This window comes from Thunnus maccoyii, chromosome 1 (genome assembly GCF_910596095.1).
Source record: "Thunnus maccoyii chromosome 1, fThuMac1.1, whole genome shotgun sequence".
Classification (NCBI taxonomy): domain Eukaryota; kingdom Metazoa; phylum Chordata; class Actinopteri; order Scombriformes; family Scombridae; genus Thunnus; species Thunnus maccoyii.
The window spans coordinates 29,607,109-29,876,525 of NC_056533.1; the positions used below are offsets into that span (position 1 = coordinate 29,607,109).

The 269,417-nt window shown below is 39.0% G+C and overlaps 16 protein-coding genes across 27 annotated transcripts; 9 read left to right on the forward strand and 7 right to left on the reverse strand.

Moving 5' to 3' along the window:
* The first annotated feature begins 4,132 nt into the window (after window positions 1-4,132).
* Window positions 4,133-9,386, forward strand: dtwd1 (DTW domain containing 1). The gene is made up of 5 exons (XM_042411764.1): window positions 4,133-4,404; window positions 6,350-6,665; window positions 6,854-6,991; window positions 8,178-8,466; window positions 8,617-9,386. Exons 2-5 carry the CDS (start codon window positions 6,408-6,410, stop codon window positions 8,844-8,846), a joined length of 915 nt encoding a protein of 304 aa, XP_042267698.1. The 5' UTR covers window positions 4,133-4,404; window positions 6,350-6,407; the 3' UTR covers window positions 8,847-9,386.
* On the reverse strand, window positions 9,258-23,544 carry LOC121897336 (NAD(P) transhydrogenase, mitochondrial-like). Of its 2 annotated transcripts, none has more exons than XM_042411754.1 (22): window positions 23,250-23,544; window positions 22,381-22,540; window positions 21,357-21,586; window positions 21,017-21,216; window positions 20,814-20,901; window positions 20,491-20,579; window positions 20,196-20,383; window positions 19,499-19,632; window positions 19,214-19,405; window positions 18,513-18,666; window positions 17,640-17,801; window positions 17,424-17,534; window positions 17,187-17,332; window positions 16,406-16,601; window positions 15,262-15,495; window positions 14,596-14,756; window positions 13,926-14,105; window positions 13,650-13,809; window positions 11,607-11,688; window positions 10,571-10,689; window positions 9,737-9,852; window positions 9,258-9,632 (listed from the first exon to the last, which is right to left on the reverse strand). In XM_042411754.1, exons 2-22 carry the CDS (start codon window positions 22,508-22,510, stop codon window positions 9,486-9,488), a joined length of 3,219 nt encoding a protein of 1,072 aa, XP_042267688.1. In that variant the 5' UTR covers window positions 22,511-22,540; window positions 23,250-23,544; the 3' UTR covers window positions 9,258-9,485. The 2 variants fall into 2 exon arrangements, with proteins under 2 accessions (XP_042267688.1, XP_042267679.1); XM_042411745.1 differs by having other exon boundaries at window positions 22,381-22,544.
* Window positions 23,545-26,960: 3,416 nt separating this feature from the next.
* spata5l1 (spermatogenesis associated 5-like 1) lies at window positions 26,961-31,964 on the forward strand. The gene is made up of 11 exons (XM_042409437.1): window positions 26,961-27,124; window positions 27,456-28,080; window positions 28,181-28,366; window positions 29,129-29,413; window positions 29,501-29,686; window positions 30,260-30,418; window positions 30,556-30,765; window positions 30,855-31,082; window positions 31,212-31,346; window positions 31,521-31,646; window positions 31,746-31,964. Exons 2-11 carry the CDS (start codon window positions 27,484-27,486, stop codon window positions 31,881-31,883), a joined length of 2,250 nt encoding a protein of 749 aa, XP_042265371.1. The 5' UTR covers window positions 26,961-27,124; window positions 27,456-27,483; the 3' UTR covers window positions 31,884-31,964.
* Window positions 31,965-32,186: 222 nt separating this feature from the next.
* On the forward strand, window positions 32,187-33,894 carry c1h15orf48 (chromosome 1 C15orf48 homolog). Its single transcript, XM_042414748.1, has 5 exons — window positions 32,187-32,297; window positions 32,422-32,483; window positions 32,615-32,703; window positions 32,893-32,953; window positions 33,239-33,894. The coding sequence occupies exons 2-5, from the start codon at window positions 32,442-32,444 to the stop codon at window positions 33,305-33,307; spliced, it is 261 nt and encodes an 86-aa protein (XP_042270682.1). The 5' UTR covers window positions 32,187-32,297; window positions 32,422-32,441; the 3' UTR covers window positions 33,308-33,894.
* A 4,033-nt stretch (window positions 33,895-37,927) lies between these two features.
* On the reverse strand, window positions 37,928-49,340 carry slc30a4 (solute carrier family 30 member 4). The gene is made up of 8 exons (XM_042409882.1): window positions 49,215-49,340; window positions 48,383-48,902; window positions 44,613-44,759; window positions 43,029-43,182; window positions 42,326-42,542; window positions 40,478-40,583; window positions 40,198-40,332; window positions 37,928-39,215 (listed from the first exon to the last, which is right to left on the reverse strand). Exons 2-8 carry the CDS (start codon window positions 48,780-48,782, stop codon window positions 39,061-39,063), a joined length of 1,314 nt encoding a protein of 437 aa, XP_042265816.1. The 5' UTR covers window positions 48,783-48,902; window positions 49,215-49,340; the 3' UTR covers window positions 37,928-39,060.
* Window positions 49,341-49,410: 70 nt separating this feature from the next.
* On the forward strand, window positions 49,411-55,954 carry bloc1s6 (biogenesis of lysosomal organelles complex-1, subunit 6, pallidin). Of its 3 annotated transcripts, XM_042409895.1 has the most exons (8): window positions 49,411-49,530; window positions 49,734-49,822; window positions 52,360-52,519; window positions 53,391-53,478; window positions 53,581-53,667; window positions 53,815-53,875; window positions 55,517-55,659; window positions 55,861-55,954. In XM_042409895.1, the coding sequence occupies exons 2-7, from the start codon at window positions 49,759-49,761 to the stop codon at window positions 55,612-55,614; spliced, it is 558 nt and encodes a 185-aa protein (XP_042265829.1). In that variant the 5' UTR covers window positions 49,411-49,530; window positions 49,734-49,758; the 3' UTR covers window positions 55,615-55,659; window positions 55,861-55,954. The 3 variants fall into 3 exon arrangements, with proteins under 3 accessions (XP_042265829.1, XP_042265847.1, XP_042265838.1); XM_042409913.1 differs by lacking the exon at window positions 55,861-55,954 and having other exon boundaries at window positions 49,415-49,530; window positions 53,815-53,970; window positions 55,517-55,602; XM_042409904.1 differs by lacking the exons at window positions 55,517-55,659; window positions 55,861-55,954 and having other exon boundaries at window positions 49,416-49,530; window positions 53,815-55,319.
* Window positions 55,955-65,084: 9,130 nt separating this feature from the next.
* mibp2 (muscle-specific beta 1 integrin binding protein 2) lies at window positions 65,085-67,726 on the reverse strand. 2 transcript variants are annotated; one of them, XM_042408988.1, is made up of 8 exons: window positions 67,435-67,726; window positions 66,748-66,838; window positions 66,475-66,520; window positions 66,042-66,228; window positions 65,845-65,916; window positions 65,643-65,749; window positions 65,436-65,526; window positions 65,085-65,343 (listed from the first exon to the last, which is right to left on the reverse strand). In XM_042408988.1, the coding sequence occupies exons 1-7, from the start codon at window positions 67,458-67,460 to the stop codon at window positions 65,441-65,443; spliced, it is 615 nt and encodes a 204-aa protein (XP_042264922.1). In that variant the 5' UTR covers window positions 67,461-67,726; the 3' UTR covers window positions 65,085-65,343; window positions 65,436-65,440. The 2 variants fall into 2 exon arrangements, with proteins under 2 accessions (XP_042264922.1, XP_042264931.1); XM_042408997.1 differs by lacking the exons at window positions 66,475-66,520; window positions 67,435-67,726 and having other exon boundaries at window positions 66,748-66,836.
* A 9,534-nt stretch (window positions 67,727-77,260) lies between these two features.
* LOC121897859 lies at window positions 77,261-80,166 on the forward strand. Its single transcript, XM_042412628.1, has 4 exons — window positions 77,261-77,383; window positions 78,410-78,587; window positions 78,695-78,942; window positions 79,778-80,166. Exons 1-4 carry the CDS (start codon window positions 77,360-77,362, stop codon window positions 80,090-80,092), a joined length of 765 nt encoding a protein of 254 aa, XP_042268562.1. The 5' UTR covers window positions 77,261-77,359; the 3' UTR covers window positions 80,093-80,166.
* Window positions 80,167-81,470: 1,304 nt separating this feature from the next.
* Window positions 81,471-86,297, reverse strand: LOC121898446 (hyaluronan and proteoglycan link protein 3-like). The gene is made up of 6 exons (XM_042413519.1): window positions 85,868-86,297; window positions 85,022-85,211; window positions 84,652-84,874; window positions 84,408-84,553; window positions 83,021-83,323; window positions 81,471-82,194 (listed from the first exon to the last, which is right to left on the reverse strand). Exons 2-6 carry the CDS (start codon window positions 85,152-85,154, stop codon window positions 81,908-81,910), a joined length of 1,092 nt encoding a protein of 363 aa, XP_042269453.1. The 5' UTR covers window positions 85,155-85,211; window positions 85,868-86,297; the 3' UTR covers window positions 81,471-81,907.
* Window positions 86,298-87,753: 1,456 nt separating this feature from the next.
* LOC121895604 (EGF-like repeat and discoidin I-like domain-containing protein 3) lies at window positions 87,754-102,104 on the reverse strand. Of its 2 annotated transcripts, none has more exons than XM_042408942.1 (10): window positions 101,659-102,104; window positions 97,585-97,710; window positions 97,352-97,483; window positions 92,120-92,233; window positions 91,498-91,679; window positions 91,239-91,394; window positions 90,947-91,091; window positions 90,004-90,188; window positions 89,722-89,877; window positions 87,754-88,790 (listed from the first exon to the last, which is right to left on the reverse strand). In XM_042408942.1, exons 1-10 carry the CDS (start codon window positions 101,732-101,734, stop codon window positions 88,647-88,649), a joined length of 1,416 nt encoding a protein of 471 aa, XP_042264876.1. In that variant the 5' UTR covers window positions 101,735-102,104; the 3' UTR covers window positions 87,754-88,646. The 2 variants fall into 2 exon arrangements, with proteins under 2 accessions (XP_042264876.1, XP_042264867.1); XM_042408933.1 differs by having other exon boundaries at window positions 90,004-90,206.
* Window positions 102,105-103,958: 1,854 nt separating this feature from the next.
* Window positions 103,959-123,138, forward strand: LOC121895615 (monoacylglycerol lipase ABHD2). Of its 3 annotated transcripts, none has more exons than XM_042408950.1 (12): window positions 103,959-104,235; window positions 106,298-106,373; window positions 106,888-106,929; window positions 107,212-107,427; window positions 110,941-111,116; window positions 111,932-112,099; window positions 112,693-112,876; window positions 114,223-114,315; window positions 115,065-115,166; window positions 115,470-115,539; window positions 115,656-115,740; window positions 119,037-123,138. In XM_042408950.1, exons 4-12 carry the CDS (start codon window positions 107,219-107,221, stop codon window positions 119,243-119,245), a joined length of 1,296 nt encoding a protein of 431 aa, XP_042264884.1. In that variant the 5' UTR covers window positions 103,959-104,235; window positions 106,298-106,373; window positions 106,888-106,929; window positions 107,212-107,218; the 3' UTR covers window positions 119,246-123,138. The 3 variants fall into 3 exon arrangements, with proteins under 3 accessions (XP_042264884.1, XP_042264885.1, XP_042264892.1); XM_042408951.1 differs by lacking the exon at window positions 103,959-104,235 and adding an exon at window positions 104,264-104,492; XM_042408958.1 differs by lacking the exon at window positions 103,959-104,235 and adding an exon at window positions 104,517-104,966.
* A 1,110-nt stretch (window positions 123,139-124,248) lies between these two features.
* On the reverse strand, window positions 124,249-129,473 carry LOC121899260 (retinaldehyde-binding protein 1-like). 2 transcript variants are annotated; one of them, XM_042414979.1, is made up of 9 exons: window positions 129,423-129,473; window positions 129,281-129,303; window positions 128,339-128,379; window positions 127,716-127,844; window positions 127,376-127,580; window positions 125,742-125,920; window positions 125,441-125,599; window positions 125,222-125,332; window positions 124,249-125,081 (listed from the first exon to the last, which is right to left on the reverse strand). In XM_042414979.1, the coding sequence occupies exons 3-9, from the start codon at window positions 128,345-128,347 to the stop codon at window positions 124,935-124,937; spliced, it is 939 nt and encodes a 312-aa protein (XP_042270913.1). In that variant the 5' UTR covers window positions 128,348-128,379; window positions 129,281-129,303; window positions 129,423-129,473; the 3' UTR covers window positions 124,249-124,934. The 2 variants fall into 2 exon arrangements, with proteins under 2 accessions (XP_042270913.1, XP_042270904.1); XM_042414970.1 differs by having other exon boundaries at window positions 129,281-129,439.
* Window positions 129,474-134,896: 5,423 nt separating this feature from the next.
* On the reverse strand, window positions 134,897-141,096 carry slc39a1 (solute carrier family 39 member 1). The gene is made up of 4 exons (XM_042421820.1): window positions 140,804-141,096; window positions 139,399-139,529; window positions 138,660-138,974; window positions 134,897-137,026 (listed from the first exon to the last, which is right to left on the reverse strand). Exons 1-4 carry the CDS (start codon window positions 140,916-140,918, stop codon window positions 136,673-136,675), a joined length of 915 nt encoding a protein of 304 aa, XP_042277754.1. The 5' UTR covers window positions 140,919-141,096; the 3' UTR covers window positions 134,897-136,672.
* A 505-nt stretch (window positions 141,097-141,601) lies between these two features.
* tmem208 (transmembrane protein 208) lies at window positions 141,602-150,687 on the forward strand. Of its 4 annotated transcripts, XM_042411290.1 has the most exons (8): window positions 142,250-142,377; window positions 142,513-142,514; window positions 143,006-143,104; window positions 146,780-146,875; window positions 147,204-147,263; window positions 147,374-147,510; window positions 149,750-149,834; window positions 149,949-150,687. In XM_042411290.1, exons 3-8 carry the CDS (start codon window positions 143,099-143,101, stop codon window positions 150,084-150,086), a joined length of 522 nt encoding a protein of 173 aa, XP_042267224.1. In that variant the 5' UTR covers window positions 142,250-142,377; window positions 142,513-142,514; window positions 143,006-143,098; the 3' UTR covers window positions 150,087-150,687. The 4 variants fall into 4 exon arrangements, with proteins under 4 accessions (XP_042267365.1, XP_042267224.1, XP_042267146.1 ...); XM_042411431.1 differs by lacking the exons at window positions 142,250-142,377; window positions 142,513-142,514 and adding an exon at window positions 141,602-141,620; XM_042411212.1 differs by lacking the exon at window positions 142,513-142,514 and having other exon boundaries at window positions 142,250-142,381.
* Window positions 150,688-168,089: 17,402 nt separating this feature from the next.
* Window positions 168,090-191,053, forward strand: LOC121894409 (mothers against decapentaplegic homolog 6-like). Its single transcript, XM_042407021.1, has 5 exons — window positions 168,090-168,383; window positions 169,413-170,769; window positions 172,181-172,234; window positions 172,739-172,816; window positions 190,056-191,053. The coding sequence occupies exons 2-5, from the start codon at window positions 170,028-170,030 to the stop codon at window positions 190,694-190,696; spliced, it is 1,515 nt and encodes a 504-aa protein (XP_042262955.1). The 5' UTR covers window positions 168,090-168,383; window positions 169,413-170,027; the 3' UTR covers window positions 190,697-191,053.
* Window positions 191,054-219,085: 28,032 nt separating this feature from the next.
* On the forward strand, window positions 219,086-249,235 carry LOC121898953 (mothers against decapentaplegic homolog 3). Its single transcript, XM_042414496.1, has 8 exons — window positions 219,086-219,770; window positions 240,319-240,512; window positions 240,854-240,988; window positions 241,768-241,893; window positions 242,713-242,925; window positions 243,129-243,266; window positions 244,340-244,484; window positions 246,432-249,235. Exons 1-8 carry the CDS (start codon window positions 219,568-219,570, stop codon window positions 246,553-246,555), a joined length of 1,278 nt encoding a protein of 425 aa, XP_042270430.1. The 5' UTR covers window positions 219,086-219,567; the 3' UTR covers window positions 246,556-249,235.
* The last annotated feature ends 20,182 nt before the right edge of the window (window positions 249,236-269,417 follow it).

The following is a 269,417-nucleotide window of genomic DNA, read 5'->3' on the forward strand; positions in this document are numbered from 1 at the left end:
AGAGAAGAGGCTTGTGGCAACATTTTAAGGTATGATATGTGCTTGAGGAGTCAAAACTGGGAGTGAGACATGTGTAGAGTTTTTTTTCTGGTCTAAAAATATCTCTGCTCTGCACTGTGCCTCATCACGACACACTCGTGAGGTCTGAAAACTGCTGTAGAAGATCTCACTTTGGACTTAAATATTTCAAAGGGTATCTTAACTCAGAATACAACTTTGAAAATTCAAAGTTTTGCGAACGTTTTAAAGTTTGGGGTCTGTAGGATAAGGGATGTCCGAGAAGTTGAGTTTCCGAGTAATAAAGGCTCTAACTTAGTTGGGTCATTCCTCCCATATACTACCATTATAAATTTTGATGTTTAATTAATATAAAATTGCTGGAATATGCTAGAAAAAAAGGAAAGTAATGGCACACATCTGCTGAATGAGCTGCACAGTTTGACATTTGAATGGTTTTTGTAGCTCAAAATATGCGGCAGTTAAAAAGGTCCAAAAAAACGTACGGAATGTGGAATAATAAGAAGAAGTAGGTGGAATAATAAAGAGCAAGAAGAATAAAGAGCGAAAAGGACTTAAGTGTAATTGCTCTCAGTGTGTTGCCTGCCCCAGCCGTGGAAAGGCAGGCATTTCCAATTGATGGCAAAGCGACCCTCAGACAGGCAAACTTCCATGAATCTGGTATTGCGGCTGCCAAAATATCATTAAGTACCGGCATTAAGATTGGACATATTACAGGCCAAACACTATTATAAAACTCAATGGGAAACCCAGGTGATTTTCCATTAGGGAAAATTGAAGCCCAAACTTCTTCTGGGGTGAATGCTGCACTGAACTTAGACTGATCCTCTGAGTCAGAACAAAGAAATATAATCTAAATAAGAAGAGATATCAGATTCCGTCGCAGCACAATGAGAAGCATAAAGAGAGTTATAAAATTCTTTAAAAGTATCATTGATAATTTATGGATCATGAGTCCTACCTTGAGATATCCTCGTTGTGTTTATTGTACAGTCATTGCATTGTTTCTTTATCTGATAGGCTAGTAAATGGTTTGGTTTATTTCCAAATTTGTAATAGTTCTGTTTAGATAAAAGTACCAGCTGTATATGTTGAGTGTGAGCCATATTAAGGTTCGTTCTAGTGCAGGTCAACAATTTAACTTTTGTTTATGTTGTTGCTCTAGTTGTGTCACTTTTTCTAGACTTTTCCTCTCACTATCCAAGTTTTGTTTCTCTGTTTTTTTTTTGTTGTTGTTGTTGTTGTTGTTTTGTAGGGAGGTGTAAGAAATAAGATAGCCACGTAAAGTAGCTTTAGCTGCATCCCATATAGTAGCGGGTGAAACAGAGGAATGTTTATTCTCACGCCAAAATTGTGAAACATTTTATTGAACATACAGTGTGAACAAAATGTATCACTATTCAGAAACACCCAGAGTGGTGTTCTGGGGCAATTGGACTCTAACTTCACATCTAAATACACAGAAGCATGCTCAGACAATACAAAAGGATCAATAGGGCATGACTGGATAGTTTGTATGAAGGTTTTGGGTATAAAAAAGTAATCAAGTTTAGAGTAAGAGTTACAGGGGTGGGAGTAAAATGTATAGTGCCTGGCTTTCGGATGCAACTCTCTCCATGTATCTAATCAACCAGTGTCTTTACATAAAATATTATGAATATCGAATATGGGAAGTTTGAGTTTGACATATTTGCAGAGGAGAGTCTGTGCACGATCAGGCTCCTTATACAGTTGAAGAAGAAAACTTAACAGTCCTTATAGGACCTATTGAACATTAAGATCATATGTGTTATAAAATGACGTGACTGTATTTGGGCCATATATGTTGAGAACAGTAATACGTTTACCAAGAATTGAACCTGTCACCAAAATGAATCTGCCCTCTGGGTCCTTCACTTCCTGTTCAGATATGAAAGGGATATTCTTCTTATAAGAAATAGCTGTGCCTCTTTTATTATTATTATAGGAAGAAAAATGAGTTTCAAAGTTTCAAATATTCCATGTCTGATAACCACGTTTCTTGATGCATTGCTATAGCAGCCTTTTGCTTTTTTTATGAGTTCATTTTTTTCCCCCTTTGATTAAAGCCAATTCCCTGAACATTCCAGGTGATAAGCCTGAGATCACCCATCATGTAAGGTCCTGAGTAAAGTTGCGGATATAAAAACTGTAATCAATTCAAGCTGTTTGTGAGTAACGAAAGACCATAAGAGGACCCCCATGTTCAAAAAAATCAAATCAAAAATCGTGCAATTTTAATGGAACACAGGCTAATGGCGGCATTGACCTGGGGGTCGTGAAAATCACGTGATTTTCATGGCACGCAGGCTGTTGTTGTTGATTAAAGACAAAAAATAGAAAAGAGCATGAAATTAAGACAGAAAAGTTTAAAAGCATGAGTAAATTAAAGAAAAAATACATCAAAAAAGGTTTACAAAATAACAAAGAACAAACATATGAAAAAAGAGAACAAAAGAAAGGAAAAAATTAACTAAAAATAATAAAAGAAAGAAAAAAAATTAAAACAAAGCAAAAAGGAGAAACAGAGGGAAATGAAAAAGTAAAAACAAAGCAAGAAAAGAAAAAAATAAAAAGCAAAAAACAAAGCAAAAAGAGAAAAAATACAGTAAAAAAAACACAACAGTAAAAACAAAGCAAAAGAGAAAAACAGAAAAAGAAAAGAAAAAACTAAAAAGTAAAAACAAAGCACAAAGAGAAACAAACAGGAAACAAACAAAACCAAACAGGTGAAAATATTAAAGAAAGGAAAGATAAAAATGGAGTAAAATTGCTACAACTACAAGGTAATGACCTGACCTTTCACATTAACCTGGCATCCCTTCACGGGGCCCAGTGGAGCATACTGGTGAGACTGGTGAGACTCTGCTCTTAGGCTCTGCGTACAGAGGAAACTGCTGCTGGTGGGTGATGGTGGTGTTAAAGGTTATGGGTCACACATGCATAAGCACTACAGGATTGGCTGGATGGCATTTCAATAAGGAGAGATCATCTAAAAGTGAATAACATTGTTTATTGTGATAAACAACAGAGATTTTGGTGATTAGACTCTGTCAGTGTGAGGCATCTTCATAAGCGTAGGTCCTTATGAAGATAGGAGATAGGACGGGATTAATGACCCTTATTTGCTTCCATACATCTCTACCTAAATCTAACAATTTGCACTGTTTGTGGTTGTTTATTTGCAGCTGCGGCAATCATACAATTAAAGGTTAGTACATATTAATTTGTAAAATTGTACACATTTCAGCAGTTCATTTGCAGATTTTAAATTCATACACTTCATGGATTTACAATACAGTTGAAACTCATAACTCATAAAAAGCATTGAAAATGGGTGGGGATATTCATAAATTTGGATTTGTGTGTATAATATTTTGCCATTATGAGAATTCATTAAATCAGCAGATTTTCTCCTTTTTCTTTCACACCCAGTCCATACATTACACCCACATGTGATTTGAGCTCAACAGATATATTCTTTTCAGCAAGCAGAGAAAATATGCTCTGTGGTTTCAGTATCTGTGTTGCAAAATGAATGAAATTGAATCTTAGTCTAAGGAATTCACTGGAAGGATATATATATCATGTATTAGTTTAAAATTAATTTCTTTAGCTTTGGGTAATATGGGATAATACAAGAATTCGGTTTTTAATCTTAGTACTTTGGTACTTTTGTCCCTAAAATCAAGTACTCTGTTAAACTGATTTGGATATAAGTCATTAGTCAATGTCTGTCTAATTAGACCGTTGTTACATTTTTTATCAAGGTATTTGCATTCTCCGATATACAGATTTGGTCATGTTAATACTGAATTGATATGTAAAACCCGTTAAAACCACTCCTGTATGAGTGTTATTCCTAGGATGGCGAAGTCATGACCCGCCCTACTCTGTCTCTGATTGGCTTATCCTGACATTCTTTCCCGAATTCTAACCAATCTCACTCCTCATGCCTAAACCCAACCAACGAAGACAACTAGTCTTAGCCAATCAGAAGCAGAGTAGGGCGGGTTGTGGCTTCGCCTACCTAGGAAAAAAAAAATCGGCCTCCTTCAGCCAACAACGGGCAGAGTGCCGTTTCCGTCATACGGAACGGTACTTCCGGCGTAGAAGAAGACATTCATGCTGTTTTGCATCATTTAGCACAACTTACATACCGCTAGTCACGTTTTATATATCCTGGTTGTGTATTGTGAGAAGCTAGTTGACCACACTTCATGGTGGATAACGTGTTGCTTGCAACTCAACAGAACTGCACCGACGTTTGTTTAACTTTTGATATTAGCTAATCAAAGCTAATCAACCACTATGATCTGTGTGTGCCTGCTATTAAGTTAGCTGACTCTACGGGATGTAAAGCATGTGGTAAGCTGGAGTCTAGATTTACTGGGTAACATTAAACAGTAGCCACATAAATTGGGACAAATACAGGCGAAAGAGAAATAACCACATATATAATGTTAACTGCGAGTTGTACCCTTGAAATGCTTCAAATGCGAATTACTGTGTTTTATGTAGTTGGTTGTGTTTCTCACAATCAATCAATAACTTTTTCACTCAGACCTGCTACCTTTTAGCTAAAGCCAATAGTATTTCTATTGTCTTTGTAAATGGATTTAAAAAAGTACGAATACAGCAGTGTAAAATACTCCATGCATGAAAAATCCTACTTAAGTGAAAGTAACATAAGTATTAGCAGGAAAATGTATTTAAAGTATTGCAGCAAAAGTAGTGGTTCAGTCCCTCTGACTGATATATTATTATATATGACATCATTAGATTAATAATACTGAAGCATCAGTGTTAGAGCAGCATGTTACTGTTGTAGCTGCTGGATTTGGAGCTAGTTTGAACTACTGTATATACTGTTAGCTAGTTTAGTCCAGTGGTTCCCAACCTAGGGGTCGGGCCCTCCAAAGGGTCACCAGATAAATCTGAAGGGTCGTGAAATGATTAATGGGAGAGGAAAGAAGAAAAAACAAAGTTCTGATACACAAATCTGTTTTCAGTTTTTGGACTTTTCTCTAATCTTTGATTTTTGGTGAATTATTGGATCATTTGAACATTTATTGAAATGAAACCATGTGAGAAGTTTAGAGGGAAAAATCACTATTTGGTGGAGCTGTTATCAACTCATAGACATCTGAAATGTGACCCTGACTACACACTGCTTTTTGTAAGATGTCAAAAGCCAAAAAGGTTGGAAACCACTGGTTTCATCTTTAACAATGTGTTGTATTTTAAAAGCTTGTTATATCATCCACTGTGCCAAATCTTCATCTGAAAAGTAACTAAAGCTGTCAAATAAGTATTATTAGTGAAGTGGAAGAATAAAGTAGCATCACATGTAAAGTACAAGTACCTCAAAATTGTACTTAAGTACAGTACTTGAGTAAATGCACTTTCCAGTTACTTTCCACCACTGGTTAATACTATAGTGCGACAAGTCTCTATCTGTTCTCTCAGCACTGCTGTCTGTAGAACTTGTTGATACTGACCTAATCAATCAATTCAGTTAAATAAAATGTTTCAATAACTCTTCTTCACAATGTGGCAATGTTTTGGGTGTGAATGCTGATGCTTTCATATCCAAACTAGGAATGATATCAAAAAAGATCATTATTAAGTGATTGTGGATATTGTTGCCAAGAGACCTTTTATTTATAATCTCACCCTAATGAATACTCAAAAAAAAGGTCAGATAATTGTTTTTATTTTAATGATATTCATGATAAAGTTTATTTAAATTGCACAATTAAAACCAGCAAATATACACAAATAAAACTATAATAAAACACAAGTAAACAATAGAAACCGCAAACAAAATGAGTAAAAAGGACAAATTCAAAGCAATGATCAAAACAGCGACCATATTTAAAAAATCTGCACCTAAAAAAAAAATGCTTATAAAAATATAAATACATATGCATACCTACACATACACATCATTTCAGAGTCGCCTTAACACTAAACATTTTTGATATGAGACTATATTTTGTGCGTAGTTTTACTTATTTTACCCTTACTGCTATGGAGCCTCATTACCAGGAAAAATCATATTATAAAACAGCTAAAATCCTAGACATTATCTTGTCTCATCATAATATGGATATTATATAAATACAGTCAGTATCTCACAACTCAAGCCATCTGTCTGGAAAAAAAGACCCCCGAATGACCTTTTTAATAACAACCCCTTCCTTGTTTAATGGCTTTTCCACATTATTATGTCCCTCACATTCAAAGTTATATAAATGTTGGATTATTTCTGTCTGCTAATATCATCATTTGTTTTGTCATTCTCGCTCAGCCCTGAATGTTGGGTCCGCATACTCCAGCATTGATCTTTCAACATTTAAAGAACAAGCATGAGCGGCCTGGATCAAGAACAGCGTCTCCATCCTAGTTGCCGTGACAAAACAACAGTCTCCGGTGATTCATCAGACGTTCATGAGCTTGCCAAGCAGCCTCTCCAAGGTCTAAAATTGGCATCACATGCAGTGCTGGAGAAAGCACAGCAGAGGGGCAGGTTGAAGTGCGCTAAATGTGGAGGATCAAGGATGTTCTTCTGCTACACATGCTGTTCATTAGTGGGTGTCAGCCTGCAAGAAATCCCCTTAATCAAGGTCAGTGAGAGGTCATTTGATTTTTCTTTTAGGCCTTCAGTTTCAGAGCTGCTGTAATAACAGTATCTTTATGTGGTGGAAAATGTTCAGTCATGTCTTTTTATGTAAGATTTATAAAATTTTGCACATGGTGTGGTTGAAATTTAACCGTCTTCTTGACTTGACTGTATATTGTGTGTTGTGCTCAGCTTCCTATCAAGATAGACATCATCAAACACCCCAATGAGACGGACGGCAAGAGCACCGCGATTCATGCCAAGATCCTTGCACCCAGTGATGTCACCATATACACTTACCCTTGCATACCTGAGTTTGAAAAGGACAAGGTTAGTTGCTCCTCAGAACAAAAAAGGAAGAGTTAATCTAACTTCATCTAAGTTCATATTTCTGCTTTTTTTTGTCTTATTTTACTGAACATCGTTGGCTTGATCCTTGATGTTTTCAGCTCCAAGTTTAAATGATGTTCACCTGGGGCTTTAACCATTGTCATTCCACTTAATTGAGATGTTATTCATTAATATTGTAAAGCAAGAAACTGCCTTTGAGTCATGTTTTGATAGTTACTATCCACTAAAGTCACGTTATTATTTAAGTAAATGTATGGTATCTGTGCTTAATGTACTATACTAAAGATTTTGGAGATTTAGTCAACTGCTGTTAGAATATATAATTATACTGTAAGTTGACTTTTCTTGTAGTTACATAGCCTTAAAGCTGCAGTGCAGAACTTCTGTCTCCCCCCTCTGGCAGTGAGAGTAAATAGTAGTAACATGGATGTAACTCCAGTTCTATGAGTACATGCATGAGCCGGTCCCCATCGTTACTGTTGCAGTTGTAAAACTGTGGATAAATTGTTTTGAGCGTCACAACCCTCGCGAAATGACTTGTTTCATTCTCAGGATTTGATCCATTCGGGCTGATAACAATTAGAAAGTCTAGAATTAAGTCTAAAATTAAATTATTTTATCCCTCAAGTCAGCAGAGGAGCTAGCCCGGAAGTTAGTCAGCTCTGCCGGCAAAAGTCTCTGGCGCACATGCTCTACGGGTGTCCTTCAGCTCTGGCAAACCAATCATTGCTGGTTGATGGAAAACATATCACTACTGGTGCGCCTGCATGGGGATGTCATCACAGACACCAGATTAAAGACTCTGGTATAGTGCGAAATACAGATTTACTGTGTGTTGATAGGCTTAATCAGCATTGTGTGAACTCGTTTGGCATGGGCTTGAATGTAACAGATGTTCATTTATCTGTAAAAGTCCTGCATTCTAGCTTTAAGTGCTCGAGTTGTGTGTGTTCATTGTAGTTAGTACATTTTCACACTCAAATTTTCTCCTTTTTGCTTTCTAATCTATTTAATTTAACTGAATTTTCTCATCTTTTGAGTTTTACTTTGCTCCTATCTCACTGTATTTCTCTGCCATTGCTTCCTAAATGGAAACACATTTTTTTCTACTCTAGGTTTGAGTGATGGTGGCCCATTCTAAATCTTGTCTTTCTGCTCTCTCTAGGTAGTGTTGGTGTTCCCTGGTCCACAGGCAGTCACAGTGCAAGACATGATCCAGTGTTTGCATGACAGGACTGACAGCAGGTCACATGACTCCTCTGACGAACCCTTCCTAAAGAGGCTGAAAAGTGAGGAAGCTCAAGATGCCACACACGCTGCAGAGGACTCGGCCTCAGGGACCCCAGATGAGGCAACAGGCTCAGAGTCAAGGGTGTATCCCCTCCAGAGGGTGGTCTTCATCGACAGCACATGGAACCAAACCACCAAGATCAGCACAGACGAGAGACTGCAAGGTAATCATGGAAGATTGCATTTGCGCAGCCTTTCAAAGGGCTCTGACAGTTGGTGATTATTAGGGGCAACTTTATTTCACCCACAAAGCTGTTTAACATTACATCACTGTGTTCTTGCCTGTATTCTGACTGACATGTGCTCTCCCTCAGATTTGCTCCAGGTAGAGCTGAAGATGAGGAAAACGTGTTTCTGGCGTCGTCAGAAGGGCAAACCAGACACTTACCTAGCTACTATTGAAGCCATTTACTATTTCCTCAAGGACTTCCATGAGAAATGCCTTGCTCAGGAGTACACAGGAGAATACGATAACCTTCTCTTCTTCTACTCCTACCTGCACACAGTTGTCAACAAAGCCAAGATCTCAGCTGGAAAGTGTTGAAAAATGCTGTGAGGAAAGACTGAAATAAGCATCAATTATGAACTGTAGTTGAAGAGTAGATTCACCTGCGAGTTCTTGTATGTCAAGTTTCATCTTATGATTGATATTTTATCTTGTAAGGGATACTGTGACATCTACAGTACCAGTCAACTGTACTTTAAAAAAAATACAAAGGATTTACAATTGCTAAACATTGGAATATATGTGATACATGTTTTTGAAATTATGGAGGGTCGAACCTGGCATGGTTTAACCAGGAAAAAAAAACCCACTTCAATTCCTTGTGATGCTGAAATTTAAAAATATATCTTTTGGTGCATTTTGTTTTTGTTACTGCCACTTCAATTAATTTCAGTTACAGACAGTATGACCAAAATATGAAATCTGATACACAAATAAAACAAGTTCAGATACATTTAAATATTTTTATTTACAAATCAATACATATGAGTTTGAATTTTACATGTCTCATTTTCAGAAAAAATCTCTTTGAATCTTGGGCATCTTGAATAAAGAATATCATTTGTTGCAGACCTAATATATCTGTTCTCCAAAAATGTGTCCAAAGCTGGAAATAGAGCATCTGTTAATGTGTCACTGGACTCAAGAAGTATACGTGGCAAAGCTAGTGAGGGGTGACTAATAGAAGGTCTCTCTGATCTTGCCTTGGAGGCTGTCGCATGTCTTCTTGGCGTCTCCCAGCAACATAGATGTGTTGGGCTTGTAGAAAATGGGATTATCTACTGCAGCGTAGCCCACACCCAAGGTACGCTTCATCACAATCACCTAGAGTAAAGTTAAACAAGTGTACATAATCACTTTTTGTACCACACAACTAAAATGCAGATGTATCATTACATATCAAAGATTATTTAAAGCCAAGGACCAACCTGTTTGGACTTCCACACCTCCAGGACAGGCATGCCAGCAATAATGGAGTTGGGATCCTCTTGTGCTGCTGAATTCACAGTGTCGTTGGCACCGATGACCAATGTCAAGTCTGTCTCTGTTGGCCAAAGACATTTACACGTTAATACACAAGTTAGACAAACACAGTGCAGTCGTCCTTACTAATGTAAGGTTTAGAAGTTAATTCATATGAATTAATTTATTAAAAATATATCTGCAAAGTTAACTATTTACATATGTTTACACAGTTATTATTTACATATTTATATCAGCATCTTTAAAAGTTATAATCTCCAGAATCTACGTCTGGTTTTCCTCACATTTAAGTCCTTCTAGCCTCTGATTGGTTAGTTCAGTCACATGTGAGTTAGAAAGAAGGAAGTGTTGTGAGGCTGATGAAGTGGGGAGAACAGTAAAGTGCTGCTTAAGAAAGTTATCCGTTTATATCCTGCTGTTTCTTCTCATTAAGAGTGATCCGACCACATATCGAACTCTCGCATTACACTAATATTTTTGGGCTCCCCAGCACCACACTTATCTCCCTCTCGCATAAACAGAACCATGTGTCTCGGACTGCATTTCTGGTTGCTAAGAAAACAAGACTGTTGCCCTGATAACATGGCATGTCAAAATATCGAGACACGACTTGAGGCTGCTCTGAGACTAGATGAAAAGGGGGATGTGATTATTACACATAATTAATGTAGTATTAGCTGACAGTTCCCTGCCAAAGTGACAGCCATGTAGTCGTACGTATTCTAACAGCTCTGTCACTGGAAAATTTGTGGGGAAAGAAAAAAAAAAAAAAAGTTTACCTGGGAAGTCGTCGTTGATCTCATCCATCTCCAAAACCACATCATAAGGTACGCCGGCCTCAGCCAAGAGGACATTCAACTGGCCTGGCATACGTCCGGCCACTGGGTGGATACCAAACCTGACGGAGATGAAAGAAAAACGTTACTTCCCATTAACATTAATTTGTTCCAGTAAACTCAATATGAAAACAAAGGGAGCATTCACTAATTTTTTTCTGACATTTTTTCTAAGTCACTGTTGCTAATGATTTTAAAAGGGAAAGTATCAGGCACATTTCCAGGTCTATATTTTTATTCTGGGGCTCTACTGGTAAATCTTTGCATGATTTATAGTTAAAAAAAGACTCATTATTTATCTTATACTGGCTCTTTATGCAGCCCCTCAGTTCAGCCTCTGTCTGTAACAGGCTGTTTTAGCTCCCGTCGCTTTAAGGACCCCCTCTCATGGAGCCCACTCTGTTCTGATTGGTTAGCTTCTCAAAGCTGCCTCTCTCTATGTAAACAAACAATAGTAGCAGGAATTCACCTCTTTTTCTTATTCTTTACTAAAAATGTCAACGTCTCAAATACAGTGTTCTGCTCTCAGAAGTACTGGAGAAGAGTTGTGCGACATGTTTTAAATTTTGATGAACTTCTCAAATACATGCATACATGTTCGAACCGAAATCTGAATTCCATGTGTACAACCCATGGAAAAATCACAAAAAGCATTTTATGTGCCCTTTAACAAGAAAAAAAAAAGTAAGTAAATGTAAATAAATCTCTACCCCTGATTAGTAATGCAATCCCCCATACCACAATTTAAAATGCACTGACTGACAAGTTTAGATTTGATTTTAATCTAATTACAGTGGATAATGATGATTTTAATCACATCAGGTGTTGAAAATTGTTTTTGCTCAAAACATCTCATTGAAAAGGTTTGAAATGTTTTTTAAAAAAGCAGTCGATCCTTGGAACAAACCCATTGAGGGCATCAGAGCAGCAGTAATCTAGACATTTAGAGCAAGAGTGAAGAGCAAAACTGGAGATTCACCTGACAGTCTTGCCTTGTTCCTTCAGCATCTTCACCATGTCTGCAATTGGATACTGGGCTTTTGCGGCACACAAACCCCAGCCTAAACACAGAATATACAGAGAATAAACATACAAAAGCCAAACAAGTTATGTGCTAATCTTATGCAATAATCATCTTTTGTAATCCCTTGGGTTTCTTAAGTCTATTATCCAATAGCATGTCCTATTCTGGATTTGTGTTCTGGTTATTGCCCTATTGGCATAAATAAGCCATTTGAGACATTGACAACATGACACATTATTGTTCATTCTTAAATAAAAAAGGACAGCTACACAGCTGGAGTTCAACAACATTAAAACCAGTCATTCCTCAAGCCTTCATTCCTTCTTTTGTCCTCCTCTGCCTTTCCTCATCCACCACAAGTCTCCTCTCTGTATTAAATCATAGCGTTTCAATGGTCTGAGCGACATTTTTCTAAGGAAAACTTTTGTGTGGTGTGCATTTGAGTCCCCTGCGTGCAAAGAACTCCTTTCCCTGTGTCTGCATAACCCTCTTTTAACCCTGGTGGTTGGGTACCTTGTAGAGTTCAGCATTACCCCTAATCGAGTTTTTTGAAGCCAGTCACCCGTAACCCGTATCTTCTAATTCCCCAGACAACTGGAGCCTTCTGTTTCCTCACTGCCGTGCTTTGTTGTTGACAGCGCATGGAGAAGTTTTGAGTCTGGAATCAATAGCTCCTATGACTTTTCACTGTTTCTCTAATTAAACCAGCATGTTGGACCACACAGCTGTCCTTGCGTTGGTTTTGAGCCATTGGAAAACAACAGCAATCCCAGTATCCAAGTCATTCTGCGTAGTTCCTCTCGCTCGGGCCACTCATCAGTTGTCAGGCAAGTTTGGCGTTTATTATTTATGAATCAAGATGTGGTCATCATCTCACTCAAAAATCAAATTCATCACCATCTACACTTCCCTAACAAACATGTACTGACAAACGGGCTTTATTTATGTGTGTCACAAGAGACCAGGTGGCTGTGGGATCACTTGTGGGCAAACTGCTCCCCCTTTTGGTCATCATGCTTCAATATTCTGAATTTAATTACTACTATATCAATCACTCCAAGATCCTGACCATTTCCAAAGGCTTTGCTTGAGCTTCTAACTTTTCCAGGGCTGCTGTGCAAACATTTTTGATCTTGACTTTGGCAGAGCAGTCCAGCTCAGCCTTTGTGTCGAATGAAGTTAATCAGATGAGAGAGATAGTTGATATTATTGATCCAGGCAGTCTGAGGAGCTGCAGCTGGAGTGGACTGGATCCATGCAGCGCAGAGAATCTGATATTACAGTTGTGCTTCACCTCAGTCTCTGATGTCAACTCAAAGCTCTTTCTACACCTGTCTCTTCCAATGGCTCAGGTCTTTCTCAGAAGCGTCTGCTTTTTCTACTGTATCCCCTTAATGTGCAGCGTTTAAAATAAAACACCAAAATCTGGTTTAGTTTTCAGCTCAAAAACAAAACAGGCAGACTTGACGCACCGACAGGTGACTTTATGAGACAGTAACAATTGAATGTCTTGGTTTTACTCAAAATTTTTAACTTTGCCTGTTTTCAAACCTTAAGATATCTGTTGTTGTTGATTGGCTTCAAAGAAAATGTTTTTCTGATGCATCAACTGGCTTTAGTTTAAACCTTAAACATTCCCAAGTGATAACCGTTTATTGCCTTATTGCTGTACAGACTGTGAAGCCCCGTGAGGCAAATTTGTGATATATGATATTAGGCTATACAAATAAATTTGACAAAAAATACAATATTAAAATTGTATTAATGAGCAGATATTACATGAAATCTCTGTCACTTGTTTATGTTTCAAATAATACAGCTGTGCTCAGCAACATGCATCTTTGAAAATTTATCTTTACCGAGAATTGTTTTTACTTGCCAAAAATGACTAATCTATTGTATACAGCTGTAGGCAGGTGAGCCGGTATGTTAATTTCAGCTACTAATAAGAGTAACAGCTGAAGAGGAGGTATCTTGTGTTACATGTAGAGTATGTACCTGGTGTGATGATGATGCTGTTGGCTTCTTTAATTATGTCAATGGTCTGGTCCACATTGACCTCAGTGTGAGTGCCAACAATCTCCATGGGCTTACCGCCCGCTGTGGAGGTGGTGCCATACCCACCCAGGATCACATTGGGCAGGGAGCGGTTCATTGCCTTAGAAGAGAGGAGGAACAATAACTCAGGTTCATAATTGGGATTTACTGGCAGGTAGGATGGTGGCAGTGGTGTCTATGCACATGGGACTGTGATGTGTGCATGTTTCTACTCACCACACACATGATGTAAGAGAGGATGGCACCAGAGGAGCCAATCAGAGCTCCAACGATGGTCATGAGATTGTTGTCTAGCAGGAAACCTTCAGCACAGAGCGCCCATCCAGAGTAGCTGTTCAACACGGTGATGACCACGGGCATGTCAGCACCTCCGATGGCTGCTGTCAGGGTTACACCCTATGAGGAAGATGGAGAAATTGTACAAAAATAAAACGTGGGGGTCAGCAAAAACATTTGAGCTGCTTAAACTAATTAAAAACAACTTTTTGTTGATGCATGTTTGCAAAATGTAATGCAACAATATGATAATTATGGTGTGAATTTCTACCTAATCTGAAACAACAAAGGAATTTGACATTGTTTACAATCTCCTATAAGGATGTTTTTAATGTATTTTACCATTATACTGTACCACAACTTACAATATCTCAGCATGTAGAGTTGAAAACAATGAATATATGCCAGCTGTTACTCTCAGTGGGAATATTATTTAATCATTTCATTCAAAAGAGGTTAATGTTCTGACACATTAAACTTTTTCCAAATGAATTGATTCCTTTTTTCTGAAACCAAATGTTGCACATCATTTGTTTTAATATGCATTTTGCTCCATGTGTTCTCAGCAAAGTGAAGCACCACCCTTCAATCACTTTCAGTGAATACTCACCATAACAGTGGAAAGCCCAGACACCCCCAGTAGACACCCCATGCCTGTGCCATAGCTGGAACTGAGCATGAAGGGCACCATGCCTGCCACTGACGCTGCCATCAGACCACCATTTAACATGTGGCGTCCTGGCAACATCAGGGGGGCGGAGTCCAGGATGCCTGGGAAAAACACAGAAACATTTTCAACAAACATTCTCAGGGAAGCCTGAAATTGAAGCCGCTCTTCTGCATGACTTAAGGGAAATGATATAATAAAACACTAATAAATAAAACACTTTTCCCCTCAGTGATGTTGCATGTCTTTGAACCCTCAGACTTCTGTCAAAGCCTCTAATCAGCTGTCCATTCACAAATCACAGCCACTGCCCTGCCCATGACAAATTACCGGAAAGCTTCTCATGTGTTCCTCTTGATCAGTTGCACTACAACGTTAATTAGTAACTGCTGACACATGCACACAAACTCGCAGTCCAGGCCTGGATTTACCAGACAATCTTTGGCTTGCAGAGCTCAGTGTGTTTATATGGATATTTGTGTGTCAAATGAAGAACGGTGATCAGACTTGTAAAGGGGATAATCTGCTTTATAATTTGTCTCTTTCACAAAATATACATGTACTTTTATACTGTGAATGCTCAAAATATTGTTAAGTATAATTGAATACCTTGAAGCTTGCCGTAGGCCACCAGCGATCCACTGAAAGTGACGCCTCCGATGTAAGTGCCCAGATACGCCACGGTCTTGAGTACACCTGCGGCTGGGTGAGTGTCCAGGTGAGGGTACTCGATCATGAACTCTGCGACGCAGGTGAGAACCGCTGCCAGCCCCACAAGGCTGTGGAAGGCCGCCACAAGCTGAGGCAAGTCTGAGATTTCAATACGCTTGGCAATGGTCAGACCTGCAGTCGAGATATGAGCATCAGCCCAAAAGAAAGAAAAGAGAGTTCAGTAAATCTCAGTGAGTTACTATGTCTGGCTAAATCAAGCACCAGACACCAAACTTCTCATGCACATTGGCTAAGTTTGAATACAAAAAACATTTATAAGTACAAATATTAAAGAAAAAGTATGAGCAAATCTTTAAAAGGCAGATGCCTGTTTTCAGTTACTTCACTCTTAACAAATGGGGCCTGATCTTCAAAGTAGGTCAAAAGAGTCTTAAGTATTTAAGTGTGTTTTCTCAAAAACATGGGATTACTAATTAAACATCATGCTTTGATGCTTGTGTGTGTGTGTGTTCATGTTGACTCTAAGATCATTTATCATCCTGCTTTCTTAAATTACTATTAACATGTACAACATTCAGACATGATGACGAAATCCACTCATCTCAGTATCTGGACAGAATGATTGATTTTCTGTTATGAGTTAGAAAACGTTCACAACTCTTCAAAGACTGGAGGAGTCGCATGCCAAGTTAACATGTAACTCATTCATGATGGTCTTGTAGTTTTCCAAATAAACTGTTAGACTTCAAAAAAGAGCCATACCCAAAATTTATTAATTTTGTTTCTTTTTAAATGGAGACCGAAACACAGAGCTGACTCATTGGTGGGTCTCTTTGCCACACTGCACCGGAGGACAAGATCTGTTCTTAAACAAAAGTGCTGAAATGAATGATAATCAATGCCACAATAGACATTTTGCAGCACAATTCATCTATCAATTATTTGAAAAACTCAAATTTTGTTCTTTTCTGTAACAAAAACAAATTAATCAGCAGCGTGTAACAAAAGAGAGGAACATCTGCCATGAGGGCATCATGTGTATCTCAAATTGTAGCTTCTCTAAAAGTGGGAAGCTACCTACCCAGAGTTCCTCCAGTGGCCATGGCCAGTGACATCTGTGACAGCAGTTCTGGTGAAGGTTTGAGGGCGCCAAGGGTGGCGGCGATGCCCCCTGCCACTCCCATCATGCCCAGGGCATTACCCAAGCGACTGGTGCCCTGCGCTGAAAGGCCTGCCAGAGCGCCGACACAGCACAAGCCTGAGCCCAAGTACATCATCTGAGGTGAACAAACACAAGTCAGCTTTACTTTAGTAGCCCTAGATCACAGATACAGTCTCAGTCGAGTCAAGGCATCCTTAGGGGTTAGGCTAAAGAGGATATGAGGAATAAACACTTGGATTTGGATTCAAGGAATGAGGATAAGGATTTGCTTTAAAGATAGTTGACTTCTCCCCATCCCCCCTTTCGTTTTCTTTTGTATCTTTTTGGGGCTACTACGTAATTACTCTTTTTTTAGCTTTGTATTGCATCAGGGGGATTTCTGATTTTGCATGAGATTGGCATCTGTTTTTAATCGCAGAGCAATGACATGTTAATTGTAATTATTTGTGGTGTTGTGGATTTTGTTGTCTCGGTTGACAAGATTGGGGAGTTGGGGGAGTGTTATCCTCAATAAATTTTTGTTTTGTCTTGTATGTATCATGTTTATAGGTTCACTATGGAAATAAAATATAGTACACAATAAAATCATAGAATTTGAACCACACATACTCTGTGTGCTTCAAATAATAAATTAATGCCACTCTACTCTATGTTTAATAAGAACAATGTGAGTAGGAAGAGAAGACATATATCCTGTCACCTGCTCAATGTTGTATCCAGCTGCCATCGAAGCTCCGTATCCCCCAACGAATGCAGCCCCGGGCAACATGTACAGGTAGTTGTACTCAGGAGGGTCGGTGGGACGCTTGAACATGTCCAACATCCTCTGGGTGATCAGGAAACCACCTGCACAAAAAAAGTGAGTTTTGTTTGATTGGGGGAGAAATAAATCTTGTTTTCCATTATTATTGTTGCGTTAAAGTGTTTAACGTCAGACCAGCAATGTTGATGGAGGAAACGAAGGCAGCAGCCAGAGCGAGACTCTCGGGCAGGCTGGAGGGTGTGAGACCTCCACCCATCAGAACCAGACCTCCTACTGCTGTCAGACCTGAAATAATCACAAACAGGACAGCCAAAAAATTACCTCCAATCACCTACACCGGGTTTCTAAATCTGTCCGTTACATATTCAGTGGCGAGGCTTGAATTCTGACCGGAGATGGCGTTGGTGACAGACATTAAAGGTGAGTGCAGAGCGGGGGTCACGCCCCACACAGTGTGGTATCCCACGATTCCTGCCAGGCCGAAGGTCGTCACCATTTGAGTGAAGGCTGCGTTGGGAGAGATGATGCCCAGAGCCAGACAGGTGGACAGACCTACAAGAGAGTTGTTCTTGTTGTTATGTTTGTATGGCTATGTACAGTTCTTTCCACACTGCTTTTGTTTAAAAAAAAAAAAAAAAAAAAAAAAAAGAAGTGCAATTTCAGTTGTTTTTTTCCCAGTCTGTTTTTTTTTTAACTATGAAATCTAAACTATGAAATGATTGATCAGAAAAAACAAATGTTTCTACATGTTTATAACAGATTATGCAAGTGTGAATCATTTTCTCTAAAACTTTGAAGAACTACACTCATGTGTCTACTGAACAACATATTCCAACTGTGCTTGATTATGATAGAGTGCCTACATTCAAAAGTCCCATTAAGACCAAGTGATCTCAGTGCTCTAAGCAAGGAAGATTAATTATTTTCAATTTTTTTTTTTTTTAAATAAACAAGAACTTTCCAAATGAGACCCCAAACCTAAATTTAACACCAGAATAACTGACGATTGATGAAATTCTGAACAATCTTTTGCAGGTTGAGCAATTTAGGCAAAACAAAACTATAAAATTTCATCAGGTCCACAATATTTTTTTGGCTTAACTATAAACTTTTACATGTTTGTTTTTACTTTCATTTTAAAAGAGGTGTAATTGTTGTAATCCTATTTAAATTCCTCGTAAAATAACTCCACAGCATAAGAAGTTGTATAAAATGTCCAGGTGTCTTCATATTGCTGCATTGATGTGTGCATCTGTTTCAGACCTGCAGTGTAGATGCCAGCAGAGTTCATGGTGCGGTTGAAGGGAGAGACCGCAGCCACTTTCTCAGCCTCCAACTCAGCGACTGTTTTTTGTTTTGGCGGTGCTTGTGGGGGGGTTGTTTTAGGGAGGGGGGCCGGGAACATGTTCTTGCCTTCCTGGATGCATCAGAAATACACAAGAGGAGCAGTGTGAGAACACAGAGGAAAGGATTCCAACAAAACGTCCACAGAGTTTTTGCGTGAGAAAGAGACATCAAGACTTTGGAGTCCTGCATTGTGGGAGATCTCGGCTTGATGGTGGGAGCACTCAGAATGCAGAGTCATGGACTGCATAGGAGATTATACTGAACAAACAGCAATCACGAACCAGTTAACAGTGGTTTTGAAAGATAAATTCTCTTTTAAGGGGCTTGAATAATGCTTAGTTTAACAAGGGGTAAACTGATATGTCCTGTTGAGGTTGCATGCTTTCCCTGCCATAAACAATGTGTCAAAGCCAAAATTCCTGGGAAAGTATATTTTGAAACGTTCATAACATTCTTGCAGGGTTCCAATGTGAGCTATTCCCAGCTGGGATTGGGTTTTTAGTACTCATTTGGCGCAGTATCCTAGCATGACAGGATCTGATAGCTCATGCCGAGAGGGAGGGACGGACGCCAGTGGAGATGGAGGCTGCCAGCAGACAGTTACAAGTAAAACCCACCTTCATAACAAGAGTCCCACGGATGACATGGTCAATTGTTCCATAGTCGAATTCCTCTTTAGGCTCATAGTGGAAGTATTCCTTGTCTGGGCTGATGGCCTTCAGCAGCTTCAGTATGTTGTTTGAATACAGAGTGCTGGCCTGGGTGGCCATGCGGCTGGGCAGGTCCGTGTAGCCAATGTGTGTTACGTTCTAATTATTAAATTAAAAAAAAAAAAAAAAAGTATATCATCAGTACATTTTACATTTCTTTTGTTTGCTACTAGAATCTGGCAGACAGCTCACCTTGTGAATGTGCAGCTCTCCAGGCCTGGTGGTCTCAATGTTGCCCCCCGCCTCTGCAGCCAGATCCACCACCACAGAGCCGTCCTTCATCGTCTCCACAAACTCCCTCTTGATCAGAATGGGAGCCCGCTTTCCTGCACGGGGACAAGAAACAGAAATGAATCCAAATTAAAGCCCCATTAATCAAATTCTGGCCACTAGAGGGCAGAGAAACATCAAAACAAACTGACATATACACAGCCATGATCATATCACTCACTCATTAAGTTGTTGTGACTAACCAGTTAGCAATTAATTATCTACTTACAGAATTACCAGACATATACCCACATGAGTATTTGATTTAGAGATGTATTTCTGACCAAGTTATACATTTAAGTCCACTAAATTATAATATATGTTCCACAGGCAATCAGTAACTTTATCTGACTGCCATTTAGTGCTTGGCTGGAAGCATACAGTGGGCTTGTCAAGGCTTTTTTGCTCTGATACGGGTTGATGGGAACGACTGAGACTCAGCAACAGAGTAAATTTTAGGGCCATTAAACCAAAACAACAAGCTAAAAGAGGCTACAAAAGCCCCCTCAGAAGTGTAATTAACCGTTTTACTCACTATGAACCACTTTTAGATTTCACTGCTAATTTGATTGTTTTCATGTTAATTTAAAAAACAAAAAGACAAAACAGGCTTAATGACCTGGAATCAGGGCAGTGCTGATGAGAATGTCGACCTCTTTACACTGTTTGGCGAACAGGGCCATCTCAGCATCAATGAACTCCTTAGACATCTCTTTGGCATATCCTCCGACTCCCTCGCCAGACTCTTTGAGGTCCACTTCTAAAGGCTCTGCCCCAAATGACTTGAACTGCTCCAAAGCTGCCTGTCTGACAATCAGGAAACAGTTTGGTCATTCTCATAATCATCATAACCTTACTTACTCTCTTCATTCCTATAGACTAGTCTGGTTTAACGTCCCCCCTTCATCTTATACCTGGTGTCAAATCCTCTGACTATGGCTCCCATTGACTTGGCTGCCCCTGCTGCTGCTAAACCAGCCACTCCGCCTCCAATAACCAAGACCTGTGTGCAAAAGAAATAGTAAAAGGGCATTATTTTGCCACAAAGAATGACGCAGTTCACTATTAAACATTTTATTTGAGGTATAATGAAGAGGAATAGGAAAATTTGTGGAAAGAAAGCATTAAATTCAACTACCACACAAGTGCAATATTTTGTGCTTTCAATAGCCAGCTGCATTGTAAGCTAAAAACACACAAGCATTCATGTTGAACTACAAAATATGTTGACAGTTACCTTAGCTGGAGGTACTTTTCCTGCAGCTGTGATCTGACCAGTGAAGAACCTGCCAAAGTGGTTGGCGGCCAGAACCACAGCCTTATATCTACAAAGCAAACATTCAAGTCATATTTACTGCAACTAGACATTCTGGAGCAGCTACAACCACAATTGAATCTGCGTGCAAGCATGTATTTTATTTATATTGTGTACTTCCTCACCCAGCAATGTTAGCCATGGAGCTGAGTGCATCGTAGCCCTGTGCGATGGTGACTCTGGGCACCTGGTCCATGGCCAGCACAGTGCTGTGTCTCTCTGAGAGCTTCTTCATCAGCTCTGTGTTCTGAGCTGGATAGATGAAGCTCACCAGAGTGGACTTAGGCTTCAGGAGGTCTGCCTCGGTCAAACTGGGGGCTCGAACCTAAAGCAGAACAAAAATATCACAATTCAGGAGCGCAAGCGAGATTTTGTTCTTCCTAGATATCCATTAATATGCTAACATGGAGCCAACCTGCGGGCTAATTGTTAAAAAGGAAAAACAAATGACAGAGGTCAACAAACCTTGAGGACCAGGTCTGAGCCAAGGGCTCCCTTGACGTCAGTGATGGTGGCTCCAGCATCTCTGTACTGCTGGTCAGAAAACTTTGAATCCTCTCCAGCTCCGCTCTCTACCTGCACCCTGAAGCCCTGTTTGACCAGCGCCTGTACGCCAGCGGGTGACAACGCCACACGACGCTCATTCTGTAACGTTTCCTTAGGAACTCCAACCACCACATCCTTGTAGAGCACACCTGGAAACACAAGCCGATAGTTGAGGCTGAAGTATATGGATTTAATGCATAGACAGTTTAAAAAAAGTTATTAGAGATTTGTGAGTTGTATAAAACTTAAACAAAAAACAACATCAATTTATTATTAAAAAAACTAGATTCACTTTTTTTTCTTTGTCTCTTGACGCAACAACACAGGAAAGCCTGAGTGTATAGCTGAGATTGTGCAGCCGGGAACAGTGTCAGGTTACACATTTCTCTCCATACACGGCATGGTGACCTCGCCGCCATGGAGACATTATGAGCAGGTGATTGGCTCTCAGCCAGCACACACTAAGAGGCCTGCACTCCCACACGCTCGAAACTTCAAACTTAAAAAAGCACTCAGTAACCGGCAAAACTTTCACAAACACTCGCCGACAAGCGCCCGGCGAACAACACTGACTCCATCAACTAATGTTTGAACAGAATCTGCCAGGCCGCTGTTAAACTTTTACATGTCACCTTTATCTGACCTCTCATATGTTCCCACATTTTAGCAGCTCCTACGGCACAGTGAGCATATTCACGGCCTGGTTCACAACAGCGTTCCCTATTTTGAGGACATCTCTAGCAATATGCTGCGAACAGTTCGTGATCTCTGGAGTTTTTCACTCGTCTGGCTACAAGGAGTGTGTCCTTGAGTGAACTCTCATTCCTCAACTCAGACACAGAGGAAATCCAAACCAAAGAAAGTCATGCAGCCCCGGGCTGTCCTCTGCAAAAATACTGTAAGGTTAAGCAGAGAGGTTTTATTAGAGCTGTACATTTCCTACCTTTGGAGGCCTGTTGGTCCCATAACACAGGGAAAGTCCTGAATTGCCTCCTTCCAGGTAATTTCTGACGGACCCCTTGCTGGAAAAAAGTGGCAGAAGAACTGGAGATGCAGCGCAGGAGGGTCGACATGGCCACTGAGCGTCCGCCCTGAGACTCTCTCTGGCTTTTGAATATTAACACAAACAAGCAGAGACAGGTGACAAGTTAATACTTCTTCTGCATCTGCTGTCAGAAAACAAAGCACATTATAATCCCCCCCCAAAAGTATGTCCTGAGCCCCCTGAGACACACACTCAAGCTATCTGTGCTGCGAGGCCTACAGACAGCAGAGTGACATTTCAGCTCTACAGGACACGACACACTCTCACAGGGCCCAGGGTTGATTACACACTTCGGGCTTGTTCGCGAGATCTGGAATTATGACGGCACAGGGGGAAACTGTGCCAAGTCTGGCCTGGTTGTTGTGGGCAGGAGCAGAGAGAACCGGGCAGAGAAATTAGCACTCACATAAAATGTTGTAGGGCTAGAGGGGACAGATTAGGACTCAGACAATGACACAGACACCTTCAAACACAAGCAAACTGTACTGAAAATGAGGTGTGTGCAGATACTAGACTCTCAACGAACACACATTTTCGTTACCAAAATAGAAAATAAGAGTGTGGAAACTTGCAGTACTCTGCTTGGTGTGTTGATTTTAAGAATATCTGAGTTAGACCAGTTGTTACTGCTGATGTATTTTCAATTTTTCATTCATTCATCAATTCATTCAGTCACTCACAGAGTCACCCTGTCAGTCTGTGTCCTTCATGTCTCATTAACTCATTCATAAATTAAAGGATTTGTTGATTATCATGGTCAAACTTGCCTTTCAAGGTTTCCAGAAAGAGCAGGTTTATGCTTCAACTTTCCCTCAGCAGCAGGGTCACCTGTGAAACGTCCTGCCCTCAATCAGACAGACAGACGACCTTCCGCAGTTTCGATAGCGCTGCTGCACTATTTATGTATAAATAGCAAACCACGTGACTATACTCATGACCACCCTGGTAGCAGATAAACAACCCCCAGAGGCTGCTTAAAACTCTGACAGACTACTTGTGAATTAAAGGTTTAATGTATCCATCAAAACTTGTAGTTCAATTAGTGACAATTCCGTGGAAAGTCTCGCGATAGTCATTCTCGCTTAGAACGAAAATTATGTTAATTAAGTTCACACAAGTTCACACAAGCAGACATTTTGACTTGGCAAAGCAGGAAAAACACAGACGATGGCTCCATAACATTAATTGTTCCAGTAAGTCTTGTCAGTGAATGAGCATGAACCCTGGAACAGACTCACCTAAACGGAATGAAGCCATTGTTAAAGTTATTAACTGCACCTGTGCTTTTCCTGCTTTGACAAGTCAAAATGTCTGCTGTGAAACGGGTCTATTCTCATAATGACAAAACTATACACGAAACCAAATTTATGAGGACCCCCACTCATTTTCAACGCTTTTTATAATGGGTCTCGACTGTATTGTAAATCAATGAAGTGTATGAATTTAAAATCTGCAAAAGAGCTGCTGAAATGTGTACAATTTTATTAACAGACCCTAAATGTAACCTTTAATTTAAATTGAAGAACGATTTATGTTAATTTATCTTTGAACTTTATTTAATGTATTATTTATGTTGTATTTTTTACAATTTATATTATTTTTTAATAGTTTTATTGTATGTTTTTTGTTTGTTTGTTTGTTTGTTTTCTCTTATTCAGACACATGGCCAGGTTTTTTAATACCATGGTTGACTTGACTTGCCTTGTTATTTGTAAATATACTGTTCAATAAAACAAAAACGTTCACACACAATTCGGGAATATTTCAATAGTCGTATTGTTTGTATTTGTCTTGTATTTGACTCATGGATTCATGATTTGACTTGCTGCGTTTTCATTTCTGTACACAAGATGGCGCCAAAGTGACAGAGAAACCTGTAAAAACCTACAAATTGTTGGACGACCAATGTTGAACCCTGAGTTTTTTTTTTTGTTTTTTTTTTAACAACTTTAATGTAAATGGATGAATACTTTTCATTCCAAGTCAGCAGTGGTTAGAGGAAGTACTCAGATCCTTTACTTAAGTAAAAATAGAAATAATGTAATGTGTAATAATGTAAAATTACTCCATTAAAAGTAAAAATTCTGCATTTAAGATCCTACTTACTACTACCACTACTACTACTATCACTACTACTACTACTGAGCCACTGTGTGAAACAGTTTTGTCAAAATGGAGGTAGTGGGGTAAAACGTGCCAGTGACATTGGGGCAAGTTGAGTCAATGGCTCAATTTACCCCCAAAAATTATTTTCTGATATTCTAGAGACTAGAGACCCCCTTCATGTTAATGTTTGATCACTGTTAAAAGTATTACAACGTTGATGAATAAATACTTAATTGTTGACTGATGTTAAGTTTAAGCCACACACAAACATGCTGTACATACAGATAGGTGGCAAATTAAAGGACAAGCCAACATAAAGTGTCTTAGTAAGGCGTTGGTCCAGCAGAACAGCATCAGTACGCCTTGGCATTGATTCTACAAGTCTCTGAACTCTTCTAGAGGGATGAACGCCATTCATCCAAAAGATATTCCCTCATTTGGTGTTTTGATGATGGTGGTGGAGAACACTGTCTAACACATCGGTTCAAAATCTCCCATAGGTGTTCAAAAAGGTTGAGATCTGGTGACTGTGAAGGCCATAGCATATGATTCACATCATTTTCATACTCATCAAACCATTCAGTGACCTCTTGTGCCCTGTGAATGGGGGCATTGTCATTGAAATGGAAACATATACACTTATGTTATTGTTTTAAGATTATGTTACACTGCCTTATAGTCAAAAGCTCATTGTAAGACTTTATGATCTCTGCTTCCCGTGTGAAAATGTTCCTAACAGGTACTATCAAAGGTGAGGTGTGGGACTCTGTCACTGTAACTTTAGAGGGAATGTCCAGGGAGGAAAGGCAGATAAGGATATGGCCGTCAACTCTTAATTCTCAGCAGAGACCAAAAGAAACTCCTTAGAGATACGGTGAATTAATTATAAATAACTGTTAGGGTGATGAATATGGGATGATTGTGATGCATGTTGCTGTATATGCAAGTACCAAAACTGAACTTCATTCAATATCTCTTGGGTAACACTATTTACCCATAGAGCGCTCAATTTACCCCATCCCCATGCTCATTTTACCCCTACCTTGGGGCAAGTTGTGCCATAGGACTAACTTTTTTTGATGGGTCATTGTTCTAAAACCATAACAATTAGATAACTTGTTTTAATGGATTTTCCATGGATACACAACAACCTGAGATATATATAGTTACTATTATTTGAAACAAATACACTTTCATTCATCAAATGTAAAAAGTGGCTCATGTTACACCATTCTCACCTATAGGAAATAAGAAAAAAACAAACTTCTGCCACACAATGTTCGATTAATTTTTCAGATTTTTCTTTAAGCTTTGCCTTTTCGTGAAATATTTAATAATTTGTAAACGATTATAAATTCACAATTATCTATTTGGTTGAACTACTAACAACTCAAACTTCTGTAACATGACATGGAGACACAACTACACACAGGGGTTACAAGCCAAAAAGTTTAGGAACCACTGGTTTAATCTTAAATTTTTTATTTGTATTTTATAAACTTGTTATATATTATTGAGTGTATTTCTTTAATCTGAAAAGTAACTACCTGTGTCAAATCATTTCATTACATTCTTTATTTGGTCTGCTCATGGTACAGGTCCAAAAAAGAAATACAAAGCGATTCACGATCAAAACACAACTCAATTTACATGGCCGAAAAGGAGCAGGGAGAAGAAAATCTTATTTTGCCTGCCTCTTACTCAAAATATAAATAAACAATAGAAATAGATGGTCTGCCAGTTAATTATTTCACAAGTAACATGAGAAAAAAAGAATCAAAGTCATACACAACAGTTCATCATCAATTAAGGAAACCCATTACCTGACCACTTCATTCTTTATTTATACATTTTCAATCAATAATAGAGTAGACGTATCAAGTAGCATAAAATGAAAATACTCAAGTAAAGTACAAGAACCTAACATTTGTATTAAGTACAGTACATGAGTAAATGTAATTAGTTACCTTCCACCACTGCAAGTCAGTAACCAAAGTATTGCGTGGGTTTTTTGCGTGTTAGTTTGTTGTAATAGCTAAATAACAGACCACGTAAACAATGACATTCCGATTTTGTTTTACTAGTTCATTAAAAATTAATGAATAAACAAATAACTAGATAAATGACTGAATAACTTGTCCTCATAAACCCAAAAATTGAGAACAGATGACATTTTCTCCACGAAATCTTAGATGATTTTGTTTTTCTAGAAACTTTCCGTTATGTAAAAAGTAATGTACCAAGAATAATAATAGTACTTAAGAGCACTTCACGTCCTTGCCGTTCACTTTTATAAATTACACCAAGAATTTGTTATTGTCTTGTAACTTCATCATAACAAAATATGAGAAAAGGAAATCAGGGTCATCTATTCTGTCTCACGCAGGGAAATGTTTTGGTCGGCCATCTTGTTTTAACGCCACATGGATTTTGTAAACATCAGTTACTGTCGGTGCAGCAAATGTTCATCTTGGTTCCTGTAACATTACCTCGGATGATGTATAAGTCTTTTACGGTTAAACTGTGGTGCATTCAGGTAAGTACAGTTTAATGACCTATTTTGGTTAACAGATGCGTTTCAGAACTGATTAAGTACGATTGGTCTTGGACGAGCATGGTCCACCCAGACTGTAATTTCTGCTTATGCTACTGTAATAATGATGACATTTTAACCTTTGTTCGTAATTTACTGCCACTTTCTGGTATGTAAGAGAGTCACTGTTTATGTTAAGAAGTTTGTCACCGCTGAAAATGAAGTTGTAGCTTGTAGCATTTTGCCCAAATTAGCATAATCTTTCTTCTGTCTGTGTCTGTATTCATTGATAAAAACTGATGTTCACATGCTTTCCGTTATGTTTTACTGTCAGTGACCCTGAGGGTTGAAGCTGTGGATGGATGACGATGACTCTCAGGCTGTTGTCAGTGGATCCATCAGACCGGGGCTCTCAGAGATGCAGGTTGGGTCCAGGCTTGATGTCAGCGCTGGATCTGAGCCTGGGCTCCCCGCTTCTGGTGTCTGTTCCCGGGGGAAGCTGCCTGTGTACCGCCTGGCCCAGACCTGACCTGACAGAGGGCTTCCTGCAGATGGATCTGAAGTGCTCCTCTCCCAGTTTGATCTCTCACCCACCCAAACACCTCAACCTGGACCCCGACCAGCTCACACCTGTACCCTGCCCCAAACTGAAAGGCATAAAGATAACTGTGGTGGTCCAGAGTGTTGAATTTAAGAAAAACACACCTGCTCGCCTTGTTCATGAACTTGTGAAAGACATGCTGAAAGGTGTATATGTGCAGAGCAAGCATGTGATAAACCTTGAGGATTATGACACAGAGATTAGATATGTTGTTGTTGAAAGCATCAATCCAGATACGAGCAGTGCTGGACTTATCACCTCAAAAACAGGTGTGGAGATAGCCGGCATCCAGACGGTTCGGCACTACAAGAACCAGCTGCAGGACCAGCACACAGTGCTATTGGGGGGCCTGGAGGAGGTCATTATATAATCACTGTAATGACTTAATTTGTAATCATGTGTAATCATGTACAACATGTTCCATGTGACATACATTTGCTTTTTAAACTGTATTTTAGGTGAGTGCCTCCCTGAGAGAGATGCTGCAGCTGCCTCTGCTGTATCCAGGCACCCTGAGCTCTCTGGGTGTGTCGTGTCCCAGAGGCGTGCTCCTGGTGGGGCCCCCAGGTGTTGGGAAGACCCTTCTGGTCCGCAGAGTGGTGGGGGATGTGGGAGCCAGCCTGGTGGTGGTCAGAGGGCCAGAGGTACAAAATTATATAAGTGACAGCTCTTCATACTGTATGTGTTTCATTATTCAGGGAAGAGTTGAGCGATATGTTTCGAAATTTTCTGTCACAGTGTGTGCAGTTTATATTTAGTTTATATTGCAACCTAGGTGTATGTTGTGATATAGTAAATTGTCTGGAAACTCAATTTGGAAACCATTTGTAGATTTAAAAACTGATAGGAATGTTTGGTTTTTTGACTTATCAAGTAAATTCTGTAACCTTCATGATGTTAATGCAACAATCCAGTAGCAAACCAGCCTTCTTCACTGATTTGTAACATTGCCTAATAAAAACCACAGATATTAAAGAGGACGCTACCTCAGGAAAAGCAAATATTTCTATCAGTTTCCTAAACTAAACTACAAGAGGATTTAACTATTTCTAGCCGCCAGAAACTCAATCCTCATGCCAGTATTGTGTTTTTGGAAGAAATCTTGCTCCACATTTTCTAGTGTTCAACAATAAAGAATGGTGCTAAAAGTGAGACTTTTCATTCTCAAGCCAAAAAGAGCAAACAACAAAGCAAAACATGATATAACATCATGATTTATTTGCCCTTTATGTGACTTGTGTCTCTGTCCATTATAGGCTACAGAAGATTATGCTTGAAACCTATTGATGTTGTAAATCTTGAGATTTAAGTCCAGTTTCATTCAAATTATAAAAGGCATTTCTGCACCCTGCATTTTTTAAAATAACAAAAGTGTCAGAATAGTACATTTTGATTGACTGTTTCAGGTGGTTGGGTCACGACCGGGTGAGAGTGAGGAGAAGTTGCGGGCTGTGTTTGAGCGGGCTCGAACTGTGGCAGAAGAGGGTCCATGTGTGCTGTTCTTAGATGAGTTGGACTCTCTGTGTCCAAAGAGAACTGGCTCATCAGCACCGGAGAACCGCCTTGTTGCTCAGCTTCTCACATTAATGGACGGGATGAACCAATCGGATCGCTTCCTCATTGTCGGAGCCACAAACCGGCCTGACAGCTTAGATCCGGCACTGCGGAGGCCTGGAAGATTTGACAGAGAGGTACAGATGAGGAAATAGATAACCCAGCACATAACAATAAACTTAAAATAAATCTTTGAGGCTTTAAATTGTGTGTCTTTTCTTCAGGTTATCATCGGAGCTCCCACCTTGCAGCAGAGAAGAGCCATCTTGTCTGTTTTATGTGAGAGGATGCCAGTGTGTCCCAGTGTGGACATGGTAGAGCTTGCAAAGAGAACTACAGGCTATGTAGGAGCAGACCTCAGTGCCCTGTGCAGGGAGGCCGCCATGCACTCTATACGGGAAAACTCAAAGGTAAATACAGCAGCGTATTATATCAAAACAATGATGTTTGACTCCTTCCAGGGAAACATCTGCTCAGACCTACTTGTGCATGTGGTATCTTGTTTTTGGAGGTGGATTACAGTTCACATGCTGCGTCTCAAATGTGTCTTAAGAGAGAACTTGTCATCAGATTTCTCTGCTTTACTGATATTTGATGTTATATGTGGGGAAACTACAAGTGTTTAATCCCTGATTATACAGCTACAGAAGAGGATTACAGTGGTTATTTGGCAACCCACAGTATGTATGCTTATTATGGACCTGATTGTGAACCTGATCTACCTAAAATGTGCTTTGCACAGTCGGATTTCAGTGTGTTATCAGTGCATTTTGTGTGCAATCATATCTGTAGTTAGAATTGAATTTTAATTGCATACTGTTTATTGTTGTTAATATATTGTACAAACTGAGTGGATTATCCTGGTGAAATTGCATTAAATTGAGATGCCAAGTGTATAAAGAGCTTCAATCTTTTGATTAAACAGTGTTGATGATAAATTTATGAATGTTTTTTCTCGTGTTGCCTTGATCGGTTGTATGCAGGGTTCAGGAGAGCAGGCGGTGGGTATGAAGCACTTCCATGACGCCCTGAAGACAGTGCGTCCCTCCTGCCTGCGGAGCAGTCTGGGCAGGACGGACCTCTCTCCAGTGTCTTGGGAGCAGATAGGAGGCCTTGATGAGATCAAACTCAAACTAAGACAGGTAAAATACAAACAGTTGTCGCCTCAGCCTGTGTAATGATGAAGCGCTTAATCTGAATATCTGTCTCCGCAATTTATGAATGATATTTTCTCTCCATTCTGTTTGTTATCTGTGCTTTTCTGGGTCTGAACATCCAGAGTATTGAGTGGCCGATGATGTACCCCGAGGCTTTTGTTCGTCTGGGTCTATGTCAACCCCGCGGTGTGCTGCTCTACGGACCCCCGGGATGTGCTAAAACGACGCTGGTCAGAGCAGCAGCCACCTCTTCCCACTCTGCCTTCCTGTCTGTCAGTGGTGCTGACCTCTACTCTCCATATGTGGGAGACTCAGAGAAGGCTTTAGCACAGGTATTTTCTTTTCCCAGCCCGTAATAACACATGTGAAAGGTTGCTGTGATTGTGTCTTCCTGTCTGACTGCCTGTTTGCCCGCACACAGCTCTTTCGCCAGGCACGAGCCTGTTCTCCCTGTATTCTGTTCCTCGATGAGATCGACTCTCTGATCGGCTCACGGTCGAACAGTCAGACACCCAACAGCGTACAGACACGCCTTCTGTCTGTGCTTCTGAATGAGATGGATGGGGTTGGCGTGAAGACACTGGAGAGCAGAGGGACGGAGAAAATCCTCCAGGTTGAGGGTGCAGAGCACAATCACACACCGGAACAGGTTAAATAATATGCAAATATGACTCTAATATGACTGTCACTCCTCTTTCCATCACATATTACAACATTTGATCAGTGTGAGGTGTTTAGTGAACATTTTATGCTATAAACTGTTTCTGCTCTTTGACAGTTGGACTTCCATGAAGTGTGCAACAAAGATGTGATGGTTGTAGCTGCCACAAACCGACCTGACTGCTTAGACAGTGCCCTCCTGCGGCCTGGCAGACTGGACCACATCATCTATGTCCCACCACCTGATCAGCAGGTAAACCATTTGTCTGGTGTGAATAAAAACATGAAAAAATTCTGGCATAAAAACAGAGCTGTAAGAAATTTTTTAGAAGTCATTTAAAAGATAATCAAGTTAATCATCCGGTGCCCAGAAGCACAGAAAAAGGAGACTGAAATCATTGTATATGTGTGATTCTTGTGTGTTTAGGCTCGTCTTGCCATCCTGAAGTTGCGCACAGAGTCGATGCCAGTGGGCTGTGACGTGTGTCTGGAAGAGCTGGCTGCCAGAACTGATCTTTACTCTGGAGCTGACCTGGAAAATCTGTGTAAAGAGGTAATGTGAGGCACACCCGATGGCCTTCTTTCTTACACCTTGCTGTTGAATACGTTATAATCCTGCCCCTAAATGTTGACAAATGTTTTTGTTTTCCAGGCTGCTCTTTTGGCGCTTCAAGAGGAGAACATGGAAGCTTCTACCATCAAACATGCATACTTCCTGCAGTCCCTCAACAAAATGAGCCCCTCTCTCACTGCCCAGCAGATCCACACGTACCAAAAACCTCCCAGATGACACGCCTCATATGATAATGTCCTCTAGATAAATTGTATTATCACACAAAAATTGATTTTGAATAAAATGACTATAACTTGATTTTTGGTGTCTGGTATTTTTCTCTTGGTTTTCTTCCACTAACAGATACGTCAATGCTTTAAAGTTTGATATTTGTACTTCGAAGTATCCACCGGTCACTGTCACTTTCAGTTCTTACATGTAGCCACAAGAGGGTGCTGCCCATTCAGAAAATGTATTGATCATCAGCATATCGGCTCTGTTGACGAATTGACCTCCACTGGTGAATTTCAGTACAGGAAGCTCTGTCTGTGTACGTGCCTTTCACCTCGTACTACCCCTCATCCAGCCTACATCAGCCAGAGTCAGTGGATGCTGCATTAAGAGCCATTAAGTACTCCTCGGCAACAACAGGTGAGACATGCAACACGTAGATGCTTCTATGACCTTGTCTTTTGTTTTTTTTACTTTAATTCAGTGAACAGATTCACTGCCTCAGAATATTTATTAAGTGGAAGTATGATTAATTTCTTTTTAGGTGTCTGAGAAGTTTGAAAAATGGTGGGTGGATTTTTTCAAATGCTGAGAAAGAAAAAGGAGGTGAGTTGACATTTCATATTGATTTTGTATTGTGTAGATTAAAATTGTAGCCACTGTTTTATTTTTTTTTTAAATATTATGATACACATTTTTTTTTTTTTTAAACTATTTTTTTTACATGTATGTTCCAGCTGATCCCGTTGATAGGGTTCATGGCTTTTGCTGCAACAGGAGCCACATCTGCTGCTACCTACTTTCTGTTTACCAAACCAGATGTTATGTGAGTGTTTTTATAATTTTTATTTCTCATTTTGAAAAAAATAATATTCTACTCTTGTTATTTTATCAGTTAAAGTACTCTAAGTTACACTTGTTGGTTCAGTTTTCATACTAATATCTGACTTTTATCAGTCTCATGCATGTCAGAAGTACATAAAAATGATGAATCATTTTCATTTACTGTTTTTAGTTTGAATAAGACTCGAAACCCGGAACCATGGGAGAGAGTGGATCCATCAAAACCCCAAAAGGTAATCAATAACATTCCTCACATTTTATAATGTTTGTATGTTTGTTAATAAGTCTGTTGATGTATTTTGGCACTGAAATACCAGCAGAATCTTGCAGAGTGCATCTGAATCCTGCTGAGTCACTGAGGTAGAAACATTATCAAATGAATGCCAGACTTCTACCGTGACATCAGAGGAATGCTGCTTCACACCACTGTGCAGCTACTTGTGTTACTTTAAGCTGTTGTACCTCTTACAAACAGGTGAGATAAAGCCTATTCTTTTATTTCTGGCATTACCTTTCAGCTTATCACCATCAATCAGCAGTGGAAACCAGTGGAGGAGCTGGAGCTGGTGAAGAGCCTCACCAAGTGAAAGGCCGGCATCTGCTGGAAAGAAAGTGAAAGATCGTTGTCGGAGTGTGACTCACTGTCTGCTCAGCCCCCCATCAGTCTAACAGAATCCTTTCCGCACAAACTAGGACGCTTTGACACTCAGTGTGCGGAAATGCTTCTGCTCCACTGGTGGGGTTTCACTCTGCTCTGTGGTGTCTCAGCCCAAGGACATCCATCCACAACAGATACTCATACTGCCATGATGTCCAACTCTGGGTTTCTGTGATTACCTCTAGAGAATTATGTTTAATTATATTGAATAAGTCGTGGTGACAAAATGGCTGGTAGTCACAGTAACCCTATTACTGTATGTGATTGTACGATAATGTCTAAATGTGAAAGACGCAAAATGTAAATCAAGTAATATAATATATAGTTTTGTTAGTAAATTATGATTGTGATGTGATGTCATCTTTCTTCATCACACTGTTGCTTGTGTGCTCCATGTATAAGAATGTACTTGAAAGAAAATACTGATATCCTTTGTCTGGTCTGTGTTTAGGAGATAATAGTAAAATCTCCTTCACAAAATGTATGTACATCAATAAATGCAATGCAACAAGCTGACTTCGGCTTTGTGGTGCTGCATCCTCTTTTTTAACACAAAACATGACTAAAGGATCAGTTATATTGTATATTTTTCATATTGTCAACAAGTCAACAATCCCATGAAAAAAACAGTAATGAATTGATCCTACTTACAAATATTTCCTGTGTAGTCAGAGGCTAATATAGCTACACTGTTGTCTGAAAACAGTGAAAAACACATCAAGCTGCTGGGTGACTTGTTCACTTATTAAAATGAACATGGACACTGATTTTTGAGTCACTATAGCATCAGACATGAGTAAATCCACAGTTAAAAATAGTCCCCAGCAAATCCATTACTTCTCCGGTTGGGTAATGTTTGCTGTTTTGGGAAATGACTGTGTCTTTTTAAGAATGAAACTATATTTGTGACGCATTTAAAACGAAAGTTAGATATTTTGGGTTGGTTTCAGTCAGATGAGAGGATTGATCATCTGAATAGTAAAGCTACAGCCAGCAGCTGCTCAGCTTATCTTAACATAAAGACTGGAAACAATTTGGCCCTTTTCAAAGTAGGGCTAGGTGATATGGACAAAATCAAATATCATGATATTTTTGACCAAATACCTTAATATCGATATTGCAACACTATTGTAGGGATTGGTGCTTTCACAATATATTTACTCACAATGACATATTTGATAAATAATCATTAGTAATGTCAATATAATGACTAAATGGGTAAAGACAAATAATATTACAGCTGGAACAGTCTGGTAAGTTCAGAAAATTACATCACTTCACTGTAACGCAGCCGTTAAAACCAGGAAAAGACACTCATGCCATATCACGATATTACGATATCCAAAATCTAAGATTATATCTAGTCTCATATAATGGAGAAGTAATGTACACTAAGGGCTGTAGTGAGGTGCTGATCACTCAAAGCAGACTTGAGAGTAGGAAAAAAGTGTCATACACTCTGGCTTCATATGCATTTCTCTTTTATTCAGATGACTCGGGACTTACGCAAGATCAACAGTCATAGTAGGACACAGACACTGGTATGTTATATAGAACACACCCTAGCAACACAGCTGATGGTGATTAGATTAGAAAAAAGTAACTGCATCTAGCCAAGAAATAGTCCTGCCCTAGTCGTTAATACACTTTGTTTTTTGTACAGATCAAGCAATCAAGCTATAACTTAATTAAGTTAATTTGTGAGCTTTCCAGCTGCTGGTTGGCAGATTTTGTAACATTTGGAGGCCAGGCTGCTGGCTCTAAGCTTTATAGCTATATATCTTCTTATTGAACTCCCAGCAATAAAGCAAATAATGATATTTCCAAAAATCTCAAACTATTTCTTTAAAGTCTTTAAAGATGGTACAAATGGACTTGTGGCTGAGAGACAGAACAGGTAAATCTGAGCATTTTGAGAGGCGGACTAATACATAATAAAATACATTATTTTTGGTTGTTTCATGGGATTCATTGACAATAAGAAAAAATATAGTGTGTAAAATAATGCCGGCCTCATCCTTTCAAATCTTTGTTATGGTATCTAGTCAATACATTATTAAATAAATCTGTTTTGCAGCAAACATTTGGACATGTCAGATGTAAAGGTGTAAATATTGACATCCCCAATAGCTCCTGTTCATTTAGGTGTCCTGGCAAACCAAGACCAGCATGCAAATCTCAATTCACTGGAAAAGGCAAAGCTACATGGAATAGAGCCATTTTTTATGTTATCAGATCCACCCTTGCTTTTCCTGCTATGACATTTCAAAATGTCCGATAATAAAAAGTTCTTTTGGTTTCAATGTAGCAGTTTAAATCTTAACATGAAATAATTTGTCTTTTTGTTCCTCATTCTGTGACACTAGTGTCTTTAATTCAGATGAATGGTAATAATAAAAAAAAAACACCGTGTCGGCTTCTTTCTACATTTGATTCAAAAGACACAGTCAACGTTTGAAGGTTATTTGCAGACAAGCAATGTAAAGCTGTAAAGTAATTACTACCATCCGAGTACTCATCAGCTCAGTTTATGGCTGCATGGGCATTCAACACTCCCATTGTGTTTGAGACAATCTGCTTAACGTCCATCTCATATCTGAAGAGTGCAAAAATACCAGGAAACCCTCCCTCCACCAGTGTGTGACCATGGCACTGTTTGGCAAACAGCCTACTGTACTGCTGGCTGCACTGTGAATCTGAAGGGATTTTTTTTTAAATAAATGACTAAACACTAAACAAAGGGTATCACAGAGAGAGATAGAGAGAGAGAGAGAGAGGGTGAGGCCTGGGTATTATTTCCTGTTTGAGTTGCTTTTGTGAACAGCTTTTTTCCCCCTTCTCTAGTTACACTTACACACTTGTTACACATGCATACCTCAGCATGGGTGGTTCACATTTTCAACATTTCCTTTCATTTTTTTATATGTTATACTCTAATCTTCAGTGATATGTGACCTAGTCCTGTCATAGCTTTAGAGGACATAAACAGGAGGTACTGTGGAAGAGCACTGACTTGTATTATGGTTAGAAGGCATTTTCACTGTTCTTGTATCATGTAGTCAAATTTAGGGCAGAGACCTTAATCTGACCTGTATGTGAAACTGAAAGGCTATTTATGCAAACAATGACAGAAGAGGAAGGATATACATAGTGTCTGATGTTGGAATCTGTGTACGTGACAGGAACTGGGTAAAAGACATCATGACATCACAGACCATGTGACCAGCGATGATCTGTAAGGCAGGTAGTGCTCTCAGTGCATGAGAAGAGAGAAGATGGAATTCCCCATGTGTTCATCAGTGGGTCACTGTACTGTTTTAACTATGACAACACTCTAAACTCTTTTGATCTGTGACTTGCAGGCCATCAATTTTGAAAAAATATACATATAGTTACTTCAATTTAGTCACTGGTTCAGACACTAGTGATTGAGAAGGCACAGTCCAGCATTTTATGGTACTCTAATGTACGGCAGGGCGGTCAGGTGGATGCTGTGTTGGCTCTGGTCTTATACAAACAGAGAAGTTGCCTGCCTTTGGTTCATTGGCTTCCTGTTAATGGTGCTGTTGCCTGGAAACAGACACTCCCAGCTTACTCCTGTGGTCAATAATAAACCTTGTAATTTTTGAATATTAACCTTTTTATGGAGAAAAGAATCAGTATCTGAAGTTTTAATGTTTAAACATGTGGTGGATACTACACATAGAGTATACTACATTGAATAATTATGCTCATTTTGCCCATTTAACACTAGATAACTACTCACAACAAAACTCATCAGCTTTAACATATTAAAGGACCATTTCTCATGTACTTGTCATACTTTTAAATGTGTGTGCTGCACAAACAATCACTCTTTTGTCTCCATAAGGAAGTCTTTTTTCACCACCCAACTCCTACACCCAGTAATGCAGTCACCAGTCAAACTGCAGCAAAAAAAACAAACTAGTTTTCAGTTTTCAAACCAGTTTATCTTTGGACATAAATGAGATTGCTCAGCCCATATGTGCACCGTCATTCAAAGGGTTGAATGTGGTGAACAGAGAAGTGTAATGCAAACTATATTAAGCATGTTATCTGATCAAAGTGTTCCTGTCACCGGCATCTATTATAGAAGTGCGCCACCCAGTGTTGAGAAGTGACAATAACATATATACCATCATATTCATTCAAGTACATCTGACAAATCATCTCTAATTTGGTGTTTTATTTTTTTCCCCATTTGCTTTTTAATTCACATTAATGTTAACAAGCACTCTGGCTGTTTAAAGTGATCATTTAATTAGAATTGGAAGAACCCTCAAACTGGTATATGGTCTATGGTTTTTATCCTTTAAGAGAATCTGCCTGTGACAGCTAAAGAAAATGAACATGATTTGATAAGAGATTTGATGTTTTCTGAGGGGACACAAAGTGTTTTTTGTAACACAAATGTAGGTGAACATGGGTCAAACCAAACATCTGCAATAGTGACTAATTAAGTTGACAATAATTGTGTAAATCAGTTGTGCAGAGTGACTGTCAAAAAAAAAGAGATACAGGGAGAAACTAAAGAAGAAGACTGTTTTATTAACAAAAACAAAAGCAGTGATCCAGTTCCTGATTTAACTTGCTGATTAATATCAGAGACATGGAAAAGTTTACATCAAACCCTCCGCAGCCTCAACACTTAACAGAGAAAACACTATAGACAGCATTATTGGCAAATTTCAACTCACACTTTCTCCCTCCAAAATAATACAACTCTGAAATACTGAGGACCTCCTTGTGGTATTATACTGTCATTCAATGATATGGGAGAAAAAAAAAAGCTGAGTATGGAGTGTACAGCTGAAACCACACTAAAGTTGGTCCAACCACTGTAGCATTTACTCTTATTTAAAGTCAGTTATAATTTGATTGTCAGTTGCCTCGTTGCCACATTTAATTAGAGACATGCTAGAATAAAATGTCAGTGTCAAAAATGTTATTTTGAGTGTTGGTCAGTACAGCCAATCAAGACTAGTTTAAGAGTATCTATGGTTGTTAGCCTTTAAGAGAATCTGCCTGTGAAAGCTAAAGAAAATTAACATGATTTGATTAGAGATTGGACTAATGTTTTCTAAGGGGACATAATGATAAAGTGTTTTTTGCCTCAGAGATGCCAGTAGTGTGGAGTACAGTTTTTTTTAATCATTTGACATGAGGTACTTTTTAATTTGCTGACATTCTTTGTAAAATAAGAAAACAAAATCTTAGTATACAGTTCAAACAACTAGTAACAAAAAATTTACATCTGATGACAAAACATCAGTTGTGACTTGTAATAAATCAAATAGCAAAATACAAAAAAAGTTACCTGTTGGAATAGGCTTTAATGGTGAATTAAGAGCAAGTTGTTTTTTTTTTCCATTCTTCTCAGCTGAACATTTAGCGTTCTACCTCCACTCTGAAAGCTTTGCAAGCATAAGAGCATACAGTCCCTGGAGGCTGCAGTGACCCTTTAATTAGACATGTGCATCTGCTGTTGTTCCTCTGACTGTCCTTTGGCACCGGTCTTTTTCCACTTACATAATGTATACCCTGGTTCCTGCTATGGCACTGAGCTGTGACAGCAGTGCAACACCCAGGCTCTCTGTATATTCTCTGCCTCGTGGCTCCATGAAATGCACTGTGAAGGTCAATGTAAGCGTGAGTCTCTCTTTAGGCGCTGGGCTGCTGGCAGTTTGCACAACTGCGTACTGGCCTCTGCCTGTGTGTCTGGACCTGTACCGTGCACCTTGTGAGACCGTAGGTGTGAAGCAGCAGGTGGCGGGCCTTTGCCTGGACGTCCTCCCAGTTGTTAGCACTAGAGGGCGCTGTAAACATAGAGATGCATTGGAATCAGAATCAAGTTGAGGTGAAATAAAGGGACATTAGACCTAAATAAAATTGAATTTTAACTTTTGGGAAAATGTTTGTTGCCTACAAGGAAATGTAAAAAACAGTTAATATGTGGTTTAATGAAAAATATAAGATTCTTCCTCTAGAGAGGTTGTCTGCAGTCATAAGTGGGAGTGAAAGAAAATTTAGTCATGTACCACAGAGGATTGGAAACACCTTGCTTGCAGGACTGAATAACTGCCTATCAAATGTTCCTTTTTATGTATGAGATTCTTTAGTTGTTTAAGAAAAGAAGGTCAACTGTTTAACTGAAAATGTAAGGATTTACTATAGAGAAAACAGATTTTTCTTTTCCTTTTTTTCTCTTTTTGTTGCATACTGTTGTATTTTTGGGGGGCTATTTGTCCTGATCGCTCTCTTTTTGTGTTTAAAAATGTTAATTTCAATCATTCTGAATGATTGTACATGATTTATTTGCTAAGTGTGTGAACAGTAAGGAATTAACTCTAAATATGGGCATCTACTAGGACATCCTAGTGTCTCCTCATTTCCTGTCATCTCTCTGCTGTCTAATGTTCACATATTTGGAAAAATGGCCCTAACAAATACGTGCAGTACTGTGCAAAAGTTTTAGGCACTTGAGATGTTTAGATTCTTATCAGGGAGGCTTCTGATCGGTCCCAAATTCATTCTAACGCTTGACAATGACCACAAACATACAGTCAGACTCTTAAAGAACTATCTTCAGCAACAAGAAGAACAAGGAGCCCTGCAACAGATGGTATGGTTCACACAGAGCCCTGATCTCAACATCAACAAGTGAGTCTGGGATTACATGAAGAGACAGAAGCAACTGAGACGCCTAAATCCACAGGAGACCTGTGGCATGTTCTCCAAGAAGCTTGGAACAATCCACCTGCCAAGTATATCAATGTATGATGTTACAAAGCTACTCACTGAGCTGGAGATGCACTAGTGCTGCAGTCTTATCAGCGGTCAGCGCCCATACATTCAGCTCATCGACCGATTGGACATCCTCCAGCTTCAGGAGATCTTCTCTGATTCTCTGGGTGTTCAGGTGTCTGGGAACTCCTGACACGGCAGGAAATGAAACAACACCATTAAAGCACTTACTGCAAATTTAATACTGAACATCATCTGACAGAACTCTTAGACCGAGACAGGTATGTAGTGGTATCATCATGGTATCCAAAAAGAGGACAGATTTGACACTTACCCTCCAGCACGATGACTACTGTGTCTCGTATGATGCGGAATGTGGTAAAGAGAACCAGAACGGAGAAGATGTAGGTACAGATGGGGTCTGCCAACTTATAGTCCGGCTGGGAAGACAAGAGGGCTACATCAGATCAACTGAAATCAAACATTTTTAGATTTCTTGAAGCATAAGTAGTTATTATAGTAATGTACCGATCTGCCCGGCACTTCTTGCATGCTCAGAAACACATCACATACAGCCTGATTGACTGCATGGTACAAAGCCAATATTTCAGTACTTTGTTTACAACTATATTCACTGGTTTATTCACTGCACTGGTTGGGGAAACTCTGCTTATGTTTTAGATTTAGACTGTTTTCAGATGGGAGCATTTCAGAGTCAAACATGGATGACAGAGTAAATAAGTAAGTCAACACTTGCATTGTTATCTTGTTTACCTTGTTACTAAGCATGCATATAAGACTTTATTGGTTCGTACTGTACCATGGGATGATGCAGTCACTCTCTACATTGCCAGGTACATTTTCAATACGTAAATCATAGAATTGTTGGCAGTAAATGTCATCTTTAGGTACAAATTCTTTTTTCATGCAGTGCTACTAATAATCCCCCTCTACATATTCAGAAAAGATCATCTAGAAATTCTACTGTAAATAAATATTAAATTATATCAAAGAAATCAAACAATGGTTCTAGAAAATTTAATTGAAAGTAAACTGTATTTATTGCAAACAACTGTTTAAAAGACAACTCAACATTAAAGGATAAAGCTGGCGATTTTCTATATTTTTCTTGTCAATAAATGTCACGTGCAGATCCAAACTAACAATGAATTGGTTTATTTACAAGTATTGAGTTTGTATCCAAAGCCTGATATATTTTATTCCTCTGTGCCGTAGACCTCCATTATTTGCCCTAAAATCTATTAAAAACACATTAATGAGCCACACGGTTACACTGGGTGACGTGTTCCTTCACCACGAAGATCACAGGCATGTTAGTTTGTTTAGAAATGGCTCCAAAGACTAATAAGAACAATCACGTTTTCACTCTACAGAGAAGAGTTCGGAGTAAGGCAGACACCACTGTGCATGCGCCTGAATGTGGTTCTCAAGACTATGCCAGTCTCCAGAGACTGACGATGTGATTCTTGTTATTAGGCTGTATTCAGACCAAATCAGGCGGTGTGGCGTTCAGCTGCAGGGTCGAGCAGAGGTGTATGGGGTTATGGGCGTGTTTATTTGTGCTCTAGAACTTGAGCTGTGAAACGATCAGAAAATAACATTTCACTTCACTTCATTCACTCTCTAGCTCGCTTGACCACTGCTGTTCTCTCTCTGTCTCTTGTCTTTTTTATAATGAGTCAGGAAACCCACAGCAAGTCTAACTTTACTTTTAACGTTATCAGACGAAGAGATATGTCCTCCCTTCGTCCTAGTAACGTTTTTCTACTCCCTCATGGCAGTATTTACAGCTCTGATCGGTCTGGCCAAAACGGCTGCAGCTGAAACAGCCGCAGCTAAAATGCACTACCCCCATTCAAATGAATGGGAGGACTGACATTTTCACCACACCACCTGATTTGGTTTGAATACAGTCTTACTCTCTGGAGCTCTATGGCACAGAGGAATACGATATAACAGGCTTTGGACACACACACATAATACATATAAGTGGGATGTGTTCATTGTTGGTTTGGCTCTGCACATGAGATTTACTGACAATAAGAAAAATATAGAAAATCGACAGTCAAATGGCATATTATGTTGTCTGTGTTTAAGGCTAGTTTTATCAAGCTGTAAATAACTAATATTAAAGCTGAAGCCCGAGCATGAGAAAAAGTACCTTGAAGCGGACAATGTAGGCAGCTATGAGCACCCCGACGCTCTGAAGAAGGTCTCCCAAAGCGTGGATGAAGGCAGCTCTGACAGCCAGGCTGCCATGTTGCTTCTGCTGCTGACCTGACCCAGAAGACTGGGAACCTGAGGCAGCTGCAGGGCCGTGAGAGTGACCATGGCCGTGAGAGTGGAGGTGACCACCTTGGTTTAATAAGAACCCCATTCTAAACAAAAGAAAAAGGAATTCATTTTAAAGATTAGCTTTACATACAGGATATTTTGTCCAACTACCATTATAGTTTAGAGACTGCAGTTAGTGCGTTTTCATTTATTCATCTGCCTGCTGTGGTCAAACATTTCACACTGAGCATCAGCAGTTGTGTCATTTAGACTGTACTTTGGACTGAATTGTTAGGACCATGCAAATACCCACAAGAGGGAAATCAGGCATATGTGTAGTAAAATGACCGGTGATATCAGTCATCTAATCATACTCACGTGTCAAGACACAACCATCATAAAGAGAAATAAAAACACTGATATGAAAGGTCATAAAAATACGACTGAAGGTCTTGCGCAAATTTACAATCAATAAGTTACAAATAATACGACGAAAACAGTAACACAGGACAAGCTCACACCGTGTATATAAATACTAACGCCTCACAGTTCTCTCTCGAAGGACATTTACATATTTCAGTTCCACTCACATAAGGTTGACAGCCACACCAACAGCTGCAGTGATGAGCATGACATCTCCATCTATGTTGAAGTCTTGGTGTACCGTCCTCTGAACCGCCTCAAAGAGCAGTATCGCTGTCAGAATGTAGATAAGCATCACACTGAGGACTGCCGATACCACCTCTAAGGAAGGAAGGAAGGAAATCACAAGCAGTTATATATATATATATGTACACACTTAATACAGAAGCCCTGAGATAGACATGTTCTCAACATGCAGGTCTAAGACATGCAAGGATGAACAATACCGGTTCAGCTAACTGGTATGGTTATCAGTGTAAGTAGTGATATCAAAATTATGCCCATTATATTGGTGTTAAACTGTATATTGGGCAGATTGATTAACATAATTTAACCATTTAAATAATCTGATATGTTAAAATATGACTTTTCATGTTTAAAGTTCATATCCTTGTTTCTGTACATAATTTTTTTTTCTCGATGATTTAACAATCAGATTTCTGCCCATGTGATATTCACTAAATCTTGTTTAATAACTTGTATGGAGGACAAATGACATCACATTTAATGTTTTAACAGACAGACAAAGTAAAGCATGTTTCCATTCTCAGTTCCTGTATTATAGAGCTATTTAATAACATGCTGCAGCCTCCCTTTGTGAGGCCCCAAGACTCCATTTACCATTCTGCTCTTAGGTTCATTGCTGGTTATAATTATAACACTCACCACTGCATTTTAATGATAAAGGTGGTTGGCTACTGTTTGTTATTTATTTACATAGCCTTTGTTGTATAATTGCCATCTTATATCTCATCTTTGCTGCTCTGGTACTGTGGCCACAAACATTGCTTTAACTGTTAGTGCGGCGACTGTGACAGTTAAAGCAATGATAGAAATGTCATATAAAATTCAAAACACTCACATCTTTTAAACTTCAAGATAATTTCCAATAATCATCCTCTATGTGGCTGTGACTGCTGTATTTGACCTGCACATTGTTTATTGTTTGTTATTTGGACCCTGTCAAGTTCCTACTATTTTATTTCATTTCATTTTATGTCATTTTACTGCACCTTTAACAGGTGTTGCTGTTAAAGAGCATGTATGCTCAGCCAATCTTCCTTGTGTAAATAAAGGTTAATTAAATTGAACTTGTTTAGCACCACTAACTAAATGTTACTTGCTTTCGACAATTGAGCTGAAAGTCATTTGGACTCAGACATTTGGCAGCAGTGTGGTGTTCAGTAATAAATCTGGACAGGTACTAATGAAGCAGCATGTTTTAAACATCCATATCCGCACCAAACAGCACAGTTAAACAATGACAGGAAAACTCGAGTGGTGGAAACAAGACACACTGCCGTGTATTATAACTATTTATACTGATAAAAGCATAAATTACTGGGGATAGAAAATGTAATTGAATGGAAACTGAATCATACAGTTAAAAATGTGAGTCGGATCCGGCTTGAACACTGCTGATCACACTTGTTTTTTCTTTGAACATGATCCACCTGCATAAAATCTAAACATATCTCTTTACCTCACACAAGAGAGAAGGAGCGTGAAGGCTTCTGAAATCAGACACTCACCGAGGCGATGCAGTCCGAAGGTGAATCTCTTAGTGGGCGGCTTTGTAGAGAGCCAGAGGGCCAACAGAGAAAACAAAATGCCCACCACGTCTGCTAGCATGTGCACAGCGTCGGTCATAATGGCTAAGCTGTTTGACACATAACCACCTGAAAGAAAACATATAATGAGATCCTCCAATAATAAACATTTATTGAATGTATCTCTGCTAAGTTAACATGGATGAGGTAGGTTTTGAAAGGTATAGCTCCCTGCATATAAATCAACAATAAATACACAATTACATTCTTGGGTCTGATGTGACAGACAGATGCTGTTTGGAGGGAAAGGTACATTCAAAGTGATGTCTGAATTTTATGGATTGTTCACTTGCTAGCAAAAAAAAAAAAAGTTATTCTGAAAACAGCAACGTAAAGAAATTCATGTGTGCAGGGGCTGGTTTCAAAAAGACTTTGACTATGGCTTAGATATAACAGATAGTCAGACTTCACACAGATGTCTAAATTCATCCGTTGCACAAAGCAGTTTAATTCTTGACTATCTTAAGTAGGACTATGGTACAATGAATTCTGGGTAAATTAAGACCTTTTTCAAAACAAAAAAAATGGCCGACCGGGTGACCGCCATGACCGCATCCAACCGCTATGTTTACCCCAGCAGAAAATATGTGTCTTTTGGAGGAATTCAACAGTTACAAGGACATTTTACTTGGAAAATTTAGTGAAGAGTGTAACAATAATAATAAAAAAAAATCTGATAGTCAGACAGTGACAGTGTTAAACCCACAGTTCAGAGGAGCATCAAAGACGCTCAAAAAACCCCATAAAAACATAGTAAAAGACGCAAAGAAAGAGTCAGTTGGTGTCACTGATTGTTACCATGGTAACATGGGTCTTAGGCCTGAGTTAGCCTGCGGATAAGGTGTCTAATTCTTTTGGCTTAAAATTAGTCAGTCTTTATTTTTGTGAAACAGTCTAACTTGCATTAGACTAATCTATGAGCAAAATTAAGACTGACCTAACACTACAGACTAGTCCACTATACCTTTGTGAAACCGGCCCCAGGAGAATGGAATCTAAAAGAAATAAATTGGTGAACTCTGGCACACAGCACACACTTTATTAAAGAAGCTGTTTCAGTCACAACTTTTTCATTAGGAACAGTGACTCAGAAAAAGAAAACAGAGGCCCTCTGTCTCCGTTCGCTGATCCTCATCAGGGTCTTGATATAACAAACAGAGTCATCTTTATGTTTGTGCACTTAAACGTGCAGTACTTGCCAAACAAGTTCACACGATGCTGATCAAGCCTATCACTGCCCGATAAATATAAACTCCAAATATGGAGTTTTGAAGATCTCATGTCGGGGGGCGACATTCCTGCGATGGCTGTTAATCGTGCGGCTCTTCTAGACTTTCCAAACGTTATCAGACCGAATGGATCAAACTCTGACAGTGAAACGAGTAATTTCGCAGGAGTTGTGTGACGCTCAAAACAATTAATCCACTGTTCTACAGTGTCAACAGTAGGTTACGGCCAGTAGTGCACTGGCCATCGGGCATACTGGGACAAATCCTGGTAGGCAGTCAAAAAATAAGTTTTTGGGCTGGTGGACTGTCAAAACATTTTTACCGGCCCTACATGTGTGTCTGTCGGTCGAGGTGCACATGAGGGCGTACTGCATACCTGTGTCAGGCAATCACAGCCGAGCGCCCCCCTTAACTTTCACTACCAGAAGGGGGAGACAAGAGTCCTGCACTCCAGCTTTAATACTACGAGCCATGGTTTTCTTTGTTGTTGAAGATTCCACTATGATCATTTTAAAGGCAATGGTGTATGGTTCTGTTGTATTAGACTGCATTATAGCATCCTGGGTGTAAAGGGCCAATTCACCCAATTTACAAAAAAAAAGAAGATATTTTCTAGCCATACAAATAGTTTTGATTTATTTGTCCAGGGTTTGAAGCGTCTGCCTCCACCACAATACAAAGGAGGTCAATGGATTTTCATTTGTGTTGGTCACAGCCTTGCGAATGTATGTTTAAAATTTTTCAGCAGCGTGTCTTTCTAGGGTCAATGTCCCTTTTACTCTGTATAGTTTACAGAACTCGCTGTGAACAGTTTTCTTTGGAAATACTGACAAAATCATCACTATAACTGTTCATGAGATCATTGGATTATACAAATTAATTAGAACAATGTTGCTGAAAAGAGGTCTTTAATTGAATCTTTAGTGGTTTGTGGACTAAAATTCCACTCATCTCATTTGTATTGAGTGGAGGCAGAAATGTCAGATATTATAGCTCAGGACTTAAGCAAATAAAAACAAACTATCTACATGGGCTGATACCACAAGAAGCATACGAGAAAATATGTTTTATTGTAATTTCTCAACTTATCTGACTGTTCTAGTTAGAGCCACAACTATTTTGATACTCAATAAAAGGACGAGTTCACAATTTTTTCAAGTCTGTCTTAAAACAATAGTCAGGTGCCCAAATGATCATTGAAATAGGTTTTTTTTTTCATAATCATTCCTCCTGTTCATACTGACTATTAGAAGATCCCTTCATAATGCACTTACAATGAAAGTGATACTGGCCAAAATCCACAGTCCTCTTTCTGTGCAAAAATGTATTTTAAAGTTTATCTGAAGCTTCAGTCAAATTAGTCAAGTGGATTTCTTCAATGTTACAGTCTTTTTAGTGCCATGGTTCCTCTTTTTGTTACCATAGTTCCACAACAGCTCAACAGGGAAACACAAAAAGGGAATTTTATGCTAAAGATTAAATTTCGCAAATTTCCACTTGTTATGACTAACTCAGACTGATGACGCATCATAGAAGCTTCAGATAAAGTGCACAAACAGGATTTTGGCTCCCATCACTTACAATGAACACACATTTGAAGGGGATCTTTTAATAGTCAGTATGAACAGGAGAAATGATTACAGCAAAGGGAAACTTTCAGTGTTGTTTTTTTGTAATGTTGGACTGTTGTTTTAAGACAGACTTGAAATTGTGAACCTATCCTTTAATCGTTTTGAGTCAATAATGTTCGATCAAGTTGAAGCCCTAGTTCTAGGTGGGTGACATGAGCAATGAGCATCTCTCCTTGCTTAGCCATCATCATACAGTGTCTACATAATAGGGATGTGCAGAGATCTCAGTATTTGTATTTGTATCTCTATTTGTATTCGAATAAAAGTGGAAAAAGGCTTAAAAATCCTGTTTTTGTTTTATGACACTTTTAATTTTAGAAAATGAAAGTGTTACAATAAGTGTTCATGAATAAACTACCTTAAGAAGGAGGTCCCCCACATTGGGTCTTGACCTGGAGTCTCTCAGATCATAGACGACTGTGCTGATTACTGAGCTAAAACTTTACTCATCGCTTCATTGCAGACAGACCTCTACCTTATTTATACACCCGTAGCACAGAGACAGCACATCGTGTAACGTGTAGGGAGGAACTTAAAGGCAATTATTGCTTTGCACTTTTCATCATTGCCTATTTTTTTACAACCTCACTTTGTAGAAAGGAGAAGGGGAACAACAGGTTATGGAGAGTCCCTTGGGAAAACTTTACTTGTGTCAGTAGCTGAGCTTTATCTCTGGGGAATACCCCCAACAAATAATTTTGTTTTGTTGTTTTTGTTTGGGGGGGGGGGTTAAGTTATAATTGTTTTGTCCTCCATCTCTCTGAGACATGCTGGTTATGAGATTTCCTTCACATTAATTAACTAGTGTGAGGCTCACCCTGCACATGCTTACCTATTATCTCTCCTATCATGAAAAGAATATACAGCATAGCCGCAATGACGAGCCTCTTCATCACCCTCTTCTGCTTGATCCTCTCCCTCTTCTTGGTGCAGTTGTCACAGGGGTCCATGTTTAACCCCGGGCTGCCGAGGCTGGACGCTGAGTCGAGCAGCGAGTCATCATCATCCGCCGACACCACCAGCGTGTTCACGGCCACCCCGTTGGACGGAGCCCCGGCAGAGTAATCGGACATCTCTCCGGAGACCACCACCTTCAGCTTGTTGAATTTGGGCGCTTCATCGTCCACCAGCTCGTCGGAAAAATCAAACTGCGCCGTGTCGCTTAGGTCCCAGTCGCTGCGCTCCCTCCTGAAGGCGGACCGCACCTTGCTGAAGAGATTCCCACCTGACATCTTTAATAATTACAGGGGAGGCAGGGGCAGGTATATCCAGGTGAGCTCTAACTAACTGTGGGTCACTGTCCTCTGAGGTAATCATTCACATTTTGCAGCGTTTATACTCCATCTCAGCACCTGGAGGAGAGCAGCAAAGGAAAGTGTTACCAAAAAAAAACACAGAAAGAGCATCTTTGCATGACAGCTTCAGCAAATTTATTATCGTCATTGTCAAGTTTGTTACTTATTAAAGATACGTCCTTGAGGTAGTAACATTCCCACTCGAGCTGATAAACTTTGAGTCCTCTTTAAAAAAAAAAAAAAAAAGCAGCCTTGGCTAAACAGTAACAAGCTAGCAAGGTTAGCTATCTTATGTCAGTTGGCGACAAAATTGCCGCCGCGTGTCTTTGTCTTGTGGTAAATTTATTTAAAAACACGAGCAGGACTCACCTACAGTTTGACATCCCGGCTGTGTAAACGTGGCTCGTTTTTAAATTAAAAAAAGCTGTCATTGTGGTTAATACTGGTGTAAACACTAGAGTCGGGTCAACAACAACCTCCGCACTCGGAAGTACCGAGCAAGTTTGGTTTCGTCTGCAGTCACATGATGACGCACAAGTCACATGACGTTTTTTTTTTTCCTCAAGCGCAGCAACAAACCCAAAAATCTTGCCGTTGTTGTCTCTTCTGCCTTTTTTCTTGAGGGGGGGTCAACAAAACTCATCCCCTCACACCTGCAGTGACTCTTAAATAAGCAGTTAAACAGGTAAGCTGTCGTTAAATGAAGTGAAATGTTGACTGTCATGTTGTGCACATTATTGAAGCAGCTGAGCAAGCTAGCTAAAGACCTCCTCAGTACTGTGATAAGCTATGACCCCGAGGCAGATACAGTGTTTTACTGATAATTTACATCTGATAAATATGTCAGACAAATATGTTGATGATTGCTTGTTTCATTTTTTTCCTCAGGTGTGGGTCAATAGTTTAGTTGCACATGGAGGTAGAGGAAATGGAGGATGAAGGACCTTCGTCTCACAGTGAACTTCCACATAGTGATGGTGTGTATTTTGATAACAGTGTCATACCCTGCTTCCTACTGTCTATATCTGTCAGGTTTAATATAAACAGGCTGGCTTAACTGGTTTCATACTGTGATCATCATGTACTTGTGAGTTGCCACCACTAACTTGGTGAACAAGGTTGAGACTAAGTCAAGTCAGTGTCTTACAGTTTTTCTTACATGTTGTCTTAATAAACGCTGCAAGATTTAACAAAAGAGGTTCATAAACAAATTGCATGCAGGAAAAAAAGCTGATTTAGTAATCATTTAAAATAATAATAATAATAATAATGTGTAACATTTGTGTTGCACTTTTCATTTGCAGTGAATTTAAAAGTGCTGCATGGTTAAAACATAACATAAAGAAAATAAGAGTTAAGATTAAAAAGCCCTCTTGAATTGAAAGGCTTTTAGGCCTTTTTAAGAGACAGAGCAGAAGGCTCAACACCCCCATGGTTCAGATCTTGGTACTGGGACGCCGGAGGAGCAAGCTGCTTGTGGAGTGATCAATTCCTGTTGGTAGGGAGCTGCATGTCCGTTGATGAATTCGTATGTAAGTAGCAGGACTTTGAAAACAGAATTGGTGTCATGTGTTTGTGTTTTCGCACTCTCATCAGGATCCTGGCAGCGCTGTTCTGAATGTACTGGATGCTCCTGCCAGGGATCCCTGTGAAGAGTGGGTTAGGGTTAGTTTCTCTCCATCTGTCAGGGTTAGAGAGGGGCAGAGTTTAGGGATGTTGTTGAGATGGAAGAAAGAGGTTCTTATATGGTCATCAGAAGTCAGGGTCAAATCTAATACCCAGATTCATGATTTATCAAGGAAAAGTAGCAAATATAAGATTCGCTTTTCTCTGTTTGATATCACTCTAAATTGATTATTGTTTTGGTTTTGGTTTTGGACTGTTGGACAAAGAAAACAAGACATTTGACAAGTTTTACCTTCCTACCTGGACTCCTGATGGGTGTTAAATTATTAGGTGACTAAATTCGACAGATTAATCAATAATCAACAGATTAATCGATAATGAAAATAATAGTTGCAGTTCTTCTTCATTTTGTCACTGAGGTGCTCTAGATAACTTAAAGGACAGGTTCACAATTTTTCAAGTCTGTCTTATAGTCAGGTGCCCAAATGAACATTTAAACAGGATTTTCCTCCTGTTCATACGGACCATTAGAAGATCCCTTCATAATGCACTTACAATGAAAGTAATGGGGGCCAAAATTCACAAGCCTCCTTCTGTGCAAAAGCGTTTTTAAAAGTTTATCTGGAGCTAGTATGAAACTTCAGCTGTCCAAATTAGTCAAGTCAAGTAGATATCTTTCAACATAAGTCTTTTTAGTGCCAAAGTCCCTCTTTTTGTTACTATACTTCCACATCAGCTCAACAGGGAAACACAAAGAGGGAATTTGATGCTAAAAAGACTGTAAATGTGGCAGATATCCACTTGATATGACTAACTCAGACCGCTGACATCTCATATAAGCTTCAGATAAACTTTTAAATGCAAATGGATTTTTGCCCCCATCACTTACATTGAAAGCACATTTGACTGGGATCTTTTAATAGCCAGGATGAACAGGAGGAATGATTACAGCAAGGAAAGCCTCTTTCAGTGTTCATATGGACACTTGACTGTTTTTTTAAGGCACACTTGAAAAATTGTGAACCTGTCCTTTAAAACTATGCAATCTTACATTTCACGTGTCAGAATTAAAGAGGTGAAAGGTGGCCTATCAGTTTCGAGGATGCCAGTGACGCATTAGATGTGTCTGACAAAATAATCTCAACTCGACATCAGCTTTCTGGTTATATCAGAGCTTTCAACTGCATCTCAAGGTCTTCAACAGTAAATGTAGCTGGATCGGGTGTCATCAGGTGACCTAAGTGTGGAACATTAGTCATATGATAACATCTAGTCGTATATGGAGGGGAGGTAGTAACCCAAGACTCTGTTTAAAGATGGTATTTAGTGCATGTGAAAGGCCTCCTTTACTTTGACACACTGAGTTGGTCTGATGTTTGTGTTTGTGAGTTTATTTATTTGCACAGGTTAAAATCAAACAAATACACACAAACAGCAAGAAAAAAAAATCAATGTGCAGGGAGAGGGAAAAAAGCCTAGATGGGTTTATTGATTACCTCTACCTAAATTAGAAAACCAAAATTAAAGCATTTTAAAAAGATACTCTAAAGGACTGTAAGGAAGAAAAAATGTGAACCCAATGAGAATAATAGTTCCATAAACTGGGACCCCTGTATCTGCTTGACTACTGGTTGTCATGTTTTGGAGGATGATGATTGTCTGGTTGAGTAAGAGTGAATCTGAGAGTTCAGAAAAAGATGTTTAGACAGCTGATGTTGTCTGCTTCCAATGTTCATCAGTGATGATCAGAAATTAAATTTATATGAACTCATACTCAAGTTTAGTTACGTACCTTATGATGCTCTAAATTACTCTCAGACCAACAGAGTGGATGATAGCGGTGATGCAGTAAAAAAAAAAAATACATACACTTATTCTTAATTCACAGATCTCCAGTTGGCACAGCAGGAATCGGCGTGTCTGGAGAGCTCAGCCCCTGTAGAGAATGTGTTTGTGGATAAGAAAGCAGTGGATAAACTCACAGAGGGATTACTGTCCCACTACCTGCCAGATCTACAGAACTCTAAACGAGCCCTCCAAGAGCTCACGTGAGTATTTTAATACTAACCTTTGCACCCAATGGTCACTAGTCACATGGCATGAGATTGATTGGCTGCCAGATATTTTCTTTTCCTTATTGTGTTTACATGCACTTAAGTAACCAAGCTACAGTCAGCTTTATTCCAGAAAGCTCATATCTTAAATATTATGTAAACAAGAAACCTGGTTTCCGTAATCAGGGAAGGTAATTGGAGAAATCTGATTTTCCCAGGTAGATTTCCCTTGGAGATCAATGCAGAAAGGGTCAAAAAGTCAAGTGGCATCTTCTATCACTATACAGTTAAAATCAGGAAGCCACACTTTCAAAATGAGGTTGGTGGAAGGAGAGAAATCCGGTTACTGCTCTGCTGCATACCTCCCTGACAAACTTCTATTAATTGACATGTGAAAAATAATTAAATAAAACATCCTTAAAAACAAGCTTTCTCCGCCTGCACAGACAGATTTATGATTCACAACATTCTCCAGCATGTAGACATTCATAGACACCAGCATGCAGTAAACAAACAGGTGGCACAGTTGTCGTGCGTCAAGCAGAACCGGATGGGTGGGTTGACCAGTTTGTTTCATGCTGGTACCACTGAGAGACTGCAGGGTACTTGTTGGCTTTGAAAAGATTCACTATCAACATGTTGGCACTCACCTGCATGTATTTAGCAACACGTGAAGTTCTTTAGATAGTTAAAAACATCCTGCCATTGTCTGAATACTGATCATATACTTTTTCTAGCTGTTTACTCTGCCAGAAGTCTTGATGTTGAATATTAAGTAAAAATGTCCTGAAACATAACTTATATCCTGTTGAAAAACTGCACTCGATGATATTTATTTCTTGCTTTTTACTTTTGTTTCGACCAGACAAAATCAGGTGATATTACTAGACACACTGGACCAAGAAGTCACCAAGTTCAGAGAATGTAATGCCTTATTGGACCTAAATTCACTGGTATGTGTGGACCACATTATAATCTCATTTGTGCGTTGTTCTTGTTTGTTATCCCTGCACAAGCCAGCAGGTATAATTCCTAATCCAGTTTGTTGACTTTAGTTTACAGAGGCGAAGATTTACCACAATAAACTGGTGAACATAAGGAAAGAAATGATTATGCTGCATGAGAAGACAACTAAACTAAAGGTATCTCTCATCTCAGTCAAATTTTGTGTGTTTTTTTCCAACGTATATATATTTATATGATATGCTCAATGATAAGGAGCAGACACCGGTGGGTGCAGATATAACAATGGAAACACTAATTAAATGTTGACTGTTGTTTCCTGTCAGAAAAGAGCTTTGAAGCTGCAGCAACAGAAGCAGAAGGAAGAACTGGAGAAGGAGCAACAACGTGAGAAGGAGCTCGAGAGAGAAAGGCAGCTTATTGCCAAACCTGCTAAAAGAACATAAGGTCCTCAAGTATGACCGCTGTATTAAAGCTTACAGGTAGTTTTGCATGTTTCAGCCTATTTACAACAAATCGAGTATCATTTTCATAAATACTGACCATTTCCCAAGGCATAAGCATTTTAAGATTTTTTTTTTAAAATGATTATTAGTTTTGGGGCATGTTTGCCTTTGACAGAGACCAGTTGAGAATGAGACTGGAAATTTTAAGGGCTGAGTGAGGAGGGATAACACGCAAGGTTTCTAAATGGATTCAAACTGAGGATGTTACAGTCACATAGTATGCGTCCTAGACCACCACACAGTCCTGGCATCTGAGCATTTTTGGATGATTTATTTGCCTTCCACACAACTGTTATCTCTGTTAATTTTGTTATTATGTTAAAATCAACTTGAAATTTGCTTGGGACAGGTAATTTACAGTATACAACTTAATTTACAGTTAAGTTGTTCTGAAAAGTCTGCCCTAAATTTCTGCCCAATAACACATCAGACAGATTCCTGATCAGGTTTTAAATCTCTACAAGTTTAAAATCTGACCTCCTGTTGTGTGCATGAAACTTGCATTCAAGTTCACTACCTGTCAGCTATAGATATTTTTAATTTTAAGGATTATAAGAGGACAATGTCCCAAATATAGTAAAATAGTGTGGGAAGGCCTCCGCAGTCAAATGTGTTATAATGAACACACCTATACTGCAACAGCAATTAAACTAAACCTGTATGTTTATAATTGAAACAGTCTTAACTGAAAGGAATGGAAACAGTGGCTACCCAGTAGGTAAGAAAAAGCATAAAAACTGTGAGATTGTGGTATTCTCTGGGAATCCATTCACTTAACAGACAGTATTATGTATGTGAGTTTTAGTAAATAGGCTTAAACATGCAAAAACTCTTGATCCTTTAAGTCTGACATTGCCAAGATCACCACAAACCAAAGACATGGACTAAATCATCAAATGCTGGTACTTCCCACTATCAACCTCTGAGGACACACACAAACTCGAGCACTCGAAACTCCTGAGAACAAAAAAGAAAACAACTCAAGAGATTTTCACCGGGAGAAGAATCAATGCGTTTGCTGTCTTTTGTTAAAGATAAAGTGTTAATATATCTTGTCGAGGGGCATTGTGCCCCTAGTAGTGTTGAATGTTGAACTGTTGTTAAGAATCAGATAGGTCTGCACTATGTTTGACTGACTGTGTTTCTGGGGTCCAGATATTATAATGGATGACAATATGTATCAAAAGTTCCCCCCCACTACACACAGCATATTTAAATTTATTTTAACAGACGTTTCAAGAAGTTTCTATGCACTACTAAAAACTGGAACTCCATTGTTTGTACAATTAATAATAAAATCAACATAAACTGGTTTGCTTTATTAATTAAGCCTGTTTTTCGCTCAGTATCTTGTTTGCATTTTACTCTCTGCATATGTCACAGCTGCATACAGTTGCATGAAAATGAGCCTTCTTGTGTGTAATTACAGTAATGTCTTCAGTGTTTGTGTAGGAGAGACAGACTTCATGTGTACGACATGAGATTGACAATATGAACTGTGATGAGAATCCTTGTCCACCAGGTGGCAGCATGGACCAGGATCTGGATCTACTGCGCTCAGTGATGAGTACTGGTGCTTCATTGAGGGCTGAGTGGCTCTATCATTTCTGCACCAACTGATTTTGCTGGTCAGCACACCTACAACCAGAGAGGAAGATGTAATTAGTGAGTTGACCTTGTGTTGTCTTTGATTGGAATAAAAATTTTAAGAGTCTCTGCCCTCCAAACATAATTTAACTTTCTTAAAGTGGACCAATGTCACACAACCCTCATCATTAGCAAGTTCTTAACCTCATTAACTGCACTTTGACACCAATGTCCACCGGTTGTCCTTTTCTCCCTTTCTTGTGGTTTTGCTGTTATCAGGAAGACCTCGCGTTTACAAAAATATGGAGTCTCCAAATGTTTTTTTGGAAATCCACCTGGACCTTTTGATGAATAAAACACTGTAGAATTGTCATATTGTGTGCTGTCTTCTTCAAATGTGAGGCTGTTATTCACTGGTATTTAGTTTATTATAATTATTATAATACATTTTATTTATAGAGCACCATTCAAAATACTCAAAGACTGAAAAGAAGCATTTTTATTTTAGAACGACAAATATTCTCAATTTTTACAGACTTCAAAGACCTGATCCTCTGTTTCTGTATCACCTGGAGTGTTTCTTACACTTCCACCAGAAACTTTAGGAGATTTCCTTCCTGGCAAGACCTTATTTATGCCTATAGTCGCTGTGGTTCAGGGGCTACAACCATTTTAATTCCCAAACAATGAGCTTATTGCCTGATCACCTGGATCTCAGGTGAAATTTCATAAACTGCAGCTGAGAAGCTGGTATAATAGTGGGCCAGGAGGAGCAGGAATAACAAGCTACTTAAGTTATTGACTCTTACCCCAGTTGGTTCAAAATTCAGCTCCAGTTTTTCTCCCATAAATCTTGATTGTCACTGAATTGGTAAACACTAGGGCGATGTTTTCAACAAACATTGTCTCTTTTCACACCCAATTTAAGCACCATTGTCACATACCAGACATACAAACAGGCGTTTGTTGACAAAGAAATAGGTTACATTCCCCTGTATCCCAACAACACCATGTGTCTGTCCCGCCCCCTCCAGCTCACATAAAACTCTAATTTTATACCTTCTACTACAGCAGGAAACTCATTCAAAACCAACATGGCTTGGTTCACCTCCGCCCAATCCTGCTCAAAGCGGAAACTGCACCACAGTGTGGCCATGGAGGGGTCTGGCCTCAGGGAGGGGGGCAACCTGATTCCAGACTGATGAAAGTGAGCCAGTGCAGTGGAAACCACATTTTGAATATAGTTTTCAGTACCATGACTTTAGGGGTTTTGTTTGACATGTTTCTGCGTATTTCTAAATACAGCAGTTCCACATATGAATGCCTGCTATTGCAACACTAATTGCTGTTATTTTTCTTCATTTTTCTGAAACTGGGTCAGTGTTATACGAAGAGTTCAGTTTGGATCTGTCAGATATAAAAAAGATAAAAGATATAAAGTTCTGCTGCTCTCACTGATGGTGCAAATATACTCAAAAACAACAAGCGATTTCTTGCAGGTTCAATATTATCCTGTCTAGAAAAATGGCACTTTTTCTGTGTTTTATTTACTAGAACAGAACGTAAACTGAGCCAATATTTGGTTTTTCCTGTTTCATCATCGTCTTTTGGAGATTTAAGTTGATTTAAATTAGTTATTGAACTGTTTTGAGGGTGTAGGAGCAAAGTCAATTCTGTTACGGCTCTAAATAGCTTGGGCAGCATTGATTAAATCATTTTTACAAAAATGTAATGACCACCAGATGTGATAACCAGTAAACTACACATTTATGAAACATTTTAAGATTTTACAAAGAAAATCTCTGTTTATCCTGAATTATTCAGCTTATCTCACAGTTTTCATCATGCAGTTTTAAGCATTTATTACATTTTATTTTATTCACTTTAAAGTTACTATTGTCCCAACAGATTGTGTTTTGCTTTTTGTATTTTCACACTTTTAGATAACACAACATAATATTTTGCCAGCAAAATCTCCAAGGGGACCTAATTAGTCAGTATTTTTATTGAATAGGGTTCTGTTCTTGGGGAAGGAGGGGGTGGATGATGGTGCACAGAGAAGTAGTGGTTTCCGAGGCTGGGTTCTGCTCCTCTAAGCGTTTGGTTTTAACTTGTCTCTGCTTTTAGAAACTTGGCCGTCGGGGAAAACACAAACTCACCCTTTACCAAAGCCACAAGCGAGTCACAGACATGGAGCAGCAGCAGTGATGATGTTGTAGCGGGCGGCCTTCCTGTCTAAGTAAACAGTGATTCAGACGGGTGAGGAGTGGGAGGCTGTGGTCTGCTTCAGACTGGCAGCACCAAGCCCCTCCCAGACCCACCATAACAGGATATGGTCCTTGGGCCCACACTGAGGATGGTTGCATCATGTTATTATTTCCCTTTGGTTTTTACCATTTGGTTGGCGTGGTAGTATTCATGCACGCTGTGTACCATGTGAGAAGAACTGGAGCGACGACACTGGAAAACATATCTCTTTGTGGTGTTTTTGACCAAAGCAACAGTGAATGAGGTTACTTTCCCTTCTCAACCAGGTCTTATATAACTGTACATACGCAGGTCTGGATAAGTGGGCATGGAGAACGTTAGTAATTAGGTTTCTGTGACTCAACAGATGGCACAGGGTAGAAACTGTTTACTATGTAACTAACATGTCTTTCCAAAACAGCCAATCATAAATCTACTTCTAATCTATTTTGACCTTATACTGTACATTGATGAGAAGTTATTATTATTGAGATATCTTCCCTGAGATTTACCTGAGTCTTTTCATTTTATGGTACCTCTACTTCTTACACAGATGCAGATAAAGATGTTGATAAAGAGAAACCGTGGGGCAGAAACTCAGCTGCTGGGCCCTATTAAAGAGTTTCTGACCTCTTGCAGCACTATGAGGCAATTTTTTATGAGTGTCTCCCCATGTTGCTTGAGGACACACATGCATGAGCACGTGGGTGACACGATACACAGTCCTGCCAATGGTTTTTCACTATTCCACTGAGGTGGCTGTAATGTGCCAAGAAACGCAGGAATGCACCAGCAAAGGCAGGGAAGAAGAAGACTGCAAGTTTGTAAACATGTATGTAAATAAATCAAAATTTAAAATACTTAAGTTTTGCAAATGTTTTATGAGGAAGGTAATGCATTCACAGTGTGTGTTAAACCTCAAGGATGCACACAATGTGTTCTGTTGAGTAACACTCAAGGTAAACAACATAACTTCACAGGGCTCCTCACTCCCGATCTGAAAAGTGAAGCCGATGCAGAAGTATCTTAAACCTGCATTCTCTCTATTGGCCAGCAGGAGGCGACTCCACCGGTTGCAAAAAGAAGTCTGATTGTATGGAAGTCTATGAGAAAATGGCACTACTTCTCACTTGATTTATTACCTCAGTAAACTGTTTCCTAATTAGTTTATGGTCTCAATTGCTAGTTTTGTGTCTTCTTCAATACAGCATGATGATCATTTTGTATATTATGGTCCCATTTAGAGTAAAATAGACGATATAGCAGGGTATGCTTTAAGGCATGGTTACCTTGTGATTGACAAGTCACTACCATGGCGACAACGTTGATAATATAACGTAACCATGTCATAACCCCAGATTCACAGAGTATAGGTGTAGCTGCCACTATCTCACAGTGTGTTTTTAGTTCATTAAAGTTAACTGTAACATTTTGGTCGCCTAAAAAGAGTCTTGTTCAGAGTTTAGTCATGGTAAAGACCAAACGGCAACCTCAGGGGCTGAAAAATGAAGCCAATGCCAAGTGTCCAAAAACTGCAGTTCCTTGAATAGCCACTTGAGAAAGGCTCCAAAAGTGAGTCAATCCCCATAGACCCTTGATCCCGGGATAAAGAAACTAATGTAAAATCATAAAACATAAATTATATATCTCTCATAACCCCTCCTAATGCGGAGCTTATTTTCTAAACTCCTCCTCGCTTGACCTTGACACTTTGATAATGATCCAGACATGATTCATCTAAAAAAAAGGTGTCTCAAACTTCTCTAACATGTGTCAACTGTACCTGGCATTTTCCACATTTGTCACAATACAAATGGCCTAGCGGTCTGGGAACCATCTCTTATTAACGTGAATGTTATCTTTACACAGTTACTAACATGCTGCACAGTTACTAACATAACTGATTGTTGGGGACATCTGTCTCCACCACACTAGCATTAGCATTAGCATTATTAAAGATAACCATAGACTGTAAATGCACCATGCTAGTCAAGCTAGCAGCTAGCACCAGGGTCAGCTCTACCCTCTTGTCCAAATATGGTAATTTCTGGTTCCAAAAATCCAAGATGGCGATGGTCCAATCGCTAAACTTTAGGTTTCAAAAAAGCAGTCCACAAACCAATGGGTGACGTAATGGTGACTTCATCCTTATTTTTTTTACAGTCTATGTTTAAACCTCTGTTCCTCAACTCTCTGCACTGTGAAACCTTTTTAAGCTGGTTCACTAAAGTTTCTCTGCTGTCTTAAAAATATGAATTAACTGAACTTAAGTTGAATAATTAGTTCAAAGTCATCTCATGAATTGTGAAAATGTGAAACCAATTGAGTCAAGTCAACAAAACCACATTTAATAAGTTCAATAAACTAAATGTATTAAATATCACAGTCTGATTTGCTTTCCATTCATGTTTTCTCCGCTGCAAGAGTTGATTTTTCATTTGACAGTAAGTTGTGGCTGCTCATGTTAGAGCATTTTATACCAGAGTTGATATGTTGACAATAAACAATGCTGCATTCAATTATCTTTGAGGGATTGAATTTGATACTAACCTCCATCATGGTTAGCATTATTTTCATTATTATGAAAAGAAACAATCATGACATATTTTATATGTAATAAAACATACAGCAAGTTTCCTTCATTACAAAAAAGAAGGATTTTAAGTCTCAAATAATGCATGATGGGAAGTCTGCTACTACGCTGATCATGTTTCTTTATAAACCTTGAGAAGAAAGCACAAAACTGAAATAATGAAGATCTTGAAACTGGATTTTGACGCAGGTCCCCTCTCCAAAGAGGGTCTCAAGACTCAATGGTACAGTATGTAGAATTTATTGGCCTCTAGCAGACTTGGCAGAAATAGTATATAACATTCATAAGTATGTTTTCATTAGTTTATAATCCCATGAAACTAAGAATCATTGTGTTTTCATTACCTTAGAATGAGCCTTTTATATCTACACAGGGGCCGGGTCCCCTTCCACAGAGCCTGCCATGTTGCACTGCCATGTTTCTACAGTAGCCCAGAACGGACAAACCAAACACAGGCTCTAGAGAGCGCCTTTCACATTTTTCGCAAGTTTCACGGCCATAGGTTCTCCTACACACTTGGAAGGGGAGGGGGAGGGAAGGGGATATTCAGTTGGTTGCAATCTTCAACCTCACCACTAGATGCCACTAAATCCTACACACTGCACCTTTAAGTTTGTTTATTGTGTTTTTGTTTTTTGTTTTATTTTTCAATTAAAATTAGCACAAACCAGCAGTTCTGGATCTAAATACTTCTCCCACCCCTCATTTGCTGCAACAACACCAGTAGAATGTATGCAATTAAATGTCTAATGCCATGTGTGGGTTGAACAGTGTCTTGTTGTGTCTGCACTGTGGTTTAACTTCTCCTTGGGCCAGTCCCATGTAGTGTAAACACATACAGTGTGGATAAACCACAGTAGGTGAAAAACTGTTTACCCACCGGCCCTACAGGTGCAGTGATAACCCCGCTCAGCTCACTGGAATGGCGGCTTTAAAGGGTCACATTTTCAAAACAAGTCCTTACAACAACCCCAATCGTCACAAAAGATTTTATGGCCCAACTGGCTGGTTTCATGGGCTCCTCTTAGACTGTATTAAAAGTTGTAAATATAGAAACAACTCGTAGGCTGAAAAGAGTGCTTTGAAGAAAAGCGTAGGCCTAGTTGCGGTGGAGGGAAAGAATGATTTGATTTAATGAATGTGCCCTGTCTGGGTTGTTTTCTTGGGTTGGGTGATATAAAGGAAATATGTTAAAGGAGACATTGCAAAGATGTGAGCAAGACAAAGAAATTGTTTTCAGACAGACAGCCACAGATTCGCAGTCACCTCTACTGCCACGATGGTTAGTGGTCGTGCTGCCGAGTCCTGTCTGACTTGTCTGAGGTGAAGATTTGATAATCCAAACCTTAACTGTATGGAGTTAGAGGTCTGAAGAGAGGATTTATAGCGTTGTTTATATGCTCTATTTGAGACAACCACAGCAGACTGTTGTTTCCTCTACTTTTTGCATCCAGTGTGGAGAGGTGTGTAGGGAGACAGAGCAGGAGACGGGCGCACATACACTCATGCAGACACACACTTACTCACATCCACAAACAAGATCCAGTAAGATCCAGTACTGCAACCCTCATAATCCCTAGTGTGGTGGTTGGTGTGGTTTGGAAAACTGCAGGGTTTGTTGTAGTCCAGAGGCAGCATGGGTGTCAGAAGTTGAAATCCTTTATCACCACAGTGCAATCCATCCATGCAGTATTGTATCTGAGGACAAGGAGTTCACAATAACCGGCAACCTAGGATTTAAAGCATATTGGTTTTTTGTCTTTAATGTTTTTAGCTTTCCCTGACTGTCTCATCATATTACTGTGTATAAGCTACAGTATCACAGAAGTAGAGTTCAGTAACTGTATGCAGTCAAGCCGTTGTGCAGAACTGGGCGTGTCTTCACTTTTTCTTTGTTTTTTTCCAAGGGCGGCCTTGCCAGCAGCAGTCACAGTTATGTAACTGCTTATCTCACACATTCAAGTCTAGACTGACTACCAGTAGCATGCACACTATGCGAAATAACACCCGTTTTAAAATGAGTTAGCTACCCTTTGAGAGATTAGAGCCATCTCAAAGTAATTGTTGGCATTGAAGTTTGGCATGTTATGAATTACTGTTAAAATGTTGAGCCATATGCAGACATTTGAGCAGTAATCTCACAAAGAAAACACGCAAAAACTGATATTTCTCTTTAGAACTGTGCAAAAGTTGATACACAGTAAAACTTTCTGTCTTGTCCAAGCTGAAGATTTGCATTGTAAACAGGGCGGATGAAGTATTTTTGTGTTTGTCCTGCTGGAAACTAAAGTAGATTGCAGGAAATTCCCTCAGATGGATAGGATTGTAATAGGATCTCCTATCTTTTCCTCTTCTTTTCTCCCACACTCACCCTATTTCTCTCCCTCTTGATGCATTTGAATGTACTGACATAGATTTTTGGAACTCAATCCATATGAAAACCATAAATTGAAGTAAATCTAACTAAGTTTGAATGGTAGAAAGCAAAGAATACTCAATGACTGTAAATAGTTTATGTTTAAGAGCCACTGAATGAACATATGTTGTATTATGGTTTAACAATCATAAAAATCAGAGGCCGCACCGGAAAAGTTGGTAGTTCAGCCAGATGTGAACATTCATGTGTGTGAAGACAGATATAGGAAGTATGTTGTAATGTACCACAAGGGAAATGGGTGGAGTAAACACTGGCAAGTCATTCAAGGCCATGGAAATGTATAAACATGACACTAAAAACACTTTTACAAACTGTAACTAAACAACAGTGTACAAATTTGTGACAAATCAATATGTCTCCCATTATTTGCTGGAAACCGTACATGCCGCATAAGACAGATGTTCAGCGTGTGTCCGTGCCGTTGCTGCAGAAACACTGATATGTCAATAATCACTGTCTGGAAACAGAGAAACACATAAGAGCTGCTTTGTGCTCTGTGAATAACACAGCACATGCTCTCTTTGTCAGACCTCCAGGTGTCCTCCATGCAGCGTAATATCAACAGTCAGAGATGATTTTATTCCAGGATGACACATTCAGCAGTACGCAAAACAGTGACTGTTAAATGGAAAAATAGTCACGGCCATAGATCTAAAAATTGCTTATAGTTTGTTTAAAAAGGCAGGTTAGTTTAAAAAAAACAACACGCTTGAATAAGAATCTTATACATGCATTTTTTAAAACTGAAATCAATATACTGAAAACATATTTTAAGCTTTGAACTATAATAGCTTATTAACAGAACATCATGAACCTTTATGTAGACACAAAGGGAAAAAGGGGAAAAAAAGAACGACTCCCCCCATATGTAGGCCAAGCGTTTTTTTTTTCAGCACTTCTGACCTACTTCCATACATGCCTATAGTAGAATTACATAACGTGTGCTTTTACAGAGGAGTGAAGAAAAGGACAGTGTGAAACAGATTTCACTCCCTCAGAGGGGCCCGACACACCCATGACTCTGATAGTTCCAGACTTCTCTGGACATTTAGTTTAGATTTCATAAGCTGTGGCTTCTGCTGTATTTTTATCATTGCGGGAAATAAATGTACTGATACACATGTGTGATATTAGTGCATTGCATAATCCAATGCAATGCATTGGATTCAATGAAAAAACTAATTTGCAAGATGAAAATGTGCTTTTTAGCTTACACATAAATGACACAGCCCTCTCTCATAATGCATAACATTAACCATATATGCTATGAACACACAAATACAAGTTACTTTATGTGCATGCAGTGGCACCACATTTTGCAACCAGAAGGCTGGTACCACAGCTTTATAGACATCTGACAAAATAGTTGAGCTTATTTATTGCCAGCTCTTTCTTAAAAATAAATTTCTTTGCACGAAGGACTAAAACCACTGCTCTGAAGACTTTCACTCAACAAGGAGTGGTGTGGTAGTGGGGTAGAATTGAATATTTTTTTTCCTCTCGCTCCAAGTGATGGTCTGATGGTATCCAGAGATGCTACTTTCCTGTCCAGAAACTCTGGACAGCTTGGCTTTGTTTACAGCAACCAGGTACCCAAACCAGGACATTTCATTTGATTCAACCAGCATATTCCAGGCCTTATATTATTTTTGTGGAAAATGAATTTAAAAAAATGCCCATATACATTGTGTACTGCATATGATTATCATAACTTTGCTTCAATACCATGTTAAGTATTACATTAAAGCAGACAGGTAAACTCCTGCAGTCCAGTACATCATGTACTTACTAGACAACGCTGGTGCTCCGTAACTGCAGTTGAAGGGGCCCTCAGATTTGTGACTTACGTACATAAGTCTACGTTTCTTTTTGACGGAAATTGTTCCAGGGAAAGTGTCTCTAAATTTAGATAAGCGTTGTGCTCGAAACCTGAGGTCACGAGGTGTAACCTCATGATTCCACTTATCACTCACACCAACTGTCGCCTGGGGCCAGATAGTTAAAGCTGTCAGCTCACTGCGCCCAACTAAGCACTTAAGTGTTGAAAAGTGGACTATAATGAACACCATTATATTCACTACACTTTTATAACACTACAAATTTACAAATGTGTATTTTACACATGCCAAGACTCTTTAAATAAATGGCTCTTATTTTGTAGATCTTGACTTTTAATGGACATCTGGACAGAGAGGCATATCTCCTTAGAATAACAACAAGAGAAAATAGTTGTAGGAGGATCATTTATTGACAAGTGCAACCATCCTCTGAACATATCCATCAACTCTCTTGGAGTGTACGCTGTATCAAAGCAATAAATATGGACGATATAAAATCATGCCAGCATTTCATGCCGTCAGTTTAACATTTACAAATAAAAATCGTAGCAGTCAGCTAAATGGGCTGCCAGGTAGAAACTTAAGGCAAGGCGGTCTTCTTCTTCTTGCAGGGATGAATATATGCTCCTTTTAGCTGATCGTATGACCTGCAATACAGAAAAAAAAAAAAAAGTTCAGAAACTCACACGTTTACACATGAAAAAGATTTTGTAGCAGGTCAGTCAGACGATTTGTGTACCTTTGTTAAAGAGACTTCTGGATGTTATTCAGGATGTCACCGTAGACAAAGTTGAACAGTTGTTCCTTTGACTTGGTTCCATCTAGCTGCACTGTAGTAGCATAAAACACAGTTTAAATCAATACGATTATACTTCACCTTTAAATATCAATACAAGATGCAGGCAAAAACACCACATTACGAGAAACAAACTGCAGACACACTTACACACGTCAACACCTGATGTCTCCATGATGTTCTTGTGTTTCAAATACATGGGCCAGACGTGACCATCAAACAGGCCGGGGGGGTCTGGCACCGTGTAGTTCCTAGAGCTGCAGGAGAAACACCATTTACGTTAAAAGGTCATGAGACAGAAGACGAGACTACAAATGCTTGTTAATAACAGTGTGAACACTGAAGCACTTACCACCTCCTCTTTTTGCATTCTTCATACGGGATGGAAATAAAGTAACGTTGGTTCAGCACGTCGATCAAAGGTCTGCAAGGGTAAAGACAAGTTAAATTCCAGCTTGAGGATCCCATTTCCTGTTTTTTTTCTCCCCATAGTAATAGTACTAGTGATAGTAATATAGTATAGCGATAGTAAAAAGCACGTGTACTTACTCGTAGGTGTAAAGCAGGAAGCCCTCCACAATAAGGATGTGAGTCTCCTCCTCCTTATTGTCGGACTTTGGAACAATTTCCGTATCCAGGGTGTTATTAACGCCATGAGACTTTTCAAACTTGACCGGGTTCTCCAACCATGCGTAGATCGTACTCATCATGGCGTCCATGTCCAGAGCAGTAATGACTGAAGGGTAAAGTGGGTAGGAAGGACGGAAGGGGTAGGAAAAAAAAAAAAAGAAATGTATAGAAAATTGCATAGAGCAATTGAGAAAACACATGTTAAGTATCCATGTTAGGTTATTTTGCATGCAGATTACAAATGAGTAAATACGTTACAGTGGGAACACACACACACACATACACACCACAAATAAACATACATAGACAAACACACACGCACACAAACCCTTCCATAAAAACCCAGGCTTACCATCATACTGCTTAAAGCCATCTTCAACTTCAATCTGATCTTGGGGCTGAAACATACATTGATAAGATGTACCCAGGTACATTCGACTAGTGCTACACGCTGCTATATGGAAGTCTCAGATAGCGTTTGTTTTTTTAACACACTAGCTTTAACTGTATCTAGTAACATAAGGAGCATAGTATAAACACCTCACCAACTTGTGTTACTCAGAGCAATCCCCTTAGTTAACTATATTCAATATTTCAAAAAGAGTGATAAGTATATGTGGCTCACCTTGAAGAAGTCATCCTGATGTACCACACAACAGTTGGGCAGATTCTTGATCAGTCTGTTGGTGAGGGTGGTTTTCCCTCCATTGGTTACGCTGTGTGGAACAAAAGGCATGAAGGGCAAATGAATGGTGGATGATGCAACCTATGCAGCAGTTGTACGGCTGCAAAGTTAATGATTAGATCATCACAGAAAACACCACATGGTATCAAGAACGTCCACTTCATAGTGCAGTTACACATTTAACGTGTAATTAATGGTAATTACATGACATCCTATGAATTAACACTCATTTTAAAAAAGAGCTCAGTCTAAATAACATTGGCTGCAGAAGCTTAATTCGGATTTTTTCGGATATTGCATTTAAAATGAAAGGGTGGGTCAACCGGGTATAAGGCGGGTTTGCTCTTCTCCATGCTTCAGCTTATCGCTGTTATTAATTGAAGCTATGCTGACATAGAGAGCCGTGCATGTTTACACAAACAACAGAAAGAAAAATGTGACATATTTGGATTTTGAACAACTTCAACAGCAGAACAAAAAACGGAAGCAACCATTTTGCGGATGTCATGACCGCCTTCTCCACGTGTTCCGGGCTTTTACGGCCTAGCAGCCACGTTAGCCGGCTATCTTAGCTCCCCCACCTCCCCCTCCCCAACACCGGGGCCCATTCATCGGGTCTGCACTCACCCGCCGATGCCGATGATGTACTTCATGATTTTTTTTTTGGAGCTCGTCAAAAAAGGAGAGGAAAGTCGTTGGTAGTTCAAAACGTCAATAGACCGGTTCGGGAAGAACAATGATCAGACGGGAAGAAAGCTTGAAAAAGAGAAGGTTGCAACAGGAAACGTCAACTACTCGATTCCTCCATGGTACTTGAGTTCAGTGAGTTAAGCGAAGAGCGGAGAGACGGGGTGTCGCTCGGACGCGGTCTTCCACCGAGAGAGAGCCTCAGTTCACTGTCACTACTACACATACTGAAGACCGAGGCGTGATTGGCTATTTAAACGCCTCGAGCGCCATGGAAAATCCGGAATAACCAATCACGGGCCAGTGTAACCGCAGACCCCACGTTACCCCCGCCCCCCTCTTCCTTTCAACTTTTTTTTTTTTATTGTTCAAAAACTGAATTTACAAACAGTGAGACAATCATTATAATTATATAATTTTTCATCATCTAGAATGAAAAACACCACATGAGACATAAAACATTTACAATGTATGAAAAAAATAAAATAGATTAAGTTGAATAAAACATAAAATATCCATAAAATACATAAAAAGATTGTCTAAGCAATTGTTGGTTTTTATGACATTCCATTGGTCAGACCATTTTCTAGTAATACATAGAAATCTTTGGCACATTTGGATTTTATTTCTTTCCAACAACAACACAAACAAAACTCAGCATTTTTGCCGTCATTTGGCGGTGACGGTATGTAACTAAGCATATTTATGAAAGCCCTATACTACTTATACTACTTTTACCTGAATCGTGCCACTTTTTTGTTACTTAATGGATCTATTTCCAAAAATTTCAACACCAAATTAACGGTTTACTCGGTTACATTTAGTAGTTATGTTGCAGATTAAAGGATAATTTCACAATTTTTCAATTTTGTCAATTTAGCTTTTAAAATACAATAATACATTGCTATAGTACACTATATGATGTAGTTTAAATTAGCTCCACCTTGACCAATAACAGTAAAATGCCATATAACCTCCACATGAATGCATCAGAATTAACAATTCAATAGTATAATATTTTACACTCACAGGGGATCATGAACATTTCACTGATAAGTACTTATATACTTTTACTTTAAGATCCTGAATGCACAAATTTTATTTGTAATCAAGTATTTTCACATTGTAGTACTGCTGCTTTTACTTTAGGGCTGCAACTAACGATTATTTTCATTAATGATTAATCTGTCAATTATTTTCTTGATTAATCAATTAGCTTGATCCATAAAACGTCAGAAAGTGGTGAAAAATGTCAATCACTGTTTCCCAGAGCCCAAGGTGACGTCCACAAATATCTACTTTTGTCCCGACCAACAGTCCACAACCCAAAGATATTTTGTTTATTATCACAGAGGACTAAAGAAACCGGAAAATATTCATATTTGAGAAGCCTGAATCAGAGAATTTGGACATTTTCTTCTTAAAAATGGTTCAAAACAATTAATCGATTATCAAAATAGTGGATGATTAACTTTTGTTTATTTGTTTGTTTTTTAGGACTGTATACTTTTATTACACTTTTCCCCACACTGCATTTAAGTGGCAAATATTCTTAAATAATATTTGACTTTGTTACTTTGCAGTTACTTTAGTTTAGCTCATCAAGTAGTAGATATCCACCTTGACCATACTTAATTAACATACTGCTTCCATGTTAACACATCAATCATTTACGGTCATTTAAGCTAAGCAAATAAATTCTAACCCTTACTAGATATGATTATGACTTTGAGATTTTGAGTTTGATTTTACCATTTTTACACTGTGTTAGTACTACTTTACTCAAGGAAAGAGTAAAAAAATGTTAATTACCAGTTTTACAATCACTGAATCTATGATGAATATAATGATATGTTGACTAAAATAGATTAGAGCCTTGTTGACCACACAAGATCAAATATTTTCTGTAATTAAACAGTAATGTTTAATTACAGAAAAATTACTACATTATTAATGTAATAAAACATTAATAATGTAGGAAAACACCTCAAAATGTACACATAAGACAGTAAAAAAGAAAGTTATGTAAGACAGTGCATGCATTCGAACATCAGATATTTGCAGTTCATTGTTAATAGCACTGAACTCATATATTGGGCCTCTTTGTACTACTGGTGCCCTAACAGACACATGTTAACTATACAAGGATACATCACAGACATAGCGCAAATGACTTTCTCCCCCTATATTAATTTTCTGTTTTACACATGTCAGTGTACAGATTATATAAGACAAGGTTGCCTGTGCTGCCATAGGAAATTCTGAGAAAACAGTTTATAATAAATGTCAGGGCAACAAAATAACAAATGATAGGGCATAACATTTCGTAACATCTCTGTGGTGTTTATTTCATCAGCCTGCCGCTGACCTCTCTTTGTTTTGTTTAGAAACTTCTCCAACGACTCCATGACACAGTTTCCTGAGGTTACACCAAAATATTACTTATGTTGGGGTTTACACCCTCGAGAACCTCAACTATGAAGAGGAAATCGCCGACTCGCCAAGTGTGGGATTCAATTCAGCTTGTGAGATTTCTATTCATAGCTTGACTCAGCTTCACTCTGCCAATTTGGAAACTGAGATTTTCCTGAATTTCTTGAAACCATATATAACTATATACTGCGAAAAAGCTATTACATTCAAGGGTTAAGTCAAGTCTAATGTTTCAAGGGGGTCAAGCTGAGATAAATAAACTTCTCCACTTCTACTAATACTGTAATAGTGGTTGGTGAGATTGATGATATTGGTCTCCAAGCCAGATGAACACTTTCCAACAAATTCTTGCTTCTCATTTGACTACCATGTGATGTAATGACACTAACATCACCTTAAACATGTGACCAGGAGATTCTTGGTACTGAAAGTGTAACATGAAGGTCTTATCACATTTTTCATGTGATTACTAGATTTGGTGAAGAAGACCTTTTCTGCGAATCCCTGTTTTTGTTCAGGCCCATGATGTGATGGTTTCTTTTTAAATGGTAAATGGACTGTACTTGTAAAGCGCCTTTCTAGTCTTTCGACCCCTCACAGTGTTTTTTACACTACGAGTCACATTCACCCATTCACACACATTCATATGCTGATGGCAGGGATACCATGCAATGTCCCAACCTTCCCATCAGAGGGAATATAATCATTCACACACATTCACATACTGATGGCACAACCATCAGGAGCAACTTAGGGTTCAGAATCTTGCCCAAGGACACTTCGACATGTGGACTGGAGGAGCCGGTAATTGAACCGTCCATCTTCCAATTAATGGACAGCATGCATTGTCTGTGTCACACCTGCTGCTCTTCAGGAAGTCACTGAATGAAATATCCTCTGATTTCATTCATTCAAGATATTAGTGTCAAATTTGACTTTTTTTACTCTACAACCTACAGTAATACCGGGGTTAGGGTTGGGGTTGTGGTAGGGTTAGAGTTAGGGTTAGGGTTAGGAGTTTGAAGTTATCTCGATCACCCCCCTTGCTTCGTCCGCAGACTGGGTAGTTGAAACAGGGAGCCAAAGGCAACGCACTGGTCAACGCTGCTCAATATCCACCCCCAAGTCCATTACAAGTAAAAGTCATGCATTCAAAATGTTAGGGTTAGGGTACTCGTTATGCAGCAGAATGGTTCCTGTTAGTGTTATATCATTATGTAATTATAATAGTGGAATATTATTACTGACACATTGCTTTGTAAGCAGCATTTTAATGTTGTGGAGTTAATTTCAGCTACTTTATAAACTGGTAGTTTAATCTATAACAATTTATCAGATTTTCAGAACATGATCATATGTTTTGTATGTGAAATGTTAATCTGCAAAGTCTATAGCTGTCAGGAAAATGAAGTGGAGTACAAGTATAAAGTAGCATAACATCAAAATGGCCCAAGTCAAGTGTAAATACTCAGAATTGTATTTACTAACTGAACATGAGTAAGTGTAAAAATTAACACAACGCCAGTTTATTGAAGTAATAATAAAACATTGTATGGCATTTTTCAAACACAGTGTAGCTCAAATCATATGATCAAAAGATAAATAAACCTAAGCATTTCGGCTTTTGCGTCAGTTTTGTCAGAACTACTTTGAGGCATTTATACAGAATGCCACAGAAAGTGTGTAAAAGTTTTTACACAGAAAAACTGTTACACACTTTCAGTAGTGGGTGTGGAGGTCAGAGCATAAATCTGCTTCCTTTTGCTAAATTTATGTCTTGTTGGACGCCCTTATGATGGCAAATACTTACATAATAACTTCATGTTACATTAACATTTCTAATGACACGTGTTGCTGAAGCAGCAGTCTGTCTCACTCCTTGTTTAATCCTTAGTTCACGTACTTAAATACATAAGCTGAGATTTAGTGATGAACAATCAGCCGTGATTGGTTTTGTAGGTGAGATTTTTGTCAGTGTTTGCTGACATGAGCCTAACAAGACCTGTACTGCTGAATCAGCTGAAAAGCAAATACTGTACTGTCCCACATATGAATGTCTCATAAACCTGAGAGATACTGCGGGGTCTGTGAACATACTTCAATGACTGTACACTGTGTTCTTTTCTGCACTTTTTCTCCCTCTCCCACTCTCTCTCTCTTACTCACTGTCTGGCTGTCACATTTCACCTCAGATTTCCAGTAGTCACATTTGTGTCATCCTGCAATTTTCACATTTAATCTGATTGTTTTTCCATAAATGCCAGATTTTCTGCATGACTTCAGTTTGTTCACAGTGCATTCAGGAAATCTACTATCCAATCTTGCAGTGTGATACAGTTAGCGGATCATGTTATATCAACACAGGGAGAGTTTATGCAAGTGCTGATTCGAATATAGAACTTGTGTTTCTCTAGTGAGTGTGTTAGTAACAGAGCAGAGAGTTAATACGGTTTAATAGTTACTGCACATTTTGTTCTGCTCTTATTGTTGAATGAGAGTACCCAAACACCTGACTGCCATCTGCTGGCTGTGGTAGGTTCTCCTTTTGGAAAGCTGTGTTCCTCCTTTGCCTGTGTTCTTCACTTTCAGGTCTCTATTTAGACCAAAAGACAGGAAGAGAAACAGATATCCACATACACCCTGTTCTGTATGCTTCCTGTTGTTGTCTGGATTTTTAAATCTCACCTTTGTCTTTCAGTATGGTAAGAAAAACAAAACAAACAAGTCAAATCAACTTTATTTATATAGCCCAAAATCAAAATCACAGATGTGCCTCAAAGGCCTTACAATCTTCACAACATATTATACCCTCTATCCTTAGACCATCAGTTTGGATAACTCTTTAATTGGTAAAAAAGAAAGGAAAGCATCTCAGGGAGAGCAACGGAGGGGGGATATTGTACTATTTTGGACATTTTTTGCTGGGGCCGATCATTTTCAGCAGTAAGTGGAGAAGATGAAGACATCCAGAGAGAGATGTAGCTCTCTAAAGTGAATGGGGTTCAGATTTGAGGATAGAAAGTACAGATTAGTTTAAGTTGCTGTTTGGATTTATTGGAAAAAGTATAGTAATTTAATAATAAATCCATCTAAGGCTCTTTTTTCTGCTTTTTGAGACAGTCTTGTAGGGATAGATGAATTGTTTTTTTGTTTTTTTGTCACATGCATTTACAAAGGACAGCATGTGTTTGGAGTCCCAGGAAATGGGAGTAACTCCGATGCATATAATGTGATAATGTGTTACTTTTTCCCAGAAATTTGTGACTGCAGTAAACAAACACATACTACAGTAAACATACATGGAACAGAAAAAAATAAGATCTACAGAGGAAAAAAACAGGTCTTAACTTTGGTAAATTTACTATGAATGAGGAATTTGTCAAGATAAATAAATGAATAACATAGTACTTAGATTTGTTCATGGCAAAGACAAACTAAACAATACATGTTCAAAATAAAAATTTAACTCTAAAAGGACATAACCACTACTAAAAACACTGACATCAGACAAAAAGTAATGTCCATAAGAGAAGATCCAAAACAAGTGAAAACTGATATTTTCAGCTCCTGACAGAAAGAGTTGTGAGGTCATGAAATTTTCTGTAGAAAGTGGAAATGCTGGTAGTATTATTGGCTTTAAAATGGGAAGAGGAGAATAAACCTGGAAATATTTTAACATCTTCTGATTGTGTTTCGGTTGTCAAGAGCCTGAGATGCTTTTATTTCAGTTGTCAAGATAATATATTCAGTGTTAAAGGTGCATTCACAGTATGTTTATACTTGTTCCTACTCATCTACCTCTTTAAGGGGAATGAGGTGCTAAACAAGCTCTGCACAGCTTGCCAAGAGGTCAGAGGTCAAGAGAATTATTTGGAGAAAAGCAAAGTGGCAAGAGTAGTTAGATGATGGGAAAATTTTTGTACAGCTTTAGTTTATCAAAGTTTATCAAGCACTTCGAAAGCACTTAGAAATGTAAGCAAGTAAACCGATTAAGGCTTAAACAGAGTAAGACTTGGTCATTCTGAATAAAGTAAGACAGTAGGAAAGGATCCAACAGGTTTAACACTGTCAGGTTAAAGAGTGTTGTACATGTACGTCACGGATTGAAGTATGAATGAATTTTCAGGTCCTGACACTTTTTAATGGCTTTTTGACTTCTGGTAAAGACTGCTTTACAAGACATTAAAGTTTACAGTGCAGCACACAAAGTAGTCCAGGTAATCTAATAATAAAAAGCAACAAAAGCAGTAATCATGTAGTAATCGTGATACAAGGTTTTCTTCCTGAACTCTGAATGCATTTGCTAAATAAGTTGCTAATTTGAAGGTCTCTTTTTCAAACAAAAATTTCAGATGATGTGAATCATTTATATCCAGTTTGTATCATTCATATCACTCAACAAAAGATCACAACATTCCCAGTATAAAGGGCAGTAGAAAACAAAATGATGACAAAAACAAATAATGACTTCTTTTCAATTTCTCCCAGATCATCACTGGACAGATCTGACTTTATTCTTTAAAAGCTGCGTACCACCCTGGTTCAACATGAAGAGACACTCAGATCTATTCTGCACACAGACAGACCGCTTTTTCTTTGATAGATGATATTTTCATTTAAATATAAATAATATATATTAATATTTCATTAAAATATTATTTTTTAATTTCACAATATGTAGCTTTGGTTTACTCCAGATCTCATTTGCTCAGTCTGTTTAACATTAGAGATACAATATCAGTCTAATCCAGTTTAAAGGACAGGTTCACAACTTTTCAAGTCTGCCTTATACTGACCATTAGAGGATTCCTTCATAATGCACTTGTAATGTAAATGAAGGGGGGCAAAATCCAGAAGCCTCCTTCTGTGCAAAAATGCATTTAAAAGTTTATCTGAAGCCACAACATAAAGCTTCAGCATCCAAAAGAGTCAAATCAAGTAGATATCTTTCAATGTTACATTCTTTTTTGTGCCACAGTCCCTTTTTTTTCTTATTATACTTCCATTGCAGCTCAGCAGTGAAACATAAAGAGAGAATTTGATGTTAAAAAGACTGTAAATGAGGCAGATATCCACTTGATATGACTAACTCAGACAGCTGAAGCCTCATATAAGCTTCTTATAAACTTTTAAATGCATTTTTGCACAAAATGACTGTGTGGACACACTGTGGATTTTTGGCCTCCATCACTTACATTGACAGCACATTTGAAGGGGATCTTTTAATATCCAGTACGAACAGGAAGAATGATTACCGCAAGGAAAACCTATTTTGGTGTTCTTATGGGCACCTAATTGAAAAATTGTGAACCTATCCTTTAAAGAGTTGATCTTCAAACCCATAAATACTACATGTATCATACAAGTTCCTTATTCATGGCCAATTTTGTTGTTTATTCCATTTAAATACTGTAGTCTTTTGGCTTATCTTTTACTTATCGTCCATGTCTATCTGACTGCTCCACACTCTAGTCCAGTAGGTGGCGGTAATACACCTTTAACCTGGATTGCCACCACTAGTTTTCTGAGAGCAAAATTGGCAATGCAGTAAATAGTTAAAGGGGGGTATCGAGGAGAGTATCCAGCAAAAGTGGTGTTGGATACTGCTTGGGAAAGGGGAGTAGGGAAAATGAAGAAAGATTGTTTTATTTTCAATATAAGTAAAGAGGTGGAAGTAGGAGTGGCTCCTCTAATACACTGGTCAGTTGTACCACGATGGATACCACCCACACCAGAAATAGTCCTCAGTATATCAGAAAGCATAAGAACACATGGGAGTACTGTATATCTGGGCATGGTAAAGGAAAGGCTAAAAAACAACTGGGAACATTATCTCCAGATTTATACAGACGGAGCTCAAGATTCCAAAACTGGAAGATCAGGCTTTGACTTTTACATCCCAGACCTTGAAACTGATGACTCTCTGATGGAGTTTCAGTGTATACAGCAGAGCTAATAGCTATAATGTGGGCACTACAGTGGGTAGAGGAGGCCAGGCTGAGGAGGGCAGTCATATGCTTAGACCGAAGAAAGAAAACAAGTTAGGGACCTGGCCGGACCTTGTGGTGGAGTTGTTGGTTCTGTTGTATAAAATTGAACATGCCAGTGGCTCTGTTGGGTTTTCTTTGGGTACCAGCCCATGTTGGGGTAGAAGGGAATGAGGCAGCAGACATGGTGGCTAAAAGGGCACTGAAGAGAAACATTGATCTGAGTGTATGCAATGTGAATGTATATCTATCATCAAGGAAAACATAACAGCTGTGTGGCAGGAACAGTGGGAAAATGAAAAGAAGGGCTGTCATTACTTGTTGATACAAAAGCGTTTAAAGACTGAGCGTTGTTATCTAGACAACGTGAGAAGGCACACTGCCATTATGACTAAGACTAAGACAAGGACACTGTGGATTAGCATGGGGCCGAGTGAAGATAGGCAAGCATGAGGATGGACTCTATGGAAACTGCAGAAAACAACAAATATTGTAAACATCTACTTATGGAATCTATCTTATATGAAAAGCAAAGAGCACGGCTATAAGAGTGGATTATTGTAATGTGGGACACTGCCAAATGTGGGACACCTAAGCTCAAATGCATCTATTTCTTTTTCTAACAAATGCTAATGAAAAGGACTGCCATTAAATTAAACCTGGGGTGTTGTAATTAAAGTCACATGACTCCACACATGTGATGCTACAGATTGGGGTGGGGTAATCTTCCAACAGGAAATACCTGCTGTGAAGTCCATATGGTGAAGTCCAGTAAATGGGTAGTGACAAAGGATTTAGAGTTGTCAGATTGTGTTTATGATATATCCATGCATCAAACATGCTATAATATGATTAAAACATGTTTCATATTTTTATTTCAGTTAACCTTTCCTCATCCCACTTTAGAAAATGTGGTTTGAAATGTGGTACAACATGATTTTACTACAGTAATATAGGTTCTTAAATTAGTGAAATATGTATTTAAGCACATTAAATGTGCAATACCAACAGTTATTCACGGGTCTTTAGTCTTGTAATAAAATACAAATATCAGTGCCAATTGCAAAAAATTGTCCCACGTTACTGTAATTCACCCTACCACAGTATCACGTATGGGAATACAGACAGTCAAACTGAGGAACTTCTTAATCCCAATGAGAACCAGTCAAAGACCGTGAAAGCAGTCCTTGAATTCATTACAACAGAATTACTACACCTTTGAAAATACATACCCCGACCTGCAACATAATCCCGACTTGCGGGAGGCAGCAAGGCATGTAGCCTGCCGGAAATGAAGAAGCAGAAGCAGAACGCAGATGCAGACGCAGAAGCAGCAGCAGAAGAAGAAGGAGTAGAAGAAGAAGAAGAAGCCAAAATAGTGCAGACGAAGAAGAAGAAGAGGCAGAGGGGGGAAACACAACAACTTCTGCACCGTGGCAGCAGAGATGAACAGTGATCAACAGCAAAAAGTAAGCAAAGATAGTTTATTACCGTAACAGAACTCATACCCGACCGTTCTGTGTTTTAATATTATTAACAACCATTACGTTATTCTCACTATATAGCCATGTAGTAGACCAAATGCCTCAAAGGAGTTGTCTTTTTTTGTAACTTGGCGAGCTGTTCGTAAACAAAGTTAATTGTCTAGCTAGCTACATGGAGGTAGCCCGCTAACTAACCTAACTCTAATCATAATAACGTGTTTTTGTGAGAATTTATTCTTTAAATTTACCCCAAAGCACCAGAGCGTCATTTAGGGGATCCGAGGAAGCAACGTTGCACTTCAAAAAAAAAACAAAATATAAGGTTAACACCTTCCACGATAGAAACATTACAACAACGTTAGTAAGACTAGCCGAATAATAGCTGTTGAAAAGCTATTCGGCAGGATGAAAGGGCTTCAAGGCCGCAACCAACGTTTATTTTCTTTATTGATTAATCAGAAAATGTTGAAAAATGTCGATCACTGTTTCCCAAACCCAAAATGCAACCTAAAATGTTCCTTTTTGTCCCAAACAACAGTCCACAACCCAAAGATATTCAGTTTAGTATCATTAAAGACTAAAGAAACCAGAAAATATTCACATATGAGAAGCTGGAGTCAGATAATTGAAAAAAAGGGATTCAAAATGATTAATCAACTAGCAAAATAGCTGGCGATTAATTTTCTGTTGACTATTGACAAATCTGTTAATCAACTAATTATTGTAGCTCTAGAAGGGTTAATATTATATGAAGAGCTGATCAAACTGAATGTGCAAACACACATTCGCATTGCTGTGTTGACATGGCTATGTTAAATAACATAGTTGTAGCTATAACTCGAGGTAAACTCATCTTGTCCTTTCACATCACATTCCTGCTTCCTGTATAAGTTACTCACATTTTAAATGAGCTGTGTTTTTCTTTTAATAAGAGCAGACAACAGGAAAGTTAATAAAGAGTTCATGGGAGCTACAGCTGTTTATGAGTACTTATTTTATCCTCTATTCCAGGTTCATATATCTATCCAGAAGGGATCATCATTTCCTCCTCTGCTACAATGCAACAGTTGCTGTCCTCCGGGTAAAGTGCACTGTCCTTTCTGTACACCAACTTTTTTCAAACCCCAAATACCCACCAGAGTTAGGATTCATTTGCAAGATCATCTAAGGAGAGCCGTCTTCATTGGAGGTAAGCTTTCTATGTTTTTTTATTTTATTTTGTAATTAATTGACAATTTCAGAAATTTTTTTTCATCAGCAATTTATTAATAATGAAGTCTGCCATCCATATTTCAGAGTACACAATCCACAGATGTAGTCTGGAGTGCAGAAACAGGCCCCATTACCACTGTTTGTACTGCAAATCCACGCTACTAAAGAAATATGACTTCACCCATCACTTATCAGCCTGCCAAGAGTCCCATATGTTGCGAGCCATAAGATCTTCACAATTACAGACATTCATGGGCATAATAGTCCAAACTGGAGAATTGAATGCCCCAGCGCTGACCCCTGGAGAGAATGACGTCCCTGCATACGACACAGTAAGGCTGCGCTTATGTATTATGCACTTTTAAAGAATAAGGTTGTTGCCAGTAAGAAACATATAGAAAATTGCTAGCCTTTTCTAGCCTAGAGTTGCATATTGTTACTGTGATCTGGTGATGTTGGCTGCAATATCTTTGGAGGATTTAACTGTTATTCTCCAGATAGAATTCTGTATGTCACTGTTTTTGGCATCAAAAGCTCTCTGCATGTGATGTAACAAAACACAGTCAGCTGTACACCAATATAATTTCTTTGCCCATCAATCCATAACCAAACAACATCCTATATGTGCGGTCAGGTGCAGCTGTTGAGAAGGAGAGGAGTCTTTGTTTCTCAAGGATATTGTAGAACATTTTACACACTAACTGAACTCGCAGCAAATTGTCTGAAAACATTTATGATCACAAATTTCTGTAATGTTTTAAACATGTTCTTTGAATGCAAATTTGAATGGATGGACAAACCCCAGAAATGGATATAATTTCACATTCTTAACATTCAGACTTTTATTGTCATTTCTCAGCACTCGCATACATTGAAATGAAATGTATCCTCTACACTTGACCCATCCTATATACTAGGAGCAAAGGGGAACCATTTTTAGGACTATTAAGCTAACATATATGTCTTTTATGGTGGGAGGTAAGCAGAGAACCCGGCAGAACCCCACACAGAAAGCAACAGCCGGGATTCAAACCCTTCTTCTTGCTGTGAGGCAACAGTGCTAATCACTGAGCCACAAGCTGTGCATCATATGTTGATTGTTTATGTAATATGGATTGTCTTTGAACCCCATAGTTTGTTGTTTAAAAAAATGTGTTTTCCTCACAGAAGAACACAGATGACAGTAGCGGAATAATCATCATCCAGGATCAAGACGACCAAAACGGTGGAGAAGGCAGCAGCCAGTCAGGTTCTTCCGTCATCTCCGAGTCAAACCAATGTGACACTGCAGGGATGACAAAGAGGAGCACAGACTCTCCGAAAAATGAACAAACTGTTTCGACAAACTCTGAAAAACCACAAGACTGCGATGAATACTACTTCATGGGCCTTTTGGAAATGTTTAAAAGGTTGTCCCCTCAGAAAAAGGCAGAGGTCAGCATGAAAATCGAGAGACTTCTCTTTGAGGCTGGGTTTGAGTAGCCGAGGGTTTACACACACACACAAACAAAATGATTGTTTATTTTTGTTTACTGGTGATCATGTGTTTTTTTTTGGGGGGGGGGGGGGGGGGGGGGGGGGGGGGGGTTGTAATAAGCAGAGTTTTAGTCACATGGTTGCACATTACCTGAAATACATTATACACAACAGTATCTTTGTGCCAGGCTACTGCACCTCCAGTGGAGCTGTAAAACTACTATTTACAGCTCTTGTGAAGCATTGATACCACTCATTAAGGTGAGATACCTTGTTGCTTTCTGATGTTGGACTGAACTTGAGAACAATAATCTACTCTGGATCTTATGAATATTCTTAAGTTCAGTATGCTGCTAACAGCCACTTTCCTTATACTCAGTATAGCTGCTACCACAGACTGAATTCAATATTTCCTCTGATTGAGCACTAATATGTATGAAAACACCATAGAGTACTGTATTATTATTTTTTTTTTTCCATGCAGATTATCCTGGCAGTTATAAAAGGAGATACTGTGTGTGTGAAACAAAATAGTTGCTCAAAATAAATTGAACAGTTATGGTAGACTTTCACAATAAGACGGAGATGTGTGCTGTATGGTAAATAAAGAATAACCAAATGATGTAGGCAGTTAAGCCTGTTGAACCTACCTCAGACAGATACACAGCCATTTCTAATACACGGACCAGTCTTTGCATGAAGAAATGAAAGCTGTTGTTTGTCAAACCTGAAATATGTTGATATGTTTGTTTTTTTCATTCAAATGAAGCTTCTCTGTGCTGGATTCGAAACCAGTCGTGGTCCAGTATACGACTTACACAAGTGGAAACTTGAAGCCTGCAGTGCACATACAATGAGAATTGACTTTTCAGGGAAGTAGGAGACATCTTGTTTCCAGCAGTTTAACTTTGTAAATGAATAATATTTGCACATTCCTAGATTCTGGATCTTTCAATAAGGGAGGAGTAGATGTAATTTTAAGGATTTTTAACATGATAATCTTTTTTTTTTTAATGGAATTATTGTTATGGAATGGAAACAAATTATTATTCCAAGCAGTAGTAGTACGGAGTATTTGTCTAAATCTTAAAACTACTCTCATTCTTTTTAATTTCCTGTGTTTGATGATCTTATTTTTTGTTTTTATTCACTTTTGTCTTCATTATTTGCTTTTCTTTGTAAAGCATTTTGCAGCTTTGTTCAGGAAAGTGCTACACAAATAAAGTTTTAATATTTTTTATCATAAAACTGTCTGGAGGGGAACCTTAAAGCTCCACCTGATATGTCTCTTTCAAATCTTTTTTGTTAACAGGATAGCAGGTTTAAGTTGTGTGTGTGTGTGTGTGCGCACATAAACCTTTGTCTGGAGAGACACAGAGATCTTTGTACAAGGATTTTAATGGTGGAAATGTATTTGATACACAAAATAACTTATTTTTCCAGGAATGTGAATATCCACAAATCAACGCTTACCTTAATGTGGAAATCAACTGAGGTGCATGATAAAACAGTACAAATGTTATTGACAAAATCATTTTAAGGTCCATTTACTAGCTTTTGCAGAATTCAATGCTCAAGTACTTCACAAATAATAGTTTGAAAAGCTCATAAATGAGACAATATCACATTAAAGTAATGCTTTAAATTCACAGAGAGATTGTGCTAATAGAAAAATAGCATGAGATGCAGTTATAATAATAAAACTGGGGCCTACACATTATTATTAAAGCCACTTGCTGATAAGGATAAATATTTTCAAGAAATCAGTGTAAACTTTACATTTCTGACTCCACAGAAGATTTGGGATCGACTGAACGTTCATTAATCATCTGTCTTGTAGCAGTAAACTCCGTGCTTGTGCTGTGGAGGCGGGAAGCCAAAGCTGCGCACCCCCGGCTCAGAGGGGCCGCAGTTTCTTCTTGGTCTGGTGATGGGATACCGAACGCTTCCGTCAGCCAGCCAGCCAGCATCGCAGTGATCCAAACCTGAGAATTTCCAGGCGGCAAAGAGCTGTCCAACTTTGGCAATCTCTGCTCCGTTCTCCTCACACGCCTGCTGAGCCTCCGTCAGGTTCATCTTTTGAGAGGGCTGAAGATAGTAGACCTTCCCTTTAGAGGAAACACATTTATGGTGGTATTTAGAGATCTTTCTGCAGGCTAGATCATGCAATCAAACAGACCCTTCATTAGGGTATAGACCATTTGATTAGTTTGTTGCAAAGACTCAGGGAATAAGTGTTGCTTTACTTTACACTGTAATGTACACAAACCAAAAGAAAGCTATGGTGTTGGGGTATAAATATTTCTACTATTATGGTGACTGATTTCGGTCATGAGGTAAAAAAAAAAAACTTGACCAATTCTGGGGTGAAAAAGTAAAGTATGGAGGCTTTTTTGTTTGTTGTCAGTCAGTATGTTGTAATTTGTCTTTGAATCCTTGTATGTGGTTTAATTTCTTAGCGTTAGATATCTTCAAACTCATAGTTACTTAAGATTGCTATATAATTGTTCACTTTTGAGCATACAGGTCAATGTAGATTTAATGAGGCTTCATATTGGGCTTTATGAATATTGCACACAATTTCCAGTGACAGCGCCCTCTTAATAAAGGCAACAGAGACAGAGAGATAAAAATTGTGCCTTTTGGCAAAGATAGTTTCAAAGCAGGGAGGTACTTCATCATTGAAACTTCAGTTTAATTCACTGATGAAGACCAAAGGGAGATATTTAATAGGCCTCTTCCATGGAAGACATTTGGACAGGTCACAGGTGTAAATAACTAAATTAATTCCATTTAGCTGTACTGGTTTCAGGGTCCTGGTATTGTGCATGCATGATGACACAGAGCTGATGTTATTAGTGACACCTGTGCTTTTCCTACTCTGACATGTCAACATGTCCTGAGTCATGTTAAATTTCTCAAAGATCACTTCACCTCGCAGTGAGGAGGAGAAGCAGAAGACATCGTAGCGATGAAGGTGGAGCTGGCGTCTGCCGTAGCTCCGGACTCCTGGGCCGAGGTCGTGCCCTCCGCAGGGCATTCTGGGCTGGGTGATGGGGTACTGGACCGTCCCGTCAGCCAGCCAGCCTGCGTTGCACCAGTTCAGGCCTTCCTTCCAAGATTGGAAGAGCTGAGCAAAGGTGGCCAGTGTGGAGTCCTGCTCCTCACAGGCTTGCTGGGCACCCAGGAAGCTCAGGTGGTAACGTCCACGAGGGTGCTGGTAGGGAAACACCACACCTGTGTGGTGGAATTAATCAGACAGCTGTGAATTTGTAATAGTGAGATGTACATCTACGTTACATTTTATGAGGGTTTGCACAGTAAAACTCCTTGCAGTGTTTTGATTACCTTTAAAATATGTACACTAAAATATTTCTATTATTACTACAACTGCTAGTATCTCTGCATCCACTGCTATTAATACATCCCAACCTCCATTAGACTATTAAATAGCACCGAGACATAGATATGAGTGTATCATTTAGATCATGTTTTATTATCGATAGTATTTTATTGCGTTTCCCACCCATTTCATTGTCACCATGATGTGAGTACTTTTTACTGGGCACATGTGTAATATCTGTCTGCTGCTAGCTCTAGGCTCTAGCCTTTGTGTACGTCTATGTATTCTATTTATTTATTTAGTACATCTTTTACCTTGTTATCTTTGTATGATCTGTTCTTTTGCACTAGATGTTTGTCTGATGGCTTTTGTTTAGATGATGTTTAGTATTTGTCATGACTGACATAAGCAGCACTCACGGTCCAAGACAAGGTTAAAGGTTATACTTCTTCTACAAGTACTACTACTCTTCAACTACAGTTACTACCACTAATTAACTAACTAAAGATGTATTACTATTAATATGATCTAAAATATAATGTATTTCTGCTACTGCTACGACTCATCCTGCCAGTGATAACAATGAGACTTATCAGAATCTATTCTAATTTTACAAGAAGTGATTAAATCCTTCTTACAGATGTCATCGGACAGTGAGGGTGAGTGTCAGCAGTCAATATAAAGCAACACATTTATTTCAAGGAATGAGTATGAATTATATATACACAAGCATGCAAGTGTACTAACAAACAAAAAATTAAGCAATGTAAATCTAAAATGTCATTCTAAAGGACTCAAATGGTCAAAACGATCCTGTCTTAGGGTCTTAGGATGTGCTCTGGCTATACATTTTGAGTGAAATTCTTATAATTAGTAAATGTCACACTTTTGTTTTACTTACCTCACAATTAAAAGTGTCTGTAATAATTGAACTCGCATCGGAAGGAAGTGAAAGTGTCAAAGTTTAGGATGAAGTACCTCGTAACTCCAGCTCAACAGACGTGCTCTTGTCCTCCAGTCCGTCTACCACCTCACAGATGTAACGACCTGAATCATTCAGCTGGAGTTCAGTCATCACGAGTGCAGCGTCTCCTGGGAAGTCCTGTCTGAGCTGCACACGACCTCTGATCGACAGGCAACAAACAACAAACCAACAGACACACTGTAAGTAAAAGTTTAAAGAATGATCATCAATTAAATAGTAATTGGTTTTTCCAACAACCTGAAGTCTCCAAAGCTTCGACTGCGGGACCCAATAGCTACCAGCACGTCTGTCTCATGTTCCCCAGCAACAGGGAACCAGGACCACTTGACTCGGACCTCCCTTGGAGAGCTGAGCTCAGGCTCGTACCAAAACCTGCATGGCAGAGTGGCATTACCCCCCCTGACTGAAAACACAGATGACTGAGCAGAGTCCACTTGGAGCTTCACACCGTTGAAATGAACTAGAGGAAATACAGACATTACATTTGAGTATAGAGCTTGAAAATATGACCTTTATATTAAAAATATGACCTTAAGCAGATTGAAATGCAGCTCTAATGTAAACATCTATAAGGATTTACAATATATTCTGTTAATAATGTGCATACTTTCTTTGTTGCCCTTTCCATTGAGGAAATTGTGGTAGAAGAAGCGGTTTGGGATACTGGGGACAGCCAGGGCCCGGTCTGAGAGAGCCAGCTGCACTCCCAACAACAGCAGAGCCTGGACGCAACAAACCATCGTCCTGACTGTAATGACAAATCCTGATCCTGTATGGTGTCTGTACAATCCTCAGACCTGTGGAGAGAGATCTGATTAGCTCTGTATTCCCAATAACACATAGTGGAATAATTACTTTTACTGTATTTGACTGTATTTTCAGTTAATACACAGTCTGCTGTATTTTTAACATTGTGTGTAGTGACAGTACAGTGCCAGTAGAGGCCAGTATGACACCATGTTAGTAAGTTCCGTCTGTTTTCTATAAAACTTCATGTTTCCACTTCGACAACTTTTTGCTGTGTTTTAGATCTTTAAGTAAGTGGAAATAGTTTTATTTTCATTGTAACCAAACACAGTTACTTCAAATTACATATTTATAAAATATAAGCTGAGGTAATTCACTTTGTATTTTCGACAGATTTCTTTCTATAATACAGATAATTCTATTGAGAAGATAATTTTAGCATCAAACTTATTTGCGTCCTTACCCTGATTTGTATCTAAATATATGCATCTACCCGTGAAAACAGTTTCCTCAGTGTTAGGGACCTAACACCTGGACACAGGTGAGCTCATTGAAAAACATGGAATAAAAACGCAAAAGGTTCCTCTAAATTTAGGGAACGTAAGACAAATTTACAGACGCTCCTCTGGCTAATGAGGTGATGCATATTATTAAGATTAAAGAACATAATTAAGACCTTTATTAATATTTGTTGTTCTTCACTCACCGCCAAATAATTCTGCTGTCGTGGTTTTAAATCCCTCTGAAAGGAAAGCTTTGATGGTGAGAAGCTGAAGAAAAAGATGCGCACGTCAGTGTCTCTTCTGATGATCACAGCGTTTATCTGATATCACTGAAGAAAGCAAAAAAAATCCGGGCTTTTGTCTCCGATCTTTGTCGTTAATTAGAAAAAACTTACACCAGATATTTGACACTAAAATAGGTGCAACAGTTCACAATGATACGTGTAGTCTAAAGTTTCCCTGAAGAGTAGCAGAGCCGCTCTGCTGCAGGAACAGTTCAGCCTCTGTGGACTAATGAACCCACCTGAGTGTTTCTACAGCCAGTGAGTGAAAGAGGGACAGTGATGCCAAATATGAAGTCCACCAACATAATTCATACATATTCTAAATGTATAGTGCCAGTGTTTAAACAAATGAAAGAATGAAAAAAGAATTTCCTTATTTTTGTCTAATCTTGGGCAGTGAAGTGTACATTTGTTAATAAACAAATAAATAAATAAATAAATAAATAAATGTTCCTATGAATGTAAATGTTTGAAGTTCATGAGCATTCTCTGCAAAACAACCAAAGATGAAAAAGATTTAAAATGTGAATTATTTTACAGAAAGAAGACTATATGGTCCATATGGATCTAAAACCAAACATCATGTTATTTCCAATTCCAGTTCCATTTTTGTGTGGTCACAGCTTATTTCTCATTTAATAAAATACATACCAAAGCTAAATCTGCTTTAGGATTAACATGAACCCAAATATATTTGGTCTATCTGATTTTTATATTAATGTGATCAAAAGTGACAATTTGTGCACTGGGCGAATTCATGTATTAACACTCGGTCAAGTTGTTTTGGTCCTGTTCCCACAAACATAATTTACAGAATCACTGTTTTTTAAAATCACAACGGGGCCGACCATAACAAATAGGCTCATTTCGTCCAGCTGTTTGTGGAGTAATATCTTGTGATCTTGCATCATTTGCATTGCTCCTAAACTCTGTGAAAGCAGATGTTAGTTGACGAGGGTCCCCACATCTCTCCAGCTGGCGACTGTGGACTGTACTTCCTGGAAGTACTGTGATCTTTTATGGGGAACCCTGCTATGTTGTGGAAAACACACATGATATACACACTCTCATACAGTATAGGCATACACATGCACAGTAGTGACAGATGTGTCAGAGATGCTCCATCCTCCACCACATTCATTTCATAGAGATGAAAGCTGTTGCCAGGGGCCAAACATACCAGGACTGTGAGTTTAGCGGGGAGATGAGGGGCTAACAGGGTGTAATTACTCTCATAAACAGCAGGCCAAAGACCAGTAGTCCAGCATGGAGGAGACTCACAACATCTCTGAGTGGCTGGGACTGAGTTTGTGTTTACATCTTCAAGGAAACATTGAAGACAGGAAAGCAGAATGCAACTTGTTCTGCAAAATGTTGGAGTTTATTCTTTTTATGCAAGTAAAAAGGTCCTACTATACCTTCCTTTCATATCATCTTATGTTGATATGCTTCATGTTACATAGGAAGGTCTAATTTTTGGATCATAACCGCATCTGAACGTTGCAGTAACGCCCCCCTAAAAGCGCTTTTTGATAAGCATGTTCCTCTCCTTCATGTAGCTCCCTTTGTGGTCCCCAGTCACAGATCCAGTCCCCTGTATGTGGCCTCAATAACCAGTCTGTACATGCAGGAAAACGGCCACCAACACCCACTCTGACATGGACATTGTCTGACCAAATGAGACTCTGTCAAGCAGTGGGAATAAAACTATTATGTAACTGGTGACATGCCATATGAAATCTCATACTTCGTGCATGACAAAGCATGTCCTGTGTTTCTTGATTGAAAAGAAACAAATGCGAAGATTTCTTTTAACTTTTTAATTAATGATCTCAGTTCAAGACCAACAATTAATAAAAAACAAAACATGTAAACCGTGTTTATTTTCTACACATCTTTCTACGTACTGTATTTCACATTTGTTGTAAAAACTATTAAATTACAATGAAATTATGTGTCAGGATGAAATGGAAAATCAAGTTAAAATATGTAAAAAAAACAAAACACTGATGTCACATGAGAAACATTAAAACATCATGCAGTAAAAACTACAGTTTGTCATTCCAGTTTGAGTAACAGAGCAGTGTACTGGAGTTCAAATTTTATTTTTCTACATTGGGTATTTTTTCCTCACATCTTAAAACACATATTGCACAGGCCCTGCTTTATTATTCTAGTTTGTGCCGGACAAGTTGGATAATGAGTTTAGTGAGATACATGATTCTTGTTATCTGTCCTCTGTAGACCATTAAAACTACTAAAAAATTGCAGGGTTGTTTGTAATTTCAGAGCCAGGACAGAAAAAGGGTTAAAATTGGCAATTTTGCCTTTAGTTTGGAGTATAATGAAGAGGCGAAAAGCACTATTATCAAGTCAAAATCAACATGAATTTTTAGAAGGAGCAAAAAATATGGACTAAGAGTAAATCTATACAAATTTAAAATTCAAAAGCATGAATACTCAGTAGAAGATTCTCTGTGAGCAATGTCAAACAATTTCATTAACATGAACATAAAAAAATCACTATTTAGAAAGTGCTATAAGTGTAACAGTCCCAGCTATTCAGCCAACAGGATCTTAATCCATCCAGAGAAACAAACAGACGATTCTGTCAGGGATGCGTTGTCCACTGTCGTCTGAGGAGATGGGGACGCTGGATGAGGATGGGGCACTGATAGATGGTGACTGATAAGTTTTTTTAGTCATCGCAGCCCAGCAGCTCCATGCGTAGAGTGATGCGCTCGTGCCACTCCCAGGGGACGACTCGGACGTATCGGGCATAGAACGGCGGCTCAAATACATTCTTCTTATGAGTGTTGTTATCAATGTTGCCTTGGAAAAGCTGCATTTAAAATAAAAAAAGAATGAAAATGACTTATGGGCAATAATTGCTGCATATTATGTATGTTATCTTCAATTCTGTGCAGTTTATCTAGGAGGAAAATTCTATTATAAGAAGGAACAGGTGATAAGGAGGGAGGCTGCTGGTTCTGCATGGTTAATGAGTTTGAAACTAACATATTGAAGTAAGGTTTTAATTCCTATTGGGTCCAACTATGTTAGACCTGCACATTTTCATGATTCTCTGGGTGAATACATCCACCAAATGTCTCAATAACTGATTGTCATAAATGCCTATCAAAATATCCCAGAGCACAAGGAGACGTCATTAAATGTCTTGTTCTGACCAATCAAGTTTCCAAAATTAAAAAATATTCTCTTTATTAGAATGAAAAACTAGGAAAGCAGCAAATTCTCACATTTGAGAACCCATAACCGTCAAATATTTGCCACATTTTCCCTGAAAAATGGCTAAAACCATGAACTGACTATTAAAATAACAAAATAATATTTTTTTCTGATCAATTAATTGACTAATTGGTGCAGCTCTATTTACAACCCAGATCCTATAAGCCCCACCAAAACGTTAAAAGCACTCAGACAAAGCCCCGGGCAGCATGGTTATGTCATTAGCCTGTCAGCTCTGTGCGCAATAAAAACATCAAAGGTTGTTTTATAGTTTTATTGGATCATCTGGGTCCAGCTACCGTAATAAGAACAGCTCAAATTCTCTAAAAAAGGAAAAGGAGAAAAATATTTCCTGGTTCTCTCAGAGAGAAGGGTCAATGCTGAGCAACAAGTCTTCCACTGCTCCACGAAGGGAAAAATCTATCTTATCATAAAGGGAAAGAAATAAACAAAAGTGCTGACAGGCTGATAACCATGTATAACTTTTTTAGAAAATAAATTTTAGGGATCAACATATGTCTGACCTTATCATTGCTGGTGTCCTCATCCTTCACCGTACTCCAAGACTCTCCATCGTTACTGTAAGCAACTTTAAACACTGACACAAACTGTACTACCCCGAAGTCCTTGGCCCCCTGAGTGATGATGCCTGTGAGGCGCTTTGTCTTCTCTAGATCGACCTAGTGAGGAAAACAAGAAGAAAACAGTTACACTCAAAAGCCACATGAACAGTGTGAAGGTGCTGCTGAACTTCCTCATGCAAACACTGACCAATTATAACAGTTTACGACTAAGGACTCTCTCACCTGGATCCACTCTGATCGGTTGTTGTGGGCAGGAGACCAGGCGTTGGTCTTTCCCTGCTTATCCAATCGGGCAAACTGAGGGTGCCATGTGAAGGTATCAATGCCCCATGTGCGGTAAGAGCTGGAGGATGAAAGTTGCCCATCTGAGATGAGGCGAGACTTCATTCCCAGAGGCTCTGAGCAACCTGCCGTGTTTGAATAAACTGTGAATAAAAGAAAAAAAAAAAAAAAGAAGACGGAAAGACGGAGGGACGGAAAAACAAAGCGACAGGAAGAGAGAGAAGAAAACACCAGTGAATACACCCAAAGAAAAGAGGAATCAACTTCATCCACCATTCAAAGAAAATCAGGAACATTGAGAAAGAGTTAACCCACCAAATGCCCAAGTGGAAGGAAAAGAAAAAAGCGTAAAGACAGTCGAAGAATGCATGCGGTGATGTGCATAGAGCTACATATGTAGTGTGTATACATGTTTCTCTGTTATGTTCAACAAAGACAAAAGACAGAAGAATAAACAAGTAAGATGTGTTTCTGTCTAGCTTTTATTGCTACACAGCATGGCTACCCACAGAATACTGGTTATATGATACATTTTCTATGTGGTCTAACCACGGCTAGATGTTACACAGTTGAAAAACACCCTTTGTCATTTTACTTGTCAGTGTGACCGCAACAAGAAGACGTCAACACAATAAAACAAGAGACAAAGGGAAAGTTAAACAAAAGAGTCTTCCCTCACTTCACCCTCCTTTGGGGATTTAGACATATTTGTTTGAACTGGGGTTCAAAATGGAAAGTTCACTAAGGCCATGACTTGACTTAAACCTTATGTCATCCATCCTTTTCCATCAATATCACATGTGTGTCTGTATCTACTATTACAATCTGACAAGTTTCTGAACTTGCATTGTGCTTTTAAACTGGGTGTTTTCTGAGTGTTTACCATTGAGTCCACAGCCCACCAGCTCCATGCGCAGCGTACAGGCCCGGCGGCAAACCACAGGGATGATACGGATGTACTGGGCCACAATAGGAGGGTCGAAAAGATTCGTCTTTGTGCTGTCGTTATCTGCGTTACCCACAAACACCTGCAGCACACAGGCAAAGAGTATGAGGCAGGTCAGTGGAGGAAGAAGAAACTTTTGTAGAATCTACTTTGTAAGATTGCGTAAAAGCTGCTGGTACAATTAAAAACATGGTATGTAACCAATATTTAGTACGAGATAAGGTCTAACCTTGTCTCTCCGTTGACCTTCCACTTTGTACGTGGTGTAAGTGTTCCCATCAAAGCTGCTCGCCACCTTGAAGGCCTTGATGTATTCCGCTGTGCCCATGCGACTGGCACCCTGAGTGATGATTCCTGTCAGACGCATCTTCTTCTGCATGTTGATCTGGTTTCAACAACAAGAGGTCGAGTGTTAATCAGCTTCACAGCTCTCATTGGTCAGCGTGTGTGACCTCACGGTTTTTAGTGTTCAGTCTGGCTTCTCTCACCTCAATCCAGGGGTTCCTGTCGTGAGTGGCTGACGTCCAGGCGTTGACGATGCCTTGGTTGTTGAGCCGAGCCAGCTCCGGGCCCCAACGCTGAAGACCCAGAACGCCGTAGTGCACAGAAGAAGCAGAAATCTGGGACTCGACGATTGCTCCTCCCTCCATTCCCAGCAGAGAAATACAACCTAGGACACAGACATTAAAATATTACCAAGGATGGAAGCATGTCATTACATTTTCTCCCTGATTGTCCCTAATTCTACATCTACCTCTTCCTATTTCCCTACAAATCATGGAAACTGAAGCTATACACTAAATAGTTAGTCCAAAATGGTAATCTTGCTTTGATTTGTTTATTTTGCATTTTCCAATTAAAATAATCTGTCATATCAAATATTGTATCATTCTCTTGACTTAAGATGAAATCAGTACACATAGTCTTGAATTGGCCAATTCTAGAAACACATTCTTTGATGCTGTACTTTTTGAAAAAGGTTTTTGAGGAAAGTTATACATATTTGAGGAAATGTGTGTGTCAAAATTGGCCAGAGGTGCAATCATTTGAACAATGAATACATTTAAAGAAAAAAAGTGACTGCAATTATATCAAAGTTAGTGAACGTACGTAGCTGGCACTGCTTCCCAACATACGGTGAGGGGCACTGGCAGGTGTAGTCTCCATCAAGATCTCTGCACATCCCTCCATTCTTACAAGGCTGGTTGGCACAGTCATTCACGTCTGAAAATAAGGACATCATATTATTTTCAACGCCTTAAAATTTACTTTAGTCCAGAGTTTGAGAAATATTCTGTGACACGCAACAATCAAAAAAGTTTAAGATGTGGCGCACACCTGCCCGCAAGGGATTCAGAGAGAGAACAGAGGGGTTTTGAAGCAGGTGGAGGAACACAATAGTCTCACTGTCCTCCGACATACAGATGGTGACATGAAGTTTCTCTTAAGTCTCAGATGATGACAGAAATGCCCCTGAGGGCAACATTGAGGAGACGGGACACACTTGGCAACCAGTTCAGAGGGCACAGCAGGTTAAAGGTGAAAGATTACGCTTGATTATTGTCTCATGCAGGAGGACAAAGAGCTCTGATGTCAGTAAAGAGCAAACATTTTCTATTTCAGCTGCACTGATGGTGTTCTCAGCGAATAGATGTCATATCTGAGGTTTTCCTGCTCTCTCTTCCTCTAAAAAAGATCCCATTTCACAGATAGACAGACTTCTTCACAGTAAACATCTGGTCGCTTCCTGTATTCCTTCTGAGCACTGATCATGTAATGCTCTTTGATCTCCAGAAGGTGGCACACTTACACTGTAAACTGTCTACAGCAGTGAGATGAGTACACAGCAGTAAAATGAGCTCTTTTCATTAATCTCTGGACCATAATATTTTCACAAATGGAGGGTAAGTGCAATTATAAACACTATTCAGACCTTACACCAAACAATATGACAACCACAAAGCATAACAGATGCCCATTACTCTACTGACATGTTCATCACTCTCTATTTACTATATAGTGCACAATATTTACTGCCCAGTGTTTAATGTGTGTCTGAATAAATTTATGTGCCCTAAAAAGTTCGCACAGTGGGACAAAAAAAGGTGGCGTCCATGGCATGAACACTACTTTCTCCTATCAATCCTCAATGCAATGTGTTGCATTTTATAGATGCAAAAGTAACAGTGGTGCGAGTCTACACCTGTCAGTGAAGACAGAAAATGATGATGATTCATACGTGCTTGAAATCTCAATTTATTGCTCACTATAGAGTGAACTACTGAGCGTCTATTAAATAGGGGGCAGTGAATGAGTGAATAAGAGTGATTTGGACACAGCCTTTGAATTTCTCTCTCACCATTTAATCACAGACTGCACACGTGGTGACTGCACGTCTGGAAAACCTAGCTTTATACAGTATGTGTTTATTATAATTTGGTCAAAAACAGTAGTTCTTGCAGGGAATTTGTAGTTTTGACTGGATCTTAATGTATGTTTATAAAGAGTTTCTTAACTCTATGCATTGAGACTGTCCTCGACTGCTTGCTGCGGCCAGATCAGGTCAGATGGAATCAGATGTTACACCACCTTCTAAATCAGTGTGACTGCTCTGGACTTTTTCGGCTCTGCAGGGGGTAACGTTAGGACACATAAGCGCTTCAAACTCAATCTGTCCAGTCCAGTGTGCCTGCTCTATCTATAGAACTCTGAGCCAGTGAACTGGGATACTGGGTAGGATGGGTCATCCATCCCAGTAGTCAGTTTATCCCCGTGTCTGTCCCATATCTGTATATTATATATATTATATATCTATATATAATACACCATAATAATGTATCTGTGCCATTATATCATTTAAGCATCATGAAACAATACTGAATTATTGCTTTATTCTACCTGTCTCACTCACCCTAAAGAGACCCTACTTCACATCTAAAGCAGATGACAAGTTGACGCAATGCCACATGGGTCTGTTTAATTCTTGTTCCCGTGAACACTAAGAGGATTGGTCACAACTTAGAAAGAAATGCCTGTATGGTGGTGACAGCGCTTGCACAAACACAGCTAATAACACTGAGAAACAAGTGATCCTACCGAGAGAAGGGCCATGAAACAGCCTTTCTGATTTGCTCTTTAAAATCCGGTCAGCGCCGTGCAGGCTGAGCTGAGCATTTTATTTTGTTAACCTAATTTTCACATGCTTTGGCAACACAGTTGAGTTGACGTTCATGCAGATCAAGCGTAAGTAAAAGGAAATATGGTATCCAGAATTTGAAAGTGCATTGCAAATTTAACACAAGTTGTTCAGCTCAGAAATATTATTTAACTACTAACATGTCATTAATTTTAGCTCTGAAGTTAAGTCTGTATGTCTGAATTTGCTGTATGGGTTTATACCCATTCCTGCACCTCTTCACCAGTCCAGACTACGACGTCTGACTGAATCAAAATTAGAAAATGTTTGGGAGTAGACTACCAGACTGCACAAACACTACAATTGGTGGTCAGGCTGTGGGCTTTGGGAGGGTTCATTCATAACAAGCGCCCCTTTAGGAATAGGAATAGTTACACTGGCTGAGTTATTTTCAAACTATAATTCACCTTTTTTTAATTAGCTGCTTTGAGCAGTCACACACACAGTGCTTATAGCTATTTAAATTCCAAATTATGGGTGTAGATTATGACTCAGAAATACTACATTTACTCTATAGGATTATGACGATGACATTCACCACCCTTGTGAAATAATCCTGGTATTTCATTCATTCTTCCACTAACAACCTCTAAATAATTACTGTACGAGCAAACTTAGTCATTATATTAAGAGGATATGATGGAATTCACTAATATCAAACCTTTCAGCTCACTGGGTCAAGATTAAGTCTGTGAGAAAGACAAACAGTGTTGAACCTGTGTGGAAGGCGTCTGCATGCTAAGAGACTTGGAGTGGTTTTTTACTAATTAGCCAAACAGAGTGACCACACAACCTACTGAATAAGGCCCTTTCATAAGCTGCTGAGCTGACTACACATCCCCTCTACTGCTGATGCTACCACAAGATGGAAAAACCTTCAGTCTTTCACATTTAACCCTTACATACTGTTCATATCCTGACCCTTCATAGTATGGAGCGGTCATTTTTGACCCTGCTCAAGTATCCCTTTATAATTAGTCACTGTACCATATTTTGAGCCACAAATGTATTTTGCATCCATAGATCTCTTATCAGTAATTAATAAACAGGTGATTTATCCTTTATTAATGTTTCAGAGAGCAGAGAGAGTGTTTTCTTTAGGTTTGATACTATTAGTTTATAGAGAAAATATGTTCACAATCACACTATATTATGATTTCATGTTATCTAAAACAGGAGAACAAAACAGCCATAGTTATTTCTATGAATATTATTGTGAAGTGAAGGATGCCACAACACTTGAATGGTAGGTTTCATTATAACCATTAAAACCATCAATCGACACTGCCTGTAAACCACATGCTCTACTTTTCTGTCAATTGTACACAATCAACTCTGCATTGAGTGTGTTAGTCATAAAACAAAGTAAAAAACATTACGTTTATAATCCTTTTTTGTTGTGTAGAAGTTGTATTTCCTTCACTCTTGTCCCCTTGTGATAATAAACTATGGGACTGCAGACTGATCAGAGCAAGATTCGGACTACTGTGCTGCTGCTGTGGCTGGCGTGTGGGGAAGGTGGTGTCGCCTTTGCATAAGAGAAGTCACAAGGGCCTTTTCTCCATGTTGTCCTCCTCTTTAATACTTTCAACTCACTGTCTCCTTTGTCTTCTTAGAATAACAGATCCACCAAATCAGTGAAATCAGGGGCTCAGGTGCTTTTTATAGTCATATGAAAGCTGCCCTCCACTATAGGGAGAACTATGTTGGGCAACCACTATGTTGGTTGTGTGGGAATTGATGGGTTTGATTTGTTACTTTATATAAAGGCTTGTTTGCAGGTGCAGATGCCCACCTGGATGGGAACCCTGGCAAATATAGCAGTATGTTGGGAACACAGGCAGTTCTTGTGACAGTGTCAACATCCCCATTGAGCCCTGTCCTCACTGTCCCAATGACAGAAAGACACACACATGCAAATCTATAGTTTCACTGTTTCAAGATTCCCCATAACCACTCTTTACCTCGATTTGACTGCCCCTAGTGACTTGAAAATCCAATTGAATAAATACAGGTCAAATTTGACCCGGAACACCCTCTATGTACAAATATTTATAATAGCTGCACAAAAATAAATTATTATGAAATACTTCAATTTTTGTATATCCTGGGACACTTTAGGAAAAGTCCTAAAAATTCAGGCTTAAAGAATGTTGTTTAGGGTGTTTTTACTGCTTTCAAATGTCAAAATGGGTCAAATTTGACCCGAACAGTGTGGAAGGGTTAAAGAGAAATCATCTGAAAGTGGGTCAAGTTGCTATTTGTGTTACACATTCTACTGACTTGTTCTGACAAATTTGGCTGTTGTATTTATGGAAAATAAATCTTCTGGAAAGTGTTAAGGGCTTGTGTTTTGAACGTGACTGTGTTTGCGATGGTGCCTTCCTCCACCTTTCTCCTTCTTTACTTGCTTCTCATTTGATAACTTTTCTTGCACTGTTGTTTTTTTTTTGTTTTTAATTGTTGATTTTATAATTTGATAATCAAGTTTTAAGCTTGTTTTTGTTTTATTATTCATGAGTTCTGAATTGTTTTTATTCTGTTTTAATTTATCTTGATTTTTATGTTTTTATGTGAAGCACTTTGAATTACTTCCACTATAAGAATTGTGCTACATAAATAAATGTTGATTGACTGATTGATTGATTGATTGTACGAATATATGTCCCTCCCATAAAATCAAATCAATATTACAGTAACATTCCAGATTTATACACTAATAAACTGAGGTAAAGGGGATGCTGTTACAGTGTATTTGGCAACGCACTTCTGAAAACATTCCAGTAGATCCAAAGATTTAATATTAGGGTTGAATCCAGAAGAAACACAGTTATGTTGAAGCGGAAAGAAAAATAATGGATCTTTTATGCAAGCCAAAAGACTGACAGGAAAAAGACTAGTGTTAAACAGTGAGTTAGGCAGATGCTATCAAGTCTTCCACAAAGGTTTGAGGACAATTTATTGGTTTTGTGATATGTATGGACCTTATCATTTGTTGTAAAATTCCACAATGTGTACTTTTGTTTATACAGCTTTACTTTTTGTTCCTATGTGTGCATATCTAAAGCAATAAACAATTAATACATTGTCTAAAAAAACGTTGTATGGATTCCCAGCCTCAGCTCACAGTAAGAGATCTTACTTACTGATCTGGCAGTGCACTCCCTCAAAGCCGGGCTGACACTTGCAGATGTACTCGTTGAAAACGTCTCCTCGTCTGGTCGGAGCGATGACCTCGCACGACCCATCGTTCTTACAGGGGTTAGGACTGCAAGGTCCTGAGAGAAGAAAGATGGAAAAGGGTAAAAAGAGTTAAGTTTTTTAGTTAAGTATGTAATTAGCCCTGATTTTTCTCCAAATGTTTTCCTCTTTGCTCTACCTGTCTCTGTCAGGTTGCAGTTGTCTCCACCGAATCCATCCGCACAGATACAGATGAAGGGATCCTCGCCTACCCCCGTCACACACGTTCCTCCATTATGGCAAAGATTCACCTCACAGTAGTCACCTGAAGAAATGAGAGAGAGAAAAACAGTGAGTAAAAGGCAAAAAAATAACTTATACAACTCTTAAAAATCCACCCTACAACACTGTAACACAGCTACTGCCAGCGCACCTCTCATTTGTTGTACAATGGTGGCGTATTTTACTTATTACCATGGATACCAGACACACAAAGTTCTCCACAGCCAGTAGCTACAAAACACACATGTTGTTTTGAGTCATTTGCTTCATCTTGAAAATTTTGGAAACTTCTGGATTTAATTTTAAATCCCAGTTGAACTGAACAAACTTCCTCTCACTCCCTGGAGCTTGCCAAAAGTAATTATAGGAAATGTGGGACATTGATCCCTTTGGTAGAAGAAAATAACACAGGTTTTGGTGAAACAAAAAGTAAAAAGACAACAATTCATCCCAAAATAATCCCTTGAATGCACGTCATATTGCATGGGGATTTATATGTAACAGCATAAAAGCATCTAAAGGTGGATTTTTCATGGATAATAGTAAAATACATGCTGAGTTTGGGAGAGATTTGTGGCATTGTTGGATCTTTTCTTCTCTTAACAACTGTACTAAACAGTTAAGGTATCAGAGTCAGTATTGGGAGGGAAAAACGAAGCATCAGTATATCCCTAGTTCAGCTGTGTTTCCTCTGTCGCCGGTGTGTCTGGTCTGAGTGATTTTTATAACAGAAGTTCTGCAGCTTCAGCTGCTGAGTCATAGATCCTGGCTGGATCAGGAATATGATGGCAGAGACCTTCAGCAGGAGTGGCAAAACACACATATATGAGTCACACTTGAGCTATCAAAACTGCAAAACCTTTAACCTTAATCATTAACTCGTAATCATTGTGTTATTCTTTACTCAGCTGATTAAAATCAGAGTCATTATTCAAGCTCTCAGCAGCCTCAGGTGAAATTTCTGGACTTTTTAGTAATTTTCCTTTGCATCATTTGTGAATACAGTAGACTTATCGCCACAATTATGTAGCATAGAAATGCTATATTGAGTATTTGAACATGATCATTGTTTTCCTTATTGGACATCACATTCACTCTCTTTTACACTAGAACTGGTCTGACAGCTGTTGTCAAACCTCTTTGAACTGGACAGACTGGCTTTACTACCGAAGTGACAAACCTGTTTAGCGTGTGAAAAAATCTGAGCACAGATGTTTTGAAAGACGCATAAATTGACCACGTGGAGCAATTCACAGATTAAATGACATCAGTTTTGATAGATTTTAATGTGGGTTAATTGATGTGAAAACAAAACTTTCAAAGATGCATCACTGGAGATAAAAGTAGTAATAAGTTAAAATTATTCAGCCTCCTCTGGTTAAATTGATGCTGACTTCGTGGGAACATTTTGTGTTTCCAGTGTCTTGGATAGTAAATGGGAAAACAAATCTTAAACGAACACATTTTTATGCGGCCAAGACTGACAGCAGAATGTGTTTATGTGCGGGATTAAGAGATTGTAGGATTAGCCGCAGAAGCATTCAGCTCTTTCAGGAATGAGCAGTTACACAACATGACAGTGCAGCGGCTCACGATTAGCTGAGGACACGCAGCACACCTGACTGACAGGTGGGCAATAGATCCTCAATGTACACAAAACATCATGGCAGCGTAAGAAAACATACAGCTCAGACACAGAGCAGTTAAGGCTCCTAGCATGTTATTCAAGTCGAACTAAAGTTAGGTGAGGGGACAGCTGGTTCAAGTTGACTCCAGACTAGAGCACATATGGCGTTATTTTCTTCTCCATCTGCACCAGCTCTTAGCGTGATCACAAAGGTGAAAGCTGGTACACAAATACAGTGCAATGTACGCACAAATAACACATGAACACATCTGTTGTTTACAGCATCATCTCATTACATTTCAGAGACTATTCTTCAATTCAGCCGGTGCATGCAAGAAAAAAACACACAAGAACTGTTGACCGCTGCAAGTGACGTTTCTTTTACAGACCTGCCTCTTACAATATAACCACTGTGTACAAAATAACAGAGTCTCACATGTAATTACTCACTCTACAATGAGAATAATAAACTGGAAACTTGGAATATAGGGTGAGCAAATTACATATTGACTACTTTTAGGGGGGAAAACCCCCAAAGTTTAAAAATAACTTTGGATGACATATTGAACACTATTGAAGATAATAACTTATAAAAATATCTATATTTGATTTTGTGTGACCAACCTGTTGCACATCTACCCTTTGGTCATTCATTATAGCCCCCACTTTTCCCATCACTAAGAGACCTTAACACACACAAAACAGGATCTTTAACAGTCAGTAACATGGCCTCCAAAATCTTAGCGAAGCCACAAAAGCAGCTGAGTAATATGTATGATGAACTCTTGAGAAGTAAAGCTGACAGAAGTATTGATGACCCTTCTCACCCACTGTACAGTGAATTTGAACTTCTACCCTCAGGGAGATGTTATAGATTACTGATTGCTTTGTCCCAAGGTAACAAATGAAACTAGGATCCGGTAGGATTATGAATGTGTATGCTGAGATGACGTTTTGTCGTGTGATTGTTTTTATGTTTTTATGACATGGCTTATAGTGAAACTGAAGGCAAATTTCCACATTGTGGACAATAAAGGTTTCGTATTCGTAAAGTAGCAGGCCTGTGACCTGGTTTGGTTGCTCCATCGTCATGGGAAAAGGGAGGAAAACGGCATGGAAAATAAGACTAGCTGGCATAGTTCTGTGCCAAAGTCTCCTTGTGGATGGCATGGTGAAAAATGAATGAGTTTTGGTGTTAGAAGTAGAAGTTATACAATCTAGACAACAACATGAACAGACTAGTTTGATCACAGCACTCCTATAAGCTATATGAATGTGATTAATATGCTCTGATATGTGTCTCTGATTTAAAAAAATGACTAACCTCTGACTGAAGACAGACAAAGCAGAGGAGTCACTGTTGTTAAATACACTGTTATTACATTTCCAGGACGTTTCATATTTGTTTACATGTACACAAAACATCATGGTAGCAGAAGAACAGCAGCCACATACAGCTCAGACAGTCAAAACACTTATTGTCTCCAGGTTTTACACAGAGCACTTAAGGTGGTGTCAAAGGCTCCAGGTTGGCAGCGCTTTTTTTAAAGTCGAACTAAAGTTAGTTGAGGGGACAGCTGGTTCAAGTTGACTCCAGACTGAGGCACATATGGCGTTATTTTCTTCTCCATCTGCACCAGCTCTTAGCGTGACCACAAAGGTGAAAGCTGGGACACGAATACAGTACAATGTACACACAAATAACACATAACAACTGCTGACTGCTGCAGGTGACATCTCTTTTACAGCCCCGCCTCTTACAATATAACTGCTGTGCACAAAATAACAGAGACTCATATGTAATAACAGAGTGTCACATCTAATCACTCATTTTACCATGAGAATAATAAACTTGGAATATAGGGTGAACAATATATACATATTTACTGATTTTAGGGGGGAAAACCCCCCAAAGTTCATAAATAATGACTTTGTGGATGACATGTTAACACTGTCAAAGATAATAACTTATAACATTATCTATATTTTAATTTGTGTGATCAACCTGTTGCACATCTCCCCTTTGGTCATTCATTATAGCCCCCACTTTTCATTCCTTAACAGGATATTCACGAGTCAGTAAAATCAGCAGGCCTATGAACTGGTTAGGTTGCTCCATCGTAATGGGAAAAGGGAGGAAAATAGCATGGAAAATAAGACTAGCTGGCATAGTTCTGTTCCAGAGTCCCCTTGTGGATGGCATGGTGCAAAATGAATGAGTTGTGGTGTTAGAAGTAGAGGCGATACAAACCAGACAACAACATGAACATACTAGTTTGATCACAGGACTCCTATAAGCTATATGGATGTAATTAATACACTCTGATACGTGTCTCTGGTTTAAAAAAAAAAAAAAAGACTCACCTCTGACTGAAGATAGGCAAAGCAGAAGAGTGACTGTTGTTAAATACACTGTTATTACATTTCCGGGACGTTTCATATTTGTTTACACACTTTGTTCCGTAAGTTTGTCGGGAGCGACGCGGTACCGTTGAGCCTCCAATCGGTGCTGCCTTTACTGTGCCGTCGGAAATATCAGAATCACAAGTGGAGCACGAAGCACCGACGAAGTGATGAATGAGTGAGCTGGGATTTTCCGATAATACCCGAGTTAACAACATGTGACGTGATAGAGGGGGCGGAGAGCTCGGGGACAGGTCGCCACCACACACAGGGATATATAATTTAAGGGCTTGTTGTTTGACATTGTTTGTGCAAAGTTTATTTTTGCTCTTTCTTAAATTTAAGAGGTATCATGCATTTTGGTCATTCTTCTAATTTGAAACAACAGCTGCAAATGCAATTTAGCTACAAGTTGTTTTCAATTATATATATATATTACTTTGCTTTACTTTTATTTTCATTTTTCTTTACTTATATATGTTTTTTTGACAATTCTGTTTTTTATTGAAAGATCAATCAGATTTAAACAGTTTGACATCTTCCTCCTACAATGATTGTTCTCTCATTTCTTTTTGTGAACATACAGTCTTATATTTTAGTAACAAATTAACTTGGGCAAGTTAAAATGTCAACATCAGTCACAAAACCGGTGAATAAAAATAAGCCCTGGCACTGCTTGGTGATCTAAAATAAGAAGAAAAACTGCCTGCATTCTAAGAAACATAGTAAATGTTGTTGTTATTCTCAATTTGAATGCACAATAAACGATTGGTCTCACTTAATGTTTCGTTAGGAGCATTTGAAGGCATCACTACCCCTAGAAGCGTGTTTTTAATTAGCTCCAGGGACTACAAATGAGTTATTTCGCGCACTGATCATTGCATGTGAAAATGAAAATACCTGTAGCTTAGAATGGCCTTACAATGCTACACATCACACATCAAGACAATAATTAACATATTTAATGTGTAAGAGTAGATTTGGGGAAGGAAACGTGACATTTTGAGGGATAACAGAATTTGGTGCTTTGAATTAATCCCCGTGAGAAAGTGTGCATTTCACTCTTGCCAGCTATTTAGGAACAGTGCAACCACAGTGTAGTGCTGTGTCCAGCTCCAACTGTGAGGCCACTATTTCCTTGGCCAAGGGTGATTATACGTGTATTACTAATACCAAACATTAGGCTACCATTAATTAACTTTATATAATTTGCAAAATTTCTGATATTAAAGGCCGTAACTTCTCCACCAGTGGTTATATTATGATGGAGCTGCGGAAGTATGATGCATCTTGTTTCCATTTAGAAGAGTTTTCCTTTCATTTTGCATTTTTCGTTAATAAAGGTTTTATGAAGGGTATAAATATATCTAGTTTAAAGTCATATAGCATATATGGATATGAAAAACATCACATTTTCTATTTTATCAAAAATAATTTGTAATAAAATTAATACCATTGGTATACCACTTGGTGCCCTGCTATCTAGAGTGCTGACAGTAAATTGTCAATATTGTTCTGTTTTCACAAAGCACCTGGGCATAATTAAACCTTATTCAACTGTAATACTGTGAATAACAACTTCAGCATATATGTTAAACTCTGTCGCCATCAGGTGGACATTTTATTTGCAACAAGAAAGACAACAAAGACTGCACCCATTCCTCTCGAGCTTGCCACAACAGGCCTTTACTGCTCCCTAGAGCAAACTTATAATCAGATAGACTAATTTGTCATTTCAGAGTTGTAATTAATGAAATACAGTTCTACTGTACATACTTGGCAAATATACTCTGACCATGCCTTCTCTTATGTATGTCGTAAAATTGGTGATGTATAGATAAACATTAAACTAAATTTTCTGACAAAGGAAACATAGCCAGAAAGTATCTGATCAACACAATAGCACTGCCTGCTGGTAGATATATGTCAGTATAACTGGGATTTAATCAATGTGGAAACGTTATGTAACAGGTCTCTGCTCACGTTTTTGTCACGTTCAGGAAGGATCTCGTCGATGTCCTCCACGCTAAATACCTATGTATCCACAGAGAAAATCCTATAAAACTGATTAAATGTGAGATTGATTAAGGTACTGGCGAAAATGTAAACAAACTGCAACGTTTTTTGTATTATATTGTCATTAAACAGCAAGTGTGGAATAAAAAATAAAGCATAATAATAATAATATACACACAATGGGTCAAAAAAGATGGATTATAATGACAAAATAACATAATACGAATCTAAAAAGACTGTTTATATAGTGAAGGGGCGTGGAAACTGGCTGACGTGTCCCAGATGATACGTCATCAGCTGTTTTAACCAATGGGAAAGCCGATATGCAAATATCAGCGTCTTCTAGGAAGTGAAATGGTTGGAGGCTGCAGCTAGTGTGGCTAGCTGTGGATGTAAGAGTGTACACCACGCATCTCACAAAACAAACAAACAGGCAGACAAATGAAACGACACGAACAGAAATAAGGCTCTCTCGCTTTTTAAGCAACAAGGAGGGGATTCTTTTTTTTTTCTTCAGCCGAGGTAAGTGAGCTAAAGATGCTAACTCATTCAGCTACATCGATAATTAACGGCTTAAAAAACGGACCGTTAGCGTTAATTCTCAGATACGTTGCTTCTTAAGCTACGCGACAAGAAACAGAAGTGAGGAACATGATAAAATGTTAAAGAGGACTGTTTTTCGTCTTGTGAATCGCATCAATGTGAAGTTGCAAATTATTTTTCGGGGTGGTCAAGCTAACTCATCCCCAAGAGAGACGAGATGTGCTGTTATTTTCCAGGTGTGTTACCTTCCCGTGGATATGCGTTTCTCCTTTTACCTTAACCTGCACACCAACCGTATCCCTAACCCAAACCAGTTGTCTTCTGGGGTGTTTAACCTGACCCCATCCAGTTATTTCTGCTACGCCTTCATCCGTAACCCCCCAAACCGCGGAGGTGGTGCGACGGGAAACCCAATTTTAACAGCAGGGGAACATTATTCGGGGAGGGGGGGCACAACACCTATTTCTGTTCAGTAGGGCGGACGAAGCTGCGGCAGGGATTGTTGGCCTGCCATTTTCCCCCTTTTTTAATTTTTGCTAACTATCGTTAGTACAGTATGTGCCCTTGTGGCTGTAAACGCCTCTCTCCGTCTCTCTCTCTCTCTCTCTCTCTCTCTCTGTCTCTGCCTTGTTGTGAGTCGTGACAAAGAAGGAAGAGCTAACATTAGCAGCTTCTCTCATACCAGATCGGATCGTTTATTGACAGGCACAGTATGGCCTTATAATAAACACACTTTGTCAAGGCATTAGCTAGACACAACTGTCAGATGTAACGTTACTCACTGGGTTTGTTTTGCAGTGGCTGAGACGGGTATTAGCTGTGTGGATGTGGGCGTGTTGCTAATTTTATGCAGCTGAGGATGATACTGTGCACCATATCTGTTTGGGGCTGAGTTGTGTTTACATACGATATGTGTTTTTAATAAAACAATTACTTCTAAAAGACTGAGACTAAAGCTATTTTAAATGAGATATTCTTTAAGGATAGACTCCCAATTTTTCAAGTCTGTCTTAAAACAATAGTCAGGTGCCCAAATGAAAAGTGAAATAGGTTTTTTTCCTGCTGTAATCATTCCTCCCGTTCATACTGGCAAAAATGTATTTAAATGTTTATCTGAAGCTAATATGGAGTTTCAGCTGTCCACATTAGTAAATCAAGTAGATATCTTCCAACTTTACAGTTTCTTTATTGCAAAAGTCCCTCTCTTTGTTACTGTTCTTCCACTGCAGCTCAACAGGGAAAGACAAAGAGGGGATTTTATGCTAAAAATTGCTGTAAATGCTGCAGGTATCCACTTGATATGACTAACTCAGACTGCTGAAGCCTGATATAAGCTTCGGATAAACTTTTAAATGCATTTTTGCACAAAATGACACACTGTGAAAAATCTGCTTTTAATTGTGATTTGTGACATCACAAAGTGTGATGTGGAGATAGGAGACCTCCTGGGTCCAGCAGTTAAACTTCTGAAATGAAATATATTTACATAGTCATAGATTCTGGATTTTTAAATGCAGTAGATGCCATTTTAAGGATTTTAACGTGGTAATTATACTTTTTTTGGTGGAAAAACCATATCAGACACATATTATTGTTCAAAGCAGAGTATTTTTAAATGTCTTAATACATGTCAGGAGGGGGATCTTTAAAGTAAAATTACTTCCTTTCACTTGTGATACACCTTTTTAAACTTCTAAATGGAAAGAGCAAATACTATTAGGTATTATTAAAGCTTTTATAAATAAGATTTTGAAGACTAAAGTGGACAGTGTTTTGCTTTATTAGGAAAATGAACATCTTCTGATATCTCTTACAGTGGTTTTTTTTTCTCGATAAATTGCTGTAATGATTACATCATTATATTTTATTGACTTATATCATTTCCGCACTACATCAAAACACTGTGGTGACGTCATGCTCACTGGTGGATATTAGGGAGAGTCACTTTGTGATAAGACACTCGAGGAAGGGCACACTGAACAGGCATCAGTTACTCTAATCAAACGATCAATGTACTTTCTGTCTTTTTTATGCTCTTTAGGTTTGACCGGATCACTGTGACTTCACATAAGCAGACTTTTGGAACAAGTTATTGGTGGATAACTTGAACATACAATGTAAGTAACTGACAATTTTCCTTTAGGTTTGTATTTGATTTTTTCATGATATATAACTTTTTCTGTGTAAATGGTTTCAACAGCCAGGAACAGTTTATTTTATGTGCAGGGTACTGGATCACAACAAGGGAAAACACCTTCATCTATTTTTGTGAAATCCTGCACAATAGCTTCCTTTTTTTTGTAGTAACAGGAGATGCTGTGGCCTTTCCATGCTCTTACAGTTCCTGTTGACAGTTCCTGTCATTTCACAGCTCAGATGACTTTGTCTATTTTATAAGACGTATGTTAACTTTTTAATAAATGAGTCATTGCATTACAAGTTATGTAATTCATTGTAGATTCACAGTGTGTCTGCTGGATGGTTTATTTAAAGTAATGTCAGCACCTCTATCCTCTATGTAGTGAGGCTTCCTATTGGCACTGCAAAAGCTGTAATGTAATTAAAGTGAGTGTATTAAATAAGTGACTGTGCTTTATCTGACTGAATTGCTTTCACTCTATATTCCCACAGATCTGTTGCTGCAGCGCCGTGGGCACCAAGAGGAATATTCAGGTCAGTCAGACATCATCACATACTTCTTCTATTTCTGCGCTTTCTCCCATCTCTGACTTAATCACAGTTAACCAAGAACTAAAAAAGTAATTTACCCATTTTCTACAAAACGGCTGCTCTTTGTTTATAAATTTTTAAAATAATCAAAGGAAGTACAAATTATTTTGTTTATGTTTTTAATTCATTGTCCTTACGTAAGTATGGTTTTGAAATATTAAATTTGACAGTGTGTTTCACAAGGGAAAGCTAAAAAAAAACGTGGGCCACTATTTTATTTTTCAGAATAACCATGAACGGCCACGAGTCAGACGTGAACACCATCTCTCCGGAGCTGCCGGCGATGTTTGACGGCATGAAGTTGGCGGCGGTCGCCACGGTGCTCTACATCATCGTGCGCTGCCTGAACCTCAAGAGCCCCACCGCACCCCCAGATCTAACCTACCAGGACACGCCCCTCAACCTCTTCCTGCTCAAGTCCTGTCCTCAGCTGACCAAAGAGTGAGTTGTGTTCTCAGCTCTGTGTCTGTCACTCAAGGCGTTGCCATGGAAATGGCACTGCTGCCCGGCCATCTGGGGCTGCAGCGAAGGTAGCAGTTTGTCTGGTGACGATCCCATCTGTGTTCAGTGTTCCTGAGTGTGCCTCATGTCTGTACCAGAGATGTCTGGCTTTACTGGCAGCTCCAGCATTAATTAAAAACTTGGCTGTTTTTCTAGGGCTATCTCAAAGGTAGCGTGGGTTTGTCACACTTGGCATTACAAACACAGACTTGCACACTGCAGGGCAAGGATATTTGCATATATGACTATACTAGTCTTCTCGTAAGGGTAACTATGATGTGTATAATAATTTGAATTTTCCATCTGTATTTATAAGAACTGATGCAAACCAGCGGTTGTTGGAACAGGTCTAACCTGGTCTAAGCAGGCTAAACCAGGCTAGCAGCAACACTAACGTGTTTGTTGTAGGAAAAAATGCCAGATGTACCTCTGCCTCCTTTTTTAAACAGTGTAAACTAAAAGCTTTTCCTCAGTGAGCCTCACTGTCCATGTCCTGTGGTCTGCTGGTGTAATAATACTCCGGAGGAACCTTCAGCTCTGTAGGGTGACTCTCGTCAAGCCTTCATCACGAGTGTCTGCTTATATAACCGATTGTTACTGAGCCCTTTGCCTTTCAGCTGCAGTGTCAGTGAATAATAAGGCCACACTGATGTTTACATTTGTGTCTGGCTTGTTATCATTCCCTGCTGAACGGCCATATTTAACTCCGAAACATTTGCCCTGGTGTGTAGTTAACTGAACGTGTGTGTGGATGATTTAAGTATCAGAACCCGCCGGTTAACGTTGGCGTCTGCGTCATCTGTGTTGTGTCCCCGTGTTGTCGAGAAGTCACGTTTTGTAACCCATAATGACACCCCGTGGTGTTGTATAACAGAGATCAATTGCACAGCGGGAAGCATAGGAGGGGTGTTGTAGGGTTTACAGAGTCAACAGCATCCTTGTTTGGGAACATGCACGCAGGGGTTTTGGCTAACACAAAGAACAATACACAACAAATGACTTTTTCTTGAAAGAGTACCTTGATGTTAGTTGTCAGTCTGATCTGTATCCCTTTTTTCCCTTTATTAGTTCAGTTTAGTTTGAAAAAATTAAGAAAATTGCACATATGCATCAGCTGATTATTAAGGATTCTTCAACTTGTTTTTTACTCTCAATAGCAATGATGAGATAAGTACACTTAACAAGGCAGCAACCAACAGTAAATAGAGCAATACCAAACAATACATAGGCAGAAACAAAAGATTCAATGGAGTCCAACAATAGTATGTGAGCAAAGTACAGTTGAAAGTCAAAAGAGAAAGAAAAGATAAATCAATAAATCTTTATTTCTTTATCTCCCTGATGGATTTTAATGTCTTTGTAATGGTCGGTATGTTCCCAGCTTTTAAGTATCAAAAGCCTGCGAGTTTACTTTTGGACTTTGATCTTTACTTTAGATCTGTGCTTCATCAAATCACACAGAGGCATCTGCTTCCTTTTTCTGTTACCTCACAGCAGTGAAGGACACCAGTGCTCACACTCACGCGCGCGCACACACGCACATATATCAGACCATTTTTCAATTGTGGGGACATTACATAGACTTACATTCATTTCTTTGAGACTTACCCAATGACCCAAAAAACAGCTTTTTCCCAACTGGGGACACGGCTTTGTTCCCAATTGGACAAATTCGTCCCCAGTTAACTGGTCCTAAATGACATTTATTCCCAAAAGTAGCCTATGACAGACCACACACACACACACACACACATTGCAGAGGAGGTGATGTCACCCTTAAAAATCTGCGATTCAAATTCAAACGAAAGGTTTGCCCCTCCACCTAAATTCAAAAAACAGAGATTGAATCCTGCTGTCTTACATACATCAAGGTCTTTTAACTTTTAACACAGAGTAAAAGTCATTGATGCTATGAAAGGTTTGTTTACATCAGTAATGTTTGTAAAACAGGCCTATGTTCCCTCAATTACGATCAGTTGAGAAATTCATTTAGAAGTTTAACTTGTGTGTAATTTACATATTAAATAATTAATAACTGGGCCCTTTACAGATTTTATTCAACCTGGATCATTTAGAGGACCAAAAATGTCAGATTGTGTTTGAAGTTGTCTGCTGCTTCCCACTGATGAAGCCTGCTAACCTGGCGGAGCGCTTATCTTCCTATCCACATTACAGCAACGAGGTTATCCTCTTCTCCTAGTATTAGATTAAACCTGCCGAGTAGCTTCTAGAAAAGTGTAGTTAAGCTTCAGCTACGCTTACAGCACATGCTAGAGGTGATTACATTATCACTAAATGGGAGTAGTCTGCCTTTTGATTGACAGTTCTCCTATGTAAGAGTGTTTATAGGTGCAGTCGGCTAATTGTTGGAGCCATAGTAAGAGATGAAGAAACACAAGGTTGGAGGACTTATGTAATTATTGATGTAATTGAGTCTTTCGCCCTATGTAGCTACTTACCATGTGTTTTGTTCTATGTACTCTATACAACCGTGTGTCCTCGTTGTATCTGTCCTTGAGTTTACAGATATGTTGATCTTGTTCGTCTTATCTCTTTGCCTCCGAGATGGCCCATTCTTTACTACATTGTCAGAAAGTCTAACACGAGAGATTCAGAGATGATGTTATATAAGCAAAGTGAGGAAGAGGCCCTCAAATGTTTGCTGATGTGTCATTGTGAACATGTCGTGTTTGTAAGGTAAATAGTTTGTTTGCTGTTGTCGCTGTTGTTGTTATTTCGGCTTTGTCTTTTCCTGAACCTGTGAACTCAAATGTTTTTGAATTCCCCCTTTAAAGTAGAAAAAGTGTCAGTATCACATGAACTAAACCTTTATTTATCACCTATTTTATGGTTGCAGCATTACATCAAAAGGAAACTAATAATTTTGGCTTTTATCCTTGTAACTGTTATTATCAGACCGGATTACAATATTAACTTCACCTCTCTGATCTGTTAAGAGAGGCAGCAGAAAAAACAGCATCTAGTAGGGTTTACTCATCAAGTTGTTCAGATGCTTTCAGCTTGAGCATGGGAATAAGATGGTGATTCATGGTAATGCACAACATAAATCACAATATTTCAGAGGAGTATTACGTAATCCGAAAAGACTTGACTCCTACATTTAACTCCTACAGAGGTGTCACTGGAATGCAAGTACACATGCTCAGCATAACTTAACAAAACACACCGATGTTAAATATTGACGTCCGTTCAAAGGTTCATGCTGCAATCCTCCCAATGCTGTCACAGAAATGTGACTTTGTATGCAAACTATGTGCCAGAACGTTCAAGTCTGGGTCATAAACCGCCAATGCAAATGTATGAGCTCAGGATAACATTGTGCTTATGTAATTCCTGGGCACTGACCCCATACTCTTATTGAGTGCAACTGTAGGATAAGCTCATATTTCTAGATCAGATTTAATAGCATAAGTCCAAATTTGTGTTTTTCAGGTACATTCCTCCCTTGCTGTGGGGCAAGAGCGGTCACCTCCAGACGGCCTTGTACGGGAAACTCGGTCGGGTGAGCTCACCTCATCCCTGTGGAATCAGGAAATACTTACCCATGCAAGATGGGGCCACTTCGACCTTTGACCTCTTTGAGCCACTGGGGGACCATCGAACAGGAGGTGATGCATTTGATCAAGATCTACTTATACTCTTGCTTAGTGCCATTTGAATACATCTTAGATGATGGCAGTTGGCTCTTTGCTGCCACACCAAACATGTTAATCTGATATATTTTTTAGTTCTTAGTTATAATGTAATTCTTTTTCTTTACATTGTAATTCTACTACTGCTACTTCTGTGTAGTGGGTTCATGCAACACATCATTTTTTCCCTGATAACCAGATTAACAAGCGCAAGGGTCAGGAATAGAGGTTGTCACATGCTACGCAGATAGTAAAACTCTCTGTGACTTTACAATCTGATTTTGGGTTATATGTATAAACTTTAGATATTTGGAAAACAAACACATGAGGTAAATCTACCGGTAGGATCACGTTCAGCTTTGAGAATTGTTATCAGATTTTTCCAAGTCATAATAATACACATGACTCTTGACTTACTGACCTTTTTCAATGCGGCACAACATGTTTATAGTGCAGTTGTTTGAGGACAGTGTTTAAGAGGGATTCCTCTCTTTGAATGCCTCAGCTGATCCCTGACCCTACCACCTCCACTTTTATTTTGTGCTCCTCTTAGAAAGTTTAAGACTTGCATGACATTTGGTTCCCAAAAAAAGTAACGTTACTATTTCCATTCTGTTTTGCTAAAGCCAAATTTGACAAACAGCCTAATCCTTTATTCTGGATCGGCTGCAGTACTCTGCCTTGGCCTCTTTTCATATGCTGTTTGGAGAGTGACATACTCCCCTCGTTATCTGTGCTTACATATTTCTCACTGGCAAATTTCTCTCCAATCTGTCTGCCTCTTTCACCAGATGACATCACCATGGTGATATGCCCGGGTATTGGTAACCATAGTGAGAAGCATTACATCCGAACCTTTGTGGATTATGCCCAGAAGGAAGGTTACCGCTGTGCTGTGCTGAACCACCTAGGAGCTCTCCCCAACATTGAGCTTACCTCTCCACGCATGTTTACTTATGGTGAGACCGAGGATTCAGTTTTACTTTCCAGAGTGATGAACCTGTATTTGACACCTTTTCATAGTAGGAATACCCAGGAATGTTAACTTGGTTTTTAAAATGAAAAAAGGATTTGATTTGATCTGATCAGTAATGCTGCATCATCATTTCTGGCTCAGCCAGCAGCTCTTATCCAATTGTCTAGTGCGAGAGAGGTTTAAGAAGCTCTGGCCTGAAGCAATCCTCACAGCAGCGAGCACAGCTGAAATATTAGTTCTGAAAGAATTATAACCTTTGGTGGCTCTGTAACTTCATTATCTTATCCGGATTAGTGAAAAGTGTTTTCATATTATAATTTCCCTACATTTAGACAAATCTCAGAACAGCATTATTTTAATGTAAAAGCTGAAAGGCTACATAATCACGTCTGTGGTTCTGAAGAGATAATAAGTGAATCAGACTTGAGCTTTGTTAAAAGGTCTGATAGCAAGAGACAGAAATTGAATATACTGAGCTAAAGGCACCTTCAACCAGAGCCGCTGAGCAGAGAAAAACTCTCCGTCCTACAGAGGTGTTATGTATCGATCGGTAACTCTGTAGCTTTTTCCTTACAGGGTGCACATGGGAGTTTGCCGCCATGGTCGGGTACATTAAGCGGACGTACCCTCAGACCCAGCTGATCGTGGTTGGCTTCAGTCTGGGTGGAAACATCGTCTGTAAATTCCTGGGCGAGAACATGACAAACCAGGACAGAGTGCTGTGTTGTGTCAGCGTCTGTCAGGGCTACAGCGCTCTCAGGTGGGTCGTTGTCTCATCTCTTAATTACAATTCTTTGTATTATAAAAGCCATTAATAACAGGGCACTTCATGTACACACATTTCTAAATCACAACCGAAGCTCAACATAATGCCGCAAATTGATTTATTCTTGCATAAGATGCTTATGTATATGATGACATAGGATAGGAACAAAATGTTTTCAGCTATCAGTGCGACCCTCCTCTGTCATCATTCATCAACATAATAAAGGATAAAGCACAATTTTTCAAAGTGTGGTAGAAACCCTTTGTGTAAGTTTTGCTTACATAATATAATCACATGTTTGGTTCTGTGTCCACCACACAGCTCCTTTTTAACGTGTCTTTTTAGAGCTAGCAGTACTAAAACAGGTTTACTATTTTTTTGCCATTTTGCACTATTTCCAATTGCCAACAGCAAGACAAACTTGTGATAACAGCATGTCCTGAAGGGCGAGCAGCCTCACATGGTTGCAGCTCTGAACTGGTTTGCCCAGTAATTTTTTTCCACAGTTTGCTCTAACTTTCCTGTCTGGATGTTTGTGTGTGTTCAGGCTGTGTATTCAATATTATGAATCTTTGCCTAAATCCCTTCCATTTGATTAGAGGGGTATAAAGCAGAGTGGTTGGCCTGTACAGTGCAATGAACTGAAGTGGCTGCCTGACATGTCCAGAATAAACACTTTGTCCACATAGAGACACATTTGTGAAACACCCAGATAAGGACAAGCCAACATATTTGGATGATGTTTTTAAACCATGAGAGCATGTGGGTGTTTCAGCGCACTCTGTACCCGGTGTACATGTTGGACTGAGCCACACCCTCTGTGTTTTAAATGCTGCCAGCGTCTCTTGGCAGACATGACAGACAGAGTCTGTTAAAGTTTGGATGTAGGCAGTGAGGATGGGGTGTGTTGTAGAGACTGGCTTTTTGTGAAATCGGATTTGCTGTTTTTTTCCCCCCTTTTAATGAATTCTCCTTTCAAATGGGTGTCCAAACCTAAACTGGCGCTCCTCATAGTGCTTCTAGTGATCTGAGGCTATTCCTCTTTCCCACTAATAATGTGTGATTAATATCACACATTATTTTATATACTTACTTTTGGTCCATTTCACAATTGTACTGAATGGTATTTTCTAATTTTCTAATGGCCATCTATTTGTTTGTTTTTGTGTTGGCTTAGCCTGTCTCTGTCAGTGAGCTGCATATTAATGCCTGACACCATTTCTACTCTCCACCAGCGTGACTCTTTGTCCAGTGGATTACACAGGACATTCAGTGTGTTGTTTGGAATGCAGACAGGCTGCACAAAGCTAACTTCCTGTGTGTTTGTCTCTATCTCGCAGGGCCCAGGAAACATTCCTACAGTGGGACCAGTTCAGACGCTTCTATAACTTTCTCATGGCAGACAACATGAAGAAAATCATCCTCTCACACAAGTATTACTCTTGTTTTTGCACCTTGCCTGTACAAATTGTTTCCAAATAGTTCCTCATTTTGTAAGGTCAAACGTGTTTTTTTCCCGACAGTACTCTCACATTTCACATCGGTAACAATGACAACGTTGTCTGTTAGTTCTCTAAATATTTCCTAAATTTCCACATAAAAAGTACCTCTCACTCTGAGAGGTGGATCACTGTGACATTACAGATGTATGCACCATCCAAAATGAAAAAAAAAACTTTTATTCTACTTTGAGGGAATAGGTGTAAATAAAGGGAACCACAAAGTTTTGGTGTATCGTTTTAATTTGAGCTGAAATGATGAGTCGATTAACTGATTTGTTAATTGACAGAAAATTAATAGGGTAATGTTTTTGTCATTTATTAATCACAAAATATTTTCTGGTTTCAGCTTGTCCTGTATGATCATTTAATACTTTTTTGTCATATCTCATAGTAAACTGAACATCTTTGTGTTTTGGACTGTTGGTTGAACAAAAAAAAATGAAGATGTCATCTTTGAGTCTTGGAAATTATAACATACAACAATTATAACATTTTCACACTATTTCAATAGTGAAAAAAATAATCATCAGGTTAATCAATAATGAAAATAATCATTAGTTGCGACCCTAGTTTTCATATACATAAAGGTTATAGTTAATAGTAATTAACTGCACACTGAGCAGTCATTGATTTCAACATATTTCATGAATAACATTTTTTTGCATGTCTGCGTGTTACAGACACAGTCTGTTTGGGGGAGGCTCAGCTAAAATGATCGATGCAGATTTCAGTCGGCTTTACACAGCGACGTCCATGATGCATATTGACGACAACATCATGAGGTATGTGGAGCAACAGATAATCTGGTTGAGGTTTCCTCAAGTGAAAGTCACAATCCTCAGAGTTGTTTTGATGTGGTTGAATGCAGATCAGTGTTTTTGAATCTCTTTGAATCTTATCTGTATTTTACCTGGAACCAACAGTAGTAGTAGAGTAGTAACAGTAGTAGTAGAGTAGTAATAGTAGTAGTAGAGAATATGAAATATATGAGAAGGTCTTGTCAAGCAGGTTTGCATCTATAGCAAATTCTAATGATTCTCATTAAAGATGAATTAACGATGCTCTTTTTTTTCGGGTTTCAACAGAAAATTCCATGGCCACAGTTCTCTCAAAGAGTACTATGAGAAGGAGAGTTGTGTACATTATATTCACAATGTAAGAAATGTTTTTTTTTTCTTCATACACTTCATATGATCTCAAATTAATGTTTCTGTTTTTTGTCTGTTTGTGTATTTGTTGAATTGTATGAATTATAATTCCTGATTTTGTAGGTAAATGTGCCACTGCTGCTAGTCAACTCTGCAGATGATCCTCTGGTTCATGATTCGCTGCTCAACATCCCTCGCACATTAGCAGGTAACTAACAACATGTATCATGACAACAACTTCAGTGATTAAAAAAAAATCCCTAATAAGCTCTTATAACCATAAAGCACACTGTTTGGATTATTATGACCCTTTTTTAGCCATTTACTCAGCAGCATGACCCTTGAAGTTGATTCTACTCACATTTCAGTGATGTGTTGGGTGTTTTTGTTGCCATGTTGTAACTGCAACAGATGTCAGAAAAGTGTCCCAAAGTCTAACTAATGGCCTTGAAGAACACACCCAGGTCTTAGTTTGAAACTAGCCTGAAAATACACAGATGTATTGGTTTATTTTAAACAGATTTTCACAAACTGAAAAGAAACATTGTTGAGAAAATACTCAAACTGCTGCAAATCAGAGTTCCTAAAAGTTGTTTTTAAAAGAAACAAGATTTAAACTATTGCACATTATGTTTAAGCCACATATGGTATTTTTTTATAATCTGATTTTTAAATAACACAAGCATAATAAGTGTTAAGTGATCATATTTAATCATACAAAATATTTAAAACTGCAGACAAATCTCCAGATTTCTAAAAAAAAAAAAAGGCAGAACAAAACAATAATAACAGTGTTGTACTTTCACAGTGCAGCTCTGTACTTGAGTTTGTCAAGCAGTAGAAGTACCTGCAGATGGGTGGTGGCACATATTTGCAGTACCATCTATTGAGTCAAAGGTGTTTTAATGTCCTGTTTGACTAACAGCTGTCGATGACACCCTAGATTTTTTTGTTTTTGTTATTACTCAGCTGCCGGCTCAGAAGGCTTTCTGATAAATTTGCTCCGCACCCAGAACAGGGCTGGATGTGGCACAAAGGTCACGTCTATGATGTAATGTCTGTTACTGATGGTAGACAGCTGTAACGCTCGCCTACACATATAGTTGAGTGTCCACGTATCTACGTATCTATTTAAAGGGAGTTTGAGCTCCCCACCTCCAAAGATTTTATCCTGGAAAGTAGCAAGAACCTCATTTCCCCAAACATAAAAAGTCAATCTATTCTTTGGCTCCATATTACATAGTGAGTATCAAGCTTCCCTTTTCTTCCGCCTGTGCTATATTTAAACTTACTGACCACTTTTAGCTCTTTTGGTAAAGGAAAATCCCTCATATAAGGGTGTGCGTGTGGGTGGATGAGCCTTGACTGGAAGCACGTGAGACTCTGTCCTTCATGTGTCTCGAGGGAGAGCAACACTTACTGAAAAGAGGATCAGCTGCCCCGTCACCCTAAAATGTGATACAGTGACTCAGACACACGACAATCAGGGAAGGACACAACAGAAATACACTCTGTGCTGTAAGGAGTTTACACCTACCATCAAGTCACTTATGTGAAAGTGAAAGATTTAATGTTAAATACCAAATACTGAATTCAGAATACATGCCATTTTTGTCCTATTTTGGTCTAAAAAATGAAAATAAGCCTCTGATTTGGAGAGTTGAGTGGTCATGTTTTCTTATTCTTAATGGCATATGTGGTCCAACAAGTATGACTGCTCCAATACTGGCAATAATTTGTCACGACTGTCATGTCACAGTAAGTGATTCACCCGTGCATTCCTCTTCAAAGCTCGCGTGTCTTTCTTTTTTAAGTACGAGCCGCTCTCTAGACCGTCCCATTCTGTTCCCACCTGTCACTTGGTGCCTGGTGAGATGGTGGTTCAGGGTCTGTAAAAGCACTCAGTTGCCCCAGGACAACTCAGCAGCTGCCATGAATAGTGCACAGTTGTGAAAAGATCTTAATCACTAGTCAACCACATCAGACTCTCCCACTAACCCAGATAAAAGCAGGACAATAAAGAGATCCAGGCCAATCCTTTTCAGGAACTCTGCCTGGCTGTTTACAGCTGCAGCGGTCTGTATAGGTTCATACTGCAATCGGAAAGAGATTAATGATTTGTTTGCAGTGTGTAGATGACCTACTTTGAAGAGTTTCAGGGTTTGCTATATTTGTGAATGAAGTACAACCTGCATGAATGCTGCAGGGATTTATTCGTATTCAGCCAAGAGAGCTTTAATGCGGTCAGACATTGAAGTTTGGCGATAACACCTGACTTGTAGTTTATCCCAGAGGTGTTGGATTAGGTTGAAGTTGGGGCTTTGTGCAGGCTAGTAAAGTTCTTCAAGATCCAAACTTTAAAAACGTGACTTTGTAGGCCTTGCTTTGTGGACAAAGGCGTGGACAGCAGTGTCCACATGCTTCTGGAAATATAGTAGAAAGCAAGCAAACAAGAGACTGTTGGTGACAGCCTGAGAGACCTGTCGATCAAGGCAAACATTCTTCTCTTAAGCCTTAATATCCTCTGAATGTAACTATGATTTTCAAAATCACCTCCAACTTACACAATGGACAAATGAAATCAAGGGAATAGTTTAACATTTTGGGGACATATGCTTATTTTCTTGCTGAGAGTTGGATAAGAAGATCAATACCTCTCTCATGGCTGCAGTCAGTTAGCTTAGCTTAGCATAAAGACTGGAAACAGGGTGAAACGGCTAGCCTGACTCTGATAACCAAACCCGCATACCAGCAGCTCTAAAGCTCACCAGTTAATACGTTATATATCTCATTTGTTTAATCCAGTTGCCAGGCAATCAGGGGACATCACTCCCACTAAAATCTGCTGTTTTTCACACTTCAGTTTGTGTATGAATTAAACAGATGAGTTAGTACAAATTAGTTATAAGTTAATTGGTGAGCTTTAGAGCTGCTGGTATATATCAAGGATTTCTTTTTACCTTTGGACAGAGTCAGGCTAGCAATTTCCCCGTTTCCAGTCTGCTAAGCTAAGCTAACTGGCTGCTGGCTGTAGCTTCATATTTACCGTACAGACACGAACGATGTTTATCTTCTCATCTGACTTCCAGCAAGAAAACAAATAAGCCTATTTCCCAAAATGTCAAACAATTCCTTTAAATATTCACACCCTAATTTATGGAAAGCATTTTATTAATTTTCTAACTCAAGACATAGTTTTTTTGTATGTTTTTTTTTTTTTTAATTTACTTAAGTTTTCATTTGTATTATGTCAGTGTCTGGTGATTAAATAACCTGAACTGGAATGATCAGCTGTGATGGCCACTTAAACATGCTTCCAGAAGTTGAGTCATGCTGTTATCTGTTATCATGCAAACACACCTTCGGTATCAATACCAGACATAAAGTCATTCCTGTCAAACCCCATATTTGGACATGTGTCAAGTATTACTTTCCAGATTTTCATGTGTACACATTGTTCAGAGTACAGAAGCCTCATTAACTGTGTGTTGTGTCATCCTTTAGCAAAGAAGCCGAATGTGATCTTTGCCCTGACGTTACACGGAGGCCACCTGGGCTTCTTCAAGGGCGCGGTGCTCTTCCCTCAACCCCTCACCTGGATGGACAAAGTGATTGTGGGCTATGCCAACGCCATGTGCCAGTGGGAGAAACAGAAACCACCGTGCCAAAGTGGCCATATGAGTGAGAGCTCCTGCGCCGGGGAAAAAGCTTAAACCTGTGACCTCTGTGTCTCTCTCTCACCCTGTCTCTTCCTTCTCACCTTTCACCCCCCCCCCCCCCTCCCCCCACCCCGACACACCACTGTCCCAGCACTGAGGAGGCACCTGAACCAAACCTGAAACTGCTCTCTCTTCTCTGCCTTCTCCTCTGGTGCTACTTACTGTTACTGACCCCCTCCCCCCCTCCGCCCTCCTCGCGTTCCCACTCACACGTCTCCATGCCTTCACCACAGTTACCCTTTGTAAACACCATCACCTTACAGTATGTGAAGGAACAAAAACAACTAACTGCCTTTTGTGCTCTTTTCCGTTACGAGGACTTTGAATTCAGAGCAGGAACATTTTTGTTTCTCTTCGCGTACACAACAATGATCCTAATGGCTAATGGAGGCGTTGACCAAATATGACGAGAAAAGGAAAGCGAGAGCACCACTTTAGAGTAGACCAGTGAAAAATAAGAGCACACAAGAAGCCTCCGAGTAAACAAGGACTGTGCTGCAGTTGGTGCCCATTTACTGCACCTGTAAGAAGCTCACTTTTTATCACCGCCAAGGCCATATAGCCTAGTCTGCTGTCTTAACCAACACAGCGTCTTTGTAGTATGTATGTAACTCACAGATGTAGTGTGTATGTCTGCGTGCGCCTGTGTAGACCGAGAGTAAAAAGACCCACGACGGAGCATGTGATCTTTGTGTTTGGTCGGTGTGAACCAAATCCTCTGTTCACGGTCTGTTGGCCCTTATATGTTCTTTTTGGGTTGCTCTTGTTGTTTGTAGAAAATGTACAGTAGAAATGATTAAATAGTGGGATTTTTTTCACATTATTTCCAGCTCATAACATCATTCTGGCGCTTACATTTGGCACTTCAGTGTTACTCAGAAAGAAAGAGTTCATTGCTTACCAGACGTGAGCAGGAATCAATCCCAGATGGGGACCCATGCACATTCCCACATTCACATTCTATCACTTTGATTCAGTGCACTTTACACTCTGTATGCTACAATCTTTATTTCCCTCATTAGTCGAAGAGAGTGTGGAGATTAGTGTTGGTTTAGCTCTCCCTGTGACTGAGAGGAAGAATCGGAGGGAGCGAGGATGATAACAAAACGTTAGATGACTCAAATGTTCCCCGTCTTGTCGTTTTCTTTGAGCCCTCTTACTCATTCGTCTGCCTTTGATCAGCTGCAGGTCCAGCCGAGACTCTGATATCCTTCTTTTACTGTGCAGACACAGACCTACTGCCGGCGCACGGAGGCTAGAACTCAACCCTGTAAACTTCCTCATGTGGTGAAAACATCTCTGTACACTTTTTTTTTTTTTTTTTTTTCTGACAGATGATCCTGTTGTTTCGGATTTTAAAAATGCAGTCTACTGATTAATCGGTGTGGTGCTGTGAAAGGGAGAGTTCAGCAGATTTTTTCTGTTTGATAATCTGAGCTGTGAGGTGTGATGAGTAGGAGGGCTAAACCAATACCGATGCTAAACCAAATGTTTATTTTGTGGATTGTTTGTAGAATACTGGTGATTGTTATATTGTAATATTAGATGGGGAACAGTGCATGCATGAGAGAAGAGACCGATTTTTTTTTTTTTTTTTTTTTTTTAAAGGGAGGGAACGTTTTTCTTTCAAAGACTGCTTTGAAAAGCTTTTTCCTTTTTTCTTGACTGGACTGAGCGTTAAAGCTTTTGGTGTTCAGAAGAGTGCTGGAATGCAGCAGTGTGGACTGAAAATGTATCACAAACCTGTCTTGATGAAATAATACTGCAGTACTGGGACTTTCAAAACCTGAATTTAATTGAGAATTTGTTGCTAAATTGCGGTAAGGGCTAAGGAAGGTTCTTCCAAGGAAAAGTCCAGCCAAGTAATCTGTAGTCGAAAAACTGCTAATGAACACTGATGAGACAGATGGGTGGTTTGAAATGATGAAGGGATCTGACAACAGTCCATTTGTAAGGCTGTTTAAGCCAGTGTTTGTTGTGTTATAAGACCTGGGCTGATTAGTATTTGTCAGTAATACTATTTGCCTTAAATTTGGCACATCTGGACAATTCATACTCCAGTTTTCTTTTAAACTTAACTGGATTTAACTGTAAGGTGCAACTTTAAGGCTAAAGAATAATTATTCTGAGTGTTAAAGTTCATTCTTGAAAGTTTTTTTTTTGTCAAAGAATAATGCTGTAATAGTGACTCTGATCACTACTGAAATTAAATTATTATTCTTTGGCCCAGTTTCCATTTCTCAGTTTATGGAGATATAATGGTTGTAAACTTAACCCCCTTCAGTGGAGTTTATTATTTACAAATACTATGAAATCCAGGTGTTAATCTCACAAACGCTGGCTTGGTTAATACTGAAAATAAGGATGTACCGATCTGAGTTTTCTTCTCCTGATATTGATTCTTAAACTCAGGGTATCTGCTAATACCAGTGCTCCCTTTTCCCCTCATTTAATATCTGCATACCTCACTTTTCATGTACTGTAAAATAAAATGAAACAAGGGATTACTGTAGTGATAAGAACTAATGACACTGATAGTGGAAACACTGAATTTTATAACACTTGACAAAGGAATTATTTAATCTGGATCTGTAACATCACAGCGGATCCCAGATCCACTTTATTTAAGGTCGGTATCAACAACAATGTGATCCGGTGTGTAAGGTCGGTGCATCTCTAACTGAAAGGTGAGGATACGCCGTCCGAGCCACCACCCTCTTTGCCTCTGAATACTGTCATCCTGCATTTTTCAAACCACAAATCACTGTTGCCATCTGTTGTCAGGGAGACCGAACTACAACTGCCAGTTTTATGGCACACATCCTCTCATTCACCTGCAGTCAGATGATGCGGTTAAAAACCTGAACCGTGGTTAAAAACTAGATGAATATTGATGACACCAGCACAAACCCAGTTTCTGCAGTAACGCCACGAGAGCCATTTGTGTTCTTTAAGATTTTTGCCTCCTCCATTTTTGCACAGAAATGCAGGTTTGGATGTATTATTTGGATGTATTTTTTCTAGTCGATTATTTTGTTTATTTTTTTTTGTATTTGTACTTATTGTTATTATGACGACTTGTGTTATTTGCTTGTGCAAATGCATCAGAGTGTGTGTGTGTTGATGAGTAAACATATACACTGTGTCATATCACCACCTCTGATTGACTAAAAAACCAAATCTTCTTCACTTTAACAAATGAAAATGCTAAAGAAATATATAAAGATAGTGTATATTCAAAATTTTTTGAGGGACCAGGGATGAAAAATAAAGGCAATAACCAACCAGGAGGGATTCTCTTATCATTTTAATGCTAACATGACAGGAAGTCATGTCAAAGTATAGTCATATGCATTAAGATCATTTTCTTGAGGAGTGTGGGATCTGAAATGTTGTTTTACTGTGTTTGATATGAGAATGTGTTCCTCTGTATTTATCCTTACCCCAGTACTTCAAGCATCCTGTTTATTTCAAGATTGTGGGCTCGTGTTTAATTGCTGGGAAACTGAAGAATTCAGTTATAAACCTCCTCCTTTAATGTAAATGAATCTATAAATACACCTCGGATTGGATCTTCTAAAAGTATCTGAAATCTTACAAACCTAAGCACGTGGATTAGAGCCCACATGAGTAAAAAAAAACTTTGTTAACTTACAGTAACTTTATAAAGCTTTACTTTTGTGTTTACAAATATTTTGATGATGAAACACGGTTAAAGGATGCGGTGATGACGAGAAGGGGCGCACAGTCACACAACATGATGTACTCTGAACGCTGGATGTTTTTTTTTTTTTTGTTAAAAAGAAACCAGTGGTGTGTGTGATCTAATTATGTGAGGAAATATGGTTATTGTGTTCCAAAATAAATTATTTTCTCAAAAGAAGAAATGTTGCCTTTTCACTTTATTTGCCAGTGAGATTTTCTTTAAACCTCTTGAGCATAAATCTTGTAGAAGAAGCTGTTATCTGATTAATTTACCTTTGCTAAAAAAGGATTAGCATGACATGGACCTTTTTTATTTATAATACAGTTGAGCCCCCTTGTGGTGACTGTGTTGTAAGCTCTTTATTTTTTTCCCTGTGCAGTGTGAAGTGACATTTAAAAAGAGCAGATGCTACTTACTACAATGTTACTGTCTTGTTTCTTAGCTTTAATTGCAGTGTATTTAGATACAGGAATACTGTGCAGGTACTTCACACTGAGAAAGCTAAAAGCTCACATTTTAAGAACGCGTTAAATGCAGCTCGTGTGAAAATGTGACACATTTGACATGCACCGCCTTGCTTGAAATCCCCTTTATGAAGCAGCATTTTATTGAAATAAGCCTGGTTTAAATGGTAATGGTTAAAGGACAAGTTCACAGTTTTTCAAATGTCACATTTTTTTCTTGCTGTAATCATTGCTCTTGTTCATACTGACCATTAGAAGATCCCTTAATAATGCAAAGTCCACAGCCCTCCATCTGTGCAAAAATGTATTAAAAAGTTTATTTGAAGCTAATATGAGGTTTCAGCCATCCAAATTATATTAAATTAAATCAAATCAATTCAATATCTTCAAAGTCACAGTCTTTTTAGTGCCAAAGTCCCTCTTTTTGATGATCCTCCCACTGCTGAACAGGAAAACACTCTCCGTTGAGGCACAAAGAGGGAATTTTGTACTAAAAAGAGCTGGAAAATATCCACTTTGACATACTCAGACAGCTAAAGCGTCATGTTATCTTTCGATAAACTTTTAAATACATTTCCCCCCCATCACTCACATCATTAAGTACATTTATAGGGGATCTTCTAATGGTCAGTATGAACAGGAGGAATAATTACAGCGAACAAAACCTGTTTCAATGTTCATTGGGGACTGACTGTTTTAATACAGACTTGAAAAATTGTGAACCCATCCTTTTAATGGTAAAAGGTAAGGTGAAATAATGAAGACACTTAATAAAAGTGACAATCCATATAAAACTACAGACAGAAAAACATCTATTTTATTGAAATCCAATGCAAATTGCAAAACGGACCTTTGTGGTACATCAGGCATCACATCGAGTGTCACATCTCTCTTAATACTTGAAGGACTTGACACAAGGCTTTTGAGAAGCAAGACGTATTTTGATGGCACTGCATTAGGAGGCCCCTGCTCCTAAAACATTAATATAATGCAGGCTTATCCGTGATCAATTTTCCCTCTTCATATCATTCTAAACTTCACCCTCGACACTGTAATATACAGGATCTGAACTACTGCGGTTTCTGTACTCATTCATCTGACGGGATTGTAGGTACAAGGCTGCTCTGCATGTTGTGAAATTCATTTTTTTAAGGCAAATGACACCAAACCAAACTCAGACCTTATTCTGGTTGTGAGCTACAACATCACATTACCAACTCGTACTGTAACAAGGAATATCAGTGCTGTAAAATCCCCAACGTAAACCATCAATCATTCTTTCTGTAATGTCTAAACATCCATTTTCTTTCCCATTTATATCACCATATATTACTCATTTGCAAACCATCCTCTGCTCCTAACTCTAGATACTTCTTTTTGCTCATAGGAACTGCCTGAATATAATAAAAATGTCAACCTAGCTTCAAAATAGACCACATATCTGATCTGATCACAAAAGAAGCATCTAGGGCGAAGGACACTATAGCTCTTGGTTTTTAGAGGACTCTTTCTTTCAGAGAGCAGTGTCTTCAGAGCCAAAAAGCTTGGTGGCAATGGCCTGGCAGTCAGCTACAGATGCCTTCCCATCAAAGTCTGCCGGCAGGATGTCCGCATCGAACTCCTTGATGTAGTTGTCCAGCTCGTCACCGTGAACGAAGACCTAAGGAAAGTTATGAGCAGCATTCAGAGGAAATTTACTAATGTAACTTTGAAAAAAACTGTCAGAAAAACAAAGGCGGATGGTGATTTTCTATATGTTTCTTATTTTGAACAAATTTCATGTGCGTCCTCCGTCCATACCCTCTCCAGTAGCTTGCTCTTCATGAAGGGCTTGACCACATTGTATGTAGTGGTGAAGTACCAGGGCTGGTGAGTAACGTGGACCGCCTTGAAACGTGCAGGGAAGGAGTCCTGCAGAAAAACACACAAAACAGTAAAAATATTTTTAAAACCTTTTAAGAGCTCTTAAGTTCTACATCAAGAAATTCTAAGTTATTGATTTGAGTCTTGCCCTCTGACCTGCAGCATGTCCACCATCTTCTTGAGCTCAGCCGGCTTAATGCCTGAGGCGTGCTGCATGGTGAAGCCCTTGAAGTTCTCAATGAGGACAAAGCCATTAATCTGGGTCTCTTCATTCTCAAGCAACTTCTCCAGGATCACACAGTACGCTCTTAAGATCTGTAACACACACACACACACACACACACACACAAAGACATTATTTTTAAGAAGTAGTTGTAAAAAAAAGTAGCTCCGTGTTTCTTCAAACTTGCAGTGCGTTCATGTCAGACATGCAGAAATGCTCTATCGAGGTTGCTACCTCGTCAAAGGTGATCTCCTCCAGGTCCCAGTTCTCGATGTTGAAGAGCAGAACCACGCGGCCATACTTGTCCCTGCTGGGCAGAACCACGGGATAGCCCGCCTCAATGGTGCTGCGGACCGCCTCAGGGGTCAGGTTCTCAAACAGCTCAGGATACTCCTTCCTGAAGCGCACATAACCTACACACACACACACACAGTCGTGTTTCCATCACTTCAGAGGACCTTACAATGACTTACATTCATTTCCTGGATACTTACTCTAACTTTAACAACTACTTGCCTAACGCTAACCTCAATATAACCCTAAACTAACCTTAACTTTAAACCAAGTCTTCACCCTAAAATTAATGATTTACGTTTAGGGGACTTACTTTTTTGTCCCCATAAGGGAGACAAGTCCCCACAACATGAGAAATACCTTGTACACACACACACCCAAGCACAAGCATGCACACACACACACACACACACACACACACACACACACACACATTGCTGTATTCTCTTATCAGTCACTAATGGTTCACAAACCCTCCATGTACAGTGTGAGTGTTCAGTGCCAAACACAATGAAACCACTGTCTCAGTGCATCTACAGTGCTGCTCTACGCCTCTTCATACCGAGGCACCAATTAACCCAGTGTGTGTGTGTGTGTGTGTGTGTGTGTGTGTGTGTGTGTGTGTGTGTGTGTGTGTGTCTGTATGTGTTCAGTATTTTACTCACAACTCACAAGCAGCAATTAACCCCACAGAATGAGTTCACATTCACATCACATTCCCCTCTCTCACTAACAAGTACTCCTTCTGCATTCATAACTGTGCGTGTTTTCTTGTGTCTTTTGTCTTTGTGAGGACCAAATATTCTCACAGTCTCTTTCAAGATGAGGAAAAAAAAAATCCAAACTGAGATCCTTTTTGTTGGTCCTGACCAAGTAAATTCTCTAACAGCGATTTTGAGTAATTTCTGGGCTTGATGTTTGGTTTGGGGGTGGAGGTTACAGAAGGAGATATTGATGAGTTTCTGTCCAGTATTAAGATTTAAACTATTAGATCAAAGTTTAGGGTTGAATGTAGAGTTGAAATCAGTATAAACTTTGTGGTCATCGTAGTTTGCTCTTTATTTTTGGTCTTCAAGATGACTGAAAAAGATAAAATTAAATAAAAAGAACAGAAATCCTAAGCACACAAACAAGCAATAAGTGAGTCGGTGTCTCCTCATCAGAGTGTCAAACCGCTCTGCTTTTTAATCTCATCTTCTCTCCCAGACCAACACAATCAGCACCGGCGCTGTGAAGTTCCCAGCAGAACACTGCGAGTTCATAAGTAAACTTGCTGTCCCATGTGGAAACAAAGGAGGGCTTTGTCAGGGGAAACTCTGAAGCATCTCAAAGCCCCCAATTAATGAACACATGCCTCCCTGTCTCAGTGATGGGCAGGATTCATGCAAACGAGGAGCACAAAAGAGGTCTCGCCTTCAATTACTGAAGGAAAATGTCTGCAGAGTCTGAATCCAAAACATATGGAAGCAAAAATAATACAAGCAAAAATTTTTATTCATTTTTGATATGTTTGTCTCTACAGCAGAACTGTCATAGACATCACTGATAGATGATCTCTTCTTATAGCTACTCACCCTTCATGAGCTCGTGGGCTCTGACAACATCAAACTTGCGGGCTCTGAGGAAACGCAGCATTAGAGAGTCTGGTTTGTCCCCGAAGCGCTCCAGCACGAGTTTGGCGAGGTCGTCTCCCTCAGCTGCCCTCTCCTTCATCATGGCCCGCAGGTCCTTCAGCGACGACGCTCGCCTCTCATCCGTCTCGTTCAGCTCATCCTTCGCCTGCAGGGTGAAGAAAAACACAAAAGGCACATGTTCTTTTCCAAAATGTCACGGGAACGGGACTGATGTCGGTGCCTGCAGGGACATAAACGGGGATTAATGTGTATACAGCCATCCTGAGTTATTGATTTTTACCTTCTGCACAGTGTGGCCTGGCAGTTTGTGGCAAGGCCCAAACACCGGCCCATGATCCTTCACTGTCAAATGCTCCAGCTTGGACCTCATGGCCTGCTCCTCATCTGATACCATACGGAAAGATCCAGTCTGTATAAAGATGAAGGTGTAAAGGTTTACAAAAAGATTTGGTTGAACTTTGTTTTTGTCTTGTCTCTGACATCACCGTTTTCACCCTCATCGGCTGCACTGTGCCACTATTTACTGCTTGAATACTTCAACAGCAGCTCATTGAGTATTTATAACAAATTCTCACACAGACAAACATGCACCTGAGCCGGAGCAGACCCAAAACGATGCACACCAGTGAACGGCTGGTTAATCTGCTTCACATGATTATAGGGCCTCTAAAGCCACTTCTTAAAAACAGCTTAAGGGTCCATCCCAGTGCCTGCATCTACTGGCACAACAACAGCATTAAGCAGCATCATGCACTGACAGTCAAACCTCCAAGAGCTGATGCTCTTAACCCAGGCCAAAGGCACTTAACCAATGAACCGGGGCCAGACACTGACAAGCAGTGGGGTAAACAGAGACAAAGTGACAAAGTCTCTCTTGAATAGTTGCAAAGTAATTAAACTTACAGCAGCCATGGTTGCAGCGTCTCACAGCAGCTTCACTAACACTGTGGAGAAAGAAGAGTTGGCAAAAGCAGAATGTGAACACATCAAACCGTTGTTTTAAGAGAGTCGAGCATGCACACTTTCTTTCAGAGTGGTCCAGACACCGAGGTCATAAATCACTCCTGTTATTTGCATATTACCTAATCTACATAATAAAAAAAACCTTTTGGCTATGTGATGTTCAAATGTTGAAAATGGAGAGTGGTTTCTTTACTGAAGACTCACACTGAAGGATCCAAACTAACTGCTATCTAAAAACATGGAGAGTTTAAAATGTTGCTGAACAGGCAGTCTCATTCCCAGTATATATGGCGACATATCTGGCCAAATATTGTTAATTTAGCATAAAACCAAATATTCATGTTAATTTATGTTGCTTTAAAGTAATTTAGTCAAGAATTATGACACAGATGCCCTGTAGCTTCTCTCCTCTGGCAATAAACCTCTCATACACCTGTTTTTTTTATGATTCTCAGTTGAAAGGACACAATAGATATAAAACAAATAGAAATCACACAAGAAAAATCTGAAATACCTTTATGGTTATTCTTGGCAGGAAAAATATATCTGAGGTGATATTTCACCACTTAGAGTGTAAGATTAACCAAATTACATGTGAAAACTACCCTACGTTTTACTATTCAGCGTAAGTTAAGTCAAATACACAACATCAAACAGTGCAATGAACAAAACATGTGATGCATGGCCACTGAATTTACTTTAAGACGCATTCCTTCATTGGTTATCTGTCCTCCAAGTGTTGCTTATCACACCTGTTTTGTTTTATTGATGACTTTTAATCATCATATTAAACAATTCCAATATCTTAATTTCCTGATCTGTTCATCTTGATACTGTCCACTACTAGAGGTTCAATTTAACCAAAGAGCAGAGCAGCCTTACCTTAAGCAGACGGGATGAGAGAGCTACAGAGAGTGGCAAAGACAACAGGAGGAGAGAGGACCAGGAGGGGAGGAGTTACTGAAAACGTCACTTAAAGTAGGATTAAAATGACACAGTGGATTACAATGAGTGGCTAATCTACATAATGCAAACTGTGAAGTGAAGGAGGAGCTGGGATGGAAGATGAGAGGTGTACTGGTCTGAACTAGTCACTCTGGTGGTATGGTAGCCCTGAGGGGCAAAACACAACAGCATTGGATGAAAGAAAACACATCAACATTTTGCAAAACACATTTAAAAATTGAGCAAACACAACAACCAAAGTGACAACAAAAAAATTTGAGACAACTAATTAATTAAACAGAAAACATAATGACATTGTAGAAAACACCAAATCTCAAATACCAGAACAGAAAACATTTTTGAAAACCCAACATTAAAAAATCCCCACAAATTTATAAAATATTTCCCAAAATCACATAAACACATCATAGAACAAAACAACCAAACTGAAAAAACATTGGAGAAAACAAATTCACAGAACAAAACAAAACAAGAAAACACAATAATTTAGAGAATGGAAACTATTTTGTTTTTGTATTTTATCTGTCAGGGCCACCGTACTTCAAACTCATAGTGAACAAGAACTCCACTGCTAAAAAGTGTTTACATTATTAAAGTGCAACAACAAAACAGAGAACTAAACAGTCAATTACACAAACACAGAGACAAAACTACACCAAATATCAGTATTTTAATTTTATTTTCATCATACATCATATTATTTGAAAGCTACACAACCACATCTCCAAAATAACCCAAAAAGTTTTTATGTGATTTTTTAAAATGTTTTTCATTCATTCCTGTTTCACTTTTGAAACAACACATCATATCATGTGACTTTGGAGAATTTTGCAGATCATTTTCTCATTTCTGTCTCTCATAGTTTGAGTCCTGGCTGTCACCCATTCAGACTGAATGTTAAGGCGGCACTTACGACATGAAAGGTGGGATTTGAGCTCAATAGTCCCGTGCCTGTGGAGGTGTCATATGAAAGAGGCGACCACCTGTGTAGAAACCCTCACATTACACATTCCTCTCTGTGCATTCTTTGAAATCCTTATGGATTATTTATCCATGATTACACAACATCAGACAACTTTGTGCTAAATCAAATGACCCTCTCTTGTGCTATTTATGAACTAATTGAAAATCAAATCATGTTTACTCTCTTTTTTCTTTAGTTTGATGATAGTTTATGTACAGTACCGGTCAAAAGTTTGGACACACTTTCTCATTCAAGTGAATAGGAAAGTGTGTCCAAACTTTTGACTGGTTCTGTATTTATTTACATCTTCATTTCATATTTGTTGCTTGCAGTGATGAGAAATCTTGATCTCATTTTTGTTTCTTTTGTTTTTTGTTTGCAGTGGATGGTAATCGCTGGTCGCTTCACCGCTTTGGTTCATGCTGAAATTTCTCAGCAAATATCGGATGAATTGCCGTGAAATTCGATACAAACTTTCCTGATCTCCAGACAATAAATCTGAATGACTTTGGTGACTTTACCTCTTGAACCACTAGTCAAAGTTTTCATTTATCCAGTGAAATATCTCAACATCTACTTGATATACTGACACAGTTTTATACAGACGAATTGAGTTTCGGTGATCCTCTGACTTTTCCTTAATACCACAAAGTTGACATTTGTGGCTTTGAGTGAAATATCTCAACAACTACTGGATGGCTTGCAGTGAAATTCACATTCATGTCTCCATCAGGATGAACTGTAATAACTCCCTGACCTCCCCTGACCTTTCCTGTAACACCATCATCAGGTCAAATTTCTATTTGTTCAGCTGTATTTTGTGTTTAGTGCTGCTGCAAAAATGTTACAGTAGCATGCTGACGTGCTATACTGCCAAACATCAGCATGCTAGCTTTGTCATTGTGAGCATGTTAACATGTTGATTTTAGCGTTTAGCTCAATGCAACCGCTGTGCTGAAGTAAAGCTGCACTTAGTTTTGTTCAGTCACATCTTCTGTATTGTACTGCTCACCTTTAATATGTCTTTTCACTTTGCCTTTACCTACCTATATTTTACTTTGGATTAGTTTAGGTTTAATACAAAAGACCTGAACTGAATTGTGCATTCATGAAATAGTTTTTTATTGTTGTTTATGTAATTTATGTAAGTTTTAAATGATCAACCTCGGTTTGCACATGTTTCTCTTCCCTCTTGACATTTGTGAACCCTAACAATAAAGACCTCGTGTACGCTTACAGGACATAATCTGCATCATGTCTGAGAGAAAAAGAGGAGAATACAGTTGAGTGCCATAACTGAGCTGATAGAGGAGGTTAATGAGCTGTGGGTGAACAGAGGAAGCGTCCATCTCACACTGGAGCTCGATGCTCCGCTCCGTCTCCCTCCTCCGCACACTGAGGCCTCTGTCATCAAGAACTGGCAAACTTTACTGTACTCGGCTATTGTTCTTCCATGAGGACCTCTCATTAGTGGATGCTCATGAATAACCTCCCATTCGCTCGCAGAGACAAACAGGGGTTAACAATGCCTCCATGTATCACATCAGGCATGGCTATACGAGTGTTTTTGTCTCTGGTATTCAGTTCAGTTCTTTGATGTTATGTCACTCTGTGAGCCAACAAAAAGGCCTGCATGAATACATAATACACAGAGAATAGTTTGCTCCACATTATGAATCAGACTGTTCTGATGTTTGCTTGAATGAAGTGGTGGAAAGTAACTGAGTATATTTACTTAAGTACTGCATTTAATAATAATAATAACTTTATTTATATAGCACTTTTTAAAACACAGTTACAAAGTGCTTCACATATATGATAAAATACGCACATACAAATAAAAGTATATATACATACACACACATACATATATACACACATACACACATACATACATATATACACACATACAGTACATACATACATACATACACATATGTCTGATACTAGATATAAGCACATGATAATCAAAACTAAAGGAGAACAGAGAGTATTTATAAGAAGGTGAACCTACAGAAATGAGTTTTCAGCAGCTGCTTAAAACAAAACCACAGATTCAGCAGATCTGATGAAATGAGGAAGGCTGTTCCAAAGTTTAGGAACAACAACCGTAAGAACACGGTCACCTCTGGATGTAAAATAGGAAAGGGGAACAGATAAAAGGCCTCGATCAGATGATCGGAGCAGCCAACAGCTAGACTAGAGGCTCAGTAACTCAACTCGATATGCAGGGACAAGGCCATACAAGGCCTTGTATGTAATAAGTAAGATTTTAAAGTCAATTCTGTGTTTTACTGGAAGCCAATGAAGGGAGGCCAGTTTAAGCACAATTTTGAAGTATTTGTACTTTACTTGAGTATTTCCATTTTATACTACTTATAATTCTACTCCTCTACATTTATCCTACAACTATAGTTACTGGTTACTTTCAAGATTTTACATTAAAAACATGTATAATATGTTTTTTAACCAGTTGTTTCCTACCATTTTGGCTTGTGACCCCTTACAAAAAAATTAGTGTCTAGTTTCAGAAGTCTATAAGTTGTCTGCAGTTCTCTCTAAAAACTCTCAAATATAAAAAAAAGCAAAGATTCAGCCCAAAGTCCCAAAAATGAATCCAGATTTATGTAGCTTTGTAACTTTTTCTTCTTTCTTACCCGATGAATCATCTCATGACCCCTAAGATTTATCTTGTGACCGTTTGGACGTGCCCGACCCCTATGCTGGACACCACTGGACTGAACTATTGAAAAGTACAACAGTAAAATGGTACTTACACATTGATGCATTAGTCTTAACCAGTGATAAATATGATGATATGCCAGTTAAGGACCATTTTCCTGTGGAATTCTGCAGAGAATTTTTACTTTTGATATTTAAGTATATTTAGCTGATAATACTTTGATTTTGAATGCAGGTCTTTCGTTTTTTAGATTATTTATTTGTAATTTTACTCAAGTAAAGGATCTGAAGGGAAAATACACTTTCATAATTATAAATAGTCTAAAATCCTTAAGATGATATACGTTTTAGGGTTAGAACAGAACCCATTTTTTCCCCATTAAAGAGTTTTTTTCTTATTCAAATTGAGAGGCTACGCATTGAGGATGCTGCAAGCTGCAAATTTGTGACTTGTGATATTGATATAAATAAAAAATGACTTCACTTGAAAATATCTACAAATCTTAAACACTGTTCCTTACAAAGTCTGACGAAGATTTAAAATCACAAGAATACCTTACCATGCAAATTAAGTGAGGTGTCCAAAAAGCTATTTAAAAAAATAAAATACAAAATAGTCTTATTATTAATCTTAAACATGTGTCAAGCGAAGTCCTAAAATCTATATTCCAGTCTTCTTTAACTGACTCCAAACAGTACCACAGGATGTCACAATTATCTGCATTATCTGACTAATTTTATAATCCTGCTTCTATGAAATTTTGTCCTTAATTGAGCAGAAGATCAGAATAAAATCAGGCTATAAATCAAAGGATCAACACTCCCACCTAGTGGCGCCAGTTATCTGCTGCCACATCGACCGAACGGCCTCAAATCCTCAACAACACATCAGTGAAGACACCTATAAGGAATCATTCAGTGCCCGTTTCTACTGTATTTAAATGGCTTTCTTTAGATTAGAATTAGAGTTGAAGAAGAGAGATTGAAATATGTTAAATAGTTCATAATGATGCCGTTTGCTTTACTATCAACAGGCTCATTGGATGCAACACACAGGCATCATCAATATGTTTTAACAAAGGAGGACGACAGCACATTTTATCCCCAGTGATTACACACCAACCTCATAAACAACAACAAATAATCTAATACGGTGCACTAATAATTAATGTATTTATATTGTTCTGTTTCTGACTTTCTAATCTTGATGTATAATCAATGTACAATTATTATTATTATGGCTTAAAATCAGGGGCAGGTGATCACAAAAAAATTGGTTCTGATTGATACTAAGTAATACCAGAATATCAGAATCACTCAATTACTGTTACTTTTTTATTAATCAATTTTTTTAAATCATTATTATTATCACGTACTATCATGCAGGGGATAGTGGTGTGTAACGGTTTATGAGGTGAATTCCTGATTAAAAGGCTACTAAAAGTAAAACAAAAGGCAATTAAACAATAAATATGTTTAATTACCTAATTAACTTTGCAAACATTAGGCATTTCTTACTATTTACTGTTCACTTAATCAGATTAACGTTAAAACATACGTTTTTCATGGTCACTATCAAAAAAATGTTTGTGTGAATGTGAGATGAATACATTCTTTTACATTGATCATATTGACGCTATTATTAATACTCTTAACATGTCTTAGTATCTGTAGTATTGATACTTTATGTTACGATTCACCCGCCACTACTTAATATATACTTGACAAAACTTTAGTGCACTTGTCTGTGCTATGAGACACTATTAAGTTGTAATAAAATGTAGTTAAATACAACTTTTTCATGTCTTAGAAACAAATGATATTGTGAAAAATAGAAAATTAACAACACTGAAGTGAAAGCAGTCATTTTTTTTGGGTGGAAACAGTTTCATTTTGGTCAGATGATCTTTAATGACAAAAAAGGTTCATAATGTGCACAACTGCTTGAAAACCACATTTGAACTGGCATTGACACTTTTTTTCTTTTTGCTGACATCTGCTTGTCTTTATCATGACAACCAACACCCACAGCCCAACTTCCTGCTACTCAGGAAACATTCTGATCATCACAAGACTAAAAGACCAAAACAGGAATTGTGACTAAACAGGGACAGTTTAACTCTATAATTACATACACAGACTTTAACATTGGTTGACTTTGACTGCACATATAAGCTCAACGCACAAATGTTCTGGATATTTCTGAGACATGTTTGAAAAAGTACTGTTTTTCCTACTTAAACAGACCAAATGATCTTTAAAGCCTGTTTATGGACTCACTCTATTAAAGCCGCTTCACATGTGTGAACCATGAATACAGCTTTGTCCCTCAGCTTATACTGTAGTTTTAGGTGCATTGAACTGTTCTGTACCGCAAGTAGTAAAATACCGTAATGTGTCAGTTTGCAGATTTAGTGTCTCTTCTTTAAACTGCACTTCTTTATCTTTATATGAAGCAGATAGTTCGTCTGAGATGGTGTGCTGATATTTAACGCTTCTGTATTTGTCCACACTTAAAATAGAGAAAAAGAATCAACATGGAAATCATGTTTTAATAAGACATAAAGTGGCAGAGTGGACTAAACTAGACCAAAGGTTAATGTACCGTAAATAACAGCAATCAGCTTGTTAAAATAGTGGGTTGTTAACAGCCTGTTACGTTTTAGCCTCGCTCAAGTGTGGAGATACAGTAATCACTGATTCTTTATTGGAAAAGTGCAAACAGTATAAAAAAAAAAGAAATCTTCTTTTTTCTTGACAGCTATTCTTTTTTTCCCCCTTTTTTTGGCATAAAACTTCTTAAGGCATCAGGGAGTCAGTTTACATTTATACTCGTTTACTGAACAAACATAATAAATGGTGCATTTGTAATGAGCGGCAAATTTTTGAAACTACATCTAAAATGCACTGCACTAAAATCCCAGAATTTATGAAAGAGGTCTGTATCGGTAGAAATGCTATTAACAATAATATATGAAGACCATCCATCCAGCTGAGTGTGTACTAAAGAACACACAGTACCGAATGAAATACTTCCACAAAAGTGAAGGCACAAGCAGTGCTTTTTGGGAACAACAAACTGTCAAACTTCCCCTTTGAATTTGTCAGAAATCAAATGTAAACATGAAATATCTGGAGGTGCTGATAAACGGACATGATTGAATTAATTACACGGTATCATATATACACAGTTAAGGCCCTTTGTTTCCAGTGGTTTCCTAAACCGTGTCAAAGGTCAGACACAGAGATTGTGTTTGCAGGTCCAAAGCATGTTTCAAAACAAGGCCGATGATAAATGAAGGGATATCTCCCCTATTCCTCTCTCAGTCATTCACAACTTATCATTAAGTGGTTCCTCTTCACATAAAATCCTCTTTAAAAGAAATTATATTGAGAAATGGGTTTCCTCAATTATGATTTCTAAAAATAAGTATATTAAAAGAAATAAAAACCAGCTGCTGTCATCATGCTCCCTTTGACATTACAATCTCCAGAGCTGGATGTAACAGTGTGGCAATAAACTGTCTCCTTTTACAATGAGAACAGTTTGTCTTTATGTACAAAAGTCACCCACAAACATGTGGAAGTTGCAGTAGATGGCACAAAGTGCTCAGGTCACATGCTGACAGATAGACCAGCTCATATGAGGGCTGGTCTTAGTGTCAGCCCAGAAATGTGAGGCCTGCCATGATGCTGAAGCCCAGCAGGATGAAGAGCACCTTGGGAAGCTGCTTTCCGGGGGAGTTGAGCTCATGTGGGAGGATCTCCAGGAAGGTGATGTAAACAAACGTGCCTGCAGCGAGCCCCTCTAGGACGGCCTGGATTAGGGCTCCAGCTGCTAGCTGGGCCTCCATCACACCGATGCCAATGCCGATACCTAAAGGTGACATCATGGCGAACACGCCGATGTAAGCAGCCACCCACATAGGACGAACTGCACTCTGGACAAGCTTCACAGACAGGCTGAACACGATGATGCTCTTGTGGACGAGTATAGCAATGCAGATCTCTAAAACCTGAAGAAAACAAGAAAACAGGTTTTTATGGTTATTTATATTGAATATAACAGCTTTCCTTAATAATTTATCAAGAAAGTCTGCACAGATGATTCAGCTTTCTCTCTCTTGCATTCCTTGTTCAACATCATACCAACCCGTCCATAACCACTGATAATAGACTGTCCATCAATAATATAATCTTTGTGTAGATACTCCGTTAGTCATTTAGTTGTAACAAAGTACATTTACTCAAGTACTATAATTAAGTAAAGTTTTGAGGTACTTGCACTTTACTTAATATTTCCATTTTATGCTACTTTACACTTCCACTCCACTACATTTACTTTTCAGATCTAGATTTTCTTATTAAAACAGATTATGTTACAATTTCATTTGGCAGACGATTATGTATTTTATATTTGTAATTAATTTAGACCCCTTTGTTGAGATCTGTTTTCACTTTGACATTAAAGGGTCTAAATCTTTGATTCCATGTGGTCAAACAACAAAACATGGCACTGTATATCTGTATATATAATAAAAATAAAACTGAGCAGGGCCATTTTGCATGATGAGTAATTTTACTTTTGATACTTTCAGTAAATTTTTCAACTTATACTTTTACTTAAGATTTTCAATGCAAGACTTTTACTTGTAAAGGAGATTTTTTATATTGTGATATTGCTACTTTTACTCAAGTAAAAAGTCTCAGTACTTCTCCCACCACTGTCTGATTCTGATAACAGGGTTGAGCGAAATAAGTTATACACCATGAAATAATATCTCAGTACCTTGATTTGTCAGGGAAAAGGTAGACATCCATTTCTGTCTTATGTTATTTCTAAATAGTTTCTCAAGACATTTTCATGATAAATCCTGATGATGATCTTATTCATATTTCCCATTTTAAGCCGGTTACTGATTAATTAAGATAATCAAAATAACTTCCTCATTTTTGGCAGTTAACGTTAACTCACAAGCTGATGCTTGATTTAACACCAACCATAAAATCTTGTTCGTTGTACCTCATCTGATTTGATTTGTGCTCTGTTGCATCTATAACCACACCTAATAATCATATACACATCACTGAAGCAAAGTAAGAACTTCAACCAGTGCAGGTCAGCAAAAACAAGACTCTCAGCTGATATTAAGATAATGTTTAAACTATACCATGGGATTTACATCAATGAATGAAGCTTTTATATATGTTTTCTAAACATATTTTTCTACATAGTGAAGGAATTGTCCATGATAAAAAACAGCTGTACACACAAAACAAACTATATAACATGAAGATGAAAAGACCCGAGGCAACACTGATAGTATGTTGAAACTGCTTACAGAGGGTCTTGTGACTTTACAACACAGATTTGATTCTCATGACAGTGAGATTCCTTTACTGCCAAAGCGCCTGAAGCCACAAAGTGAAACCCTCTGAACATGATTCCAACTTTGTTTGTGCATCACTTTTCTATTCCCAAAGGGCAGGACATGTTCCTCATGCATGAAGAACCAGAGAGGTGGAGTTAGATAAAAGTGTGGGAAAACAAAAAAAGAAAAAGATAAGAGGAGAAATCGATAAGCACCACATATTCTCTGGAACCTTGAGCAGATTTAACATCAGGTCGAGTACTTTCTCTCTTCTTACCTTTGAGTCAGTGCTCTGTAGGCCTATGGCAAGACCCTCAAAGACAGAGTGGAGCGAGAGAGAGAGGAAGAGCATGAAGGAACGAAAGGGGGAGTGGGCCTGAAAGTCAACATGGACATGGTGGCCGCTGCTCTCCAGATCAGAGTTTGTGGCTGACCCATGCCCATGGCTGTGCCCGTTTCTGTTGTCGTGTATCAGGGGTGCCCTCTCCTCCTGAGCTCCTCCCATCTCCCGACAATTCAGGATAATCTTCTCCAAGATGAGGACCATGAAGAAGCCGGAAGCCATGATGAACTCTGGAAGGGGGAAGCTGATCTGTGTGACACCGACATAGAGAGATTAACCAGATTGCAGGTTCAGTCTGGTGAAGTCAAGAGAGATTTTAACCACATTTCAACACAGTATCTCTATAAAAGCTCTCAGTCATCCAGAATTGGACTGATCAGATTAGTAATCCTAGATATAGTAAGAGCAAATAAAACCCAAATATTCAGTTTAGTATAATTTAAGAGAAACAAAAGCAGCAAATCCTCACATTAGAGAAGCATGAACTATCAAATGTTTGGCATGTTTGCTTGGAAAAATGACTTTCACGATTAATTGAATATAAAAATAGTTGCCAATTAATTTTCTGTCGACTGACTAATCAATTAAATCACTGCAGCTCTAATGTATGTAGTATTTTTGAGGTCCTTTTCAGACCCCAAGCTTGTCCGGATCAGTCCTGATCTGGACTTACCTCCATCTTCCGAGCATCCAGCTCGGCGTTCATGTCCGACAGATAATCTGGAATGATGTCGAGCAGACATGCTGCCAAGAACACCCCTCCGGCGAAACAGCTGATCAGACTCAAGACTGTGCGGTGGGTTTCTGAAAACGTAAAGAATAAACATGTCTTTTGTTGTAAGATGAACTAACACACTGATAACTGTATTGCAGACAAAAGGCTATTAAATGCAAACAAGGCATGTTTTCCCATTTCAGGCTCAACTACAGTATGTCTGACTCTGACTTTGTGAATTTCTTCTAAAAAAGTATGATAGTGAATCCTAATTCTCTATTTAAATTCATTAATGGGTTCATTTTACATTTTCTAACTTGGTAAATAAATCATTAGTTGGCCAAAAGGTGAAGTGAAGTGATGTCAGATTAATTGAGGGGAGATCATGTGACACATCAGCATTTTAAGCACTGAGGTGGAAATGACTCAGCAGACTACTAAAGTTGACTGCACTGAAACACTATGGAGAGAAAAGATACTTTCACTTCCATTTCAGGATAGAAAAGGTTCATCACCCTGACCGTGTTGGTTTGCCTGTGCTATACATGAAATAAAATGTGACCATGTTGTAAGAAGGCTTCAGGCTTCGGCTTCATCCTTATCAGGTGACTCCAGCCCAGAGTTGAGAGGCGGATTTATTAATGGCAGTAATGACCTATACATTCCTTTAGGGTAAATCATATGACAGTTACAATGTAATGGTACAAGAATTAGTGAACCCTGTCAGACCAATACGTAGGCCTATGGCTTATGTGTAGATGTTTTATGAAAATACAACAGTAAATCATTTTTAAGTGGTAATCTGTTATGATCAATGGCTCTAGCTTATCCGCCTTATTATTTATCACTTTATTAGCACTTTGTAATCTCACCAAATGTCAACACATTGTTGATGGTTTCTAAATCACAGCTGATAAGATCAATAGCAGTTAAGTCCCACAACTCCTGTCTACAGCTAAAATGATTCACTTAAGACAGACGACTACTGCCTTTAAGTTACAACCTACAGCCCTTGATCCGCTCGTGATTGATGGGGCCGTAAGACCAAACTACATTTAAAGTTTTGGCAATTTAGCGTTTGCCTGCTTATCTGCAAACAGTAAACCACTGTAGAACAAAAATGAAAACTGCAAATTAAGCGTTGACTCTCCTACTTTAATTCGGTATCGATGTAATAAACCAACAAGTGACCCAATCAATATAAAGTCTTTACTCTTGTTCGACATATTCCGAATTGTTTTCTGAGATTTGAGGTTATGTTCACGTCCCACATCTTCTTTAAAAGATACAATAAGACATTGATACAGCCTGCTATAAATGAACACCACTGCTTAACGTTTATTTTAGGCTAACATTTACCCACCTGTCCCGTTTGTTTGGCTGAACCATTTGACTCGAGCAGGGATAAATCCAAAAAGAAGAGTTAAGAACAATAAACCGAACAGAGCGCCTATTTTCACCTGGAGCAGGTAATCCATTTTGAGCTGTGAAGTGTCAGTTTAAAAGAAAACCAAACTGTACTATCATCAGATTAGCTTTGAAGCAAGCCGAAGCTCGCTCGACGATAAGTTTCAGTCATGAACTGCGACTAGCAGCAGCGACCATAATGTTGTTATTTAGGTTGTAGTCCCGAGGTACAGGCTACGGCGGCTGAGAAGGGTCCAACATAGCTTTTCGAAAATCGCAAAACATGAGGAAGGGCGCCCCCGTGCAGTCATACCTATCCACTACAATACTTAAAAAGTAGCCTGTGCTGCAGAAACTTGGTGGTCAGCATTTATTATTTCATTATTTCCTTTTTTCATACCCTTGATAATAATCACTGCAATAGCTCCGTCCTCAGGAACAGTTTGTCTGGACTGCTGTGCCGCCAGATTTTACTATATAATATAATAAAACTAGTTTTATATACAGCATTTCGTACAGCAGGTGTCAACAAGCAGGTTCAACTATGGGCCACTTTTTTTTTTTTTTTAGGATTTTCATTTGGGGGGCATTAGCCAGTGAAGTGTAAACGCAGCCTGTGTGTTTTGTTTATTTCTTTTAAATCATTTAAGAATAAAATCGATGTTAAGGATTGCATCTGAACAAAATGGCATCAACACACCATTTCTGTTCGACTGCAGCCCATGTGTTTTTGTGAAGAACAACTCTGTTAGTGTCACACAGGCTAAAGTTGGGTAAGTAAAGTGTTATAATTCACACATTAAACTTCCTCGTGTGAGAGCAGCATTAGTAGTATTAATAGTATTGTAAGGTTATATTGCAATAATTGAGATTTGCAGCAGCCTTGTGTTGATTGTGTAATCTACAGTAGATTTCTGAAAAAAAATGTAAAATTTTTAATGTAAACTATGAAAGTCAAAACTTTCATCAGGGGGCCAATTTTTTTTTTTTTTTTTTTTTCCTGTAGGGGCGGATATGGCTGTAACATGTAGGCCTATGAGTTACATGTGTTTACTTTAACATACTTAACTTTGACTCCACAAACCCTTCCTTGAGACATTACAAACTGACACACAATATATTGCATTAACATGTAATGCATATTTAATTATTTTCCTTTGATGGAAAAATTATTTTTGCAAGCGCAAATTATAGTCAAGTGGCAAATAAACCCAAGTTAGTAAAGATGTGCCTTCATTTTTGGTTCTACTGTCTGATGAGGAGGACTTTATAAATGTTTTAATAGTTGTAACAAATAGTTATTATTAAATTATCTAATGCTTTATTGATCATTTATTAACAAGCCATTAACAAGAACAACTTTCGGTTGCCATGGTGAGAAAAATCCCTTCGAGTGAACTGTTGAACATTCTGTTCTATAGCAACCGCGACAGTTGTAGTTTAACAGACTTTTGTCAAATCTGTGACAAAACAAATATCGACAAGCATCTTTTATCTACTCCCCAAACGTCCTTGTTGGAGCATTTTTTTGTTGGTAATCTTTTTACTATATATTAGCTGTTTTGTGAATGTTGATACGTAATTCGTAGTTTAGATGAGTTTAAAGCCAACTAAGGTAGCCATTAGCTAACTGTCTAGATAATCTGTTGCTAATTCTAAGTAGAGTTGTAAGTAACGCTAGCTAGCTATGCTAAGTGTATTTTACTATTTTTACTTTGAACTCTTGACTCTAGCAGTGGTGGAAAGTAACTAAGTACATTAATAAAACCAAAAGTATCTACATGACTAACGTTAGATATATTACAGATATGATGTGTTGTGTTTTTTATTTTTGTTTTTGTTTTTTTGTCATTTGGGTGAACTCACCATTTAAATAATAACAGAAGATTTTGAAACCCACCTGCACATATTAATTAATATTATAATTACATTATCATAGGTAATCACAGGTACATTTTATTATCTTTTCTGCTGCCACTTGACTTTTTAAATATGACCAGCAGATGGCACCTTGTCACCAAATTTCGAGTGTCAGTAACACGACTTGATGACGGCATTTTCATGCGCCGGATGTATTGACCCCGAGAAGCCTCAAATGCTGATGTGTTACAAGAAATTCAGCAGCAGTGACTACTGTCAATTTCTTTTTTTGATGCAGTAAAATAATAACGGAGACCAGCGGCAGTGGGTCAGAGGTCCATGTCAAAGAAGACGCAGAGGAAGCGAGCAGCAACACCGGGTCTGAGAGCGAATGGCGGTGAGAGACTCAGACACATGCAGTCATAACAATATCTGACAGTCACTCAGCTGCTCACTCATTCATTTCTACAGTCATCTTAATATTTACTGTAGCTTCCAATGATGCTGTCTTGAACAGTTACGCAACTGCAGCGAGAGGAAACGCAAATTTGGTCTGTTTAGCGAAAAAACAGATTTATGCCAGTTTTTCTTCCATACAAAGATTATTTCACAAAGCTGAATCATAGTTGTAATCAGTTAAAAGGGCCCATATGACAACAGCTAACAGTCAGGTGCTCACATGAACATTGAAAGAGCTTTTCCTCGCTGTAATCATTCCTCCTCTTCATACTGGCTATTAACAGATCCCCTTCAAACGTGCTTCCAGTCTTAGTGATGGGGGCCAAAGTCCACAGTGTGTCCTCTGTGTTTATCTGAAGCTTAAATGAAGCCTCAGCAGTCTGAGTTAGTCATATTAAGTGGATATCTGCCACATTTACAGTCTTTTTAGCATCAAATTCCCTCTTTGTGTTTCCCTGTTGAGCTGCGGTGGAAGTATAGTTACAAAAAGAGGGACTTTGGCACGAAAAAGGCTGTAGTGTAGAATGATATTGACTTGATTTCACTAATTTCAACGGCTGAAGCTTCATATTAGTTTTAGATAAACTTTTAAATACATTTTTGCACTGAAAGAGGACTGTGGATCTTGCTCCCCATCACTTACATTGTAAGTGCATTATGAAGGGATCTTCTAATGGTCAGTATGAACAGGAGGGATGTTTATGGCAATTAAAAAATTTCAATGTTCATTTGGGCACCTGACTATTGTTTCAAGACAGACTTGAAAAATTGTGAAGCTGCCCTTTAATCCCCGTTGGTTATGAATCCGTTCATATTTATATATCCTTTATTTATCAGATAAAGTCTCATTGAGATTAAAATCTCTTTTCCTGGAGAGACCTGACCAAGAGAGCAGCATAAACATTTAGATGTCGTGTTATGCAGCCTCCCATGTAATCTTGTGAAATTCCTACTCACAAGTTGTTTTTCTTAGAATAATAACTTAGTTAAACATTACGCCTTGATTATAACTATATACAACCTAAAACAGGGTGGTGCACACATGAACAATCAACAAAATAAACAAACAGCACAGAGCAAAATTACATCATTAAGACAGATCTACAACAAAAGTTGTAGGGCTTCAGCTGACGATTATTTTCATTATGGATTAATCTGTCAGTTATTTTCTTGATTAATCAATTAGTTGTTTGAGCCATAAAATGTCAGAAATGGTGAAAAATGTCGATCACTGTCAATCTAGAGCTTATTGGAAGATAAATAAAGGTTTACAGTTAGTAAATTAACTTAAATGTGTTGTTTGTCCAACCAACAGATACACAAACAAACAATCGGTTTATAATAATGTAACAACAAGGAAAAGCTGTAAATCTGCACATTTAAGGAACCATCACATGCTTAAAACACATGATTTAAACAGACTCTTTAAAAAAACTTCCTTGTTTGCTTTCTTATGATATTTAATTGTCAACAGGGAAGAGCCGAAGTTCAAAGGTACATTCATGATTCATTTTGTCATGTGAATGACTGAATCATCATCCAGGTTGTATTTCTATCATAAGATATGAAGATGTATAAAGTTCACAAATCATCAGGTTTGCAGTTCAAGTGAGATCAACATCTGAAATATTGTTAAAGAGGAAAAATCTGAAGTTGAAACTGAATGAAGCAGATATTACAGTTTTTGTACAATTGCTTACACACTTGTTGTGGAATTTGGGTCATTGTGTCAAAACTCTACACAAGCGCCAAATAACACTTGGAGATAAACATCTCACTTCTTTGTCAAAATTCAACTGTAATTAAAACCTAACAATCCTTTTGCAAAATGGCATTGTTCCAGTAAAATACATCTACTTACATTTCAATGAACACAAAAATAGAAAGACTTCGGAAAATACGGCTTATTCTTTGCCATTACTGGTTTCACAACAACAACAAAAAAACAAAGAAAAGTAGAATTACAGTACAGTAATCACTGCAATATGTTCTATAAACTCACAGAAATAAAAATAATTACAGTACAATTACGATGCAATAGTAAACAAAAAAATAACATTGTAAGGGATTGTAAGGGATGGATGGTTTATGGATCCCACCTTCTGTTAGAGTCTGTTCCCATCATCTCATCTGCATCTTAAACAATGTAATTCCTGATTAGGCAATGGGAAAAATATTGCCTTGTGTGCCGTTTCCAACCCTGGACCGACCTACCTCAACGGCTTCCCATGCCTCTTCCACTGCTTGCAGAAGAGGCAGGCGGGCATGTGGTTGGCGGTCATACACTATCCAACGCCAAGCCGAAGAGAATTCCTCAATCGGATTGAGAAATGGGGAATAAGGGGGCAAGTATGCAACTGTGATGTTATTGTGGTTGGTGAACCAGTCGCAGACCAGAGCAGCCCGATGGAAAATAACATTACCCCAGATGACAACAAACCTGGGCTGCTCTGGTCCGTCCTTGACAACTGCATTATGTAGCGCATCCAGAAATGTGATTATGTGTGCAGTATTGTCGGGACCTAGGGGGGTGGCCTGGTGATGGAGAACTCCTTGCAGACTTATGGCGGCACACAAGGTGATATTTACCCCGCACTGCCCAGGGACATTCACAATGGCTCTTTGTGCTGTAACATTTCAGCCTGATGCCTGGTTTTAGCGAGATTAAATCCAGCTTCATCAATGAAAATGAACTCATGAGGCTGTTCAGCAGCATCAAAGTCCAGGACTCTCTGTAACAGAAAATGCATGCACTGCACTTGACTACAGTGTCTACATTTTCACACAAGGATATATTTAGTCAAAACTACAAGCTACAGGCGAGGCAGGAGCCCCCGCACTTTTTCACTGATGAGCACAGACCTAATATTCCACTGTACTGTGATGCAGAATGATGTGCAACAATTACATAGGTACAGTCTAGTAAGTTGAAGACATACCTGTCCTCCAGTCTAAATGTCCGTATGATGGATGCAACTGCGCAGCAACTCAGGTTGGGCTTGACTCTCTGCCCGGCCCCCCTCATCGTCAGGCCACGGTCCGCCAAAGTGGCCCTAATGTCGTCGGAAATATGTCTCCGTCTGCTGCCTGGTCCCGTTCTTTGTTCCTGTCCTCATCCTCCTCCTACTGCTCTCTTTTCCTCTACCTCTTCCTCTCGCTCTCACTGCCTCCTTGTATGCAAAGTTCTCACAAAAGAGGTGACCCAAGGCTTACCTGAGGTCTATTCGTAGAGCAAAGGCTCAAACTGATTGGTGTTCAATTAGTGTACAAGTGTTTTTGTGTGTGTGTGTGTGTGTGTGTGTGTGTGTGTTGCCAATTTCAGCTGCGTTTTCCATTTTGAATAAAAGTGTTTTCACAATTATTGCAAGAGATTTCATTCTTGAACAACGTGTCAAATGTAAGCAACAGTGTTTAGTGTTTTGCAAGAATTGTGTTGCAGAATTGCAAACAAACAGTGCAAAGCAGAAAATGTGTTTGTACTTTTGGTGCTTTTGTTTAAGGTTAAACTGTAAGCTGGTTTGGTCTGCCCAGTAACCATAAAAAAAACCTGCACTTAGGCTCAAGATGCATATTTGATTGCTAAAAGCACTTTCTATTGTTTTCCTTCTTGCAGCCCAAAGGGAAAGTTGGCACAAAGGGAAAGAAGCAGATCTTTGAGGAGAACGAGGCGACTCTGAAGTTCTACACAAGAGTCATCCTTGGAGCTAACGTAAGAACCTCGACCCTAATTTTGGGTTGCGTCAGTCAAAAAAAACATGTTTAAATGTCAGCGAGATGAACACTGCAGTCTTCGAATGAGTGATGTGGCATTTATAGTCATCCTTCTCATTGGATCGAGGCTTGCACATAAAATTGTGTAACTACAATCCATCATGACATTGCCTGTTTTATTTCACTGTGTAACAAAAGACGAACTTCAAACTCCACATTTTTATATCTTGTTTTAGCTGTTTCACAAAAAGCAAAAAGGGCAATGCATGAAGTCATAAAAATGACTCACTGAGACTTTTGTCAAATACACTGCTCTTCTTCCACAGGCAATATATACTGCTGTAAATCTATTGGTTTTCTACAGTTCGTCTACATTTTGGACATGGGTGAGTGTATTTAAACAAGCGACAACATAGTTATTTAAAATATTCACAAATCCTCCTTAAAGGTCGTAATTTATAATCTGTTTCATTGTCTTTCTTTCCTCCTCTCGTAGCTGCTTCTCGTGTTTGCACTAGCAGTGTATGTCGGGAGTTACCGCTCCATGTCTGCTATGGCCAAGCCAGTGTTTGCTGAGGATGGAAGTCTACTGGACGGAGGAATAGACTTAAACATGGAGCAGGGAATGGCAGAGTAAGTAACCAAAGAGAGAAGATGATTGATGCTCAGAAAGTGTCAAAAATTAGATTATCAGGATGCTTCTGAATGCTGAACAAGTGAGGCAAAGAGCTCACTGTACATGTGGATTGTGTGGGAAAGAGAAATAAATTTTCAGGGTGTATACAGCAGATACTTTGTAAAAGTGATTTTAAGTGTAAAGTAGACATAATGCAGATGTTAACATCAGGTGTAGAAGAGTCAGAAGGCCAGGTGGACTTCAGTTTTACAAGTGTTTGAGTGCTAAAATGTCTCTAAAATGTGTCCTCTGTTTAACTCTCAATCTAGATTTGTGAAGTGCTTCGTTGATAAAATCTTGATGCACCAAGTTTCCTTCAAATGTTATTGTTCACTTACAGCAATATTAAGCTTTGTGTGCAGCAGTAATACAAGCTTTATGGGGCTGTTTTTGGTGTTTTGTCCCAGGTAGAAAGTCTACAGAACGTCTGCCCTGGTGGAGCTTGTTGAGGCTGTTCATTGGGGAAAAATCACTGAATTTCTATTTTTAATTTTAGAAGGGCCGATGTTAAAGTCCCCCTGAACTCAAAACTGCATTTTGCTTAATGTTACTTCAGTTGGATGCTTGAGCTTCACTGTGCAGAATGATGTATGTGCAGAGTTTGACACTAGAGGGCTGTTTTCACATTCATCTGCTGAACGGGGAAAGTTTCTTTTTGCACACCGTAAATTTCAGTTTAACACGTGTACTTACGAGCATGAGTTTGTTGTGGTCCCGTCAGGCCCGGATTAACACAGTGCGGTGACTGAGGGTGACCACACTTGAAGAACCCCCCTCTTCCCACTTTACATGTAAAAAAGTGAAATTTACTATGTGTATAAAGATCATAGATTTACATGAACTTATTGCTGAAGTACACAACCAAAAAACCTGACAGCACAGATAGACATGAGCCTACATGCAAAACCATTACAGATTATGTCTGAGAAAACATTACACTGCACATTTTACGCACACAACACCATATTACACCCACATATACCAAATAAGGCAAGTACAATAATGACTGTTGCAAGAAACCATTTCAACAGCTGAATGATCACAGAGCACCAGTGAGGTGATGTGAAGGAGAAGCATACTGAGACAATGTACTGCAGTGTGTAGGCTGTTAGAAATTATGGTTGTTTTGTTGTTCTGTTGTTTTTTTCAGAAACAAAAATTATAGGAATGGAAAAAAAAGAATAGTTTAATTTGATTTTCATTTCAAAATCCACAAACGAAAAGGCATTTTTCGTTTTCCTGGTCAGAAACAGCGGGTACAACATGTATAACGGACTTGATTTTCCTTCTCACCTTTGTAAAACAGAAAATAAAATAGTTGACTCATGTATGAACCGTAAAACTCAGATATACAAAGGTGCAGGTCTACTTATGCCACACAGGAGGATGGATTAGTAAAATGGTCTTAAAACATATTTTCTATCAGCAATAAAGTGTAGTTACTACTATTATTACTGAAATAAACAGCGTCTCTCTCTCTCTCTCTCTCTCTCTCTCCATGCCTCTGTGGTGCTGAAAGACGCACAGCAGCAGCTACTTCTCAACTGTCTTCTTATTCTTATTATTCATATTCTTATTAATAAGAATAACGATAAATAAAATCTAAATCTAAATGCTTTATAAATGTTGTATCTGCCTTTTCTGATCACAAAAACTATTGACGCTTTTCATTTTTTTCACATCGCGCGGCAAATTGACTGGTGTTCCCGATATATATGGACATATGAAATATGGATAATCCGGCTCAGCGTCCTGAATACAACTTGTGATGTGGAAACTTGAAGCCTGCAGTGCACTTTCACAGTGAATCAGGAGACATCTTGTGCCCAGCTGTTACACTTTTGAAATGAATATAATTTGCATATTCACAGATTCTGGATCTATCAATGAGACACAAGGAGGAGATTTTAATTTTAAGAATTTCTAACAATTCTAACAACCATATCAGACACAAATTATTATTATTCAAAGCAGAGTATTTTACATGTCCTAAAACATGCCTGAAGGGGATCTTTAACAATGTTAAACAACATAGTATTTATTTATTTTTGTCCTATAGATCATTATGATGTCCCACCTCTGAAACTAAACCTACACTGATGCAGAGGAGCACAAAGGTTTTCCTCCATGTACACAAACGCTTTGTTTTTGTTTTTTTTCAGTGACAATTTATTATCAGTTTCTTTTTTGTTTCAGGCACCTGAAGGACGTCATCCTGCTCACAGCCATAGTACAAGTTCTCAGCACAATCTCTTCTTATTTCTGGTATCTTTGGCTGCTGGTAAGAACTTTAGTAGAATATGTTCTGTCTCCAGTTTACCGTCATGAGTCCTGTTACATAGCTGTTAATAATTAAATCCTGCCTTGTGTCTGTGTGTGTGTGTGTTTGTGTCAGGCTCCGGCCCGTGCCCTGCACCTGCTGTGGGTGAACTTTCTAGGCCCTTGGTTTACAGCAGAAAGCCCCTCAGCACCAGAGGAAGTGAATGAGAAGAAGCAGAGAAGACAAGAGCGCAGACAGATGAAGAGATTCTGATGCTGCAGAGCAGACGGAGCAGTATTTTTGTACACAGAATCTAATATACAGATGGCATGGAACTCCTAAGTTATTCAGGAAGAAATTTTGTTATTAAGTTAAACTCAACCCAAATCTGATAATGTGGAATCTTGTTTTCCATGTTTGTTTTCTTTCTGTTTTCTCCTGTAATCCAATTTTCTCCCCAAATTATGAAATGAAATGTTCCCTATTTAGATAATGTCACGGTCCAAATATCATTTGTCCTCATGCAGAGATATTAGAGTTTTGCTATTGCACAATGCCGTCACACTTCCCCCTGCGGATTTCCATCAAGTCCCCAAACACATCAGCCCCCCCCCAAATACACTGATGAAAATGAGTCAAGACTGAATTAATTCTGCCAGGGCCTCTTTTATCATGGCATGTTTTTATTTTTTATTTTGTGTTATTTTTGAAAAATGTAACATAATTCATCAGTGAGCCTTCATTACAGAGCTGAGATATTTTGTTTGTGAGCTATAAAGTCTTATAAAATCAACTGGATAGAAATCAAGTTTTAATAGGAAGATGGAGACATTTTTGCAATAAAAAAAACTTTCTCCAGCGTGTGGAGTCGATCGTATGTTTCAAGAAAAGTGTTTTTTTTTTTTTTAATTGTCAGAAAGGCTTGATATGGTTGTTTGGAAAAGTCAAAGCTCACTGCTCTCCGTTGTCTGAAAAGCAATTTTTTACACTTTTCACCAGGCGACTAAATCTTGCTTATAGTGCCTTAACGTCCCCTCTTCAGTCACTGATTTGTTTTTCTTAATGTTACTTCACCTTGATGTTTGAGCTTCACTGTGTAGAACGATGTTCTTTGAGTTTGACACTTGCATATTCGTAGGTTAATTGAATTTTTTTTTGTGGAAAAACCATGTTAGACACAAACTTATTGAGAGCAAGCAGAGTATTCTGATATATCTTAAAACATGTCAGGAAGGGACCTCGAATAAAATCATTTCAGCATAAGAAATGATTGTTTTTCAACTGGTTGCGTCCAACGTCAAGGCCAATGATGTAATTCTTAGAGTTAATGGGGGATTTTAACCTCTTAAGTCTGTGCTGTACTGTATCGGCTGTGACGATTCACCTCGCTGAGTCCAAAGTTGAGTCGGACCCTGTAGAAAGATTTTCAGTTCATTTAAGTTGCTCTGCATTCAGTCTTAATTGTGTGATTGTGCTAGAAAAAAAACATTAAAATGTCAAACTGCAGCTCATTCAGCAGATGTATGGTATTACTTTTTTTTTGTTTTCTAGCATATTCCAGTGATTTTATATGAATTTTTAAACATCAGATTCTATAATGGCAATCTATGGAAGGAATGATCCAACTGAGGTCAAACCTTTGTAACGTTGACACTCAACTGCTCGAACGTCCCTTATCCTACAGACCCCATTCAAACTTTAAAACATCCATAAAACTTTGAATTTTCTAAGTTGTATTCTGTGTTGTGATACCTTTTGTACTTTTTGGAGCAATTTAAGTCTAAAGTGAGGGCTTTTACAACTGTTTTCAGCGCTTGCCAGTGTGTCAGGCAGAGGGGAGAGCAAAGATTTTTTTTTTTAACTAGAAAAAAAACAACCTCTAAATATGTCTTACTCCCACAGTTTTAACTCTCCAAGCACATATCATACTTTACAATGTTTCCACAAGCCTTCTCTCCCTAAAAATGTAAGTACATTTCCCCTAGGAGTTATAGTTTTATAGTTTTTGAGATCATGTCAGCCATAATGTCCTCTTCTACAGGGGCTCATCACTCACTCTCTCTCTCTCTCTCTCTCTCTCTCTCTCTCTCTCTCTCTCTCTCTCTCTCTCTCTCACACACACACACACACACACACACATTGTTATTGATTAAAGTTACAGTTACAGCAGGAAACAAGCAACAGTCCTCGTTGTAGATCTAATAATCTTTAGATATTCGCTGTGTCTCCTCTTCTCTGTCTCCTGCAAACTTTACATGAAGCACAATAGACCCACACAGGTGCGTCCACTTCACTGATTACACCTCTCCGCTTTATGAGTACAGACAAATACTTCATACAAACATGAGCTTTACTCTACATTATGTTGTGTATTGTCAGTGTTAACTGCTTCATAGAGACTGAATACCTCTTCTACACATCATATTAATACTCAGATTATCTGTGGGGTTGACATTTTGAAAAATTTCATCTTCTCTTGTGATTTGACACTATATAAATAAAACTGACTTTACTTTTAAATTGCTAATCTTTGAAAATGAGTCCCAGTGAAGTAAGAGGAGCAAACCAGGGGGCTTTAGAAAAGGCTAGATTTTCTAAATGACACACACACACACACACACACACACACACACACACACACACACACACACACACACATCTTGTCTCATGTTAGTTTTCCAGTTAACTTCGGCTCATACTTCACATCACATCTGGAAATTGAATTAAAATGTATTGAAATAGATTCTCTGTGGATCCATTGGTTTCAATGTTTTAGACAGTTGACTTTATTACTAATATATAAAAAGACTATATTATTTTGTCAGGGAAGTTGGTGAAGAAGGGGCTGGTAACTTAACTGAGGCCACAGACAGGTGGTGCACCTGAGGGTTTGGAGGTTGAAGGAGGCTGCCACTGCCACGCAGGCTCTGAGCATAAATCCAATAAGTCTAATATAGGCCGGGGTAGATACTGAGGATCTGAAACTGGCTCTCTGCCTTAAGGAGGTGGATCTGGAAACCAAAACCCATGAGGTTGATCTCACACACCTCCAGATAAGAGCCCTTCAGCTTGAAAAGTCCACAGAACAGAACAAACTGCCTCTACTCATATTAGTATGCATCCTCCCGCTGCTTCTTCTGATCAATTTGCTGTTAACAGGCACATTGCCTCAGTTCCTCCAGTAGTCCTTTTTAACATCTGGATTTTATAGGCTGTGTCGCTGAATGTTATGGAATCTTTAATTTTCCTCAGTATTATGAGCCAAGATCAATGTCAACATTCAAGCAGCAGCTTGTTTAGCTGGCACTGACTACGCTTTCGTCAGTAAAATGTGAAAAAGTTGCCCGTGGCAGATTTCAACAGCTGTCGCTGAGTCGCCATGTGAGATGCTGAGAAGGGTCTGTCTGCAGTCTTGCAGACCTACATGACATACCCACTTTACTACACGACACATCCCCCTGACCCCTAATCCTAACCCCAACCATCTCACTGTTCATGCCTAAACCTAACCAAGTGGGTGTGTCGTATAGATAGTGCGAGTCCGCAGATAGACCTACATGGAGATGCTTGACAAATGCCAACTATAACCACTACATTACTCAACATTTAATCACAAGTATTCTGTGTTGTGATACCTTTTGTACTTTTGGAGAAATTTATGTCTAAAGTGAGTTACAGCAGTTTTCAGGTCTTCAGTGTGTCATTTGATCAGGCACAGTGTAGAGCGGAGACTTTTTTAGACCAGTAAAAAAATTCTAAACACGTCTCACTTCAACTGTCCAAGCACATATCATACCTTAAAATGTTGCCACAGGCCTCCTCTGTCTCGAAATGTAAATATATTTCCCATAGGACTTATAGTTTTTGAGATCTAAACCTTAATTGATAGGGAGAGAGTCTCCTCTCTCTCTCACTTCTTAAACTTACAGATTTTCTCTTCCTTTTTACACTTTGTACACATGTTGTACTTCCTGATTCTCAGCAAGTCCTTCTGCAACTCAAAATGTTCAAATCTCTGAGCTAGAACATACAAACACTGTCAAATCATGTATGCTTAACATTACTGCTGATTATAATGCAGTGTAGGTATATGAGAGGGTTTTCTCGAGCCATAAATAATCACATGATGTTCACAAAAAAAAAATTCTCAACACAAGGACCATCTTAGTTGGCCTCCCAAAACAACAAATAAGGTGAACTTTGTGTTGAGATTTTTTTTTGTCCAGCTGCTGTTTGATCGTGAATCATATGTTCCTTTAATTTATCTGAAAACATAAAAGTCATCAAACTTGAAGGTTCATGGTCAGTTGTGGAAAGTGACTAAGTACATTTGCTTAAGTACAATTTTGAGGTACTTTACTTGAGTATTTCCATTTTGCACTACTTTAAACTTCTACTCCACAACATATCAGAGGGATATATTTTGTTCTTTTTACTACACTACATTTATTTCACAGCTATAGTTAACTAGCTACTTGTCAGATCAATATTTTGCATGTAAAGCTTAGACTACCCAACAGAATAAGCTGTTAAAAATGAGCTCCACCTTGACAACATTAAAATACTGCTTACATGTAAATCAGTATCAATATTTCCAATAATCTGATAAATATAACACTCTAAAAGGAGGCATTTTGCATTATGAGTGCTTCAACTTTTGATATTTTAACTCCATTTCACTGCTGAAACATATGTACTTTTACTTTAGTCAGATTTTGAATGCAGGGTTTTTACTTATAATGGAGTATTTTTCCCTAGTGGTATTACTACTTTGATTTAAGTAAAAGATCTGAGCACTTCGTTCACCACTGGATGTGCCTTGATTTTGAGTCAACATAAAAAAACAGCTTTTTTAATGTTTTTCAATTTCCCTAAAGACATGAGCGCTGCAGCCACATAGATGATGTGGCAGCTTCAGTCTTTAGCGAGACAGCTCGCAGATCCTTTTTATTGTTCTGTTATAAATATGAGTTTGAATCAAGTGTGCAGCCATCATCACATTAATGTTACACAGAACTGCAGCACTTCAAACATCATTATCTCCGCTTCTGTCTTTTTTTTTCAGTGGCTCTCGAAACTGTTGACATATTTGATATGAGAGATTTAATATCAGAGGTGACAAATCAATGCGTAGACGACAGTTTAATCCTCAGATATTGAAGAGATGGTGCACAGCTATATTCAACACATCTGACTTCATCCTTTGAGATGAGCCTTGTCCTCGTGTTTATTACGAAGTCTACTAAGTGATTCCATACCATCAGTCCAAGTGTTGACAAAGTGTATTCACTGATTATGTTCAGACTCCAAAGAGAGTGAGTGGGCTGATCGTGCTTTCAATATAATTACAGATTTCTCATTTCGTTGCATCCCTGCTTTCCCAACTCAACAAGCTACAACCTGCAGTCTTCAGGTTTGAAGAGGAATCACTGTGATGGTGTGAATCCTGTTAAAAGGAAAATACAAAACAGTACAGCAACTATACAGTTTGCTTTAATCCAATACATACAGGAATTCAAACAGCTAATTTTACCTAGCCTTATACTTTTCCTAAAACACCAATAACCCCACAAGCTCTTTCAAAATGACTGCTTTTACTTTGGCTGTGTCCTGCCCTCCTTCATTCCAGCCCTGTGGTCCTATACTGTCTCTATTATAGGGTTATAAACAAAGTAACCAAAATTAGAGCAGCACGGCATCCAGTTGTCAGGGCCAATCCCAGATGTGGGCTTTGAGAGGGACCATGTTGCAGTGTAATTTAGCACTGGGGCCACTCACTCGCACGTAACCCCACCCCCTCAAAACTCACACACACACATACACTTTGTGTTTTCTGTAGGAAGGTATTTTTAAAATTGAGATTTTACATGTCCAAGAAGATTCTCATTGGTGAGACTTTGGTGAAAAGCTTTAAAAAAAATTTTATTACCTGAGATTTAAAACCTTGTGACTTTTCCATAAGCAATCTTCCTTCTTTTCCGCTCTCATTTTTCCTAATGACACAGAATTGTCTCTAAGGCTCAAAACAAAATAGTGAGATTTATCTGAAACTAACTTGCAGCATACGAGCGTCCTTGTCTCGGCTGCTGATTTAAGATGGAGAGAAAAGGAAAAAGAGTGGGAGAGAGAGGTTCTTGTTTACCATGGCAATAAAAGAGGGTTCATCCTGACAAGATGAAATAAGGGAGGTGAAACTGCATTCCAGTTTCAAGGCTTACAGCGGTTGTGAGCTGCTTTGCGTGCTATTACCTAAAAAAACCCCAAAAAACGTCATCAGTCTGAACTACAAAAACTGTGAGAATACAATAAAAGTTAACAAAAATCCTACAATCTGAGATATAAAAAAAGCAGGAAAGGAGTCAGAGTGATAAGCAGACAGAAGTGGAGCCTTTTGTCTCGTCGGCTCCAACAGAACGCGGCCTTCACATTTGAGATCCCTTTAGACTCACGCAGCCAGACAAAACAGGAAATTGGGGGGCACTTGGGCAACAGTCGAGCCTTTGACCCTTGAACTGCAGCGCTCCCTGTCTTTGAAGTGAAGAGAGAGAATCACAAGCAATTACATGCGACGCAGAGTGTGTTCCCTTGAACGTTCAAGCCTCCACTGTGTAAACAGAATTAGAGCTGAGGGTGTTGGCTTTTTCAAGTTCATCATCTCTGCTCGGCTTAGACCTTGTTTTGACTCTGGAAGCAAACTGACACGAACAGTTTGGGTTGCAGTGAAGGAGTGGCCGGTATCAGTATATGACGCTCTCTGCAGTTATATGTTTTTAAAAAGAGCTAATATAAAAGCAAGACCGAGCCAGTTACAGTGTCTTTCTCTTTATTATTCATGTTTTCTCTTGCATCATTATTTCCAGCATCATCTTTTAGCTTTAGATGACACCAGCCAGGCAGCTCCCACCACAGCCTTATAAGGAAGCTGCGAAGAATTCCTGCTGCATTTGACTCATGTGTGTCTGTGTGTGTCTGTGTGTGTCTGTGCATGTCTGTGTGTGTAAAGCATCTTGAGCATCAGACTCGGTGGCTGATACTCCACCTTCCTTGGAGTTTGTCACCTCTGGTCCGTCTCCTGCCAGCCTGTCATCTGCTCCCATTTGTCAGCTGCAAACTGAAGGCAGATATGAGAAATCAAATAAAAATCATAGATGTACACACTGAGTTTTACCCAGTTTGGACCAGTATAGCACCACTTTGGTTAACTTTACCCAGTAGCAATCTATTATTTTGACCCAGCCTTACACACAACAAGCTTTAGCCAAAAACTGTCACAAATGTATTGTTTGTTGTATGAAACGATGTGCATGTGATGGTCAAAAGATACTCAAGTTATTAACAATAACATGTAAGTTTGAAAAGAATTGAGTCGATTATAACAAGCTTTAGTTTGAGTGAATAACCTAACAGTAAAATAAAAAATAACACTAAAACTGGGTCAAAACAACTGCTTGTCTTGAATGGTTTTCTGGGAACTCAGTATTGTGTTGGTGCTATATTGACCCAAACTGGGTAAAATTTGAAACCAGTGATTTTTAGTGTGTAATTTCTTATCTGTTAATTTGCCACAGGAATTAGTATTGGAGTTGGAGTAAAGTTACGGTATTGAATATTCTTGGACATTTATCCTCCTAAGTTTATATTGAACACATGCTACGTTTGAAATTTTGGACTATAACATATGTAATGATGAAATAGGTGTCTGCACATTAACACCTCTTTGAGAATTAGTGATCCTGTTCACAGCCTGTAATCATAAATTAAAAATCAGGAAATACACTTTTATGAGCTGTACCACCAAATTGTTGCTATCGCTGTATTTATCAGCATCAAAGGAACATTCGATTTTGATAGTCTGCAATTAATATTTATGTGTCAAGTCTACAAAGTGTCACTTTCCTGTTTGTTGCATCCCCAAACATTAAACTGATTCATATACTTATTTTCACAATGTAGGCATGAATGGACTGGATGTTTTTCTTAGTTAGTTAGTAGAGTCATGGCGCCAGGATCCATGAAAAAAATCATAATTGCAAAAACTGAGCATTTAACAGACCTGGCTTTTAATTGCAAACTCTAAAATTTTAATAATAACAATAATATTAATGTAGTATTTATATATCTCTTTTCAAGTGAGAGGCACAAAATTCTTTTCAGAGGAAGGGAAATAAAATGCAAAAAGAACACACTGGGTACATTTACATAAGGATAAATCAATAAATAAGAGCTCTGACTGAAGGATATAACAGGAAAATTATAACAAAAACATAAAACAAGGTCAATAATTACTTAAGAATAATAACAAAATTGCATCATTGAGTGACAACATGTCAGAGTACTATCAGTATTATCATGTGAACAACAAATATTTGGCATTCAGGGAAGCAATTCTATAAAAATGGGATTTGAGTTGAGTTTTATGGGTCAATTACAGACCAGATATTCAATGAAAGATGGTTTTAGAGCTCAGGCGTCAGTACAGAAATTACTTAATAACCTATTGGACTCTGGAAACAGAGAAAATCAAGAGCATCATGTCTCAAACATCCTGAGGACCTCAAGGTTTGTTTTATTCATCAATCTTAGTTCAGACTTGTTAGGTCGTCTATATTAAGTTACTCACTGTCCTCTGTCAAATCCTAACTGGAAAGGTTATGACCTTCAAGGCATAAAAGTTGTGTTTTGTACATTTAAATTGCTGGCTAAAGTCTCCCAATGCAGCTGCCATCTCAGGATGAAATACCTAACTGTCCGAGCCTGTGAAAATTAACCTCACGTTATTCTTGATTTAGAAAAACATAATCTACATTAGTTGCTTAATTTGTGTATTTGTGCAACAGAGGTCATTCAAGGACAAACTCACAAATCACCAGGCAGGCAGAAATACCAAGTTGATGATGAAGGTCCTGTTCAGTCATAGTTAATGATGAATGTCCTGCTCAGTCATAAATAATTCACATCCAGGAATGTTTCACATACTTACACACTCAGTGTTTGTAATAACTTGTACACACAGTCTCCAAATTTAGTCTTGTGACCGTACATATTTCAATAATGTATATTCAGGCAAATATCTCCACTGAGCCACACACGCATGAGCTGGCTACATGTCCTGCTTTTCTGTACTTTTCACGTTTTATCTACAGCAACAATTCTTTTTTTCTGCATCTCTCAAACATGGTACCTCAACCTGAAGCACCTTTGAATTAAGCTGAGCATGAACAAAAACCCAGCAGTTGTCAATGTTACAGAGCAGAAATCCTCAAACCTCTGAGTGTCTGTTCTGTTGGTCAACATGAAGCTAATTTGTAGATCGGTAAGCTAATCGGTAAAGATGGCGTGTGATTTTACAGCATAGTCAACAAAAGACTGGTGCTTTACAGGTTTTAAACTTTGGTTACAAGTGTTTAAGACGTAATGAAATAAACAAAATGAAGGGTCTACAGCTATGCTAGCAGCTCTGTGAGGCTGTACTTACAGGGACAGTGTAGCTTTAAGCTAAATGCTAAATTTAGCATGCTAACATGCCTGTAAGTATAATGTTTACCATGTTCACCATCTAAGTTTAGCATGTTAGAATGCAGATTTGCTAATTAGCACTAAACACAAACTATAACTGAGGCTGATGAAAATGTTAGTAAGTAGTTAATAAAAAATCGGAGGATCATCAGAATTAGTACAATTCATCCTGTGGGGCACAATTTCATGGCAGTTGTTGAAATATTTCAATTTGGACCAAAGTGGTTGACCTGACTGACCAACACTGTCATTTGTAAATCCATACTGCTAATGTGGCTAAAAAATGAATAAATAATACTGACAAAATATCTCACATAACCATAAAACTGTAAAAACAACAACAACAACTACAACAAAAAACAATACAAAAAAAATCCATGACAATTTTAAATGGCGTTGAATTAAAAAACCTTCCAAAAATATTTCAAAATAATAATTGGTGGAATTGAATATACCTGAATACAAACTCTACAATTTATTTTGTAATATCTTGTTGTAAACATTTATATAAAGGACCAGTGTGTCGGTTTTACTGGCATGTAGGGGTGACCAACTGAAGAGGACCTGCTCCCTCTGTAGATATAAAGTGCTCATTCTAAGGTAACAAAAACACGATTCTTATTTTCAGGTGATTGTTCACTAATTAAAACACACTTATGAATATTGTATTCCATTTCTGCTAAGTCTGTTGTGCTAGATGCCACTAAATTCAACACACTGCACCTTTAATATTGAACATCTTAAACTCATTAAATCATCTCTTGTTCATCAAAGCACAATATTTGTTTGTCACTGACAGCAATAAAAATCTATAATTTATAGTATTATTATTATTATAGCATGCAACAAACCATCAGTTAATCATTAATCTCATATTAATGTGATGCACATGCTCAGCAGTCAGAATTCAGACACGTATTCCTTCTCTGCAGTCGACCTCGGTGAGTGTCTGTGACTAATTTTAGGTTGTGATAACAGCTGAAACAGGTCACATTCATCCTCCGTCCATTCATTATTTTGTTTGGTTGTTTGTGCTTTCTGTGAAATGAATAAATAAATAAAAGGTCCTCCGTGAGTGACCACAGCCATTAGTTGCGGCAGTGGCGCCACTGTCCGCATGACTCCGGCTAAACCAGGATCAGTGAGGGACAGGCTCCATCACACTGGGTTCCCTTCCTCTTCCTTTGTTTTCATCCCGTTTCCTTCCTCGTTTTCTTAGATACTGTTCCCCCCGATGGAAGTCTAAACAAAATACAATACTGTGAAAGTAAACAAACGCACAAATATCATGTCCTAGAACCTTGACCCTAACCAAAACCAAACCTAGGTTTTTCTTAGACAAAGTTTTGGTGTTCGGCATGGAGCAAACTGTACAAAAGTGCCACATCCAGTAGCAGCCAAACTATGGCTTGACTGGGATGACTCATGAATGTGACTTTGGTGTGGCCAAAGACACAAGGATTTTGATTTTGCGTACATAATGGGGGCTGATTCAGAAAGAAATGAGGTGGTATATTTACAGGTAGGTTCTTTGCTTTGGAAAAATTTAAACATGAACAGTTTGGTGGGAAAGTATCAGTTTCACACAGCACAGTTTTATCTTCATGGCTATATTTATGTTTTCTTTCATCTTGGAACAGCTATTTTACATCAACTGTTTGTCAAACTGATACCAAAATATATTCTTGAATACAATATTGTGCCCAGAAAGCAAGCGTGTTTTCTATCAAGTCCAATGAACTGCTTGATAAGGAAGGATATAGTCAAACCTCGAATATCCTTTAAGTGTAACAGGATATTCAATTATTTTGAATTTATCCCGAACAATCTCCAGCAACTTTGTTAAACATGGTTACATTTGATGCATCCAGTGATAATAATAACATCCTGATGTCCTCATTGTCTGTGGCACATACCATGTAATAATGTTCTGTGCTTTAGTTCAGACAAGGACCTTTCACTGCATGTTATCCCAGTTTTCTAATGATGATGATGAGTTTTCTAAGTATCTTATGAAAGCCAAAAATACCCCAAAATGGTCAACCTGTGAGTCTACATCAGAGCACATAAAACACAACCAGTGGTCTAGTAGATTCCACCAAAATATTCAGTAACCTTTATTTTAACAAACACCCGGTGGAGCATCATCCATCAGCCTGTGTGGCTGTTTACTCAGCTAATGCCTCCATGAACATTAATGAGGGTTTACACACTTTTTTTTTTAATGCAGCTCCTGTTTCTAGACTGGTGTTACTGCCATCACGCTTTTCCACCATTTCAAACTCATCCCCGCCCACCTCATGCTATTAGACATATAATGGAAGTCTAGATTAATGGTTAATTTCCAGGAAACCCCTGTGTACTGTCATAAAGTGCTTTCCATTAATTAGTGACTCTTTTTCTCAGAACGGAGGGGGAGAGGAGAAGAGTGAAGAGTGATTAATGAGCTAACTGGTGCAGCCAGCAGCTCGCCTAGCCCCAGTGGTGAGCGTGAGAGTCAGACCCGCAAAGAGAGAGGAAGAAAAATAAATATGTGGCCCTTGAAAAAAAAAAAAAAAAAAAAAGTGCATGGAAATTCATTGAAAGGGTAGTTGAGTGCAGTTTCAAAGGAATTGTGGAGCATTAGAGCTGAACTGTGAGTGAGAGGGCAGAGCGAGGCTTGATTACGCCCTCTCTGGAGCCAGAAGTCCAGCAGACGAGGATGGGTGTGTGCTGAACTGAGAACTGCTAACAAGAAAAGCAGTTCAGGCAGCTTCTTGACTTCTTTTCTCTTGAGGTATAAAGTTCAGATATTGCTGCAACATTTGACACAAAGGAACTGCAAACTTTAACTTTGCATCATCAAAAAATACATCTCTCTTAATATGTAATACTCCTTTTTTTGTACATGTATTATGCAAACATGTTCACCCCCTTTAAACCTGCAATAACTAATTTCCTGGCCACTTGGGGACAGTAGAAACAATGTGTGAAAACAACACTGACATATTCTTTACTTTTTGAATTGATGTGGTGAACGTGTTAGCAAAAGATTGGAGTATTTATTGGTGTATTGTTTTGGAAAACCAGTTGCTAAAAAGCTCCGTAGAGAGGAGACAAACTGCAGGGTCGGCTATTAATCATCTTCCACATGCAAAAAAATACACAAAAAATTTATTACAGTGGCTTGAAGTATTTTGGATGTTCAAATATTTATTTTGTTTCTTGTTGTTGTTACTGAATTAGATGAGAAGATTGATGATGTTTAATTTGACTGATATTTAATGTGACTGATTCAACTTAATAGCTTAAGTTGATTGAATTGTTTTTAATCTCTAGCTGGGTTAACTTATTTCAGTAGGTTTTTATGTTCTCACAATTCATGAGACAACTTTGAACTAATTCTTCAACTTAAGCTCAGTTGACTCACATTCACATAAGGCAGCAGGGGGGCTTATGTTTCTAAATTGAACTGGCTTAAATTGTATTACAGTGTAGGGAATCATGTAACTGATGTAGCTTTTTCCCTACATGAGAGGACTGATCCTCTTTTCATGTGAGAGTGGTGTTGATATTCTCATCTAACTCTCAGAAATAATGTGAATGTATATTTTCCAAAATGTCGAACTATTCCTTTAAGTCAGGCCCCGCTCCAAGCAGATAAATATTTTAGCTGGCTAATGTTACGACACCTTGGCAGTGTGTCTCTGCAGAGATTCTTATGGATGTCATATTATGAGGGCAGCCTGGCATGAGTCCAGAGTCCTGGTTAGACATTATCTCCAGCACCCCTGCATGTTTTCATAAAGGGGGCCTCCTAGTCTTTCCAGTCCTGACCTGTAAGTAGCTGGGAGTGGGCAGCAGGAGTGTTTGTGTGTGTGTGAATGTGTATATATGTGTGTGTGTATGTGTGTGTATGTGAGTGCTGAGTAAACTGCTGCCTTGGTGGGGCAACACACTGTCTGCCATGTCTCTGGTTTTGAGGGGAACCATTAGGGGAGCGATGAAGCTGATGACATGTTGTTCCTGTGACAGGCCGCCTGGCCCGAGTCTCCTCTCTGCTGCTGCTGCTGCTGGAAATGTGGGAGCCCACAGGTCTGCCACTGGACAGACACAGAGACGCAGGGACGGAGTTTATTTTGGGAGGTGGTTTGGTGCCGGACACCCTGTCTGCTCTCCCACCAACCTCGATACACCCCCACCCCCCTTCTTCCCACACTCACAACACACACACACTCACACCTTATCACCAACACACACGCAACCAGGACTCTTTTTACATGGTGACATAAGCAATTCTGGACTGACATAGATTCTGTTAAAGGGTCAGTTCATCCAAAAAAAAACAAAGAAAAAAACAAACAAACAAAAAAAACACTTCTTTTGACCAGTATCCAGCCATGCAGATAGTTTTGCACCAAGTTTTAATATATGCATCTCTGATATTTCTGCCATCAACTTACAAGTGACGTAAATGATACAGCATTTTGATTATGGTGCTCAATACATTAAAAGATCTTTTTTTTAAAAACAAACATCCCTGTTATTCTGGATAATAAGACTTTTATAGGGACTGTGTCTTTGATTGAAAGTATTCACAGCGCAGTTGTTTCACTCTGTCAGAGTTTCTTTCAGATGACACTCTGCAGCTGTTTCATCCGAAGTTGATGCCGCTTCACAGTAGACGGCCCAGTGTGGATAAACTTACCCTGTTTATGTTGTTGAATGTTGTGTTGTCAGTGATGATGTGCTGTTGCAGTTGTCGCAAAAGTATGTTTCTGTTTGTAGTGACCATGTTTATGATGTGTTAGAGGGGGGAGGGGGTCGCCTTGCAATTCTGCAAAAACAGAATGTTTAGGGTCTAAGATCTCCTTCTTATGAAATACTGTAAAATCATATAGAGGGTAAGATTTCTTACCTGTTCTCATTTTGAAAATGTTTGGATGACAACTGCTGCGGCTCAGATTAGGCTGGACCCTTATAGACTCAACCCATGGTTGATTACATGGTCAACCAAAGTGGGCCGGACCTCATCTGCGACAGTTCTCCTATTTCTTCTGATTTGTCCTCTTGCTGCTCCTTGTCCTCTGTGTCCTCTTCTTCCTCCTTCTCCTTCTCCTCTTGCTCCTCTTCCTCCTTGTCCTCTTCCTTGTCTTCCTAGTCCTTGTCCTCCTCGTACTCGAACACCTCTTCCTCTAACTCTCTCTACAAAATTGACCTCCATTGTTGTGCACACCAAAGAGCAAACCTGAATGCTATTTATAGTGTTCAAGCTCTTATTTCTAAGTGATGTAATTGGTTACAGGTGCGTTCACATGTGCATTCTGGGTGCAGTGTGGTATTTCAACGGCAGTGTTTAGCAAACAACGGCTTTTAGTTTTGAATGATGCGTCTAATATAGATAATGTGTGTAGTTATTTGCAAAAAGTGTATTACAGAATTTCAGACTTAGTGTAAAGTGTATAGTTTAGCATGCCTGATTAATAGATAGGCTATATGAGTGCTACATGAGTTAGTGGTTTCCATAATTGTGCCACATGAGCCAGTTTTTGTGTCTTGGCTATTGCAAAAAACTGTAAATAAAAGTATAAAATATTCAATAGAAGTACCACAAAATGTCATTTAAAAAGCACATAACTCAATAAAAAGAAGGTAATACCATTAAGGTATAAATATTAAACTAAGTATCAGAATTCTGTTGTAGATTATATAGTAGAAAATGCTAATAACAACAGTTATTGTACTTGGTATCTATTCATGTTAGACTGTAATTGTTTTATTGCTCGTTATTTTTGTATTGCACAACATAGGAAGGATGTTAATTTATTGCACTTCCCTACACATATTAGCCACCCACTATGTACACAGTCATCATATTGCACACTACGGGAACTTTATTTTTGTGAAATGTTGGTGTTTTCTGAAATGTTGTTGTGTTTTGCACCTCAGGGCTACCGTAAAAATGCACCCAGTTTTTCAGCCACATGTGACTGGTAATAAACCTGCTGTATTTTCACTTTGACAACATGATGTTTAACTGAGTGTTGACTCCCAGGAATGTGTGTTACACCCACTTTGATTTACGTGTTTGACTAAGCTGAGGTAATAACCCTCATCCGGCTTTTTTGTCATTCTGTTTTAATAATGTGTTATAGAAAACAATACCAGTGGTGACAGTGGATGAGGTCAGCTAATGTTGGACTGTAATTACGCCTGAACCTTTTATGTGTGTGTGATCTATTTCAAAAAATCTACCGGTTATGTATCACATTTCCCGTTGCTGTGAGTCCCGGTGGTGTTTATGTGGCCACTGAAACATTCCACTCTGGACTACTTTCCCTCTCTGCATCCCTGCATCTGATTGAGTTACACAGGGGAACACATTTTGAACAGGTGCCCAGTGAACCCCTCTGCAGCCACACACACTGCTCTCCGCTTCTCCCTCTTCCTTGACTCGCTCCTTCTGTCATTGTAACATGACTCCAGCTTCTTCAGCCAGCCCTGTCGTCCTCACATACTCCAGCGAGAGTTTGGGTATGCTGGGTACGGTACACATAACTGGACGTGCCATTGACACGCAGGGTTAACGCTTATGATATGAGGTGTGAACGGTCACCCATCAGGAAAACTGTGTTAATCCCGCGACAGTAACTTCCACTTGAACCAGCAGTTGTGGAGTTGTTAAAATGCTGGTATCGAGCAGTGGTGGAGGGCAGGAGGTCACGCTGGCACAGAGACGGGCAGTGGGAGGACTGGAATGATGCCACAAGGGGATACCCTAACCCCCTGTTTACCCCCCCGTCTACCCCCTCTGCTCTTTGCTGCTAATGTCCAGTCAGTCCAGCCACTCAACTGTGTGCACTCACTATTTTATTTTATTTTTAGTTAGTGTTTGTATCTCAACCTCAACCTGGCATTGTGTGCATGCAGCAATGAGTAGCACAACTGTACCTGAACAATACCTGAATTTATATAGTCACACACTGGGACAGAAGAAGCACTCAAATCTTTTAGTCTGAGTATTTATACCATAATGTATGTTTTGTATACAAAGCCCTGCACCTTCTGTAGATGTTTGTAGTAAAAAAAATAGATAAAAACATTTAAAATGCCTTGTTATTGATGCATTAATCTGTGATTAACATGTTTTATGTTGTACAGTTATGATTTAACTGCACTGCCATTTAATTCAATACCAAATATAAATGTTTACATGCAGTTACATGCTTACATATAACTACTGAATGACCTGAAAATTTCTATTAGCAAAAAGAGATAGATAACAGAACAAACAAGACAGCAGCAGAAATGACATACAAACATAAAGATGTCTATGATAAGTATGAGACCTCCAGGAAGATTAAAGTGAAATACATATAATGTATATCATAAGTATCACATTGTCCTTGGCTTGACAATGTATTTGCTTGTTTAAAAAGGTTTATGGTGTTTACCAAGAAAGGTCTCATGACTAAGTGTTGTTCAGTATATTATTAATTGAAAGTGACATGCAGACATCAGGAGTAATCTAGGATTTTAAGTTTGTCTTCTTAGCATAATATAACAAAGTGTCATGAAGGTTTCAACAATGTGAAGATAAGAAAAAAAGATATGAATCATAGCATAAAGCATAAACCAATTAAATTCATTTATTTACGAGTTCAGGTGTAGAATCAGACTGGAAGACAAAGTGGAAAAGGGTATGTTTTTCCTTAAACCACAACTAAGGTGAATTAAATTAAATAATAGTGTTCAGTGAAGTTTCACAAGCACCAGGCACTGACACTCACACATATTCACTAATGCTGTCACTTTGTATTTTTACAGTTAAAACCTGTATTAACCCTTTTTAACTGTGAATTTATAATATGATGATGACAATACAGTGGTGCTAATCATCTTTTTTTTTTTTTTTATCATATAATAATCCTATACACCGTGTTCAAACATAAAAATATATATGTTAGGCATTGTTATTATCATTGGGATTGACATATCTTCTATAGTTTGTATTTTATTCAATTATTTTGCTTCGCATTTACTGGCCCTGTAAGCATTCATTATTTATTATCATTCGTGTATCTGTTATTATTCATGTGTCCATCTGTGATCAGTGTTATTTTCTTTGTGATCTCCACGCTGCAGAACATTTCCACTTTGAGCAGAGCAGAGCAGGATGTTGCGTCTTTAAGAGTTAAGAAACTTGAAACCGTTTGCGCAACAATCAGTGCGGCTCCCAGCCATGGATGTATTCCAGCCGCCGGAGTGTCTAGACTGGCACATGATGGCGGGAATCAACCAATGGCTCCAGAGCTTTCCTCTGGGGGCCCCTAGAGAGAGAGAGAGAGAGACAGAGACAGAGACATAGAGAGAGAGAGAGAGAGAGAGAGAGAGAGAGAGAGAGAGAGAGAGAGAGAGAGAGAGAGAGAGAGAGAGAGTCAATATAAACAGAATAAGAAAGTGAGGATGAGGTTTGTGGGCTTCAAAATAAAAGCCTGCTTCTAATCAGACAAATGTGAACATTGACAGCTGTGTGTTTAAAGTTGAGATGAAATGAAAAATGCCTTCTTTTTTTTTTTAACCCTTTTAGATCACATCCCTGGTCATATTGTGCACCTATTTAATAATACATGCCAACAAAATACAAAAAAAATCTATTTCTTTGTATTCTTATATCAAAATCCAATCATGTTTTCTTCCTGTAAAACAAAATATTGTGTGCTTACATTGACTTGAACCAACCAGTTTCAACCAATAATATGACACCCACCCATCAATCAACTTTTAGTGGCAAAGAGCTAAGACTCATCATAACACGCCTGTCTATCCTGTTTCACTTGAAAACATGTCACGATGCAGAAGTTAGATACTCTCGAAATGCTGTTTCATCTGGACTTAAAATAGCCTGCCTAATTGCATACTTGATTATTGTTTTAATAATTTAGTTACACACTGATTTAAAAGTTTCCTGGAAAGAATTATAACGAACGAATACCTTCATCATTATACATGTTATGAGATTCAGTGTGCTGTACCGAGCTAGAAGGAGTAAAATATAAATATCAACAGGTGCAGGTGAAGTAGCAAACTTGTAATCCTAAATCTGTGATGTTTTGGCAGATTGGTTCAGGAGATTTATCGCTCTGGGGTAGAAACAAAAGTTCTCGGAGAGAAGGAAAGGAAGCAAAAGATAGCTTTGGTTGGAGGAGCACCGGGCTGCTGCGTCTTGATGTGCCGCCATCTGTCCGCATTAGCTCAGCTTATCAATTAGCCTATGTGTCATTTACCTTAGCTTATAAATTAACCTATACATCATTTAGCTTATCTTATCAATTAGCCTTAACGTCATTTGGCTTAGCTTGTCAATTAGCCTTTACGTCATTTAGCCTAGTTTATCAATTATCCTTTACATCATTTAGCTTAGCTTATCAATTAGCCTATATGCCATTTGGTAGCCTACTAATTATTGAAAAATGAACAGTGTTACATTACCAATTAGTCAATTAGTCAGTAAACAGCAGGTCAGGGCATGCATAATTGTAACACTGACCAGACAGGCAAATAATTGACCAATGTGAATAAAGAATAACTATTTAGTGTAATTGAAGCCACTTATTCAAGGAAAAAATATGATTTCTCTTATTATCTGTACCAAATTACAGTTTTTCTTCCTTTGAAATTTCTGGGACATTAAATCAGTAAAATGAACCACTTGCAAATTAGCATTTAAAAAGCCTTCTTGTGTATTTTAGAGCTTCGTGTGCAGTGAGCCTTATTGTGTTACATGTAACCTATCAATTAATTTTGCATTAATAGTTGTTTTTTATTCTCCTCCCAAGTTTTCAGAGTATATTCACCATTAAGGCTTTTATTTTGAAAGTAATAGCCGGGTTTTATTCTGGCAGGCTTGACTGTAGTGTGTGTGTGTGTGTGTGTGTGTGTGTGTGTGTGTGTGTGTGTGTGTGTGTGTGCGGGAGCATGTGTGCGTGTGGCTCTGTGTGTGTGTGTGTTTGTGTGTGTGTGTGTGTGTGTGTGAGTCCGAGAAGGACTTGCAGGGGAGTGGAGAGTGGAGTAATTCCAGCTCTCTTTAAAACAACTTCTCAGCGCGGAGTTTGGCACCGGAGTCCCCGACCATCCCGGCTTCATCCCGGGACTCTGCAGCGGGATTACAACTTCCACGACAGTGAAAGAAAACACCGGGATTTCAGTCTAGTGAGGATTTATTTTGGGGGTGAAGGAAAGGTTTTAAGGATCGAGGGGCACCCAAAAACTGAAGAGAAACTCTGGAAAACTCTTGGATGTATGCGTCCTGATGCGCATGTTGCTGTTTAGTTAATGTAAACTGATACTGCAGCCTGAGTGGTCTAACTATGGTTTGGGGATTGTGTGCGGGATCTCCACAGTGTTGGGGACTTGAGGGTTTTGTGAGAGAGCTGGCAAAAGTTGTGGCTTAATTGAGTTGGCGACAGCAGGTCACTGAACAGTGACTGTGTGTAGCCTTCTCCTTCTCCAGACGGTTGGTGATGTTTAACGCAACACATGAGTGAATATTGTCTTCTAATGCTGCGGGATAGCCACAAAACGGTGACCACCGGCTGCGCATGTTGTGCGCACCGTGCACAATCCCCAGGTCTTGCGCGACGAGTCTAAATCGATGTGGCATCTCCCGAGACCCGGACGGGACCGACACGACACATCCAAAACTGTCTAGGTTGTCGTATGTTCAAGTCGAAACGCTCAGGTCTTGTACGGCGACTCTGGAGAAGCCGTCTGGTCACCGAGAGCGACGGGCGGGATGGAAGCAGACGAGGTGAGGGAGGACGGAACGGTCCGTGTGGCAGAAACTCAGGAAAGCTCCACAGACATGAGCAGCGGTCGGTGACACACACTGACCCGGCTGCGGGACTCATTGGGGAGGCTGGAGAGCTGACGGAGAGCGCGGAGAGGGAGGAAGAGGAGCAACCTGACGATGACCGGGGTGCCATGTGCGTCCCGGAGCACAGAGGCTCCCGGCGGGGACAGGAGGGCGACAGTAGGACGGTGACGTGTTGTTTGTTTGGGGAATGGGATCTCAGACCTCGGAGCCCATATTGGGCCCCGAGAAAAGACGGAGGGGGGCCTTGTCAGTGCTCACCAAGGCACGGGGCGCTGGAGGAAGAACTCGCGAGCACTGCTCATGCTTTTCTGAAAAGACTCAAGGAGAGATGTCTGGACGCCTTGGTGAAGGCTGTAGAGACCAAAGGAGGGATACCGAGCGAGTGCGTCATGGTGCCGAGCACTGAGCTGCGGCTCGATGCTCATCACATCTCTCCACAGTATCTCCTGTGCAGACTGTACCGCTGGAGCGACCTGCCGCTCTCAGCTCGGCTCAAAGCGCTGTGCCACTGCCAGAGCTTCGGCGCAGTGGACAGCGCGAAAGTGTGCTGCAACCCCTATCACTACAGCCGCTTGTGTGGGCCAGGTAAGGACACCAGGGGCGGGGGGTGGGGGCTAGATCAGATCCTCAGGGGACCTTTACCCTTAGAAAAGACCTTTTAAATTGCAGCTGATTAGATGTGGGCTATAGGTGACAGGGAAGATGAGAGGACATTATTCAGGGTAAATATCTTCATGCTGCTCTGTCAACCTCCTCCACATTTAACATCACTCAAATCAAGCCATCACAAGTCTTCTCTGAGGGGCCCCTGTGACTCCCCCAAGAAGCTTTTGGGACCCCACTTTGAGAACCATTGCGCACCAAAGCCAGGTTGAGGGCCTTGAGATTTAACTTAATCTCATAAACAGTCTTTGTGCAATCTAAAGATTAATGGCTCACACAAGATAGCGTGAAATTAATGGGAATTTACAATAAACCAGAATGTTTATAAGTTGTTGTTTTTTTCTGAGGCCTGCAGCTCAAGACATATGTTGATTTAAGTGTTGAACAACGTCACAGTCACGGTTATTCAGTTATTCCTCTTGATTCAATTGTTTCTGATGAAGTCATCCAGCATATTTTACACGCGTGTTAAGTGATCATAATCATATTGAAACTCAAAATGCAGCAACACCCTTGAGAACAAATGTTATTGAGCTACACTCACACATACTTCTCTTGTGTTTTTATTGCCTGCCCTACAGTTTTATTTCATAACTCTGCTCTTGCTTTGGTCCACCATTTCTTTGATATCCTCTCGACATTCCAAACACATTACACACTTATTTAAATCTGCGCAAAACTTTGCTTCCCACATCATCCAATTGAAGGTCGCTCTCAAGTTGCACTTAGGCTCTTTTTTCTCTGACAAGGAGGTCCTCCTCTTGTTATTTAGGTGAAGGAGTGCCGATAATATACAGTTTGCATAGTGCTGGCGCCAGACTGACTCGCTGGGTATCTGACTGACTGAGGACTCCGGCAATTACTGGCTCCGCTCTTAAAGGGGCCGCAGCCACAAACCCATGTCCACTCTGCACTGGAGGGACTATCCCTGCTGCTGCAGCATTACTTAGCTTATTTACAGTGCTGCTTTGCACAGAAGTCCTCCTGTGTGTCTGTGTGTGTGTATGTATGTGTGAATGAAACTGTCTGATGATGCAGGACAAGCAGAGGATAAATAGATCAGTCAAAAACTCTGTGAATCAAATACAGTTCTTAAAATAAATAAAGATACAGTGGGTTGAAGTACTTGCAGGTTTAAATTAAGTTGTACAGATATGTTTACAGTGATGCAACTGTGAGCTTTTCAAACAAAGCGATCAATCAACAGCTGCCAGGCTTTGATATAAACATTTGATTGTTTAATGGAGCAAAACCACATGATGCAGATCAGTTGATAATTTAGGATTACGATCATACAGCCTTTAATTTTTCTCATTTTTGTTGTATTTTCCAGAATCACCTCCTCCCCCATACTCTGTGTCCCGTTCAGATGAACACAAGCCACTGGGTGAGTTTTGGAAAAATGGCAAGTGAATGACACAGAGGGTGTCGTCATCATCGTATTTTTAGATTGAAAACACAGATTACTGCTTGTGTTGGAAGTGACGCTGTTTGTCGGGATTTACCTGTGATCATCTTCCCTTTGATGACACCTAGAGTTGATAATACGGAGCCTCTGTTTTTGCATACAAGCTGTCTGTTCCAGGATCTGGAACTAATGATTAGGGATGCAACTAATGATTGTTTTCATTATCGATATATCTGATGATTAGTCTTTCAATTAATTATGTCAGAAAGTAGTGACAAACACAGTTCTCCAGAGCCTAAGGGGATGTCCATAACCTAAACATATTCAACTTGTAATAATGTAAAGCAGAGAAAACCAGAAAACCAGAGAATGTTTGGCATCATGTTTGATAAATGAGAAAGTGATTATCAAACTCAACTACTTGTTACAGCACCAGTCTCATTCTTCTACTGTATGTTTGTCCTTTTTTCCCACATTTACCAGACTCTACTCTGTCTTACACTGAAACTGTGCTGCCCCTCTTCTCCAACCCGCCTCACATTACGCCAAGAGACTACACAGGTGAGTAACTTGAATTATTTATCATTGCAGCAGGACATAAACATTGTGACCAGGCAGATGTTTGCTTCAGATGAGCATGATTTGTATTCCAGAACAGGAAACTTTTCCAACAAGAAAAAAGTTTTTATTTGCATGACATGTATGTGTGTGTGTGTGCATTTACAGACTCACACACTCATGCATGCAAACGCACGTAGCTCACTTATGTCCTCTCCATGAATGTTTACATAAAAGGCTAAATTGCATTTACTGGCGTTATTATGTTGTGCTTTCCTTCCTATTTTCAAAGGTTGTTAAGACAACCAAAAACTCCACAGCATAAAGCTTCTATTGTCCGAGAGGCATGGAGGGCTCGGTGGGGGTCTGGGGTCTCTCGCTATCTAGATGCCGCAGCAGTGTAGCCTTTCTGTCTGTCTTTCTCCCTCTGTACGCTTTCTCCACAGCAAAATATTTCGCTGGGACGAAGCTGCAATAAGATCCCCGTGCATACTCCCAATCCCCTTTGCCTCTGGAACCACCCATCCCCCTCTTTCCCTCTTTCTTCCCTCAAATCCCTCCATTCCTCTCGGCAATTGAGCAGTGGAAAGAGGCTGGCATTTTGGGGGCGGGGGAGCTGAGCGGCTCTGATGAGGCTGAGGTGTAGAGTTTTGTGTGCATGTGTGTATATGTGGAAAGGGAGGGCTGAGGGGTGCGTTTGGACAGGAAACAGCCCCCTCTAGATGATGAAACTGGAGCTTTATTTGTTTACGTGCTGGGGTCGGGTGGAGAGGTGCTTGTAGCGTTAGAAGAAACCCACAAACCCACTCAATCAAGCCTCCCCGGACTCACTTGTGGACGGTGTTGAAAGGTGAATGGGTACCTATGAAGTCTGTGTAGTGTAGTCACGGCATCGCAGACCTGTCCGAGGAGCCCCAATGAGACTTAATTGTGTGTGTGATTGTCAGGTTCTATCACATATGATGAAATACTTGCTCATTTACAATTTTTTTTCAAGTTGTTGTACATGTTTGGTTAGTTTAGAGGCATGGCTGTAGTCAGGATTTTAGAAAACGCCTCACCACTCTCAGAAGATTTTGACCAGAAATCAAAACAAAGAAGATGCCTTAATTACTTTACCATATTCAGTTTATTTGTCAAGGAAAGTTTTTGGACATTTTATTTCCCAACATCAATGTCTAAATAGTGATTTGAAGCCTTAATTCTCCAAACTGCATGGAATAAAATTCTGGGTGAGAAATGCTGACACTTTTTAAATATTCTAACTTTACACCAATCATCGTTGGTGTAAAGTTAGTCGAATTTAAACACACTAAGTCTAAAAATACTGGAATCAGCTTATCAAATACCCACCATGTGTAAGATTTTAATTGTAGAATCTAACCAACCACGGTATGAAACAAAGCAAATTCACAAAAAATAGAAAATAAAGAGGGTCTGCAATGGTAGCTATGGCTCTGTTTAGATGTTTTTTGAGGCTGTGACTTAAGAGTTAACATGCATTTTTAATACAAATAATGATTATTATTTCTTTCTTTCTAAGTGAAAACAAATCTGTCAAACTTGTTTAAGTGTTTCTAAGTTAATTTCACTGACAAAACAAGGACACAAAGTTGTGTTTTAGGAAGCGAATCTTGAAAATAATCCAAATGTCTGTTGAGTCAAGGTCACAATTGAGTGAAGAGTCTAGTTTTAGGTTGAGCTGAGTAGCAAGGGGAGGTACCTCCTATTGTCTGCCTGGTGAAATAAGTAGAAATAGATCAGTTTTCTTACAAGAAGACGTGGTGTGTGAAGTGTTTGTGTGACTCTGCGTGTGTGTGTGGTCTCTGATCCCCTGCCCCCCACACCAGAGCACTGGAGCCGAGAGCTGGATCTCGGGCCAAGAGCATGAGCAAGAACAAGACTTGGCTAAACAGAAGTAATGAAGAAATCTGCATGCAGTTTTTGTCATGAACTCTGACAGGTTATAAGACGCTCCTATTGAGCTACAGCTGGTATAATAACAGGAAATAAGCTGAACATGAAGCGAGTATCAAAGAACTGTAGCTTAAAAAGCCCTTGATGTTGGTTAGATCTTTCAAAAGTGTAAATGAGTCTTTTTTGTGCAGGTGATCCTCTGGAATATCATCTAAAGCCTGTGATGTTTTCTTTAGAACAAAAACAAGCATTGAACATGTGCTCTGGCACTTCAGCATCTTTTTTTATTATTCCTTTTAAACCAGCTAGCTTTAAAGAAAAAGCAGCAGCAGGGCGTGGTCCATACATACCTTTGCCCTGGCCTCTTTTATCATTCGATCAGTTAACGTTCCCTTTAAACCACAGCAAACAGCCCCGCTTTGAAAAAGGAAATGTCTACTGGAGGTTTGGTAGGCTTATATCGAGTTGGACTATCCCTCTGTGACTCCAACAAAACGTGTCATTCAACTGCTTATTGTCAGTGTGTGTGTGTGTGTGTGTGTGTGTCTGTGTGTGTGTGAGTATGTGTGTGTGCGTGTGTGTGTGTGTGCGTGAGAATGAGAGAGACAGGGAGAGACGGGGAGGAATTTCTGTCTGACTCGGTGATAAGATCGTCTCAGAATACTCACATAGGGGTTCTATCAGGACAAAAACACACACACGCACACATATAAACACACTCACCAATCACGCGATTTGTTGGAAGGAAGGCAAAGTTCTGCTTTCGTACCTTCATGATTGGTGCGTAACAAAAAGTTAGATCTCTGCTGCATTTAATGCGGCCTGTTCTGCATATATATAGAGTATATATTAGATATATTTAGACTATTCAGCGCTATTTTCTGCTCCTTCTACTTCTGCTCCCATCCTCCTGTAGCATATATGATTCACATCATGTGACTGATACACAAATTACTAAATCTCGGAATGAAATTTGCCTGCATCACCAAAATCTGTGATTATGGACACTGTTTGCCAGATTTTATAAGTGATGTGGCTTTAGGTTGACACTGATGGTGTATTGGTTCAAAACACTTTGGCCCAAACTGAAATATACAACTTTGACAAACAGGTCAAAATATCCACTTGTACAAAAATCTAATTTCATGACAGACTTTGAGATGAAAGCTAACATACAATGCTAACATATTTTACTTCCAGACCTCTGAACCACCGTCCACATTTCTGATTTGTTTGAATCCCTGTGGCGATGTGCTCGTTGATGGCTGTTTCGGCCAGTAGGCAGCTTTACTAACGGGGACGTAACATAGCTATCCAGGTACATCCACGAAGAATAACAACAGAAATAAAACACCCCAATATGGCGACAAGCATGGATGAGATCGTCTCTGCTGACAGGTTGTTGTAAGTCGACTCAAACATAAGAAAAAACAACTCTGAGAATGTGTAACTGCTACAGCAGCTTCTCTGGCGACGTGAAAAAGACGCTGATGGGACTGAAACATCACCGAAAGAACATAACCTACCTTCCAAACAAAAAACAGCTAACATGAACATAATATCAGACTGAATGAATGAGGTGAAATTAAATGGCCGTTCAGTCTAATTATTAAGCTAATGCTGCCATTCTAACATTAACATATCGATTTGTTGTACTGTAGCGCTACATATGCTAAATGTAACCATGTTAACATACAATTGTCGTTGACATACATGTTGATATGCCATTAATGTATAACATATTACCAGCCCATCATTATCAGGCTGAATTGCATTTAACTGGGTACATTAGTTAACTTCTCTATCTGAATCAATTATATTAGTGTAAATATTGAATTTTATTTCCACTGAATTGCATCTTCTTTTTGATACGTCTTTACTTCTTTCCCCCCGAGTAGGAGATATAATATTGGCAGAAATCCCCCCATAATTACTAGATAATACGAGAAGGCTGACATTAAGGGTTGTTCCAGCTCATCTGCTCATATTTGCGGTCTGTATGTAATAGATTCAGATTCAGATTGGAAGCGAATGTGACACACAATGTCATAAAATAACCTTTTGATTTACTCCATGGGCTTTCCTCTGGCACAAACTCAGACCAGATTGGACATTTTTGCTCCATGAGTGGTAAAGATCTAAGAATAACAAAGTCTCCATCTTTGTTTCCGGGTGTGTAATGAGAATTACAGCCTGATGTTGCTGCTAGCATGACTGAAGATGTAGTCTTGTTTTTTTACTAGCAGTTCTTTTTTTACAGAAAGCATCCTTTTGATTTTGAGGGATCACAAGCCTAGAAGGACAAATAAATTGAGAAACATCACTAGAGTTGTCAAGCAGTTGTCCACCCTCTTGTCATCAGGGCTCTGGTTTTCCAACATGTGGAAACAAGTGAAGCAATGATACTTAGCGGACATTAGTATGGCCTGGATGCACTGAAGTAAGACAAGAAGACTGCTCCCTCTCTGCCCTCAGTAATCATATTTTGGTGGCTTATTTGCTTAAGCAGAGCAAGGTATCAGCCAAACATCCTGTCTCAAAGCCCTGTCTGCACTCGCTGCAGCATTAACCCCATGAATTGGCCCTTTGACTGATGGGGCACGGCCCAGGAATGTTGGGAAATTGGGAAGGTGAGGGGGAGTAGGGTCTTGGAGTGAAAGAGGTGGGAGGGGGGATAAGGGGGTCTGACTCTGGAGAGTGACATCTGATACATGTTTGAACATATCGCCGTTAATACTTAAGAAACGCAGAGCGGAGCCGACATTCTTGGAAGTTTGGAGGACAGTTTTAAGAGAGGGACTGCACCATGCTGTTTTAGTGAGCTTGGTTCATAAAGCGTTCCAGGTCAGTCCAGGTTGACACAAGGTTTTGTAAATGATCTACTGAGGCTATACGACTCTAAAGTAAAGATTTGTCTCACAGGAGCATGAATTTTAAATGAGATACCTTTTCAGGATCCAAGGAAGAATTGATTTCTGAGATATCAATAATGCACCAAAGTCTTGAGATGTAAAAATAGTGCAAAGACAAAAAAGTAAACACCCACATTCTACCGCGTCCAGCGAGAATCTATCCGTCTAAGTCTGGATGGGTCCTCTCAGTGACCTGAACCTCCAGCCTGTTTGCTGGCGCGCGTACAACACTTGCTCTTATGCCTGACTGAGACACATTAGACTATGGAATTCAACATCAAGTGCTGGCCCATTAACCATTTGCCATTTCCTCAAATATTTTCCATCACGGCTCTTTTTCACTACAAGAAGGGTGAGGACGCGGAGCCACCACTCACTCACAGACTTTTATGTTGACGGTGGTTTAGTGGGGTTTTTGAAGCTTTTTTTTTTCTTTTCACATTTTATGCTAAATGGCAGAATGTTGACACTGTTATTATCTAGAGTAACTTTAAAGCACAGCAGCAGTAGAGTAATGGTGGGTACTTGATTTTCCAAAATGACCACCAAGCAAGTGCAACTCATTATATTTCCCAAACCATAATGTTTTAACCTGAAAATGAACAGCTAATCAACAAATGAAAAATGAAAGAATAGATCAGCAGGAAGGTAGAAACATTGTTCTGAAAGTCATGAGGGCGGGGCGAGAGGAAGGGAATATAAGGGAATATATATTCAAGGAATTATAGATGATGTGAGTATTCTTTGGTAATGTATTTTGATTAACGGTAAGTTGAGATTTAACAATTGAAGTTCATACATACCTGTCAATCACGTTTGTTTCATGCACAATAAAACAAGAGTCAACAGCCATGATAGTGGCTCAGTGAGCCTGTACTTAGGCAATGTTAACACAATGACAGTGATAATGCTAACATGCTGAAGTTTAGCAGATTAAATGTTTACCATGTTCACCATCTTAGTGGTGCTAGTAGTCTTGCTAGTAGCACTATACACAAAGTACAGCTGATGGGAATGTCATGAGTTGTGCAGGAATCGGGTCATAAACAAAAGGTCAAGTCAAAATTTTTGACCTGATGATGGAGCTACAGGATATTAAAAGTTATTCCGATTCATCCTGTGAGGGACATGAATATCCGTACCAAATTTCATGGCAATCTTCCCAAAAGATGTTAGAATATTTCAGTCTGGACCAAAGTGGTGGACCGACCAATCGGAAGACCAACATTGCCAAAGACAAGACCCTCATCATGAAACAGTGTCTCCAATTTCAATCCTGTCCCCCTAGAAATGATGTTTTTATACAACTCAACTGTTTTCCCAATTATGTTGCATTGGCAAACGTAAGCGCTGCCTGGATTATGCTCACAGGCAATATTTTTTTAAAATTAATTAAGCATTATATTTATATATCACTCTGAGGTCAGAAGGAGGAGGTCGGGGTGGATGGCAGACATACAAGATGCAGGCACCAGAGACCGGGGTTCGCATCCTTAGTCCTGTGTGTGTGTTTAGATTTAGGCAACAAAAGCACTTTGGTTAAGGTTAGTGAATGATTGTGATTTCATTTAAATGATAATAAACTAGCTGCTTCAAGTCACTGCATTCTTTTTTTTAAACCAAGACCATGATCTTTCCCTAACTTTAAGTGCTGCTAGCGCCTAAACATAACCATAAAAAGTTTAATGATGCTCTAGTTTCTACCAGTGGATATTTTACTGCAAGAACGGATATTTTGTCTCTGAACGTTTCACTCATACGTTCAGGATTAACATTTTTGCAACTTGCCAAATCCTTTATTTAACAACATTTTCTCAGTATTTTGAGAGAAAATGTAATTCAGCCAGTATTACGTTTCTAGTCAAAGATATTTACTGCATATGACGTAATTTTGAGGAGACGGGGTTACCCAATTAAACCAAAAAAGGTAACTTTTCCTTGCTTACGCTGTTACTTGACAAAACATTTAGAAAAGGTTTATATTGTGTAGTTTATTCATAAGTCTTTATAACTGTAATTCTGAATGAGGCCATTTCAATCGCAGTTTTACTTTTTTTGAGTTTGAACTGTGTTGTTATTTCATCTCAGTTTACTTATCTCATTCTTTCATTTCATTGTCTGACTGGTTTGTCTTCAATCAACTTTAAAAATCTATGATATATTTTTATCTCCTGTATTTAATCATTACATGTACAAATAATCTTAAAACTCCGAGCTGATGGAGTCTCGTCACCTCTTGAGGTTTTCATGCTGAAACGTCTGTCAGTGAAGAAATGTGTAAACATCTTTGTGTACAGATGCACAGATTGATTTTCTGGGCAAATTGTAGCTTGAAGACAGTCAGCATGCATACCTCTACAGTGCTTACTTATTCTGCAAGTGCTTGAGGGTATCTGAGGTCCTCATGCTTCAAACAGATGATGATTGGTTGAGCAGGAAAGGATTTCCGTATTACTGCGGTTTGGCCAACTTGGAACTGAAGGAAAGAAGCAAAAGCACATATTATTTATTCCCTATTTTTAAATATTTTCTTCATTAGATTTATTTTCCGGGATTTCTGTGTTTGATCTTCCTACGTTCTGGCTTCGTAGATGCAATGCTGATTCATTGCATTTCCATCGACACTGTGTGCAGTTTGCAGGCAGATACAAAAAAAAAGTGTTTTCAGACTTGCAGATGCAGAAGCATGTTTCAAGACATTTACAACTTGTAGGTCCCACTGGATTTGCATGTATTTAAGAGGTCTTACACATCATAAGCAGATTGTCTTTTTTGTCATATCAATGATGTTCTGATTAGCTTTTCTCCCTTCTTTCAGTGTCCCCTTCATCTTTTTTCCTTTTTTTTCTTTTAGTCCACTTTTACTCTTCTTTGTCAGTTCATTTTACTTCTGCCTTTTATTGTTTGTACACCCTCTTTTGATCTCTTCCTTCCTTCTCTCTCTCTCTCACTGTCTTTATAACTCTTATTCTTTCTCTCTTTTACTTCAGTCCATGTTGTCAGGCCATCACAATTTAAAATAAGGTTTAAATTACAGGACTGACTGTGGCTTTCCGTTGTTCCCTCAGAGTTTTTGCCAACTCGCAATTTGGCTTTTAATGGAATCCTGCCATGCTGCTGAACCTAAAGATTCTTTGCAGATGTCGACAGGCTCTGACTCTGTGAAATGTAGGAAGCTGTCGCCTGTGCTGTGCACTGTGAAGGCAGTTAGTTAAGGCTTTATTTGTTTATTTGAGGGAAGCGGCATTCACCTTGTTTTCAGGCGTTGTAGCTCCCTGTTTTTAGGGAGGGCATTGTGTGTGTGTGTGTGTGTTTGTGTGTGTTCATAAGCATTCACCCATGATACTGGAAACTTGCTGCTCAATAAGTCCCACACTGACACACAGACATAATACAATATTCACTCTTACTGAAAAATGTAAGACCATATACACACTCTTTCACACACACACACACACACACACACAGAGCTTTTGATCATAATTTAATTCTTACTCAAAAACTACCTGTTCATTGTCTTTGCATCGTGAATTACAGTCATGTTTGATGCTTTTCAATAATGTTACTCTCCCTAATTTCTTTCTTTTTGCTTTTAGATATGCTACCACTTTGGTTCAAACATGATCTAACTAAAGTGTATGATCGAGTTTTCTGGTGACACTGCTATTCAGTGTGAAACCTGTATGATTAGAACATAGATACAATAGTGATTCCCATTAATTTTCTTGATTTATAAGGTAACACTTTACAATAAAGTACACAGCAGTTCATCTTCTTGATAATAATCTTCTATATAGTCCTTGATTCAGATTCATTGAGGAACTTCTTATTAGCGATTCATTGATTATGAGGTTGTTACTGATTTGTTTTTTATTCCTTTGTAACTACTTTTTGTACTGTATCATAAAATGTTCCAAAATTATGTTCTACAATATTGCATTTGATATAAATAAGGATACAAGTATTCAATAGTAGCGTTTTTCTTTTTTTGTTGCAATTTTTTATGATTTACAGACGCAAAAAATCAGGTGCCAGGTGATTTATTTCGTACCAATTTCAGTTCATAAAAGTGTTTAAATGCCATACGAACAAAAACAAAAATGATTATTTCTCAACATATTTCTTTCAACATGAAATAAATGTTCAAAATGTTCATTTGCTATGTTGCTTGCGCACGCTTTCTTAAATAGCAACATACAATTTCACAAGTCTTAAAGATATGGAGAATGTGGCAGATGGTAAACATGTTCACACTTCTGCTAATTTTCTCAAGTATATCTGTCAAATTAGTGCAGGTCTCACAGTTCTTGTGTTTCCTCCTGACCGTGTTTGTTAAGTTTAGTGATTTTGTATTTTTACTGCTGCTACTTTCAAATTCACCCAAATTAAGTTTAAGTAGGAATTTCATAAATATTTCTTCATAGTGGAATAAATCGATCGATTCCACCAATAAATGTGTGTAATTATGTAGCGAGGAGTGAAGGCCATATAGTCGGATCACGTGAGACTCAATGAGAGACTTGTCAACTTGACCCCTGTGACTGGCTGAGCGGGGGGAGGAAGTGTCGAGGAAGAGGGCCTGTCCAGGAATGTGTTGGGAGGGGAGGTTTGTCAACTACAGCGAGCTCTGCCTCTCTGTGTCTGTCTCTGCTTTTCTGTCTCTAATCAGATTGAAATAATCTTTCTTAAAGGTACAAAAAAACTAAAGGTTAGTTATGATTAAAGCTAAAATATGACGGCATATTTGTCCTCTCGAAGCGGTGAGCTAAGTCTGATTTCTGTCTGTATGATACCTGTATCGTGTAGATGTGTCTCTGGTGCTTCTGTAGGTAAACACGGGCACCTTCTCAAAATACAACCACATGTGTTGTGTAGAGAGGCTACACTGGTTTTACAGTCACCACATGAACTGTAGCTAATGGTAGTGTTTGTTGATAGTGAAGACAACATGGAGCAGACAGTAATCTTTCTTTACTCTTATCAAAAAAACGCTACACAGATTAGCTCATTCTCATCTAGCAAAGAAAGTTTCAGTGCACACTTTGCCTCCTTTGTTTTTGAGCGTGATCGAACGTGAATGTGATTACATCAGGTTGAGTGGGAATGCACAGCGACCGACCAGACAATCATCTTTTACGCCGGTGCTACAACAGTCAAGAGGTAGAGCCAAAGCAGAACAATAAATCACTTTGTTGTTACTGTGGGAAGGATAATTAAGGCTTCAGTCCCACCATCCTCTGGCTCTGTTGGTTAAGTTGCATTTAAAACAGTTGCAGAAACTAAACCTGCTTCAAGATACTAACAGTTAGACCAGTTCAGGACCCCTCACAATAACACACAGTACAATCAGCCTGTCAGGTTCTCTTTATTAGATAAATTCAGGTCAAGTGAAGTGAAGTCAGTTTTATTTGTATAGCCCAATATTTGCCTGCAGGGGGCTTTACAATATGTACAACAATACAACATCCTTTATCCTTGGACTTATGAGTCAGATAAGGTAAAACTTTCCAAAAGCACCTTTAATGGAAAAATTTGAAGAAACCTCAGGAAGAGCGAAACAGAGGAATGATCTCTCTTTAGGACGGACGGAGATGCAATATAACTGAAATGCAGCATGGAAACACAGGATGACAAAATTTATAGACGGACTGATATACATAGGCATATAGACATAGACATATTGATAGACATATATGAAGGAGGACATTTAGCAACTTCTACATACCACCAAACAGGAAGGTCCACCCCTAGAAATCACAAAAGAAGATCCTATCAACCAAAAATATACAATGACTCATTACTGAGTCTTCTGAGTCATTAGCTAGCTGTCATATTTTACTGACATGAGGCATCCCTGCAGTGCTTTCTCATTGTTCAAGTTCAGTGCTTTTTCATACTGCTTCAATTTTAAGGGACACGCAGGGTTACTGTATGAGTCAGAGCAGCTTGTTCTTGCATTTAAGAAGAAAATGTGTTCACGATCTCCAATGGCAAGGTTATTGTGCAACAGAAAGAAACCAGACTGCATCTTCACTGCAGTGATGTGGCGTAGACGTGTCTCTGTGTATGATGGGCGTAAACCGATATTTCACTTTGCAGGAACTTGTACAGCATTTAGTAAGTTTTCCTCATTCTGAGTTTAATTAAATTGAACTCAGAATGAGGCCTACAGTTGCCCGGAGGAGCACTGATAACGTGGTTGGATGTATTATTCATTTGTGAGGATGCATTTTTCAGATTATCCATTGGGTTTTGTTTTTTTTATGTTTTTTTAGCTTGAGAAGGTACACTTAGTTTATCTGAAACATTCAAAATCACCAATGATTTTCAATTTTCTTTGACCAGCGACAACATGCTGGTTCCCACGTAGATTGAGCAGTTTTAAAACTCACCAATTTTCACCAAACAACAAAAGAACAAATGTCAAACAACAGTTTATAATCTGGATTTCATATCACCTGTCAGATGAAAAGTTTGCAACATCAGCCTTCATTAAGAGCTTCACAAACATGAGTTTCTTCAACTGTAATCATGGAACTGAAGTGAAAACATCAAAATCACCTAAACAGGATTTTTCTAAGAAGTTTTTTATGTGTTTCGCTTCTTGGTATCTCGGTGGATGATATAAGACATGAGAATTCCTTGGCTTGAGTTGTCTGGCACTTTGAAGTAGCAGCAGAAATGCAGGAAACTGGTTACTTTCACTCTTCCTCTTGGAGGAGCCTTCTAAACAGCTTCCAAACACATCTTCCCTAGGAATTTTACAGACACAAATGTTAACATTCCTACAGATGTGTATATGAAATAATGGGTTGATGGTACGGAATCGAATTTATTTGTATTATTAAAACAAGAAACAGAAAAATGCCTGGTTTCACACTGCAGCAGGCTACATCATAAGATCCACCTCACAATGGAAAAAAGAGGGAGAAGGAAGGAGTGTGTGTGTGTGTGTGTGTGCAAGAATGTGTGTGTTTTTATGTGTTTGCGAGCGAGAGCCCCGTTGTGTTCGACTGTAAAGCCCATGTCTGGCGATAACGCAGCCCTCTGATGGCAGAGATAGTCGAGACGCCAGCTTAAATGTGGCTTGCTGGATTGAAGTTGCCCTGTAATGATAGTTGTCTCAAACAACACAGAACCTACCATTTGCAGCCAGGGAGGGGTGTTTTCTTTTCTTCCCTTATTTTATTTTATTCCTACTTTTTTAGAACTTTAGGAGGAAATTTGAGGAAGTGGAATCAAAACAAAGCATCTTAGAGGCGACCGACAATGGTCAGTAGCTGAATTCTATCCTCGCTTCTCGTCCCTCTGTCCCCCTCTACACCTCCCCTACTCCCTCTCCCCAACCCACACACTTCTTTCAGCACAGTGGAAGAGTCTAATAACTGGAGGGGAATCTAATCCTTGGCACTGGATGAAAGACGAGGGTCTCCCTCCCTCCCTCTCTTTCTCACAGTCTCTTTCTCTCCCTTCATTTTTTTCCGTGGATGCTGGTTATGCTTGGCAGGTTCTCTCTCTCTCTCTTTCTCCCTCTCATTTTCCCGCTCCCTCTTTCACTCAGTTTTTTTTAATTTTTACTCTTTTACTTCCCCTTTTTTCCCCAACTTTCTCCCTCTCAGTGCAGGTTAAGGTTGGCAGGAGGGAGACTCCGCTCCTCCAACTAGAGAAGGGGAAAGAAGAGAGTTTAAAGGAATAGTTCAACAGTTTCGGAAATGTGATTATTCACTTTTTTTCTGTTAAATATGACGCCACAGGAAGTGGATGACTCTGACTTTGTCAGGTGTGGTAGTGTCCTGTCATCACTGTGAGGTTGCCAGGCAAGTCCCTGCATCCCGTCAAAAGACAGTCTGGCACGAAACTTCCCACCATAACACCTTCATTTTTCATTTCTCCAATTTGGTTTTTGTGCGGATTAAATGAACAAGATATAACATATCATATAACTTGTGAGCTTCAGGCAAATTTTTTTACATTTCCCCTTGTTTCCTGGCTTTATGCTAAGCTAAGCTGCTGGCTGTAGCTTCATATTTATTGCACAGACATGAGAGGGGTCTAAATTTTCTCATCTAACTTTCTGCAAGAAAGCGATTAAGCACATTTTCCATAATTCCAAAATATTCCTTAAACATATATTCATTTATGATTCAAGCTGATAAAAAAAAAACACAGAGGAGTAAAAGAAAGAGGAAAGATGAGCGGTGCTGTCGTTTGAAGCTCAGGTTCAATATTCTGTGGGGTGCCGGCAGGAAACTGAGTGTCTGACCTCTGAACTTAGATTGCCACTGCTTTGTGTCAGCCCAAAAACAAAACTAGTCCTGAGTTGTTTTATTACAGCAAGTAGCAATAAGTATACATTCAGCTTACCTCCCCACTGTTGTTCAGGCTTTAGAGAAAAACATCCATGAAGTGTACCGGGTGTTTCGGTGAGATTGGCACTAAGAGACAGTGATTTTGAAATGAAATAACAAAGGCTACTTATCTAATTGGTAAACAGAGCTGTTAAATGGTGGTTGGCTTAAATGCTTGCAGGACGCTGTAATTGCTGCCAGCCCTCACATACAGATGAACAAGCAGGCACGCACACACAGAGGTTTTCGACTTCCTCCGCTCGAACATAAACATACTGATAACCTCCAGTTTGAACCCGTCTTTAAAAATTCCATTGAAGAAGCTGGTTGCCCACCCGCTCCTTCCTCCTCCCTCCTCGTCTGCGCTCCCTCGTTCTCACACAAGCTCATTATACCTTTAGTTGGATGATAGCCAGACTGAGCATGATGACACTAAAGACTGTGCCAGAAACATTAAACATGACATGCTGTACCACTCGGGCTGTCAAACAACAGTGGAAATACTGATTTATCATATTTTTTAACATAATATCAGTTAATCCTCAGTGAAAAAAAAAATCCACTGTAGGACTATGGTGCTAATGCTTAACGTGAAATATAGCTGTCTGTGTTTTTATGGGTTTATAGACATAGCTACACATGTAAGATAACACGAAAGAGAAACAGAAAATACATAAGCAGACAGAGAAACTTAGTGCCTAGTAACCGAAAACAAACTCAAATATGATACATTAAAGAATAAAATCATAAATGGTAAATGAATAAATAAGTAAACATGTAAATGAGCAAACAAGCACACTCTTGTAAATGTTAAATAGTCACTTCAAAGTATAACGATAAAGTTTTTGAAGCTTCTTTTGGCATCATATTCTTGAGATTCGGCCTTTAGATGCTCTCTCTGTCTGTGATATGAATACTCGGTGCATTAGAAACTTAAAAGCTAGGATTTAATACTAGATTCTGTGCTGCACCCTTCATTATATGATAGAAATTAAAGTGCACTATGTCTAAAAAACCCTAAAAAAGTCCCAAGTTTGTTTTATGTCTTCTTTGGGAATTAATTTGATCGTGAGCTCATAAAGTCTCCCTGTGTTTCCCCAGACATGTTTGTGTTGCCTTATTACAGGGAAGAGCATGGCTTGTAAAAGTGTGTAAGTTTGTGTGTGTGTGTGTGTATGTGTGTGTGTGTGTGTGTGTGTGTGTGTGTTTGAGAGAGAGAGAGAGAGAGAGAGAGAGAGAGAAAGAAAGAGAAGGAGAGAAAGAGAGAGATCCTGCTAGCTGAGCAGCCTGCTCTCTTATTGGAGAGCTGTAAAAACTCCAGACCGCAGGAGTTGCCAGCCCGGAATTCACTAATGACACACGTGGGCCTCAGATGAGAAGTGCAATTTTGTGTGTGTGTGTGTGTATGTGTGTATGTGAGTGTGTGTTATAGTCATACTGTTTGCATCAGAAGGCCCAATTTGTGTGTATACATGTGCATGTGTGAGGCCCTATCTCATCATCTAATGTGTGTGTGTGCTTGTATTTGCGTACACATCTCCTCCTCCTCCTTCTCCTCCCAGCGCCCCCGTACCACCCCTCTTTTACCCATCCCCCTCCTCCCCCCCCCGGAATGAAAATGGCCGCTGTGCAAACATAACACACCTAGCCTAATCTCGGTCCTGGTTTCACCCAAACGCAGCTTGTTAATGGGAGGAGGGCAGCCATTCTGGCCCCTGGTGGATGAAGAGGGGGTGCTCGCTGGAATATGAAAGGAATGGGGCCACAGGCACATGGGTCTTTAAATCCTCTGTGTCAGTAGAGTCTCTGGAACAAAATAATGGCATCACTCTGTGTGGGAGTTAATGTGAGCTGATAGCATGAGGGCTGGGGGGTCAAGGGTTCACGGGCTTGCGCTAGGTTGACAGAGAGCTGAATGCTTCCCTCCGCCTCCCCCCCACTCCCCTCTCTGTTGCCCTCCACCTTCCCCTCTTTAACTCTGGACCTGAAGGAGTGTGTTATGAGGAGAGATGGTGAGAGATGTCAGTGGAGGAAGTGGGCTGTTCAGTGTTGACAGTTTTAACCCCTTTTTCAAAATATACAGACGGGTGACAAATTAAAGGAAAAGTCTGAATAAATGGAGAAATATAAGAAATGACGCTTCCGCACAAGGCAAGGGGTCAGTGAATGGTTTGATAGTATAAATAGAGTATAAATATGATGTGAATTATTTGCTGTGGCCTTGAAAGTAAACAGATCTTTTGGTCGTGCTAACCTGGAATTATGCTTCTGCAAAGAAACGCCTCTGCGGAGAAGGGTGTTATGCGTAAAGCGAGGGTTCGAAGAGGAGGCGACACACATGCCTCCTAAATCTCAATAACACGTCATACAGTTGAGTGTCAAGCTGCTTGCTTTGACTCCCGTCCTGTCAGAAGGGGGGGTTGAAAACAAAGAAGAAAACGACATAAACGTTAAAGCTTACAAAACATGTTCAAGTAAGGATCTCAGAACGACCCCCATGTACGTTCGCCTACGTGCAGCCCGGAGAAGCACGTTTCAACCTTTAGACAACACTCTCCTACGCCATCATCAAAACACTAAATGAGGGAATATCTTTCGCAGGAATGGTGTTCACCCCTCCCATAGAGTTCCAGTAAAGACTTGAAGAATCTATTCCCAGGAGCACTGATGGTGTTCTTATGGCTCATAGTGGCGCAACACCTTACTAAGACACTTAAGTTGTTGTTTTTTTCGTTTAATTTGTCACCCGTCTGTAGGTCTACAAGTCAAAGCTTGTACTGAAGTTTGCACATCAAGCAATGGGAGAAATTATTTTGTTTCGCAAGGTAGAATAAAAATTTGAAACTCCTACGACCTGCGTGTTGCTGTTGTGAGCTAAAATGTATCATTGCTTTGAAGAATGCATGAGTAAGTTACAGTGTGAGACGAGGGGTGGGCTTGTAAGTCTTGTTTTGAGCATCGATACTAGCATGAATAGGATCAATACTGCTGTGTTCATGCTGCAATTACTTTGTTAGTTTAGACAATCAAAACTGTAAACGTTTGCTATTTTCCGTTAAAAAGGTCCAACTGAAATTAATTTTTTTGTCTACTACAGCACACAGCTCTGTAAATCACTTGTTCTGTGTTCTGCTTTGAGGAAAAATCAGAAACCAAAAGGGAGAAATTTATATTTTAAAATTATTTGATTTCATGATGGTACCCACTAGTTTTACATTATTTTGATTAATAACTGTTTCACCATCCACTTATGTAAGCTTGACACAGCAAATCAAATCTAGCATAAAGTGATAACATGGTGTTCAATCATAGTCAGAGCAGACGGTCACACTGAGCCTGATAGCAGCCGGCTGCACAACGCAAGAGCCAAAACAACCCACAAAACCTTTCCTGCTAAAGTTTTCTTCTTATCTAAACTTATAAACAAAAGCCTTGTTGAACGAGCCACCAAACAAATGTTCACTGGGGAAAAGTGCACCGCTAACGTTAGTTAGCAGCTTAGAAAGCTAATTAGCTGTTTAGCTGCAGCACATTAAACAGCATGTTAACATACTTGAAAAATTAGATGTTGGTTTGGTTGTTGCTCTTCAAAATCCCTGTTAGCGACATGCTGTCTGTCCATGACTCGTGTCTACAGAAGTTTGTTTACTTTGTCTCCATTCCATAAATAGTATGAATAAACATGTATTGTTTGCTAAAGCATTTGGTGATAATGAAAATGAATTTAGACGTAGCCCATTAATGTTGGCTCTGGCTCTACATGGCTCTCCCCTACATGATAGTACATTATCTGCTTTGAATGATTAAGTTATTGATACTGAGTGTTCTGTATTACTTACTGTGTCAAAACTAATTTTGTGTTATCGCCCACTCCTACTGAGAATGGAGAAAAGACTGAGCATGTTTGCTCATGTTTTCATAAAGACTTCTTTTCCCATCCTCCCTTCTTCCTCCTCCTTAAGATAACATCATTCTCCTCCCTTTATGACAAATAAAAGTTGTAAAAAAATTGCAGTAAAGATTTACTAATACAAACATGAATTCTTCTTCTTTTATTCCCCTCAGACACTGGTACCTCCCTTGGTTCCTCGACCTCCGGCGGACATCGCTCTCACTGGTGCAGCGTTGCCTACTGGGAACAGCGCACACGCGTGGGTCGCCTTTATCCAGCCTACGAGCCCTCGCTCAGCATCTTCTATGACCTACCTCAGGGAACAGGCCTCTGCCTCGGCCAGCTCCATGCCAACGCCTACCACAGTCGCCGTGACGACCCAGGCAGCCACGGCACATCAGGACTTCACGGCCACCACAGCCGTGGAGGTGGAGGGAACAGCAGCAGCAGCAGTGTGCAACAGATACGCAGTAAAATCGGCTTCGGCATCGTGCTGAGCCGTGAGCCGGATGGAGTGTGGGTGTACAATCGCAGCCAGCACCCGGTGTTTGTCCACTCACCCACTCTTGACCCGCCCAGTGCTCGAGGGCTGAGCGTGAAGAGGGTGATGCCGGGCTTTTCCCTCAAGGTGTTTGACTATGAGCGCTCCAGCTGGATGGCGGAGCACGGCGTGAAGCCTGAGAGCCAGGAGGGGCCCTGGGACCCCCACAGTGTTCGCATCAGTTTTGCTAAAGGATGGGGCCCCTGCTACTCCAGACAGTTCATCACCTCCTGCCCGTGCTGGCTGGAGGTGCTACTCAACAACCACAGATAGCACACAAACACTCTCACAGATACACAGGAGGTTTCCTGACCCAGTATCCTAATTGTAATCTACCTAGATTTAATATAAAATTTATATATTATATAAAATATATTATACATGTAAATACTTGAGTCATTTTTACAATGCAATTATTTATGTATAGTGTAATGTGTATATAGACAAAATAAAAAGGAACAAGAATATGCACTTTTGATTCTATATATGCATTGCAGAGTTTCTCAGCATCATTTTGCAAATATAAACTGTAAAAATAAGACGAACCTGGTCTATGTTCTCATGATTTAGCAATTCCATCAAAAAGTATGCCATACACTCATTGTCAATAAAGTATTTGTATTAAATGAAGCTTTATCTGGTGGTCTCAAGTGCTTTTACCCGACGCTCTTTGATAAGTCAGCGACATGCAAAGTTCCTCATCGATGAATGGCATATTTAGCAACGTTTTATCAAGGAAAACACTTTTCCTGGCTGTTTTCTTCCAGAGCAAACACAGTTCTGTTTCAAAATGGATGCTGTTTTTAAGGTTTAAAAGATGATTGAAATGTGTTCTGTGTGTATGAACTGCCATGAACCATGAACAACATGGAGAAAAATGCTGCTGAGTGTGGATAAGTGGATAAGATGGTGAGGACAAACCTCAATTTATTAGTGTTGCCAAAAAGGACATTTTTGTGGGTGACACATAAGATTAAATTAACACTGAATATCCACCACAGGCTCTAAAGACTGTTTGTTGGTCTTGTAGGTTTTAAGATATTTTGATATGCCATATTTGCTTATTCGTTAACACTTTTCAAACATCCTTTATGCACTAGTGGTGCAATTTACATTTTAATTGGTCTTGTTGGTTTCCTGAGACAAAGTTTTTGCTGTGTAACAAAATAATTGAAGCTCAAAGGTCCACTTAATAGCTTCTAACCACATGTCACAGTCTTCTTCAGTGAATGGCATGTGGAACCACAGTCACATAATAGCAAGTGGTGGTATATCGGCGTGAGATTGTTACTCCTGTCTCTGTTCAAGGATGGCCTCAAACTTTCTCCAGTCGTCCACTGGGCCCCTGGCCGATGGCTTTGACCCCTTCCCAGTCATCGCTGTAACTGGTTCTTATCTCGTGGGTGAAGTTACACATGAATGTATAGTTTACGGCATACTTTCGGAGCCTACATGTCACCAATGTCACTAAGCTGTAAACTTCTCAAAAATTTAACTGCTTGGGGATGACAAGAACTGTGACTGGTCAGTTCGGGCTGCTTGTGTTTTCTCCATTCAGTTATCTTCTCCCTCTCAGTAACACACATCTAGTTCAGCCCTCTACACTTCAAACTTCCTGCTTACTGCAATCATTTCTCTGTCACAGTGAATGGAGGAACATAGACGTGGCAACTGCACTGCAATAGTCTCAAAATAGAAGTTATCTGAGCTGTAGTTCTATAAGTACCTGTGTAGGCTAATGTTGCTCTATATCACAAAGTGAATGAAAGAATGAAAACACAGTTACTGCGAGGGATATAATTACAGCACAATAAGGCCTGATTACTAATGATATATCTGTCTAATATTGTGGAGGCGTTATGAACAGGTATAACCTGATACAGAACTATAAATCACGTCATTAACCCCTTGTGTTGAGTATAAACCTAGCTTTAAGGCACTCTATTCGCTGACGAACTTAAAAGTTATGACAAGCTAGTAAGAGGACGTCTGAGCTTTGATCATTTTGTTATGCTTACTGTTCCCAAAGCTCAAGAATGAACTTTCATACCCAAAAGTTTCGCTGTTCGTGTAAAAGGAAAAAGTTTACATACACGATACACCGCATACTTTTTAAAAAATGAGTTCAAACTGCATAAATCATAATTAAGATTTAACTATCTTATTGGCGTTAAAAGGGACCAGCGGCAATGGAAAACAGTGAAAGGCGTCACAGTGCCAGTGGTAAGAAAATAAAGTGCATAACTGAGAGATTACACAACAAACCACAGCAGGGCACTCAGGCCCAAACCAACTCTGCTAGGAGAAAGTTCTGTTTATAGCGTAATGGCATCCTGTTTGAGTCTTTCAACAACACAATTATTTATGGAGACTCCTATTTGACTAAGAGGCTGAAGAGCAAGAGCAGTGAGATGAAAATGCGATGTAAGCATTAGGAGGCAGTTAGAAACCTTTTTCCCCGAGACGTCTGTTTAAGAAGCAGCAGCACCTCGCTCAGGCAGTCAGGCATTTTTGTTTTGACCCTGAACCTCTGCAGGCTGCTCGCTGAAACCTGTAATTAACTTGAGCTTGAAAAGTAAAGAGGGGTTGATTACAAAGCACTCCTGAAGAAAAATGAAGCACTGCAGCATTGTGTTACAGTGAGCTTGCAGCCTGATCTTAAAATAAATGTCATACTGTAGCAAAACCAGTCACATTTTAAGACAGTACAAGTTCTGTTGTAACATAGATTCTCTTTGAGCGTGGTAGGAGTAATTTTTAAACTCTTATTTGTATACTGTATAACAACATAATGAAACCTTTTATAAAAGCTCTGGGCATTCCCTCCCAAACAAATGTATATTTCAGTCAAGTCTCTTCTCTGCTTTTCCAGGCAAAGTGTGGGATTTGTGGTTCGGATACAATGGAAGGATTCAGAATGGGGGGGGGGGTTGGGGTGGGAGAGTTGCTGCTGGCGTTTCTCGTCCGAAACCTACAATGTTTCTCTTCCATCTCTTTTTTGGTTTTCTCATCTGAAAACACCCCTGCCCAGTCTCCTGTCTAATTGTTTTCCCTTGTCAGGACTCAGAGTCATGGAGACGATGAAATGAATCCCAGGCAGCGGTGGAGGAGGGTTTTTGGCCTTCGTCTTCAGGGCTGCGGTGTGTGCTGACCTCACTGTGAACTGAATGAAAACGGGCTAATTCTGCCGCTGCCTCTCGAGCTCCACCCCGTCACCGTATAATTATCCCTGTCCAGATTATGATGTTATAATTATGTTAATGAATACATCAGGGATGGGTAATTAATGGAAGACATTTTCTCTTTTTGCTACAAACAGGATGAGTGAGCACTTAAAGGTGCAGTGTGCAGGATTTAGTGGCATCTACAGCAGAGGTGAGGTTGCAGTTTGCAGGAAACTGAATGACCCATCCCTCCAAATGTGTAGGAGAACCTACGGTGGCCGCAAAACTCCCAAAAAATTACCCTCTTTAGAGCCAGTGTTTGCTTTGTCTGTTCTGAGCTACTGTAAAAACATGGTGATGCAACATGGCGGCCTCCATGGAAGAGGACCCACTCCCTCTATAGATATAAAGGGCTCATTCTAAGGTAACAAAAACACAATGAATCTTATTTTCAGGTGATTATACACTAATTAAAACATACTTATCAATATTATGTTCCATTTGTGCCAAGTTTGTTCTGCTAAATGCCCTAAATTTTACACACTGCACCTTTAAAGGATCATGCCAGTCTGTTTACAAGTATTAGCTGTAAAGTGCAATGATAGGATACAGTTTTCGTATCATTTTCAAATGCATATTTGAAAGTTTTACATTTTTTAGATATTCAGGCAACCATTGGTTTCTTTTCTATATAGTCTGAAAGTCACTTAGCAGATTTTTGAAAACTCTGTATTAATGGACATAAAGCTGCATCAGTTTCTTACAAATGTTATGTATTGTTGTGTGTGAATGCAATTTAGGTGCAGATTAATTAGAAAAATCCTATCTGTGCCACCTCATAAATATCCAGGTTTTTTTCGAAAATTGTGGAAACCAATGAATGCAAGATGTGGTAGAAACAATGCATTGAAAGTTTTGCAAAAATGAGTAGCTGTGATATAGTAGGTATAAGTATGTGTGATATGTAGCAAAGGGGCTGCAACATGAAAATTACTGACTTGGTCCTTTAAATCCAGCTTTGTGTTGACTGAATTTGGAGTAAAATTTTACAGACAGAAATTCACGCACAGAAGGTCATTCGGCTAAAGTAGCCAACATCAGACCACCAGTGATGACTGATTGACGATTGCTTTGTTTTGAGTCATTTAATACATTTTTGTTTTAAATTATACAGTCAAAACAAGTCCACGTTGAAACCATACAGAATAAATCTAATCTAAAGGGTGTTGTCACTTATCTTTCAGGTGATAATCCAGCTCTGAATCATCTCATGAATGCAGAAATCTGAAACAGTTTAAGTGATCACAAGAGAAAAACCGTGCAACCTCAAAATCCACACACCTCTCCGCTCATCACATCATCATTGCCTTGACAGTGTTTTGTCACTTAACTGCTCGGAGTGCATGTGGATCGATACGGCCGCTGTTAGCGAGCTCTCTTGTGTGAAACCGCAGACAGCTCAGACGTCTCCTCGCTGTCTTGTTGCTGATTGCACATCAGTGTTTATTAATGTCATCTTTGCAACCGAAGAATGATGGCAGACAGGTTTTCTTAACAGCCCTGGAGACAAACAATCGTCTGGCAGTTTGTGGAAAAACTGCAAACCTGTCTGTTAAACAAAGACTATGCATATGGAGATGTTGATGTTTGCCACATAATATCCAGGATTATTGGTGTGTGGCTGCTAGAAAATGCTAAAATTCAGACAAATGTTGGCGACAAACAAATATGCCAGTGAACAAGTGGTTATCCTGTAAACCTGGAAGGTGTGTGCAGTCATCAGTAGGTGAAGAGTAAACCTCCAGTGACATCAAGGTCAGAGCTGTTTAAGGACGCCTCTGTGACTCTGCTGCTCAAGTCAGTTTTATCTCAGCAGTATCAGTAATTTTAATACCAACAGACAGAATTAATGTTAGACAAACAGAGCTCAAGCTCACTTCAAATATTGACACTTTTTAGTCACTCGAACTAACATCCCTCCGCACATGTTTTAAGATATATAAATATGCTTTCTTGGAATAATAATTTATGTCTGATAAGATTTTTCCACAAAAGAAAGTACATTTACCTTGTTAACTGCTGGATACAAGGTCTCTCCTTCTTCACTATTAAGTCCATTCTCAGTGTTTGTGAACTAGTTGGGATATCACAAATCATGCTCATAGGTACACCCCTTTCACTCAGATTTTAAGGTGAGCACAAATGTTCCTACTTCAGAAGATAAATGTTCAAACAGATTTCTAGTGTCAAACTCTGCACATACATCATTCTGCACAGTGAAGCTGAAACATCCAGCCGAAGGAACAAGAAGAAAAACATATTTTAGAGTGGAGGGGGAGAGCCGTTCGGCAGTTGATTTACTTTTAAATTTCATATCTTATATTTTGATCTGTGAATGATCCCCACTTCTGAAGAGATACTACAGGAATTAAGATAAGAGATTGAGACTGAAAAGGCATGTTTATGTATTTATTTATTGTTATTATATGTTTACATTTATTTAATTACGTTTATGTACTGGTTAATGAGACTTCACGAAGGCCATGCCTGGTTAGCAAGGAACAATATAAAGACTGGTGAAGATAATAAACTTATAGCTTTTCTGCCTATTTGATTTAAATATTTCTTGTCTACTAGTCAAATTTGGGGATTCTTAATATCATTTTGTCAAGATATCTCAAACAAAGTTATCTCAACCTATAGTTCATCACTATTTCGCAACACATCCTCATATTTAAATGACCACATAGGTCGATTGTACCATGCGCTCCTGAACGGCCCATGGAAGCGTTTTCTAATATGTCGCCTTTATCTGCGCTTTCCAAAACAGTTATAAATCACTGTTAAAAAATTATTATGTTTTATGGTCTGGTTAGATGTAGGCACAAAAACAACTTGTTGTCATGGCAACAGTAAGCACCACAACAATCGTAAATTCGGGTTTTTAAAAAACTGTCCCGACTCACGGTTGGAAACATGACACTTGCAGTTGGAGGCGGGAAACGAGGAGCTTAGTCTACTTTTTGCCATCTCTCTATCCAGCGTTCCACCCAACACTCCTCCTTTGTTTATAGAAATTTGTCACCTTATGTTGACGTCATCTGAACTGCGTCACTTCTCTGGGTCATAATTACTACGTCCACTAGATGGCGTCTGTCACTCAAACGTAACTATAGGTCGTTTTTGAAGAAGGTTTAATTTAAGACATAAAACTGACAAGACTCTGGATGTATGAGTGTGTTTGTTTGAGTGCAAGCACAAATGTGTTTACGTGTGTGTGGGAGTGTTAATGTTTGCTGGAGGGAATGACAGAACAAAGGTAGACAGAGAAATATGAAAAGATTTAACACAGAAGCTGTACTGTACATTCACATTGAAAAAAATGAAGATATGAGTTATAAAAGTAACTTTTCTGGGACTCAAGGAAGGCTCACTGTCATCTGTATTGCATCTATGAAGTATGCTAGTGGCAAATATGACATATGAAATGATGTTTATTTGATAAATCCCTTAGTTAATCCACCTATGGAAACTGTATATAATTGTGATGATTGATGAAATATATCATTTATGAAATAAAATTATAAAAGATTTGTTGTTGTTTACAGCTTACAAGTCTCCCCCCCCCCCCCCCCCCCACCCCCCCCCCCCCCCCCCCCCCCCCCCCCCCCCCCCATATTATTACAAAATCAATTCTTTTAGCCAATAGAAAAACAATCAAGATTTTTGTTGTCCATGATCAAGAAATGGCAACCCATCCTCAAAAAAAAATGAGAATATAGGTTGAATATTCAGCCTACAAAGCATTGATTTTGTAATAATATCATAATATCATTTGTCACTAGCATACTTCATAGATACACATTAATTTACTATTTGCAATACAGATGACAGTGAGCCTTCCTTTGGTCCCAGAAAAGTTACTTTTTATAACTCATATCTTCATTGTTTTCAATGTGAATGTACAGTACATGTCTTCTGTGTTAAATCTTTTTGTATTTCTCTGTCTAACTTTGTTCTGTCTTTCCCTCCAGCAAACATTAACACTCTCACGCACACGTAAACACATGTGTGCTTGCACTCAAACAAACACAGTCACACACATCCAGAGTCTTGTCAGTTTTATTTCTTAAATTTATAGCATGAAACCATTGTAAACTAATTACTAACTGAAAGAAACTCGGCACACTTGTGTCACTGGAAATAAAACATTAACAGTTGTGGTTGAGGCTCTTGTTGCCTCATTAATACGTAGAGATGAGTAATAGGATGACTGTCACCTTTATGATTTCCAAGGACAAAGCTTTGCTTTCACTGTAAACTAGTTCCTGTCTCTAAACTATTAGTATAAAACCCAGCAATGTACACATCTCAGGCTCGCCCTTTCAATGAATGACTGAGGTGCTGTTTATTTTCCAGTCGGTCTTTGTTTTGTTACTTTAAGCACCATGTCTGTCAGCCATAGTGTAATTATATGGAGACAGAGACACAGGAGGGGGGGAGGCGTTGGAGACAGCCTTCTCTTTTAGCTGCTGTGAGCCGCGACCAGCACTGCCTGAAGCTGCTCGCCTCTTGAATAGCAGCCAAGAGACTCTTCGACTCCCGTTTAACCCCTTAGATCACCCAAAGAGCTCTTTCTTCTAAATTCACCTGATGGGTTCCTCAATAGTTCTGATCTCATAGGCAGAGATGACCTGGAAAAGGTCTGAAAAGGACCTGACGTTATGTATTTATGGAATGTTTTTTTATGTAGAAAACAATCATACATTTATATGTCATGTCTCAAAAAAACAAAACATTGAAACATTTACACACTATTGCAATTTACATGTATCATTATTTAATATTTTTTTCACTTGCAATACTTGCGAGGTTTATGTTTGGACTCATATTAGGCTACATAACCAAATCCATACAATCAAGGGCAAAAATGGATTGTATTAATTAAAAAAGTACTCCACCAATTGAACATTTAACTCCTATAACATTGTCAGACTCATGACTGACAGTTTTCAAAAAAGGATCAAAACTGATTCAACAGAGCCAGAGTCACAGTCTTTTTTTTATTCCAAACATTATTCTTCCTTATTAAAATCTGACACCTACGTTACCCACAATGCAACTCGACCCCCAACAGTAGGACGGATATTCAGGTGTGTTAAAGGACAGGATCACAAAGAAATGTATCATCCTGTCTGTCTCTGTCAACAACAAAAACAGAAACTGGGTGACAAAGACCCCTTCCTGACTCCTTTCTTGACTGATTCAGATTGTCTGAACCCTTCTGACGCAACACCCTTAACCATAACTGATACATGTCTATCCCCAATCGTAACCCCAAAGGTTATAATTCTAACCTTACTGCTAAAGCAAAGTCTTAAAGGACAGGTTCACAATTTTTCAAGTCATTCTTAAAACAACAGTCAGGTGCCCATATGAGCATTGAAACAGGATGTGCTTGCTGTAATCATTCCTCCTACTAACGCTGACCATTAGGAGAATCCTTCATAATGTGCTTTCAGTGTAAGTGAACTGATGAGGGACAAAATCCACAGTCCCTGCTTTGTGCAAAAATACATTCAGAAGTGTATCTGAAGTGTTTTTAGTACAAAATTCCCTCTTTGTGTTTCTCTGTTGAGTGGCAATGAGAGGCGAGGAACAAAAAGATGGAAATTTGCACTAAAAAGGTTGCAGCCCTGGAAGATACCCACATGATTTGACTAATTTGGATGGCTGAAGCCTCATATAGGCTACACTTAGGATACATTTTTAGATTTTAGATTAATTTGTACAATTTTGCACTAAATAAGAACTGTGGATTTTGTCCTTCACTACTTGCAAGCACATTAGGAATAGATCTTTTGATGGTCAGCATGAACAGGAGGAATGATTACAGCAAGCAAAAGCTGTTTCAATGTTCATACAGACACCTGACTGTTGTTTTGAGACTTGAAATTGAAATTGTGAACCTATCTTTTAATGTAGCCTCAAGCAGAGATGAAGAGTAGTAACCTCACTTCTTTCTCAATTTCTTTTATCTTTCAAACTTGTAGTCTTCAGTTTTCAAGTGACACCCCTTGAAACAGACTTCGCACAGCTCCCTCTGGAGCCACACAAGGTCTTATACAACTTTTTTTTTTCTCATGCAGTAGCACTCCGCAAGATCTGTAAACAGACTTTGATGTGTAAAATCAGTGGAGTTCCCCTTTAACATTCATTAGTGGAACAAAGGGGAATATTTTTCTCCCAAACTATGATGTAACACCAGCACAGTGAAGTCTATAGAGTCTGTCAGCTGTGACATCACACATGGTCATTTGTAGAAAATATGGGCGCATGTTCTGGTTCAAAATCAACCCTGTCTCCTCCAAAATATGTTCATAGACTACTAATTTGCTTTGCCAAATATTTGATCTCTCTCTAACCATAACCGACTAGTTTGAGTTTCCAACACAGAACCATGAAAACTGTGATTGTGCTTTAGTTGCAATGTGTGGATATTGTAGGGACACTGCAGTGATTGTTTTGCAGATACATTCAATACGAATATTTACAGATATGTTTAAGAAAAACAGTAAAATGTGTTGATAAAAAAACACCAAATTTTTATGTTTCCTACAAAATGTGCTATTGCAAACAAGCTGTATATGCACATGGTTTTCAGAACTGATAAAAGTAGTATTAAGCTCATACGGTTGCAGACATGTATATGTATTTGGTTGTATACTGCATATAGCTGCATTTCTATAAACATTTAAGCACGAAGGAAGGATCATAATACAAATGACAACAGTAGCCACAACCTTAGAAACCTCAAACAGTTTTATAGAATAAATGTTTTTGACAAACATGACGTGTGACGTGTCTTCCACACAATGCATCTTTTGTCATTTACATTTCTTGTTGTCATACAAGTGTAAAATAGTGATTTAAAGGAGGATCTCACTCAGATATCTCACTGTGGTTAACAGCTTTAACCTAAGGAGAAAGAGGAGTGTATCGTGGGAATATTTGTTTGAAGGTTCTACATCCTGTAAATGGAAAGGTAAGGAAACATTTTAGTTTGTCTTACATTGTTGTGTGGATGATGGATTTTTGGAAAAAGTTGCTGTGGATGGAAAGTTTTGGACACATAAACAGGATATTCATTATCTGTAACACTGTGGAAGTGGACTCTAATGAGCTTTGCAGAACAAACATTTGTAGTGTTTAATGTTCATAAATACAGATTGTGTTATATCTAACATATTGTGGGAGTGATTCAGAGAGTAAACAAACCAACAGGATGCTTGTGTCTTCTTTGCGGCAGCTTCGGGTTAGAATGATCCAGACTAACATGTCATTTTCATGTTCCACACACATTTTTGAAATGGAGACAGATACAGTCTTGACAACAATGAAAATGTATACAACATATAGTGGTTAAATGGTGGTTGGTGTAAATATCATGCTTGGTTATTCTGGCGCAGAGCCACAGCAACCAGACAATGGCTGAGGCACATTTCCAGAGACACAGAGGATGTTTGAATACTTTCATAGAAACTTTAATGTAATTTATTTTACAAAATGCATAACAAAGAACAATTCTGCCTCAAGACCAAACAATCAAGTATAAGACCAACTCCCCTTCTGTTTCCAATTTGTTATTGTTCACAGATAAAAGGTTTCCTTTACAAAACTTGCATTTACCCAAAATACCATCACAACGCAACCAATCTACAACTTGACTTTTCTTCTTGAAGAGGTCTAAATGTTTTCCATATTGTGGGACTCTAAATGGATGCAGGAAATGCTGTCACTCCACTCTGCTTTCCAAACTTCCAGAATGAGGTTTTGGCTCTGGCAGATGCCAGTGCGGTAAATTCCAGCGCAGTACCGACCCTGCTCAGGTTTCCTCTGGCTGGGAGAGAGACTTCAGGAGTCTCCGCCCTCTCTTGATTCTTCAGCTTCAGATGGAAACAACAGGATTTTCTCCTTGTTGCCCGTTCCACATACAGTACCAGTCAAAAGTTTGGACATACCTTCCCATCCCCTTGAATGAGAAGTGCATCCAAACTTTTGACTGGTAATTTATCTGAGATCTGTTGGAAGTCTGGAAGACTTTAAGTCAATTGTAGCTGCAAGGAAAGCAGAACCCAAAAACACAATTAATTGCAAATAAATCTGCTGACATGGTAAAAAGCACACAAAACAGTAAACAGCAGAAAGTGATCAACATAATGAGATGTAGAGGGGAAATAAATAATGCAGATACAGTATGTTTCAGCCAGCCTGGCGGCATTGTTCTGCATTTTGGCAGTGTAGCACTGGGTTGGGCCTGTCAGAAGTCCTAGTGTTGGAAATAGTACATACAGCGTTTAAGACAGGAATCAGTGTAAAGAATGAGCCCTCTGGTTCACCCATGATAAACCTGACAATATTACAAGTTGTTACACTTGTCTTTGCTCATTTTAGATAACGAAGGAAGACAAGACAGAGCTCATAGTTTTTAAGATCACATGTTACGTAAGTGAAGAGGGAATAGTCAGAAGACTACCAATAGTCATCCTCTGGGGAATAAAATTTCATGGCAATCCATCCAACAGTTGAGATATTTCATTTGGACCAAAGTGGTGGACTGACTAACAGACACAGCCCAAGAATCAAGATGCTAGCGTAGCAGAAAACAGCAAAAAATGTGTTGTTCACTCTTTTACATGCAGAAAATGTTTGAATAAATATGAGTTAGCTTTAAGTTTGTCCAGCATTGAGGGTTTTTTTTGTTTTTTGTCCATTCTTCTTTTTTTATTCGCTCCACATTATCTGCTCTTGACCAATACCTGACAGCATTACACAGCTGTGCAGAGAGTTTCTGACTTTGATATTTTAATTAAAAAAAACTGAACTGAACTGAAATAAAGTTTGATGAATTACATTTTTGAAAATAGTTTGCTCTAATAGTCCTTCCTCCTTCCTATTTATGTAATCATTAATTATACATTTAAAAAAAAAAAGGAATAGAGCAGCTCTGAAGCCTTTCATCTTTGTAAGTATAATTATTCCTGCTCTATATGGCTGCATACACACCATCTACAAACTGTGATGTCAGCATTATCTGTGACCAAGACAAAATCCTGCACTTCAACATTAAAAAAAAGGCCAGGCGTATTTCAGACAACCTGAAACTGAGACATTAAATGTGACTCTTTCATCTCTTTTCCTTTCTTCTTTTCTCTCTCCCTCTCTCTTTCAAACACACAGACATTATTCTTCATATCAAAGCGCTTTATTGAACTGTGGTGGCTAACTGAAGCCACAAAGCCTTATTGTCTGACCTCCTCTTGAACCAGTCGGTAGTATATGGCCATTTCTCATCTCTCACCTTTTGTCTCAGGCAAGGTGTTAAAAACAGAAATAAAAGGGTGGAACTGAGAGGTCTGGTGTCCGTACTACAAAAGCGTGACAGGCCTGAAATTGAAGAACTCACTTTCAGCTCATCATATTGAAGAAAAGATAAAACTGCCTTGTTTTCCTGCAGCAGTAAAGAGATAGTCTTTCAAACGGAGAGTCTGGGTGTTGGACTAGAGATGCAGTGAGTCAAGTATTAGATTAAATCTTGTGTTCAGGTCTGCGCTGTTGAAGTGGATTAATGGGGATTCTCTCAGCTTTTGTATGAATCTGTCAATCAAACTGAGGTGGAGGTGAGAAAGCTATGTCGGCCTGTCACTGCGCTAGTGTTGCAGGTACTAGCCTGAGCCCTGAAGGCAACATTACAACGACTACTGATGTTCTTAAGATTGTTGGAGGAGTTGTCAACACATGCCCTGCAGTGCTGCAGTTGGCCTTCACTGCTGCTGCTGCTGTTGGATGTCCTGAAAATCAAGACATCCTAAAATCCCTAAAAAAGTTCTTATAGAGATAGAAACCACAGAAATGTTGGTGTGTCAAGAGCCTTAAGATAAAAATCCTCGAGTCAAACACTGTACAGGTGACAGCTTATACAGTACAGCTAGTCATCCTTTACATGTACATTGAAACATTTACACTTTCTCGCCACAATGTGCTCACGCTCCACCAAAAGAATCTGAGGAACTCTGGTGTGTTTTTCACAGGAATTTTCTAGGCTTCGCCAAAGATGAGTCATTGCTGTTACAACGTATCCCGACTGTGCTACGAAATATCACTACAAGCTTCCACATAAAAAGACTTTCTCACATTTTATTTGACTTACCCAGTCACTTGAAAGATCAAACCGGTGTCTTTTGCAACACATGCCCTGCAGTGCTGCAGTTGGCCATTGGACAATTTTGTGCTAGAATATTTAACGTGTTGTGAATGTATTTTTCTATCATCCAGGCAGCCATTGACTTCCATTTACTTCACAAATCAAGGAAAAGATGTTTTGGAATTTAAACACTGTTGTATAAAAATGTTGGCAGTAAGGTCCAGTGCTCATGATTTGTAGTAAATATAGTGGCTGAAACCAATATGGTCCTTTAAATTGTGACCAGACTCATTAGGTTTCACTCTTTCATTCCTGTGATAGTGACTGTAATGTGATGCACATGTTCTGTAGGTCACTGAAATATAAGATGAGGTGATGACTGCACAGAAATTAAGTGATGTAAACATTCAAATCTAACCAGGAAAAAATGTAGATATATACAAACTAAATTTCCCACAAATCAGAGATGATAGAGATTAATAACCAACTATAGTATGAGAGAAAACTATACAATAGACCGTATATTTAATGTTTGAACCTGAATCTTTTAGGATGACAGTTAAGACAGAATTAGTAATTATTGTTTTTAACTTTGATTAATTAAACTATTGAACTACTGTTGTACATGTTGCCTCATTTATAGAGACACAGACATTACTGTGGCCTACATAACCTCACCAACATTTTCTAATTTCCCTTGACTCATCATCATATTTCTGTATCTCCATTGTCTGCTCGTAAATTGTGTCTTCAGTTGCGAAAACAACATGGATTATTTAAAAAAAAAAAAAAAAAGACTTCTTCCATATTGTCAGAGCAAATGACAAAGAATAAATGAAGACATGGTTAACATACTGTAGGATTACCCTTACATACAAAAACAACAAGAAATATCTTAGATGTTTTTTTTCTTGCTTAGAAGTGACGACTCATCATGTCTTATGTAACCATGGAGCCACATCTATAATCTACGCTCACATAGTCACACAAAATAATTGTAACTCCAGTGAAGCTGAAACGATTTTACAATTAATGAATGAGTCGGTGAACAGAAAATGAATAAGCAACAATTCTGATAATCAATTAGTAAATTAATTAATAGTTTAAGTCATTTATGAAGCAAAAATGCAGAATATTTCCTAGTTCCAGCTTCAATGTGTGAACATTTTTCTCTTCAATTTCTATTCTTTTGAATAAAGTGGAATTTGTTTTTAAAAAAATGTACAGGGATCATATACCAGAAACAGTTTACATTTGACCTTTTACATATTTCTGTTACAATATGTTTGCAATTCGTCTTTAAAATTACATCAGGTTGCAAAATCCCCTCAAGAGAATCAATGAAATATGTCTTAGTTTGTCAAATATAAGAAAATATGAAAATACAATTGAGTACATTTTAACGTCATGTTAACAGAACTCAGTAGGTTTCAGAAATACAAACTCTTAAACAAAATAACACATTTGAGTTTTCCTGCAGCTCTACACAAATCTAACACATTGTTGAGAAAGACAGTCAGACAGACAGACAGACAGATAGACAGATAGACAGACAGATAGACAGATAGACAGACAGACAGACAATTAGATGGACAGATAGATGAACAGGAAGGAAGACAAACTGACAATTAAACATCTGGCTCTAAACACACACAGCCAATTATCTGTTATATCTTCACTTTCTCTTTACATTCACCAAGAGTACTATCAGAAGCTTGCAAACACACACAGAACTCACTTGGTGAAACTGTGGTATTAATGTAAACACACACACACACAAATATGCTTGATATCAAATTGTTTTATAATTTATATAAATAGCATCAGTATAAGATACCCTGGACATTTTTAAGCTTTGGGTCGAATAACTGTATTCATCTCTTGAAGGTTTTGTGTTCTGGCCTCATTCAGAATGAATAAACTTGATCTGTAATAGTCTATGTTCAGCAGGGTTACAACATTTTACTGTCACCATGGTGGTTTTTTGCTGCCCTCTTGTGACAAAAGTGTAACAAGCCATGTAATGTTTATTTGTGTTTGAGTTACATTCAAGAAAGGATCAGAGCACAAAATGTTGAGAAATGTATCATCCTGTCTGTCTCCGTCTACAACAAAAACAGAAACTGGGCGACAAAGACCCCTTCCTGACTTCTTTCTTGACTGATTCAGATTGTCTGAACCCTTCTGACGGCATTTATGCTGGACTGAACACTTTTCCCATAACACCCTTAACCATAACAGATACATGTGTATCCCCAATCGTAACCCCAAAGGTTATAATTCTAACCTTACTGCTAAAGCAAAGTCTTAAAGGACGGGTTCACAATTTTTCAAGTCTTTCTTAAAACAAAAATCAGGTGCCCAAATGAACATTGAAACAGGTTACAAATGCATTTTTGCAAGGAAGGAGGACATCGCTTACATTGAAAAAGCATTGTGAAGGAATCTCTTAATGGTCGGTATGAACAGAGGGAATGATTACAGTGGGAAAAACATGTCAATGTTCATTTGGGCACAAAATTGTTGATCTATCAATGAACCTTCTGGTCACAATCATCTCTAATCTATTCTTTAGTCCACTGTTGCATAAAGACTTGCTTTTTCTGTGAAATTCTGCATACTTTTACCTCTTTAGGCCTATAAAAATGAACAATATGAGAAGTAAAGTCACTCTTTCTCTGAATTGCTCAGAGCTCATGTCCACTCTAATGCCATAAACTCTGATGAGTGTAGCTATTGCTCAATTTTAAAAGGGTCACAAGTCAAAAAGATTAGGAACAAATGGAGCATGCTTTAGTTTACGCACGAACATGTTCCATACACTCTCCAATCACACATGTCCACAATCTATTTTTCACAGTAGATGGTCTATATAAACATTCAGTCTGCACACAACAACGCTGAGTCCTGCATCCTGGCTGCTACACTGATGCCTGCTTTCAGAAATTTCACTCCACATCTGCAGCCTCCTCTTGTATTAACATTTAACAGTGTGTGTTCACTGATTGTTGTGTATCTCAGGCTCTGAAAGAGGGGTTTGTGAGCTCAGCGACAGTCTGTGTCTGCTCAGATTTGTTCCAGAGCATCACATGAGCGGAGCCACACTGCCAAACTAAAATATATATTGCTGTGACAAATGGTTAAAACCTTGATGTGAGCGTCCTGGCTGATCTGCATAAGAGCATTGTTGTAGTCAAAGAAAGTGACGTGTTTCATGTTTTTGTAGTTTATGGTCATAGTTTGTGTGAAATATTCTAAGATGATTTGTTTCTTTTTTTTTCATAGACTCTAATAATCATGCTCTATCTCTTCATCTGAAAATGACCAAATGTCACTGCAGAAAGGAATAAATTGAAATGAGCTGCACAAATGTGAGCATCTCATTTCCATGACGCTCATAATACAGGACCCTCATTTCCAAACAACATTAGGCAGATCACATTGATCTCTTTGTTTATGCCCCTACATCATGATCAGCTGCAGCCATTTTTAAAGGCTCATGGAATTTGATAACAACTCCAACAACAATAGTGTTCCTCTCACTCATATTGTTCAAGTGCAGGAATACAATGGTCGCCCAGGGACATTATTTGCATATTGTCAAGGGGTGTGTGAATAGGGCTTAGGAGAATGAGAAATTATATCAGCCACAAAGAAAAGCAATGGTCTGTGACCAAATGCTCGATCTCCTATGCATATGTTATCTCACTTTGAGGGGTTTTTGTTGTCATATAAATGCAAATGGAAGACTGGTTTGCGGGATATAATGTGCAATTACGGTTCAAATAAGAGTTTTACTGGATCTAATCCATTTTAGTGTTCTGTAAAGTATATTGCGCAGTGGACAGTGTTATACAAATCCTTCACAGCTGTATTATTTTTGGATATAATTAATTTAATATAGCATGTAATCAGTAATAGTCATGGCTCATCATCATCTTGGTTCATCGACTTCAGAAAAATGAAAATGTGATGAAGACAGACAGATGTATTAAAACTGAATATGATTTATTAAAATTGAATTAATTTGCTGGAATGTTAATAGATTTTATAATAGATTTAATTTTGCTCATTAAAAGAAGTCTGTTAAGTTAAACATCTCCCTTCAATTGTACAATGCAGAATTGAAAATGCTTGTAAAAAAGCCATTTCACCACTGGGTGGCACAACATAACAGTTTTTTTTTTCTTTCTAAAATACATAAAAAATTCCACATTTTACAGGATTATTTAACAGCACAGTCAGCAGACTGTAAAGCAGGGAGTTTTATAGAATAAACAGGTTTGTGGTCACAGAAACATTTTAATAGTTGCATAAAGTTTAGAGGAGAGAACTTAACTGAAGACAGCATTGTTTAAATCCCTGGATCAGCTGGGAAAGCCTGGTTAGGAAAAGTGGATGTGAAAGAGGACGATGATGCATAAAAGATCAGAAAATCAAGGAAATCAGCAATATGGAGTCACTATAACTGTGGCAGAAATTTAAGTCTTCAGCTGTTGACTGTTATCAATTTGCGATGCAAAATAAACAAGTCACAGGAATGGATAAATACATAATAAATAGTGTGATTACCTGCAGACTCCCCCATCACCCCCCACACCTTCATCCTCAAAGAGCTCCACGTCAACTGTATTTCATTCAGTTGTTTTCTTTTCTGCCCTTTCTTATTTCCTTTCCTCTGTTTTCTTGCCAATACAACTACATACCCACAAACACAAACAAACATACGTACACCTACTCATGCACAAAGCTTACTCATAGTACCCACTTTCATTACACCAACACACTCACCACAGTGCCGTCATAACTCATACGGGAGCCCTATTCTTACCATTCAGTCTTTGCGATGTCTAATTTTGTCAATGTATGCTCTATTGTATTTGCATCTGTTGATTCTCCCGTTGAGTTTTGTCATGTTATGTCTCACCAGTCAAGGGGGAGAAAATGAACGACAATCGGAAAAGAAAGTTAATTTGTGATTTACTGTAACACGTTGCAGGAACTGAGCGAGGGCATTTGGGCGGTGGCTCACTTCAAAATTAAGTCTTAACTTCTGGACATCTCTTGTATTTCAGTGACACCTGTTCAAGTGATGATGATCGTGATGACTCTGCCGAGCGATCAAGTGTCTTTTACTTAAGTAAATCTGGAATCACTGGTGAAAGGAAGTGGTGATGTATAGATGGGAATTCAAATATTATATTTCATCTGCTTCAGGCTGCTGTTAAAAGAGGGTTAAGTGTGCTCCTCCTCCAGTCAAACATGTTAACATGATGAAAAATTACAGAAGGGGAAGCTTCCCCTCACTGTGTTTATATAAAGAAACCTACTGTATGTGCATTGAACCAGAGAGGATTACACACTTTGTGCAGCTGATTCTTGAACAACAGGCCTCATGTATGAACGTTTTCTTATTTTTCTCTTATAGTTGGTCTTTAAGAAAATCATACATGGGATTCATGAAACATGCACTGACAGCCAAGTCTGTTCTTCCCACCTGAGTATGTTAATGAATTGCAGTTAGCATAAGGAAATGCCCAATAAACCTATATAAGGGCAGCAGACTTAAGTACCGTGTGCAAACTACAAACCAACAAGCCACTGCAAATTGACAGATAATGTTAAACTCAGACAAAAGAAGAAAAGGAAGAAGATAGGAAAGGAAAATGCCATCTAAGGGCAGCAAAAAGAAAAAAACTTTTCTTCAGCAGCAATAGAAACTTTACTTAGTGAAGTTTCATTCAGACAAAAAATCTTATTTTCAAGTGTGAGCAGTGGGGTCACCAGTCCAGAAAAGCGCAGAGCACATCACTAGTGCAATGAATGCTGTATGAGCAAAAGAAAGAACTCTTAGTGAAAATTTAAAAAAAAAATGTTTGATCTAAAAATGGATGCCAAAAAACAACTTTGTGCTGCCAGGCGTGCTATTGCAGCCACGGGAGGGGGCCAGGAAAGTGTCAAAACAACAGACATGGATAAGCGCATTGGAGCCATCATTGGAGAGGTTTCTCTGGCGGGGGTGCAGTCTGATATTCCACTGGACAGTGACCTACTACAGCCAGGAAACATCCAGTCAGCACCAGACAGCAGGATCAACTAGCGAGATCTGAAGACAATGATAAGCATCAACCCAGATTTTTAATCTTCAAAGGGAATTTAATTAAGTTGATTCCACATTAAACATATTTAAAAAATATTTGAGTTTTACCTAATCTATAGCCTACCATATATACCATACTAATATACCATAAAACATTGGTATATGAATAAATGAAACAAAAACGTATGTATTAATGGTCTTCATTTTATTTTTCAGATGCATCTGGCTCCAGTTTTCTTCAACATATGTCATCTACTAAATTAACAACACTCTCAAAGAAATAAATGAAACTTTAAAAACCAAGACATAAAAACCATTCATCAAATAAATGCCATTACATTTCACAAAGTTCAGATCATTTCACAATGCAACAAAAGTGATCTACTTACGTGTTAAAGAAGTGAAATGAGTCACCCGTGGTCAGGTTCGATGAAACCATGTCTTAAGGTTGTGGCGGTTGGGGTGGGGACACACCATGTTGCATTGCAATATTGTGCAGATCACAGCAGGCCATGGTTATTTTGCACACTTTTTCATAAAAGTTATAAAAATATAAACTATAAAAGTTTGCCACCTGCTGTGTCTAGGCATAGCCACCGGCCTTTCAGTATACTGATACTTCGCTCCACCATTGAGCGAGTGCGCATCAGTTTCTGGTTATAAGCCACCTTCAAATTAAAAGTTGGATTTATGTTGAAAGGTAATAATGCAGACTAATGAAAATTCTATCATATTATAACACACTTACCAATAAGTCACCAATCTCCAGCAGCACCTCGATCCAATTGCATACATGATTCTGTGCATCATATATTATTCAGACGTTGATTGAATGGAATTGCTTCCGCTGAGGAAGGGGAACGGATTTGGAGATGGTGCCTTGATGTGCATATGAGTACAGTGGATGGCTCTAATAGTATTGGGCAGTCCAGCAATGGCATAAAATTACCTTTTTATCTGGGTCTGTTGAGCAGCGGTAACCTGAATGTACTGTGGTGTTAACTGGATGATACCCTTGAGAACTTCGGTGACTGCACTACTTGCTTTCGGACTGGAGGAACTTTTTCATAGTTCTAAGAAATGTTAGAGGAATTACTACCTAAGAAATGTTGAAGGAACTACCCCTTTTTTATTGTGTCCACACTACTGGAACTGGGAACGATCATAGTTCTTAGAACGCCAATAAGTGGACCGGGATATGCCAGACCTATCACCAACCTCTCTAGAAGGTCTCAGTAGCCAGGAAACCAGTAGCACTGAGTGGCCTTTTTGCAGATGAGGTGGAGTGGGGTTAGATCATTTTGTCTCTGGTTTAAGTTGAGGCTCCAGAACGGTACACAGGTTTTGAAGAATCTGCCTTGGTAATCAAAAATGGCTTATGAGTCACTCTCTCTCAGCAAACAAATCTGCTTGATCTTTAAATACACACTCTCTTCTCAAGGCTTGGTTAGTCAACACATCAAGCAGTAGCAGATAAGCCATTGTGGATTTGGTTGGGCACTGTTTCATACTACTTTATATACCATGAAAAATCCTAATAGATTGCATGTGCTGTCATGATTAGTCATTGTGTGTAAGCATGATTCATGCATGAGACCCATTGTTTTGACAGTCACTCTAATGTTAATCAGGTGTGGAAATCCCAGCTGAATCAACGTCTCTTTGCTTGGTTTGCAAAAAGCCTTTGGCACAGTGAATCATACTATATTGTTGTCAAAGCTACAGTCCATGGGTTTTGGACATACTTCCGTAAAATGGTTCACTTTTTACCTTACAGGAGGAACTCAAGTCTGTGATATTGAAGGAGTTATATCAGAACTGCAGTATATTACATGTGAGGTGCCACAAGGTTCTATTCTAGGGCCTGTTTTATTTCTTATGTATATAAATGCTATGTGAGCAGCTGTGAAATGCAAGCTCTTGTTGTATGCTGATGATTCTGAATTACTGGTATCTTGGAATTATGTCTGTGAGATTGAAAACACACTTAGTAAAGAATTATAAAGTGTAAGAGAGTGGCTCATAGATAACAAGATTTCAAAACATTTGGGTATTTGGGTTTAGAACTAAGAGGAAGCTGTCAAGAACAAATAAGTTGAACGTCTCTTGTAAAGGAGCTGAAATTGTGTCTCAGACATGTGTCTCATATTTAGCAATAATATTGGACCAATCACTCTCCTGTGTATCTATTGCTGCTAAAATATTATCTAAGTGTGCCAGCAAACTCAAGTTCCTGTTTCACAAAACAAGGCGTTTTACTTTTCTGTTAAGAAACCTGTCATGTCATCATTGATACAGTGTCATTTTGATTATGCCTGTTCTGCTTGGTACAGTGGTTTGACAGCTAAACTTAGGAACAAACTGCAGGTCATGCAAAGTAATGTTATTCGATATTTATTAAATGAATCACCTCAAACTCATGTTGGTAGTGATTAATTCAGAAGGGCTGGACTGCGGCCATTACAGCTCAGAGTAGAACAACAGAAGCTGCATCATATGTGCAATATCATCAGTGGGTATACTCCGCAATACTTATGTCCTCACATAACAATGGTCCATACTCAGCATATCAGGGCCAGTGTGCGTTCATGTAAAATGTGTGTGAGTGAATTAAGTAGCCAGAGGCTCCCTTTCTTACACTGGTGCCATGTTGTGGAACAGTCCTCTGCTACACATCCAGTTCTTAAAAATGAAGGAGAGGGGTTTATAGAAGTCAGGTTAGGACTCATGGAACAGGGTCACAGGTTTATAATGAAATCTGCAATGACACTGTTAATTTAGCTATCAAATTGTCCTTGTATTTTGATGTGGGCGTTATTATTTTTTATTTCTTAAATAAATCTCATTGTGGTGACATGTTTTTGGATTTTATGATTGTTTAGTTTTTATATTGAATGTTTCTTTGTCTTTTAACATCTTGGGACAATGTTGGAAATAAGTGTTTTCACTTTGACATATTATCCCTTGGATTTTTATTTTTGTGTCTGTGATCCATAAATAAATCATAACATAACGTCATATCTCAAATCAGTTTAGTGCAAGTACTCTGATGGAGCATGTGTTGTTAACTGATACCAAATGACAGACCAAATGCTCTGCGCTGCACACCATCTCAAACTGAATGACCTCAACTCAATATCCTGTCAGCTATCAATGAGATTATGCAGGCATGCTAACAACAGGAAATTTGCTCTCACAGGGATTGACCAACAGCCATTTATGGTGAGTCATGACTCAGAGGTAAGTCATGACAGTGGTGCCTCAAACCGCACTGCAAGGCAAGCCTCTATTTTACAATCAGTCATAGTGGGAACACCGAATTATCACTGAGGTTGTCATTTCACCCGATGAGTCATAGCTCCAGCGGAGATCAGCTGGAGATAAACTTTTCACTGCTGTAAGGATTACAGCCAGTATGGCTATATAAGGAAAGAGAATGGACCTACCTGAGTTGTGACTCGTGTTTGTATTTGATCCACTCATGTGTATTCATGTAGTACCAGGGAGAAGTCGCATAAGCAGAGTCACACAGTGCTGATGAGCAACAAACATATGACTCTGCTGTGCCAGTCAGGACACTCACATTGACCCATTTCCTTCTGAGGGTTGCAGCACTAGTAGGGGGGGCGGGGGGCAGTTTTCCAGCCTTTCTTGAAAAACAAAACCGAACTTTACTCCTGTTACTGAATCAGAGGCAGGGTCGTAGCTATTATTGTAAACACTGAGGTCAGGTCTTTGGTATTTTTGTGGGAATATGGGTGTTTTCTAACAATTTAGAAAAATAACACACAGTAGTATATTATTCAACTAGTTTTAGACTCAGTATATTTACTGTTAATTTTACTACTTTTAAGCCAACAAAAAAGACAAAGGAAACCGTATTTCCCCACCAGAATTTACTCTAAATTGTCAATAGTAAGTCTATCCAGAGTTTATATATATATATATATATGTCTACTAAATCCAGCATGCTTTGCACTGCATACTCTTACACAACTTGAACTAGCCAAACCACAACAGCGCATTTACATTTTTCAGTATCAGTTCACTCTGTATATCCACGTAGATACAGTTTGTTTGTTGTGTAGTTGTTGCACCTGGATTCAAACCGCTTGTATATATGTATGCTTATTACATATTCAGTCATTAAAGTTGATTCTACTTCTGAATAAAATAATATTACACTACTACGTTCTCTTTTTTCTCAAAAGTAAAATTTTCTTTGAGAACATTTTGAAATTCAGTCTGAATGAGTTTAAAAAAAGGGTTTCATCTTCACCAAAATTCAAAACACAGCTTTAAACCTGCTGTCCCTCCTCAATAGATTGATAGGAGACCTTTTAATATGAGTACCAACTAAATCCAATTTATTGATATTAAACAGGCCTATATCTTTAGTTTGATCAGTTGACAAACAAACAAAATGCTGTTTTTTCATTTATAAGTAAGTACACCTTACTTTATTAGCATCATAAGAGGATGTAAGTCAGCAGTTTTTACTTTTACCAGATATATATGGCAGATACTGTATGTGAACATGTTGTGTTCCTGCCTTCAAAAAAAAAAAAAGGAGGATAATCGTAAAAACATCTTATGTCCAAAGCGTCATGCGTTTGGTATGTAATTTAACAATGGCTAACTTTATGTGCGTGTTTACATTTACTCAGGCTGCCACTGAGTATTTTGTTAAGTGACAGGCAATTACGCTGAGAGGAAAAATAGCTGTCTTCCTGTTATTCATTGCACGGCGAGTTGTGCAACAGCCTGACGTTTCAAAAGATTTGACACAGAGGACTTATGAACAGTGAATTGTTTCCTCTGCTCAAGTGGATGTACACAATGGTCGTATATAAAACCTCATCTACGTAAAGAATTTTTTTATATAGATGTGAGTAAAGGGGTGTTTGTGGAGACAGTGCAAACAAAAGTGAAAGAGAGAAGAGAGAAGACAAAATGTCATCTATAGAGCACTGAAGTGAGAGAGGAGGGGCCGGTTGCATGTGGAAGGGGTGGGGTTGAGTGTGTGTTTGTGCGTGTGTATGTGTGTAGGAAGGTTATGATGTTGAGCCTCCGGTACACCATGTGCTCTACTAGTTGCTGGAGGAGCTGTCAGGAGCTGTTGAGCGATTGATGGCTTTCTCAGGGAGAAAACACAGTGTCTCATTGCCAAGGAGATCTGTGAAAACACTTTTATATGGCTCTCAACGCTTCGCTTTGCCCTGAGGTCTATACACTCATAAACATAACTGAAATAACACCCACTTGTATCTCACAGGTGTAGGCCAAACAAACACGCAAACAAGCAAACAAATGCACGCAATCACAGCCACACTGTAAAGATTAAACATGATTTAGACTTGCTGTGAAGAGATTTTTCTGTTGCTAGATGAGTAAATAAGTGAAAGCAATGATAACCCACAGAGCCATTTATGAGTGTATACTTTCTGGAAAAGCCTTATATTTTAAATTGTTTAAATACAGTAGTAAACTGTAACTAAATGTGTTTAGTTATGCACTTTAATGCACTTTGCTGCTAACTGCTCGTTCTTTTTTTGTTTTTTCTCTTGGGATTTATGTTTTTATCAATTTTTAGATATACAGTATATCTTTATCCTTTCTGTTGTTGTTGCACAGCTGTGGGCTGGGAGGAACGCCATTACGTGTTTTTTTTTGTGTATGCAAATATACAAGAAAATGACAATAAACTAAATTTTGAGTCTTGAATGTTGAATCTGTTCTACATACAGTACTGAACTTAAAGTACCATTTTAAGGTACCTTTTATTTCTGCTCCAATACAATTCCAAGTGTAATTTTAACTCTACCACATTTATTTAACAGCTCAAGTCACAGGTTAATTTGCAGATTACGTTTTTAAACACAAAACATATGTATGATTATCATATAAAATATGATGCATCGTTGTACATTGAACTACTGAATTGTATATAAAATAGTTAACATTAGCTCCACTGTGAGTATCTATGATATTAAAATGCTGCTTACACATTTATGCATTAGTGAAAATAATCCCAAAATATAATATATAATAATATAACACAGACACGAGTCATTCTGCTGCATAATTAGCACTTTATGTACATTTTGCTAAAAATACTTCTGTATTTGCACTTGAGCAACATTTTGCAGGACTTGTGCTTCTAATGGAGTTTTTTTTAAGTTGTGATACTGTTATTTTAGTATCTGAATGCTCGGACTGATATTATATTGTATTTTAGACAAATTCTGAACTTTCTGAAGACATCACTTCATGCTTAATTAAATGGAAAAATGTGTGAAATAATGAACAAAACATCTGCATGTTTCCGTTTGGTTACAGTGGAGTGAAAAAAATATAGAGATACGTGCAATGTTGGCAAACAGTGGAAATATTTTTAAATCTAAATTTGAAGCCACTAAAGGGAAACTTTAAGGTGGATATTGGGTTAAAATTAATATTGTAATGTTACTGTGCATTTTCTGTGGTTAATAAAGCTTCTTAAAGATTAAATTACAATCTGGCTGATAAACATATATTTAAAATAAATAAAAAATTATACTAAGCTGGCCAAACATTGGTCCTCCTCTGTGTCCTTATCACACTCATCCAGGGACCCATAATTTCTATTCTTTCTGACTCCTCTCCATTGAGACACCAGCTGACATCACACCCACCCACCCACCCACACCCACACACACACACACACACACACACACACACACACAAACTCTGGACCAAGTCCCCTGAGGTCGAATCCAGCACAATGTCATTATCATCCATCGGATTGTACGTGGTCACTGCCTATTCAGTCTTACTGACGTGCCTTTTGTGCTCAGTAATTCTTCTCACAGAAGGCCCCCCTCCGTATTCCCCCGTCCACCCTGTCCTGCCCCCCAGTCTACTGTGGCCCATCTGTAATCCCATCCCCCATCCTGCACCCCCATATCCGCCCTGTCTCGCCCTACACTTCTCCAAAACAAACCAGCTGTCTTGGACGGTCGTGTCCGCGGGGGCGTAAACAGGTGCTGAGAGGGCCGCAGGGCCTCAGCATGTGACACATGGCAGCACGCTCCTCCAGCCTTCTCCTACAACCTGCCAACACACCAGAGAGACAGAGCTTGGTGTGTTTTACAGCTGTAGACTTGATTGTTACCACAGACAAGGAGATGTTGAAGGCTAATAGCACAAAAACCACTGCAAATAAAACTTTCTCATTAGTCAAATCATCCGTGCATTGAAAATGCTTGTGATAGTACTTGTTAAAAAAACACATTTAATAATTTCCTAATGTTGTAAATTAAGAATCACTGTATTATAAGCTTTATTTAATAACATTACTATACAGTACGAATGTACTGTATTTCTTAGAGATCTTTTGATAGTAAGGATGAATGTCTTTAGCAGATCTAAAAATATACATTGCTGTGTAACCAAAATAGATAAAAGGAAAGAGGTCTGTGCTGCTGAGGCTAAAGCCAGCTGTATTTTTAGCACAAACTACACACTGTGCACAAAGAGGGGGACTGCTGGACGCAGGTCAATGTGCCTCTACACACATTCCAAAATGGTAACCACAGGTCGATGCTACTATTCTCGTATGACTGTGAACTGTCAATGGAGGCACTGATTAAAGGTTTGCACTCATTAAATACATAAGATATGGGGATGAGAAAAGGGACAGTACTCTTTTGGGAAAAAAGAGAGATTATAGAGAGCAGAAGGTGGTTTGCATTTAGGTTTAGACCAATCTTTAAATATGACTAAATCACACAATACAGCCCAGCAGAGGATAACAAGTATTTGATTGTACTTTTCAAAGCCAATCCGTGTGCATTATGCTTCCACCTCTTCTGTGTACTACTTGGAAAGTTGATTTCATGACTTGCCATTGCAAACCATTGTGCTGCAACTTTATAAATGGGAACTCAGCAAGTGCACCAGCTTCTTTGTGCAGAGCATTCACAAGTTTTACAACTCTTTCAAGCGCTTGCAAATAAGGGACCCGAGTTTGGAAACCGTCCTTGAATGCAATAAAGTCTTTCTTTTGAAGCTGAAGAACAAAGGCAGCTTCACACTCTAAACTGTCCAACTATCACTCTCTCTCTCAGAGCTCAGCTGTGCTACACACTCTATTGTACATCTGGTACTTTGACTCCTTGACACTGCGTGAGTGTGTGTGTGTGTGTGTGCAACAGTGAGTGCGGGAGGGAGGAGGGTGAACATGTGTGCATATGTCTGTCTATATTTGTGGTTTTCGGGGCTGAGCCACGTTGCACATCAAAATGTTATCTTGTTGAGCAGGTGTCCTATGCTTGTACATCTTACAAGCTGAGGCAAGTCAGTGGCTCAACTCGTATGTGTGTGCGTGACTTTTATCAACTTCCATCTTAAAGCAGTTCCTAAGTTATTTTACCCATGTGGATACAAACAACCCTAGTAGCAATTACTGGAAAGTTTTTAGCTGGAGACACTGAATGTGAACCCATACATATTTGTCCAATAAGCACACACGAGATTGTAACCTTATGTAATAGCAGTTGCGTGAATGCACTCAGATAATTAAGAATTTGTGAATATCCAAGAATAAAATGGAAAATTGGAAGGAAAAATCAGTGTATTTTCCTATTAAAGTTAAAAAACCTAAATTCTATTACCCTGTGGAGACAAATTAAGAGGCAAGAACATCATGGCCCTTTGTGGACTATAATTGTGTTACGCAGATAAACTGAAACAGATGGATGATTTCATTTGGGTAGATTTAAAGGTGATATACAAAGAATAAACGAAACATTAATATTTCTGGAAATGTAGTTCTCCTTCAGTTTAAGCCTATGTGTGTTTTTTTCACATAGTAGACCATATATATTTTTATGCCTCACTAAAAAGATCAACACAGATACTTCATTTCATTAAAAATTTTAGGTGCTTATTGGCACTCACATGTTCAGCTAAGTGTTGCATGACTGAAACAAGTGATCTGTGTGTGATTGTGACAGCTCATTTAGGCACAGCAGCATGCACTTTTATCAGCGAGGGATTGTGCAATATTAAGGCTGCACATTTGGCCAGCTTCTCAGACTGGCCTTTCAGAGGTCTGCTGTGCAGCCTGAAGTCTTGAATGGAGACTCTCAGCAGCAGCTCCTGCATTTGCATTTGATGCAGACTTCAGTCGGCGGACCAAGGCAGCACCGCGGATGACTCTGAACTTAACAAAACTTTGCTGATCGAGGGTTTAGTGCATCCGGAAAGAAACATTAATAAAGTAGCATCAGTTTTCTGTTAGATCGTAGTTTGAGTTAGACGCATAGCCTGGTGTGACATGTGTCGGTTTTATTTAAAATAGCTGCGGTTTGAAGAAGTGTAGACGGGACTAGTTTTCTCGGCGGAGTAGACCCACAGCGCAACGGACTACCGGTGCACACAGTTCACTGCTGAGCTCGAGCCAGGCACAGAGAGTGCACTAGAACTGCAGCGTTAAACTCCGGGATGCTTCTGTGTCACTTTAATAAACTAACTACTATTTCTGTTTTGCTAAACTAAACGTGTTCACCATCATTGCCAATTGAGCCGTTTGAAGAGCAGCTGTCCCTCCGTGTTTTTTGGGGTTTTTTTTGTGTGTTTGTGGCCCAACGGTCGGACTTCTCGACACTGGAAGGACTTAACTGAACTCCAAAAGATGTCAATTCTGCCTTTCACTCCCCCCATTGTCAAAAGACTTTTGGGCTGGAAGAAGGGAGAGCAGAACGGCCAGGAGGAGAAATGGTGTGAAAAAGCGGTGAAAAGTCTGGTGAAGAAGCTGAAGAAGACGGGACAACTGGACGAACTGGAGAAAGCCATCACCACCCAGAATATCAACACAAAATGCATCACTATACCGAGGTGAGGGACAGTTGGAGCGCTTTGTTGATGTTGACCGTGGCGGCAGCGACGAGTCTGCATCCTAGCTAGCTGAGGTGGACGGATTTTTTTTTAAAAATAAAACAGACGTTTAATTACACCGTTATTACACAAAACCAAACACTCAAATATATCCCAGTGTTTTGCTAACTGTAGCATGCACACCGTACACATTTTATGGCATCCTTACTTGACCCTGAAGTTGTCATTTCCACTTCCTATCTCGCGTCAATATTTCAAACTCTGCTTATCTTCCTTTACGTTTATAAAACAGCAATATGGTGGCTAAAGGTAATGCTTAACAAGCTAACATAAGTCCACAAGGAAAGCTAGCAAATCATTGCACAAATATCTGCTCAGCGAGCTGCCATACCATCATATGTGCGCTTTAACTTTAGGTGACCTGAGACTGTAAAACTATTTCAGCCGTTTCTTGTGATCAGACTGACGTATAAGTGGAGTAATTTTGCTGAAGAGGGGATATAGTGTGTGCATTGACTAGCCAGCAGCGCACATGCAATGCAAAAGCACAAATGGAGTCCAAGTTATATAACTTGGCCTTAATCTGGGACGCTTTGTAGCTCTGTGCGTAGGCGAGCCTGTGGAGCTGGCCTCCTCTCTCTCTGCTTTCAATGCTCTGTGAAGGCATTTGTCTATCAACACATCGTTTTAGAGCCAATAATCAGCACTGGCACTCGACATTAAATTACCTGCACGTAGTTAAAAGAGATTTAATTCTGTTATTAGCGGTCACTCTCCTGCTTTGGTGAAAGATTTTGACAGGTAAGAGCCTGCTGAGGTGCTGTTTGTAAACACTGGCCATGTCTGTCAAAAAGACTGTTCCCCCGCTCATCTCAAGTCATACAGATGTGAGAATAAAACCAGTATGTAGTACTGTGAAAAGTCCACAGCATCCATTATATACACTCAGTTACTATTTTATTAGGTACACCTTGCTTAATTGTGTCCACCTCATTTATATTAGTGAGGGTAGACAAAATATTAACATTTTTCTGTATAATACATGACAATTCAACAGCACCACAAACTCCAGACTCCAAAATAGTCATAGTCAGCATTTATTTGTATAGCCCACTATCTCAAATATCAAATTTGCCTCAGGGGGCTTCACAGTCTGCACAACAATACAACATCTTCTATCCTCAGATCCTCAATTGACCATAAAGTGAACTCATTACCTCTTCAAAACAACAAAAAAACTGAACATTATAACCTTCATAAAAGTAGGATTTATTGCAGGGCTGTTGTTTTAGTTTCAGCTAGGTGTAACTCTTAAACTTTCAACTGAGTGTATGTTCACACACTTGCAGCAGTTTATAATCTCTACTGTTTTGGGAGTTGTAGTAAGTTACAAAAAATGGCTCAAGATTCCAGCTTGTGTCCATAAAAATGCAAAATCTCACTTGCATGTGCTGGCAATTTAAACTAGACTTAATAGCATACTGTGTGTTAGATGAAATTGAAATCCACACAGGGCACTCCCACATTCTTGATTGCCACAAGTGTGCATATCACAGCTTGCACAGGCCTGGGCTGGCGTTCAGACTTAAGCCTACCCGGAAAGTTAAATAATGTTTGCCATGATCCTGGTTTCATATTTCCCACCACTAATGCAGAGGGGAAGAGGCAGAGTGCATTAAGATGACCCCAGATCAGAACTGGCTGTCAGTGTGGGCTAACAGTGTCCCCGGAGAGCTGCTGTTTCTATTAATTCCCCTATGTTCTGGCTTGCTGACAGCAGCTGCCTGCATGTTCAGGCCTGTCCACGGGGAGGTCAGCTCCTATCTCTCTGACACATGAACTCCCTGATGAGGCTCATTGCTACCCCTCTTGATGACGGTTTGCCTTGATGCTGAGTGCTGATGGAAGCAGGCTCTGCTCATCAGATGAGCCAGGAGTTGTATCTGGTGGTGTAATAGCAGATAGGGATGTGTGTCATTTGGATTTTAGATATATTTCTGCACTTTTCAGTACTCGCTATCGGTCTGGTTCTTTATTGATTCTCTCTTTATGTTACTGTAAGTGCGAGTGAAAAGCCAACAAGAGTCATTTATTAATGCAATCCACTCAAAAGATGTACAGACGATGGGGGCCTAGACCATAGACTAGGACCCTAGAACATAGATGTCAGTCACTATCAATCATCCCTTATTCCTCCTCTCCTCTGTCATCCTCCCTCTTGCTGCTAATGTGAATTCATAGCTGGACTGGTACAGCTGGTAGAGGGAGGAGGCGCTGCCGTGTCAGCCATCGGTCTACAAGAATTTGCCAGAATTCTTGTAGACTAAACAGTTACATATACTCTGCTTTCAATTTAGCTTGTTCATAAGAACATAATTTAACTACAGCTGTGTGTCTGTGTAAAATAAAGGGGTGCAACTAATGATTATTTTCTTGATTTTCTCAATATTCAGTTAACTATCATAGAAGCCTAAAGAAACCACAAAATAATCACATTTATGAAACTGGAACAAGATAAGTTAAGTATTTTTTCTTTAATAAATGACTCAACACGATTATCAAAAGAGTTGGCAACTAACTGATGAATCGACTTATCATTGCAGCTCTAGACAGATTGGCTTTTTACTTGCAAACTTTTACTGCACTTAAAATAACGAACATAGGTGTGGTTGTGGAAAATGTTATATTTGACCCCACACAGTTTCACTTTCTGCTCTGCAGTAAGCATGTTCAGTACATGTACAAAATAATCTTAAACGGAATCTTCCAGCTGAACTTACGAAACCGAATCATCAATGTCACTGACTGAATGAGTAGCTTTTAGCAGTCAAGCTCCACATACTGGTGACTGAGAGCACCGATGTCAGCTCACAGATACACAATTCCTCCTTTAATGAAAGCTTATTATAAGACTGTGAAAACCGCAGAAGTAGTCACGATATGATAACTCTGTTGCAAGTTGTTTGTGGCTGAGTTGTTAACCTTATACAGAGCTTTACATAACAGATCAACCATATTACTGACCTGAGGAAAGTAAATAAGTATGAATGTTGCAGCAGTGATGCGTTCACTTACTGATGTACGTTAGAACTGGTTCCAATTCAGAACCAGGTTTTGGGGGAACATCCTCCTAACCAAATTAGGTATCAGTTTGGGTAATTTAAGGTAGGATTATTGGCTTTGAAAAAGTAGGAAACAGACACAGAAACTCATCACAGCTGATTCAGATATAATACTGTATGTTCGAGGGCCAAGTGCCACTAGCTGATTTTAAAATCTCAAGGCTAATGTTTTCCAGTTGTGTTGAACAAAGCTGATGAAGTTTGAAAGTTTTGTCTGTCAAAACAAATTTACCACTGTTCAGCGCTGGGCAGATGGTAAAACTTAACTTCTCAGGAACTTTGGAAAACCCGTCCGTCTGATTTTAAAGTGAACTGCTAGATAACATTGAAAATTACAGCAGCGGCCTCTGGTTAGATATGGTATCACAAGAACTTGTGAAACACGGTAAGTTTGTGCGAGTCACAGTTATTTTTGTGTGTGGGTGGTTGATGTGGGCGGTGGGGCTGAGTGTGTGTGCATGTCCCAATATGTTTACACTAGAGATAAAGCCCACATCCCATGAAAAAAAAACATTAGTCACACTCACTTGGACTTAAATTCCCATTTGAAGTTGGAAACAAAGGACTTTTACTGTATATCAGGTTTGCCTATCGCCTGGGCAGGGCTACTGCTTCACTTGCCTTTTAGGTCACTGTGGTTTTGACAATATGCTGTTTTTACTTTTGTGAAGAGCAATAAGCAAAGTGAATGTTGAGGCTTCTGTCCAATTTCAAGCCTTAGTCACTCAACAAGGAGCAATTGTGGTATTATGGTATTGACCTACCCTCCTCCCTCGTTTCTCCCTGTTTCTTTTTTTAAAATTCTCTCTTTGCATGAGCTGTAAACGTGGGTTAGTCACAAACATTGGTGTGTAAAGTGCGTCAAGACATGAAAATCTACCGGTTTCCGATGGTCAGTTGGTGAATGTGAAATGTTGTAGGCTGCACTGTTTGCGTGTGTCAAGATGACTAACAAATTAATTTCCCTCTGTTGTGTAAGTGCATTTACAAATAAGTGTCAGAGTTGTTTCAGTTGTAACGCTGGGATGGTAAATATAGGTGGTCAAAGCTGTCTTTTAAAGGGGACATATTATGCATTTGGTGATTTTCTGTTGTTTTTATACTGTTTAGATGTCAGATGTCTGTGTTAAATTTGGTAAAAGTCCCAGAACTTGAGGTGAACATATGTAGAATGCTCCCTGAAAGTCAAAAGCCAGGGCTTCAGCCTGCTCTGATTGCTTTGTTAGTAATTTTACTTCTACTTCCTACCCATGATGACGTCAGGTTGTTCACGCATGCCCACAAACAGCCATCCATTCCATAGCCTTTGGTGCTTAGATTGTTCCATGGGTTGTTTGTTGTTTGTTTGTCCTTCGTTAATCGAAGTTTCCATTTCGATTAAAGAAGGAGTGGAAACGGAAACGGAAGAAATGGAAACTTCGATTAAAGAAGGAGAAAAAGAAGTGAAATCCTCCTACTACTGTTTGTTTACGTTGCCTCCAGAACCGCCAGAAGTTGGCCAAGATGCAGTTTCCGGGAGCTAACCAATCAGAACAGAGTGGGCTCATCGGGTGGGGGGCCCTTAAAGAGACAGGAGCTAAAACGGCCTGTTTCAGACATAAATAGACATAAAAAGCCAGTATAAGATAAAAAAGGGAGTTTTTTGAACTGTAATTCATGCAGATATACCAGTAAAGCCTCAGAATAAAGAAAAAAGGACCCGGAAATGTGCATAATACGTCCGTCCCCTTTCAAAAATATTTTATTATTTGAGCGCAGAGAATAAAGTCTCACTGTTTATAGGATAGATCTCCCAAGAAAACAACAGCATCATTAGTTTCTGCAAATGACCATCAACTTAACTATTTTTACATTGAAATGACAAAGCCCTCAGGCGGCTGTATGAATTTTGACCATCGTCCGTCCGGAGCAAAGGGGGACGGATAGAGGGAGGAGGTCATGTTGGTTGGATGTCAACAACAGAATGTCAGACTTTGACACAGGAGATTCAGTTCCTGTCCAACGGATAGTCAGTTTTTTTTTTTTTAACCATAGCTATGATAGTTCCTCAACCTTAACCATGACCAAGGAGGTCTGCTAACCTTAAGGAAGTAGTTTTTTTTTTTACCCAAACCACAGTGTTTCCCTAACCGTAACCAATGAGTTATTTTAACCTAAACCACGACCTTTCCCTAAATGAAACCTAGTCGATTTTATGCTTAACCTAACCAAACATTAGAAAGATCAGATTAAGAAAGGGTTTTTTTGCAACAGTGATTTGTAACTGTTGTGCAGGACACATGCAGCACATATAATGTCATCTTGCTGTTAAGGGTATCAATAATTACCAACAAAACATTGTATTATTTAATTTGGAGGAGTTGTTGATAATTTGGTAACGCATCAACTCACTTCCTACAGTAATATATATATTTACTTTTAGTCTTTCACGTAGTCCACACTTGCCGTTACCTATGGTGCAACCACTGCACACTGCAAGTTTCTAAATTGGTCACTTCCTCACTATACAATACTTTGTCTTTTCTTTGAATTGATTGCACACAGGAATAAACACTTCTGACACAGGATACACAAGCCTGTCTTCTCAAGTTTATATAGACACAGACACACTCTATGTTTATCCAAAGGATAATCATATGCACAATGCCAGAGAGCCACAGTTAGTTAATTAATTAAGGAAACCCTGACAGGAACATTGTAGCCCCATCTTTATTGGCCCTGTCATGTTTGAACACACTCAACTATGTATGAAACAGCCCTTACTTTAACACAGACACCAACCCATTAATAAAGCAGTAGGATTCCAGTTCAGTGGGGGAACACTGGTGGTATAATGGAAGAAATTATCAACGGTGTGTGTTGGTGGTATGTGCGTCTCTTTTCACAGAGCCTGGGGGAGTGGATTCCTCACTCCTACCTACCTCTACCTACTCTGGGTATGGGCCAGTGCTGGGGAGTGCTTTCGTCTTGTTCACACACATCCCTCCTGGCAGCAAGACTACAGTCTGATTCACACTGCTGCATGTCAGGGCAAGAGAGAGGGAAAGAAGGAGACACGAGCATAGAAATAAAGATAGGATAAAACAACAAAGACAGGGAGTAGAAGGAATATGGATAAAGAAAATTAAGGCAAAGACTGGGAGGAACTGCGTTAAAAAGAGGGAGATTGGAAGGAAAGGAAGAAGCAGTACACTTTTCCCATGCAAATGTTGCTATTCATATAAGAGTTTATAGGACTTCTTTTATTGATTTGGTGTCTTTGTGATCAACAAGAGCACAATTTGTGATGGACAGGGCTAGAAGTCAAAACCACCATTTGTTTACTTTAGCAATGTGGTAATCCTCTAAATAAAATGTGTGGTTACCATTTCACACCAAAGCAGAGCCGTTACAAACTTGAAGTGAAATTTGATGGACCCAAGACTGAGAGCCAAAGCAGAAAACTTGCAGTATTGAACCTTAATAGTTTTTTTTTTGGCATAAATGTGTCCGTGGCACGTAGAATAAAAAATTGTCAAGAAGCAAAAACTGGCGAAAATGTCTGTTAAGATATGTAATCTTGTTGACTTATTCTTTGATCAGATAGTTCTTGATTTAGAGAGTTTTGTACGTTGTTTTATTTAGGCTGTGTCCTTGTATGACTGCTTGTGTTCAGCACTTGATAATCCAGGCATCTTCTGTTAAATAAAAACATGTTTTTATAGGAAAACATATTTACATTTCTTAAAATAACCATCATTTTATGAGAACGGAAACTGAGACATAACATTGGCACTAGTTTTTAAAATTTTCAAACGCTACTCAGGCCTGCTCGGTTGATGCGTTTCATCAGATGGGCTCATACTGTAGTGTCAGGACCATGAGAGAGGGAGAGAGAAAGTGTGCGGGTTGATAAGGAGGGAATACAGAGTGCCGAAGAAGCTGGGGATTCCCGCTGTTGTGTCTGGTGCTGGAAGCGAGGGAGTGTCATGATAGTGGGAGAATGCGGTTTAATTAGGGAGGATGACTGATAAATAATAGGCAGACGACCACAGAGAAAGAAAAGAGATGAAAACAATGTTAGATTAGTGCAGGGATTGAAATTTGAGGGGATCAGAATGTTAGAGAGAAAGGTAAACCAGAAAGCCGAGGGGTTTAGATGAAGGAAGAGAGGGAGACAGAATATTTGGCAAGCGCCAGTGTGCTGGATTCTCCAGCTTATCAGGAGGAGACTGCGGTTAGTGTGGTTTGCATGCAAAAAAAAACCAAACAGGCTAATAGCGGAGATAGAACTGGTTTGTTTTTTAGCGTGACAGCAATTCAACTTCAAAAGAAGTGTGTCTGCATGCGCCTGGATGGCAGACTTCATTAAATACACCAGACACACACACACACACACACACTGCAGCTACTCTGTCCTGAAAATGCTGTGTATACCTGCACTGCTTCACAATGCTGCATAGACACTTACAATACAATACATCCTGTTGTTAAGCATAATAGAGCTGCAGCAGCAGAAGTCTGTGCATCCTGTGTGCATATTGTCTTAATTGTCTGCTTATGTCTCTTGAATCAGTATTTTTAATCTTCGTATTGGATGTGTGCTTTCAAAGTTGGTCAAAGTTGGTCAGATCGAAACCAGGTTTGGTGCAATTTTTAAAGGGGAACTGAAGCTTGATTTTAAAAGCTGATGGTTAACGCTGCTAAAGCTGCAATGATTTATCGATTAATCGATGGACAGAAAACAACTATTTTGATAATCTTCTTCTTCTAATTCTGGTTTCTTTAGTCATTTATAATAGTAAACTGAATAAACTTGGGCTGTGGACTCTTGGTTGGGACAAAAGAAGACATGAGGACGTCATCTTGGGCTCTGTGATACAATGATTGACATTTTTTTACAATTTTGTTACATTTTATGAACCAAACAGCTCATCGTTATATCAAGAAAATAATCGTCAGATTGACTGATAATGAAAGCAATTGCTAGTATATCCAAAAAGTTTTGTTTCAATTATTCAGATACAAGCTACAGTAACACTGAAAATGTTGAAGAGACAGGGCCTCCCTTGTTTTTATCTAATGATGTTTTGGACATCTTTATGCCTTTATTAGAGAACAGACAGTAGAGAGATGATCGGAGATGAGGAGAGAGAGAGAGAGAGAGAGTGATGTGGAATACATGCAACAAAGTCCTTAACCTCTGTGTCATTAGGACAGCTGCGGACGTTTCTTTTTAAACAACTTACTTAAGATAATGGAAAGTGATTGACAGTAGAGTTGAAATAATTAGTCGATTAATTGATTAGTTGATCAACGGGAAATTTATCTGCAACTATTTTGATAATGAATTAATCATCGTCATCTTTTTCTCTGGTCTCTGCTTATCCATTGTGAGATTTTCTGCAGTGAACTGAATATTTTTGGGTTTTGGACTGTTGGTGATAATGAAAATAATGGCTAGTTGCAGCCCCATTTGACAGTATCCATCAGAAGCGCTGGGAGGTCTTTGCTTTTTCGTTCTCATAGTTTTTTTCTCACCTATATCTTATTTACGTGTCATTGTGGTTAAAAGTCTTCCATCACCTTTTTTTACAAACATGCACACACAGTCTCTCACCCTCTCAGGCCGCTTTCATGTCAAGTTGTACACCTGAGTCATCCGAGACAGCATTGTTCGACTCGGATACAAGACAGGTCACACAGAGTTTATGTGTGTTGTCTGTCTGTGTGCGGTCGGCTGCTCTAATGACGATAATAAGTTGCTCTCTTCAGTCGGGTTCAGGATTCCTGTCATTCTTTGATTTACTTGACAGAAAAGGGATAGTGCAGTGACTCCAGACAGATTAGTGTGTGTGTGTGTGTGTGTGTGTGTGTGTGTGTGTGTGTGTGTGTTTTGAAGATTATAATACATGTATTATCATGTTTACCTTGTTGGATAAAATTGTTAAAATAATAAGTCAAAGCTCAGTGGCTTCACCTGCTTGCTGCTGCTTGATAATACCTCAATTTGAATATTTACTGTCTTTCAGTGGCGTTAACTAGTAATGATATGATGATGTTGTGAAAATATGTTTTTTATTGAGGACACTTCTGATGTTTAAATGAAAAACATTTTACTTAAAAACTTGACAAAATTAAGCTTAAAACAGTTTATGTAGTTCAGTATTATATGTTCACCATTATATATACTAATAAATAAAAAGGGATATCCGCATTGAGGCCGCTTCACTAAAGGGAACAGTGAAAGTAATATCATATGAATTTTATATCATCATTACATATTTCTGTATTTGTGAGTGTGTGTGTGTGTGTGTGGTTAGTCAGCTCAGAGGAATGCTCTCTCTGCCTGCCGGGTCCTTGAGGAGGGCGTGGGCTGCTGTTTGGTTTGCGGCTTGCACCAGGAGTGGAGGGGGTTAGAGAGACAGCTCTGCCTCGACTTGGCCGTCTCACTATCTGCGGGGGAGTGCGTGTGCACGCAGAAAAACACACACACACACATACACACTTACGTACACACAGACACGTTCACCAGACAACAAGCCTGCCTTTGTGCTCCACTGGCCACTACCACCACTGCTGCTACGGGTGCTGGACTACAGCTGGATGTGTGTGGGAAAACAACTTGACATGAAGGAGCAGGGTTTAAGAAGAGACAGAGAGATTACATCTAAGCCATGAGTACAAGTTAACATTTTGAAATACAGAAAGAAAGTGATAGACAACTAAGGGCGTTAGTACATGTTAGCCAAAGTTGTGGAAAGCAGATGAGTCAAGGACAAGAATCACTGGAGGACATCGGTTGAAAAAACAATAATCTGCTGATTTTTTGTTTTATTAGGTTTTCTGAAGCATTCGTTCTTGAATCTGCTCTGAAGATGAGAGCACCATTTCAGCAAAAGTTGGAAAACCAAAATCTTAAGTCTAGCTAAAAGGTCCCCAGACACTTTTCCGTCAAGAACCCCAAATATAGCAACTAAAGAGCCCGGGCGTGGACCCCAGTCTGATAAGATTTGACTTGAGGAACTGCTTATCTGAAAGCACTTTTGTTGTTTGTTTTCATTTGGTATAAAATTTCACTGTTGTAGTGCTAACCCTGCAATCAAAATACTCATATTCCCTCTCAATGAGCTCACTATGATGAGGTTGTGAACTTCTACCGAAATTTGACTATGATTTATTTTGCTTGAACTGCAGGGAACCTCTGGTTTCCTCTCACATTCCAAATATATGCAGAATATATGAATAAGAAACTCAAAAACATCTCTAAGTGTGAATGTGAGGGTGAATTTATCTGTGTGTGTTGGTCCCTGTACTAGACTAATTACCTGTCTGAGGGGAACCATGCCTCTCATGCATACTGGGATAGGCTCCAGTGTCCCACAACACTGAATAGAATAGGCAATTTAGGCTATAGATGGATGAATGTAGGGATGTGTTCCAACAGCGGGCTCTATTTTGGAAATGTGTATGAAAATATCCAGATTTGTGAAGCTCTGAAATCTCTTATCAAATCTTCTATCTCTCCTCACTCTTTGTCATTTTGCAAAGAGCAATAAAAACCATACAGGTAGCAGACTCCACAGTTGCAGCAGACCGTTGCTGTTGCTGGTTAAAATGACAAACATCATGGCAGCTTCATGTTAATTTTGTAATGGCTAAAATACAAAAAAACTTTGGCTGTTCTTTAGTTAATGTGCTCTTTGCAGCTGGTGTCTGTATTTGGACAGATTGTTTGTGAGTTAACATCACTGTTAGACTGCGAGCGACTCTTCTCTAGGGAAACGATCACCTAATGTCAATTCATGAATCTCCCAGTTAATCTTTGGTTTGTATCTTATCAGCATTTTAATCTGGGTCAGTTTAACAGTTCTGAATCATGACCTTCAGTATTTGGAGTAAGTAGTTTGTAAAGCACAGCCGGTTGTAGCTGTTAATTAAAAGCGTCAGATACATTTAATTAAAATTTCATATATTAAGCGGCTCATCTACATTGTCAGCCAGCAAGAGGTGATTAGACTTTCAATTTCAGTTGTAGTTATTGTGAGGAAGTGCAACCTCGTACAGTTATTTCAGCCTTCGGTTACGTGCATGTGCTGAAATATAGTTATGATTCAATAAGGGATTTGAAAGGATTGATTTAATGAAGTGGAATCGAAAAAAGTTTGTGCTTCTCCACAGAAAGTGATTTGGTAAGACTGGGAAGTATATCATTATATCAAATTATTTTTTGCTGACTTGTTGACAGTAGTGGACTCGGATAATATTTTTGTCATATGATCATTTTTGTTTAATGTTTTTGGATGATGTACAATAAGTATTTTGAGCCTTAAACTTCAGTGTAAGTAAGCTTGAAATTATATTGGCCTATATTTCAAATCTCTGACCATTCGCTATTAAAAGAATCAATCAACTGTGGACAAAAATAGTACAAACTAAAAACTAGGCTTCAAAATGAACAAATAGTTGGTCACCAAGCATGGAAAAGCCATTTTAAATGACCAATGTATACTTAAAAACTTAAATTTAAGTGGTCCGTGAAGCTCAGTTGATTTTAGGTACTGAGTCCCAAGTAGTAATTAATGTCTCATAGCGAGTTCATATCAGCTATTTAACAAACCCCAGTCAACTCTACTGTGATTGTATAAATGTCACTTCTTGTTGTAGGATATCTTCTACAGATGGTGGATGGTATGGTGTGGGATTCCTGTTTAAAAGAATGAATAAACCTGGCTACAATCTGCCCTACTGTAGGAAAAAATTAACTGGACTGTGGAGAGAATTTATTGATGTCTTGCATCTGGAATATTTTCAGTCATTCATCATTTTCAGAGAGAGAGACAGGCTGCTCAGCTCATTGACTATTAGCAGTAAAACTAATGGTTCCCAGTCCTCCATCGTCTCCCCAGTTTTTCGTGTCCAGACTCTGTTATTTGCAGTCTAGCCTTGCCAGTCGTCTGTCTGCTGGTTTCTTATTTCACATTAGGCCCTCCTTCACTGGTCCCAGCACACTCAAGCCCTATGATATCACCTGTGGGCCACAGTCAGACTTGCTTTTCTCTCACACTCTATTCTTGGTTCTCTTCCTCCCCCCCTCCCTCCCTTCTTTACTAAGGAAAAGAGAAGTCTGATAGCTTTTCCAGAGAGAGTGGGAGGTGTATGTGGAATATGTTCCTCTGTGTGAGTTGCACCACTGCTGGAATGTCCTCACAAGCCAAAAATTGTGCGTTTTGAGCATTTTTTTTTTTTTTTCTGTAATCACGTTTATCGCTGCTGGCTCACAATGATGAAATATATGTGTAGACCAAAGATTCAAAGAAATAATAAAAAGGTTTGATTTTTAAGAAAATGACCAAAGGTTTTACCATCTGCCCTTAAGAATCAAATAAAAAGGGAGACTTCTAGTCTCATGATGTTGATCTGGTTCACAAACTGAGATGATAATTTATCCACTGACAGTTGTCTGAGTAGACCAGAATGACATGCTATGTTTTAAGTGGGGTTGAGATGATGATACATAAAGTAAGACGATAGAAATTTGTTAAGCAGTGCAGATTTCACTTTACTGCTGCTGATGTCCCTCTGTTGTATCAGGTTATATGAGACTATTGGCTGCTGGAGCCATTAAAGGTTTGGCATTTTCATTTGATAGATGTCTTAAATGATGAATCAATTATGAAAATGTTCTGTAATTAACTGTACGTTGATTGACTAAGTGATTAATTGACTAATCAGTATGATGAGGCACAAAAGATAGACATTCGCAACTGGTTATTCTATCTAAAAATGTTAAATTTCAAAAAAATGTAATATGTAATGATATTGCTATTATGAAGAAGATTTTATTTTATTACAGTGATTTTACTGACCAGCACTAGATTTAGGTTGTGTGGTTGTGTAGGTTACTGTCCTCACCTACATTGCCACCAAACTGATGAAGCAACAAGTTTTTTTTTTTTGCTCAGAATCTCTAGAAATTGTCAAAAAGCGTTCTTGGAATTGTAGAAAGTCATCGATTCCTAATTGGGATTGACATGGATTAAACATGAAGGGAGAAATTTGCACCATCCGACACGGCTTTGTGATCCAACTCCCAACCAAGTCGTACGCTGCCCCGCTTCGCTGTACAGATGAACAAAGGGTTTGGGAGTTAAATTAAGTGTTATTAATGTTAAAATAACATTTAACCAACTCCCTCCAGCCAGCTCAAGTAGGAGATCAAGAGAAAGAGAGAACTGAAACTATAGCTAACTTCATTTTGTAATTACATCGCTTAAGTTAAGATTATTTTGTCAAACTACTGACATGTTTTCAACACAGTTTGGTAAAGTAGCAGTGTGTCGAATTTCAGAACCAAAGGTTTATTGAAGCCTCCCTTTCCAGAATTAATGAATGATTTGTCTCTTCACATGTTGTTATTGGACGACAGCAGCCCTCTGCTAAATGGCACTGGACTCCAGCTCTGTTGGTCATGGCTCGACAGACTGGCTGCAGACTTTATGAAAGGCACAAAGGTCATTTCAGCCCTACACCGCCCCCACCACCACCCTTCTCCCGGCGGTCGGGACAGTGGGACAGACGGAGGAGAGGGAAGGGGGGGGGGCGTTTTAGGGGGCCCAGCCACAGACACTCTGAGCTGCCCTGAGCTGTTGAGACAGTCTGTCAGTCCTATTGTCCAGCAGCACCCTCCTTTCTTTATCCATCACCCACTTCATCTTCCCCCCTCTGTGCACTTATAGAGCAGATTGTCGCTGGAGGTTCTGATGTTTACATGCACTTGTCTGCTGCAGGCATGTAAAATTGCCCAAAAAAATCTTTTTAATGGTTTTTATTTGGCTTGAACGTTACAGTTCAACTTTAAAAATCTATTCATACAGCAGCCTAATGACCAACATCAGAAAACAACAAAAGCAGAACGTAAAAGGTGTTTAGCTTCTCACTGAGACTTCTGGCATCTTTTTAGTGAGCTTAGACTTAAATTTGAGTTTGAAGCTTGGCAGCGAGTTGTAAAAAGTCTGTGTCAAAAGGTCTGAGCCCACAGGGAGAGAGAGTGTGTGTGCGCGCTTGTGTGTGTTTCTTTAGCACCATTGCCAGCCTGAACACACACTATGTATATGTTTGTGTCTCTGAGAGTAACTGAGCATGCCTCAGAGTATTTGTTTTGCCCCCCTCCTCCCCATCTCTGTGAAGCTCAATCTGCTCTGTCTGAGTTGGTTTTATGTCTAACACGCACACACACCCACACACACACACACACACACACACACATACATAGACACATCTAAATTTTGTCTAACCACTCTCAAATAACATCCTTATTTTTCTCATTTGGACACCCCCTTTTACACTGATTATTACTAAATGTGTGAAGTGTAGTTATTTTGGTATGTGTGTGTGTGTGTGTGTGTGTGTGTGTGTGTGTGTGTGTGTGTGTGTGTGTGTGTGTGTGTGTGTGCGTGCGCGCGCACAGATTGCACCCCCTACCATTCACACAAACTGACATGCTGGTTGGGCTTAAAGGTCAGGTTCAGCCTCGGCTTCGGGTCATGAAACACAATGATGTTGACACAGTTTCCCCTGTGGAAAAAAATCTATACCAATTTGTGCCTTTCATTTTTGTACATCAGTTTCACTTTATCTCTCGACAGAAGAACGTCAGTGCTTCTCCTCTCGTTCTCAATCAGAAAGAGAATAAAGGAGCCCTAGAGATAAACAGGCATCTGATCCAATGAGTTTTAACTAGCCTTGCATGTTGTCTCGACAGATGGAAATAAGAATCAATGCAGGTCAGAAAAGTGAAGGGAGGTTTGGGTATTTCAGTTCAGTATTTTGTTCTTTGGGGTATTTAGTCATTTCTTGCACAATTCTACTTGCATTGGGACTTCATGATTGATTGAATTTGCTGATTTTTTTCAGGCATGTTTTTGTCTCATGTGGTAATGTTAAAGTGGAAGGCGCTGAAACAATTATTTTAGTTATCAATTAATCATTAAGGTCGTTTTTCAAGCAAAAATGCCAAACATCTCTTAGTTTCAGCCACTCGATCTTGAGCATTTGCTGCTTTTACTTGTCTTGTGATAGTTGCTATAAAGTCCTTGCACTCTGGAAAGTCCTACGGACAGGATCAAATAAATAAAGTGAGTACAAGTGAAAATATGCAGAATCTGTTGGTTCTTTCACAGTCTTAAGTGATAGAAAGTTAAATATCCTCCAGTACCGGAGTTTTGTTTAGTTGTTTGATGTCATCACCTTGAGTTATAAGAATTTTGATGTTTTCACAAATTTTTCAGTTTTCTGTCATTTTATAGACCAAATTATTCATTGATGATACAAGAACATAATCTGAACATGAACCCATAATTAGAACAAATGTTATTTTACAGCCCTCATACTCTTTTTTTTTTATCACGATTACCTTTTTATTACCTTTGGGTCTTGAACAGTTGGACAAATCAAGACATTTGAAGAAGCCACCTTGGATTTTGAGAAACTGTGATGAAATTTTACAGACAAAATGAACAACCAGTTAATTAAGAAAATAATCTGCAGATTTTTTCATAAAGGAAGTAACAGTTAGTTGCAGCCCATACACATACTAGATATATCCAGTACATACCACACAATTATCTAGTAACACATGCTGAAATCAGCCCTCTCCTTAAATCAGCGTTAAATTATACATTGTTCATTTTCATGGATTTGAAGCAGTTGGCATTTTTAAAAGCTAAATTTGTCAGTATTGCAAAACAAAATCAAGGTATTCCTGTATCATTCCTATCTATCCATATATTTTAGTGTGAGTTGAGCCGTAAACTTAAAGTCTGTGGTGAGTTGTGTAGGCCAGTTTCTGCTGCTGTAGGGAGGAGCTGAAGGTTGAAAACTGCTGGCCTGGATTCTTGGAAGCCCTCGGATCCCACCCATGTCCTTCAAATCTTCAGTCTGGAGCTAACACACACAAACACAGACACAGGAGCCCAGCAGGGAATTTGGGGTCATGGTTCTTCCCCCCTCTGCCTCCCCCTGCCACATAGCTGAAGCACTCTGAGCTCCAAATCATTTTAAAGTGTTTTTCAGGGTTTGGGGTTGCCTGTTTAGACAGTGCTACTGGCTCGTCCTCTAAACAACAGGCTGAGGCTTGACGACGGCGCAGGAGTGGTTTTTTTTACTGTCCCGGAGGTGTTTCTCATCAAAGTCTCATTGAACATGCCGTCATAAATCTCTTCAATAAAATGAGCCATTCAGATAGAGAAGGGTAAAGTGCATGTCTGGACATGTCGTGTTCACAGTGTTTTGTCTGTTGCTGTTTGTTTTGCCTTCTTGTTTTCTGTAGGTAAACAGAAATAAATCAAAGTACCGTATAAGAGAGTGAACTGACATGGCCTGTGAACATTGCAGAACATACTGTACCATTTAACCTGTACCTGCGGAGATAGTTTCTGAGTACTGGTAGCACGTATTGCACGTATCAAACATGAACGAGAGCGCGCGGGCAACGTGACACACATTCCTGTGGGCCGGTTTCACAGAATTCCAATGATCAACATTTGCGGAAATATCTGCTTACAGAGGCAAGTAAACATGATATAAACAATTAAATCAATTAAAATAGTTTCAAAATCAGTTTTTCTAAATGTTTTACAAGAAAGGAAATGCAGTCAACATGTTTGTTAGACCTCACACTGTGTGTTTTGGTAAGAATCACTGAATGTAAACATAATTCTTGTTTGTCTTCCAGAAAACAAAAAAATTTTTTTAGGTTTAAGCCAAAATACAAACTACAAGACTCTTAAATCCTCACCGAACATACTCACTGCGTCACATGTCACACGTAAAATTAGTTCAAACCTAAGATTTAAGTTCATTTACTTATTTATAAGGACATTTCACATGAATCAACATTTCTGTAAATGTGCCAATGTTAGCCAGCTGACTAATTTTCAACCTCAGTCCTTTGGCAAGATGTTCTGAAACCAGTGAAGTGATGGTTAAAAATTACAAACAGGAGATAAAAAGACACCATAATGACAATAGCAACAAAATAAGCATTGCCAAGACAGCGCAGAAGCCGTGCAGAGCAACAGGAAACAGCAAAACATTAGTACACTAACACATCAACAGTATCCACTATTTCTACATGTAGCCACGCAAGCAAGACAAGACAATGAAACAAAACAATACTGATTGATGTGTGTAGACGTGCAGAGCAACAAAAAGCAATTAGACATAAATGAAATATGATAATCACAATCTTGATTAAATGTTAAAAAATGCAGTTACACCTAACACATGAGCCATGCAGAGTTGTAAGACACAACTGTAGAGGATCGTACCACATTGTTAATAAAGTAGTAGATCAGTCTTACATACCCAGGTCATGCAGAGCTGACCGTAAGGCAACAGGCAGAGGACATGGGACAAGTTAGCAGCAAGTTAGCCAGTAATAACAGTAATAATATACAAAAATACATTTGTAGAAATTCCTGTAACAGAAATAAATGTGAAGTCTGAGGCTCAGTTGGAAGTTTGGAGATTTATAAGATACCTTGAAAATGAGTCATAATGGTCAAACGGGGGATATACTGTAGCTTGGCCTTGAATTGCGTTTTGTGTTTTTGACATTACTGTCTGTCTGAGGATTGGTCATGTCGGTCGTCCTTACTCCTATAAAGAAGAAAGTGTTACTAGTATTATTAGTGTGACTCAAACCATAACTTTACTGTAACCCTTCTCTTCATAAATACTGACTGGAAGGGGCTTTACAAAGAAAAGGACACTAACCCGGACGCCAAATAGCCAGTAATGTCACTGCAGTTTGTGTATGTCTGTGTCAGCCCACGCGGAGTCTAGCCCCACCAAACACCCACTCTGCAGGGGCATAAAACACATACCACTGACATCAGATCAGTCCCGCCTGACCATTTAACACATCTACAGTACAGTCAAAAGACTTTTTCAGCTCCAAAGAGCAAGGGAATACTTAACACAAGAAGTGCAATAGCTCTACATAAAATATTCCCTCTTTAAAGCTTATATTGTGCAATTTTTTTGTGGATACTTTGAGGCATTGTTATTTTTGATTGCACAGAATGTGAGTGTCTACATGTGATCACTGTTCCTCTTTGCAAAAGCACTTTTCATGTGTTTACCTCGTGTTATCATGAGTTTTTGATAGTTTATTATGGTTCACTTTTTTTTAGCTGGTTTTGTGATTTAGTTATTTCAAAACGAATAACTTTCCTCATGTTCTCTTTTTTTTTTAATCCATTTCCTGTAAATAAAGGTTGCAAGTTGTGTCATTAGGTTAAATATTAAACAGTGTGACAACATCTTAAGTGACTTTTAAAGGCAACTTAGATTCAAAGAGGCCTGAATTGCTCATGTGTCAGTCACAAAATATGCACTAATATGCCAAGCACATGAAAACTGCAACAGCATAGAGAAACAATGACTCAAGTAGACCCTCACGAACACTCCAAAAAGACACTTAACAGAATAAACACTGTGCTATGACCTCAAAAACTGAAGACCGAGGGCTTCACAAAGACAGCATTTACTGCAAGGTTTTGTATGTCACTACATAATAACACAAGGTGTTCCTGTTTTGTTTGTCCACTCTGGACAGATCAAAAGCTGCATAGTGGACTAAACACTGTTTGCCCTCAGGCGCTCTTTGATCAGACACCAAACACTTTGTTTTTCATGAGCTATCGCTCACTTTATTACAACAAGGACAACATTTATTTTTATATTCTTAGTCACGATATAACAGGTTATAATTATTATTATGTTTGCTCACTTCCCTTTTTGATGTGTCAGCAGTGATAACGAGTATGAATATGTTGTTGCTCACTCTGAGAACTTCTGAATGTGTTAGATTCACTGTCACTGAGGACAAGGCTTAACAGAGATAATATAATAATACACTGTCACTTAAAAAACATTGTACCACAAGCAAGATGACATTTCTGTTTCAAAACCTTATATTTGATGTATTATTGATTTACTTTGTGTGTATGTGTCATTTGATCTTGTATGGTTAACGAAGCTTTGATATCAACTTTCAGTTCTCTAATGTTGACTACTGGACCAATGAGGTGTAAAGTGCCAAGAAATTGCTGTTTTTTTTACAAACTGTAGAAATTTTTAATAACAATAATAATTTAATTTATATAGCACTTTTTTAAAAACATTGTTTACAAAGTGCTTAACATTGTCTGCACATTTATGAAACAAAAGCACATATAAATGTTTAAAACAAAATACAGTGATGCCCGTAGGAATAAAGTAAATGAAAAGAAAAGGAGATCAGTAGGGAGTGCTAAAAGATAAAAGACAACATCACATAAAAGCACATCTATAAAAGCACGTTTTTAGAAAAGATTTAGATCTTCTGGCAGGCTATTTTGGCAACGGCTTTTCAGCTATTGGACGCCTGTAAAGGGGAATCTTATCATATGAGGTTTGACAGCTCTTATTCATGATTCATGATTAAGTGTGAATAATCTTGGCATTGACCCCCAAGTGACACAAACTCTCCAGGTCTCACTCGGAGGCTTTTAAAGAGGTTTTTTAGATTCTGAACTTCACCAGCTTTCATCCGGTGATAGCGTGCGTCTTGAATTGTATGCTTCTGTATGCTTGCTTGCACATAAAGTACTCAGACACCATTTTACAGTTTCTAGACACCCTTCCCCTCCCCTCCCCCCCACCCAACACACACACTCACCCCAGCCCCCTTTTAAAGTACAGAAGCAGTGAATAAAAGCTTTTGCCATGAAAAATTAAAACACCATTCTTCGCTTGTCGCTCGTACAATGGTTGACCCAGATGGGGCACCACTGAGCTTTCAGTCGTTGGACAGTACACAGCCTTGTTTTTATTTGGAGACTGACATTTGTCCTTCTAAAGGGCTTTAGCTTAAGCCTTTGACCCTTACTCTGTATTTGTGTGTGAGAGTGAGTGGGTGAGACAGAGAGATAGAGGGGGCATATGTGGTCGTTGCCTCTTGCATAAGATGATGAGCGTGTTTTTTTTTTTCCCTCTTTCAAGGGTCATTGTCCTCAGAGATTATGAGCTACTACCCCATTATGTCAATCAGAAGCATAAAACTAGCACTCATTACTATCTGACAGCCTAAATCATCATCCTGCCAGCATTATTGCATACCACATGAGTGCAGATGTTATAAAACACAATGAAATTCCCGTCGGTTGCTGCTGGTTTATTATTAGACATCACCTCATAACCAGCGAGCGCACAGCTGGGACCCTTCACAGAAGCCCCGACTTAACAACAATGTCAATGTTTGATATGTTTTGGAGGACAGAATACGAAGACACCAGTTTAATTTTAATTCCTCTTGAATGAAAATGCTTGAAAAACAGTGCATTTCAAACTAAAGCTCACCGTTTACTGACAGACCTCTCTTGATTTCCTTCCATCTCAAGGTCTCTGGATGGCCGCCTGCAGGTTTCCCACAGAAAAGGTCTGCCCCACGTTATCTATTGTCGTCTATGGCGCTGGCCAGACCTGCAGTCCCACCATGAGCTGCGGGCGGTGGAGCTGTGCGAGTACGCCTTCCACACAAAGAAGGACGAGGTGTGCGTCAACCCCTATCACTACCAGAGGGTAGAGACGCCAGGTATGATATTATGGAGTGGGCTTATCTTCTCTGTAGACAGTTTTATGGTTCTAACATGTTTTAAAAAAACAACTTTTTCCAAGAATTCAAAGGATAAAGTTTTATTGTTTGTACAGATCTTGTTTTTCAAGATGGACTTTATAGACTTGTTTTTATCTAGAAAGTTGTATCCACTTTTTGCTTTTTCTCTCCTTTTCTGTTGTGTCATTGCATCACTTCATTCTTCTGTTATTCAGTTGTTTCACATTTTACTTTGATTTATAATAAAGCATAATTTTTTTACTAAATACTGTTTTGTGTGTGTGTGTGTGTGTGTGTCTGCCTGTTTGTCCATCATACAGTACTCCCTCCAGTGCTGGTGCCCAGACACACAGAAATTCCCAGCGAGTTCCCACCTCTGGATGACTACAGCCATTCAATCCCAGAAAACACCAACTTCCCCGCTGGCATTGAGCCCCAGAGCAACTACATACCAGGTACCATCATGCTGTCTAACACCACTCACACTAAGTCTCTATAGCAAGGACACGTGTTTCTCCTGCACCTGCGACACAGGGCTGACGCGTATGGGATTCATTCACATTACCCCCTTGTCAAGCTGTTAACATTGTACCTGGGTCATGGGTAATGTAGTGATCCATGTTGTTGTCTGCTCTGGTTAGTCAGCTAATCACTCATCTTTAGTTCTCGGACACTAGACGACGCCTTTACACTTCCCCTTTCTGAGAGTTTGGTGTTGAAGGGGTGTGAAAGTCCTTCAGTGCTCTTTTGTAAAATATTTCATGTGGACCAGTAGTTGTTGAAAAAGTCGGGACCCTAATGTGGGTTACCCACATAAGGGCTACAATGAGCTGAAGTGTCCCTGTGTTCATAAGTGTTCTGTAGCTGTATCCTACAAATTTCAAATTTGTAAATAATGTTCAAACAGCAGAGAATTTAGAGAGCTACTACAAGAACATCCAGTTAAATTGATATTAAAAAATAAACCTCTAAAGACTCATGTTCCCTCCCTTTTCTTAACTAATATTTCACTTTTTTTGTTGATATTATTTTTGATATGTAAATTATATTTTGTTGCTCTTGTGTTTGTGACAATCTTGCCTGTTGGATATGTAATTTCTTGTTTTGAAAAGGGCTGTATAAATAAATCTTAACCCACTTAGAACACAGATATGCACCAGAGATATCTATCTTAGGAAATGTTTCCATAATTATGATTTTTTTTTGGTCTTGTTTTGGTCTGTGTGTGTCTCAGAAACGCCACCACCAGGCTACCTCAGTGAGGATGGCGAGACCAGCGATCACCAGATGACCCACAGCATGGACACAGGCTCCCCAAACCTGTCACCAAACCCTGTTTCACCCACACACAGCAACTTAGGTAAAGGACTGTGTGTCTGTGTATGTGTGCGTAAGTGTGTGCTTGTGTACTTTTCTGTCTGCCTGCCTTTGCTTGTAGACAAATGTTTCCATAGTGCATTTCCCAAGTGGGAATTCTCCGTTTGATTTGACTCCATTTTTGTAAGAGGAAACCAGGTGATGAAAGAAGCCTTTGTCTTCCCTTCACCGTGTGAGCTGTTAAACAGGCCAAGACACTATTCAGCCCACACTAACATCAATGACAATATCCTATGTTTATTCTATCAGGACGGAAAAACGCCAGGGGTCTTGGCCGGCGAGCTACTGGTGAAATAACAAAATCACAGCAGTTTCATTTGGCAATGCCGTCCAGCTCCGTTCTATACTTCAAAGCCAAGGACAAAATGTTGAAGTTGTTAGAGAGTCGCCATGTTGAGGGGAAAAAGAGCAAATTACCAGAACCAGATGAAGTTACTGAAAACTATCATGGATAAGCCTGTAATTTGACCATTTTGGCTCCAGCGTTCCACCAGTGAGGGTTGAGTTTCCACATTTTGTCTCGTTAAAGCTTCTGGGAAACAGCGTATGGGTTTGACATTTTGTGACGCAAGCTCAATCTAATGTTTTCTTTGGTTTGGTAGTGTTTTCTTCCCCGCTACATCTACCGCTACCCCATTCTCTCCCCACATTCACCCTTTTTCACTCTTCCTCACCATTGTTGCCCTTCAATTGGATTTTCTGTCATATTAATTATATCTTGCCTCTTTTTCTCTGTTTCGTATTCTTCGTTTTCATATTTGATTCAATGCAAGCAAACTGTCTTTCTCCATCTTTGTATCAGATCTTCAACCAGTGACATACTGTGAGCCGGCTTTTTGGTGCTCTATTTCCTACTACGAGCTGAATCAGCGGGTAGGAGAGACCTTCCACGCCTCGCAGCCCTCGCTGACAGTGGACGGTTTTACGGACCCCTCCAACTCAGAGCGTTTCTGCCTGGGCTTGTTGTCCAACGTCAACCGCAATGCAGCTGTCGAGTTAACACGCAGACACATTGGTAGGTGCTGCCTCAGCTGAGATAATGATTCTTTCATAATCTCACAATGCGTCTTCACCTTCTCACAATCACACTTGTATTTCACTTAGAGTATATCAATACTAGAAAATATATTACTCTACGTTTGCAATTACTGTTCACTTCTTCAGTGCAGTATGAGTTTTATCTGAGGAGTTTGTTGTTCTGTCTTTGCTTCCTTTAAGGACGCGGTGTGCGACTGTACTACATTGGAGGAGAAGTGTTCGCTGAGTGTCTCAGTGACAGCGCCATTTTTGTCCAGAGCCCCAACTGTAACCAGCGCTACGGCTGGCACCCCGCCACAGTCTGCAAGATCCCTCCAGGTATGTGTCCAGCAGACAGAGATAGAAAGTTTTGGGAAAGAGAGAGACAGAAACGGGGGAGAGAGAATCGAAGACAGAAAAAGAGGGGAGAAATAGAGTTGGGAGCGAGGGAGGTTGGTAGAAAGAAAAATTGAAAGGAAAAACTGGAAATAATGAGTAATGTGAGCAGCTGTGGCTCAGGAGGTAATCGCCAAAAAATTGCAGCGTTGGCTGTTCAATCACAGTTCCTCCTGTCCACATGTCAAAAGGTCCTTGAACAAGACAATGAACTCCAAATTGTTCCCGATGGTCAGACCAGCACATTGCATGGAAGCTTGAACCAGTAAATGAGAGGCCAATTGTAAAGCACTTTGAATAAAAGTGTTATGTAAATGCAGTCCATTTACCAAACAGGCAGAGGTCAACATACACAAAAACAAATTAGCTTTTCCCACATGTTCATAAGAAAAGCCCAGTATGAAGTTGTTGTTGAAACCTGTTGTTTCACGGGTGAGTGTATTCTCTGTGGGTCGAATATACTTCAGCACTTCTCTGAGCACTTTCTGTGTCTGTGGCAAAACTGACTTAACATTGGAAGACCTCGCTAGTTAGCCAATTTAAGTTAAGTCAATTATTTTAAATTGATGATTCAGAAAAGATTTACTGTGGTTGTATTTTTGCCGCTGTGAACATCATTTCACCATCAGTCCGGTTATGTCTTCTCTAACCAAAGTGTAATAAATAAAAGGTCTTCCTCTCCACAGTGTTCTGTAGAAAACTATTAACATATGATTTCTAAATTTAAGAATGTTACATCTATAAGTTGTAAAGGAGGCTTGTTGACTAGAAGAACTATGTCGAAAACATTCATTTCACTTTGTTATCTGAGCCTTTGCAAGGTATTGAACTGGTTTTTGAGCTTCAGACAGTTAAACTCAGAGTTCCCACCCATGTGTAAGCCAGATCTCCCTAACAGCTGTTGGGGAGATCTGGCTGTTTTCGCAGTGTGTCCCTGTGAGACCAAGTTGAGCGAAACCTGATTTTTGGTCGAATGTTAGTTGTCTAATGTTCTGTTGCTCGGTTTTTTCCCCCAGGCTGTAACCTAAAGATCTTCAACAACCAGGAGTTTGCTGCCCTTCTGGCCCAGTCAGTCAACCAGGGGTTCGAGGCCGTCTACCAACTCACCAGGATGTGCACCATCCGCATGAGCTTCGTCAAGGGTTGGGGAGCCGAGTACAGGTAAGCCGCTGTGACCTATCAGCAGCTTGTTTAGTTTCTAATCAGTAAAACCAACCACAACACGGCTTAACTGCTTAAATGGTGACAAATCTCACAACCAACCTGTCAGCAACATTATCAGCTCTGTTGTGTGAAGATCAAATCCTTAGCAAATGTCCTATGTAAATGCAGACAATACAAACAAACAGACAGTGAATCACATCCCACAATCCAGCCGCCCCCGCTTCCAGGCATCTGCTCACACTCTGGTGAATCCGGTGTATGACGTAGCCAAACCCTCATCAATAGAAACAGGCCCCAGTTGGCACGCCAGACTATTTTTAAACAAACACACATGTGCTGTGTCAAAAAGAGATGTCAGACTTTCCCTCTTCCATTCCCTCCCTGTTTTCCACACAGTCTGACTCACTGATAGTAAGAAAAGAGACGGAATGAAAAAGGGGAGCTGATGATTGGCTAAAAGTTGGCTCTGCAACAGGAGGTTTCCACAAGGGAGAAACCTTTGTGCTGTGAGCAGCTGCTCACCAGTCCTGTTCAGACCGAATGCTGACATGTGGAGACACTTAAAAACAGGATTCAGGTTACTGGACCAGCCATGCCCTCCTCCCTCTCCACCCACACCTCACTCTCTCTCTGTCTTTTCCCAAGCTGACCGTTGGTTGTTGTTTTAAATCTTTTGTCCCATGAGCTCCTCTTTTTTTTTTTTTTTTAAATTTACTAGAAAATAGACATCAAAATGCACATGAACAAATGTAAAGATGAATGTATGATCTTGAAAACACTGAACTATAATTGTCGCACCTGATTTATTCAGATAGAAGCTTCCTATCATTGTAATCTAGAGGCAAAAATCATGCAACTGTCTCAGTTCATCTGGTTCGCCAAATCATAAATCAGTGATAACGTTGTTAGATGATGTACAGATACATTCTGTCTGCTGTTGTTGCTGGCATTGACGGGGGGTTTATGTTATTAGTTGGGTTTTTTTAACTTAAAGTAGCTCATTCAAACTGCTGCAGTACATGAGCTTTGGTTCATCTGCAGCGTCCACTCCACACAACTGTCTGGCTGACTACACGGTTGTCAAAATGTGATTGAGTCAGAAAACAGTTCAACATCGAGGCGAGTCAACCAGTGGCAGAGCAGAGAGGAAAAAATTACACTTAGTTATCACTTTGTCAGGCATACTGGAAATAGAAACTTTTTTGGAAATCTGACCCTTCCTTTCAGAGCACACAGCCTGCATTTTGGACTACAGTCTGTGCTGTGTTTTCTGCAGCTGATGTTGATCTTTTATTGGACTCTTGAGGCACAAGAGCTGTCACTTAACTCCACCCGCCTTCGTACATATCGCTTGGAACACTTTTGCCTTTCCTCTGCTCTCCTCTCTGTGGGGAAAGCAATACGGGTTTTCGTATAAAAGCTGCAGGGAATCAAGCAAGAGCCAAAGGATATGGAGATCACGAACTCGAATGTCTGCAGAAAGAATGTATACTTTATCTTCTCTGTTTTTTGTTTTTCAACAGCCTTTTAAAACATATTTCTTAAAGAAGCTATCAGAGGAGCAACCTTGAAAAAACTTAGTACAGTCTAAGCTTTTTTAAAGGTTTATAGAGCAAAGGTAACAAAGTTTTACGAAACACAACTTCCCAATTTCATTTGCACTTTAGGAAAGGGAAAGAATCACATATAAGAGATGACTGTTTATTACTACTCAGGCTTATTTGAGATGAAATTTATCTTAAATTTATTTTTACTGGCATTAAAACTCACATAAACCTGCACTCATCCAGTTTTGCGGTTTGGCTTTTTTTTGTTTTCCAAGACTTGAAATAAAAGAAGAGTAGTTTTGCTTTGATTAAACTAAACTTTGTACATTTATTCACACAAAATCCTGCCGTCTTGAGTTCTTCACATCTGTTTCTGCTCGCCTTGTGTCTCTCCCAGGCGACAGACGGTGACCAGCACCCCCTGCTGGATCGAGCTGCACCTGAACGGCCCCCTGCAGTGGCTCGACAAGGTGCTCACGCAAATGGGCTCCCCCAGCATCCGCTGCTCCAGCGTCTCCTAGGGAAAACCCTTCATTCATCCAGCCACATCCTGTACACCACATCTTCTGTCAGTGACTAAAAACACAGACTGCACGCAGATGAGAACGGTTACACAAGTACAGAACGATGACGAGCCCCCCCACCCCACCCTTCCCCTTCTTTCAGCCAATCCTCAATCTATTACTTTGTCCTTCCTCCCCACCAGCTGTCAGTAGCACTTTTTATATACATGTTGTTTGTGGCAAAAGGGGACAAGTGCATTAATGCAGTACAACGTTAGTATGATCTCCACTTTTTGTCCATAATTATTTTGATGGAAATTTTTACCTTTGATATGTTTGGCAACCACAGTAAGTGCCAGAAAGGCTGTAACAATGGGAGGAGGGTTTTTTTTTCAATTAAGAGATTCTTATTTTCTTCATTATTTTGTTGAAAAACTCATTTTTCATGATTTTCATGTTTTTGTACAGACGTTAAAGTGAACAGTGGAATTTTTAAAAAAAAAAAAGAATTTAATTTTTTAAGCATTAATAACAATTTTGTAAAGCATGTGTAAGATCATGTTAAATGCATTTCACTTGACTTTGTTTCTGTATTTGGGCATTTGATAGGTTATGAAGACATTTACAAATGTGACCCAGTGAGATGGATTGAAAACACATAATTTCATGGAAATGTTCAACCAGCATTTGTAAACACTGTGTGAAGAAATATACTGTAAGCCTAGTAATGATACTGGTTTAGGGCTTCATACTGTCAACTTACACAGCTTTTGTTATGACATGGTGTTTAACTGCATGTGCTTGTTTGGAAGGAAACAAATTATAAAGAAAGCAGCGGGTTAGTCTTCAAATTAAACTTTTGCCCCATCTGAGAGCTGTAAACTGTATACAGAGCAGAGTCAACAGCAGCTGAGTCTCTTCTAGAAGTCGTATGTGATACAACTTGTCAGCCAACTCTTTGTATAATTACTAAAATAATCAGTGGTCATTCCCCCTTCCTAAATGTGGTCCGTCTTGTTGTAATCAGTCCAAATCTCCTGCCTGCATGTAGCTGTGTTTGGGCAGTAGATTTGACTCACTGACAAGCCGTCTAATGCTTCAGAGTAGAGCAGAAAGGAGTAACAAATATTAAAAACCCGTAAATTAGTACTTAAAGACATTGGCATACATCAAATGCACTTTTGTTAAATAATATTCTAGTAAAGCGATGTTGAGAAAGTACATTCAACCGCAGTTAGTCTGCTACTCAGAGTGAAATTTATATCCTGCACCATGTACAGGAAAGCTTTGCCAATTTGCAAAATACTTTTTCAACTTTGTGTTGTGTAAAAGGCAGCGTATTCTCAGAACTTGAAAACATCTCACACGCTATTCTGCACATTTCTACAAATTTACAAACTGAGGAGACAACATACAGCAGTTTGCATACTTGTGACTGATACGAGCACTCTGCCGAAGGCTTTGAAGTGTGAAGAGAGCAGGAAGATGCTTTTTGCTATTTTCATTTTCTCTCTCAGCAGCCCATAACATTGGTCTCATCTTTAGCCATCAGTGATATTGACTTTTTGCACACTCAGGACTGTAAAAAAAAAAAAAATGCAGCAGAATTATGTACAGAAACAGTGAAAAGGACAGATGCATGACTCTTGAGACTTTAAAGTCTATTTTGCTACCAATTATTTTTGTAGGACAATAAGGTGATAAATGTTTTGGTTTTTTTTTCCGCTCCAAGTGTTTTTGCATGACAAGACAGAAATACTGCTGGCAGGTTTGTGGATTAACAACCTTGTATTTTTCTACCTGTAAAGATGAGGCAGTTTCAGTACAAAGCACAGCTTTTTACAAAGGGAAATGTTTAGATAGATAGAGGCATGTAAATAACAGTAGCTCCTCAGAATCTGATGTCCCTATGTTTTTAGGTTAAAGTACATGTAGTATATACATGTTATTATGTGACCATTAACCTTTATAATGTTGATGGTTTTGCCAGCAGGAGAAGTAAAAAAAACAAAACGTGAGTTAAATTTGGGGAAGAGCTAATGCTGAAATAGAGAAGCATAGTCTTAGCTTTGGTCCCGTTTCCTCTCAGTCACCTGCTGTGTTGCAGGTGGTTGGATTTCCTTCTGGTTCCAAAACACTAGACAAAGACACAGTGGGTGAACATGGACAACATTTGAATCCTTTTACAGTACTTATTTACATTAACTCAGCGTTTGATGTTAATACCAGCCCGGTGGTGCTAATATTTAACATTTGTTGGGACTCATGAGAACTGCAAAGCCATGTGATTTTACTCTTAAAGCTGGCAGATTTTGATCTCTTCAAATGATGATGACTTTTAAACTGTCAAATTACGATTGTTTCAGAAACAGTAGCATCTATCAATCTGAGACAAGAAAGCTCTGTGTGGAGCTTCTAGTGTCCTTGAATGCAGCAGTCCTAATCCTAATGGGCTCTTTAACCCCATGGTCAATGTAATTACCCAATAGGGAATATTTTACAAGCAAATTGTCATTTTTATACACTCTTCAAGTAATAGTGCTTGTGTGTGTTTTTCCCCCTTTGTTTAAATTGTTCACTGTAATCGTTATTAGTTGTGATTTATGCTTTTGTGCTCTGAATTGGTCTTTTTAGATGTCTTGTATAAAATTATATCCTTTATTTTTCTCTGCCTATAAAAAGTTGATGTGATGCTTTATATTTTTGTTTATTATTGTTGGTGTATGAATAAAATCTATATCTTGTGGTGATACCGGGGCCGACGTGCCAAGTACGAGGGAGACTGGTTAGTAAGAATCTTAAATGTCAAACCGCATCTTTATTTCAGTGACCTTTCCATCGGATTTCAAGGTTATGGAATAACAACATTAGAAATCACAATTACCAAGTACTAACTTGATTTTATAGCTCGGCAAGTTTTGGTAGCATGAAATATACTTAGAGGCAGTTTTTACATGCTCTGTCTGGAGACATCTCAGGTTTTAGTCCCTCTGTCTGTTTCCGTCTGTAGTTTGGGGATTTCCTAGTCTGTGGCTGTCCTCAGAAGCAGACAGAAACAGTAATTACAGGCCCAAAGCAGACACTCTGTTGTTTCTCCACTTATTGCTACATTACAAGCTAATGCAGACCATAACCATCTCTGCTGTCACAGAGGCACGGCAAGGGTTTGAATATGAAGGCAGGCTTTGTTTGTTCGATGCCCTTAAGGTAAAAGGGGGCAACTTGCCAGGCACTTCAGAAACCACTTCACTGTGGTGACAAATAGTTTGGTTGCATGAGAAAATCAATTGTTGAAGCAAGAGGTTAGACTGGGCCTGAGCCAAGCGGAGTTTTCATCCTGCTTGTTCACTCTTCTTTGATTTATGGAATCTGAATGCATTAAAAAGCGGTTAACGCACTAGCAAGAGTCTCCATATTACGATTTTATACAGTCTACAGAGATATAGAGTGATAAAATCAAAAGCTGAAGCAGCAACTTTACATTAAATCTCCACCACAGTCTCTTTTTGTCAGAGTCTAGTTCTGCCTGCGCCTCTCTCCAGACAATAAAAGCATTTAGCACTTAAGTCTGTGGTTTGCTGGAGAGTCAAAGACAGGGCAAATATGAATCATTGATTGAGACGTGTGAGACTTGAAGGATGTGCATATGTAAAAATAGATAGGAGGGAGATCTGTACTGTAATTGTCTGAGGATATATGACGTTTACAATGATCTTTACAAAAATATACAACACATTTGAATTATATTTTCAGAAAAAAAGCATTAATAAGCAGTTTGAATATGTTTCGAACAGACTGGCCCTTTCTTTCTTACAGAAAAACATACTGTATATAAAATAATCTGACAGCATTGGGCAGATATATAAGACATCTTTAGTTACTGAAGCTTTTTGGACACATAGTTGACACGAAATGACAGTTTTATGTGGTAAAAGTTTCTCTTTGGGAAGTCATCACTCTAGGTATTAAAGTTTCAAGTCAAAGTGCAAAAGGCTGGATGAATTCTGTCCAATAAATCACACTCACACAGAAAGTGCTATCAGATAGCAGACAGAGAAACTGAGGAGTGGTCCTGTCTGAGTGAGGGGCACTGAATCATTTATAAATTATGGCCTGCTATGATTTATTCCACACAGACAAGAAGCAGACACCAGCCCTTTAAATGCATAAAAGAGTAGACAGCTGGAGTGTATTCAGGTTAAGACTCTATGCTCTATAATCATTTTAGCTTTTGGGTATTTTCACTCATAATTTTGTCTATTAAAATCCTTCTAACCTCCCATATTAACATATCTGACTAAAGCCATACTGACATTAATATGTGAACATACACTGTTAATGTCAAAAAATAAAATGGTCTTTTTATGTCTTTAACACATTCAGTTTAAGATAAATGTTTCCATACTCACTCATACACAATGTAATTCATTTAACTGATTCTCGGTCTAATTTTAAACATTTTTAAATATCATCTTCAGTGTCAGTTTGGGTTGTGTGCACTCTTGATACTATGTTGGTAGTATCACACAGCAAGCCTGTTAATAAACTGAAGATGAATGATCTGTTTTAGCTCAACACTGCCATCTGCTGGCAGTAAGGATTACTGACGGGCCCTGACACGAAATGAGTTCTGCAAACAGCAGGAACAGCAAGTTAAAGCTTCAAATTCGTATTTATTTAATGTATTTTATCAAGCATCTTTACCTGAAACCCCAGAAAGCTCAACACACTGCTAAAAAGACTAAACACAAGCAAATGAAGAAAACCTCTCTGTCAATTTGAAAACACATGCACAGTATTTAAGAGCAACTTGGTAGTTGAATGGTTACAGCACAGGCCACATAACTACAACGTGCCTGGGTCGGTCCCAGCCAGGGACCTGTGTGTGTTGCATGTCATACCCATCTCTCTCCCCTTGTTTCCTGTCTGCCACTTCACTATAGACTGTCCAATAAAGGCAAAAATGATCTTTAAAAACAAGAAATGCTGCGAAGTGAGAACTCACAAACAAATACACCAAACATTTCAGTGATGATGTTTTCTTCATTTGCTTGTGTTTTCTTATTTTGCAGTGTGTTGAGCTTTTAGGGCCACTGTAAGTCTATTGTATTCTAAAGTGTAATAATGTGGATTTTAAATCAATTGTCTAGGAGAGTGTAAGGCCAGTACTGCCTGTCCACATGCACACACACACACACACACACACACACACAGAAGATTCACTAATGCTGAAAAATGAAATGAGCTGTTTGTCCATATAATATGTGTGTCTTCAAAGTCTTCAAAGTGACAAAAGAAGGACAGCTGAAGATATTTAACAAATGTCCAGATACAGATACACATAAACATCAGTATAATTATTCAGACCATGTCTACTTATGTTATGTTAATAAAGTTAATTTATGTTTTTAAGTAGTTTTTATTCTTAATAAAGCCTCTGTGAGGCGAGGCACCTTGCAAACACAGAGGCTTTACATAAGATATTTGATCTGAGATTGCAAATAACATAATATAAAGGTGAAGATTCAATAAGAGCACAAATATTTGACTCATTTTTGAGTGCAGAAATCATCAAAGAGCAAAGGTTCACATACTTCTAAAACGATACAGAGAATTTAGGATCAAAGAACAGCCTTCTGCAGCATCCACAAAGCATAAATTGATTATCATCACGAGCCTGTTAGACTGTTAACCCACATGATTACAGCTAATAGTGATTAAATGAACATGACTGTTTACGGCAGAAAGAAAGGGCTCCATGCATCGACAGAGTTAGTGGAAACATGGCTCATGTTGTCTGTTAAATTGACACGACTTAGTGTTGACGAGTGAGCACAAAGATGAACAGATGAGTGCCGTCAGCTCTGACTCCACATGAAGGTCATTCTGGAGCAGGTGTTGACAGCGAGAACATTTTGTGGGGAAACAAATCCATTTTTACAAAGGTCACCATTTGTTTGGTGGCATTCTCTCCGTTTATCTCTTCTTCTCCCTCCGTCTTTGTCATGTCTCCACACTCTTCCTGCTCTTTCCTGCTCTCTGTTTACTTCTCTGGCTTCAGTTTATTTTCATGAGGAATGCCTGTCATTGGTTCCTCCGTCTGCCAGGTGGGAAAAAAAGCGCAGACTGCAGCGTTATCAGCATTCAGTAGCCTCCAACCTGATTTCACATCCATGGGTGGCTACGTTACAGCTGTCTCTGGACAGCAGCAGGTACTCGGCCCTGCATGCCAACCCGAGATGAGCACCCACTTCTCCAACTGGCTGCTGTTGGCCCACTGCCTGCATGTCACCCACAAACACACACACCAGCAGCAGCAGCAGCAGCAGCAGCTACTGTGCATGCCAACACTCATCCCCCTTGTCAGCTGTATCACCCGTGCAGGAGAAAAAACTGTCACCCTGCCTCAACTGAGTAGATATTTTGTTCAACATCATTCATAAGCACCTGGCCAACACTTATGTTCAGTGCGAAAAAGCATGCATATGAAATGCTCAGATGCAAATTGGTTGTGAGAGAATGTTTTGTGTAGCTTGGAACAAGCAAAAGAGTTTAATTTTGCCCCTCGAAGCAATTTTCTGCTGCTTGGTGCATTTTTTTTTCTGTCAATATGTTCATAGTTTCATTCCCTTTCAAACTGAATCGCTGCACCTTCACTCATCTAACTTATATTTGAATCCTGTTGTTGAATTCTGATAAAAAAATAAAGTAATAAAGATCAAAGCAAGAGCAGTTCAGGAAGCAGATCAACCTGAAACCCTGAAGAAGAGGTAAAACAGTACAATCACAAGAGCAATAAGAAGAGTGGGAAAGGAGAGTGGTGGGAAAGACGTGGCAGTGAGGGAAACATATTTACTGACATCCATGGGCTGTCACCACTCTGATTAATGGTGGTTGGAATCCATGCCTGGTGAAAAGGTGTTGTTGGGGTGTAGAGAAAGCCCAGGCGCTGACCCAGAACTAATAGCATTTGACTTGAACAAGCTGTCCAACCTGAGAGAGTGAGCTCTACTGCTGCCGGTACAGCACCGGGTTGGAAAGAAGGGGAAATAAGAAAAGTTAGAAACGGGAAACAAGGTAGGCAGGTTCACAGCACAACCTTTAAACTTCGGACATCTGGTCTGAATTCAAGGCTGTGTCCAAAATCTATTCTCTATTTACTAGTCTCCATATAAATACACAAGCAATAGTTTTCTCTAGTAGTGAGCAATAAATGTAGATTTCAGACACTTAACCGCTAGCATTGTGATGTTCCGTAACTGTAATTTACAGATCCTTTATAGGTGAAGCATTGCATTATGGGATTCAGAGCCATTGCTAAAACTGAGGAGACAAATGGCACATCCTCTGCATTGTTTTTTGGTATGTGGGGGTTTTAAAGTTGCACTAATAATACTTTTATATCAACAATATGAAAGGTCTCTCATGGTGGTAAACCGTACAGAGAATTACCATCCAACTCTGCGGTTCCTTTCAACTCTACGGAGCATTTGCATAGTTTTGATTTCAGTGCCCACAAATTTCACTTTCCAGACACAGCTTTTTTTCAGTGAAAGAAGTGAAGAATTTCACTGTGCTTTACATGCCCAACACCAGACAGCACACAAACAAAGTTAGCAAGTGAATGGTGAACAACATGGAGCATTTTAACGGCTAAAGAGCCAGATATTTCCCTCACAGGTCGGTGGAGACCAAAAACAAAGCTAAAAGGAGAGTAAATATTAGAGTTATATTGGGGGACTGGTCCTGGTGAGATATTAAGCAAAAAGTAGCATGCTATTACTACCTTTTAGCAGAGAACCACATATAGCACATACATTTTACACTTAATTTAACAGTGGAAAGTAAATATAATGCACCAGGTATTGAATTCAGACAAAGCTCATATTATTTAGGCTAGTTGCGCTAGCGATATTAAAAGGTTGGTTCACACAATAGTGATATCTAGTCATGCAAGTAGTTTTGGTTTTACTTCACAGCCTCTACTTCAATAAAATGGAGGTGAATGGGATTTTGTTTGTGGTGCTCACAGCATTAAAAACATATGAAGAATAGCAGTTTGAATAGTCTTGAGCACCAGTTATTCAAGATAATCCACAGTACATGCTATTTCTTTGGTTGAAAGTAGTTCCAGTAAAAAAACTATTCATAGAGAGTTTGTGGAATAAGCAGGACATGGAGATACACACTGTTTTGGATTTTTTGAGTATAATCTTTTAATTCTGTGAGTACCACAAACAAAATTACATTGACCATCATGTGCATGAACAAGTAAAACCAAAGCTATCTTCATGGCTACATACTGCGACAAGTGAGTGAGGAAATAGGTTTTTTTTATTTACAGGGGGTCTTAATAATGGTGTCTAATGGGGGTCTGTGTCTAATAAAGGTGTATTTTAAAACTGTCAAAATACATCTGGAAATCTAGCACAGCTACAACTTAATATGGCTATTTCTGCAGGTCTAAAAAGGAGTTAGACTTCTTTAAGTCAAGTCAGGATTATTGTAGTCCAACATAACATAATACCGTATAGTTCCTGATCTGTCTCAAGCTCTCCAAGAAGAACAAAAAATGGTTAGGATGTGCACTGTATACTGTGAACACAGAATTCTTGGTTCAATTCCTGGCTGGGAACTTTTGTTGTATGTCACATAAGACAAAACATGAAAGAAACCTTGCGAGCAAAACTTCAATCAATGATCTGAAGATCACCCTCCTCGGAGTGAGCAATTTAAGCCATATGTATACAAAAAGACACACACACATAACAAGTTTAACAGTCTGTAGAAATTCATGCTGCTCACACTTGTGTTGTGGAGCTACATGTTGGTATTACCTCCTTATGCTCGATTCTTTCATGTGTACAGGTCACCTCACCCTGAAAGAAAACACAATACATTCAACAGTAGCTCCTGGTCACGTTTCCCTGCAAAACACAACAAAAAAAGGGGGTCTTGCTTCAACAAATCTGCAGTGTATTTGCCAGGAACATCATCCTGCCACGGTTGTTTTTGCTGAGGGCAACAGCAAGCCCAACAGCTGGGACATAATGAAGCTTTCAGGCACTTGTTCTCTTGTCGTGTAGCGCCAGCCCCTGTCTGCTTCCACCAGATGTTCCATGTTTTCCCTCCAAAAGAGTCTGCTGCCAAAATGGGGACGACTGCTAGCAAAGTGGGAACTAGCTAACTCCACAGTCGATTTGGTTAATTGCTTGTTTCGTGTTTATTGGGCAAGGCCCTGTCACTTGGTTGTCATCTTTTGTGTAGCCGAGAAAAACAGTGCTGCTCTTGTCATTCTCACTGGTCTGGAGTCAGTTGGGTGCACATAAAGACGCTGTTATTGATTTATTTTCAAAGATCATGGTGGCTGTCACTGTGGATGTTGTTTGATGGATGATGAAGGATGACATGCAAATTGTCATCATGATTCCTCAAAGCAGGTTAGACTCTGCCAAACCAAATGAATGCAAGATGGTAGATGATGCAGGATACCATGAGGAGCATGATGTGTGTGACTCAGCGCTTATCACTAGCTGCTGAACCAGCCAACTTTACAGAGCTGGAAGATTCAGTAGCATCTCTTCAGCACTAAAACTGTTATAAATCAGTGCTGCTGAATCTGAGCTACAAACAGACCACTGAAGTTGTTGGTTAAACTTTACTCCGTGTCACATGATGGTTCCTCACAGTGCAAAAGTGACCACTGGTGAAAACTCTTAGGCTACCTCTTCTCTTGGTGAGAGGAACAAAATCACAGTGAGATGTTAATGGAGACATACTTTACAGTATGTGACTGTCAAGGAGGGTGAAATAAGGGATTTCAGTTACTCATGTTACTGTAATAAAGAAGCTTTTTAGAGTTCCTGAACTACTTATGAGTACATTTGAAGGTGATTAAAATATATAATAGCTTAGTATTTTTCTTTTTTACAATTTTAACAGGAATACTTGTCCAAATTCTAGAAAACATCTGTTACAGAGTATTTTGTTTCAGTTAGCATATGAAATGTGTCCATTAAATCACGATACACTTGAAATTGTACTAACAGGGAATTAAACAATACAGAGTTGGATATCAAACTGCACCTTCAAAATGCTACTGCTAATGCTACTTCACAAAAACACAGCTATTTTTTGACTTTCTGAGATCTTTCTGGAGCTGCCTCCTACCATCCACTAATGTTTTCTTTCTTTCCGTCTTTGTTTTGCATTTTAGGACGATACAGCACACTTGAAAAAATCAAATGTTTTTGATATGCATACAGACTAAACACCTGCATATAATTAGTTTGTAGAATGGATTTTGGACACCAACACATGTGTTTTCACTTATTGTGCCTGATTTGAACTCTTTTCTGGACTATATTTAGTCTACTAATATTTAATTGACACTCATTCTCCTGTTGCACCTGTTTGTTCAGGACAACTTGCACTTTTATCATTCTTATTGGTAGACATTGGTAGTCACAGTTCAACCTAAGTAGAGGTCTTATTAGCAAATATAAAACAAAACACCTGTGCAGGGCCTTTAACCACTGTTCAGTGCCCAAGTAACAGCAGGTTTCCATAGCAACACCAGTACTTGCTAAATTACTTGCTAACAGTTAAGCTAACTGCCACAACAGATAGCCTTGAGATAACGCTAAGTGACAACAAACACACTTAGATGATGATTTGAAGACGGTATGTATTTATTTATTTATTTTTTGCCGAGGTAAGTAACACTAAACTGTCTGAAGCACAATCAAGCGCATAGACTGGGCCAAAGAAACGCCATTTTTGAGAGTTTACTTTTCGTAAGTTACTGTCTATCAGGACACCTGTTATATAAGTTCATTTATAACATTTCCCTCTCTAAAAATTAGCTTTATACAGAGCCCCTAAAGTCCTGATAGGTGATACTTTTTTATCTTGTGCGCACAAGTTATTACCTTGTTCAAACAAGTTATTATCTTGTTCAAACAAGTTATTATCTTGATCAAACAAGTTATTATCTTGATCAAACAAGTTATTATCTTGTTCAAACAAGTTATTATCTTGTTCAAACAAGTTATTATCTTGATCAAACAAGTTATTATCTTGTTCAAACAAGTTATTACCTTGTTCAAACAAGTTATTACCTTGTTCAAACAAGTTATTATCTTGATCAAACAAGTTATTATCTTGATCAAACAAGTTATTACCTTGATCAAACAAGTTATTATCTTGTTCAAACAAGTTATTATCTTGATCAAACAAGTTATTATCTTGTTCAAACAAGTTATTACCTTGTTCAAACAAGTTATTATCTTGATCAAACAAGTTATTATCTTGATCAAACAAGTTATTACCTTGATCAAACAAGTTATTATCTTGTTCAAACAAGTTATTATCTTGATCAAACAAGTTATTACCTTGTTCAAACAAGTTATTATCTTGATCAAACAAGTTATTATCTTGATCAAACAAGTTATTATCTTGTTCAAACAAGTTATTATCTTGTTCAAACAAGTTATTATCTTGATCATACAAGTTATTATCTTGTTCAAACAAGTTATTACCTTGTTCAAACAAGTTATTATCTTGATCAAACAAGTTATTATCTTGTTCAAAAAAGTTATTATCTTGCTCAAAGAAGTTATAATTTTGGTCAAACAAGTTATTAACTTGTACACACAAGATAGAAGTATGCACATAAACACATTTATACACAAGCACACATTTATACACCAGTGTTTAAACCGATGTATAAACCGTGTATAAACCGATGACCACATAGTATTTAGTCAAAAGGAAAATAATGTGTTGTTCTTTTAACTACAAATGATTATATTAAAACTATCAATTTATTTGCCATTTTTTTCAATTGATTGATTAATCATCAACACTCTATAAAATGTCAGATAACTGTGGAAAATGCCTTTAAACAATTTACCAGATCCCAAGGTGAAGTCTTTAAATCGCAGTCCAAACCCCAAAGTAATCAAAAGTACCAAATCTTCACACCTGAGAAGCTAGAAAAGACAATGTTTGATATTTTCCTACATAAATTAATGAAAATGATCAATCTATAATCAAAATTGTTGTCAGTTAATTTTATGTTTCAATCATTTCAGCATTACTTTAAACTACTTTGTCTTTATTAAGACAAGGCCAATAGTTCTTAAGTCAAAACTATCATCTGTCTGAGGATGCTGATCACTTTTTAATTAGCGTTCAGTGTATGTGTGTGTGTGTGTGTTTGTGTGTGTGTGTGTGTGTGTGTGTGTGTGTGTTATGATACATTTTCTTGTTAATTACAACATTTAATCTACCCCTTGCCAATGGAGTCATGTTGCAGGCTAACTGAATTAATTGAGACTAGATGTTTTTACATATGTAATTAATTTAAATCATATCATTTATGCTTTGCTCAGTTCCTGTTAAACTGAAGAGTCAAACCCTGTTTTCTTTTTGGGCAAATGAAGAAATCTCTATGGGCTATCCTGTCACTGATCAATGCACATTTAGATGTTTTAACATCTGGCAAGCCACTGGAAATTGGCTTCTAAGGCAACATTGCGTTGCTATCATCCTCCCATCATTAGCTTTCACCATTGCCTTGGGGTTCATAATGTCATTAGCTTACATAGAGACGCAGTAAAGTGATGTTACATGACGTTTCTCAACTCCTTTTATTGAAGTAGCCTGCCATGCAGCCTGCTCGTCCTATTCCATGGACACCACAGGGAAATAAGACATGATGAGAGCACAGGCTTGATGACATGAGGTTTAAAATTTCTTGTGTCAAACATCATTTAATTTTGAGGATTAGGCAAATAAAAAGCATCACATAAGCTAGCAGGAAAAGCTTTCTAGCAGTGGTGTAATTTTAAGCTCTCATGGAAAATGGGCTGTAAAGGATTTGGTGTTGAGCCAGTTGGCCTACGATGAGCTTTTGTACATTTTCAGTCTCTCCTTTGCAGCCAGACTAAATCCGCTACATTTTTTGCTCACATCTGTATGTAGCACAAAAGGTTTTACACAGAAATTCCAACATGCACCATAGCTGCAATAGTTTTAATCGAATGTGCAGTCAAAATGATTAGCCACAATGACTGAAATTATGTAGTTGTAATTACAAACAGATGGGAGGCTTTATTTGCACTTAAGGCAACTGTGTGCATGGGAAATGCAGTGTGAACAAGAATAATTAAGAAGTTAAAGTCTTGCTTTTTTTCCAAGTTGTGTTTAAATAATCAACACTACGATGTAAATTTGTTTTAAATTAACTGTATAGCTATATGAATGCTTTGCTGGAAGCAGCTATCACCTTCAAGGCTTGAGATTGTGAAGATACCGAGTGGTTTTTTTATTCTGTTTTTTTTTTTTCATGTATCAAGACTTCATTTTGTTTGTTTTCTGGAGGGAAACAGCGTGTAAAGGCTGTGATGCCTCATGCTGAGATGTTTCTTGTTACCTGAGGGCTAATTTGGGAGAAAGAAAGTAACTCATCAAGTGAGTCGCACAGTACTTCGGTACCACGGTCAAACAACCTTTAAAAAAAAACACTTTTACAAGATTGAAAAGAAAGATTTTTCATAAAGTATCATGTTTTTTTCAACATTTTAATATTCAAGAGCCACTTAGCACCTCCACTGGAGCAGTTGGGGATTAGGTGCCTTGCTCAAGGGCACCCACATATGTGCTGTCAGTCCAGGGATCTAACTTTTACTGGCAAACTTTGGCAAAATTTCCAAAATTTAATCTGCAGATTTCCAGGACAATCACTGAATTTATGATTTTTATTCATGACCTTTCCTTCCAATGTCATCTCCAAGGGTCTCAGAATAAATAAATCATCAGTATGTTTGTTTATTCTGTCCAATAATTTAATGTTGTGAGGTGAAATGAACATTGCAGCATCTAGAGGTTCGCTAGTGGCCTTTATACTCTAAATCAAAACTGCCAGGGTTATTTTTCAGCTTTAATTTGGATGATATGTGTGTGTGTGTCTGTCTGTGTGTGTGTGTGTGTGTGTGTGTGAGGTAGGGATCAGATACAAACGTGAACACAGCTTTGTAGAAATATTTAGTGCACTGAATGTCTTCTAAACATCTCAATTTCTTGTTTATGCAGCTCAGTCCTCCAATCCTGCCAACAAGCTGGTTCATTACACAGGGCACCACCAGTTCATAACAGTTTAAGTTGTTTGCAGTTCACTCAGTGTACAACAGAGGTCACTAGAAGCTGCTCTTGCATGAAGTTGGCAGATAGTCTACACCAGTGCTGTTGACTAAAGTTCCCAAAATATGCTGTAGTTGTGAAAGTCTTTCTCTAAGCTACGATTAACAAACAGCTTGTATCTTATTTCCACTCCATCTGATTCAGCAAACCTGCAAGCGCAGGCGTGCTTTATTTATGCTGGTGGATTTTATGCATGACAGTTTTGCTGAGGGGAAAAAAAAAAAAGTTCCTCCTCCCCGTCTTCCCCATGTTTCCCCTATTGATTTTGGCGCTGCTTTGATGTGAATCTGCGCCAGAAGTGTCACTTAGATAAATCACTGTTAGTCCAAGCTGGCATAGCTCTGCACTGGTGACAGAAGGGAGAATTCCACGCGGATCAAATAAATACAGATGTGAAGTAATTAGTTGTATTCCCAAGGAGCCTATTGTGGGCATGTTAAAGATGCTAGGGATCAGCTGGCTTTCCCACTAGCAGCTTTTATCAATTTAAACAGATACTAGGTGAGTCACAACCCATGTGGTTTTAAGATGAGTCACATGTCCCGATGTTGGGGCCTGGAAATTTTACAAGGTGATATGTCAAGTGTATCACTTGAGGATTTAAATAGGAGCATAACTTTGTGATAATTAACAGCTTGGCATCTTTTTTTCACAGACGCTTACAAATTTGTGAAATCAAGCAAATACTGAACTCTAAAATAAACACGTATGAAAATATAAATATGAGTAGAGTTCATGTTCCTTTACTGTAACAACTGTAATGCTAAAACTGGTTTTACATTGTTTTCCAGCAATGACTGGGGGACAGATCAACAGCAGCTTTTTAGTTGACATAATTGCGTTTTTGTAGGTGGCAGCTATCACGTAATTAATTTCCTTTTTATTTAACCTTGATTCAACCAACCTGAGAGCAAATTCTTATTTTCAATGTCATCCTGCATGGCAAACGACAAAAGGCAATTAGTTAATTAGTGAAACTCATAGAAAGGATAATAAAAAAAAACATAACAAAAGGCTGCAAGCAAGCACAAGAAAAGCTGGACAGAAACATATGGACTATATTTTTCTTTGATTGCACGGCACCCATCTCATCATTTCGCAGCAGCCATTCACCCTTAACATGAATTAAGCAAAGTACAGTATGCAGATGATGCTGTATAGATAGAGTTTACAACAGCTGCTGTTGCTTCTGAGAGGCACATTAGGTTAGGGGCCTCCAACAATTTATGTAAAACATGCTTTGATCTTGGCTCTGACTAAAAACGCATTTGAAAAAAAAACCACGCTGCTTTAAGTGCATCATCTTATAACAAAAGGAGTGTACATTTGCCACATAATACTGCCATTACGATTAATGCCACATCCTTGTGAAATTGAAACCCACTTTTTTTTTTTTTTTTTTTTTTGCTCTCGCAATTATAGACCCCTTCAGGAGGGGACGTATTTATGCCTAGCAGTTAGCAATGCATTGATTTAATATGTTTCTAATCAGGACATACAGCTTCAGGGCCTGAAATGTTAATTTTTCCTGCTGCTTACAAAGTAGCCTTTGATTTTCTGTCACGGCAGTAATTACAGTGTTTTGCCACTAGATAGGGAGAGAGCTTTGTCTCGTCTAATTATGAGGTAATCATTGCTGTAGTGCCAGCATGTTGTTCTCACCTTTTTTGTTAATACTATTTTAATTTTATTTTTACAGCTTCCGGCTATTACCTTCCCCTCTAATTCACACTGTGACACCGTTAATACTATGTGTGTGTATGTGTGTGTGTGTGTGTGTGTGTGTGTGTGTTTGGAGTGTACTGTGACTGTAATTGTTGTGGTATGGGTGCTGTTAATTACTGGAGTAAACGGTTGAATCACGGCCAGGGCCCTTTGTGGTTGCAGAGTGGCGGGCAGCAGCGGAGAGAGACAGAGGGCTGCAAAATTGTTTTTACCATCTGGGGACCGAGGGAGAGCGAAGGGGAAGCAGAAAGGAGAAAAAGGGGAACAGCGGCAGACAGAAAGGCCCCAATTGGTGGCCAGAGCCTAAGGGTCCGGGGGTCCATATGGAAGGCAACACTTTGCCTTGCGCTTTATTGCACACCTTGCTGTTTTAATCAATGGCAAGCCTGTTCACAGAGCCTAGAGCAGCAGTTGTTGTTTCTCATTGTCTCACTGCTACTTCCACTTTTCCTGCTCCACTATACCCCAACACTTCTTACCAAATCTCTGAAGAGCTGTTCAGCACTTTCGGGTCTCTCTAGAAGCCGGAGAAGCGGATGTGCTGCGGTGAAAACGTTTGCATTATGTTAGAGGTAAAAGCTCCTATTTTGTAATGATGATTTGATACGCCTTTGGCTCCTGCCTGCGCTGCTCTAATTCCCCAGTAAAGCAGGGATAAGAATGTAGATGCCTGCTGTGTTTGGAGTCGTTTCTTAAAATGGAGGATACCATTCCATCTGAATTCCATTTGAGTGTTGAAAGTAATGGGATTAGGCTACAAAAGGCGTGTTAACACCGAGACGCCGGGACTCGTGCTAATAACACCATAAAAGTGCCAGCCAGCAGTCTGACTCCCTTCTAACCCCACCCTGGTTGGAGGCAGAGCTGGTAATCACCCCCCTCAGACCGAGCACCACGTAGAGGAGTGAGAAAAAAAAAAAAGGCTATGTCGGAGGTTGTGTTTGATTTTTATCACAGAACTCTTGCAAGAACATCGATATTTCATTAAATTAGACCCCCTTTTTCTTTTTAGAGAACACACAACAGGGAACGGCCACCTGTTTAAAATGGAGCACCTGCTGTTTTGATTTTAATGTTTTCTTATATGAGCAACATCTCAGACAACATATCAACAGAACAGCAGTCAGCATATTGACTGTTTCATGTTGTTTGCCATGATCTTGGGTAACTATGTGCACATACTGCATATTAGGTTTCGCAACACTGGAATCTAGAAAACCACAACTGATCGGTGAAGCGATTTTATATTGATGAAACTTTCTCTCTTTTCTCCCGATTGGCCATGAGTCATCAACAACCGTGCTCCGCCGGACTGAGTATTGTGTTGATTTTGTGAACTCTTGAGAGACTTTATCATGTAAGTAACTCCAGACAAATTAGATTAAGATTATAGAAATAGCATATGATTTATATTTAAAGAAAAAAATACCCCAAAGAACTTCAAAGCTATTGGTGAGGCACTGATCATTTCTTAGCTGTGATACATTTATCAGTCGGTACAGACTGAAATATCTTAACAACTATTGGATGGATTGCAATGAAATTCTGCACAGACATTCATGTTCCCCAGAGGATGAATCCCAGTGACTTTGACCATCCTCTGGCTTTTATCTCTAGTGCCACCATGAGGTTGATATTTGTAGTTTTAGTGAAAAGTATGTTGGACGGATTGTCTAGTCAAATATCATCCATAGCCAACAGAATAAACTCATACAAACACCAGTTTCAACAGTTACATTCACAGGTTTCTCACTGTCAGTATTCACCTTGTCTGTACAGTTTTTATGTCACAGTAATGTAAAATAGAAAATACAAAAGTGAAAGTACAGTGAAAACAAATGTCTCACTACAATAAATCAATGTAAAGGAATTATTTAGAAATAGAAAAATAAACAGAAAACCTCCTCCAACACCCCAATGACCATCCAAACACTTCTGTTTATGATCACATAATTTCATCTGATATCAACTATACACTATACTATTCACACTGCTCAAAAATCGATGATATAACCGTCCTCTAAATGTCTCTGTTGTGACGTCCTCACATGCAGCATGTTGGCTCTGTCCTTCCTCTGTGTCCACACATACAGTGTACTTTCATATCTTCCCCTCTGCATAAAAATATGAAACATTTATGAAAGGATATGATGGTTGGGTGATATATTTTACATGTCATGATTTACAATGAGCATGTTGATAAATGTGCTTGAGAGTAATATAAACCATTAAAAAAGCAATGTAACCCACTTTCATTGACTTGTAAATGGCACACAGTGTGTTCAGAATAATGATTTCATCTCAACAATTATGCCAAAGCAATTGAGAAAAACTTTAATAACTGTGTTTTGATGCTGATACCAATTATATTACGCCAACAACAAACAGAAGTAGGTTATTATATTATAACATCATTTTAACATTATCTTTTTCAATAACAACTGTCAACCAAGAGCCATCACTTAAACCAGTGGTTCACAACCTTTTTCCTTAAGGAACCCCTGTTCTATCACTGAGTAAACACACGACCCCTGACCAAGTGACATATTTTATGAATATTTCATATTATATATTCAATGCATAACAATAACACCACAGAACAACTGATAATTGTACAATTAAGCCAAATAGTGAATGCAATAACTGATGGGAGTTTATGTAAAACAAGCAATTTGAATGAATGTTGAGCAGATTATGTGAATATCGCATTAGAGATTAGTTTTATACATTTCTCTGGATTATTTATTTTGAACTATTATACATACTTATTATGCTTATTTTGGACAAATTCAATGTTTTCTTCTCCCCGACACTCAGCCGTTGTTCTATTAGTTCTTTGGTTGTTTTAACCGTGTACTTTTCTTACGCAGGACGAGGCTGTTGAGCAGAAAGTGCTAGCTTGTGTTCATGTCTTCGCCATGCCCTTATCATCCTTTATAGTTTAAAAAACATCTAAACTTTAAAAATAAAACTACATTTCATTCTTTTCCTCAAAAAATTAATGAAATGCTGAGATATACTGTATATATATATATAGTTTTCTTACACCCCTTAAAACCAAGAAGGCCTTGCGACACCTTGTGAAGCTTTGGTGACCCCTGGTGGGCACCGGGACCCCCAGGTTGGGAACCAGTGACAATCGCTCATTCATAATGAGGGTAAACTATTTTGTTATAGCATCAATAAGCACTCTCAAATCATGAAACCTTCACCACAGCTTCACTGCTGATGTTTTAAGGCTAAACAAAGTTCACAGGTGAGTTTCTGAGATTCAGCAGTGAGCTTTGAGGAAATCTTGAGATCATCAACGTGATATATTTTGTGAGTATCCTGTTGAGTGACTTCCTCTTTGCCCACTGCACACTTAGATTGGGTGTCACAGCTGCATGGTGTCATCCAATGTGCTGCGTGGTGTAATAATTAGGATGCACAACAGAAGCAAAATGTTGCATGATGTCCACTTTTCAGGAGTCATTCAGCAACAGTCTGCACTGTCTCTCCTCCATGTAAACTGACACTAAAGCTGCTGTTTGACTCGTTGTATCACAGCCTTTGCCATTACTTGGATTTGTGATTAAATTTAGCAAAGTGCTGCCGATAGCCGAATTGTCCAGCCACTCTCAATTACCGTCTAGGGAGGGTACCTGAGAAAGCTTAACACAGCAATTAACAACTTAATTAAGTGCCACAGCCATTGTGGCACTTCTGCAACCATACAACAAGGGGTGTATTGATTGCAGGGGATTGCCAGTTGGTCCCCAATTGATCGCCCAATTGATTGGCTTGGATAGGCATTCCTCAATGACTCAGTGAAGGAGTCGGTGTGTGTTGTGTGTAGTGTGTTTTGTCTCAAAGGATGTAGCCGTCACGCTGTTGTGTGACACACTGATAATGACCTGCCAGACTGACTGCGTGGCCTCTCCCAATCCCCCTGGGTGTGACACACACGTCTGGTGTCAATCACTCACTCACTCGCTGTCTCCTTCTCTCTCTCTCTCTCTCTCTCTCACACACACACACACACACACACACACACACACACACACAGAGGCCCCAGGACTGAGCTTGAATTCTAAGTAACATCTGCAGTCTATTCATTCTAAATTCACCTGACACTGATGCAGTAATAAATACACACTTACGTACGCTGTAAGTACACAGATACTGTACTTTAACACTAGCAACACAAATGTATTTACATTCAATTTCAGTCATTTTGCAACAACAAATTGCCAATGTGTTATGTAATGTCTTTCTGGTTAGATTATATTAGTATATGAAAAGAAAAAGAAATGTCACATTGGAACATGGATAAACACCTGAAGACAGATAAAATTATAGCACACACACACACACGCACACATACACACACACAGGAACGCACATGGATGGATGCACCCACCAACCTACGCACATACACACACACACAAACACAGATCCAGTGCTCCCTGGGGAGCAGTTAGGATGCAGGGCAGGCCTGGATATAAGAGGGGAGTGAAGTGGTGGTAAGACGTCAAATAAACTGTCATCTCTTATTGTGTCAATGAAGTAATTCCCTTTTAAAGGCTTGACCCCTCACCCTGGAGGAGCTCAGCCAATTGCAGTGCATTGGAAGAGCCATGAGGTGATAACAAATGACTTGACTGAGGGGGGGAAGGGGGGGTCGGGGGGGTGCGGGTGCTGAACCAGTTACACCACTTAACCAGGTAAAGGTTGTGTACAAATCAAAAAGAAATAGCCCTACAAGTAGAGAATCAATTGTTATTAGTTCTTATTTTTATTATTATTTTGAATAATGAATATAATTTGAATACTAAAGTATTTTGTATACATATTATTATTAATTTTGTAGAGTAAGGAGAATAAATCTTCCTTCCAATTCAACTGCATTACACTCCTTGACTCAGTAGTTCATTATTTTGCCACTAGGGGGTAGTATTATATGGACTGACTTAAACATTGCTCTCAATGAGACTCTGACTTCCTGACACAGAACTATTCAGCTATGATCAAATATGTTGTTGACAAACATTCACAACTCTGAGGACGGGCTTACAATGTTCAGCTTCAAGACGGGGTAAATGGTACTTGATTCTGAGGGTTTATTGCAAAAAAAAAAAAAAAAATTATGGCTTTTTTGTGTCTGTTTGTATGTGCAGGTAGGTGTGTGTGTGTGTGTGTGTATGTGTGTGTGCATGTCAGAGTGCTTGACAGGCTCAGCTCTCTCTGCGCCTGCTGTGGTTCTGAGGTGGTCAACTTATGACCTGTAATTACATTGCTACTGTACTCTCACATCTCACCGGAGCACGCTGGTCTGAGACACTTCAATTACCTCACTTCAATACCTCTGTTGCTCTCACATGCCCAACAAAATCATAATGATAGTCCAGGGAAGGGACTGATTCAAAATTTTCTTCATGTGCAACAACGAACGTTGCCAATAGAAAGCCAGTACAGAAAATGTTAAAAGAAAAAAACCTATATATCAACATAAAAGCAGATGTCTTTCCCTGAAGTATCATTATTATATTATCAGCATACTTAACAATAGGTATAATCTTTCTAGGTAGAAGAAAACCTAAATCCTGAAAATCCTCATGCAACCTCACAGACAAGCTTGTAAATTCTTATAAAAAGCCTCCCATCCCATCTCAATATGCAGACATTTCAATACTTAAACAAGGGAAGCTTGAGAAAACAGCACAGCAAGGCCAACAACAATGCCTGACACACAGTCTTTGGAAATGGTCTGCATCAATTTGCATTCAAACTTGTCGTAAAATAGAGAAGAGCAAAAGATCTATCTATTGAGGCATATTTGAAGGTTGGGTCCAGATGGCATATGTTTGCCCTTGTATAGTTCTGTCACATTGTGGTGTAACGGAGCCTCAGCTGCAGGATTGCAGCTTTTAATGAAAAAGTGGGGGCCGCAACATCCAGGTAAGACCCCTGGAGGTTGTATTTCCAGGGCTTTGTTATATCCCACAATGAGGCAGTGTGCACTCATGCACATGCACGGACACACACACACACACACACACACACACATACAAACACACACATACACACACCCACACACAGATTTAACCAGACAATGATAGCTACAGTAATGTTTGATAATACACACATGTAAAAGTAAAAATCAAATGTTGGACGTATCCTTGATAACCTGAAAGAATCATGAAAAATAGGCATTATTAAACGTCTCGAAACTTCCAACAAGTATATCAGGAAACACCTGAGGTTAAATGCACACCAAATGCAACTTTGGAAATGGAAGAAAATCTTAGTATTTTTGGTAATAATTAATAATTAATATAAAACAGGCTGCCAGACATTTTGGAGTTCTTTGTGGGCTTGTTACAAGGTTCAAGGCTGGATTTGTTCAGTATTGGTGCTGTCAGTTGAAATGCCTCCAAATTTTATAAATCTCTTACACGAATCCAGCTTGTCAGTATTTTTCTTATTTATGACTAATGTTGTATCAGCAGCAACTGCAGGCCTTCAATAGAGGTAAGTGGTGATAACAGATCACCCTCACAACCCACTAGATTATATGACTGATTTTAGGATTTTATTAGTAATGTGTAAATCATTTAAGGGTGCAAAATAAGAATAGAAAAAAAACAAAAACCCACAAAATAAAAACATTTTTAAAGGCCTCTGAGCTAAATGTTTTGAATTAAAACTTAATCAACCTGCATTTATTACTGTTACCATTTCCACTGACATCTTGTTTTCATTATATTTAACATGATGCATTTGTCCAAGTGATTAACAAAAATTGACCCGTACACTGTATAGAAATTATCAGAGGTATCCTGTGGGTACATTTCACTGAGTTTTACCCAAAACACCTTCAGAGGGCTCATGAGTCAACTATGTAGTCCCAGAAATGCTGATTATATCATATACTCACCTACACTGCAAAAAAAACATCTCACTCATGT

Excerpts from the sequence above, each read along its gene's own strand:
- dtwd1 (XM_042411764.1), top strand. The coding sequence starts at position 6,408 with ATGAGCGGCCTGGATCAAGAACAGCGTCTCCATCCTAGTTGCCGTGAC. Across the intron at positions 6,992-8,177 it reads CTGAGTTTGAAAAGGACAAG|GTAGTGTTGGTGTTCCCTGG; the intron begins GTTAGTTGCTCC and ends TGCTCTCTCTAG. Across the intron at positions 8,467-8,616 it reads CACAGACGAGAGACTGCAAG|ATTTGCTCCAGGTAGAGCTG; the intron begins GTAATCATGGAA and ends GCTCTCCCTCAG.
- LOC121897336 (XM_042411754.1), bottom strand. The coding sequence starts at position 22,510 with ATGTCGACCCTCCTGCGCTGCATCTCCAGTTCTTCTGCCACTTTTTTC. Across the intron at positions 15,496-16,405 it reads GGCCACTGGAGGAACTCTGG|GTCTGACCATTGCCAAGCGT; the intron begins GTAGGTAGCTTC and ends TCTCGACTGCAG. Across the intron at positions 13,810-13,925 it reads TCTCTTACATCATGTGTGTG|GCAATGAACCGCTCCCTGCC; the intron begins GTGAGTAGAAAC and ends CTCTCTTCTAAG.
- spata5l1 (XM_042409437.1), top strand. The coding sequence starts at position 27,484 with ATGACGATGACTCTCAGGCTGTTGTCAGTGGATCCATCAGACCGGGGC. Across the intron at positions 28,367-29,128 it reads TGGTGGTCAGAGGGCCAGAG|GTGGTTGGGTCACGACCGGG; the intron begins GTACAAAATTAT and ends TGACTGTTTCAG. Across the intron at positions 29,687-30,259 it reads CTATACGGGAAAACTCAAAG|GGTTCAGGAGAGCAGGCGGT; the intron begins GTAAATACAGCA and ends GGTTGTATGCAG.
- c1h15orf48 (XM_042414748.1), top strand. The coding sequence starts at position 32,442 with ATGGTGGGTGGATTTTTTCAAATGCTGAGAAAGAAAAAGGAG. Across the intron at positions 32,704-32,892 it reads TTTACCAAACCAGATGTTAT|TTTGAATAAGACTCGAAACC; the intron begins GTGAGTGTTTTT and ends TACTGTTTTTAG. Across the intron at positions 32,954-33,238 it reads ATCCATCAAAACCCCAAAAG|CTTATCACCATCAATCAGCA; the intron begins GTAATCAATAAC and ends ATTACCTTTCAG.
- slc30a4 (XM_042409882.1), bottom strand. The coding sequence starts at position 48,782 with ATGTCAGGTGGGAATCTCTTCAGCAAGGTGCGGTCCGCCTTCAGGAGG. Across the intron at positions 44,760-48,382 it reads CATGATAGGAGAGATAATAG|GTGGTTATGTGTCAAACAGC; the intron begins GTAAGCATGTGC and ends GTTTTCTTTCAG. Across the intron at positions 42,543-43,028 it reads GGTGTGGCTGTCAACCTTAT|AATGGGGTTCTTATTAAACC; the intron begins GTGAGTGGAACT and ends TCTTTTGTTTAG.
- bloc1s6 (XM_042409895.1), top strand. The coding sequence starts at position 49,759 with ATGGAGGTAGAGGAAATGGAGGATGAAGGACCTTCGTCTCACAGTGAA. Across the intron at positions 49,823-52,359 it reads TGAACTTCCACATAGTGATG|ATCTCCAGTTGGCACAGCAG; the intron begins GTGTGTATTTTG and ends CTTAATTCACAG. Across the intron at positions 52,520-53,390 it reads CGAGCCCTCCAAGAGCTCAC|ACAAAATCAGGTGATATTAC; the intron begins GTGAGTATTTTA and ends TGTTTCGACCAG.
- mibp2 (XM_042408988.1), bottom strand. The coding sequence starts at position 67,460 with ATGAAGTACATCATCGGCATCGGCGG. Across the intron at positions 66,839-67,434 it reads TACATCATCGGCATCGGCGG|CGTAACCAATGGAGGGAAAA; the intron begins GTGAGTGCAGAC and ends TGTTCCACACAG. Across the intron at positions 66,521-66,747 it reads ATCAGGATGACTTCTTCAAG|CCCCAAGATCAGATTGAAGT; the intron begins GTGAGCCACATA and ends TGTATGTTTCAG.
- LOC121897859 (XM_042412628.1), top strand. The coding sequence starts at position 77,360 with ATGAACAGTGATCAACAGCAAAAA. Across the intron at positions 77,384-78,409 it reads ACAGTGATCAACAGCAAAAA|GTTCATATATCTATCCAGAA; the intron begins GTAAGCAAAGAT and ends CCTCTATTCCAG. Across the intron at positions 78,588-78,694 it reads GAGAGCCGTCTTCATTGGAG|AGTACACAATCCACAGATGT; the intron begins GTAAGCTTTCTA and ends TCCATATTTCAG.
- LOC121898446 (XM_042413519.1), bottom strand. The coding sequence starts at position 85,154 with ATGGTTTGTTGCGTCCAGGCTCTGCTGTTGTTGGGAGTGCAGCTGGCT. Across the intron at positions 84,875-85,021 it reads TGGAAAGGGCAACAAAGAAA|TTCATTTCAACGGTGTGAAG; the intron begins GTATGCACATTA and ends TATTTCCTCTAG. Across the intron at positions 83,324-84,407 it reads TGTTGAGCTGGAGTTACGAG|GTGTGGTGTTTCCCTACCAG; the intron begins GTACTTCATCCT and ends TCCACCACACAG.
- LOC121895604 (XM_042408933.1), bottom strand. The coding sequence starts at position 101,734 with ATGAAACGTCCCGGAAATGTAATAACAGTGTATTTAACAACAGTCACT. Across the intron at positions 91,680-92,119 it reads TGGGAAGCAGTGCCAGCTAC|GTTGTATTTCTCTGCTGGGA; the intron begins GTACGTTCACTA and ends TCTGTGTCCTAG. Across the intron at positions 91,395-91,497 it reads ACAGGAACCCCTGGATTGAG|ATCAACATGCAGAAGAAGAT; the intron begins GTGAGAGAAGCC and ends TGTTGAAACCAG.
- LOC121895615 (XM_042408950.1), top strand. The coding sequence starts at position 107,219 with ATGAACGGCCACGAGTCAGACGTGAACACCATCTCTCCGGAGCTGCCG. Across the intron at positions 107,428-110,940 it reads TGTCCTCAGCTGACCAAAGA|GTACATTCCTCCCTTGCTGT; the intron begins GTGAGTTGTGTT and ends TGTGTTTTTCAG. Across the intron at positions 115,741-119,036 it reads CATCCCTCGCACATTAGCAG|CAAAGAAGCCGAATGTGATC; the intron begins GTAACTAACAAC and ends GTCATCCTTTAG.
- LOC121899260 (XM_042414979.1), bottom strand. Across the intron at positions 125,600-125,741 it reads AGGAGATCACCTTTGACGAG|ATCTTAAGAGCGTACTGTGT; the intron begins GTAGCAACCTCG and ends TGTGTGTTACAG. Across the intron at positions 125,333-125,440 it reads AGATGGTGGACATGCTGCAG|GACTCCTTCCCTGCACGTTT; the intron begins GTCAGAGGGCAA and ends GTTTTTCTGCAG.
- slc39a1 (XM_042421820.1), bottom strand. The coding sequence starts at position 140,918 with ATGGATTACCTGCTCCAGGTGAAAATAGGCGCTCTGTTCGGTTTATTG. Across the intron at positions 138,975-139,398 it reads TGGATGCTCGGAAGATGGAG|ATCAGCTTCCCCCTTCCAGA; the intron begins GTAAGTCCAGAT and ends GGTGTCACACAG. Across the intron at positions 137,027-138,659 it reads TACAGAGCACTGACTCAAAG|GTTTTAGAGATCTGCATTGC; the intron begins GTAAGAAGAGAG and ends TGTTTTCTTCAG.
- tmem208 (XM_042411431.1), top strand. Across the intron at positions 146,876-147,203 it reads GAGTCATCCTTGGAGCTAAC|GCAATATATACTGCTGTAAA; the intron begins GTAAGAACCTCG and ends CTTCTTCCACAG. Across the intron at positions 149,835-149,948 it reads TCTGGTATCTTTGGCTGCTG|GCTCCGGCCCGTGCCCTGCA; the intron begins GTAAGAACTTTA and ends TGTTTGTGTCAG.
- LOC121894409 (XM_042407021.1), top strand. The coding sequence starts at position 170,028 with ATGTTCAAGTCGAAACGCTCAGGTCTTGTACGGCGACTCTGGAGAAGC. Across the intron at positions 170,770-172,180 it reads CAGCCGCTTGTGTGGGCCAG|AATCACCTCCTCCCCCATAC; the intron begins GTAAGGACACCA and ends TGTATTTTCCAG. Across the intron at positions 172,235-172,738 it reads AGATGAACACAAGCCACTGG|ACTCTACTCTGTCTTACACT; the intron begins GTGAGTTTTGGA and ends CACATTTACCAG.
- LOC121898953 (XM_042414496.1), top strand. The coding sequence starts at position 219,568 with ATGTCAATTCTGCCTTTCACTCCCCCCATTGTCAAAAGACTTTTGGGC. Across the intron at positions 240,989-241,767 it reads CCAGAGCAACTACATACCAG|AAACGCCACCACCAGGCTAC; the intron begins GTACCATCATGC and ends TGTGTGTCTCAG. Across the intron at positions 242,926-243,128 it reads GTTAACACGCAGACACATTG|GACGCGGTGTGCGACTGTAC; the intron begins GTAGGTGCTGCC and ends GCTTCCTTTAAG.